Source organism: Lepisma saccharinum, chromosome 9 (genome assembly GCF_977018435.1).
Source record: "Lepisma saccharinum chromosome 9, izLepSacc3.1, whole genome shotgun sequence".
NCBI lineage: Eukaryota > Metazoa > Arthropoda > Insecta > Zygentoma > Lepismatidae > Lepisma > Lepisma saccharinum.
In genome coordinates, this window is record NC_139237.1 from 54,198,322 (window position 1) to 54,463,433 (window position 265,112).

The 265,112-nt window shown below is 37.9% G+C and overlaps 7 protein-coding genes across 11 annotated transcripts; 2 read left to right on the plus strand and 5 right to left on the minus strand.

Annotated features, from left to right (window-relative positions):
* Window positions 1-6,823: 6,823 nt before the first annotated feature.
* LOC145992060 (ankyrin repeat domain-containing protein 40-like) lies at window positions 6,824-17,170 on the minus strand. The gene is made up of 3 exons (XM_083128220.1): window positions 17,046-17,170; window positions 12,861-13,192; window positions 6,824-10,768 (listed from the first exon to the last, which is right to left on the minus strand). The coding sequence occupies exons 1-3, from the start codon at window positions 17,168-17,170 to the stop codon at window positions 10,416-10,418; spliced, it is 810 nt and encodes a 269-aa protein (XP_082984346.1). The 3' UTR covers window positions 6,824-10,415.
* Window positions 17,171-17,626: 456 nt separating this feature from the next.
* Window positions 17,627-33,870, plus strand: LOC145992669 (UPF0193 protein EVG1). Of its 2 annotated transcripts, none has more exons than XR_014442195.1 (5): window positions 17,627-17,787; window positions 19,910-20,131; window positions 20,736-20,870; window positions 24,851-25,247; window positions 33,586-33,719. XR_014442195.1 is itself a non-coding variant. In XM_083129044.1 (5 exons), the coding sequence occupies exons 1-5, from the start codon at window positions 17,694-17,696 to the stop codon at window positions 33,742-33,744; spliced, it is 756 nt and encodes a 251-aa protein (XP_082985170.1). In that variant the 5' UTR covers window positions 17,627-17,693; the 3' UTR covers window positions 33,745-33,870. The 2 variants fall into 2 exon arrangements, 1 of the variants encoding a protein (XP_082985170.1); XM_083129044.1 differs by having other exon boundaries at window positions 24,851-24,996; window positions 33,586-33,870.
* Window positions 33,871-36,521: 2,651 nt separating this feature from the next.
* On the minus strand, window positions 36,522-37,025 carry LOC145992430 (uncharacterized). Its single transcript, XM_083128814.1, has one exon. The coding sequence runs from the start codon at window positions 37,023-37,025 to the stop codon at window positions 36,522-36,524; it is 504 nt and encodes a 167-aa protein (XP_082984940.1).
* A 4,478-nt stretch (window positions 37,026-41,503) lies between these two features.
* Window positions 41,504-67,074, minus strand: LOC145992062 (uncharacterized). Of its 2 annotated transcripts, XM_083128226.1 has the most exons (4): window positions 66,925-67,068; window positions 57,717-57,987; window positions 55,182-55,857; window positions 41,504-45,224 (listed from the first exon to the last, which is right to left on the minus strand). In XM_083128226.1, exons 3-4 carry the CDS (start codon window positions 55,619-55,621, stop codon window positions 44,426-44,428), a joined length of 1,239 nt encoding a protein of 412 aa, XP_082984352.1. In that variant the 5' UTR covers window positions 55,622-55,857; window positions 57,717-57,987; window positions 66,925-67,068; the 3' UTR covers window positions 41,504-44,425. The 2 variants fall into 2 exon arrangements, with proteins under 2 accessions (XP_082984352.1, XP_082984351.1); XM_083128225.1 differs by lacking the exon at window positions 57,717-57,987 and having other exon boundaries at window positions 66,925-67,074.
* Window positions 67,075-67,569: 495 nt separating this feature from the next.
* Window positions 67,570-97,796, plus strand: U2af50 (U2 small nuclear riboprotein auxiliary factor 50). Of its 3 annotated transcripts, none has more exons than XM_083128221.1 (12): window positions 67,570-67,720; window positions 71,989-72,133; window positions 73,234-73,346; window positions 76,537-76,587; window positions 78,476-78,603; window positions 80,093-80,209; window positions 81,179-81,317; window positions 85,201-85,280; window positions 91,393-91,515; window positions 94,801-94,959; window positions 95,972-96,136; window positions 96,944-97,796. In XM_083128221.1, exons 1-12 carry the CDS (start codon window positions 67,699-67,701, stop codon window positions 97,073-97,075), a joined length of 1,374 nt encoding a protein of 457 aa, XP_082984347.1. In that variant the 5' UTR covers window positions 67,570-67,698; the 3' UTR covers window positions 97,076-97,796. The 3 variants fall into 3 exon arrangements, with proteins under 3 accessions (XP_082984347.1, XP_082984348.1, XP_082984350.1); XM_083128222.1 differs by having other exon boundaries at window positions 85,204-85,280; XM_083128224.1 differs by lacking the exon at window positions 76,537-76,587.
* Window positions 97,797-118,955: 21,159 nt separating this feature from the next.
* Window positions 118,956-175,570, minus strand: hoka (membrane protein hoka). The gene is made up of 3 exons (XM_083129045.1): window positions 175,432-175,570; window positions 122,998-123,081; window positions 118,956-119,720 (listed from the first exon to the last, which is right to left on the minus strand). The coding sequence occupies exons 1-3, from the start codon at window positions 175,475-175,477 to the stop codon at window positions 119,596-119,598; spliced, it is 255 nt and encodes an 84-aa protein (XP_082985171.1). The 5' UTR covers window positions 175,478-175,570; the 3' UTR covers window positions 118,956-119,595.
* A 56,296-nt stretch (window positions 175,571-231,866) lies between these two features.
* On the minus strand, window positions 231,867-250,455 carry LOC145992671 (uncharacterized). Its single transcript, XM_083129046.1, has 3 exons — window positions 250,320-250,455; window positions 250,068-250,207; window positions 231,867-232,319 (listed from the first exon to the last, which is right to left on the minus strand). Exons 2-3 carry the CDS (start codon window positions 250,201-250,203, stop codon window positions 232,108-232,110), a joined length of 348 nt encoding a protein of 115 aa, XP_082985172.1. The 5' UTR covers window positions 250,204-250,207; window positions 250,320-250,455; the 3' UTR covers window positions 231,867-232,107.
* Window positions 250,456-265,112: the final 14,657 nt, after the last annotated feature.

Sequence of the window (265,112 nt, forward strand, 5' to 3'; positions counted from 1 at the left end):
GTGGCCAATTCACGTCACCTCTGCGAGAGATAACCATACCTTCAAATCGTTCATGCAGAATGTCCATCGTGGCGTCCGCTGCGTGGCACGTAGCGCCGTCCTGCTGGAACCACATGTCGTCTACGTCCATATCGTTCAATTTGGGCCAAAATAAATCGGTTATCATCGTTCTGTAGCGCTCGCCGTTGACGGTGATGGCCTCACCAACGTCGTTTTAAAAAAAAGTACGGACCAATGATGCCGCCGGCCCAAAATTCCGCACCAAACAGTAACTTTTTGTGGATGCAATGCCACCTGGTGAACCTCGTAAGGGTTGGAGTCGTCCCATATACGGCAATTTTGCTTATTAACATAGCCATTCATCCAAAAATGCGCCTCGTCGCTAAAGATGATTTTTCGGCCAAAATTGGGGTCCTCTTCCAAACGCTCCGAAGCCCTGTCAGCGAACAAACGGCGTTGTCTATGGTCATTAACTTTGAGCTCCTGGGTCAGTTGGATCTTGTACGGGTGTAGGCCCAAGTCCCGATGCAAAATTCGCCAAGTTGAAGTCTGCGAAAGGCCGAGTTCTTGTGCACGGCGAGGAATTGACTGCCTCGGGTTCTCCTGCACACTTGCACAGACCGCGGCGATGTTCTCAGCCGATCTGGCGTTCCTTTGACGTACGGGTGTTGGCCGATTGTTTACCGAACCGGTCGTCTCGAATTTGGCCACCAAACGTTGGAGAGTCGACTTTGAAGGGCCACCGCGTCTGCCGTAAAATGGGCGCAACGCGCGCAACGTTTGCACTAACGAACACTCATTTTGATAATAAAGTTTTATCATTTGGACGCGCTGCTCAATCGTGTAACTTGCCATGGTGATTTGGCATCAGTGCCTGAAAAGGAAACAACAAATTAGACAGACGCCACCAAAACAACATGGTCGCCACAGGCTGCCAACATCGACCCGCCCTTATTGGAAAACCCTTTATAAGCCGCACTATTGACTTTTATTTTTTGCGAAGGTAGCCAATTTCAAGTACGTATTTTAAAAGTATTTTAACCTTTATTTTAGTGCAATGATCTACATATTAATACCGTATCATTCAGTTTGAGTCCTCAAAGCCCTTATTCACTGTCGTTGCTGCTACTCGTTGAAATATTTTCTGCACAAGCGGTATTGTCATCTTCATCACTAGCATCATCATCCCACAACATTTCATCCTGGGTACCATCTAGGGCATTGGATATGCCGCACTTCAGAAAACCCTTCACAATTGTCTCCGACTTTACACTTTCCCATGCTGCCAGAATCCACGAAAGCTGTCCCACACCAGCAAACTCTTTTGCTTCAACAATGCACCAGACCTTCTATTCCACACTTTGTCTATCCAGTCCAATACCAGGTCTTCTTCCATCCATCCTTTCTGCTGGGCACGTATTATAATACCCGGAGGAAATGCCTCCTTTGGCACATTCTTACGTTTCAGCACAACATACAGTGGCAGTTTCCTTCCATCCGCGAGAACACCCAACATTACAGTGCATCGTTGTTTCTCTCCACCCTTGGTCTTGATCGATACGGTGTGAGAGCCTCTCGGTGCAACTGTGCTGGACATAGGCATGTCCCAGTAAATAGCTGTTTCACCCGCATTGCCGATCTAAGACAAGATAATCATTAGACTTTCGCATTCGAATCACGTATTTGTGAAATTTAACAATTTTCTGATCAAAGTCTGCAGGGAAACATTGTGCAATTGTTGTCCTACGGCAAAACGAGCTCTAGCTCGGAAAGCTTGATGGCTGATGTCTAACTTTCAAGCTACTTCACGAACTTGAAAACGTATCATGTCCACGGTTACAGCATAGCCAGCACTTCTTGTCTCATTTACAATGGTCAAAACTACTACTTCTACCTGTGAAAATTTGGCTCCTTTTCCACGAAACTTCTTTCTCTTGCCACTTGTTGCAGCAAGTTGTTCTTTCTGATTTCTCCATCGACCAATGTTAGACTCGTCCACATCGTAATATCGCGCTGCAGATCTGTTGCAGTTTCCTTCAGCATATCGTATCGCTTGAAGTCTAAAATGAGCATCGTAGCTGATTCTTCTGCCAAACATCCTCCATTTGATAGTACCAACCTTGACCTCAGGCCCACAACCTTCTTTAACAACTTCACTTTACTGAATGGTTTCCAGATCAATACGACAGTAAGGATGATTCGTGTTCAAAGATAAGATATTATCATATTGTTGCAAAAAAAAAGTTTAAAGATAAGATATCATATTGTTGCAAAGCCTGCTACAGATGCTTTGTTGTTGGATTTGCTGTTAATGAATCCGTTATGTGTTAAAGATAACATATCAACGTACGTATTTTAGTATCCTAGCAGTAGCTGCACTTTCTTTCATTCGCGTGTGTAAGCCGCAAATGTTTTCTCATTCGTGTGTATAAGCCGCACATGCTTTCCTTATCATTCACGTGTAAAAGCCGCAAATGCTTTCTCATTCTTGTGTATAAGCCGCACATGCTTTTCTTATCATTCGCGTGTTTAAGCCGCACCCCATTTTTTGGTCCACTTCTTGGGGGAAAAAAGTGCGGCTTATAGATGCGAGAATACGGTATATGTATATACATATGATATGCAACAGAAACGTACATAGGAAATTTCTGAAAATAACATTCCATTTCTGTTTCATAATCTTATGTATCAGAATCGGTTAAATATCGGTATTGGTTCCAAAAATTATCGGTGAGTACATCAGCATCGGTCAATTTTCAGCTTCGTCACATCCCTAGAAATAATTAAAGAAAATAAGTTGAAACTCAACTATGTGATTGGACTTGCAGTGTTTCAAATTCATACATATTCATTTTATTCACCTCCTATTCATTGCATTGTACTATTAATTGCAATAATTTGTTATTCATACTATTAGTGTATAATTTTATTCACTAAAAACAGAACTTTTTATAGTTTTCCTATCTCTTGTGTTGACACTGAAATATAATAGTGAAACAGAGATTTTACATTTTTAAGCGAACCACTTGTGAAGGAAATGTTAAATGGAGAAAATTTTATAACATTTTGTTGTTGGGAGCATGAATGAATGAAAAGGGAAAATATAAAATCTACAATGTCAAATTGGGGTTCCAATGTATTTATAATTTTATATGAAATAAAATGATGTTTTCAATAGTACACTCACCGGAACAAATCTAGCTACAATTGATTAAATATCTGAAAGACACACGTAGTAATATGTGATAAATATATAAGAAAACCACATTCTGTTGTACCTAGTTAAAATTGCAATTCAAATTTTGGACTGAAGGGTATATAATTGTATCAACATCTTCATATTGATATGCAAACGATATTGAACTTCAATATCTGATAGCCCAATTCATGAGCCCAGCTGTACATTAATTAACCCTTTCACTTGAAGCTGGAGAACAGGAGTTAGATATAAACAGGCTATGCACCCTTCTACCAGGTAACCAAGAAAGTTCATGCGGTTTTTACAACTGCCCGTAGTTTTCGTGGGGTAGTATGCAGTTCAGCCGCCAGGGGTACATGTATGTGTAATTGGCGGAAAGCTCATTCCTTGGCACGTCGGCTAACGTAGATAACAGGTCGCAGTCGATAGTTCGGGAGCAAGTATTCGCAGTGAACCATGGCTGTGTCGAATGCAGTAATCAGGGCGTGTTTACTGTATGAGTACAAGTTGGGCACAAAAGGAGCGGAAGCAGCAAGAAAAATATGTGCAGCGTTTGGAGAAGGTACAATTAGTGAACGGACAGCGCAAAAGTGGTTTCAGACTTTCTCGAGTGGCGATGAGACACTGGCAGACAAACCTCGATCGGGCAGACCGAATCTCTCGATGTGGACAACTGAAGGCAGCAATTGAAGAGGATTCAAGTCAAACGTGTCAAGAACTCGCTCAACGATTTGCGGTAAGTGCTGAAACAATTTGTGTGCACTTGCACGAGCTTGGCAAATCATGGAAACTGTAAGTGGGTCCCGCACGAGCTGACTGCTGCGAACCGTCTCCAACGACTGAACATTTGCGCATCCTTGCTCACTAGGAACAACAACTGTCCAATTTTGGACCGCATTTTGACGTGATGAAAAGTGGGTAATGTACGATAACAAGAAACGCTCATACCATTGGCTATCGTCAAATGACACCATACCTTTAACTGCAAAACCTGCTCTTCATCAGCGGAAGGTGCTGCTGTGTGTCTGGTGGACTACGGCTGGGATTGTGCATTATGAGTTCTTGGAAAGTGGTAAAACCATCAACAAAGAGGTGTACTCCATGGAATTGCAGAGTGGCCGAACAGCTTGCAAAAAAAACAACCTGCATTAGTGAATAGGAAGCGTGTTGTTTTCCACCAAGACAACGCTAAACCGCATACAGCAAAGATGACCCTGGAGGTGATTTCTTCTCTCGGCTGGGAACTTCTGCCACATCCAGCGTATTCACCCGACATCGCTCCATCAGACTACCATCTTTTTTTGTCTATGGACAACCATATGCGCAAACGACATTTCCAAACTCGCGAGGGGGTTGAAAACGCGGTGGTGCAGTTTTTTGCGGCCCTACACAAAGACTTTTTCAAACATGGCATCTACAGGCTTGTACAAAGATGGGAGAAGGTTGTAGAAGCAGATGGTGGATATTTTGCAGAATAAATATAAGGTAAACACATTTGTTTTCGACCTTTTCTTCTTTGTACTAAAACCGCATGAACTTTCTTGGTTGCCTGGTAAATACACACAAGAAATGAGGTAATGCAGAAAAAATGCAAAATTAAAAATAATTATTTCAGCCTCAACAGTTTAAATATATAATTAATTTGTAATTAGCAAAAGAAAAATATATCTTTAAGAAACTCAAACTTCAGAACAGTGTAAAACAATTTATTTTTCTTACAAATCATATCAATATGTGTACAAAACAAGCTATATTTGGTCATATACGAAACAAATATACATAGAAGCATAGAAATAGGTTTGTGTTACAAATCACTGTTGCTATGTTGTTCACTGCAAGAAAATGAGTCGACTGGCATAATTTTGAAACAACTCAATGCCTTTATATATAAACGAGTAAACATTGTCTAGTTACTACCATCACATACAATATGTTTATGTTAATGTACAAACAAGTTTCTTAAAAAATACTCCAGTTCTATGTATGTATGCATGGATGTAGCCTTTGGTACAAATGCTTTAACTTTATTGGTATTGTCCCCAGCATAGTTTGCTGAGAGAGCAACTGCACACATACACGAGTTTGGTTCAGTATACCAGGAAAACATTGCATAGGAAGTGCACACACTCATTATTGTTAATGTGCCTGTACATACTACAGTGCTTAATAAGCATAGACGTATACAGATGTGAAACACTGTGCTTGGGTTATCGGTTCAGGTTCTATCTTTAATAATGCTCTCCATTACGAAAGTCCTGCATCGTGACTGTGTGGTGTAAGCCATCAGGCTTTGCGCTCTGGCTACAGAATGCATGCTGGTTCGAGTCTCCTGGGGATAAGCATAACAACTAGTCTCCCGAGACTTTGACCATTGTATGGGACTGGTGGCCTCCCACCATTGTGAGGAAATAGGGGAGCTACGGCTGCGTAGTGTAACCCAGTCATTGGAAACCTACGATGACGACTGTGGCTTCATGATGCTGACCACATGTAAATCCATAACTCATTGCATGATCACCCACCTCTGCTGGGGCATTTGGGAGTGGGGCCGGCGCAGTCAGTAGATAGGCCATGGCCCTCAAGGGCTGTCACACCATGCATTATTATTTCAATATGAAAGAATTTCTCGATGAAATGTAATAAAGATGAAAAACTTCAAAATTTTGACAATGCCCTCCAACCAGAATTTAGCCAATCTTATTTGTACTTGCACAATATGATTATGGCAATAGGTACTGAAAATGCTTGAAGATCTTTAATAATGTATTTTCCACCTTGGTGGCTAAGTACATTGAGTGGTCAGCTCACAATCTCCCCACCGATGCTTCTAGGTTGAAGTCCTGGCCTGGCAAGGAGTGTTTCTTTGCTTTCATTCGTTCAAGCTAATCATTGAAATTAGCTAAAGTTGCAGAAAACTAATGCAAAATAACAAATATACAAATTAATAGTGTAGTTTCCTCTGACTCGACTGACAACTCATGAGCTCGGATAAAATCACTGTTTTTATTAAATTTCAAGGTTCATTACTTCCTATCCTATATGGGCTCAATAAATGAAAGTTTAAAAAAGTTACACATGTAAATAAACAAAACATTATGATGAAAAAACAAAACTATTATCCAAAAATTTTGTGGGATTTCTGAATCAAAATTCTAGACAGTGAATCAAGATACACCAGTGATGAGAAATATCATCTTCTACCATCAATTAATTAAACAAGGATGTGCATTAAACATAACAAAAAAAACAAAAAACAGTTGAATATCTCTTGAAAATCAAACATACAGATCAGCATATTAATGTCCAGTTTGAACATAATTAGTAATTCTACATGAATTACATTACAATCTGAACAGATAAATGTACCTTGCAACTTGCAGTTTCTCATGGCCTTGACAATATCTCTCACAAATGATGTCAAATCTTCTGGTGTTACAATTTATACCATTATATGACAACCATTGTGAACATTTAATAAAATTTTCATAAAATTAACTGACATTTTTCTGATTACATGCAATTATAACATGCCTGTTCAATACGGTCAAAAATGCAAAGGATACAAAATAATGTGTGAAGATCTTAAATATATATCAATTGCTTTTGTTTACAATAAAAATACAATACAAAGACATTCCATACATTTTGAACGAGAAGTGTAGGAATATGAAAATTATTATAATGATGCTGGTAGAGAGCTTATGCAAAAATAGTTTCAGTCAAGAGAGATGCATTTATTTACTAAATATATGTAACCAGTGGTTCTGATGTGATTTACTTCAGAAAAAAAAAAACTACAGTGGAACCCAGATTTTATATTTCTCCGCATTGTACATTCAATGTTGATGGTCCCAGCATAGCAAAGCATTATAAAATTTTCCTAGATTTTACATTTTCCCATATTTTGTGTTTTCTCCGCTTGGTACCCTGAAAAACAAAATCGAGGTACCACTGTATATACTTAGAATTGCATTAAAACAATGTACATAATTATTATTTACATTTGCAAGAACAACTAAATGACCAAATTATGCAAGGAATTCAAACATCATAACATTGAACTACTAAAATTTTAACCAATAAACTACCTACGAAAATATGACACTGGCCCATCATTGCCAGGTATTTACTAAGTCCCATTCCTATTTGCTACTTCCTGAAATAAACAGTGTGGCCATGAGAGCACAGTAACTATCAAATTGTCAATTAATTTTACAGTTATGTTCAGGTATGAGCAAAATGAAAGGACCAAGTTCATTGAGTGCAATGCTAAGGCAAACGATGAGCTATATCAGTGGCAAATCATGGTGAGTACTAAACTTGTAGTCAAGTTTTCGAATTCTGGAGTGAGCATGTCTGTTTCTTTGTGAGTGTCATTATTTTCCATTTAATCATCATGATTAGCCTAAAGAGGCTGAAAAGTAATGTTAAATTTAACAAACACAAGCAATACACAAAACAAACAATTAATGCATAAGTGTGAGAAGAAACCAGCACACATGGCAATCTAACAAAACTAACCAGGGAAAAATAAATATCATAAACTACATGCAAATTTCAAACATTCAGAAAATATGCAACAAATAAAACTCTGGTAATAATTGTGCATCTTTGCCATCCTAAACACTATTATTTAGGTATGTTCTGCCCATATTTCACTTATCACCACATAAAGCTTGTAGGGCACAGTATTTCAAGTTGCACACTGCTACACTAGATGATGTAAAAGCATCCTAACATGCATTATACAGTTCCTAATTGACACAGACACATCAAATGGTAAACAACTTGGAATAAACCTGTATTTATTGTCCTATGAGAGTATTATTTAGTATTAACACTTTCCTTGTAGGAAAAGGCTGAGTACCTTGACTTTACTTTAAGTTCAGTGCTCTGAAGGGTGAGTAGGTACTTCAATAATAAATATTACACACTGTTCATACGATGCAGGGTTACTCTTAACATTAAAAACACAGTAATTGCCATTTAAAGCTATATAAAAAATTCTTCAGGAAAAACTAGTTCTTCATAACTACGAGCCAAGAACCAGAAGCAAAGAAAATATCACAATTGAATGGAAGGACTTTGTCCAACGCAAGTTCTGACCAATTGAAATTGGTTAATGTATTCGTTCAAGTACCATGCACATACTGATTTTAATTTACGCAACCTTCAAGTGTGTGTGTGTGTGTGTGGCCATTTCTTTGCATTTGCCAAATGTGGCCATTTGTGCTGTATCTGAAATATTCTAAATAAATAAATAAAGGAGGAAATGAAGAATATACAGAATGTCTCCAATTTCATTAATTTTTGGTATACTAACTAAATACTGTCAATGAGAGAATCCAACAGCACCTAGCAGATGAGAAAAAAGCCCAACCCACTACCGGTCTTGCTAAACATATTAAATACAATAGCCATAAAATTCAAAAGGTTCGGGTCAAACACACTGCCCACACGCTCATAGACACCAAAATCAAGGAAACGCACGCCATAATGCACTTCCCGCACGAACTAAACATCGATAGCGGGCAAGCGCATCACACTTGGATTCCCCTACTACAGCAGTTATCGCCTGGAAACAGCAGACGACACGCCAAGACGCACAGTGCACCTAGCGGCAACCAGAGAACTACGAACAAAAGACGCACACCAAGCAACAGACGGTGGCTGAAATTAATCGAAAAAGAAGAAAAAACAGCTTCGCGGATAAAAGTGAGTACTAGTTTCTCCGTATTTACAAATCTGTTGTTAAAATGCGGGGGTCATGTCTGGAAATCGTGAAAAAGCTGATGTAAGTTGGGATTTTTTTTAAAGCTGTATTGCATTGTTTTACGAACAAAATTTTAACCAAGCTTGCCTAACCTAACCTTACCGGAAATGTTTCATGGGGCTATCCATGAATGGTTCGTGGGGCTACCCGTGCATGATTTGTGCAGGTACCCATTCATAATGTACTGATCACAAGGCCAAAAGTAGTTAATCTACCAAATATTAACGAAATTCAAGATACTTTTTTACCCTAATCTTACCGGAAAAAGTTTCGTGAGGATATCAGTTAAATCTTTTCCCAATGAGTACATATTGTAACAAAATATAAGTTCTGTAGCACTAGCTTCCTCACTGCGCAAGATGCCATTTTTCTAGAAGAACGCTCGAACACCGTTGCCAAACCTACCTCTAATCAAAATCCGCATTCCACATGCTCTTCTACCTCGTCGTTCTCACTGTTGTCATCACAACTAATGATCTGCAAGTAACGAAGGAACAGTGTGGCAACGCTGTAGACAGCCCAACGAATGCCGAACGTCACTTGTTCATATCATGAAACATGGTTGTTATGTTTATGTATGGAGAATGATGCGGTAATGAAGAACGTAATTTTGCAACATATATAGACGACATAAGTGTACAATTTTTACACGTGACCCCCAAATCTTAACTCCAGATACGTTACCAGGACTGCATATATAGTGAGTATAAGAAGTAGGAAAGGAATTAGAGACATTCTTTATATTGTACATTCATACCAAAAGTGGGATATGAATCACTATACTATGCTTCCAATGAGAATCAAACCTAGGCATCCTTTGATTTAAAGACAACAGCAACTTTGGCAATTTGTTGATGGTGAATGTGTACACTCTGCACACTTTGGTTCTAATAGGAAGACCTTGCAACACTACGCAATTTCTTTAATTAACCCTTCAGAAGCAAAATATATTTTAGTCAGTGTGTACAAACACTAATTAAGGAGGTTAATTAAACATTTTTCAAGAAACATCTGAAATTGTATATGAGATTGGTAGAATATCAGTTTAAGTAAATTTTATGTTGGTAGTTTTATCAGTATCAGCTACAATTTCATATTAGCCCACCCCTAATAAAAATACAGTATTTAAATAGATATAAATGTTAAATTCTGTTAGTTTTTGATACACTGCACAGTTCTTTCTCAAATTATGAATGAGAGAATTAAAATATACACCTGCCACTAAACAAGTACAGTGTTTTTCTTTTATTAATAGTTCTAGTAGATCCATGGACATCCTGCAAAGATTTAAGGTGCATGCACACCTTATGAACCATTCCTTGGTATGGCTGCACTTCAAAACCAAAATGCACAAGGTATTTGAATAAACACAATATTACTGGGGAAGGGAACACAACCCGACATAATTATAATCACAGAGATATTGCAAGTTTCCGTGTTCAATCAGTACAATATTGTCTGATTTTTGTACATGGAAATGGACTGAAATCCATTCACGTTGCTTCCTGGTCCACCAATTTTATTTCCCACTACGCTGAGAAGTCCATTTGGTTTCGACACGGTGCTTGCCACGACCAGCTCTACTTCCTGAAAGTTGTGGAAACGTTGCACGTCCTTGTCTTTCCTCACAATCGTGTTGGGCAGCTTTCTAACCCGAACAACATGTTGCACGTTTACTCCCAGTTCTTCACAACACGTTCGAAGCAACCGCGAATATGTCAAGTCCTGTCTTGGAAATTCCACTTCTATGAAGTCTGGGTCACCTGAGTTGGCAACACGGACTTTCAGCACCATTTCTGAGAAGGGGACAAAAAGTTATTATCAGAAAATTAACTTTTATTTTTTAAGAGTTCAAGCTGTGATTGCAGTACCAGATTTATAGTCACTATCAGTTGTCCTACGGCAGGGTAGACAAAACTACAAATAACTTAGGGCCCCTTTTCTCAGGAGCCAGTCTTTATATATTTATTTATTTGCAAATGCAGGCAAAGAAAGCCATGAACCTAAGATAAGCTATGGAATGTGTGAAGGTATGAATTAATACAAGGCTAGATTAATACTTGCACCAAGTTGGCCTTCCTAAAGGCAGCTCAACTTTTAACAATGAATAACTATGCACACAATATATGGCCATTTCTACCATATTGCTGCAGATTTTAAAATTCAGATAGCAACAGTGCGAAAATTTATAATTGAATGTCTATTACTCTGATTTAATAATGCACATGTCACAGAAAACAAACAAACATTTAAAAACACATATTGTATTCATATTTTTAAAAAAATAAAATGGAAACCTCTGTTATCGAACTTGGAATATTACAAAAAAATCATGTTAGAACTGGATTTAAAAATTCAGTTGACACTTGAAAATTTTCAGGTGCAGCCTTGTATTTTTCTACTCCTGGTTATTGTTAGATGTACAAGATGGACAGGTCATATTGATTTGTTTGAGTTTTAAATCCACTTAATGCACAAAATAGGCTCATCAGGACTTGATATAGTTTAAAGTGGGACCCAAACCACTATGTGTGCCTCCAGTGGGTACTGAACCCGGGATACCTGGGTTACAAAGCAGAGATGATGTTACCACTTAACGATTAGGGAAGCAACTCTTACTGTTAAACCCTGTAAATACAGAGCATTCCCTGACATTCGCTACGAGACTCGGCGGCAAGCGGCCCGGCATCAGCACTTGTCTTTCCCAATGAATGGGTCTGTGACAGTCGCATGCTACAATCTGTTTCTTTCGATCTCCCTGCCTTCGCTCTATTTAACTTTCTGTTGACGTTGCAGACTGACGCCAGTATAATCCTCCCTCCCAAGTTGTGTTGTGTCCGTGTGTTAAAGATTGTGGCTTAATATGGCACCACAAAAGTTTACATTACAACAAAGGATTTATCTCGTCGAGTGTTACTTCGGAAAGAGGAATTGTGGAGAAGTGCAACAACGTTTCGAAACGAAATTTCCTGGTGTTCCCGTTCCACATAGGACCACTATATTAAACCTCGTAAAAAAGTTTACAGTAACAGGGTCAGTTCTGAATAAAAGTGGAAAGAAAAATGGGGATATCTAAAAAATAAAGGATACAAAGACAATCCGCACCCTATCCGTGAGTTAAAAAGAGAGTATTGTACGAGAAATTGGGAGAATTACAGTAGACGAACTTGCACGTGTAAATGCCAATATCCTTCGGAGATGCCAGGAATCTGTTGCAGCAGAGGGACATCATTTTCAACACCTTCTGTAGTCAAGTTTAGTACACAATATGAAAACTGTAATTTTAATAACCGACTCTAGCGACTGTCGTGGACCAGTTCACCGGAAAAGACAAGTGCTGATGCCGGGCCGCTTGCCGCCGAGTCTCATAGCGAATGTTAGGGAATGCTCTGTAGTATTAGCTAGTTTGCCAGAATATAAGAAGTTGTGTATTTTCATGAAGATATTTTACAAAAAGTGGTTAATTTTTCACTATAGAAATCCAGTTTGAATGGAATTCAAAATAAAAATATATAATTGTGAAGTCAATATGAAACTTATATTATTGATAAATTTAAGGTTAGCTTATATGCTACCATCTTCCTTGGTATAAGGATTAGCACACCATGCTCTAAAATCGGAGTTCTATCTTCATGGCATGGGTTATGCTTGGAAATAATTCCTTGAACTATGAATGCTACTAAGGATCTTGTTACAGTCCATGTTACTAGTGTGTACATCATTAATATTTTGAAAAATAACTTCTATGGTTTGAATGCTTTATTTCTTAACTGTTTCTTCACAATCCAACCCTACAAACATCTTCAAACTTTTAATTTGTCATGAAGATGGACATTAGAGAAATTGAACAAAAAAAGAAAGAAAGAAAAAAAAAAGGCATGTACTTACCATCAGCCTGGTTCATGTTAGTGTGCTGAACAGTTGTTGGTGTTCGAAGTGCTGAAGTATTCAGGGATGATGACTTACACTTTTCTTTCTCACTTACACTTGCAAGCAATGGTGGGTTAGTCAAGTAATGAGGAGTTATGGGAAGAGGAGGTATTTCCACTTGTGATAATGAATCTTTGTCTGCTCCAAGAAGTTTCCTTGTTTCAGTGTCTGTACAAAGGGAAACTGCAACTTCCCCTTTGTTTGTCACAACATTTTGATCTGCACCATTTGCTAACAATATTTTCACCACTTCCTTCTTGTTGCGTTTGGCTGCCCAGTGCAGAGGAGCCCTAAGAGTAAAAGGAAGGGGCAGATATCAGCTGACTGAAATAAAGCATTTGATTTTTGGGTACCCTTGACACCCTGTACCCCCTTGAGAAAGTGAAATATTTTGCATGATATATGAACGTTTTTCATTGTTTTTATCTTGCGGAAATGTGTTACTATGAAGTAAAGTATGTTTGTTACCTTACCGTGAAGCAAAAAGAAGTGGGTACCATTTACCCACTGTACCTCCTCGAGAATTACATCAATTTTTTTTTTTTTAAATCGACAGATTTCAATGTTTTATATAATGTAAAAGTGGTTCCAGTATTAGGAAAGAACTAATAACGGAGACATTTGATCCCACAGAATAGACCAGGTAAGTTAAAACCTGCAACTTTCGAGTACTTTCGCTGCTTTCTGTTTAGTAAATGCTGTTTGTATATACACTAAAATAGCGAAAGAACACGTCAAAAATAACTATCAATACCAAACCTAACTACGTAAAATTATAGCTCCTGTCGTGGAAAGTCGTTATGGGTGCTATATTCACTTGCGCAAAGCCTTCAGGCTGTTCTGCTTCACAGTAAAGTAACATGCTACGGTAACAGACGTAATTTGCTTCACAAAGCTAAAATAAACTGAAAACGTTCATGAACAACAAAATCTACATAAACTATACTAGATATTTCACTTTCTCTAGGGGATACAGAGGGTCAAGGGTACCAAGAAGTATAAGTTAGAGAACTTAAGATCTGTTCCAATCAAATGCGACAAGGGTGTGCAGAATTTGATATAGGAATGACAACATTTCTAGCTTGACTCTGGCTCTTAGCATTATAATTACCCATCTGTATGCTTTGAGTCAGTTACAATTGTTACCTTGGCATGTCCACACTTCCCTTTCTTTTCCAGATCATTTTCCATGTGGAAAAAAAAATGTTTCAGATAGTGGTGGTGCAAGTTATTTTTCACGGCATAATTTCTGCGAATTTAAAACACATCAATTAGTTTCTCCAAACTTCAATCTTACTTCCATAGTAATTTCCAGTATTCTAAACACGTTCCTGTGGAATTTGCAAAAATTATTACATAAATAGAACTGACGCCCAGTATTTAAGAAACAAAGTAAACAAATGGGCCTCCATTCGGAAACGTATATTGGATGGAAAAATAACTCAAAAAAAAAAAAAAAGGTATGAATTTACGGAGCGAATTTACAATACCGGAAGTATCTTCAATTGCTTTCAAATTCGGCATACTCACTAGTTTTGGCCTCTTAATCACGAATCTACAGTTAAAAATTGGCAGTCATGTCTAGAAATTGCAAAATTACCTTGTAAATTACCGCTATGATTCTCCATACACTAGCATGGAAACGATATGAAGACTTTTTCTTTCCACACAACGGTCTTGCTACCAACGTTGCTCAAGTGTTGTGCAATAAGTGAGAGCATTGATTTGCATGTGAGAAAATGAAATCTTCCGTAAAGGTGGAAAACATGTTTGCCACATGAACCATTCACGGTAAGGTTAGGTTAGGCAAGCATAGTTAAAATTAAGGGTCATCATAAACATAGTTTTGAAATGCTAATCATTGCAAAAAATAGTTGTTTTCTTGGTACTACTTTACTATAGGCGTGACACCTATAAATAATTTATTTTGCACTTTCTTACATTGCTAACGTAATATTCTGGAATGCGGAACATTTCTTTAGGTGAAATAATTACTTTCTAACGAAAATAACGTCTCTTTCTTGCATTTATAAGTACATACTGTTACTCGTTATTTCGATTCTGTAACACACATTATGGCGATAGCATACTGGTTCATCACACGTTGTGATAGTGTTTTGTCGATTTCTGCAGTGTTGCAACCTTGTTTACCGGAAAATACATACTTTCGTGCACGGATTTGAAATTATGCTAATGCCTCGCAAACCACTGACGTTAGCCTCACAAACCATTCACGTTAGCCCCACAAACCATTATCCGTAAGGTTAGGTTAGGTTAGGCAAGCATAGTTTAAAAAAAAATTAAAAATACTTGACACGTCATGTTATAGTGAAAACACGGCAAGTTTGAAACACCGACTACGGGATTTACATCATCTAACACACGGAACATTGTGCTCTCGTGCAGAAAGCAAATGGCGGCAGCAGAAACAGCATGTCGGACAGATATTTTCGCAGAAAATCAAGGGTATTTACTCCGATCATGGACCTACTTTTTTCAACTTATTTTACAATTTCTAGATGTGACCGCCAAATTTTAACTGCAGATTATTGATTACGAGGCCAAAATTAGTGAGTATGCCGAATTTGAAAGCAATTGAAGATACTTCCGGTATTGTAAATTCACTCCAAAAAAATTGCCAAAGTAGCCAGTAAGCTGTTCAGTTTATGCTTATATGTAGACACCATTCGAGTTCGAGGTACTATAATAGTATGGGGGTGACACCTATAAATCATATATTTTGCAGTTTTTTACATTGCTAACCTACTATTTTGGAATGTGGAACATCTCCTAAGGTGAAATAATGCATTTCTAACTAAGATAATGTCTATTTCTTACATTTACAAGTACTTACTATTACTTGTTATTTCGATTCTGTAACACATTATGGCGGGCGATAGCGTACTGGTTCAGGGCACGTTGTGTAAGTGTTTTGTCGATTTATGCAGTGTTGCAACCTCGTTCACTGGAAAAAAATACCTACTTTCGTGCCCAGATTTGAAAGTATGCTAATACCTCGCAAACCATTGACGTTAGCCTCACAAATCATTGACGTTAGCCCCACAAACCATTGACGCTAGACCCAAAAACCATTTTCCGTAAGCTTATGTTAGGTTAGGCAAGCATAGTTAAAAACAAATTTTAAAAATTAAAAATACTCGACACGTCATGTTCTAGTGAAAACACTGCGAGTTTGAAACACTGACTACGGGGTTATGTCATTTTAACACATGGAACACTGTGTTCTCGTGCAGAAAGCAAATGGCGGCAGCAGAAACAGCATGTCGACAGAGATTTTCGCAGAAAACAAAATGTATTCGCATTAAAATGGATTAAAACTACATTCACGAACTTCCACAACGCTACAGAAAATGATTACCGTAAGTACTTTCTCCTGCAAATTTGAAGAAATCCGTCACCCCTATACTATAATGTTACAGAGTTCGATTCACATAGACATTGTGTGTGTGTGTGAATATGGCTATTTAGGTACTTTAGTATTATACGGACTACCTACTTTCAGACCGTCTGTTCTAGAACCCAAAACGACATTTCACAACAGCAACTATAATTTTACGTAGTTAGGTTAGTATTGATAGGTTTGGTACCAATAGTTAATATCAACATATTCTTTCGCTTTCCCAGAAAACAGACAGTCTGAAATGAGGTAGTCCGTATAATACTAAAATACAGTTATTTATTTGGAACTGAGCTTCAAGGGCATGAAAACCAGACATTAACTCGTTTTATTTATAAAAGTAAACATACCATTTCTGAAATACACTTACCCTCCTTCCTTTTATAACTTCCACTGGTATCACTAAATTACCATTACTTCTAACATTCACGTAAACATATACGATTAATGTCTATGTCACAAGAGAAAAATTGTAGTTTCTGAAGTGGGAAAAATGCATACGGTAAGGTAAACCTTTGTTGGTAATCAAAACAAACGTACGCTACTGTCACTATAAAGCAGAATTTATCGATTGATCGCTTGAATGTGACCCACATTCAGAGTTAGGGTTAACAAATACTGACGTGTGGACATGTGCGGTAAACAGCAGTTGCCCAGCAGACAACCTGTAACATTATCACAATAACGATCTATTACTTTTTTCCGCAACCTACTATCATACTTACCACCCATTAATTTCATTTTTAGAGTTGACATTAACGCCTTTTGTTATTAGTGCTTCTACCGTTTCTAAATCACCCAAACAGGAAGCTTCTCTCAGGGTTTCCTCCAGTACCTTCGTGTTTTCCATTATCTGATTTACTGATTTGCAAATGCGAATTACCCATCAATCCAACACCCGTCAGATCATAGCCCGCTACGGTCAGATGCAAAAATATAACGTGTGGAGGCAGTGCGTAACTATGTTGGGAAATTTTCTACTTCTTTGTTTTGACGTAATTTGGAGGCTCTTACAATTTTGAAGAAAATAACAGCAATAATAACTACATTTCCAATAATAATTCAACGTAAGTTAATGAACATTGGGCTCACATTGTCCCAAGTACATTCGTATGCAACATCCAAGAAGAGGATGATTTCACGCTGACTCTCATAAGGAGGAATTATATAATACTTAAATAGTTTATGAAATGTAGTAGCAATATCCAAATGAAAATGTGATACAAAATATAATAAAAATCCGATCATGGACATTGCGTTAATTCATAACTGAAGATAGTTGCCAAGGTGACGATCGCTTGTTTGAGTTTACTAACATCTTAACATGATCGGCAGTAGGTTTGTACCAGATATAATGGCATGAAATACAGCCGATGACAACTAGGAGAATAAAAGTTGCAAAAGGCGATGGATTTTACCATTCGCAAAAAGTGCAATACAGTGAAGACACGAAGAAGCTACTTCGAGGTAATTTTTCCACAGCGATTTTCTGATATACGTTTCAAGTTGGATGCAAAAAAGTGTAATTTATTTTCTTTTCCGAAATACTAACATTGAGTAAGCCCAAGTACATGTGCTAACATGTTGAGTTGTGAAGAGGCTTACTTCACTTTTACTAATTTACTATGCCGCTGTGCAGGCCCAGAGAACTCAGCAGGTTGAGACTAAATCCAGGACAGCACCTCGTCGTCGTCTGGGATGTCTCTTGCCTTTTAAAAATAACTCCATGGAGGGAAAGAGGTAGAAGTGAGATAGTGCAAGGTCAGAAGAATAATGTGATGGAATAGAATTTTATAGTCACAGAGGCGTCTCTCCTTTAAGCGATATTCACATTGTGGACAGGAGCATTGTCTTGGAAGAGGCTTTTGGAAAGCATACCGGGCTTTTCTTTTTTGATGTTCCGTAATTTCACCAGCAATGATGCATAATGGGCCCCGGTTATTGAGGTCTCTTTTGCCAGCAAATCTGTTAACACTACTCCTTCCTGGTTCACAAATATTGTGAGCACCATGTTGCAACAGAGAGTTAGGCACACATGTATTTTTTTGGTTGGTGGTGAGTCATAGTCCTTTCGTTGCTTGAACTGTGCATTAGTCTCTGGGTCATAGGCACATAGACAGGGGAAGGACTCTGGGAGCTGAAGTATACCTCCTGAAATCCTGCAAAGATCTAGTGTAATAATAAATAGTGTATAGTGGTAATTATTTTTACTTTTTTTAGCAGGATTAAACATCTTTGCTCCTTATTGTAATTTACCCATTCTGTTAACTTTAGCATTGTGCATTTTACATACTCATGGATATGGGTCGATGTATTTGGTAACTTATTTCTCTTTTTACAAATTTAGCATATGTGATCTGGTCTTGTATAAATTATGTTAACTGTACTTAACAGACATAAAACTGTTAACTATATAACTCTTAACTATGATTTATACTTTTTTCTTGCTTTTTGCTTCTTATTGTAATTTTTTTCCATTCTGTTAACTTTAGCATTGTAAGATGTTTTCCATACCCATGGATATGGGTCAATGGAAATAAGGAATTTATTATTATTATAAGTTGTATTATACTGAGAAATTAATCTTCAGGGCTTCTACCCCCACTTTTCCACCTTTACATGACAGCAGCTGATAAGGGATGAGCCACCCTGAAATAAAATTATGTCTACGTGCCTACTGGGTCATAATGATAAACCCACTTTTCATACTGTGTAATTAATAGCATTGATAATTAGGTTTTCTCTGTTTCTGTTGAAAAACAGCAGTTTATAGTTAAATATCTAGTTTGTGCATTATGCTTATTGCACCTAGCAAAACTTCACATATATATGCACAGTGGAACCTTGATTTTATATTTGTCATGGAACAATAAAAAAAAACTTGAAACATGGGAAAATAAAAAATTCAGGACCATAAAATTTGGGTTCCACTGTATGAACTTTCAGCAGTCGGAAAGAAACATTTTTAACAGCTGCATGTGTATTACACATAATTTACTTATGCTGTGAATTTTTCATAATAATTTATAAATATATGTAATTTAAACAATTTTATGCAAAATATTTTTCTTGTATGAAATGAAGAACACCAGTTATTGAAAAATGACTACGGTTTATACTGTGATTTAATCTTTAAAAAAATAATAAAAAGAATAATTAAAATCAGATCAAAATATTGTCCTCATGAGGATACTTTCAAGTCCATGGACATCCGGAAGGGGAGGCCGTGGACCCCTCCCCTAGAAAATGAAAGTCGACCTAAAATTATATATTTCACACATATAATTTCATTTCAGCCGCAAAAATATGTGTTAATTATTGCATGAACATGATAAATTCAAATTGAAGCAATGTTTTTTGAGGGAACAACACTATTATTGTGGAAAATGTGCCTTGTTTGCCCCCCTGGAAAAAAAATACCTTCCTTGCCTCTCCCTGGAAAAAATCCTGCAGGCGTCCATGTTTCATGTCAGTTGTTTGCTTTCGAATATATTCATTCTAGAGTGATGGAATGTGTCCTTAGTCTATATATATGCATTTGACATTTGCCTCACTATTTATGTCCTCTTGTTCTTGATTCCAAATCTAGTTTTAATAGAAGAAAGCAAGCTGACAAATCTCCAAAGGCAACATTTGAGTGATGCAGTTCATGATGGTAGATCTTTGCCTCCATTGCCTTCAAGAGGAGCTACACCTGAAATCAGCAAAAATGTAAAATTTGTGCCAAAACCTAGGAAGAGAAGGACTTGGGATACTATTATTCAAATGGGAGCTTATGAACAAGAAAAATTTGTTCCTGTACGATCAAGAGGTTTGCTCTTATTAAATATGTTTAGTTTTTTAGTTTCCATGCTTATTGATTCACTTTCAAAGTGGATCCTTTTTTCAGTTAAAGGGAATTTTCTAATTGATGATGGCAATAATAGCACATGATAATAATAATAGTGGTGGTGATGGTAGAAGTAGGAGGAAGAGGTGTGTTTCATCTTGTTTAATGAGACACTTGTTAGCTTATCTAACATGATTCTATTTTCATAGAGCGACCACAAACAATAGAACCTTCAGCTAAAATCCTTCGTGCACTTTTCCCTCGATCTGTTTGCTCAGGTGATAAGGAAGCATGTATAACTCTGCCCCTTCACAGGAGTACGGCTCACAGGAGCCGCAGGTCTGCACAGGTTTTTTGCTGGTTGTTCCACTATAACTGGTTGTTAACGCAAGTTTTTTTTTTCCATCAGTGCTGATGCGAAACACACATCTAGGTTTATTTGTGGTTGAACTCTGAAATTAAATATAAATATTCTTAATTATTTTCTTTTTGGGCAGGGGGGGGGGGGTAAAATAAGTATTTGTTTCAAGTATGTTAATAAGTTTCCTTTACTTCTATGCTGATATTACAATTTTAAATTTTCAAGTGAACCACACTAAGGAAAAAGAGAAGCTGCAAAATATAATGGAATTTGGGAAGAATTTGCCTTGGGGTTCAGTAAAGGAACAGCATCAATCTAAGAAAGTTGAGCCAAAGAAGGAAAAGAACAGGTTGGAGGAATGTAAGTGCATTATTTAATATAAACAATATGTTGTTATAGTGGTGCAGGGATGGAAGATGTAGGAGTACATTTTATCTCCTAACTCCATCCCTCTCAGGGGTACAGCATGTTTCTAAAACCCTGTTCAGTTCATTTGACTGGTGCATCAAACAACAACTGATGCTAAAAGCATCTAAGTAAATCTCTTCTATTTGTCCATGACGTCTCCCAAAGCACTTTGAGATGAACGTTAATAATAACCTCAAAAATACACTTAAAAATACAATTTGACATATATACACACACACACACATACACATATACAGGGTGTTTCCGGGCTAATGATACAAACTTTCAGGGATGATGGAGAAGGGTACATGTATCAATTTGAGATAAGGAACCCTGGTCCGGAAACTACTTAGTCGAAAGTTATAAGCGAAAATAGGTGTATGAAGATGTAATACTTTTATTATCTGCACATGTTTCACAAGCTGCTACATTCACAACAGTTGTTCAAAGTAGCGTGCCCCAGCTTCGCTGCAGGCATGTAATCGTCGCACACAGTTCTGGCGTACCCGTTGGAACAACCCCGGGGTCGTTCAAATAATGTCACAGGCAGCGAGAATTCTTGCCAGAGATCCTCTTCAGTCTCGACAGAACTGTGTGCGATGATTACATGCCTGCAGCGAAGCTGGGGCACGCTACTTTGAACAACTGTTGTGAATGTAGCAGCTTGTGAAACATGTGCAGATAATAAAAGTATTACATCTTCATACACCTATTTTCGCTTATAACTTTCGACTAAGTAGTTTCCGGACCAGGGTTCCTTATCTCAAATTGATACATGTACCCTTCTCCATCATCCCTGAAAGTTTGTATCATTAGCCCGGAAACACCCTGTATATGCAGAGCAAATGGGAAAGCTTTTCTTGATTGAATTTTGCGAACTCTTTACGTCCCAAATGTTCCTGCACCACTAAGTATCAAAAACAACAGTTTGAATTTTACAAAAAGTTGAAAAATTATTTCCAAATTATGGGTTTGTAGTTGGTTTTTAAGCAATTGTTGAATTAAAACTATGAAAATATGTAACAACATATTACTGGCAGAGTTTTCTTGAATACACCTTTCAAAAAGCAACACAAAAACACCACAAACCAACAGATTTAATTTCACCAAACTTTTGGCTTTTTTGTTCTTGTGTTGCCAACGAAAGGTAACTGCAATATTTAAAAATGGCATCGGATTTTTCTTTATCACCTCATATTTTTGCATAAATTTGGTATTAATACTTTTAAATCATTGTAAATTTTACAATTTTTAAGTGTTTTATGCATTTAAAAAATCTTGTTACTACTGTGCAAAACACTTCCTCTATGAGCCAGCTGGAACAACTGCTATCAAAACAACCCCTTTGAGCATGGCTGGGTGTATATAACACACCATTTAACATGTTATTTTTCTTCCACTAATCAAAATTTTTCAAGTTTTTAGTTTATCTTTTTGATTAGTTTACATATAAAGGTATGACATACTTGAACGATTCACTTAGTGCTAGCCTTCTTTGTAGGAAGTCTTACAAAAAACAGATTTTTAAAGTGAAAAGGTATGAGCTGAGAAGCATTGTTCCTGAAAATCGGTTGTCACATTGGTCCTATGGATGCTAATTGCTTGAAATATGCAGTGAATCACCATGTAAGAACCACCTCGAGATCATGTGGTTTACATCCCAATATTTTGAAAAAAATAAATCGTAAGAGACCTAGTGGGATAGGCCTGAATTCCAACATTTTGTGAAAATTAATTGTGTGGGGCATTTTTTTTTTCAAATATTGGGGCTAGATGATGTTGAAGGTGGGAATTCTCTCCAAATCTCAAACAATCAATGTCCATATATATAGCTCGATGCAAAAACTGAATTTCCTCATAAAATTTAATACAATGCTTTTTCATATGTGCATTATTCTTTTTCAGTATTTTTTACCCTGAAAGTATTAAACTATTTTCATTCACTTCGGTTTATTATGGTAACCATAGCAACCTTTGGAATAATATTTTTCTAATAAAATTTCAAATTTTTTATACTTATTTTTTAAAATCATATTAGCATTTTTGTAAACGTGTCTAACAAATTTATCCCATCAGAGAATCTTAAAACCTCACCAAAATTTTAATCTATCTATGTATCTATATAGATACTGGCCGCGGTGGCTCAGTCAGTAACGCGTCTGACTACCATGCTCAAGGTCCCGGGTTCGATCCCCGGCCGGTTCAAATCCGGGAACTTTTCTAACGGTGGAAGCGGCCGCGGCGCCCACCCTGGTACCTGGGGGAAACCCTGGGGGGTAAAGGCGGTCAGGGGCGTGATGCTGATCACATCCACACCCCCTATACGCCTTCATGGCGTAGTGCTATGCACAGGGGAACACTTTACCTTTTTTTTTTTTTTTTTTTTTACCTTTTATGTATCTATATATAGTCGTACGAGAACCAGAGGAACATAACTCCAAAAATTCAGTTTTCACTTTTATTTAAACTGTGAAGAGCACTATTTGGAGTCAGACTGGCATATCTTTACTTCTAATACTCATCAGTACACCTCCGATTTTAGGTTTTTAACCTCTTTTTTTCCTTTGCAGGTATGTCAGAAATAATTAGTTATGTCAGCGTTTCGTTAAAAAATGCAACAACTGATGAGTTTTATAGTGCCAAAAAAAGACCTATTTTGTTTCTTAGAACCTAAATGAAGCCTTTTTTTAGGTTTTTGTATATTTTTAAAGGTTTTACAGGATTTTTATGCCACAAAGAGGCATTAGCTTTGTTTGGTCATGAAAAAATTCAATGACGAACGTGTTTGAAACATTCTCTCTGTTGATTTCCCTTCCTCCAAGCTCATGGTGATTCTCCAAAGTTCTAAACAAAGAAAAATGTCTGATGCCACTGTTACATGTAGTCCAAAATGCAAACTTCTGATCTATGTGGTTTTGCTCACTTTCTCGTCATTTTGGTACTTTGTGGCATTCACACCTTGCAAACTAACATATCACATTGAAGTTTGCACCCCTGACTATGTTTTTGTTGAAATATTGTTTTCGTCATATAAGATGATCCGCACAGACAAAATTGCGGAATTTGATTGTGGATAACATGAAAACAGATTGTTGCCTAACTATGCAGCAAAGAGTGGATTTTAATGCGAAATTTCCAATGTTAAGTTCTGCCATTGCTGTATGGTTAGGCAACACACATAACGTCATGTAAGATAGTGCATATTTCAGGATATAGGTGTCCAATTTTCATTGCCAGTGACTATACCTAATCAGGATTTTTCAGGAATTTTGAACTATTTAAAGTTTTTATGAACCTACTTCATGGTTTTTCGAGCCTAACTTAAGATTTTTAGGATTTTTAGAACCTAATTTAGGATTTTTAAAGCCCATTTTAGGAACCTAGAAGCACACTTTTTAGAACCTAAACATCCAAGGCCTACTTATCAGTAACGTGTAGTCACGTATCTCCACATGACTCAAACATATTTCTAAGAATACATTATTTCTTCTCTCCTGTAAATTTGATAAATTTGAGTTAGGTCTTTCTGGTTCTCACATGACAATATATAATGCTTTATTTACACCTTTTATTTATGCCTCCCCGATAGCACAGTGGTAGCGCCGTTGCCTTGTAATCAAGGGGTCCCAGGTTCGATACCCGGTGGAGGCACGTAGTGGTTCGGATCTCCCACTTTAAACTGTAGGACCAGTCCCGATTAGCCTTACAGTGCATAAAGTGGACTTAAAAAACACCACATCAATCCAAATTACACCTTCTGTTTGTTACTTTCATGATAGTAGCATAATCTCTTTGAGAACTGTAGGCTTTCCTGTTTTGTGAATGCTTTGGCGAGGGGAAAGTAAGGTTATAATATGTAACTGGAATTGCTTTGACAACAAAATGTGAATTATGTTAAATGCTGTATGATTTGATCTTGTATATTGTTACAGTGATTGAAGAAGTGAGAGATCGTCGAGAGTTTTTGCAAGAGATGGCAGCACTGGGAGAAGCAAAGAAATATGAACATATCATAAGAGGCGAGATTGCAGCAAAGTTAAGGGAGGTGAAAGCGTTAGATAAGGAACATTATGCAGAGGTAGAGGATCTCGTGAAGCAATGGAAATCTCTTAATGTCAACAGCAGTGATCCTGCAAATGTGACCAAAGAAACGTGATATCTTGATGGCAGAAAAAAAAGGCACACTTTATGATTCTTAACTTGTTTATATATTGAAGTATTCTAACATGAGGAAGTTCCCACTTACTAGTTTATATAGTAGAAGGAATCCATGTAGATGTTCCAGTATATGCCGTGGTCCTTCTCGGAAATTGCAGTTTTGAATGTTATGTAAGTTCAAATATCATTTTAACAGTGATGACCAAAATGTAAGGCTTCCATCATTTTTTTGCTGTTAAAGGGTAATTTGAAGACTTTTCAAAAAATGGATTTTTGATTATGACGAATGGATCAATATGTAACTATATGAATATACTGATTGAAAAAATGTGGTGGATGATGAATTCGGTGGTGGTGAAGAAAATGTGCAGAGATATTGTTGGAAAATTATGGAGAAGCCTCATTTTAGATCTCAAAAAATGTACATTTTGGCTAAAATGATTATAACAGAAAAAAAAATTGTGAACAAGAGTCTTTTTTATATAAATTAATAATCAAATACTAAACCTAACAGATTAGACAGTTTCCTGCTTTTCAGTATTATCCTTCTCTGTGGATCACAGTATGGTCTAAAATGAGGCTTCTCCATAATTTTGCAACAATATCTCTGCACATTTTCTTCACCACCACCGAATTCATCATCCACCACATTTTTTCAATCAGTATATTCATATAGCTACATATTGATCCATTCGTCATAATTAAAAATCCACTAGCCTTAAACAAATATTTCACGTAAACCATGACACCACACTTTGAAAAGGATAAGCTAGCTTCAACATGCAAACACACCCTGAGAACCCCCCCTTGATAGGATGTTAACAAGAGCCTCATTCCTCTACAACCATGGCTATTTGTGTAGCAATAAAAATCATAAAACTGGACCACTGGTAGCCTGTACAATGGTTGCGGGGCTAATAGTATTATATTTTAACACCAAGATTTAAGAGTAAAAGCAAGCATTTTGTATATCTTGTGATTTATTGCTTTGTGTGTAGATGTTGATGAGGAGTGAACCATACAGAAGTAAGACTTTTTTTTATACCTTAAGCATCAAACATCTCATCAAAAATCACACCATCCCTCCAACTCAGTTGACAAACCTGTTTGTGCCTACCCATCCAGCAGCACTATGCTTTCCACTCACTATAAATCATACCTTGTTTGCCCACTGTAGATAGATAGGGTATAAGTCCATCCACATAATTGGGATGCATGTTTTAGTCATTAAGGAACAAGAAATTTTGAAAACTTATTTCTTTCACAAAAGATTAAATTAGCACCTGTCCCCACAAACAATGCCAGGAATACAGGGCACCAAAATAGTGTGTTGTCTTTTCACTAACTAACTAGCTCTCTAGCATTCTTAAACTCGAAGGTTTATGGCTGCAGCACGGGAGCAACACAAGCCTTCCATCTGTCCCTACCCTGAGCAAGACCAATCCAATCTTTTCCATCCTTACCGATTTATTTTAGGTCCATCTTGATCTTTGCCTTTCTACAGGTCTCTTACCATCAGGTTTACCAACAAGAATCCTCTAAACTCTTCTTTCCTTCTTCCATTCGTGCCACATGACCTGCCCACGTAAGTCTTCTTGATTTAATTATTCTAATAATATGTGGACATGACTACTTATGCAGTTCTAAATTATGTAACTTTCTCCACTCATCTGTCTCATCATCCCTTTCAGGGCCTCCCAGATGACGCAATGGTAGCATCTTTGCCTTGTAATTAAGGGGTCCTGCGTTTGATATCCGGTGGAGGCACATGGTGGTTCGGATCCCACTTTAAACTGTAGGTCTAGTCCCGATTAGCCTTACTGTGCATAAAGTGGACTTAACCTTTTGGATCCCAAGCGTCTCGATCGAGATATCTAAAAGTAAGACTCACGGTCCCAAGCATCTCGATCGAGATGCTGTGTCAAGGTCGTAGTTTTTACATTATAACTTTTCTATTTTTGGCTAGAATTTCGATTTTTTTTATATATTGTTCCTAACACATGTATTTAACAGAAATGTTTCTTGCACCTTTTTTTTTCTTCATGAAAATGGAGGTGAAAAGGCGGGAAAAGGGACTTCTCTTTTGCGTCCCTTTTCAAGGGAAAAGATAAATTTCAAACATTTCAACAATTTTTTAAAATAATTTTTGGGGGTTTTCTCCCTTCCCCCTCCATATATACGCCAAATTTGCATAAATTTACATTTTGTGGATTTTGACATTTTTTTTCGGGGGGGGGGGGGCACCATTTTTTTTAAGAAAAGTATTTTTGAGGGGATTTCCCCCTTCCCCCTCCATATGTACGCCGAATGTGCATAAATTATATATCGTCTGAATCTGTGATTCATTCTGCGTACAACGGTATATCTTTCATATCTCTAGGGCAAATAGTCTCTGAGCTATAGTCATTTCAAGGTACCGCTGCATTTTGAAGCTTGAATCAGTGGCGTGCCCACCATTCCTTTTGGGGAACAACTCAAGTTACATTGGTCATACAACAATGATGCAAATATTTTTCTGTTTCTTACATGCCAGCGATAATTTCTATGTGCATTTTGAACTTTTCATATCCTTTTTTTCGGGGGGCGGCGGGGGACGAAACCCCATTTTTTTAAAAAAAGTATTTTCAGGGGATTTCCCCCCTTTTCCCCTCCATATATTCGCCGAATGTGCATAAATTATATATCGTCTGAATCTGTGATTCATTCTGCGTACAGCGGTATATAGTTCATATCTCCAGGGCAAATAGTCTCTGAGCTAAAGTCATTTCAAGGTACCGCTGCATTTTGAAGCTCGAATCAGTGGCGTGCCCACCATTCCTTTTGGGTGGTACAACTCAAGTTACATTGGTCATATGATAATAATGCAAATATTTTTGTGTTCCTTACATGTCAGCGATCATTTTCATGTGCATGTCGACACTGTCATGTACTTTTTTTCAGGGGGCGGGAGGGGCGAAACCCCATTTTTTTTTAAAAAAAAAGTATTTTCAGGGGATTTCCCTCCTTTCCCCCTCCATATATACGCCGAATTTGCATAAATTTCATATAGTCTGAATCTCTGGTTCATTCCGCGTACAACGGTATATCACTCATCTCTCTAGGGCAATTAGTCTCCGATCTACACTCATTTAATTGAAACTCTGCATTTTGCTCAAAATCGGCTCGGGACCGTGAGGCTTACTTGTGAAAATGGCCTTGGGACTCAAAAGGTTAAAACACCAAATCAATCAATCCTCATCCCTTTCAGGTGCAAATGTTTTTCCTAGGATCTTATTTTCAAATAATGTTAATTTATGTTCTTCTTTTAATGTGACGGACCAAGTTTCGCATCTATATAATACTACAGGCAAAATTACTGTTTTGTATATTTTAATTTGTAGTTTCTTAGATATTATACGAGAAGATAAAAGTTTATGAAGAAAAAAGTAACACATATTTCCTAAATGAAGTCTGCTTTTTAATATGGTGGAAATTCGTTAATATGTCAAATCTGTTTATGCGGATTCCCCTAGTTCATATAGAGTATCAGGAAATGATGAGCTAAGAGTTCCACATTCATTATGTATTGAAAGAATTACTGAATGCGAGTTTAATAATGCTATCAAGAAATTGAAACCTAAAAAAGCATCAGGTCCAGATGGCATACCGCCTTACGTATTAAAGGGATGTGCCGAGGTCTTGAAAAAACCTTTACTGGTGATATTTAATTTAATATTGGAATTACATACCTTTCCAAATATGTGGAAATTAACACGCGTGTGCCCAATTTTGAAATCTGGAGATAGTAGTAACATGGAAAATTATAGACCAGTTGCAATCCTCAGTGCTCCAATTAAAGTACTAGAACAAATTCTATATACTAGAATTTTTAATCATGTAAAAAGTTACATAAATAATAACCAACATGGATTCTTTCCTCATAGATCCACTGTCACAAATTTAGTAAATTTCATTCAAGATCTTTATAATGCAATTCATAATCGGTCAAGTGTTCACACTATTTACATGGATTTCTCCAAAGCTTTTGATAAATTAAATCACGATGTATTACTATGTAAACTTGCAAACTTTGGTTTTACGAGTGACATGTTATCTCTTATTATTTCGTATCTTCACAATAGGAAACAATATGTGGCTTACAAACAGTCAGATTCGCATCAATATATTGTAAATTCTGGAGTCCCCCAAGGTTCGAACCTTGGTCCACTTCTGTTTATTATATTTATAAACGATTTGCCACATAAACTTCAGCACTCCAAACTTCTCATGTACGCAGACGATGTTAAACTGTATAAAGAAATTAATTGTACTCAAGATATGTTAGATCTTCAGAATGATATAAATGTACTCTATGATTGGAGTATGGATAACGATCTAAGGTTTAATATTAAAAAATGTAGCTATATGGTATTTTCGATGAATAAACACCCATATGAGTATTCATACAGAATTAATAATGAAAAGCTGGAAAAAGTGTACTCTGTCAAAGATCTTGGTGTTGTTGTTGATTGTAATTTATCCTTTGAGGAACATATTTCGAATATTGTTAAGGATGCATATAGACGACTAGGATTTCTCATAAGAAGCTCAAAGAGCCTAAATAATTTAAATGTTATTATGCTATTGTATAACAGTATGATAAGAAGTAAACTCGAATATGCGTCGGTTGTATGGTCTCCTGGGTATATATCTCATAAAAATAGAATAGAGCAAATTCAAAAAAGATTTCTACGGTACTTATACTACAAGAAGAACCAAGTATCTGCTTACCAGATGAAATTATCTTATAAGTATTTATTGAAAGAGTTTTGTTATGTAAGCCTCAGTAGTAGGAGAGAATTAGCACAACAAATATTTCTTTACAAAACAGTAAATGGAATTCTGGATAATAGTAACTTTCTTCATCAGTTTAAATTTAATACTAGAAAATCTAATCTTCGGATGCGACACCTTTTCCTCTGTGATATCCCGAGAACAGAAAAATACAAATCATCACCTATATTCAGACTTTGTTCTACATATAATAATATTTCTACAAAGCATGAAAATCTGGATTTCAGTCTACCACTTTCCTTATATATAAAAACATTAAAACCAATTTTTGAAAAAGACTATATGTGAATCCATTCTACTGTGCATTATTTTCTATTTTCTACTGTACTGTGCATTATTTTCCTTTATTCTGAAAGTATTTTACCTTCTATGCTATTTTCATTTTTTTTAAATTATTTTTTGCCGTTTAATACTATATAAAGGCTATGTTTTGAACTATGAATATATGTGTATATGGTTGGATATATGTCCTGTAGTACTTCACTTATTATCTTGTGTGTATAAATGCGTTTGTGTGTGTATGTGTTTATATGTAATCTACACTTTTATATGTTTATTATTTGAATTTATGTAAGCTTTCCTGTAATTGGAGATTCTCTCTGTAGGAAGCAAACAAATAAATAAATAAATAAAAAAAAAAAAAAAAAAAAAAAATTCATAAATTAATTTGTTTAATATGGAATAAAGAAGAAATGCCTCAACAGTGGAAAGAATCCATAATTGTTCCTGTGTTTAAAAAAGATGATAAAATGAACTGCAATAATTACCATGGAATTTCTCTACTCTCAACAACATATAAAATATTATCTAACATTCTTTTATCAAGACTAACCCCATATGCTAATGAAATTATAGGTGATTATCAATGTGGATTTAAACGTAACAGATCAACTACAGATCAGATTTTTCACATTAGACAGACACTTGAAAAAAAGTGGAAATATAATCAAAATGTCCATCAGCTATTCATTGATTTCAAAAAAGCATATGGTTCGGTCAAAAGAGATAAATTATATAATATATTAGTAGAGTTTGGAATACCTAAGAAGCTTGTTAGTATGATAAATGTATGCACCAATGAAACAGAAAGTAAAATTCGTGTGGGTATTAATGTGTCTGACAAATTTATAATTCATGATGGGTTAAAACGAGAAGATGCATTATCTCCATTGCTCTTTAATTTTGCCTTAGAATAAGCTGTTAGGAAGATAAAAGAAACTAACAAAGGACTAAAATTAAATGGTGTGACTCAGTTGTTAGCATATGCAGTTGATGTAGATTTATTAGGTGATGATACAAATACAATTAAGAATAATGCTAAAATATTTTTCAAAACTGCTAAAGAGATAGGTTTGGAAGTTAACAAAGAGAGAACTAAATATATGCTTACAGGCCGAAACCAAGTGTTAGGTAATAATCAAAATCTAATTATTGATAACAACTCGTTTGAACCAGTTTCCAAATTCAAATACTTAGGAATAATATTAAGAAATGAAAATTATATTAAAGATGAAATAAAAAGTAGGCTTAATTCAGGAAATGCATGTTACTTCTCTCTTCATAAACTTTTGTCTTCTCGTTTAATATCTAAGAAACTAAAAGTTAAAATATACAAAACAGTAATTTTGCCCGTAGTATTATATGGGTGTGAAACTTGGTCCCTTACATTGAAAGAGGAACATAAATTGAGAGTATTTGAAAATAAGATCCTTAGGAAAATATTTGGACCTAAAAGGGATGAGGAGACAGGTGAATGGAGAAGGTTACATAATTTAGAACTACATAATTTGTATTCATGTCCAGATATTATTAGAATAATTAAATCAAGAAGACTTAGGTGGGCAGCCCATGTGGCAGGAATGGAAGAGGAAAGAGGAGTTCACAGGATTCTTGTTGGGAAACCTGATGATAAGAGACCTGTAGGAAGGCCAAGACGGAGATGGAGGCACAACGTTGAGATTGACCAAAAAGGAAATCGGTAGGGATGGAAAAGAGTATATAGATCTTGCTGAAGATAGGGACAGATGGAAGGCCTGTGTTGCTGCAGCCATGAACCTTTGGGTTTAAGAAGGCTAGAGAGTTGGTTAGTCTGCTTTTTTTTCCCTCATTAAAATCTTTCCACTCTCATGCAAAAATAGTGTGCTTGTTATCTTTACTTTTTGAGAATAACTTTTTTTTTATGGCGTGGTATACCAGACCCCCTCAGGTTTGAGACCTTGTCATGCCTAATTTTTTTACTTAAATTTCTATGATGTTTTAGTTAGTTTCTATCGAGTCTTATAGTCATTATTTGGTGAATCTGTTCATGTTGCTAAACTGTTTTTCTAAACTGGGGCGTTTCTGCCAAATGATTTTTAATTCTTAAGTAGTGCTGAGCTCTTACCACTTTGAACTGATGCACATGCCAATGCTCTTAGAGATTCCCACAAATACCGATACTGATGCTTGAAAACTGTAACAATTAAATATTATTTAAAATATTTATTAATATTAGTGGGCGAGTATTGCATTTCAATTATGAGCACCAATTTCTCAGAGTTTTGCTTCAAAATATTCAAGGCTTATATCAGAAAAATAAAATACCTGTTACTAAGCCTCGCGACAGGTTAAGTTTGCAGTAGGTTTTATGTAACTGCACTCATAATCTTCTGTGCTTCAACCACCAAGCTGTTCATATTGCAGACAATGAGAAAATCTGCAGTATTGCCAACCGCACAACACATCAAAACCCGTAGATGCATGAATTCCTTCATTCACATTGTGAAGTGAAGCAGAATGTATTTTTGCTTCTTTTTGTCTCCAGAACCGTACAATTTTAAAGGACTTTCTGTAAATAGATTATGTAATAAATGTGTCATTGCTTAATTAATATAAATCGCAAACTATCTTCGAAACATGAGGGCATGTGAACATACAAAAAAGGAAAAACAATATAAAAGTAAACGACAGGCACCTCTTAAATTTAATGGCAAGTTATTGTTTAGAAAAAAGAAATTTATGAAAAACTTGGTTGCTTCGTTCGCAATACATCCATTACTATAAGACACACACACACTTTAAAGTTTAGTAAATATTTTTTTTTAGAAAAAGATTTACTATTATTGATATATATATATATACAATGTAGTGTATTGCCTGCTATAATTGGTTTCAATTTATTAAACCAGATATAATTTATAACAACTTGAACACAAGTGTGCTGACAATGTAGAGTCAATGGACTTTGGATGTGATATATGGTGGAGGCACATTGCAAAGTGCTTTCGATCCTACTTTAAAGTGTAGGTCCAGCCCTGATTAGCCTATCGGAGTGAATGCTTAAGCCAGACTTGGACTTTTTGTCCTGTAATACTGTGAACATCTACTTTAGCCAGTGCTCAAAGTAAGGAGGGCTGCTGGTAAGATTTTCACAAAGCACCCCCCCCCCCCAGTTGTCTCATTGTCACTATGTTAAACCATATTAGCATCCCCCCAGCTAACCCCAAGGCTTGACTAAACATCCCCCCAGCTAACATTTTTCCATTTCAGGCATTGTTTATAGCCCTGGCAGGCATTGAACAGATGTAAATAGCTGTATGATTGGATTTAAGTAAAATGCAGATACACTGCCAATCCGTAAAGTAAAATTTATCTTCTTTTTTGTTTCACTTAAACTAAGTTAATACATTACTTCTAGGTTTTGTGCAACCTCCTTGGACCTTGCTTTGAATCTATCGTGTTCAATAATTTGAGTAGCTCCTACTACAACACAGCAAAGTGCCTCAAAAATTGTGAGTGTGCCTTCCAATTAGCCAAAATAATTCTTTCTGATGCATTTTTGATCATTTGTATATGAAGTACGGGTTTGATATTATTAGGTGTGGTGATAAGAAATGAAAGAATTTTATGTTTTATATTTATATATGTATGTGGCGTATGTATGCATTTTGTAAAATGTTTTTAATAAAATATGATGTCCTAGTAGAACAACTACATGAAATATATTTATATCTACTTCTTTCCTAACTTAACTTCCATTAGTATTAAGTTATATATTTGCAAGAAGTATATACGAGAAGGGTCTTAACCGATGGCATAGTGGTAAAGTCATCACCTTATAATCAAGGGATTCTGGGTTCGATACCCGGTGGTGGCATATTGCACAGTGGTTCGTATCCCACTTTAAACTGTGGGTACAGTCACGATTAGCCTATTTGTGCATAAAGTAGGCGATGGCGTTACCTCTACGCCATCGAGGAAGCCCCTGACCATGTAGGAGATGGTGTTACGTTTGTGCCTCACTTGATGAAGATATTGGCATGAGGATTGAGGATTTAGGTTGAGATTATAACATGTAAGTAATCAACATTAACAAACTTTCCTACTTTCAAAACAATAATGGAAAAATTTCTAAATAAATTTTAACTTACTATATGTGGTGCAAGATGCCAGCACAGTTCTAATGATACTGTAAAAGAAAAAAAATGTACCTTAAGTTCAAATCACCAACCCTGAGACCTTGTGTAAACAAAACCACGTGCATGCAGAAAGCATTGCAAACTCATAGAAGTAAAATAATCCACACGAAAATCCAGCATTGTTACAGGATTAATTACGTAAGGTAAAACAACGGCCAATTTACAGTATGGGATACGTACTCTGCCGCAAATGACGTCTCACTTTAAACCCAATGCTCTTTCTTTTGTACTTCTTGCTTCACCTTTATGGTTAACTCTTTGCATCAGTAATCATTTCCCATAAATTTGGCTTCTTTCTTGCATGCGAATTGAATATATTTTACGTGGGTCACTATTTATATTTTGAGCCTTGGCAACACTCACGACCGGATCAAGAAAGTGTGGGGCGTTACCCCCACACTCCCTATACGCCTTCATGGCGTGGTGCTATGCACAGGGGAACACTTTACCTTTTTTTTTGCCTTGGCAACACTGATTGAAGTTAGGTGCGATTTGACGTTTGCACGGAATTGTCTGGCATTATTGACCATAACATACTTCAAATGTTTTGTCAATAGCTTCATTGTGTTGTTTATGTTGCCTTGGAGATTGCGCGACAACAATAAAATGGAATTAACTTGTGAACATTTTCGTGCGATCATTTTTTACGATTTTCGACGTGGATTATCAAGACAAGAGTGCATCGATCAACTTACTTCCACATTTGGCGATGAAGCCCCATCCTTTGCCACTGTGAAACGCTGGTATAACGAATTTAATCGTGGCCGCCATTCACTCACCGACGAGATTCGCGAAGGTCGTCCAAAATCAGTTGTTGTTCAAGAAAACATTGATGCTGTGCAAAACCTAATACTGCAAGATCGTCATGTGACATAGAGGCAACCATAGGCATTAGTTCCACCAGCTTATATAAAATATTACATGATCATCCCACAGCATTTGACAAAAACTCAAAAAGACGCTCACGTCAATTGGTGCAAACAAATGCTCAATAAATACAATCGTGGTGCTTCAAAAGACGTATATAAGATTGTAACAGGTGACGAATCATGGATTTATGCATATGAGCCGGAATGAAAACACCAGTCGACTGTATGGGTGTTTCAAGATGAACCCAATCCAACAAAAGTTGTTCGCGCTCGAAGCACATCGAAACAAATGGTCACCTGTTTTTTTCGAGAAAACTGGTCATGTGGCAACTGTGCCTTTAGAGGAACGTAGAACGGTCAACTCTGAATGGTACACAACAATTTGTTTGCCAGAGGTCTTCGGTCAAATACTTGCCTTTTTTTTTAGACAAAATGATATAACATATTTCTAAGGTTTGATATAGATAGGGGTGTATTTGAAATTTGTTTGTAGATTTTATGTAAATTGTATCTTATGTAAATAAAATATATAATGGGCATAAACAGCCATAGGCAATGCTGTAAGTCCAATAAATATATTAATGATGATGATCAAAACAAGACAAAGAAAGTTCGTAAATTTATTGTGGTTGGAAACTTTGACAAGCATCCTAATAACGATTTTTGTTCCGCCATATATAGTGCACTTCGTAAAATAACTTGGTGACATGGCAAGGCAAGATAAGTGTGAACATTTTGTAGGAATATGCATTGTAACTTTCAACGAGCTTAGAGATTTGTGTACATAATATTTTATAACATTGGTTATTTTTTAAAAAAAAATAATCATGTGAACTGCAAGGAAGTAGTGCCACTTTCATCAACATGCATGCGGGAAGGTATCCGTGTTCAGTGATACATCGAATCGGTGAGATGGTTTGTTTACATGATTTACACTATAGTCATATCATAAATTCTGTTACAAAGTTAATAATGAACTACAGGCAAAGTGAGCAAGCTCATGTATTAATATTTGGATGTTACAAAGTTACAGGTCTTGCCAACACAGAGCACCAATCACTGTTTAAAATGGCCACCCCTGAGGTGTCATCGATCGCAGCATGCACGGTTTCGAGGGGAAAGTCCACCACTGCCTTCACAAGAGAATGCCCGAGACTCGCAAGGTTTGGATGCCTCTTCCTACAGACTATGCCCTCCAAAACGTACCACAACCTGTAGTCCAATGGGCTGAGGTCGGGGCTGCTGGAGGGCCAATCAGCCGGAGCAATGAAATCAGGCACATTCCTCTAAAGCCACTCCTGTGTGGTCTTTGCTTTGTGGGCCGTTGCTGAGTCCTGCTGGAAGCTCCATGGCTCATTGTTGAACATAGTGCGGGTCAACAATTTCACAAGTGGTTCCAACACTGTTGCTTGGTACACTTTTGCAGATGTTTTCACACCATGTTCACAGATGTGGAGGTCAGTTGTGCCATCGTACGAAACCCCCCACCAAACCATCACTGAGGCGGGATGATGGCCTCTGAGGATCCGTGGCATGTTTTCACGAGCCTCCTGGGATGTCGAGGCATAAACACGGTCGTTTTGACGATTATAAGACTCTTCAATCGGAAAGATTTTTTTTTTGTCCGTGAAAAGGATCCTCCTGTGGCCACCATTTGCGTAATGCTGAAGGATTATTTTTGTTTTCTGCTCCCTCTGGACCTTAAGCTGTGGAGTGAGGAAGTGACCAGTACTACTTCGCCGATAAGCACAGAGTCCTAGGTCACTTCGGAGCACACGTGACATCGACATTTTCGAAATGTTCACATTAGAAAATGCAATCAATAAATGGTGGTGAACCATAGTTTAGGGTTCTAACACGACAATTCCTGAATGCTTTGCATCTGCACACAGTAATTGTTCAATGTTTTGCTCCTGTATCTGCATCCCTCTACAGGCAGTCCAGAAATTAAAATCTTAAAAGGCAGTTAAAAATGGTTGAAGGAAAGAGGGTAAAAAAAGTACAGGATTGTGTTGAACTTAAAAGGTGGGGCAACCATGTGAGTTGCAACTTGGTTCTGGTTCTTTGTGACTGTTCCTTCATTAATATAATCTAATTATCACTTGTCCTCATTATTGTGATTAGCCAAAAGTATAAAGTAACAAAAATACAAGACACACAGATCCTCGTCCAATTCATCTGCGGAAAAGCCTCATTAAAGCAGTTGCACACTGATGGCAAAATGGATTATGTATTTGATCTGGAGTTCAGGAGGCAACTATTTATCAGTGACATATAAACAAGCCATCTGATTTACTGCCTATTGAAAAATATGTATGGCTCAAACAAATGATCTGTCATTCATACCTAAAAACCATCACTTGAGGTAAGTTACGTTTGATTTATCGTGCCATGTGAATAAGCAACTGACCTACTTCTTGGTGATGCAGGGTGACTAAAATGCTTGGTGGCAGAGGCTGTTTTTTTTTGCCCACCATGAACAAATAAACTTGACCTCAAGAGTCCAAAACAGAAAGAATTACACACATTATTTCAAATATTGTATTTCAAACTTTATTTGCATTTCTTAATATTCCTTTTAGTATAATAATGACAATAAAAGTACAAATGTAATTTTAGCATTAAGGAGTGTATAAACCTTGAACACACACAATAACACAATTATGATATAGCACACATCATATACAAGTATGGTGAAAGTCAACTATAATAATAAATTCATATGTCAACATGCTAAGAATTAAGGATAAGAAAATTTGAAAAATTTTACATATTCCATGTACGTGTCATTACACAGATTGAATATTAATTATTTAACAATCTGATCCAAAGTTAAAAGTCAAAGTTTGTTTGAAGTCCGCTTTAAACTCATATAGGGTAATTGAGACTTGTTCTACATTTTTAAGTGGGGTCTGAACTGCCGTGCAATGTGTCTCCACTGGAAATCGAACAATTAAACAATTTTTGGACATGGCTTGATTGTTCTTTATCAACTGCCTGTACTTTTAGTGAATAGATCTCATTGTGAAATCGGAGCTCTGGGGGGTACATTTTACACAAATCTCAAGTTGTAGAACACAGGGGTATTCTAAATCATCGTTTAGCATTTTGTACCCACACCAGTCCATAAGTTTTTTTAAAAAAATTTTCATGCTTTTTTGTCAGTGTACAGGAAAATTCTTCCAAGTTTTTGTTACATACCTTAAAAATGCTCTACATGCATGCCGTTAGTTATTCTACAGATTTTTACATGATAATCAATTTCATCCTAAGCTTGTTGCAGCATGCAGTGATGATGGTTTTAATGGCTGTTCTGACTAATGCATTTCCGAGCCTGGGGCACCATATGTAAAGGAGTGTGCTTGTGCATGAGGCCGACTACAGTGAGCCTCTGTGGAGTGCACAAGTCAAGCTTGACCCAAACCCAGGGCTCTTAAAGCTAAGAAGGGACAGGCTTTGGCCCTTCCCCAAGCTTGGGGCCCAAGTATAAAGTAGTGCATGAGGTTGACTACGGTAAGCCTCTGTAGAGGTAAAGCAGGATAATGTGTTACCCTTCAGTCCCTTCACTGCCTCTGAGTAAGACCACTTGCCTATTTTTTGATGCAGGCTCTTCATAACAACTCTAGGTCGAAGCTGCTCCGCTTGTGCATGAGACAGACTAAGTTCCAGGATTCGTGCAGGAAGAGAATGATAAAAAAAAACTAGATCCTTGATGTAGCCTCATAGAAATTCCTCGAGATTAGGTCTCAAGAATGAGGTAGCTTCTGATCAACGTCAGTTCACTTCTACCACAGACAAATGGCCACTGGTACCTGAAAGTGTGTGTACCACTTGCTAATGGAATTATGGACTGGTGCATCCTTCTTGTTGCAGAAGTGCTCCTGAAGAATGATAACTGACTGATTTTGATCAAATCTTCTCACTGTTAAGAGCCACCATATTGCAAAACTTACTCCTAACAGCCAAATGCATAATTACTGGATGAACGCAAAGTTTGAGAGCCCCTCCATGATTCGGTGAAGTTAAAGATGTTATATGTTTCATGGCCTATCCTCAAAAAAATATCAAAACACTGACAATTTGTATAACCTTGTATATGCCATTCAAAATGTTCTCAGTAGCGATAAATATCACAATTATATTAAGGTTAGAGATATTAGGCAAAAGCAAGGCCTTGGAATTCAACAACACACTGTATCTGTCTGTCTGCTGGATGTTCTGGTGTTTTTGCCGACATATGCCACCATGCCTATCAACTATTGCCTAATATAACAATATTCCAAACTTTTTGTGAAGAGTGTATATTACTTAGCTACTCTGTTGTCTAATTTGGTACTTATTTTCAGAGGTTCACATGTAAGATATTCAGAATAGTGAAAAGCAAAATTAAAGAATAAGACATTACATCTACTCCAATAAAATAATTAATCATGAAATATACTCTTGCCACACAATATTTACATCAGAATAGTCAAAATTGTCCACTTTCTAAGATAAGAAGACTCCATGAAAATATCCAGTAGTATTTTACAGACCTGGACTGTTATTGGTAATTAAATAGCACTGATACTTCAGATAGCACATGATTGATATATTGTTCTCAGTAATGGCTCAGCCAATGCACATATAAAAGTCAGCCTCCATGATGCATTGGTCAGTAATACCACACAGGAGGCCCCAAGTTTGAAACCTGGTTAACGCATGTATGCATCATTGTGTTTGTCCTACCATCTATTGCATTGTTCATCATTCATCTACTTTGTTTTTGTTAATCCAAGCAGCAGAAGACAAAATTAAAAATCTCAGGAGCCTGAATTTTTTCTTTTCAAGTATGGATTAAGAAACCCAATCGAAGTAAGATAAGCTATGAAATGTGATCCTAAAACATTTAATTTATTAATTAATACAAGATTGGCTTAAAAGTAACTAATTCTTGTGCCAGGGTAGCCTTACTAAAGAAGGCTCCTCTTGTAACAGCATGAATAACTATGCAATATATGGTCAACTCTAACATACCCCTGAAGATTTTAAAATTCGGCTGGCAACAGTGTAAAAATTTATAATGGTATTTTTATCATTCTGATTTAATTATACATGTCATTCAGAAACCACACAAACATATTAAAAAAGCACACTGTAATAGTTATTTTAAGAAAAAGGTAATGGAAATTTTCGTAACCGATCTCTAAATTAAAAAAAGAGAACAATTTAAAAATTCAGGCATCATGGTGACCAGGCACCTTGTGTTTTTTTACCCCTCAGCCCAAGATGTGGAAACGCAATATAAACCAGAATAGAAAGAAATAGGTAACACTCGCCAAACAACGGTTGATATTTTGCAACCTGGCCACATCTTCAAGTTAGAACAAAAGTGGTGAAGGATGATGCAATGTAGCCAAAACATTGCTGTGTGTAAAGAAGCATTTGACAATATGGCACTCACACCTCACAGTTGAAATTGTGGATTAGTGAGTGGTTGTGCGAGGGCAAATCGAAAAGTCTTTGCGCCTATTTTTTTTTTCTAGCTTGTTGTAAGTGTTATTACAAAAGCGAGATATACGATCGATGCAGTAGGCTTTATTTGGAACGGCCCTATTGTAACTTCCGATTTCTTCCATGGCATGGTTCTGTTATCAGTTGGCAAAGATGGCCGGAGTGCTCAGGAAGTCCAAGCTATATGAGCAGCGAAGTGTTATTCGTTTTTCATGGTGCAAAGGACAAACAGCCACAGATATCCACAGGGAAATGGAGCCAGTGTATGGGGTAAAGTGTTTATCAGTGTGAAGTGTGCAGTGGTGGTGAAAGGAGTTTGAAAATGGATGGGAAAATGTGGAGGACAATGAACGATCGGTCCGATCTCATTCCTCGCTGACACCGGACAACATTACCTGTGTTGATGAAATGGTGAAAGCTGATCGACGTGTTCATCTGAAAGACATTGCCACTGAACTTGGCATTTCCTATGGTAGTGTTTACTACATTGTTCACGATTCGTTGGGATACCGCAAGGTGTTGTGTCGATTAGCTTTCACCATTTCATCAACACGGGTAATGTTGTCCGGTGTCAGCCTGATCGCTTATTGTCCTCCACATATTCCCATCCATTTTCAAACTCCTTGCACCGCCACTGCACACTTTGCACTGATAAACACTTGTCAACATACACTGGCTCCATTTCTCTGTGGATATCTGTTGCTGTTTGTCCTTTGCACCATAAAAAGCGAACAACACTTCGCTGCTCATATGGCGTGGACTTCCTGAGCACTCTGGCCATCTTTGCCAACTGATAACAGCGCCGTGCCATCGAAGAAATCGGAAGTTACAATAAGACCATTCCAAGAAAAGCCTACTGCATCGCTCACGTATCTCGCTTTTGTAATAACACTTCAAGCTAGAAAAAAATTAGGCGCAAAGACTTTTCGATTTGGCCTTCTAGTTAGGGGTATATTAGTGGATGGTCAGAAATAATTTTTGGCAGAGATTTAGGGTTACTGGGTAGCTAATGTGGACTACACATTTGCAGTGTAAAGAAATCAAACAGGAATTGTCGGGTATTATTGGGCTAAAGTTTTACCACATCATGCCCATGTGGTCTAAGGCATCAGGTTTTGGGCTTGGGCTACAGGACACGTGCTGGTTTCAGTCTCCTGTGGGATAAAGCGTAATAACTTTTTTCCTGAGATTTTGGTGCATGGGACCAGTGATCAGCTACCATCGTGAGAAAATTTGGGAGCTATGAATGAGGAACGTAACCCAGTCATGGAAACCTACAACGATTGGGGGTTTGTCGTGATGACCACACGTCACCCCTTAACTGGTTGGATGATTGCCCACCTATGCTGAGGCATGTGGGAGTGAGACCGGCAGACAGTAGGTACGCCTTGACTAGTCAAATCACCAACAATGAGACAACAATAACTTATAAATTTAAAACATTTGAGATGAAGTTCTTCTAATATTAATATATGGCATATGTGACTAGTTTGTTATTGCAATTAGGAGAAATTGGTCAAGGTGCTTCAACCTGTTGGACAAAAATTAATTTTTCATACATTGCAGGCACACTAAATTCTGATAATATATACCATATTTACTCATGTATAATGCACACTTTTTCCAAAATTTTTGCCCCCAAAAACTGGTGTGTATTATGCACGGAATAATTTGAACAGCCAACATGAATCCGTACAGGGTCATTCCATGATTTTGTGACACTTGCATTGATTTTTCATGTTCATGGAACCCTATCATGTTATATATCATTGTAAAGCTTAAATCCTGCAGTTTCTGAACATGGCAACAGTATTACATTCAAGACAGTGACACTAATGTGAAATGCGGTTGAAATAATTTCATCACAAAATGAAGGAACGTTCTGATTTTTATGGTACTTCGGATGAAAGAAAAGATAAGGAAAACGAAAATAATAATTAAAATATTACTGGCAAAATAATATTATATATATGTAGTGCATAAAGCCTTAATGGAAGAACTATTGTGCTGCTAACTGCTAGTTTGAGGGTCCTGAATGTGCCTCGAATAAATGTTACGTTAGTCACGGAAAAAAAGAAAAAGTAAAGAAGGAATGAGCAAAACCACGTATAAAAGGTTGAAGGCCATTTCCCACAATTTTTCACTTTGTAATGTAATGTTTTGTGACACAAGAAAAGCAGTACCATTCTGGCAGAATTCGAGAATGCACCTCCCGTCACATGGGATGTGTATCAATAGTATTTGATGGGCAAGAAATAATAGAAAATAACTTCCTGAGCACTGCAAATCCATAATGTAATTTTGATCTCGCTGTCTACTATTACAGAATAAATAAGGTGGTTAAAGAGTGAAAGCTTTGGGATGCTGAACACAGTGGGGGGAGGTGGTGTGGGTTGGTGACTCATTGCATACACAAGTCATATTCTTCTCCTCTTGGTCTACATAGCAACAGGTGATTCATTATAGGTATGATGTCATTCACTCTTGACCGGCATAACAATAGCTTTACGACCTACAACTAGAAAGCCATTTCTTGAAACTGCGCATTATATACGAGATATAATTGTTTGTCACTTTTCCCCATCAAAAACCAGGGTGCGCATTATACACACGTAAATACGGTATCTGTATAGACTATATTTTGGGATGTTACACATTATTCTGAGCAATTTTAAGGAAGCACTTGTACTACAATTGGCCAACAAAAGCTTTGTTGCTTTAGGTGCTAAGTCACCACTTTTGTAACCACAAACTTACAATAAATTTTAGAGCTATCGAGTTGAAAATGTAATACCTTCAGAACTGGTTTGATATTTTCTTTGACAACAACAGGTATAGTTTAAGGTGGTGCCTTTGAACCTGCTCCAACAAAACCTTGCAAAATACACTTTGTGAGATTGATGCTCAGAAAAATGTGAGAGATGGTACTGAAAATATGCCCAATGGATTTGGGAACTGGATTATCATTAAGATTTTGGTTATCATCAGTTTTTAGCCCAAACAAATTCTTAATGAAAGTCACAATTGATTATTAAAAAATAATAAAAAATTGAAAAGTAATAACATACGGACAAGAATACAATAATTGGCACTTAATGGAAAATTGAGCATGTAGAAAATGTTTATTTCTTTACATTGTCTCTTTTCAATAACAATGGCATGATTTGATCTGAAAATAAAAAGTTATTTTCTTCTGGTGCTTTTACCAATATCATTGTCATCAGATGATAGTTCTTACCAACCAATTAATCACTCCAATTCTACTAATATCAGTCACATATTTTTTAAATGTAAAATGAATAAATATAAATAAATTAAAGTACAAATTAATAAATTATTAACTTCTTGTTCTTGCAATGAACACCTTCTGTGTTAGGCTAAGTTTAAATAATCAAATTATGCAAACTCAAACAATACTATGCTGCCCTGTGACACATCATCATTTCATGTTGTAATTTAACATGTAACAACAAGGCAATCGTCTAAAAAAAGGCAAATTAATCAATCAATGAAATAGTTATTTTTTCACACAAACTGCATAGATGATTTATCAACAATACATAAAAATAACTTATTACTTCAGTTTACAAGTATTACAATACCTAGTTGCCTACTTACATACTGCATTTCTTGGAAGCTTATTTAGTACTCTAAGTTCTTTCGAGCCACTTCTAGTGGAAATCTGCATAATGTCTATTTATCTGCGGTCTGTTTTATGTGGATGAATCCGCAGATGAATTCTGCTCTTATTGTGCCTTCTAAGATTGCTTATACGTGAAAAAGTTTTATTGCATGAATTGCACTTGAATGGTTTCTCCTCTTCATGAACCAAATGGTGGATCTCTAATTCAGTGCTTTTTGAAAATTTTTTCGGACATATTTCACACTTGAAAATTCGGTCTTCTGTATGCAATTTAATGTGCTGTATTAGATTGTATTTTTGTATAAACGATGCATCACACTGGCAGCATATAAACGGACGTTCTCCACTGTGGATCCTGAAATGAAGTTTGAGTCCGTATCTCGTTAAAAAGACTTTATTACACTCTTTACATATGAACTGGCGTCGGTCACCAGAATGGATTTTTAAATGGTTAGTCAAACTTTTTGAATGTAAAAACATCTTTGGGCATTGCTTGCACTTGAAGCGTTTACTGTGATCAGAGTGAATAAGAGAATGGTTTCTTAAGTACGGCCACTGAGTGAAACATTTACCACATTTGTCACATCTGAAGGGGCGATCTCCTGTGTGGATCTTAATGTGTTTAACTAAACTCCTCCTTCTTGCGAACCACATACCGCAGTGATCACACATGCGCACCTTCTTTCGAACATACCTCCCAGAGTTGACGCTACAATTCAAGGATTCTCCAACAGCAAAGTATTTTTTGTAATCCTCCTTCTCGTCTTTTGGTAATGAAAGTTGCTGGTTCTTATCTTTTTCTCCTCTTTCAATTTTTGCATTGGCAAAAGATGAAGCTGGCAGTTGCTGTATACTGTAGGGAATTAAAGAACATTAGAATAACTTAATTATTAGCTGCTTTTTTGATTGAAGAAAGCACTATGACTAACACTACTTTTTTCTCATTTGACATTGTGAAAAAAGTATTAAACTTATACTAACAACCAGTCATGTTATCATCACTCATCAATGCCACAATGTCAAACTTATCTATCTTTAGAAATCTGATACATATTAAAAATATATTTTGTGAAAATAACATTTTTTTACACTTGATACATGAAAATTCTGTTAGGTGACTGTAACAGATTGGCAAAGAAGAGATATTTAAACCAACGATTGGTAAAGAAAGTCTTCATGAATTAAGTAATGATAATGGTATAATATTGATTACTTTTGCAACCTTCAATAATTTAATTGTGAAAAGTAAAACTTTTAAACATAAAGATATCCATAAATATACCTGGTCTTCTCCAGATGGTAAAACTCATAATCAGATAGATCATTTTCTCATTGATAAGAGAAAGCGTACTAGTATAATTGACGTTCGTACACATAGAGGTGCTGAGTGGGCAAGTGACCATTATTTAGTAATTGCTAAATTAAGAGAAAGACTTGCAGTGATAAATCATAAGCAACAAAATCTAAAAGTTCTAAAATTTAATACAGGAAAATTTTCTGATGAAAGAAATAAGAAAGATTATCAAATTAAACTGGCAAATAGATTTGATGTTTTGCAGGATTTAAATGATGATGAAAATATAAATGAAACAGACGTAAATAAGAATTGGGAGCACATATGTAATGCAATAGAATCAGCAGCTAAAGAAAGTATAGGAGACCATAAACCGAGAAAAAGTAAGCCATGGTTTGATAATGAATGTCATAATCTAATAGAAATAAGAAATCAGGCTAGACTTAGATGGTTAAATAACTCTGATGATACAAATCTAAACAATTATAATAGAATAAAGCAAGAAGTTAACCGCATGTTTAGAAGTAAAAAAAGAGATTACTTGAAAAGCAAAATTAACGAAATTGAAACAAACAGCAAAAACAAAAATATCAGAGATTTATATAAAGGTGTAAATGAATTTAGAAAGGGGTGGCAACCTAAAGTAAACTTGATAAAAGATAAAGACGGTGATTTTCTAGCTGACCCAAGCGATATTCTAAATAGATGGAAGAACTACTTTAATGAACTTTTAAATGTTCATGTAGGAGATAAATCAGAAGTAAATGAAATACACACAGCAGAACCTTTATTTCCAGAACCTAACTTGACTGAAGTTAAAGATGCTATTAAAAGGCTAAAGAATAACAAAGCACCTGGCATTGATTTAATACCAGCTGAGTTAATTAAATATGGTGGAAATTCGTTAATATGTCAAATTCATAAATTAATTAGTTTAATATGGAATAAAGAAGAATCCATAATTGTTCCTGTGTTTAAGAAAGGTGATAAAATGAACTGCAATAATTACCGTGGAATTTCTCTACTCTCAACAACATATAAAATATTATCTAACATTCTTTTAACAAGACTAACCCCATATGCTAATGAAATTATAGGTGATTATCAATGTGGATTTAAACGTAACAGATCAACTACAAACCAAATTTTTCACATCAGACAGACACTTGAAAAAAAGTGGGAATATAATCAAAATGTCCATCAGCTATTCATTGATTTCAAAAAAGCATATGATTCGGTCAAAAGAGATAAATTATATAATATATTAGTAGAGTTTGGAATACCTAAGAAGCTTGTTAGTATGATAAAAGTATGCACCAGTGAAACAGAAAGTAAAATTCATGTGGGTATTAATGTGTCTGACAAATTTACAATTCATGATGGGTTAAAACAAGGAGATGCATTATCTCCATTGCTCTTTAATTTTGCCTTAGAATATGCTGTTAGGAAGGTAAAAGAAACTAAAGAAGGACTAAAATTAAATGATGTGACTCAGTTGTTAGCATATGCAGATGATGTAGACTTATTAGGGGATGATATAAATACAATTAAGAATAATCCTAAAATATTTTTCAAAACTGCTAAAGAGATAGCTTTGGAAGTTAACAAAGAGAAAACTAAATATATTTTTACAGGTTGAAACCAAGTGTTAGGTAATAATCAAAATCTAATTATTGATAACAACTCATTTGAACCAGTTTCCAAATTCAAATACTTAGGAGTAATACTAAATGAAAATTATTAACTTTTGTCTTCTCGTTTAATATCTAAGAAACTAAAAGATAAAATATACAAAACAGTAATTTTGCCTGTAGTATTATATGGGTGTGAAACTTGGTCCCTTACATTGAAAGAGGGAAATAAATTGAGAGTATTTGAAAATAACATCCTTAGGAAAATATTTGGACCTAAAAGGGATGAGGAGACAGGTGAGTGGAGAAGGTTACATAATTTAGAACTACATAATTTGTATTCATGTCCAGATATTATTAGAATAATTAAATCAAGAAGACTTAGGTGGGCAGGCCATGTGGCACGAATGGGAGAGGAAAGAGGAGTTTACAGGATTCTTGTTGGGAAACCTGATGGTAAGAGACCTGTAGGAAGGCCAAGACGAGGATGGAGGGACAACGTTGAGATGGATTTAAAGGAAATCGGTAGGGATGGAAAAGAGTATATAGATCTTGCTCAAGATAGGGACAGATGGAAGGCCTGTGTTGTTGCTTTTCTGCCACTTTCTAGGTAATCGTGAAGATGAGGATGAGGGATGATATCATGTAATTGATGAAGGGACATTCACAAAGAACACCCATTCCCAAGCCGGGATTCAAATACGGGGTCCCTGGCATCATAGCACGTTGTGCTAACCACTCCACCATGAAGATTGACAAGTGCTACTTGCTTATACTCATTCTAACATTACAATTCGACGGAAAACTCCTTAGGTGAAAAAAAATTTTTTGACTAGTGATGGGGATCAAACCTACAACATATCTGTGATTTTGCTATGAAGTGGAACAACAAAACAGTACTACACAAAGAACCAAATTGCAAACCAAAGAAAATCAATGCAGTAGCCTTCAATAGCAATGACTAAAAACCCTATGTGCCATACCAATGTAGAACTCGAACACATATTGTCCCTTCTCTTCAGAAAATAGAAATAGCAGCATAAGTTGAGAAAAAAGAAGCATGGAATTCTGGGAGACAGTGTAGAGTAGTTAGGGCACCGGATTTGTAGTCACAGACACTTCTGGGTTGTAATGGCCTAATTTACTTTCAATGGAATCGCTACAACGTAGAAGTGTCCGTGACTGTACAACAGGTCTGTTCTAGGATTCATCCCAACCACTGGCAAAAATAAATTTGTTCACCTGAAGAAGATAAAGACGAGCTCTTTCAGAATGTAGTGTTTGAATAAGTAAAAGTAAGCAACACTAGACAATGTTAAATTATGATTGCATGATTATTAAAGAACCACTGGCACTAATATTTAGAGAATTACGAAATGTCTGTCACAAAATGTGAATAATTGACTTGACATGTGTATGGGAATGTAGTCTTAGTCCTGTGGTTTTCAAAAAAAGACAAATCGAGTTAACTAATAATATTAATGTTTTGAACAAGTATTCTCAGGTTACCAGTCAGTGAGTGATGAGAGCAACGTATGTGCTCGAAATGTTGGAAGCCAACATAGACTTAACCTAGCTGGTAAGCTGAGAACACTTGTTTGAATCACGTGGCCAGGAAAGCTACAATTCTAATCTTAATGTTTGTTTGAATTGTTCTTTTAAGCCCACTTTATGCACAGATAGGCTAATCTGGACTGGGTCTACTGTTTAAAGTAGGATCCAAACCACTGTGCAATGTACTTCCACCAGGCATCGAACCCAGGACCCCTTTATTAAAAGGCGATGACACTGTAATAACTTCCTTAGATTAATATTTTATGGACATTCCACTAACAAACATTCATATTTCTGTAATTCTTTTAGTGATAGGTCATTATTCCATCAACTGTTACTGACAGTTGGCAGACAGACCAATTAAGATATTAAATATTCCATTACACAGAAACTTAGCCCTCTTGGTAAGGAACTGAACCCCATGGTGCTACAACCCTCTGAGGGTGTAGGATTGTTGGATATCTTTTCATTGAACAATGTGTGATAAGTGCATTAAATCTCAACTCTGCTGTGATCTGGCTATCTAGTTCGGAGTCCAATACTATTCTCCAATTGTCCTCATGATGTTGGGCAAATACAGAAAAACTGGTATTGAGGCTCCCACTGGGGAACAAACTTAGGACTACTCATATAAAAAGCAAAGAATGTTACCTTGGAGCAGTTACCTTTACATGATATCAATTATTGTAATAGTACCATAAGGAGGTCACTATGAACAATTTTTTATTTGTTTTTCGTGTTATTACTTCAAAATATTTGAAGAGCTGTGCATGATATTTTTAAATGTAGATGTGCATTTAAACATGTAACATTTCACGGCATAAATTGATTGATTGATTTGGTGTTTTAAGTCCACTTTATGCACAGTAAGGCTAATTGGGACTGGACCTACAGTTTAAAGTGAAATCCGAACCACTGTGTGCCTCCACGAGATACCGAACCCGAGACCCCTTGATTACAAGGCAAAGATGGGGAGGACTTCACCGCATGAAAATGTACATTCCAAATATATATATATATATACACCGCGTGAGGCACCTAAAAGTACCACCTGAAATAGCGAAGAAACCAGAAACAGTAGCGATGTGAGGTTTGTGGGAAACAATAATATCAAATGGGGCTCGTAAATCGGAGGTATGGGGTGGGTCGAAAAATATCGACAAATGGGGCATCTGGAGCAGTCATATTTTTTTAAATGGAACGATATACAATAACATGCATAATATAAAAGAGCACACGCAGAGAAACACAATGCCGTTGGTCTCATGCATCTACTGCACATAGGAACGAAGATATGGCCATGTGAAAATATGTAAACAAACTAACAAGTGGCCCACTTGACCGTCAGTACCACGGCATGTAAGAATTCTAAGGTGCCTGACAGAACTGCCTTTACGCAGAGCAAGTTTTGATAGCAGGTCCACGAGATCGTGTTAGTTCATAGCAAGCAGTCGTAGTGGTAAGAGCGAAGATTATGGTGTTCACAAACATAGAAAAAGCGGACATGATCCTGATTTATGGGGAATGCCGAAAGAATGCCTCCGAAGCCTACCGTGTGTACGCAGAGAGATATCCGGACAGACGACAGACATCTCGACGTCTGTTTGGTAAGTTATTTATTAAATTAAGAGACACCGGAAGTGTAACACCACGAGCACGTGTGCGGAACAAGCCAACTACAGGTGAGGCAGGTGCAACAAATGTTCTCGCCGCTGTTGCTGTGAATCCGCACGTTAGCTCCCGTGAAATTGCCAGGGATGCTGGGATGAGTCAGCAAAGTGTATTGCGCATTCTGCACACACACAAGTTTCACCCATATCATATCTCCCTCCATCAGGAACCTCACGGGAATGATTTTGTGGACCGTGTTTGGTTTTGCACATGGTTGTTACGACAGGAAACAGATTTGTCACGTATCCTCTTCACTGATGAGGCAACTTTTACCAATCATGGAAATGTCAACCTAAGGAACATGCACCATTGGTCGGTGTCAAATCCACATTGGCTTCGCCAAGTGGAACGCCAGCGCCCATGGAGTGTGAACATGTGGTGTGGTATAGTGGGTGAACATCTCATTGGCCCTTTTTTTATACAAGGGACACTGAATGCTGACCGATACATACAGTTTTTACAACATGAACTGCCTGTACTATTGGAGGACATACCACTTCAGACAAGGAGGGACATGTGGTACCAATATGACGGGTGCCCAGCTCACCGTGCAAGACGCGCTACAGCATGTGTGGAAAATACATTTCCAAATCGTTGGATTGGATGTGGAGGGCCTGTCAAATGGCCGGCTCGTTCCCCAAATTTGATACCGTTAGACTTTTTCCTGTGTGGAACGCTGAAGGACATTGTCTACCGGGATGTGCCAACAACTCCAGAGGATATGCAACACCGCATTACTGCGGCCTGTAGGGACATTCCCTACGAGATGCTACATTCTGTGCAACGATCTTTGCATGGGCGCCTCGTTGCCTGTATCGCAGCTGACGGCCACCACTTTGAACACACACTTTGACAGGTTTTCGCTTCTTACGCAGTGGTTCTTCGACATACTGGCATGGTCATTTTCATTATGATGTAACACTGTCAAATACATGGTGCTGACGATGTCTACTGTATTTTTTCTTCCTTTAACACGTTCTGTCTTCATCTTGTCCAATGGCTTCCGACATCTCATACTTGAACATGCCGTGGTACTGACGGTCAAGTGGGCCACTTGTTAGTTTGTTTACATATTTTCACATGGCCATATCTTCGTTCCTATGTGCAGTAGATGCATGAGACCAACGGCGTTGTGTTTCTCTGCGTGTGCTCTTTTATATTATGCATGTTATTGTATATCATTCCATTTAAAAAAATATGACTTTGCTCCAGATGCCCCATTTGTCGATATTTTTCGACCCACCCCATACCTCCGATTTACGAGCCCCATTTGATATTATTGTTTCCCGCAAACCTCACATCGCTACTGTTTCTGGTTTCTTCGCTATTTCAGGTGGTACTTTTAGGTGCCTCACGCGGTATATATATATTTAAAAAAATAATGTTTATTATGACCTTGGAATTCAGGTCACTACAAACAGAAACTATTTTTCCACAATAACTGAGTGCTTATATACTAGAAAATTATAATATTATTTTTCATACAATTTTAAATGCCATGGTTTGAAAACTGACAATTATTTTAACCTTTAGTACGCCGCGCAGTCTGACGAAAGTAAGCCCAGTGGAGCGCGAAATTTGAATTCGTATACATAATGGAGAAAAATCGTAATAACTCTGGCACTATGGGACCAATCTACTTCGGATAACTTTTGTTTTGCAGCTAAAACATCAGTGCATGCAACCAAGTAAAATTTGGATGCCCCAACCGCGGGGGGCTTACGGGCGGGGGCTGCATCCCCCGAATTTCAATGAAAAAAACATAAAAATGTGGAGTTTGCCCCCTCTTCTCCAGCTACTTTGGGGAGAAAACCGGAACTTTGCTTTTTTTTTTTTTTTTTTTTTTTTTCAAAGAATGGACCTTCCGCAACAGAATGAAACTTGATTCATGTTCGTGGGTGCAATACAATTTGAATAAAAAGGCAAAACGTAAAACTCTGTTTTTTTCCTCAAAACAGCGAATTTGCATATTATTCATAAAATTGTTATAACTTGGACACTATGGGACCAATCTACTTCGGATAACTTTTGTTTTGCAGGTAGAACATCAGTGCATGCAACAAAGTAAAACTTGGATGCCCCAACTGCAGGGGGGAGGGGTTATGGGCGGGGGCTGCATCCCCCGAATTTCAATGAAAAAAAACATAAAAATGTGGAGTTTGTCCCCTCTTCTCCAGCTACTTTGGGGAGAAAACCGGAACCTTTGCTTTTTTCAAAGAATGGACCTTCCGCAACAGAATGAAACTTGATTCATGTTCGTGGGTGCAATACAATTTGAATAATAAGGCAAAACGTAAAACTAGCGAATTTTAGCCAATTTGCATATTATTCATAAAATTGTTATATAACTGACACTATGGAACCAATCTACTTCGGATAACTTTTGTTTTGCAGGTAGAACATCAGTGCATGCAACAAAGTAAAACTTGGATGCCCGAACTGCAGGGGGGGGGGTTACGGGCGGGGGCTGCATCCCCCGAATTTCAATGAAAAAAAACATAAAAATGTGGAGTTTGCCCCCTCTTCTCCAGCTACTTTGGGGAGAAAACCGGAACCTTTGCTTTTTTTCAAAGAATGGACCTTCCGCAACAGAATGAAACTTGATTCATGTTCATGGGTGCAATACAATTTGAATAATAAGGCAAAACGTAAAACTAGCGAATTTTAGCCAATTTGCATATTATTCATAAAATTGTTATATAACTGACACTATGGAACCAATCTACTTCGGATAACTTTTGTTTTGCAGCTACAACATCAGTGCATGCAACCAAGTAAAATTTGGATGCCCCAACCGCGGGGGGCTTACGGGCGGGGGCTGCATCCCCCGAATTTCAATGAAAAAAGCATGAAAATGTGGAGTTTGCCCACTCTTCTCCAGCTACTTTGGGGAGAAAACCGGAACTTTTGCTTTTTTTTTAAAGAATGGACCTTCCGCAACAGAACAAAACTTGATTCATGTTCGTGGGTGCAATACAATTTGAATAATAAGGGCAAAAGGTAAAACTCGAGCGAATTTTAGCCAATTTGCATTAGGAAATGATTGTGCGTTAGGGAAATCGATGAGCTGTTATATGATACTGTTTTTCGTAACAGAGGAGTGAAGGGAGCCTTTGCAATCGTTTGTTTTGTCTTTACTTCTGAATAGACTCACGTTTCTGGCTTCTGGTCTCGGGCTGTCGTCAGGCTACATTGCATTTCTAACATAGAGGCGACAGAAAGCTGACACCGCTAAACCTCTTCCAATCCAGCTTCTTCTTGACCTCCCTCTCCCCCCACCCCGCTACTACTTTCGGCTGGATCACCAGGTCTAAACACAAAGAAGAATGTGTGCCTTATCAGTACTAAATCACAGCGATGGAAGCTTGGAGGAAAACAACATCGTAAATACCAAGTATTCATTGTGTCTGTCAAGTGTGAGCCCAAACACGTTACATATTTTGAGAAAGGAAGGGGGGGGGGGGATTTGGAATTTTCGTAAACACATGTTCCCAAACCGAACTGTCAGTGTTTCAACCTCAATATACAAATATAAGTGTGGCAAACCCTCGATAATTGTATCTAAAGCTGTTTGCTCCATATATGCAACCGTGGCTGACAGGGACATACTTTTTTGTTCCACATATGGAACGGCTGGGGACTAAAGGTTAATAACAAATTTAATGCTGATGTTATAAAAGAAAAACAGTTTAGTCTTTTAACACAATTATGTAGAGTTCATTTGGCAATACCACACACTTTAGTGGCTTGATTAGGATTAATTTCACTAGCCTTAATTTTATGAATGGCTTCATTTAATTTTACTAGAGGTTAGTCATACTGAATATGGGATTCTATAAACTTTTCTTTTATTATTGGCTTTTCAGGAATGTTAAATAATATTAATAATGGAGGAAAAATCAGAGGAGTAAAAATAAAAAAAAAACTATGTAAGGGTTATCAATTTAGTAGAAAAGTTACATAGGAACATTCAAAATTTTTCCCTGAAATGGAATTTGAATTTAAATTTGCAAATTTAAAAAGCTTCCATTGTTATTTATGAAGCTCTGCAGAACATCTAAACCCTTCAAAGTTTTATAAAATTACCTTTAACGTGATGACAAACAAGCAAACAAAAGTTATGACCTGGGGTGTAAGGGGTACCTTCCACATAGGATCCCAAAAGTCAACCTCACTTCCATGTAGTACACCCTGGACTGTAGACTAACGAGGTTCTGGCGACTGACACTATGGCCAGTATAATTTTGTGTGTGTTGTCCTTGTGTGTGCTAAGTGCCTGTTTAGAGCCTCAGCTTTTTAACAGAAGTCAGAAGATTTTAGTTATGCAACGTTATGAGTTGTCATTTGTAATGATAAGGGGCTGGCCCCTGTATAATGTGACGGGTGCAAAATAGCCTAAGTGCTGACACACCCAAAAATTTTAAATTCAAATTCAAAATTCAAAAGTTATGAACATGGAAATGAAGAGTTACATCATGCATTATTTTGCTGAGGTCACAACTAATTTGAAATAAATAAAATATAATTTTTGTCCATAGTCACCCCCGGGTGCTGATCATGACCCTTGCTTATAGTTTTAACTTGTCTAAAATCAGTGAAGATGCTTTGAGCTCATAGACACTTCAGAAACACACATTGCTTAAAATAACATTATACAAACCTGACTTTCTCTTTACTCTCAGTTTTGATGGTTCCTTGTTGAAATACTGTAGATTCCTGTTTAATTGATCTGTAACAGAAATCTGATTGAGCAATAGTAGAAAAGTCCTCAGATGATGCAGAGGGGAAAGGGACTTCATTGCAGCATTCATAATGGTATTCGTCTGAAGTAAAGAGTGGATCTGCATCTGGTTTTGTGTCCTCCTCTTTAATTACATGGTTTCCACATAAAATATTTGAATCGGAAATTTCTTCAGCTGACTCAGGTTGATTGAAATCAGATTCTTCATCACAAGAAACAAAAATTGGACATGGTATGTTATCTTCTTTGTTATCGAGGATAGAGTAACTTGTCACATTGTCACCTATCGAAATAGTAATTCTTGGAGTTTTATCATCTTCATTTAGTGAAACATTTACATACACAATTGATTGTTGCATCACAGACAGCAGACCGTCCTCACTCAAACTTCCTCTCACAGACCCAGTGCAAGCAGTTCCTGTGTTAAAATATGATCCAAATTCAATTGTGCGTTATGTGATCCAGAACTTTTAATTGGGTAACTTTCCCAGTTTCTGTACTTGTAGGAAGTATGCATGTATCATTATTAGACAAGTAAATATTTTGAGTTCTTAAGGAAAAGTTGACTGCTTATAATTTTCTTGAGAAGAATAAGCTAGAAGAAAAAGAAAAATTGTTATTAGCAATACAAACAGGTATTATTATGAAATTGACATCTTGTACACTGACAACGCAAATGTTATATCTAAACATTGTAAACAGAGTGACGTACATCTACGACCCTTTCAGAATGAATTATTTTATGAACACTATAATCTGATACCTACATGGTAATTTTGGCTTAACTCCAAAATTTTGCAACTTTTCAAACTTCAAAGGTCACTTTTGAAAAAAAAAAAACTGTTCACTTGGGTATTTATTAATTTTTTGAAAAATCCATTTTACATCAGCATATCAACAGGAAAAGAAATAAACTAAATAATACGATGGACACACACACACAAACACATATACATATGTAACAAGAATAACAAGCAGAGGAAAAATAACATTATTTAGTCTGCTTGATGCACATCATTCTGTAAGTCTGTTTCGATACATGGAAACCTGGGACATATTTTAATAAGTTGTAAAAGGTTTGTAGCCTGTAGTGTTCTTTGTTCTAAGGATAGTCTTGAAGATTTAATGTAAAAGAAGTTCTTGCATTTCCTGTTGGTACGTGGGATTCTGATACTAAGAAGTGGCAAGAGTTCGCTGGTGAAAAGCTGTCCATTCATGATTGTGAAAAGAAATGTAAAATCTGATAGTTGATTGATTGATTTGGTGTTTTAAGTTAGCTTTATGCAGAGTAAGGCTAATCGGGACTGAACCTACAGTTTAAAGGGGGATCCTAACCAGTAATTGCTTCCAACGGGTATCGAACCCAAGACCCCTTTTGATGGCGAAGAGAAATATCATGAATTTGTAGAATTTGCATTCTCAGTGGACGAACTTTCAAAGGCTGCACATAAGCCAACACAAATTCCTTAACTAAGCAAGTAAAAGGTTTCTGGCATAATATTTCTATGCAATATAAATATGACTACCACAATTAATTACATTAGGATAACACTTATGATATGTAATTTTGAAAGTGTGACATGTTTCCTTGTAAAGTTTTCAGCAGCTGTGGGAATAAATAAGGTTGGAAACGTAAAAAGTACAGAATGGATTTTAAGGTGCAAAATTATGGTTGGAAAAAGGAAAAAAAAAAAAGTTCTGAAAATGTTTTGAAAAAGGTGCTGATAAAATGCCTTTGTTCAGGTCTTAACCAGTTACATTAACATTCTTTATTCAACACTAGCAAATAACATAATTAGGAATTTGTTACTGTCAATCAATAATGCTCTCTCTTTCTGCACCTTCTGTACATAATGCATACGGACCACATAGAGAACTGCCAAATAGGTTTTGTTAAAGTTTGTTTTCTCTCGTGGGTTTTGCTACATTATTTTGGTCGATTGATTTGGTGTTTTAAGTCCACCTTATGCACAGTATGGCTAATCGGGACTGGACCTACAGCTTAAAGTGGGATCCGAACCACTATGATCCTCCACTGGGCATCGAACCTGGAACACCTTGATTATAAGGTAACGATGCTACCACTGTGCCATCGGGGAGGTCTACATTATTTTGGGAACTATTGGGGCTGCAATAATTATATTATAGCATTTTATAGTTCCCGTTCTGCTCTACAAAATAAGACTATATGATTTTACATAGCTGCTGAAGAAGAGTGAAAAATCTATGTTTTACTGTCCAATTTTTTAACAAAACATAAAAGAAAAGGAAGGAAAGGATGTTGAAGCATCAAAGAGGAGGTAAAAAGGGGATAAATGTGCTAATTTCACGAAAAGGTGCAACAAAATTTGTTCATTTTACTTGATTTTATGTCCTAAAATACATATCTCAAACAATGGGTATGAAAACACGGTATATTTTTGGAAAGGTGCTGGACTAGTAATAAGAATCTACCAGGTTTTGCATCTTGGGCAGCTGCATCTGTTGGTAGGGGTGGTATGAGTTAACGGAGTATTTTGCACCAAAATATTCCTGAAATCTGGGGAAGGCATCAGTGATGATCCCTTCCCTTCCCACCAATGGGCCATGCTGCCCCCTCAACTCCTCTCAGATGTTGTGGAGTATGTTAACCACCTCCTTCATACATTTGTTTCTGGCATTGTAGCTGGGGGCACTTGAAACTGCTCTTGGTTTGTCCAGAAAGAAGTCTCTGATGTCAGAATCACTACAGAGAATGGAGAAATCAGAATGTAGAGTGTATTGACTTTCGGTGCAATGTTCATATTATTGGGACACAAGTACAAGGAGCTGGTGTCTAATTTCATGCTTGGGGTCTGGGAGGTAGGTGAGGAGATTTGTTTTGGTATCAGGGTGCATTACTGACCAAGGGCTAGGTGTAGGTAGAGAATGTAGTTCTGAATGGAAGGGAAAGTGTGTCCATGGGTTTCTCGAAGTGGAAATCATCCATGTAGTTGGTGGGTTTGATGTGAATGGAGGTCTTCAAAATAACAGATGGTCAGAATTAAAGTTGCCCTACCCAAAGCCATTTTGAATCAATGGATTGTGCTGAAAATTTGTAGAGAAGTTTTGGAAACCATGGGGAAGCAAATGCTGATGAAAAAAATAGTTCCAATTTTCACCACCAGGTGCAAATGTGGTGCTGAAATCTGGTGCACAGCGAACAACATTCCGGGAAATGCATTGCGCGATCATTGATCACACTGTCTTATACTTTTAAAGGGTCATTCATATTGACACGGTGCATAGTGAACACTACTGTACACTTACTTCACTTAGTACTCTGGCAGTTTGTTTCTTTATAAAACATATTTACAGAAGATACAATTAAACCTACAAATGTATCAATATACGCTGTATAAAAATACACCTTATTACTAAAGTCAACAAAGTTTGTTAATAAGGTGTGTTTTATACAGCATATATTGATACACTTGTTGGTATAATTGTATCTTCTGCAAATATGCTGTATAAAGAAACAAACTTCCGGAGTATTAAGTGAGGTGAGTGTACCAATATAAAGTCAAATTGCTGGTTGTTGTTACTTTAGCACCACATTTGCACCTGGTGGCGAAAATTTTAACCATCTATTTCATGTTGCATCAGCATTGGCTTTCCCATGGTCTCCATTGCCTCAAATATCGCTGTGCAGAAATTCTATGTTTCGAATGGGGTCCAGAGGGCTCTGACTAGGAGAAACTTTATTCGAAGTGCCACATTTGCACCTGGTGGCAGGCACGTATCCAGAGGGGGGGCTTAGGGGGCTCGAGCACCCCCCCCCCCCCGAAAGTTTTAGGTTTACACTAGATAAAAAGAGGTTTTTGATTTCTTGTGGTGTGAAATAAAATAATGTGACAATAATTTAAGGAGATAAATAATTATCGAGGCAAAACGGAGCATGTTTTATACTCCTGTTATAGTTAATGGCTCGAGCCCCCCCCCCTCCCTCAGGAAATTTTTCAATTTACACTAGATAAAATTAGATTTTTGGCATCTTGAATAATGTGAAGATAATAAATTTATAAATCTGAGAGAAATAATTATCGAGACAAAACGGAGTGTGTTCTATAACCCTATCATTGTCAATAGCACGTATCCAAGGTGGGAATCAGGAAGCTCGAGCCCCCTTCAGGAATTTTTTCTGTTTACACTAGATAAAACTAGGATTTTTTCTTCTTGAATAATGTGATGATAATTTGGGAGAAATAATTATCGAGACAAGATGGAGAATGTTCTATATCCCTGTTATTGTTAATAGCACGTATCCAAGCTGGGGTTGAGGTGGCTCGAGCCCCCCCCCCCCTCAGGATTTTTTTTTATTTTACACTAGATAAAATCAGGTTTTTGGCTTTTTGAATAATGTGACGATGATTTAAGGAGATAGACAATTATCGAGGCAAGACGGAGAATGCTCTATAACCCTGTTGTTGATAATATTGCACGTACACTTTTCTTGTGCTTTCGGTGTTCTCGCAGCGCACTTGAGCACTATGTAGATACTTGTCAGCATTTGGAAGCTGCACAACAAAGGTAGCGCCACACTTAGGGCGATTCGTTGTAATTTCTAATCTCTGGAAGGCGGGAGGGGGTACGTTCTTGAATGAGAGAAGGAGTCAACTACTGGCGATATTAACGAATCATTTTATCTGCGGAACGTTCTAGAATATAATGAGGATATAAATACATGGATTCAATTTTTCGGTTGATCTGTACAAAGAATCGGTTAATGAGATTTCAGAGGTAAGTGTGACAATTCATACAGTCGTTGGTGATCAGATCAGTCAGCATCCTCTGATTGCTTTATAAGATATAATGATTCGAAAATGAAGACATTGACGACAGCAGAATTTCTGGGGCCTCAGTGTAGTGCTAGTTCGGTTCGAGGGCCGAAGAGATCAAAGGTCTCTCTCTAAAGTGAATATTTCAGCAGTACCGGATATTGGAGTGGTTTATTAAAACAGAAATAAACGGCATAGATCAACTGAAAATCAAAGTTTTGAGTGATGAGCTAGTTTTGCCAGAACTAAATTTCGTATATGCAGTCCGAGAATTTCATGGTATAAAAAATACTTTTGTTTAAGCCTACTGGGTTCGAAACACATTCAAACACTTAACTACCATAAAGAGACAGCTGAAAATTTTATGAATGTCAAGAAGAGAAAGCAAGAAGATGTTGCATATGTAGACATTTTAGGTGGAAATTGCAGGCTCTACCAGGACCCAAATCAGGGCTCTACCAACTGAGCCACCTAGCCATCCTTGACTTCAACCAATTTTTCGTTAAAATGTCTACATACATACATGTCCTGTGTATATCAAATCGTAAGGTGTTGCCTGTATAGTGAACAAGCACAGAAAATATAGGAGAGAGAAGAAAACTGAGGAGCATTATCACCGGTTGAGGATAATTTTTTCTGTGGTCAACAAGAGCTACTACTTCGAGGTGACAATGACAGTGGCCTAATAAGGGAGATTTCACACCCTGTCACCTGAGGATTTCACAAATCGAAATTAGGTTTGTGCGGCCTTTTGCGTTGCTACGGTGTGAAATGTTGCTGTTGATTGGCCCATTCCAATCGACATGTATCGCGTGTCCCTTCGGTCTGAAACCTTCCTCTTGAAAATCCAAGTCACAAGGATGGAAAATTAGGGTCTTGTTAAGGTTAGGTGTGAAGGCAGGCAGACGTCAGCACCCTAAAGGATCATATCCAAACCTGCAGGAAGAACGCATCTTACTTTAATCTCCAATACGGAATGATAAAAACTTCTGGTGAGTTGATTTTAAAAAATGTCCGAGATAAAGAGAGGCGTGCCCAGGATTTTCGGGAGGGAGAGGGGGAATACTGGGTCAAATGGGGTTATTACCTCACCAAACCTCCCTTGGGCACGTCACTGGAGATAAATGAGTAAGCATTTCATCATACTGGGAGACGAAACATTAGATGTGTTGGGAACGGAAGGGTTTTCACTGTGCATTAATTGTTTCGTGATCCACCTGTATTCGAGAAGACTTCCTTTGTTTCGTGCCGATATATGACAAGACAGCGGAAGCTGTGACAGGCATTTTTGAACACTTGTGAGTGCTAAGGCCTGAATCTGAACAATTTGGTGGGTTTCGGCTTTTATAAGAGCTGAAAAATGGGAGGACAAGACACGTTAGTGGTGTTCAGGCTCGAATCAGAGAGAAATATTCGAGAGCTGTCTGAGTCCAGTTCGCAGCCCACAATTTAAATCTCGCGTTGTCGAGTGGATTGTCCATCCCGTGCATGTGTAACAGCTTAGTAAAAACACTCAAAGACACCATAGATGTTTTTATGTCTGGCGAGATGAAATGGACAAACACACATACTGAGATGGTTCCGGCACACAATGTTAATGCATGGAAACAGGAGTCGAGTGGTAAAAAATGTTCAGATTAAAATGACAGCCTTACAGTGGCGACATTTTTTTGCCTCAACATTATGGCCTCTTAATGTTAAGCCTTGTCTACCAAGAGAAAGTAAACTTTCCTTGCAATGCCCTCTGCACCCCCCCCCCCCCCTGTTTTGGAACCCAAATGCCACCTCTGGTCTTAAACACACAATTGTGAGGTTCTTACTATACCAATTTAAAAATGGTGTTGAGCCCCCCCCCCCCCCCGAAAGGAATTCCTGGATACGTGCCTGCCTGGTGGTGACAATTTGAACTATTCTTTTTTCATCAGCATTCACTTCTTTATCTCCATTACCTCTATACCAAGTTTTGGTACAATACGTTCTTTCGAACGGGCACCAGAGGGCTCTGACAGGGCAAAATTAAATTGTGGCCACATGATACTTCCCTCAATGTGGATGTGCACATCGAGGAAGATGATGTAAGGTACTGAAGTGGCTTAGCTGCTCAACAAGTGTATATAGATTTTTTCATGGAAAATATCCATACGATGGAACCCGATATGTGGTTTGAGAGATTGAAGATCTAGCTTCCAGTTTGCCCATAGCTGTGCAATGATTTTCAAACAAGGTTGGTCAGTTTAAATGTAAATAGTTTAAACTCTCTTTTTGGTTGTTATTTTTGTATTTTTCATTTTATTGTTACTATTTACAGTAAGCTTGCAATCTTCTTTTTTACAATGAAATAGGTAAAAGCCTAGGAACTACCAATTTGTAAGTAAACAAAATAAAACCAACACACTCATACACAGACTCTGTAACTCTACAACAAAATTTCTTCAAAATGAAATACCATAAATGTATTTACACCAAAAAATAATTTAAAATTAGCATTTGAAACTTACTTAATTCCACTATAACATACTACGAAACGCACTTAATTTCACAACAACATACTATGAACTAAATCTATGTAATGAAGCAAAATTGGGCGAATGGAAATAAAGAGAAGACTCAACACAGCTTTCTTTTTGTTTTCTGCAGCTCTTGTGTAAACACTTTGGTGCAACAATGTGTTTAAACTTCCTATTTCTCTCCCATTCCTCTCCAATTTACTTAAAAATAACTCCTTATTCAGGACATACATAATATTGTGAATTTTAATTGTTTGGTTTTTGCAATACCACATTTCTTCGCTCATTCAGCATGCATGCAGAGTAAAATTCATGATGTTTATCTGGGAGATTGTGTTCAATTCCAGGAGGATTGGTAAGCCTATATATCCCATGCACAAGGAAGGAATCTGGGTCCAGAGCATCTTGAAACAAATGAACATAAGGTGTTAACATCTCATCTGTGTTTGGCAAGACAATCCAAGTGTGTAAATTTTAATCTCAGATTTCTGGAATATAAGCATGCACCTTTATCTCCATTATCAGATCTATTATTATTTTAGTACTGTTGTATTCTTTCAATATACATATACCGTATATTTCTGAATCCAAGATGAGGTGTTTTGCCACAATTTCATACCCAGAAGTATGGAGTCGTCTTCCTTTCGCTGCATATGATGTGGAGTTTTTCTTCTCTTTATTGAACAGAACCACGAGCTTCCATTAAGCTCTAACTCTACCCTCTGCCATGCCTACCACTTTAGCCTTGAATGTTCGCATGCACTTTGAGCATTGTTGGATTGCATTGATTTGTTGTTTTAAGTCCACTTTATGCACAGTAAGGCTAATCGGGACTGGACCTACAGTTTAAAGTGGGATCCGAACCACTATGTGCCTCCACCGGGTATCAAACATGGGACCCCTTGATTACATGGCAATGCTGCTACCACTGTGCCATTGGGGAGGCCCTAAATGGCAGTTCAACTTGACAAATTCTACTGATTTATTATTTTTTGTGTACCGGTACTTTTATTGTCTCCTTCAGTTATTTGTAATAAGGTAACCATTTGTAAGATTTGAAAATAGTTTTTCTGTAATCCCTTGTTGAAAAATGGGGGTTGTCTTACATTCAGATGTATGGTATATATATATATATATATATATATATATATACATACACACACACACACACACACACACACACACACAAACACACAGTGTTTCAAAAAGAATCATTTGATTTTGAAGTCATTTAACTCAGTAACTGTTCGCTAAAACACAATGAACAACGTACTGTTAGGAAGAGGATATTCGTGAGTTTCACATGATTCCCGGCAGGTAGCAGTAGCATGCCCCCCCCCACCTCGTGCTTGCATCAGATTCAAGCAAGATGGCGACGTCACAACAAAAAGCTTTCTGTTTCCTGCGCTTTGAAGTGTGTGATCTGTTAGAACAGTGCAGCGTGAATTTTAGAGACAGTATGGTGTTGAACCTCCTACCGCACAGAGTATTCGACGTTGGCACTATTTCTGTGCCTCCACTTCCGACTACTGTTGATGAAATGCGAAATCGGATCACATCAGCAGTGACTCCAGACGAATTCTCGGTAAGAATTTACAACAGTGGACCCTTCCATAATTTCTATCCTAATTCTTATGCTCATGAAATACGTAGTCCCGATCAAGTATCTGAGGTTAACGTGTGGGGGTGACGTGTTGAACTTGTTGACGTGTAGAAGTTGTAAAATAAGCTATTCAATTACCGCGATCGTTCTCCATATACAAGCATCGAAACCATGTTTGTTCAACGTAGCGTTCACTTGTTCGGTAATCTGCATGGTTTGAGGAAGATGGCGACTTAGAAGGTAGAAAATAAAGTTCTTTCTTTCGAAAGTTTTTTAGTAACTTTTAGTTGGGCACATATTTCATATTTCGCATAGTCAATAATTTAGGACATTTGATCATGATTGTGTAATTAAAATTTGTCGCTCAAGTGCTACAAAACTGACATTTTTTTACAGTGCCCCACAAACATTCATGGTAATGTTAGGTTAGGTTAGGCAAAAATAGGTAAAAATTCATTCTAAAACATAAAATATTGAAATATCATTGTTTTCATGGAGAAATCCAGGGTTTCTGTTCCAATCGCGGACCACTCAATTTCGCTTATTTTGCAATTTCTACACGTGACCCCCAAATTTTAACTTCAAATTCGTGATTAGGAGGCCTCAATTAGTGAGTATGCGAAATATTACAAAAATCAGGGAGGGGTCCGGTATTGTAAATACGCTCCAAATTCTACCGCATGGATATATGCAGAGAGTCCAAAGGGGCACTTATGAACATTTTTTGGCAACAGTTCATTATATCGGAGACACATGTCTTCATTTTTACAGAAGAAACTACTTACGGAAATGAGTTTCTCCAAGCTTTCCAACGTTCGTCAAGGTATTTTCTTTCATCGTGGAATATATTTAAACAGGAAATCATGTATTTTTCAACAGAAACATCTCACCGACGCACAATTGCCATTGCTTTCGTTACGTGAACTGCATGCTGCGTACGTTTGATGATGTAAGCCCCTGTCAGTGTTTCAAACCCCTTTTTTTCACTATGCTTGCCAAACCTAACCTAACCTTATAAGAAAAGGTTAGTGGGGCTATCCGTGAATGGTTCATGGGGCTATCCGTCAGCAACCCGTGCATAATGTAAAATTTTCACACGTGACGAACACTGCATACCCACAAATGAGTCAAAATGTGCCCGCCATATTGTGTGTTACAGAAGCGAAGAAAGGAATCAAAAAAATCACTCTGTATGTGAAAAATTGTGTTTGTTTTTGTGGAAAAAGCATAATGGCACCTTGAACTATGGTCTGCAATACACAATTGGTAAGTACGAACCACGATTTTAATGTGTCTCCGATATAACAAACGGTAAGATTTGACAATATAGAGAAAGTCTGTAATTTTGTAAATTTTCAGTATACTAACTAATTTTGGCCTCCTAATCACGAACCTGTTGTATAAAACCGGGGGTCACGTCTGGGAATTGTACATTTTGATGAAACATTGTTCATTAGCCCCACAAACCATTGACGTTAGCCCCAAAAACATCCACGGGTTGCCCCACAAACCATTGACGTTAGCCCCAAAAACCATCCACGGGAAGCCCCACGAACCATTCACATGAGGTTAGGTTAGGTTCCATTAGCATTCATTTCACCCCTAAATTGATCGAAAAAATAGGGTTCGTACTAAAATTGAACATCATAAATCATTTTCTTGTATTTACAAAGGCGTGGTTAGAAACAATGACAGGAGATTACATTTTCGTTCGTAAAACTAAGCATATACACACCTATATACATATATAAAAAATTCAATCAACTTTTTTTCAAATTTCCAGATGTGACCCCCGGTTTTTTACAACAGATTCGTGATTAGGAGGTCAAAATTAGTTAGTATACCGAAAATTAACAAAATTGGAGACTTTCTGTATATTGTCAATTCGCTCCTAACGAACTGTTACCCATTTTTTATGTAAACATTTATGTATACCTGTGTATTTTAAAAGCAATTCTAAGTTCCTGGTTTGATAAATAAAAATATATAGCCTTTTGAAATTGGATGATTCTTTTTGAAACACCCTGTATACAGATAACTCTTTAAAAGTATAGAAGTGTAAAAAAGAAGAAAAAGAATAAAGAGTGGGTAGATTTAAATAAAAGTGGGTGTAGTGAAGCTGCAAGAAGGAATAGGTCAGGCAGAAATATGCTAGTTTAGACATACAAAGAGAATGGGCCTGGAAAGACTCCTATTGAAAGCATACACAGCACATGGAATGGGAAAGACACGAAATGGAAGACTATGATATCGCTGGAAAATGTAATGACTTTGTTTTTGTGCCTTATGATCAGAGAGTATTCGATTTCTCTGTGCCTACGATAGTCATGGTGAAATTTCGTTTTGTTGTTGTTGTTCCTTTACATGCTTCCTAAATGATGAGAGATGGTTGTTACATCCGTATTCGAGTGCCTTATAACGTGGCCAGTACGATAAAATTAGGTGAAAGAAAATGGATAAAGGTGCACGGACACGTCGAGCCCTAGCGATCTGAACATACGTAGAAATAATCAGATAATCAACACTTGGTTAGGTTAGGTAGGCTGCATTATTTACAGAACGCGCACAAATAAAATAAATATTTACTTCAAACAATATGTATTTGAAAGTTAAAATTGCAGAATATTTTCCAACTTCATTGTTTCTGGTATTTGTTGATCTGTTTGGATATGCTTGAATTAAAGACTAACAGAGAAATTAAAATCTGACTATAACTGAAACTTCATATACTGTATTTCAGTATTATTGGTACTTACAAAACATTTAAACCTGGAATTTACAAGCAGCTAGAATTCGAAAGTAAGTAAACAAATGACGCTACCCCAACCCACAACAACCCCAAACCATCCCAACGAGGTAACGAATCGGCTAGAGGACAGGGTTAACAGGGGTGCTCCTGAAAAGCCGGTTGAGCTGAAGACAATAGAATTGATCTTCCAAGATGTGAAAACAATCAAGAACTATTATATCTGTAGATTCATCGTCGCAATAAATAGCATTTACGACAGTGTTCATGAAAACCTCTTGAATCATATAAAACTTTATAAAAATAGGTGCAATTTCTCAATCGTGACGTCATGTTCATTCAAGGTCGTTTTGAATCCCTTTTGGTAGTGCTCCATCAACACCTACTTGAAACACTATCCCCACCCTCATATAATTTACGTCAGGAATAAATTTTTATTCCGGCAGTATAACATATTCCCAATTTTTATTTTTTGTTTCAAGAACTGCTTTATTTTGTAATTATGATCATATATGGTTTTTGAGTAGATATTTTAGGTATGTTTGTTGTGAAATTTAGTGATCTCTTACGTATGAGAACGTAGGGCGGAGCTTGTGCTCCACATTAGTGTTAATAGGAAGTACCCAGATTGGACGAGGCTGAGGCTAGCTTCATAAAGGACTTTCGTGTATGGTACGCCATTTTGAGTAGTGTTGGCAAAATTTCGTTTGTGAATAGTTTTCAATCCAGTTTGTAGATTATTGTGCAGATTTAAGGGCGGATTGTTATAATTGGACCTGTAGGAATGGGCGAAGAAAATAAAGCAGGCAAGTATAATGAATATGCTACTTGTAGTGTAACATATGCGTCGGAAGTGAGAATCTGCACTGATATCGATTTTAGACATAGTTCCATGTCTCCAAGTTTGGGAATGCGTACATTAGTGCGTAACTTGCAGAGACAACAATGCTCTTGTTTAAGGTTAAATAATTTCGACACGAGAATAATATCTATATTCTAGAGAGAACGTTGTGTATTGTAAGCTGTGGAGACCAGACCATTATAAAGTCCTGTAGTTATTAGGCAGAGTCTGCTCCTCCACGTATCAGAATTTATGTACGTATAATCTTAAGAGGATCCACATCCACAGACTTGTTTGCTTGCCGTAAATTTAGGATAAAAGTTTAGTCTGACATTCCAACATTCAAGCGTTGAAGTTAATGCAGGCCTACCGATTGTGGCATTCTATATCGTCATTATATACACGTGTTTTCTACATGAATCTAATTGTATACATGTCTTATAAGTACACACCAAACAACTTTTCTGGTTACTACCAGCATATTTTGTGCCCGTGACAGTGTGTGCCCACTCGAAAAATTAAGTTTTTTTCTATTGATAAATTTTGTTTCGAGTCGTGGAAACTACAAATAAAACATTTGGTCTTGGAATATGTTTTTGTGACCAATGTAAGAGATTTTTCGTATCCCGGAATTCTTTCATCATTTTTTATTCATAAAAGCCAGGGGTCCGTTGTCCCATTCTACACCCTCGATTTTGGAAAGTGTTTTTTTATATTTATTATTATAATTATTTTTTTTTATGAAAATTATGCGATTCTAATTATAAGGAACAAAAATTTGGAGTCCGGAAACAAGTATTTACGAATGTACAGCCGTTTCAAGTTGAGATATTGTCGTTTGAAATTGTAGAGTCCAAATTTCCCACCGATTCCGGACTCCGCCCCTGGGGTAATTAACTTACCGCCTCCTACCACTACCCCGCCTTTATCTATAGAGTCCCTTTTAAAGGCATGTTAGAAATTGGCCAGAGTCACCTGCTCCCAACACTATTTCTCACTGTTTTCTGCATTGACCCATGAAGATACCAAAAATGAAGGCTAAAATTAAACCTAAGAAGGTAACTTACCTCTTTTTACCAAGGCCAGGCACTGAATTGCGGGTCGAAGTTAAATTTCCAAGTCCAAAAATGAAGTAACGCCTATGTTGAAAGTCGTCGTTGCCCTTTTCCACAGAATACCACCGTCCACTCCCGTCCCATCATAAAAATAAGAAGTCTCAAATTATCCCATCCCACAAATCATTTAGAAAATACAACCCTCCCCTTTTCGGCCTGCAGTTACCAAAAATAAATAATTAATTCCAATGTCTGAAATGTCCAAACCGCCAATATATCACACAAGTAACACATCACAATCACAATCACAAATGTTCCCATTGCACAAGTCATAAGAAGAAAAATAAAAAAAATTGACTTGCACCTGTGACATGAATCCATGATCCAAAATCTTCAGACTTGCGCCTTTTGCATGAATCCATCATCCGCCATCATAGAAGCCCTGAGAAAACCTCATTGACGTTACTCAAGAATTTTTAATTTTCAGAAAAACGTAACTTTCGTAGCACGTAGATGTAAAAAATTACCTTCCGATCTATTTACAAACACTGTTTGTTATGAGGAACTAAATATTTTCACAAAAATATTTGGAATGTGCGGAAAATCGAGGGTGTAGAATGATACCCCGGAGCCAAAGCCAGTTGTATGCACACTCAAAATGCATGCAAGCAGGTGCAAATGGTAATGACACTCAAGGTATGATTGCACAATATAGAGAATGTCTCCCAATTTCGTTAATTTTTGGTATACTAACTAAATTTGCCCTTTTAATCATGAATCTGTTGTTAAAAGTGGGGGGGGGGGGTTTATGTGAAAAATTGTACACTTACGTCTATATATGTTGCCATGAACCATTCACGGATAGCCCTATGAACCATTTCTGGTTAGGTTAGGCCAGCTTAGTTAAAATTTTGTTCGTAAAACAATGCGATACAGCTTTTTAAATAAAATATTCTTAACTTACATCAGCTTTTTTCACGATTTCCAGACGTGACCCCTGCATTTTAACAACAGATTCGTGATTAGATGGCCAAATTTATTTAGTATACCAAATATTAACGAAATTGGAGATATTCTGCATTTGCTCCGACACTAAATACATCACTTCTTAACTAGTGGAAAAAAAAAGGCAAAGATTTCTGAAAGGGAAACTTAACAACATAAATTGATTAACACCATTAAATGTAACGCTCTTAATAATATAAAACAACAATTTTCTGCTTTGGTTGCAGGGATGAAAGGTGACACGGAAGTTGATGAGATAGAAACAAAACAGTCATATCAGAGAACACATTCTCCATTTCAAGAAAATGCCATTGTATGCACACACACACGTAAGGAAATTCTGACAGCATGAAACCTAATACAAAAAAGTAAAACCACCATCACTACAGTCATACTCACACAGCAAATTTACTTGCATGAACAATCACAGCATCAGCTCTAGATACCAGCTCTGTCTAGTGCACTGCAATTTTTGACACAAGGTGTAGTGCAGGTGTATACCGGTGTCAGGCTGGTGCAAGAAAATGACTGGTAACATTCAAGTTCAGAAGATTTAACAAATACCTATCTGCTGCTTTAGTTAGCTTGCACCACATTACACTGCTCCAGAACATAGTGCAAATGTTGCAGACACCAAATACGCTACTTGCCACCAAATCAACGAAGTAGACGAGTCAGTGTTACACCGTGTAACTAACTAGACGGTGTCTACTGACACAGGAGCAGTGCTACCAGCTGTCACATACTTAAATTTTTTTGTTAATAATATAAACTAAATCATGAAATGAAATAATCACATGCAACTTTCCTATTGCCCTATAAGCCATAACCACAGAACACCCCAATTTACATAATAGTGCATAATTCCCTGCATGCAAAACTTAAAATACTGATGAATTGGCAAGGACATTCTGACATGATATTGTACCACATCAACCATTCATTACTTTGCTATAACACACCTCCATCAACAAAGGACAGAAACATTCATTTGAAACAATCTTAAACCATGGAAAGTCTTGAGGAGCCATATTTAACCTACTCCTATGTGCTTGCACAAGTAGGCCTGGGTTAGGTTTGCTGCACTTAACATTATAATTTTACTTTTATTTGCTTTATGTGTGAGTTTGAGCAGGTATGTTTGATTGCTTCCTTATTCTTACATTTCCCTTTATCTCCTACATCACTTGCTGAACCTACTTTTCATGACATCATTCCTCACAAATTAGTTTTTAATGTGTGTTGTGTGTATCATGGGCATCATTAAATCAGGATAATAAACATGCCATTATAAATTTTGGTACCCTTGACCCTCTATACCCCCCTAGAGAAAGTGAAATATTTTGTTGTTTATTAACTTTTTTATGTTAACTTTTTAGTTGATTTTAGCTCACAGAAATGTGATATTGTGAAATAAAGTGTGTCTGTTACCTTAGCATGTTACTTGAATAACAACAGCATGAAGGCTTCGTGCAATTGAATCTAGCACCCAAAATGACATTCCACAACAACAACTATTTGATTATAAGGTTTGGTACCAATCGTTATTATCGATGTGTTCTTTCAATTACACAAAACATCAAAATCTGTCTATTAATATAAATTTGAACATAATTCTCGAGGGGGTACGGTGGGTAAATAACCCTTATTTTTTTCACTTGCTATCCAAATTTTAGAATCTGGAGCAATGTGATAAGAGGGGATTTTTCTTAAGCTTAAATAATATTGTAGTAACTTATGTGAGATGTAGGAACTAGGAAAATACTTAGACAATGTAACAAATGGCTTAACTATCCAAAGTTTAGAATCTTGAGCAATGTGATAAGAGTCGGGATTTTCTTAAGTTTAAATAATATTGTAACTTATGTGAGATGTAGGAACTAGGAAAATACTTCTACAATGTAAGAAATGGCTTAACAGGTAATGGAATAAATTGAATTCAATTGTCTGTAGCCACATCCCTAAATGTGCCTTCATGACACAGTGCTATGTGCATGAGGAATTTTACCTTTACGTATGTTTATGCTCTTCATTCTATTCCTTTAAAATATCTCTGTAACACATATGTAGATCAGATGTACATTATGAACTGCTGATACAACGTGAGTTCTCTAAGAATGCGAATTATTTTAATAAACTTACAGTTTAGATTAATAATGTTTTTCTCTTACAGATCGTGAAAGGGATAGGGAGAAAGATCGTAGACGCAGATCTCGCTCCAGAGAGCACAGGAAACGTTCACGATCTCGAAGCAGGGAAAGAGCAAGATCGAGATCTCGCAGCAGAGAGAGGAGGGAGAGGAAAAGAAGTAGATCAGGGTTTGTATTTTTCATTCATAAATTTATATAATCTAATGTAGGACGTATAAGCACCTTAAGACTTCAGAATTGTCTCTCTTCCAAGCTGATGGAAGTTCAGATTTCTACAGATTGTACATTTATCACTGCATAGGTCTGTGGTTTAACCTATTTTAAGATTTTGCATTATAAACCTATTTTTTGCTGGCCATAGTATTTCATATTCCAGTTGGCTTTAAAATAGTAAGCACACACGTGAGAAGGTACTGTTGAGGGATTCAACAAATTATCCTCTACTATCTTGGCATTTATCTATGATGAACCAGGACAACTATGTATCAATAGCTGTAAGTGGCCATTGCTGTGACCGAATCAGCAAGTGCTGTTGCCTCTAGTACAGGACCACCAATGGAATCTCCCTACTGTTATTGGCTGAGTCTGTGCCATAGGTGGAAAATATGATAAGTGCATGCTTCAATTTAGTGTAACTCTACTTTTGGCAGACATATTGCAACTTTTACTTTGTAGAGGTATGTTTCCTGCAAAAAGAAATAATAAAAAAACTCAGTGCTTTTTGGACTTATCAATAATACTGTATTTAGGAGAATTGAAAAAAGTCTCCCCGATGGCGCAGTGGTAGAGTCATTGCCTTGTAATCAAGGGGTCCTGGGTTTGATACCCGGTGGAGGCACATAGTTGTTCGTATTCAACTTTAAACTGAACCTCCAGTCCCAATTAGCCTTACTGTGCATCAAGTGGACTTAAAAAACACAAAAACACCAAATCACATTTTTAAAAATATCACATGCCACATGAATAGTAAATAGGTGGAAAGCAATTGTGATGTTTAGTTGGCATCAACCTTCTGCTTCTGTACTGTGCACTGTAGGTGATGTTCGAACTGACATCTGGTGAGGAAAGTGGCAAGTAATGCAAAGTTTCATCTCAATTGGTTTGATTTTGACTGCAGAGGAAAGTGACATGAAAGAGTAGAATGCTTGCTGTGCTTGCAGATTTGGACATGTTCCATATCATTGACTTACATCTCATTTTGTATGTAAATATTGCAGATGCATCTGTAATTATTGTTTTAAATTTTTTTTATAATTTTTGTTTTTCAGTTCTCGTGGCAAAGGAGAAAGGAAGTCTCGCCGTAGGAAGGCTTCTTTGTACTGGGATGTTCCTCCACCAGGGTTTGAGCATATTACACCATTGCAGTATAAAGCAATGCAAGGTAGGTACACAGTCTTCTTTAAATTTTATTTTATTGTACAGTAAAACCTCGATAAGCCGGACTTCGATTCATCCAGACAGGAAAAAAAAAAGCAGAATGCAAAGTTTTAAATGTGACTAGAAGTCAACAAGAGAACTTCTCAAAGAAAAGGCATTCAACCACTGATGAAATTCTGTTTCCTGCAGACTTTGTAGTGTACTGTATAGTTAGAGGCATATATTTTTGGTAAATAAAAAAGCAAAATTTTGGTACAAAACAGAGTCAATTTCGGGTTCAAAAGCTGTAAATAAAATGAAATTTCGCTGTTATGGCGGTGAAAAAGCACCATGTAAAATGACATTTTGGTTTTTAAAAATGTGAATGTAATACCAAATTTGATTTAAAAATTGCACTATTACACAAAATAAACATATCCCTTGTAATAGCACATTAAATCATTGCCAGAATATTAAGCTTATTCCTATATAAAGGAGTCAATTTTTCCTTCTCAAATATTTACAGCAGAATTAAACAATTTTCCGTGAATTGCATAACTCACAGGATACTTCAGACTTAAGAAAGTGTTATATCGGTATATAAACGGTAAATTTCGTGTTTAAGAGTCTATTTTGCATTTTGCAGTTCATTTCGTGACTAAACAGAGTAGGAAAATGCACCTCACACCTTTCAGAAACATGAAAAATTTACATTAGAATGTGTTATTTCACACTTCATGTTTTCGTCAAAAACAAATTATGCATGCCTCTATGTATAGTGTATTTAGGTGTATGCTCTTTAAATACACCATAATAAACGTGTTTTGTTGCTATAAATGGAGTTTTAATGCATTTTCTACTGTTCTTTTAGGTTATTTCAGTTAATCGGGACTTTTGTTAAATCGGTCAACTTATCCCCCCATTAGTCTGGATTAACGAGGTTTTACTGTATTTATTTTATACAATTTATGTACAATTTAAATATTAACCCTCCATTGATATACATGTTCCAGAGTAATGTGTTTGGTATACTGTGAGTGTGGCGCCAACATATGGATTTCATTGCTTTTTGTCATTTTTTCTAATATTTTCTTACATTCAATCATATTGAAATAATTTGCAAATATTTTGGACAAATGTATATTTAAATATAATTTAAAATCCTAACAGTAATGTAAATCCTAAGGTAATATGGTACAGACTAATAGCCTGTGACCCAGCACTTGTTTGGCACCTGTCAGGTACTTTCTGATTTCAAAACACCTACTGATTTCACCTACCTATCCAAACAAACCACGTTTATTCAGTTACTCGACTCATAGTAACTGGAACTAAAAATGCCACAATAATTAGGACTGCAAATTGAAAAATAGAGCAAATACAGTATTAGTTATCCACTAGATTCCATGCAGGTTTACTCAAGTTCACCGGTTGTAAGAAGTATGAAGCTCAATACTACAAAAGTACAAAATTACAGAGGAGTATCCAAGTATTTTGATAATTCATACAGGTATCGAAAAAGTGAAAATCCACCTTTAACGTAAATGCTATTTAGTAAACATGTAATTATGGTTGGCATTTGCACTTACTGAAATTAACTTTCTCTCCTTTGCCCTTACTTCATAAGCTATTATGTTAATCCAAATAAAATAAAATTTAACTTGTTTTTCAGTTTTGAAAAATTTTGTTCATGGTGGGTGCAGCAAACATAGTTTTAGTATTGCGAAGTTTGAAGTTCTGTATTTCGACATTGCAGTTTTAATTGTTTTTCAATTAATTTGGATATACCACTGCCTTTGCCCATCTGGGATGTGGAAATACAGAACTTCACCCCTGCAATAAAATTTCCATCATTTGTCATTAAAAGAGAAGCACTCCACCAAGATCTAGGTATCCTCATAGATTCAAAACTCACTTTCGAAAATCACATCTCAGCTGTCACAAAATAGGCAATGCCTATGCTAGTCCTACTGTACAGATTCACCGAAATCAGTAACCTGAAAACACTTTCCATTTACTTCAAAACATTTGTGTTCCCCATTTGAGAATACTGTTCACCAATCTGGAACATGGCTCCCGTACCTCCAAGATCCACAGTGTTTTCAGCTTTTTCCTCTCCATCACTTGATATAGTGTGCCAGCTCTGAGGCACCTGCCTAAGATAGACCTGCTTGTAAATCGACACATTTAATGCTCCAGAAACTTATAGATATGTTGCAAATATGAAATTATTGCATAAGATGATTAATGGAAACCTAAGATGTAGCATCCCACTCCACAAACTCTTCCTCAGAGGTGTCTAGACATAAAACACGGAGCAAGGGAACTTTCATTATTCCTTAGGCTAACAAATCAATTCAACATAATCTCAAACCAAGTACATATATTCATTTCATATTTGTCTTTTATCACCAACTTTTAAAAAAATTGTATTAAAAAAATTGTACATAAGTAATGCTATTGTGAAACTGATCTGTTTACCTGTTTTGGCTTGTTTGTTTTATTTTATTTTTTGTGTATCTTTAACACTAGTCTACTGTTTTACTGTTATTTCTTTTGGTTTAAAATGGCTTCTGTTGTACTGGAAATTTCAATAAATAAATATATATTTACATAGAAATAAAAAGCAAATCTTGTGGTGCAAACATCCTGTTCAGTGCTATGGCCTGCCAAGCATCTTTTAATTGGGTGCTTCAAGGGAGCTCTTACATAGAAAAAGGATTCAAGTAAATGCCTGGAAAACATACGTTACAATAGAAAGCAAATTTAATAATATCAGTGTTGAACATTAGTTTTGACCCATGTTTGTTTGCCTGAACAACAGAAGAAAAGAAAATCCAGAGGAATTCATATCTTACATTCTTGAAAATCGTAAATGAGCCACTTTTTTTATCTCTAAAGCAAATTGTGCTCATTCTCGGAACACTTTTTGCCTCTTTCTTTACTGAAGAATGTGTAGAAGTAAGTTTTTGAGGTCTGTGCAGTATTTCATATATCTGTACATTAAATTTTGTCTAGATTGTGATATTTGCTTGAACGATCCAAACTTGAACTTTTCCATTGAATTCATTGTTTACTCTTTGCACATGAAGTAATGTGAAGTTTGTTACATTTTCTTGAGTAATACAACAAGCTCATCTTCCATTTACCAATTATGTCATTATGGTGTCATAATTTCTGCCATCATGAAATTCATCCAAATGTATCTTTTCCAGGCGCGGCTGGCCCTATAGCACACAGGAGCAGTGAACTCCCAGTAATATACGGTAATCACCTCGAGAATGATCAGTAAACAATGTCTTTACCTTTTTACAATATTTCACTAAAATATTTACACAATAAGTAATACATTTGTGTCCGTAACATGGCAAACTCTTTTGCTGAGAAGACGAAACTGCGAGTCTGTCACCCTGGTGCAGACCCTCAGTTGAACCCCAACAGGACAGCTCGTGCCATTGTGAAAGCTCGAGTTGAGAATAGGACAAAATACATGGAAGAGGATACTGCCGAACCTTGATCTCCAAGAAACAGTCATGCGCAGTTCTCTCGCAGAAGCTGCGGCACAAGGCACCATTCTTGCTGCTTCCTTTCTTCCAGTGTTGCCCTGTGGGGTTTAAGTTTCAAGCGCACCCATTACATATTCAATCTTCTCTTCTTTGTATCATTTTTGCACCAAACTTCTTGGAATAAATGCTAGATTGTGGCAGAGAAGGATGACTAGAAATTAATTAAAACTGGAATTAAATGTAATTAATTAATATAAAAGAGATACATTACTAAAATAGCATTCAGAGGTTTTGCCTTAAAGGTGGAAACACTTTGGGTTTGCGAAAGTGAAAGAATGGCATGAAGATGTGACACTTTGTCGCATGGTGTCAATGTCTCAAGTTTGTTAGTGTGTGAAGTGCTTGGATAGTTGTTGGAAAGTATTAAATGATACTGTGAGTGAAGCAATGACCTAGGTTAGTTCATTTGATACAGTGTAGGTGTTGCTTTTCACGCAGGTAAGAAATGATCGCTAGAAATGCACATAATTAACGTAAACAAACTTCCTTGTCCGCTGAAAGAAAGTTAGAGATAAAGTGTGTGCTGGTTGACGAGCTCCAAATTTGAACAAAGCTGTCGCGTATCAATGAAAGGGTCTCTGTTTCAATTTCTAGTATTCAATTTCACATGCCATTAGTTGCCATTTCCCTTTAATAAATGTAGGACCAGTTCTGATTCATCAGCATGGATGACCGGAAGGGGAAAATTAATGTCAACCAAAAATTATATGTTACACACATATAATTTCATTTCAGTCAGTAATTTATATGGTAATTATTATAAAAGTGTTGCAGTAACTTCAGACTGAAGAGTGTTTTTTGCCCATCCTGGAAAAAAATATCTTCCTTCCCCCCTACCTGAGGATGTCCATGATTTTCCAATAAAATCCCATATTTTTTTTAATAAGGGCACAAAGTTATTGTAGTTTCAGCCATAAACTTATTCGCATGCCCCTACTATGAAACCTTATACACCCAGATAAAAAAATCTGGACAAACCTTTCAAGCCACCCCCATCCTTTTGTTTCGCAAAGGAAGTATATTTGTGGAAACTGAGTATGTGTCACATGACTTCAGTGAACCCCCAGGAAGATAATGCACCAGCCGCGCCTGATCTTTTCACATGTTTTTCCTAAGTTGTCCACTGGTGGTTGATGCATTTCTGCTATATTGTAACATGTGCAAATTGGTTCGTAATCTACTGTCTTTTGCCCTAATTTCTTGGTTATACGGTATGCGCCAAAATATACAGTACTGAAACTCGCGCACCTCGAATGTGCATGTGCGTTTGTCGATGGGTCATAGCTCCAGCTGCTCGTGTTCTCAGTAGTGAAAAGGAAGTCATAACTCGCTAATAGTGTGTATGTAGTGTTTCTTTCAGGATAAATAAACTCACAGATGACAACAATGTAATGTTAGTCTTTTAATTTCAGTACTGTATATTTTGGCGCATACTGTATTTCAAATAATGAAATTGCTGTTCCAAGTTCTATGCAATGGCGGCAGTGTTGAATTCTTTGTTTGTTTAGCTCTAGTTACAATTAATAAATTAGTATCCATGCATACCCAGATGTCATTAATGCAAAATATTTTTTTTTCATTTTAACAGCTGCAGGACAGATTCCAGCCAACATAGTAGCGGATACTCCACAGGCTGCTGTTCCTGTAGTAGGCTCAACCATTACTCGCCAAGCACGTCGGTTGTATGTAGGAAACATTCCATTTGGAGTGACTGAGGTGAGGATTTCCATCTGTCAGAAATGTAAATCTAGTGATTGTGATGAAGCAGAAAATTTGCCATTTCCAGTGTACTTACTGAGAATTTTTTAAACATATTATAATGCTAATGTGTAACATTCTCATACGATACTATTTGAAGCAATACAATGTCATTTACAACATGGCAGAAGTAAAAGTTCTGTTTGTATGTGTATTATAAATACAGTGAAACCTTGATTTTACGTTCTCAAGCTGGAAAAACTTAAAATGCGGAAAAATGTAAAATTGAGGAAATTTTTTTTATCACATTGCTATGTTGGGACTATCAAGATTGAATGTATAATGAGGGAAAACGTAGTGAATGTATAATGAGGGAAAACGTAGAATTGGGGTTCCACTGTATCCTTAGATACCACTTTTGTGATATTTAAGATTAATAGAACCACATATTTGTGGTGAATTAAATATCAAGATTTCAGAAACGTATCAAAATGCTAAGTTTTAAAAGTAGCTTTGCTACAGCTACAACTACATTTACAGCCATATGGGTATTGAAAAGAAGTCCTTACTAATTGTACTTACTATATAATAGATTCCATTATTTATTATCATTGTATCAGACATAGCAGTGTTACCTCTGAGACTTATTTTCACTGTCGTGTTTGTAACATGCCTATATAAGTGACATATCAATCAATTTTCATATCTGAGTATTACAGTTAGGATGCTACCAAGTTCATGTTTACAATAATAAACAAATTTATTTTGTTCGAATTATTTGTGTGTATACATAAACATATTTTTATTGATAATAATTAATTTATTTTTAAGAGACTAATGTGAATGATGATTTTTTGTTTACTCTTTCAAGAATGATAATTTTCATGAACATGATGGATATCCAGATAATTATAACTGAACTGATATCTGAACTGTTTAGATGTCCACAATTAAGATAAAATAATTATCCGTTAATTAAAATTTCCACTAAAAATGAGAAGGAATGTAGCTGTAGCGAAATCTTCACTACAACTACAGGAATTTTGTAGGTAGCTACAGTAGCGATGCTACAAGTAGCTTTCTACTTTTGACCACTGATTTCTGGCATAATTCTGGATCAGAAGTGGTATATAAAATAGCATTTCAGTGTTAGTACTGTATAGAATCCTAAAATTGATTTTAAAACTATACGATTTACACAGAAATAAACATTTCCTTTCTAATAGCTCATTTATGTAATTATCAGAATATTAAATTTGTTCCTGTGTGACAGTCCATATTTGCAGCAGAAATAGTCACTTGGCCATGATTTTTAATAACTTTCAGAATAATTCAAATGCCAGAAAGTGTTGTCGTACATAAACATTTCATGTGTAGGAGTTATTTTGTGACAAACCATTTAGAAATTAACATCGCAGCACAGTATGTTATTTCACATTTTGTGTTTATCACATCTCTGTATATGATATTGCTTTAATCCAGTATATGTATATTTTTTTTTTTCCAGGAAGAAATGATGGAGTTTTTCAATCAACAAATGCACTTATCTGGTTTGGCACAAGCTGCAGGAAACCCTGTATTAGCATGTCAGATCAACTTGGACAAGAACTTCGCTTTTCTGGAGGTGAGTAATTTTATTTGTAGTCCACTGCAATTACGATTTCACACAGAACAAAGCAGGATCAGTGGGGATTTGTTTCAATAGCTCGAGGAGTCCCAAAATATTCTGTTGAGGTTTTGCGTGCAAATTATTTTCCCTAGAATTATTTTGTTTCGTTTAAATTATTCCTCTTAAAATGGGCTTTCATTTTAATATATGAATTATTACATTTTGGAAAACAAATTTGTGAATGTACGGGACAGAGTTGTGAAGGCAACATGAGCATGGTGCTGAACACTTTGGCTAAGATCGAGAATGTGTGCAGCTCTACTTACTAATTAAAATGTTGCTGAAAATGTGATGTGAACTTGGAACAATGATTCCAGGTTCCCTTGGAGTGGAGTTATGAGTTTTCTACTGTCTTGTGAGTGTTTAGGGTGGAGTGGTGGCATGTGGTGGTCTGAAAATGTCTCTCTTGTATCAGGTTCACGGAATGTTAAACTATGTTTGATTTTAATTAAGTGGGGGTGATGTTGGGTAATCATTGTGGGGAAGTTTGTGACAGATTTCTTGTTTTGGATGTAGTAAGCTTTTCTGGAGATTGTGACTAGGGTGAAGGGGTATCTATGATTGACTAGGACTTGATATAGCCATAAATTGTATTTATTTAAGGGTTGGGGAGGTGTAGCAACCATGTCCAGGGTCAAGGGAGAACAAGCTTTCTCTCCTCCACACCTTAGTTCTTTTTTACGCTAAATTTAAGCAGAATGAATGAATGAACATCAAATAAATACAGTTTAATTGCAAAGCAAGTAAAAAATAGAAAAATTGAGCATGTTTTAGTTTTATCATGCATATGTAACATTTTAAAGTGTTCAGCCCAAAGTAAAATATGTATATATTCCAGTTTTAATTCATAGTACATTGTGAGTAAAGTTAACAATAGTGTGAAATGTCAGCAGTTCATATATATTGGATGCTTTCTCTTTCCAGTTCCGTTCCATTGACGAAACAACACAGGCAATGGCATTTGACGGCATCAACTTCAAAGGGCAGAGTTTGAAGATCAGAAGGCCACACGACTACCAGCCAATGCCTGGAATGTCAGAAAATCCCACCGTGAACGTGCCAGGTGAGTTTACTCTGTGTTGGAGGGCCCTTCTAGGTGCTGGAGCAGTGTTGTCAAACTTGTATTTTATGAAGTTCCATGTAAAAATCTGCTGAATATCCTCGCTAACCTAACGTAACGAAGTTGCAGTTTTTAATATTAATGCCCTGGCTATCGATGGTAGTGTGTGTTGACCATCATTATTAGCATTGACACTGCAGTTACCATCAAGTCCATGGATACATGAGTAATTTTGCCTGCACTGATATAGTGTGAAAAATTTGCAAATTTTTTGCACCTTGCCGGTATTTGAGAACCACATGTGCACGTGAAATGTTCAGCTGAAGCGCTTCATAGCTCTTGCTAATAGAACATGGAAGGGTTCAACATGAGGTTTTTTCCTGAAGATTTTTATGAGAGATATTCTATATTCTACAGAGCATTCTGTGACATTCGCTACGAGACTCGGCGGTCAGCGCCGGGCCGCTTGCCGCCAGGTCTCGTAGCGAATATCACTGAATGCTCTGTAGAATAGATATTCTATTCTATGTCACAAATGAGATACATTGCATGATATTATGCTGGTCTGCCTAAAGCCAAAGCAATACAGAACTGCACACAGTTAAAGGAAGTTTATTTCTTGTAAAATATCAAGCAGTAAACAGTATCTTCCCTACTTCTCCCAACAGATAGACATGGGGAACATAGATAAGATTAAAAACTTAAAATCAGGGAAAATTTTGGTAATGTATGGCTCAACTCGCACCATGAGGATTAAATGTACTGTGAAACCTTGATTTTACATTTTTGCACATCATAGAGTGGGAAGTTCATTGTATTGTTAATAAGTTTCGTATTTTGGAGCTGAAGGACATGTTTATTGCCCTAGCCTTTCCTCCAGGTATAGTCATCCAGTGTTCACTGTAGTATATTCTTTCTGAAATCTATCTCCATGGATTGATGCTCAGATTTGGTCATCTATATAAATTGCTTTAACCTTTAGCTGCCTGACGGTCAAAATTTCGACAGCCATATGTGAACTTGACGCCTGATGGTCGATATTTAGACCAGCAGCGCATCAATTTCTCAAAAGCTACACATGATATTTCAGTTCTGTCTTTTCTGGTCTTTAGTATACATAGCAAGGTATGACATACTCGAAGTACAAAACAATATATCCATTGTTACTGCTATTAACAAGCGAAGTTTGAAAAAATTCTTTTTTTCCCTTTGTTACCTCCAAATTTTTATGGGATAGATTTCTAAAAGTGCCTACAACTTGTAAACTACTGCATCTTTTTGAGAAAAATAAATTCTACAGACAAGGATGAGTAAAATCAACATTTTAAGCAATGTCTGACAATTGATGATTCAGGGGGGACAAGAGGACAAAGGCCCGATTGTCGAAATTTGCCCCAACCATGTGTTAGCACACTGCAGCAATTAACACGTCATTTCTTAAAAACTATAAACTGTAATTCCAAAACAAGACATCCATTGTTACTATTATTAACAAGTGTCATTTGAAAAAGCCCTTTGTTTCCCTTTTGTTACTATTTGATAAATTGAAGATGAAAGGCTATAACTGCTGAAGTACTGCATCTTTTTGAACAATTTCAATTTGAAGTGCAAGAATGAGTAAATAGCAACATTTTAAGTAATATGCAAAAATGAAGGGTCCAGGGGGGGAAGTGGGGGCAAAGGCCCAAAGTACGAAATTTTCCCTAATTAGGCAAAATTCCCAAACACCGTATTTTTTTTTCTTAGTTGCGGCACATGCATAGTTGTCACAGAGTTGTATTTTTTCGGGCTTCCCTCCAAATGTAGTCCGTCCAGTGTCCATAGGGTCGATTCTAGAAGCGAAAGTCTGGACATTGCCACTTGAGAAGCATCAGTCTGATTTCAGTTAAGCTTTGTAGGAATATACCACCACTGCATACTACATTTTTTCGTTCACTTCGGTGTATTTAGGGGCATGCCGCATGCCAACTTTTTTTAAAATTAAACTTTCTTCTTCTTTTAACACTAATTAGTGAGAGGCACAATGTATAAATTTTACCTCCGCTAAAAGCCCTGTCTTCAAGAAAGAAAACAAACAAAATCATCTGTCTTGAGTTATGATTTTTTTTTTTGTACTTCGCGGCAAGTTTGAACAGTGCACATTTGAAAATGCCCTGGCGTGAACGAAAATTCAGGCACATTGAATGTCCAGCGACTAAAGGTTAAAGTTAATTTGGACACTGCAGTAGAACAAGTCCATTGTGACGGGTGTGACATTCAGACAAATTTACATTTATTTTTTAATTATTTATTCATATTAGAAGTGTGTGCAACTTACATTATGAATATTAAAAGTATAATATAAAAATATATACACTATGAAATAAGTTTCGTGAGTATCTGTTTTGCGGAAAAACGTTTCGGGATCCTACTGTTCCCTTCTTCAGATTTTTGTCTATGCCAGAATGATCCTTACTAGCAGCGCCAATTATGTTGATATTATGTCAACTTTTTATCCTTTTTACCCTGTTTTACCTGCCACCTGAATCCTTGCCTTTATTGATGAGGAAGTACGTAATACCCACTATTTAATACAAAATGAATACGTAAAATAGTATTAAAACTTTTCAACTTACGTGAGTGAGTATATGTTAATCCGGATGACGTTTTGGAGATAAATACTTCCTCCTTCTTCAGGTCTAACTAGATATCTAGACACCGAACATGGTGTCATGTTAAATAGGATCAAAACTAAAAGACTAAAATCCAGGTGCCCACATGGCAGCCGAGGAACTCCCGTCCAGCAGTAAAGTGATGCATGTGGATAATGGTCTATATGCGCAGAGTTGGAGATTACCCCCCCCCCCCCTCTCATGGGACTGATTCCCGTCAACTGCAACGTCACGAATCTAATGAAAATTCACTTTCTTCCCCTACAACTCTCAAAACTTCGGCGGTGACAAGAAAACCCAACTTAGCGTAATTTTTACCGGCATTATCCCATTTTCTAAGGAAATGTAACCACCCCTCTTCCAAATTACCATCATCCCTATTGAGCTTATTGTTACTTCCTGTACATATATATGCTGCTTCATATATTTTCCGGTCCAATTTATTACTACTTTTTCTAATAACTTCCCTTTTTTTAATTTTATGCTTGCGCTCAATAATGTGTTCCGCAAGGCCGGTTTTTGGAACCCCTTCTCTGATATCTTTATCATGCCTCACCCCATCGGATTCGCATGCTCCTTCCCGTTTGCCCTACATATTCCCTCCTCCATTCACATACAATTTTGTAGCACCTTTGTGTTCTTCAGTGTCTTCTTTGTTCCCCCTTCCACCTTTCTTATATTCTATAAAACATTTTTCAATGATACGGAGGGCTTTCATTCCACATTTCACACCGTATCCTAAGGATGTAAGGATCATTCTGGCATAGATGAAAACCTGAAGAAGGGAACAGTAGGATCCCGAAAGGTTGTTTTTCCGCAAAACAGATACTCGCGAAACGTAAGTATTTCATAGTGTATATATTTTTATATTATACTTTTAATATTTTTAATTATTTTCTTAGCACCTTCAAATATGTAACTCGATCAATTTATGTAATTTCAGTTTCCTTGAAAGTTATTTAGTTTCAGAAAATTCCTCCCCCATCTTAATTTTCAGCTACAGAAAATACATTTTTTGTAATTGTGTAATCCACTTTCACATGGAATGGCTCTGTAGTAACTTATACTTGTAAAATATTGTTGAACAAAATTAGTGTTTTGTCAAAGGTGCTACCAACCAGTTCGGTAAAATGTTACCGCAATAGAAGCATACAAATTCTGACATTAGGCAGAGTACTTTGTGTATTGTTATAGTAATTGTGGATCGGCTTGAGTGGGTGTGTTTTTCTCGACAGGAGTCATCAGCACGGTGGTCCCAGACTCGCCTCATAAAATATTCATTGGTGGCCTGCCGAACTACTTGAACGAGGATCAGGTAGGAAATTACATGCTAACATTGCTATTGTTCATTTCAATAGCCTCAGAATCAGGCTGTAAAGATTTTCAGTTAATTGCTGGCGTATTTCATTCTCAAGTTCAAAAAGAGATCAGGATCTTTTTTATTTCTTTAAGTATATGTTGTTAATGCTTTTTATAAAGTATCATTCTTTCATTGCAGTTAGATACATACATAAATTTAATCAGGTTTTGAACATAATTTATTGACAGTTTTATTTAAAATACATGTTGTTCACTTTTTTTATTTGAACAGACAGACATGGTGTGTTCTTTTTAGGAATTTCCAACTGCAATTGTTTTTCCATGTTTAAGCAACATTTGAGAGGCCTTGAGACAGCAGCAACATACAAAATATGAATTGATGTGTGAATGAGAATTTATGCATGTGCACTTTCAGAAAGATGTACTAGAATGGATGAAGTTTTCTAACCTCACCTCTTCGTATCTTTTAAATACTGTATTTTAGTTTGAACGACTTAACTTGAAAAGTAAAGTTTATTATAGTTCACTGAAGAATGTACTAAATATGTACAAGATGGTATAAGTTGGTACTGTTCATTGATTTTTTTTTTTATTTGTACAGTGTATCTTTATAACTGGCATATGAAAATGCTTGGAAAGTGTCAAAGTGCCAAGTTTTGAAATCAGTTGTGACATTTTATTCAACATAACACCAAAAGGTAACATTACAGCACAGGAATTGAAGGGTTCGTAATGACGTGTCATCGGGAGATTAGCCAGGTTAAGTCTGTGATTACGTCAAACATTTTGAGGGCATTCATTGTTCTCACCACATCAGCATCTATTTTAATAAGCTTAAAAACTCATCAATACACAACCATCATGACACATAATTGAAATAAAATAGTACTTATATTCTCACATTTATAACTACTTACTGTGAACAATTTTCAAGCCTGTGACTTGTAGGAACTTTAAGAGTCGTGGGTCTCCATTCAATTTTTTTTTTTTTAAGTCCCTAATTGTGCAGTTGCCACAATTGCCATCATGTCTTTATTCATAATATTCCATGTTCGTTGTTCATTAGCAGTTACAGGAACTTTTTGAGCAACTCCAACTAAAAGTGAATATTCTAAATTATATAAAGCAAATTAAATATAATAACATGTTATATTTGTGAGTAGGGGCTTTATTATAGGAGCGTATCTTAAAGCAGCAAACTTGGCTGTTTGTGATTGTGTGTGAGAAAGAGTGTGTGTGTGGGTGGATGTTGCATTGCTGTTTCAAAAGGGAGGTGTATGAGAGGTAAGTCATTCTTTTCATTATAGGACTATACCACTTCAGAGAGACGACAAAGCCTACATCTTTTTCCCACAGCAGGCATGGAATCAAGTTAGATTAGTTTGGAGAAGTGACAATGATTTTTGATTGACAGTGGAACTTGATCTTTCTCTCTTTTTTTAATCCTAAAATATTTATCTATTACAGCAATAGTCTTGAATGTGGATGATAGACTATTGACTGTATTGTGAACATTAAGCACATTTTGAAAATGTTGTGTTTGAAATATTATTTTACCTAAAGAGATTTAACAATATACCAACGTTGAAACGAGATTCTGCATTAAAGATATGAGAATACAATACAGTCATTAAGTACTACAAATCGAAATTACGTGCATTGTACAGCATATGTGACTGTTTTGTCCATTGTAAGTTACTGTTATTTGTAAAAATGCCTCATATTCTTTCCAAGTTCAAGTGTCGATATACTTAAAGGCTCCGGATTGCCAATGGTAAAGAGCTTATCAACTAGCAATGTAAAATACAGGAGTTTTAAGAGAATTTCACAGCATCTGCTTCTTCATTTGAAGTAAAAGTTTAAAGTGAAACACTTTCTTGAAAAGAAAATAAACTTCAAGTACAACAAGTTATTTCTTTAACTTATCAGCAGTTTTGAAGGGAGAAAATTATCTTTGCAGATTTAGTTGTCACTAGAGATCACATTTTCATATTAAATGATTGAGCTAAAAAAACCTAACATGCATAATATGAAGCGCAAAGTCATGAATCAGAAGGTTATTTTCTACTGCTGGTGTTCCTGTTGGTAAAAAAAAACTAGGAATGTATGCAAGACATTTCTGAAGAATTGCGTAGTCATTCAAAATTAATTTTGTTTTCATGGAACAAACAGAATTCCAATGATAGCATATTATCTGGCATTTTCATTGTATGCAAATTGTAGCTCATGTTTCAAGGAATGGGTAATACTTAAAATACTAACTTTATCCAAAAACCAATTATTTGTATCATTACTTGCTGCTCCCATCCAAGTAGGAACCTAATGCTTTAGTGCCTAGTGTGTTTCTACTTTGAACTGTTTTGCCAAAAGCTTCTAGTTGTGCCACCATAGCTGGTTTATCTGCTGTGACAACTGCAACCTGTGGGTTTTTAATTGTTACTATAACAATTCAATTTAGGTGCAATCGAAACAATGAAAACCCACAGGTTGCAGATGAACCAGCTACGGTGGCACACCTAGCAGCTTTTGGCAAAACAGTTCAAACTGGAAACCCATAAAACACAGAAGCAATAGGGTCCCACTTGGATGCCGGCAGTAAATATTGGAACAAATATTTAATTTCTGGGTAAAGTAAGCGGATGTTTTGGATATTTTATGGTATCCAAGTAGAAAGAAGAAATTCAAATCCAATCGTTTTAGTCAAGTATCATATCAAGGGAACTGGTTCTTGTATGAGAGTAGTCAGCAAATCAGAAAAAAATTCTGGTTTACACTTACGACTCTTTTGCAGAATACATATATATTTCAAATTGCAAAACGATTAAATAGATATACATCAAAACATAAATAGTTTAAAAATGATTTGTTGGCTTTGAATATTGTTTTCTGTTTTTCAGTTTTCATTCATTAATTGTAGTAGGAAATTTCAGGATGCCTCTTAACATCAGCAAGGTGTCGGAAATCTTTATAACCTCAAGTACTCTGTCAATTTTTTTTCCAATTGTCCAGGTTGTCCCAATATTCATTTTGTAAACAGTCAGTTAACATTCCCCTGTGGTAGGGCATTTATTGCCTCATCAATTTTATATTGCAAAAGTGCATTTATTTTTTGTATTGAAATGTTGAGAATATAGATCTACCACAAAAGGAATGACGAAAACTGTTCACAAAACCTTAATTGCTGTTTGACAAGCAACTGTGGTACTTTCTTAAACATTAAATAGGGGCAGTTATGCTTGCTTTCTATTTCACTAGTTGATTTCATTTCAGTTGTTATTATTCGAAAAGTAATTATGCAATGGATAAAGCTGGGTATGTCTTAACATGGTTTAGTTTCAATTTAGTAGACCATCGAAAGGTTCATTAGGCTGGCTACATGACATATCTTTTGGTTGGACAGTTTCAGTTTGAAATTCTCACTTTACAATTCTTAAAACACTGCGACACTTTCATAATGATGATCTGTTGATCTAACCTGTTGGGGTCGAGTAGTTGTGCAGCAATCCTTCAGTATAAAGACAAAGCAAACTGCTGTAACCATTCTCTTAGGAGAAATTGAAAAAAGTAGGATTCGTGTTTCTTTTCTGAAGTCATATAAAACACACTATGGAACTTATTTTTCTTGTGTTAAAGCATTTCTCAGTGCAAGTAAAGATATATTTTGCTCGAGCATAATATAACACATTTGCATTGGCATTTTCACATTTCTTTTTGATATAATCACTTGAGAAGTGTAAATCTTGCAAGTTCCCTTTCCTTTTGCAAACTTGAGACTCTTGAAAGTGATTCTACTCGGCATTGCACTGCACTCCTGTAGCCTTCTTAAGCAATCTCCAATTAACATTTGCATTAGATGTAATGTGGACACTGTTTGTTTCAGTAGAACTTCAGTATTTGCCCTTGATTTGAAAATTTCAGATAACATTCAGTTCCCTCACGTATTTGAACACAATAGTAGAAATATGATGTCCTTTTGTTTCGCACTGCCACCTGTGTCATTGGAAGTGTTTGTGAGCAGTCAACCGTATTTTTCTCATTTCAGAATATACGCCAATTTACCTCAGTTTCTTCTACAAAATATGCTAAATGTTGAGCTGACTGTGTAATTGAATATTTTAAAATTGCTTATAGCTGAGACTGAACAATATTTGGATTGTTCTGTTATGCTATAGATAAAAATTTTGCATTCATCTCTGAAATCTTTGACTGTTTAGTGCATTTTCTGTACCATCAGATTGTGTACAGAATTTTTTTTTTGTTTGTTTTGCAGTGAGCACCATAATTCTCTTTTTGTGGATGCCTTTTATAGGCAATGTATTCCTTTGACATGTTGGATTTCTTCACTGTTTCTTCATGTAGTTTGTATTGCAGCTACATCACACCCGAAGTTGATTCTAAAATAATATTAATGGGTAATGTGGTATCTGTTAAAGTAGGATTGATCGTAAATTTCTTAATTATTTTTAGTATGATAGTCAAGTTTCATGACTTTAATTTTCAGTTGCAAGGGTTAGTTTTCTTGGTCCATGCCTGTTGTGTGTTATTTTCAGGGTTTTGTTACAGGTTAGGTGTGCCATAGGCAAGCAGAGTTGGAGGCTGTGTTGTTTATTTTCAGGAAAAAAAAAATACAAAAAGAAAAAAAAATTAAAAATTAACAGGTTTCGGGAAGAAAGTGCTACCAACTTCCTTTTTCAGATTTCCCAAAAGAATATATATATATATTACAGGTCCATTTGTGTTGCCTGCTACCGGGGGAAAACTTCTCTTTTCAGGAGAATCTTACAGAGAGGGCAAGCTTTTTGTTTGTACTTTGAATTTTAAATACAAGAAGTAAATAAGATCATTGTTTGAAATTATAAGATTAGTTACCATTTTGCGAAATTGTCTCTTTGTGTACAAGTCACTCATCTGTTCCTCTGCTTTTTCCCCCATTTTGTCGTAGCTAAGGTTTCACGGGTAGTAAGATCCTTTGCTTGTCTAAGCCTCCAACACTATATGAGACATCTCTCAGAAATAGAGAGCACAACAGAAAGACAAATTTGGAATCCAAAAGGCAAGTCTCTTATAATTTTTGGTTTGGGGCCTAAAAGAGTTTCCAGCCCAGAGAGTAGCTACATCTTTATCATGTATTATGGTATGTAAGGATTATTGCTGTGTGGGAGCATTGGAAAGAAAACTCTCATGTTTACTGTTAAGCAGTGCAAAAGATTTGACAGCCGGAGATTCAAATTTAGAGTTTGCAAAGATTACTGCATAATTGCACAGTTGGTTATTTTGATTGTGCTTAAGTGAGGAAATAGTTTTGAAACATCTTTATATTAAACATGTAAGCTCTGGAGTTCAGTTCACAATGTACCTGAATGCAGATGGCTGAAAGAGAAAGGTAATGAACTATTTGATCTTTTGCACTGTCTAGTATCTTCGAAATGATCTTTCAGGACCATTCAGTTTTGCTGAAATATCCTAAAGGTAAGTCTTACGTGGTAAATGCAAGTAAATTTAATTGAATACTTTTTAAATAAAATATTTAAAAACATATTACTTTCATTAGGGATAGTACAAGTTCATTGTAGAGTGAAAGTGTTTAGCAATATTTAATGTGTCTTATATTTGCAATGCCAATAAAAAGAAAGCAGTAGAATAGTGTTTACTGACAAGGAATTGAAAAGGTCTGAACTGATAGAATTTATTGCTTCAGTATGGAAAAATACAATTCTGTATTCTTATAAACATGTTCAAAAGTTCTTCTGTTGTATAACAGAATCTGAAATTAGACCTTTTCAACTCTAGTTTGAAATTTGTGTCTGAGAGATTGAGAGATATTTGAAATCATAATTTACATAAAATAATGTTTTCAATGTGTTTGTATGTATTTAGTTAATAACGAATTTTAATAGTTTATAATTCTAGTTTTGCATTATCAATAAAAACCTTTCATTGAATTTGCATTGATTTAAAATTATATTTAACGTTTTAAGTAAATATTGTTTGAGACAAGTAGCATTTCTTTCTCTCTCTCTCTCTCGTGGTGTGGCTGGGTGCAGTAAGATTGTCTGTGTCTCTTGGTTGATTACGACTAAATATTCCATTCAACTTTTTCCCTTTAGGTAAAAGAACTGCTAATGTCCTTTGGACAGCTCAGGGCATTTAACTTAGTGAAGGACTCGGCCACTGGTCTTTCCAAGGGATATGCTTTCTGTGAATATGTGGATGTAACAATCACTGATCAGGTAAATAACTTTTTATTAGTGTTCAACATTTAATGAAGTTGCATCAGTAGACAAAGGTACTATAATAGAAACCATACACATTTATGTAAAACGCAAAGGAACAAAATCAAATAGAAAATAGTAATGTGAATTCTAATCTAACCATGGGACTGACATTAACTTTATAATATTACATTGCTTAGAAGTGCACCAGAACAATGCAGCTGAGATTAGAATAAACTCTGAGAAAGAACATTCAGCTACACAAAGGCACTAATGTTCAGTGTAGTACAGTGTTGCAATCTTGCAATGAATATCAATAGGTGTCAGAATATTACTTAGAAACAAGAGAAAAATGTATTAATGAAACCTATGAAAAGTTAGTAATATTTTTCTTGTATGTACGCATTGCTTGCATGATAGAATTATTTTCCTGTAGTTTACGGTTATTACAAGCATAAGAAAACAGTTTTTTCTTTGTGACGTTTCCACAAAGGATTCTCACATAAAATTGTTTTTAAATCACCAAGAAGTTTGGAATGTACATTTAATGAATTCAAAATGAGAAACTCGCTACCAGATGTGGAAACCACAGGAATATATAATATAAGTTGTTCATGTTCAAAAGATTATGTGGGACAAACAGCAAGGAAAATGGCAATAAGATGGCATGAACATGATTTGGACATTATAAATCTAAACCCAAGAACAGGTTTGTCAACTCATATCATCGAAGAGAAGCATTTGATTAAAAAGAGAAGGGTTTTAAAAAGATTAACGGGAAACACAGAGTTGAATGTCTGGGAAGCCTCGTTCATTGCAGAAGAACACTGGAATAAATTAAATAATGAAAATGGTAACATAGATCCAGTGTGGAGTTTTCTTTTTCACAAATGGAGTAAGCCACCATCTTTAAAATTTAATGTAACAGAAAACATCAAGAGACTTTGTGAAAACAATGATGAATTTGAATTACCTGATGATATTTGGGATTTATAATTTAAAAAAAAAAAAAAAAAAAAAATTCTAAAATAAAAATAAAATAGACTGCTTTTTTCACAGTTAAGTTGCTATATTACAACAATGTAACATTGACAACATCCATTATATAACAGATTCTTTTTGTTTAAAAATTACTAACCATTGTTATAACTGTATCTTTAGTCAAAATGAAAATAAATGTCTGATGAAAGGAGCGTGTGTTCTCCTGAAACGTCACAAAGAAAAAACTGTTTTCTTATGCTTGTAATAACCGTAAACTACAGGAAAATAAGTTAGTAATGTCACATCCAATTTTATTATAAAGATAATTTTGCTAATGTATCTATTTGTAGTATAAAATGCAGTTGTCAAGAACTGGTCAAACTAAATGTACCACAAATGTATGTGTCTTGGAACATATTGTAGGTATCAAGAATGGGGATTTTGTAACCGCTATATTAGATACTTCAGGTGAAATTCATTTTGAAAATGTCAAATGAATATCTACAGCTGAAAACAAAATAAAGGAGGAATTCATATACATTTGTCTTAAAAATAATGTTAATGATAGTATTTTTATAAATCTGGAGTGTTTACAGTAGAAAGGATAAAAAATATAAAAAAGGAACTTTTTTCCATGTAAAAGATTTCACAAACTAAACTTGATTATGAACACTCCGTATTTCCTCTTGACTTATGGGGCCAGTTTTTGCTGGTGAATAAAGGGTTTATTTCTACTGTAAATCAACCTCCCAAAAATGCAAATGGGAAGCTTGTGAATAGTTACAAAACATTTTATTCAGGTTTTGAATTTATTTTCATGAGTAGTTAATTTATTGAAAGTGCAAATAGAGTGGAACCCCGATTTTACGTTTCTGGATTTTACAGTTTCCTGCATTATACATTCAATCTTGATGGTCGCAACGTAGCAAAATGTTACATAATTTTCCTTAACTTTACATTTTCCTTCATTTAACCCTAGATTACAAAACTGTTTTGGTTGTCACATGGTCACAAAACATTCGCAAAAATTACTACTCTGTTCTTTTAACATTTTTTTTACTTTTTAGATATATTTTTTTTTCGTAAAAAAATATCAGTATGTCCAGTTTTCTATGTACATCAAAATATATGAACATTAAATTTTGCAATTTTTTTAAAAAAATAATATTTTTATGCCATATGTTTTACTAAAAATGGAAAATGTCAGGTCCTCGGAAAAAAAAAATTAAAAATGTGAAAAATAACTTTATTAATTTAACAACTATAATACCTAAAAGTACAAGAATGAAGTAAGGAACTAACCTGTTACAGTAAATTTCTACTAAAAAACCATAATTAGGTAAATGCTACACTTTTCTAGTTAAAAGTTGGAAAACTTGAATTACGCACTTTTTCTATGGTACTTTTGCAAGTGTCAAAAGTCTAGCTTTGATCACAGTGAACACAACACATTGTTCTGTGTTCAGCACACATTGCATTGCGGCAGGACAGTGGGTTCGTCTCGTTTTCCTACTTGGACATACTCTGCCAGGTGGTGAGTCATAATCAGATTCATTGTCTGATTCTTCTATTTCAAAATTAGGGTCAGCATCTGTGCCGTCTGTCTTTTCAATGTAGTCTTCCTCAACTTCATCTTGTTCTTCATCACTATTTTCAGCAAATAATGTTCTATCTTGTCCTCCAGTGTAGTCTTCATCTGATACATCTTCAGACAACAAGCTTCTAATTATTTCCTTCTCGCGTTCTTCCTCTCATCAGCCATAATCACTTACTAATCATTCATAATACAAAATAAAGGCTGAAACCACGTCGTTTTATTAAAAAAATAAAACTAACAACAAGAACTATTCTTGAAACGTATAAAATGAAAAAGTTACGGAGTTACAAAACCTTCGTAAATTTTACGACTGGGTGCCCCAAATAGGCACACAGGTATGACGTACACAGCCACCGGTTCACTACTGACCTTGACGGGGGAGGCTAGGAAGGTACTGTGGAGAGTGGAGGCGGTGCATGCGCAGTTGCTGAGATCCAGCAATTTCGGCCATGCTGAGTCGTAATATTTACGAAGGATTTGTGATGCAGGGTTAAAGTTCTTTCACATTGCCCCCCTGAAAAATATAAAATCAAGGTTCCACCTAATATTTAGTAGGATTTTTAATGTTCATATAACAAATTTAGTATTTTCGTCACGATTTAAGGCCTACTTTATAACTATCCTCTTTCATGATTTTCATGAATGCAAGTCAATTTCATGTAGATAGTCTGTTTGCATGTTCAGATGATTTTATGTGCTAAGATATTTTATTTTTTCCATGGTAGGCCATTGCAGGGCTGAATGGTATGCAGCTGGGTGATAAGAAGCTGATTGTACAGAGAGCAAGTGTAGGTGCTAAGAACAGCCAGATGAGTGCCCAGGCTCCAGTACAAATTCAGGTACCAGGACTCAGTCTCACAGGAGGAGCAGGACCTGCTACAGAGGTAACATTACTTCATTTGTTTTACTCAATTTATTCGCTTCTTATTGTTGGGTTTGAGTTTTTGTAGTAAGTCCACTTCATGCACAAATAGGCTAACCGGTACTGGATGTACAGTTTAAAGTGGAATCCGAACCACAATAAATTGCCACTGGGTATCGAACCCAGGACCCCATGATTACAAGGTGACAATGTTACCACTACGCCATCAGGAAGGCCCATATTATTTGTTGGGAAACCTGCCATATCACTGCACCTTTTAATAGCGTAAGGTCTGCATCTACTGTCTGCAGAAAATGGTTGCAGAAGTATATCAGTAATTTGACCACATATCTTCTATTATATTTGCAGATTGGGTCTACATCTGCATGTACTCATAACCTTGCGGTTTTATATTTTTATAGGTTTTTTTCTCTCCTTGACAATTTGTCAACCAAATCTGTTCTGGCTTCACCAGAACAGTTCTGGTTCATTCTACTTTGTATAACTAAAATATAAATTATACAATAAAGAAAAATGGGGAAATCTGTAAACATTTGCGGAAAACATGCCCAGGATTTATTTTAAGGTACCTGGGCATAAGCGCATACCTCCGAATGTATGCAGGTGGAGGATGGCCATCTTCGAAATGTCCCCCCATTTTTTTTTGTTAGTAATGACCGATGGAAAACCAGGGAAAGTCTGGTAATTTGAGTTACCAGTAAAATATCTGGCAGTTTTGTGTGAGGTGCAAAACTTTTTAAAAATATTCGGAAGCCTGAAGTTAATCATACCAATAGTGCTAAAATGTAAGGTATTTGGTTAGTAGTAAAATTTGTGATTGAATGCTGACAAAACTGTTTCAAGGTGCTTCCAGATAGAAACAGCAACAAGAATACTGGGAATCAGTTAAAACAGATATATAATGTTTTTGGTTCATGTAGGTATCTTCTTAGTTTCTGGAAGTATGTACCTTTCTTTCTTTCTTTCTGGGAATTGTGATAAGTCGATACACCAACATTTAATTTGTATTGCAGGTGCTGTGCCTTATGAATATGGTTACCCCAGAGGAATTGAGAGATGAAGAAGAATATGAAGATATCTTGGAAGACATTAGGGAAGAATGTAACAAGTATGGTGTGGTTCGTTCTGTTGAAATTCCAAGACCAATAGAGGGTGTGGATGTTCCTGGATGTGGAAAGGTAAGCTAAATCATTTTATGTTTTAATTATAGTTTCCACCAGATATCTGCTATCTTGTTAATATACTAGTATTTGTAGGAAGGGTATTTTTTTTAATAGTAATTGAGTAATCGTGAAGGAACAATTTTTATGCAGTGGATTTAAAAATACCGTTGCTAACATAATACATCTTTATTGGTAATGGTGTGTTGGGTCAGCATTGAAAACTAAGTTTTCTGTGTTAAAGAATTTCTAGATACAACTTTTTAAAAAAATTGAAATTGACCAAGAATATTGAGTATTTCTATGCTCAATTTTCATCAGCAAAACTTGAAAATACTGAACGAAGTTTGATGAATTTTGTTTTTGTGCTAAGTGTTAATAATCAGCAGCTAATTTGTACTGGCGAATTTAGTCACTTCATCAGTAAAGTAGTCAATAATTTTACGAGTCTTATTTAAACAGTAGCCTGTAACTGACATTTTTTTAATTAATATTAAAGTGTAATTCAGGTACTCACGTTTTCCGCGAAGCTATTTTAACTAATTTTCTAGTACCTGAATTATCTATTACCGCGTCTCTCATTCCCATAATATGAACACAAGTGTAATTTTTATATCGGTTTTGCAATGTAAATTTCTTCACATGGTTTATTTTTGTAAAGTCAAATCGCTAATCATCACCTTGTTACTAACATTAATTAAAAAGAGGTGAATGAAGTATTCAGGCTGTTCATGAAACATTTCCTGTTCAAGATATTTGGTCGATGAAATATTAGATCGTTATTTGTAAATCTTTTTAATTAACCAATGTATTAATATTTTTCAGGTATTTGTGGAGTTCAACTCTGTAATAGATTGTCAGAAGGCTCAGCAGTCATTGACTGGCAGAAAGTTCAACAACAGAGTCGTCGTGACATCGTACTTTGATCCAGACAAGTACCACAGACGTGAATTCTGAAGGAATCATCAGAAGACTAGATGTACAGTGTATTACGTTGAACTTGAATGTGAAACAACAGTTACCCCCTCATTTTTGGGGGACCTATTGTTTGTCATATAACTAAATGTCGTGTCCTAACAACTCGTGCAACTTCATTGGCATGAGGAGACTGCTTCTCAAAGAAACAGAACAATCTTTACCAGACTATCAGCAATACATGTTGATATATTGTTTGACAGTGTTCACGATGAAAATTGTGTTTTGAGGGTTGAACCTGTAATTTTATATTGTTGACAAACCATTGGGAAGAATTTGTAAAGTAAACATGAGGAGTGGAGAAAAATGAGCTGCATGTTATACCACAAAGTTAAAAAGTAGATGCAGCAACTTGATTATGGTTGTGCTTCTTTTACTTTAGATCGATCTCTCAGGTGCATGAATTATGATTGGTGAAAAAGAAATAACTAAACCTAATATATGTGTGAGAATTAATATTCTGTATATGAAAAGTAGTAAAATGTTCTGGAATCTCATACATTTGGGTCCTCTGTAAGCAGTTTTCTATGATTTTTTCAGTTCATTTTGTTGGTAAGTTAATCAAGTTTGATGACTTCTTGTTTTCTCTGAACATGCAGCAAATTAACTGATACTGGAAGTAAATAAATATATCAATCCAAGTGTAATATTGTATGCCTTGTACATACCAAAACCCATAATACATAGTGTTACGTTACCTGTTTATTTTCTACTTATTATATCAGATATATTAGAAATACATTTCTTTTAGAGTGTGCTATTTCCTATCAATGGAAGCTACTCTATATATTGTCTTGTAGGACACCACTAAAACTTGCACAACATTAGTGTAAAGAATTTTCACAAACTACTTGTTTACATCATCAGGATTATGAAAAATTATATCGGAAGATTATTGAAATGATGAAATGGTTGGTACCATACCCTGATAATACAAAGTAGTAGTTTGTGATACTTTTCTGTCTATTAATATTTTTATAGTGCTTCTCCCACTTTTGGCTAATCGTGAAGATGATGAATGGTGATACGATGAAATGGATGAAGTGGCAATCACAAACACACATTATCGACACAACACAAATCTCATAGCCTTGTTAGCCTGCAAAATACAGTCCAGGTGTACTACTTGGAAAGGAGGTTGATATTTGGGTGTCTAAAGAACAGGGTCTTAAGACACCAAGGTGAACAAGCCAGGGTTGGCAGCCTCAAATCAATGGGTCATGGGGGTTAAAGGCAGCCAGAGTTTGGTTGTGGTGACAACACCTCCAAAATGGTCGAGATCAAGAATATGTCTGGCCCTACCCCCTTATCCCCTGAATGTGCCTTTGTGGTTCGGTTCTATTTCAGGGTGGCCACTCTAGGACCATGATAAAATTCAAGTATAATCCCAGTTTTCAAGAACTTTCCAAAAATTCAAGATTACCAGAATATGTTTTCTGTTTTTCAACCTTACGTATTACTGCTTCTCACCCCCCCCCCCCCACACTAATTCCAATGTATCCAAAAATTCTAAATCAATTCAAATAAACTGCACATATGTATATTTCAAATACAGTAAGTGTAAAAAGTGTTTGGACACCATTGATGGTACGTAAACTAGGGATCCGCTCAGGGTTGTGGGTGCAGGTAGGCGAGTGGAATGAAAACCACATTATTTTACCTCATATACTTGTTTATCTGATAGAACAGGAAAATACAAAAAAGAAACCATCTATAAACAATAATGAAAATATCACATATTTTGAACACAAAAAGTCTTTGGACACTTGCCATTCTTGTCCATATTTTCTGCAAAATCAAAAGCATTTAATATTTTGTTGGATTTCCTTTGGCACGAATCACTGCCCAGAGCCTGTCTGGTACAGTGCAGACCCCAGCAGCACTCATACAACCCCATACTAAGAGTCCGCCAACATGTTTGAAAGTTGGGATTACGTTTCGCGACTCCAACTCTGTATTTCTTTGCTGCCATACCATATGCCTACCATCCGACCCAAATAAGTTGAATTTGCTTTCGTCTGAAAAAATGACCTTGTTCCAGAAGTCTGCATTGTAATTGCGGTGATATAGGGCAAATTCGAAGTGCTTCTTTCTGTTTATTGCACTAACCCAGGGCTCGAAAAATCCCAGTCGCCGCTGTAATATTGCCGTTTTTTAAGTTTGCATGTACGAAATTTTGAAGATTCTAAGTTCAAATTGCAGTACAGTATAAGTTAGCAAATTATTTTTTTATCAACGTTGTGAACATTTAATAGAATCGGTAACTATTCCTTACTCCTTGTCCCCCTACCCCTAATTTTCTGCTTTCTCACATGATTTAGCGATGTTTTGAATACGGTGATGCTCAACTTCTTACAGTATGCACAAGTGTCAGTAGGTGGTCTCCTGGTGCCTGAATTTCAGAGCTGGCACCTATCTCTGAAAAAGATTTTTTGAGCACTGCACTAACGTAAAATTTCTTCCTTGCCACTCGTTCATGGTAGGCATTTCGTCGGCATACATTACGAACTGTACTGGAGGAAACTTGCTTACCTCGGTCTTGAAGGCTTGCAGCCAACGTCGGAGCACTAGTTTTGGGGTCTTTTTTGATAGTTCGCAAAATAAACCGTTCGTCTTGCACAGAAAGCACTCTTGGTCGTCCACTCCTCATCTTATTTTCTACTGTTTTTCTTTCGCCAAAGCGATCTATGATCACGTGCACTGTTGATTTATGAATTCCGGACAAGCGTGATATTTCCCTTAATGATTTGCACTGATTGTGAAGCCAAATAACTTGCAGACGTTGAAAAACGGTGAACTCTCCTTCCAGGACCCATGTTACACTATCGTGCTCAATGAGGCAGAGCTACTGCCGGTACTGACAGGTGCGAGCCCAGAGGGTGAAGGGGCCAGTGGTATGTGTATGGCAGTCCAGGTTTATTGATCATGTTTCACAGAGGTCCTTTTAAATGTTTTTTACTAAGTGTCCAAAGACTTTCTGTGCCCATAATTTGTGGCATTTTTTTTATAATTGTTCATGGATTGTTTGTTTTGATATTTTTATTTTGTTGTTGTGCCAAGAAAGAAAGAATTTGAGGTAGAACCATTACACTTTTATCCCGCTCACCTACCATCATCCAGAACACCAAGAGAATCCATTATTAACGTAACTACTGCAGTGTCCAAACACTTTTTACACTCGCTGTGTTAAATTTAAGATGCGGAGTTCACATTTGGATTTCACATATTCAGACTCAAAATACATCTACAAACACACGTTACTAATGTTACGGGATATACTAATGTACAAAAAATTGTTAATTATTTAAGAGTTTTAAGCTGTAATTGACTTATTCAACTTCAGGATATATTATCTTGCAATAATCTTGCATCTATCAGATAACAGTTGGGCTGAAAAGTTCGTAGGCTGACTCATAGATGGCGTTACTAGAATTAAATCCATGTGATTTTTACTTAGTACTAACCTTCGAAAGATACGTGTATAAATTTCACAGCTGCCGGATAATTAGTTCGTGAGATATAGCATTGTGAGTGAAGCAGCTTTTGTTACTGTGAAAAAATGGATAAAAAAGAATTTCGTCTGTTAATAAAGCATTGCTTTTTGGCAAAAAAAATACTGTTGAAGCCAAGGCTTGGCTTGATAAACATTATTCGGACTCTGCACCAGGAAAATCAACCGTTGAGAAGTGGTTTGCTAAATTTAAACGAGGCGAAATGAGCATCGAAGACGATGCACGCAGTGGACGCCCCAAAGAGGCTGTTACCGACGAAAACATCAAAAAAGTCCACAAAATAATTTTAAATGATCGTAAAGTGAAGTTGATTGAGATAGCTGAGACTTTAAAAATATCAAAGGAACGTGTTGGACATATTGTGCATGAATATTTGAACATGCGAAAGCTGTGTGCAAAATGGGTGCCGCGCGTGCTCACAATCGATCAAAAGCAACAACGTTTTGATGATTCGGAGCAGTGTTTAGCGATATTCAACCGTAATAAACACGAATTTTTCCGTCGATATATTACAATGGATGAAACATGGCTCCATAACTACACTCCAGAGTCCAATCGACAGTCAGCCGAGTGGACTGCACGTGATGAACCGAATCCAAAGCGTGGAAAGACCCAACAGTCGGCTGGCAAGGTTATGGCATCAGTATTCTGGGATGCGCATGGTATTATATTCATCGATTACCTCAAAAAGGGCCAGACCATCAACAGCGATTATTACATAGCATTGTTGGAATGTTTAAAGGATGAAATCACGAAGAAACGGCCCAATTTGAAGAAGAAAAAGTGCTGTTTCATCAAGACAATGCACCGTGTCACAAATCAATGAAAACGATGGCAAAATTATATGAATTAGACTACGAATTGCTTCCCATCCACCATATTCTCCAGATCTGGCCCCCAGTGACTTTTTCCTGTTTGCAGACCTTAAAAGAATGCTCGCTGGAAAGAAATTTAGCACTGATGAAGAGGTAATCGCCGAAACTGAGGCCTATTTTGAGGCTAAAGAGAAATCGTACTATAAAAATGGCATCGAAAAATTGTATGACCGCTATAATCGTTGTATCGCCCTCGTAGGCAACTATATTGAATAATAAAATCGAATTTTGTCAAAAAAATATTTTTTACTACGTTAGCCTACGAACTTTTCAGCCCAACTGTTAGATTGTTTTACAAAGGACACTAAGAAAGTAAACAGTTCAAGAGAATTCAATTTTATTTTTCACGTAGCTTTCTTTTCCTTCCTTGATAAAAATAAAATTGATCGGTTAAAAACTTTCCTCAGAGCATTTATAAATTCAATGGGATATGGTTTGATTGATTGAGTTCGTCCTTTAAGTCCACTTTATGCACAGAAAGGCTAATTGAGACTTGAGCTACAGTTAAATGTGGGATCCGAACCACTATGTGCATCCATCGGGTATTGAACCCGAGACCCCTGGATTACAAGGCGACGATGCTACCACTGCGCCATCGGGGATGCCCTCAATGGAATATGGATTTAATAAATGAATGTTGCAATTTTTCACGTCTACGGAGCAAAATTCAGGAAGAATTCATGCAGAATTCCCAGAGCCAATTATTCACACATCATTCCCGGTCAGTAGCCACCCTGGATATGTACGGGGAACTTTACCTTTACTACTATGCAACATATGGTAGCTGCACACACACACACACTTTTAAATCTGCTTCAATACAGATTGTTCACAGTTGTGTTTTCCCATTATTTTTGTGGATGTTTCAAGTTTAAATATGTCCTCTGTGTATTAACCATGCTAAATTTATAAGGCTGACACATTTAATTGTCTTGACTGATTTCATCCAAATGGAATACCGTATCCATCCTCCAAAATATCTGGTTGCTTTGAAACTAACTGTTCCCATGGACAAAACATTAGTGGCCCCCATTTGGATCCCAACATACATATGCACTACTATAGTGTTAAAAAATGATTTGTCAAGCCATAGCTTAAGAAATTCCCTAAAATATTGAAATGTCTTTTCTTAATGTCCAAAAATGTAGTTTAGGCAGATATTTGAAAGTGGCATCAGAATTTGGAGCTTCCTCAGAATATGAAAAATCAATTTTTCATCCACAATCTTGAAATGCTTTCAAAAGAAATGCAAATGCAAAATGAAATAATTCCCTGGGTGTATCTATTTGCGACATGAATTTCAGCTTAAAAACTCTTAAATTTGCTGCAGATATCGTGGTCTCAAGATTAGTGAAAGTTTTATGCACAAAGCTCGAAATTGTAGTCTAAACAGGTTTGAAAATGTCAAAAATGGTCGAAATATGAAAGTATACATATGATTTGTATTTACTTGAGTACCCCACACCCCCTATATTTAAGATAAGAAATTGTGTTAGATTATAAGTGTGCTCGACTTCTTGGGCATAGAGCTCCTAACCACAAATAACATTTATCCTACATGGGCAAGCAACACATTATCATTATATTCAATCAATGCACTGAACTGCAGGGAGGGTGGGGTCAGTTCTCAGTGGAAGGCATTGGAAAGAGAACATTTGCACACATACTAAATTTTGAAAACTGAAATGAATCATTTGAAAAATGTTTGGTTTAATTATACAACAATTAACTTCATTCTACTTTCACGACGTTTCAATAACATGTACTCAATTATTTTTTTTAATGTTTTATTCATGGAAAAAAATACTGTAAAAGTTGATTGTCACAGGTGAAACTATGTGGCTTGCACTTTTCGGAAGTGACTGATATTTAAAGTGCTACCATATTTCAAGATTATAAGCCTTGTTCCTTCAATGTTTTATCTAAATATTTCAGACCCTTTTGATTTTTTCATTTCTTGGATGTAAATTCGTATTATTTGTTAAAAGTCTATTTCTAAAATTATCCTGAAAAAAAACACTATGACTTGTACCACATTAATTATTTTGAGTATTATAAACTTGGCTAAGCTTTTATTTTACCAGTTTTCTCAAAATGTTGACAATTCTAGAACCTTACAATTATTTAAAGCAATAATTTACAACATTTTCTGAAAACCACATTTTGAGTTGGTTTTTTGGTGGGTTTTTCTGAAAAAACTGGGCTGGGCCCACCGGGGCAACCCTGAAACAAGCTGATTGTATTTTGATTGTGTGTGTTCCTTAGGTAAAGGTTTGTTTGGTGTGTAAACTTCACTAGGCCGTGATCAATAGTTCCAAAGTTAGAGTCCTGAAGTTAGCTCTGAGGCTCATTTTTCTAAATTGGCTCAAATTTTCTGTTGCGCATCACCTTCTTCCACAGGCTATAACCTTATAACCATAATGCCAAATGTCATCCAAATCCAAAACTATGATTTGGAGGCCCTGGTTGATCTGACATTGAATGACCAAATAATGAAAGTTGAAGGAGGAAGAATTGAATCAAAAAAGGAAAAAACAACTTATTGGTATGCCCCTGTGGTCACCACAATGGATGAAAGTGAATGAAAAAATATAGTATGTAGACTCTGTCCCAGCTAACTGTGGAGCAGGGCCATGCATACCAGCAGAAGTGGAGGGGGGAAATCGAGTGGTGAAAGCGCTGCGTTGCCAATCGTACAGTCCTGATGGTACATGTATGGAAATTTCATGTTATGTAAGGATTTATGGTACAGACCTTATTCTGCTAAGTGTACAGTTTGTCAAAATTTGCACTTGCTGTTTTATCCCTAATATTTCCCTAAGAAATTCTTATAGCAAGCATATGGACCTGAAGACTGTCATTTTGCCATGTGCGTGCGTTATCCTTTTAAAAAGTTTGCAACGCTACAGAGCGAAGCGGGGAAATTTGGTAACTCCAAGAGAGAGAGAGATTTTTATTTCTAATTTCTTTCTTCTTGGAGAGAGAGAGAGAGAGAGGGCAGGGTGAGAAAGAAAGAGTTGTGAGAGAGAGAGGGGGGAGGGTGAAAGATATTTCTCTTTCTGTCTCTCTCTCTCTCTTTTCTCGGTTCAGGGGAATAGGCAGTGTGAGAGAGGCAAATTTATCCCCTACGTACACAGGGAAAAAATAAAGAGGAAGAAATGGAAAATGAATAGGAAAGAAAGAAAGAAGAAGAAAAGAAAAATAAAAACACTCTTTCTTTCTTTTCGAAATGAGAAAGGCAAGAGAAGCAGAGAGAGAGAGAGAGAGAAGGGGGTGTCTCTTTCTTTCTCCTGAAGACTCCTAAGAGAGAGAAAGTAATTCAGGAAAAATGAAGCCTACCTCTCTCCCCAGTACTTCTTTCTTTGTCGACAACAAGCGAAGAGAGAAGAGACCTTGCCTCTCTTCAGCGGCGTATACTCTGGGTCATCTAGGTAATCGCAGATGACCCGGCTGTATTTCTTTTTTAAATATATATATATATATATATATATATATATATATATATATATATATATATACAGGGTGTTGCAAAATACCTGTTACAACGCTTGGGAGGTGATTCGACAAGTAAAAACAAGGAAAAAATGCCATTTGAAAAAATGTCGAAATCGGCACCGTTTGCGAGTGACAGGCGTGCGAAAATCGCCTCACACCATGTTTAAAGCACAATAACTCAAGAAGGAAGAAAGATATCAATGTCGGATTAAAAGAATACAAAGAAAGTCGTACCTGACGAATACAATGGTGCATCAATTGAGGCCCAGTGTAAATTGCGCAAGGGGACTCACAAAGAAAGTGGGGAATCCCCTGATGGAAAATATAGGAAATTTACTACTATTTTCTACATAATGTAGAGATCGGAATGTAGCCAGTAAAAAATGGCGACGTATGTCTACATGTCCCACTACTGCTGGGACACCGTCCCACACTCGGGAAATAGGAAATTCACTCGAAAATGACGCTATGCCGTCAAATTACGCTCAGATTGATTTCAGCTAATTGATACAGAAAGCCCCACTAGAGGCGCTGTGAGTGTAGGTCACCTGTTACGTATTAGTGTTGGTGGATACTACGTAGAGAGTGTAGTCGACCGTTGTTTTTCCTGTCTTGTTCTGCGTCTCGCAGCGTGGAGTTTAGTCTGGCGTGTGTGTATGGTTGAATTGCGCCAAGGAATATTGTACGTAGAGTACGTATTCCTGTGTTCCTTCTCGGTTTGCAACAACTGCGTGGACACCTGTGTGACATTACGTGGGTGCTAATCACGGTAGTTTGTGATCCGTCACTCGGAGGGAAAGTGCCCCTGTTGCTGGGCAGTTCTCGAACAGGACAATGGTGGAGTACTCTACCCACGAGCTTGCTGATATGCATCTCGTTTATGGAGAGGCAAACCGAAACAGCCGTGAAGCACGGCGTTCGTATCACGAACGTTTTCCCAATAGGCGGTTACCAGCACATGCACTCTTTGAAAGACTTGATGCTCGACTGCGTGAAACTGGATCTCTACTACCCCGTAGGTGGGATTGTGGAAGACCCCGCACTGTGCGCACTGTGCAATTTGAAGAGGACGTGTTGGACGCGATACGAGACCGTCCTGACACCAGCACATGTGTCACTGCTCGTACTCAACAAACCCACCATAGCAATGTGTTCCGCGTTCTTCAGGAGGAGGGATTGCACCCATACAAATTGCATAAGGTGCACCACATACTGCCCACGGACTTTCCCCTACGCATGGATTTCTGCAAATGGTACGTGCAACAAACTCTTGCCATTCAAGATTTCCCAACAAGAGTTTTGTGGACCGATGAGGCAATATTCACCAGGGACAATAGTCACAACAGCCACGTCTGGGATATGGACAATCCGCATGCAATCATTGTGCGCCATCATCAACATAGGTTCGCAGTGAATGTGTGGTGTGGCGTAGTAGGTAACCGCTTGATAGGCCCGTACATTTTGCCCTCTACTTTGTGTGGTGGGAAATATCGGGTGTTTCTACATGACGTATTACCTGAACTTTTGGAAAACGTGCCACTGGCAGGTAGACAACGTATCTGGTTTCAACACGACGGCGCCCCCGCACATTTCGACCGGGGAGCCAGGGCCTTACTCAACGATATTTTCGGCGATCGTTGGATTGGCAGGGGTGGACCTTTACCGTGGCCACCTCGTTCCCCCAACCTCAAACCACTGGATTTCTTTGTGTGGGGAGAAATGATTAGGCTCGTGTATGAAACTCCTGTGGAAAGTGCTGAGGATCTCGTTGCTCGTGTTAGTGCCGCTGCTGGGACAATTGTTGACATGCCAGAGGTATTTGCGCGTACCAGACAATCAGTGCTTCGCCGATGCCATCTTTGTCTTGAAGTCAATGGCGGACATTTTCAACAACGTCTCTGAGTATACCGGTGTTTGTGAGCCCCTATCAGCACCGCATAGTGTCCTTTAGTGAAAGGTGCGAGTGAAGATGCTGGATATCGCTGTACTTCATACCGTCGATCTGCATGTGCGGAGGTTGTGCGCTTCCCAGTGGAATCCCTTCCTGATGTGCTGTGCCTGGAAATGTTACATGCCATTGTGTGCGTTTTCTCGCCATTCTCCGTCTTCATTCCTTCGAGGATTACCCACTTTCTTTGGGGAGCTCTCTTGTAGTATAGCCTATGTATATGTACAGCCTGACGACATTGTTTAACTTTTGTTTTTCGTACTGCAAAGTAGTGTGTCAACATTAAGGGATTGAAAACTTTTTTTATGATTTTCCCATATTTTTTTCCATATGTGATGGTGTCCCAGCAGTAGTGAGACATGCGACAAATTGGTTTCTTTTCTTCTTCGTACCGCAATGTGAACCGTGTACAACAGGAGATTTGCAGTTAGTCTATTTACCTATTTCCCGGATGTGGGACGGTGTCCCAGCAGTAGTGGGACATGTGGACATACGTCGCCATTTTTTACTGGCTACATTCCGATCTCAACATTATGTATAAGATAGTAGTAAATTTCTTGTATTTTCCATCAGGGGATTCCCACTTTCTTTGAGAGTCCCCTTGCGCAATTTACACTGGGTCTCAATTGATGCACCATTGTATTCGTCAGGCACGACTTTCTTTGTATTCTTTTAATCCGACATTGATATCTTTCTTCCTTCTTGAGTTATTGTGCTTTAAACATGGTGTGAGGCGATTTTCGCACGCCTGTCACTCGCAAACGGTGCCGATTTCGACATTTTTTCAATGGCATTTTTTCCTTGTTTTTACTTGTCGAATCACCTCCCAAGCGTTGTAACAGGTATTTTGCAACACCCTGTATATATATATATATATATATATATATATATATATATATATATATATATACACACACACACACACATACATACACATATACATTTCTTCGCAATATTCTTCCAAACCAATTTCGATGCATACATTTCTTTGCTTCCAGCGCGCGAATGCTTCCAACCGTTTGCCGCTGAATGTCCGGGAACCTTTCTCCAGCCGGTGGAATGACTTCAGGGAATCTCACCCTGACGTCATTCTTCCCGCTTCCCTTACAACCCTTGGCGAGGAGGGAGGAGAGAAAAAGAGGGGGAGGAAACACTGCTTCTCAGGCGCGGTGATTCCGTGCCCAGGGTAACCTCCTTCTTGTGAGAGTCCACCGGTCGCACTCTCAACCTTCAGAGCCTTTGCCGTTCCCTCCGCTGAACTAGAGAAAACATACCCGATAGAATGCGAAGAACAGGAAAATTGAATAACATGGGCAAACCAATTCTACGCTAATTTTCACTTTACATTTGCTTCTGTCTTGCTGATTTCTGTTACTTGAACATAAATTTATAAAAAGGAAAAAGCTTAAATATTGAAGATGAAGCAAACTAAATTAAAATTCAAAGCTTAAGCAATTAAAGCACCTATATGCTGACTCCCCCATCCTTGTATTTACAGAAATAGTGATTGTTTCTTCTCTCTAATCTTCAAAGCAGCGAGAATACTTCTTTCACGGAACTGAATATTTTTTAAAGGGAAAGATATCAAAAATAAATTATATATACGAGGGTGGTTCAGCATGCTCCGCCCCTGACCCATTTCCATTGATAGTAGAGTAGAGACCTGTAATTTTATATGTAACATTGTTCATTCTTTAGACTAATATCCACAAAGTTTCAAGAATTTACAACAATTTCTTTCTTTGTTACACGTTGATGATCAGTAAGAAATGTAGCTACATGTGATACAATGGAAAAATCTGAGGTCCGAGCAGTGATAAAATATTTACTCAAGAAAAATCTAACACCGAAAGACATCCATGCAGATATGGTGGGAACTCTTGGAGACTCTAGCAACTCATATGATCCAGTGAAGAGATGGTGCCGTGAATTTAAATGTGGTCGGCAGACCTGTGAAGATGAGCATGGTGGTGGCTCATCTGCAACGGTGACCACAGCAGAAATGATTACAAAAGTGCATGACATGATTTTGGCAGACCGGCGAGTGACTGTCCGCCATATAGCAGACACATGTGGCATCTTAACTGGCAGTGTGCATTCAATTTTTCATCATCATTTGTTAATGGAAAAAATCTCTGCACATTGGGTCCCGAGAATGCTGACGGTCAACCAAAAGAGGACACGTCGTGTGACAAGTCAGAACCTGTTGCGGACAATAAAGGCTGACAAGCCAAAGTTTCTGAAGAGATTTGTTACAATGGATGAAAAGTGGGTTCACCACTTCGATCCCGAAAGTAAACGCCGAAGCATGCAATGGAAACACCCCCAAAGAAATTCAAGGTTCAATCATCAAAGGGCAGAGTGATGGCATCTGTGTTCTGGGATGCAGAAGGAATCCTTTTGATAGATTATCTCCAACAGGGAAAGACAATCACAGGTGTTTATTTTGCAACCCTAATTGAAGAATTACGTACTGCCATCAAGGAGAAACGCCGCGGAATGTTCGCCCGTGGTGTGTTGTTCCATTGTGACAATGCTCCCGCCCACACCTCCCAAGTTGCGGTGGCTGCAATTCATGCAGCAGGGTTTGAAATTGTCCCTCATGCCCCTTATTCTCCAGATCTGGCCCCCAGTGACTTCCACCTGTTCCCGAACATGAAGAAACACCTTTGTGGAAAACATTTTGCCAGTGATTCAGAGGTTATGGATGTTGTGAATGCTTGGTTGCAGGACCAACCAAAATATTTTTTTTCTGCTGGGATTGAAGCACTGGAAGGCTGATTGGAAAAGTGTGTTAATGTTGCAGGGGACTATGTTGAAAAGTGACAGTGATTTGGTTTTCCTACGAGGGTTCCTTCTATGTCAGGGGCGGAGCATGCTGAACCACCCTCGTATATATATATATTAGTTAATTTAAGTTACTATATTCTGCCTCTTTAGATTAATAGTGATGAAAATGAACGAATTAAACAAACGAAAAAACACATCAGGCACGTAGCCAGGTGGAAGACTCGGGGCGCTCAAACCCCCTCCCCGAAATCCTACAAATATCTAATTTAAAAAGTGTAGAGTAGAGGCGGCGAATGTGGAATGGTCGGCAAAAGTGGAATACCATGATATTTACAACTACATACGTCTACCATCTATCGGGGTAGTTTAGAACCATCAGACAGTATGTACAGATGGCAGCACTGAAGCAACCCCCGCCATCCACTGTGAATGTTTGCTGACATCACAAAAAGCTGTTTTGGAGGGAGCGGACTTTTTTTCATTACCGTCGTTTTGTACACACAAAGCAAACGCAAGGTAAGATTTCTGCAAGTGTTCTATGTGACATTGTTCACCAATGTCGTAGCTAAATAAGCATTGTCAATTAGGTGTCCTGGAAGTTTCCGTTATTATCTAATTTAAGATTAAAAAAGAAAAGTAGTTAGCGGGTAATGTGGAATACGTGAGGGTGGTTAATGTGGAATACTATTCCACATTACCCTATCTTTTTCAGGCCTTGATGCAATTTGTTAAAATCACATTTTTATAGTTTTATGACTTCCTGCATGCAGTTATAAGGTACAGCTAAATGGCAGAGAATGTTTCTTCAGCCCTTATTACTGTTCTTATTACGAAATTAGATTATCCTAAACCCTTGCAGAAAGAAGATTGAAATTGTACCCATGTTAAGATAGAATAATTACTGTAAATGTATTATGACAAAAAATCCTATATTTCATCTGCATATTTAATGCTCAAAATGGTCTCTTTATATTTTGCAGATTCACAGACCCTCCTAGAATGCCGAAAGAAGGAGTACAGCAGAAGAAGTGGTACCCAGAGAAAATGACGCAGGCAGTGACAGCAGTCAGGCAAAAAGAAATGGGATTTCTGCGTGCCAGCAAAACATATGATGTTCCACGGACCACATTATTTCGATTAGTTAGAGAACATTCTGACAAATCTGCAGATGACAATGCAAGAATACGTGTAGGTCGAAAGCCAATCTTCTCTCCAGCCATGAAAATATGTGTTAGAAATGGAATCTCGTTACTATGGACTCACAAAACGTGACATTTGTTCAGTTGCTTATCAATTAGCTGTTCGAAATAATGAGAAGCATCCATTCTCTGTGGTAAGAGAATGTGCTGGTAAAGACGTTTAGATTGTTTATGCAAAGACATAAAAATGTAGTGACTCTTCGAAATCCCACTGGAACCTCATTTGCGAGAGTAAATGGCTTCAGTCGCGAAAACGTGGCTAAATTTTTCAACAACTTGGAAGATGCCTACAAGAAGTTCAATTTCCCCCCTGACCGTGTGTATAACGTAGATGAGAGTGGACTTACTGTGGTGCAAACCAAACAGGATAAAATCATTGCATTAAAGGGGAAAAGACAGGTGGGTACTCTGACATCCGCTGAGCGAGGATAACTAATAACTGTAGTAACATGTATGAGTGCGGGTGGTTCATTTGTCCCTCCCATGTTAATTTTTCCAAGGAAAAATGAAAATGTTCAACTGATGAAATATGCACCTCCAGGTTCCATCGCAGTGTACCATCCCTCAGGCTGGATTCAACTCTCAATATTCACTAACTGGTTTTGTCACTTCATCAGTAAAGTGAAGCCAAGCAAAGATGACCCAGTACTCCTCATACTTGATGGCCACTACAGCCACACCAGGAATATTGAGGTTATTGACCTAGCTCGGGAAGAATCTGTTGTTATAATTTCTTTGCCACCACACTCGACACATAAGCTACAACCTCTTGATAGAACATTCTTGGGCCCTCTGAAGAGATATTACAACGAGGAGTTGAGATTGTTTCTCCGTAACCATGGGAGAAGAGCAACTCATTTTGACGTAGGAGAACTCTTTTCCAGAGCTTACCTACGTGCTCAGTCGGGCGAGATTGCTGTTAATGGATTCAAATGCACAGGGATTCATCTCCTGAATCCAAACGTTTTTAGGGATACTGATTTCATTGGAGCTACCAAACACAGCCAGTAATGACGTCTCTCTACCTCCTAATAGTGTTAATCCACAACCATCCACAGCGCCTGTACAGGAAACAACTTCACCAAGTGAAAAGTCTACAAATGCTGTCTATACTCGCCGATCAACTCAACCCAACCATGCAGTAACACCATGGGATATATCTCCAGTTCCAACTACAAGTAATGCACAATCCAAGAAGGGAAGCAGAACCACTTCGTCAACTGTACTCACAGGAACACCTTATAAACATTCTCTACAACACTCTCTTCATGAATCAGAAAAGAAGAAGTCAAAGAAAAGCAACTCGTGCAAGAGATGCATCTTCAAAGAATCAAATCAGTGTGAAGGGAAAGGAAAAGATGAAATGGCAAAATCCAGAACGCAGCGTGGCAAGAAGCAGGAAGACATTGCAAGTACAAGTGAATCGACCATTGAAAGTGATGGAATCACCTCTGATCATTGTAGTGTGATTGGTGAAAGTGTAGGTCCGAGGAACCCAGACACTGAGTGCTTGTTCTGTGGAGAGAATTGGTCGACTGATGTTCCAGGCAGTAAGTGGATCCAGTGTTTATTGTGTGAATTGTGGGCCCATGAGCTCTGTGGTGCATCAGAGGGAGATGTGTTTATTTGCGATTTTTGCAAGTAAATTTGTAGTTTTTCATTTAACTGCATAACGAATGTCGAATTAACATAAATGAACAGAACAATAAGGCTAAGTGTCAAAGTTGTGTAATCTCTAATTATGAGGGTAATGTGGAATACTGTATTCCACATTACCCCCCACTTTCATTTTGTTGACATTTCGCACTTTATTCACTAATGTTTTTTTCTTCAAAAGCACATTAATTATTTCAAATATTCTGAGTGTTTTTTTGAAAAAGGAATGTGTATTGTATTTTTTTGTTGAATTTTCATATCAAAATGTGCACAAATAAAGTAATTATAGTTCAAAACAAAAACGGTATTCCACATTTGCCGCCTCTACTCTATAGTAGTAATTTACTTCATTAGCAGGATTAACACCTTGCATAATACGTTGTAATAATCTGAGATTCATCTTCAGAACTTCTAACCCCACTGTTTCAACTTTATGTGGCGGCTGCTAATAAGAGATGATCCCCATCCCGAAATAAAATTCTGGCTCTGGCCTGCAATGATTCGAACTTTTAAAACCTGTCATTTCGAGCTCGGAAAGGTATTTTTTTTTTTATCATTCATAAGGAATTTCATTCTGAGCCAGGAAAACAACAACAGAAGTTTGGCGCGTGAAACTGAATGCGTGTAGTCGTTGGCTTCGTGCTGTGCTTCATGTTTATTATTTATTTAGGTGTTAGTGTTTGTCGTGATAGTGCTGTGTTAAAGGGTAATGGATGTGATACAAGATTTGCTGGTGAAACCTTTTGGAACAAGATCTTTTCAGGAGAAGTAGCAAATTGTTAATACAGGTAGGCCAGTGTCATCGCTTGAACTTATTTCTACACACAAAGACAAAAATCGGGAATATGTGAGGCATTTTCGCAAGCAAATTATGACAAAACACCATGGTTGACAGGAAGTATAAGTGTTAATAAGCTTTGCTTTTTTGTTGGCCGTGCTTATTTTTCGGGGCTGAAAAGAATGTATGGACGCGTGGCGGATACTGTAATCTTTGCAACGCTTGTGCCAAACATGAAAAATCCAAAAGTCACATAACTTCCTTTGTTAAGCTGCAATCTTTCGCACAGACACATATTGACGTGCAACTGGACAAAGAGCGTGCTTTGGATGTAGTACAGCACAAGTAATCTGGTCCTGGAATACGTTGAATTTTGCACTTAAATTAATATTGCGGGTTTTTATTTCACTAGTGCACGTCTTTCATTTTATATTTCACAGGTTGTTTTTTTATAGCTTTATAATACTGTCTTGTTTTATTATTTGAAATTCTACACGTATATTAAACTGCAATAACGAGAATTAATTGATTGTGGTCGTAGCAATAAGACAAACATTCCGACACAATATTCCTAAATCCAATATGGATCCTGACATAAATTGCACGGAAACTTTTGGAGTTTGAGGATCAAGGGTCGGAGATTACCCACTCGTTAGAACCAGCATACGCCACTGCCTCTCTTTCCCCTTTCTTCTTTCTCTCCTTATCTCTATCTTTGGATGGGCACCTACAGGGGGCGGCACTCATATCTCTCTCAGGAGGATGGGGGGGGGGGAGAGGGAAACAAGTTTTCTTTTCTCCCTTTTTCTCTAAAGGAAGAAAGACCGAGGCAACAGGAATACAGAGGTTGTTCCGTCTACATTTGGCCAATTTTGACTTACCCAAAAATTTAGACGAATCCATGGCGCCAGGTCCGTAAGTGCTCGATGTGTGTCCCTTGGTTCCTAACAATAGCCCGACAGCGTAATTTCCACTGTAATAGGCTTCTCTGAAGAACTGGGAGGGGAATCTTGTCCCATTCACTTTGCACAGCTTTCCAAAGTCCTTCCACAGTTGTCACACGCCGTTTTCCCAAAGCCCGCTTCAGCAAGCCAAATCCACAATAGTCCATAGGACTTGCACCTGGAGATTTAACAGGTACCTCATTGAAAGGTATCACCTGTATACCACTTGCCTCCTCCATCTCCCTGTAGAATGCGAGGGACGATCGTGAAGTATGTGATGAGGCCTTGTCCATGTGAATGCGCACCAGATTGGCATCATTTCCGTACATTGTTGGAATCTCATGCTCGTAGATCGGCCGCATGATCTGCTCCTGATAATACTGCAAGTTTATTTTGCAGTTCTTCGCCACCCTACGAATCTTCAGTTTACCTCGGTAACAGTAGCCAGTAACGACCATGAACCCCTTTTGGGAAGGATTCTTTACATACATGGACCCACCTTCTGAAGTTCTTTGTGCCTTTCTCTCGGTACATGATGGTTCTCGGTTTACCGCAGTCGGAAAGGTAAATCCATGCTTCATCGAGCGTTACGACGTGCTTCCACCTTTGTTTTGCCAGATGCCGTTCGTACAGCTTCCGGGCGTTATACTTTCGTTCCTTTTGGTGGGCATCCGTGAGAAGATAGCAGCGAGCTTTCATGACCTTTTCCAGCTTGTATTGATTTTGTAAGGTCCGGCTCACAGTCCCCAAAGACACGTCAAGACGATTAGCCATACACCTTTGTGTTGGCGGATTTTCTTGCATTGCCATTTTGTGCAGTTTCCTCTGCATGGTAGGGGTGGCCTTGGTGCATTCCCGCTTTAGGCAACTTCGTTGGTGATCCAAATGGTGGAGCTTCGTTGCTCTTGTACTTTTTAATAACATTTTTTATTCCACTTAAACTGATGTTGCAACCATTCTTCTTGCACTGTTTTCTAATGACAGAAACACTAAACTGGACATCATAAAGAGCCGCAACATAACCTTCCCAAAACCGGCTTAGTTTGGGCGGCATGTTGGTCACAGAGCGGAAACCCACACACTTGGAAAAAGATTTTACACAACACTCACAACAATGGTCCTGTTTTATGCGTTATTTTTGTCCGCGCGGATAAACAACTCAGACAGTCACTGCACAACACTGCAGGATGCCACATGCCAGTTCGGGTGAGTCCAATCTGCCCGGGAGGGGGGGGGGAGGAACGAAATCGGCCAAACGTAGACGGAACAACCTCTGTAGACAGAGATAGAGACTATTCCAAACTTCCTCTCTTTTCCTTTTTCTTTCTCTTCCAGTCTCAATTTTTCTCTTTCTCAATTAGAGGAAGCAAGGAAAGCAAGAAGGAGAGAAAGAGACCTCTCCTTTCTCCCAGCTTTTCAGGAAGAAAGAAGAAGACACTTTTCTTCCTTCTTCTGTTTATCTTCCCAGCCCTTCCCCTTTCACATTTTTCTCCATTCCTTTTGTTTTTTCTCTCTCAAAAAAGGAAAGAAAGAAGGAAGGAAAGAGAGAGAGAGAGATAGAGATTCTATCCTTGTTTCCTTCTTTCTTTCAGTGGGTAGGTGGTTTCCTCTCCTCTTTTGTTCGGAAAAAACAACCTTTCTTCCAAAGAAAAAAAAAGAAAGAACTTTTCCGGGGGGGGCATATTCTCTCTCATTTCTTTTTTCTCTCTTTGCACTCTCTCACTCTCGAGAAAGGGAGGAACCTGGGGACTGAGGAAAAGAGAAGAAAGCAAGAGAGAGAGAGAAAGCCCAATCTAAATCCTCATCCCCTCATACCCCTCTGTGCCCCCCTCTCCTCTGGGAATCGACACCCCCCAAATTAAGAAGAAGAGAAAGGGGAAGAAAGAGACGGATCGACAGAGGGAGAGAGAGAGAGAGAGAGAAGTGAAACGGGGCGGGCTCCGAACCCCTGCCACCCAGTTGGGTAGAAGAGTTGAAAGATCCTCTCTCTCTCTCTCTCGAGATTTTTCTTCTTCTTTTTTAAAAAAGCATCCTCTTCTTTCTTCTTCCTCCCAATTGGGGGAGGGGTACCCCCCGAAATCCCCTCTTGAGAGAGCAAGTGTAGAGAAAAAGGAGAAAGAAGGAAGAAAAGGGAGAAGAGGAGGAAGGGCCCCCAGAGTGCAGTGCCCTCTTCCTCTAACCAACTTTCCTTTCTCTATTTTCCTTTCCCTCTCTCTCTCTCTCTCTCTCTAGAAATAGAGGAAAGGGAGGGAAAGAAAAAAAAGTAAAAAAAAAAAATGATGTAGGCTTTATTCAAAACTTAGAAATTAATGTTGTGGTGTTTCCATGTTAGGAGCATAAAAACTTTCAGGGACAGAAAATGGTCACGGACAGTGAGGGTGGAAATGCTTGTGAAACTAAGCCAGGTAAGTTAAGTTTTCCACTGTGGTGTGTGCAAGGTGATTGCAAGTTTCAATTGCTGTAGTGTAAGTTACATATAGTTTAAATGTCATTTAATGTGCATGCTACGATTCTGCGAGAGCCTCTCAGTGTTTGAATTTCTCTGTTCTTATCTATAGATTTAAATGTTCTTAGGCTTGTAATTGTATTTATATCTGTATTCTAATTTTCTCTTATGTAGCATGACTCTGTGAGGTCTATTGTAATTTGTTTAACCTCTTGAATCCCAAGACCATGCTATGCGGAGAGCATTAGGCAACACCTAGGGATAGTGCAAATCATCTATCATATTGGTTGCTAATTCCATAATTTTTGTATTCAAATGATTAGATTTGTTATTGTGATTGATTTGATGTTTTAAGTCCACTTTATGCTCGGTAAGGCTAATCGAGACCGGACCTACAGCTTAGAGTGGGATCCGAACCACTGTGCCATGTGCATCCTCCGGGTATCGAACGCGGGACCCCTTGATTACAAGGTGGCGACGCTGCCACTGCGCCATCGGGGAGGCCCTCAAATGATAAGAATTAACATTATTCAGTACCCCATCAGACACATTTTGTTGTACTTCTGCTTCTGTATATTCTTTTGTATTTCTAGAGTTTAAAAATACAAAATTATTCATTACTTACGTAAAATGAGTATTATACTCATTTTACGTAAGTAATAAATAATTTTGTATTTTTAAACTAGAAATACGAAATAATATATACAAGGTGATCCAAAAAGGCCGCCCCTTTTCAATTGGTGAGTATAACTTTATTTAGGCGAATAATTGCAAGCTACAAGGACAGAAATGTTGCACAGACATGGGAGTTTGAAACAAGATATGTCAATCAGGTTGTGAATGTCACATCACATCACGTCTCACTTAAGTTTTGAATATAACATCACTCAGGTGAGCACCACCGTTGTTGGAGCACTCATGAAGCCGAGCCACGAAGCTACACCGCAATGTATTCTCCAGCATAGCAACCGGAATAGCAGCGATTTCACGGCGGATGTTCGCTTCCAGTTCCTGGATCGTTCCTGGGCGGGTTTTGTAGACCCGGGACTTCAGGTATCCCCACAAGAAAAAATCAGCTGCCGTCAGATCCGGCGAACGTGCCGGCCAAGCCACGTCGGCATATCGGGAGATGAGGTGGCCGGGGAAAACGTAGCACAATTTGGCAATGGACACACGGGCTGTGTGTGCCGTTGCACCGTCCTGTTGGAACCATGTGATCAGAGGAAGGCGTCGGAGTGCCGGCACGAGAAAGTCTTGGAGCATGGTCACATAACGCTCTCAATTGACAGTACACGTGGAACCAGTGGCATCGCGAAAGAAGTATGGTCCGAAGATTCCTGATGTACTGATCCCACACCACACAGTTAACTTGGAACTGTGCAACTCACGCTGATGCAATCGCCGCGGGTTTTCTGTACCCCAGAAACGGCAATTCTGTTTGTTGACCGACCCCGATAGCAAAAAGTGTGCCTCGTCAGACATCAGAAGGTTGTCGACAATGCGTGCATCTTGTGCCCACATGTCGAGAAACGTGTCACAAAACTGAACACGTGCCACTTTGTAGGCTGCGGTCATTGCTTGCACTACTTGCACCTTATACGCTCGTGTATGTAAATCCAAGTGTAAAATGCGATGTAAACTGCCATACGTCATATGCAATGCTTGCGATCTGCGGCGCACTGATCTTCTTGGACTTCTTTGGATGTCATCCCGCACACGGTTGATGTGTTCCTGTGTCCTTACAGCTCGGGGTCGTCCAGGAGACGACCTGTGTCGTACTGAACCCTCCTCGTGCCATTTCGCTACCCAGCGCCATATGGTGTGTTTGTCCGGTGCGTCTCTACGCTGTCCTAGTCGGCGGAAAGCTCGTTGGGTTGCAACAATGGACTTGCTTTTTATAAACAGCTCTACCGCACGAACACGGTCTTGCACATTCCACTTCTCCATCGCAACTGATTCTCCCACTATTCGTGAATACGCTTCACTGCCGTCAGCGCGCGCCGGCCAGTGTTGGCTTTGCAGTAGCCAATTGAAAAGGGGCGGCCTTTTTGGATCACCTTGTATAAAAGTGAGTAAGTCGCACAAACCTGAAGTATGAATTTCTGCTTCTGACCCAATTGTTACAAATGTGTGGGAAGGGAGAGGGGAAAATGTTGGGTTAATTTAAACAGAATAATTTTTATTATGAAATACTACATTCTATACATAATAGTAATCAATTACACAGATAGTTAAATTATGTAGGTAATTTCAGACATGTTTCATACAAAGAAAAAAGTAATGGAAAATTTCATAATTTTTAAGTACACTATAATGTGTGTCATATTTTAGATCATGTAAAACATATTTAAATGTATGAAATTATTTTTCTTTTAAGTAATAAGCTGAAAGTAGTTCTGAGTAGATACATCTTTGAAGCAATGTTCGTAAAGTTAACATGAAATAAAATTTTGTAAAATTATACCTACAAATGTTTCATAGTCTTTCCAAACATAATATTAACTTACATGGGTTAACACAATATTAAAATGTTGTTATATTATTGAAAAACCCCTATTTTCAAACACACCTCTTGAAGTTTTGAACATTTAGTGAACCTGTCAAGTTACTAGCACTTGGATTGATTAAAACTTGAACAATACTCTTCAATGTTGATATCAGCTGATACAAATTCATCATTACTGATATTAATTAAGTGCAACTGAAACTAATGGCATGTGTAAATGAAGTTTTATGTATATCAGGAATATAGTAACTTTGATTTGTGAAGTTTTAAACGTCCATTTTCCTCCAAATTTCTCACACAGCTTGGTTTTTTAATGTAATTTTTACGTTTGTCATGTAAGTTTTCATGTTGTTTCAGTCTTCTCCATCATCAGCTGGTAGTACAAGTCGCTTTAAGAGCACATAGGCTCCAGCTGCAAAAATAATCATAGCACCAGCAACTAACACCACAATAGCCCAAGCTGGTAGCAATGTTCCACCTGTTAAGAGCAACATAAAGTAACTTTAGAGTGAAAAATAATATTGGTTCCTAAATTAACTTAATAATACAGAATATATATACATGGTTGCCTAGTGTAAGATACACAGTCCGACAATTAAGTAATGAGACTGATTTTATATTGTCCCACGAGTGCATTCTATCTGTGAAGTAACGTGTTCATTATGTAGTGTGGTCCATAATCCACAACCTGGCAACACCTCATGAATTTGCGATGGGCACGGTGGGAATTATGCTGCCATGTCATGAAGGAGGTGCAAGGGTGTCATCACAATATCTGTGGAGCAGTGAGTGAATATCAAGTTTCGTGACAGACATTCTGGAAACTGCTTGCAGGAATACACATTTCTTGAATTCTATTGTTGTTGAGGACAAAACAGAGCATTTTCACTACGGTTCTTGTACGAACCAACAATTCGCAGTATAGATGTTGCTAAATTTACCAAGAGGGAAGAAAATTCAGCTCGAAAAATCAAAGGTGAAGACAATATTATGGTTTTTACGACAGCAAAGGCATTATTCACAATGTATTTGTTCCAGAGGATGAAACTGTAATTGGCTGTTGCTATCGTAGTGCTCTGAATGATTATGAAAGAGAACTGACCTTCTCCGAGCTCAGTTTCCTGAGGTGGGCAGTTGATTCCTGCTCCACAATAATGCACGGTGCCAGCGAGCAGTGTTTGTCTGCATATTTCTGGTCCAAAAACAAGTGAATGTGTTGAATCTTCCTCTCTACTCTACAGATTTATCCCCCTATGATTATTTTCTGTTCCCGAAAGTGAAGCTGCTGCTTTTGATGAAGACAGGTCCATCCAACATTTTGTGACGTCCAATCTTCAAGTCATACCACATGAAGACTTGCAGATGCCGTATCGTGCCAACCATGCCAATTGCTGTATTGATGCAGGAGGGATGTACTTTGAGTAATGAACAGGCAATGTTCAGTTATTTTGTTTCCTTTTCACAATAAAAACAGTCATAGCTTAATTGCGGGACTGTGCATCATGCCAATCTTAATTGTTATTCAGATCATTAAATTTTTAGCAACATCTTTCTTGTAATCCTTCCTTGTAACTTACCCTTGACACTAATATTATCCACATAATAAAATGCTATGTTTTGTGAACCCAGGAGTTTTTCTTTTTTTATTATTTCTAATATATTTAATATGGTCCATGTTTCTATCATTGAATATTTGTAGTTACAGTAATAATTGATATTGTAAATACTAGTATACCCAGCGTCGTATAAAGTGGGTACCTGGAGGAAACTCTGGGGGTAAAGGCAGTCAGGGGCATGGTGCTGATCACATCAACCCCACCTTCGGCTGTGATGAAGAAATGTGGGGCCCTAACCCCACACCCCCTATACACCTTCATGGCGTGGTGCATAGCACACGGAAGCACTTTACCTTTTTAGTATTCAAAGCAGGTTTGTATGGTATTTTTTTTTTTTTTTAATTCAGGTGACTTCCATTACAGTTCCATTTGTAGGTCTGCTTCTGATTAAACTTGATTATTTTCCAAATTCCTGATACAAATGTAACTTCCACCCATTTTTTTCTTTCTTTTGTTTCCTAATCTTTTGGTCTATTACATATATGGGTTGGTTCCCTTTGTTACTGAGCATGCTAAGGAGCTGACTTTCAATCTTACAAGCAAAGGTACCAGGTTCAAGTCTTGACCTTGGTGTGGGTGACTTTGTTAGTTTGTTAGTAGCCCTTGATCAATTTCATTCTTGTCATCATGATAAGCCAAAAGTGTCAGAGAAATAAACATAAAATTTGTTTTACAATACAAATAGACCAGGTTTTAGTGACCTGTTAGCAGACATTGTGTCATTCTCCATTTTCATCTTGACAATTCTTCATTATTGTTAGAAGTAGTTTTGTTTTGTTAACATAAATAATAAAAAAAAATGGAGGATTCTGTTGTTGGCCAAGCATTGTGGTGGCAACTTGTGTATTACTTGAAGAAAACAAGATAACGGTGGAGTAATATATCTGACCCTCCTCATCACTCTTAACCAGTGCTTGAAGTGGAAATGCCTAGCTGGGGATGCTCATGGAAATTTTCTTAATTGAGGTGATAACATCCCCCATATTGCTCTACTTCAAGCACTGCTCTTAACATTTCTTATATTTTACTATTTTTCTGTTATTATTTTTTGTGCTGTTTTTATGTGTCTGAATTCTAATTCAAATACTTATGTTTTTATTGTTTTTCTGCCACTTTTGGTTAATCACTAGAAGATGTGTGGTGATTGGATGAAATTGATGAAGGGACATTCCCAAAGAACATTCATGCCTACTATGCTGGGATTTGAACCCAGGAACTTTGGTGGAGAAAGTTGACCAGTTAATTATCATTATGAAGATATTACTATAGCAGGTTTACAAAACAAAGTATTCTTAGTACTGATTAATAACGCTACTTGAAAATAATACTTTGTTTTAATGTTATATTAAGCCTACATATATTTAAAGTACAGGCTTAATTTTCCAGTGTTGTTGCATTATCATAATGTTAACAATTCTCTACATACCATGACAATTTTAGTTAATTAATACACAGTAATGCATTGCAAATTATATAGAGAACAGAGGAATAAGCAGTGCCAAATCTGCAATTTGGACCTTGTATATGGACTTTGCTACAGCTAAAGAGAAAAAGGAGATATGTTGTAGAGGAGCATCGCACACTTGAAAAAAAAATATTAATTTTGTTTTTAATGGATTGGATTCCTTATGACTTGAGTAGTTATTGTTTGTGCACTGGTATAAAAAACAAGGACATAAAAAAAGATAATATTTGTCCAAAGTAGAGTTGGTGTGCTGAATTTGTTGCAGGGTCAAGAAAATCTATACATGCATATAGAATGCACAATGTTGTTAGCTCCAGGCCTCTACATATGTAAATTCAGGCCTGTCCCATATCTAGTAACTAACAGATATATACACATTTACATGACATAAGTCGATGATATATGCAATTTTTCAGGTGAGGGGTAGGTAACTGAATAACTACAGAAAGCTCTAAGGCAGAATAAGTGCATTAGATATAAATATAAATTTGATTAATCGTAAACTGAATACTACACACCCGGATGACTACAACAAGCACAGTCATGCATTCATTCTTCTAGAATATTTGGAATGGGTTAGTGGTTGCATCAATTGTGGGATGAATGAGTTGATCAGAAATTTAATCACACATCAGTGGATCATATTGAGCTACTTATGTTCTTAATTTACTTACTTCTGTATGTTCTGGTTATTGCTTTTCTTCCCTGTAGGACACGCCTTCTTCCCTCAACTTCATCCAGAAAACAGCTTAGAATTGCTGAAATAAACAGGATCAAGAAGACTATGAAAATCAGATATTCACAATTAGTTAATTAAAAATATGAGATTTTTGTATTGGCATTGAATAGGAACAACAGACACTCTCACAATGAAGCCTTGCAAATGTCATTGACCCAAACACTTGCTTATCACAATGGATAGCAAAATTTCCAATACTATAATAGTATTGGAATTTCCGAAACATGCAACACATTATAATGTACATTGGAATGCTCTACACTGAGGAGTGGTGTGGTGAACATAATGTGATATAGATCTCAAGTTGGAAATCCTGGTCATGGGCAGGGCTGAGGTTAGGGGTGTACAACGCGTGTCACTGCACATTGCCTCAACCTTCAAATATATATGTGATATGGACCGTGTTAAAAATGTAAACATAAACATTGGTGAGGTCTTGCCCGGTCCCCCCGGAAATTCCGGTTTAGGCCAGTCCCCGTTGTTGCCAGTGCAGATTCGCCAGCATACGAAGTAAGAAATGAGCCCTTGTTTTCATCAGTTGTGAGAAGATAGTCAAGAAAGGTATTTGTTAAATTTCTACTATGAAGCAGTGAACGTCTAGAATCCGTCGTATGATCAACTGCAGAGCAGATTATTAAAATATGACGTGTCTTTGTGGCCGCCAGTTGTATAGCATAGGTACTACATACAAGTATATCATGTACACACACGACGAACTCAAAACGTACGAAAGATTAGATATATTCAATTATTTTGTAAATGGAAAAGTGAGGGAAAGATAATTCTATAAAACTAGTGATATATTATAAAGTATGTTTAAGTGAATCTTTGCCAACAAATCTGCAGAAGTAATGACACATAACAAATGTGCAACGTCGCCTTTCCGCCTGAGGGACTTAGGGAAAACCTATAATATGGCATGCCACTTTCACTTGCACGATTGATTGATTGATTTAGTTTATTTTACTTCGCATTTTGTGCCTCTTGGCTAATTTGCGAAGATGGGGATGAGTGATGAAATGATGAAATTGATGAATGGACATTCACAAACAACCAAGCCCGACCGGGATTCGAACCGGGGACCCTTGGCGTCGCAGCGCGTTGTGATAACCACTCGGCCACAGTGTCGGGCTCACTTGCACGAATTTACTTCAAACAACAAGTTAGTTTTCAGACTGAACCGACAAGCGATATCGGGATTTCGCACAGAAACATTCAATCTAAAGCAAACAATTCAACAGTATGCTTGCGCAAATAACAGGCCGGGGCAACACAATGCACAGTAATGATAAAACAGCCCAGTCCAAGCGACAAGCGACACCTGCAATTTGTCGTGTCGCTTTAATTCAGAAGGTGTTGTTCATTTTTTAATGTTGGTTTCCAAGACACACGTATCGATGCAGTCTGAAAGCTTCCTTTCAAACCAATTCACCACGAGAAAATGCACGTGTAGCTTGGACTGGACTGTTGTTTTCTCAGTACCATGCATCGTGTCGCCTCGGTCTGTTGTACTCGTATGCAAAGTGAATTGTTTCCTTTAGAGTAAAGGGACTGTTGCTTGTCGCTTCGGTGTGTAATCTCCGTGCCACTTAAATGTGAATCCTCAGTGATCAATGAAATTTTTCGAACCGGAGCGATACGACAAGCTGCACGTGTCGCTCAGATTCCCAATGGCGTGCCGCCTGAGACTTGATTTCTCATGAGCGGGAAATGCTTATTTATAGACTAAATGGGCCTGTGTGGCTTGTCACTTCGGTACGAACCACTGTTGTCGCGTGTCGCTTCGGTTTGAAACCTCACTAAGAGGCGTTCTTTTCACCACAACACAATACGCAGATAAACGATCAACATGCTTGTAACAAAATGCAAGTCGTACAAATCCATTCCGGGTACTAATCCTTTCTTCGTTCTGCTTGTATCAACAGGTTTCGTGTGTCTACGTTCTTCGGAAACCTACGAAGTGATACTTCACTCAATAAATTTGTTTCCGATGGAATTGTGTAACCATATGCTACACAGCTGACACCCTATTTCCTTGTAAAATAATCTCCACTTTGCCCTTTCGTATAACGTCCATAGCACCGTAAGCGTAACCGGATGTTCGAGGGGGACCAGACGAGTGCGCATGCTCCGCAGTAGCTCCGCCTTTAACACCGTCTATTGACTCATTTATGCAGTAATTTCTTGTGCAACCACGTCCACATTCGATGGAAGAAATAAAAGGAAAGAAACTAATTTAGCGATACAGCTCCATTTGTAATCAGGGGTTGCTTGAAGGAAGAATTCGTTCAAGTCGTTCATATTAACGGGAATATTTTGAAGCGATCGCACGAAATTTAGTATCAAAGGCCCACATTTGAGACAATGCAAGGTGGAAATGTGAAAAAGGAAAGACAACCGTTTTTCCTCATCCCTAGTACTCACCGGTTCTGGCACCTTGCAATGCCCTCATTTTTTATGTTGTGGTAAATTATAAAGTTTACAGAATTCTTGTGGGTAAAGTTGATGGTAAGAGACCAGTAGAAAGGCCAAGACGAAGATGGAGGAATAACGCTGAGATTGACCTAAAGGAAATCGGTAAGGATGGAAAAGATTGAATTGATCTTGCCCAGGATAGGGACAGATGGAAGGCTTGTGCTGCTACAGCCATAAACTTTCGTGTTTAAGAATGCTAGAGAGCATTCGTGGCGTGGCGTGCATGTAACCGCTGTTACCGCAGGTAACAACAAAACATAAAGAATTGAAGAACCCGTCTTAAAATATTATTACATACATAAACTGGTAATATTGTCGTAAAGTAAATATTGCAAACTGACATTTTTTCTGACAGCGGCAAAAGCGAAGAGGAGGACGACTGTTCCGGCACCCTCCTGAGGCAACATGAGGAAAGGGCCCTGAGCCCAAGCAAGGAAGACTTCGCGTCGCAATAAAGACTGTTACGGCGGGAGGAGAAGGCGGGTTATTGCCATACCTGTTTAGCCGCCACAGTTGCCGGTGATCCTTACCGGATACAGATCAGTGACGTGCACTGAGGAGTAGCTGGTCTAGCAGAGATAGATCAATCAATCTCAGGTCTCTAATTATTTTCAAATCACAATATTTATAATCTTGAAGCCTCAGTTCATATGCAATACTTCTTTCCACGCGCTTCTCGTCCCTCGATGTGATCAGCTGGCAAGGCTGAATACCCTAGCTGGCTCTTCTTCCGCCTTACCAGATCCAGGTATAGACAACCGCCAGAAGAGAAAGAGAATATTTCTGCCTGTACCTCCCTTGTCCCCTCGCCCCCCGCTCAATTGGTTGAAAGTCCGTGGTTTCAGGTCCTCCAGTCTATCTCCTATAGGACAGATAGGGGATTGGTTTACCTTCGATTCCTTTGGGGAATATTTTCTGCAGTACTTATGTTCTCTGAATTTACACAACCTTTTAAACCTTGTACAATATGTATGCATAATATGGGATGTAGTTTTATTTGTATATGAATGGGAAAGTACTTGTATTATGTGCAGACAAAAATGTTATGGTTTCTTTTCTCTTTCTTCAAATATGGAATATATAATGATTAAATAACAAATATTTGCTCACGTTCTCTCTCGCTCTCGTTTTAGTAGTGTTTTATTTAAATATACTAATATTTTGGCCTCCAATAAAAAAAATGGGTAAGCTAAACAGTCATAAATACGGATGTATTAATTTGGGCAAGAGAACGCGCGTTCTAATTGTTGTTGTTGGTATGGTTTATTTTCCTTCACCTTTCTGCCACATTTGGTTATCGCGAAAATGAGGATGAGTGATGATATAATGAAATTAATGAAGGGACCTCACAAAAAAACAATTGAGGCCGGGATTCGAACCCGTGACGAGCGCGCATTCTTGTTCCTATGTGTTGTACTCTGCAGTGAATAATGAAATAATTTGGAATGTAAAATGTAATATCCCAGAACTAAAAAAGCCAAATGAATATTGTTGAAGAAACTACAAAAAAGTGTGTTTTGTTACCTGTTCATCCCCTCTATATATTTAATTTTTGCCACCTTCCATCAGTTTTTCTAGCTGTATAGATTTACTCGCAATAACTAGCTAATGAGATTATGGAACTCACGAGGGACAATCATAAACAGAGAACTCTGAACTCCTGACTTCACAGTGCCCTGCAGATCACTGGGAGGAAATTATTTGCATTTTATTTTTCCTTTCTTTAGCGTTGCTTTTCCATCGCTTTACCTAACTTCTGCCATGACGATGAACGTTGATTAAATTAAACGGATGAAAAGTGGTTACAAAGGAACACTCATGCACAGGCCAGGGCTCGAGCCCGGATCCTTCAGTAACGAGATCGTGAGATGAAGAAATGAGGGAAATCAAGCAATGCAATTTTTTTGGAAAAACGTTAATCATATACGACTATGGTGTTTCAAAAATGCAATTGAAATTTACGTCGTACTGAGTAAATACGCAGTTTGCTTTACCGATACCCACGTATCCGAATAGTTAGAGCTTTCCCCATATCTTTGTTGTCAGCCGACCTCCGTGGAGGACTGCAAGTGGTCCCGGATCGGTACCCGGTGGAGGCACATAGTGGTTCGGATCCCACTTTAAACTGTAGGTCCAGTCCCGATTAGCTTTTATGTACATAAAGTTGACTTAAGCACCAAATCAACCAACCGCGAGGGAGTGGTTATCACTGCATGCTATGACACCAGGAGATCCGGTTTAGAACTCCGACCTCGGCATGGGTGTTATTTGTGTTTGTCTCTACATTGATTGTATCATCTTCGCGATTAACCAAATGTGTCAGCAACGCTAAGTAGCATAAATCAAATCATTCATTGATTGTTTGATTTGGTTTGTTTTACTTCGTTTTACCTACGCTTTTGGCTAATCGTCAAGATGATACGATATAATTGATAAAGGGACAAACACAAATAACACCCATGCCCAGGTCGGGGTTCAAACCCGGGATCTCTGGATCAATAGTCAAATCAACATGTTTTGGATTTTCGAAAGTGGATTGGATTAACACGTGCTTCTTTTCAGTAGTCCTTCCTTATTTTGCAATCCTTTCCTTTCTTTGACGTTCAATTTTTAGGAATACTGGGCCCTAAAGGGGGGGAGGGGGTTTATGACACACACCAACCTCACTTGGGCACGTCACTGATTGCTACCCCAAGTGTCGACATCACCGCACGTCACTGATACAGATCAGTGTTGCCATATACAATTGACAGACCTAATTGGGTCTATCTTACTCACACGGGAAAAGCAAACTACCAAGTGATATTTTGTATTTACACTAAATATCAGCGATTACGAAAGTCCTCTTTGTCCTTCTTCGACATCATGGGCGAGAAGGAGAGTAGAGGGATGGGGATGGTCAAGGGGTCCGCTGTCCTTCTAAAAATGTCAACCTAAAATTCTATATTTCACACATATAATATTATTTCGGTTACAGGAATTTGTGATAATTGTTGAAAGGGCCGATTGAGATTGACATACGTTGTCGCAGGAATGCGATAATTTCGGATTGAAGCAATGTTTTTGAGGTAGCAGCACTGTTTTTGGGTGAAAACATTACTTACAAGCATAATTTTCCGATTGTTATCTTTTAGCATGCTCTGAAGTGTCAGGTGTCGTAGGTTCGAATCCTCAGCAAGAAATGGTTATTTCAATGTTTGTTGTTATTCTTTTACTTACATAATTATAAAAATTAATAATTACATACACAAAATAATAATAATTTTATTTCAATAATTCACCATGCATCCTCACAGTCACGATTACGATTATCATATAAAGCGAAAGCCTTAAAGGTAGCAAGGAACGTAAAATATACGAAATAGTACTGGTGTCAGAAATGAGATTTCTGTGGATGTAGCGAAACATGGGAGTGGGAGTGTTAGGAAACAGATGAAGACTACATCCACTCGACATCTACATACGTCTTATTTGAAACGAAAAGTTTCGCGATTTGGGCAAATCTGGTTTCAAAAGAACTAAGATGACAAAGTAGTAGAACTGGCCTTCTTGCAGTGTAAGGTTCCGAAGGAAAATTGACTATTGGGGAAGCGCCGATGCTGAGAGGGGAGGGGGCAAGGAGGGTGCTTCACGTGTTACAAAAGTAATCAACGCTTGGCGGGAGGGACTGTGCAGTGCGAGTTTTGTGAGTGGTGTCTTTCGTCTTTGTGTTGTTTTCGAGCATTGTCAATTAATTAACAAACGGTGTTAATTACTTCGATGTTTCTCTAAGTATCAAATTACGTATTTCTTTATTAGGCTAATGTTTATTGTGTCAACACAACTAATGTTTGATTCATTTTAGTGCTTATGTCAACATTTTTTTCCTGATTAATAACTTTACTAAAATCTATTATTGAATTGCAGTCGTACCAGAATAATATTATACGAACTACTTGGAAGATATGGGGGGAGGGGAGGCATGAGGTGGAGAGGCGCCCAAGTCTCACGACTCCTTCCTTAAATGTCCTACTAACCGGTAACACTTTTAAAAATCTCACGCCACGCCACTGCTAGAGAGTTAGTTTGTTTGTAAATTATAATTGTAAAAGTACTAAAAGTCAAAAGTGTGTAGACCAAAGCAAAGTCTAGTAAATGGAATTCTGGTCACACATAAGACCCGAGGTAGTTGATTTCAAGGGGAACTTTTTCTAACAATATCTTTGTATAAAACGGCTCTAAGGTTCACCCAGGCTCTGATGAAATGGACCCTTTGCGTTAAAGACGACCGGAGCGTCATGCTGATCACATCACAATCGCAAATGTCCTAGATTGCGAATGTGTGGGGCCTTGCGGGTAGTTGTTTAGCTGCTATCAGGGCTTGACTACCAATAGACCGAGAGGTAAACCATATAATTCTTATTGGCTTGTTCCTTATCAGTTTGTATTTCACAACGCCAGGAAACGAAATTCTTGAGAGGAACGTGCATCGAAAACTACATGTTCTGCCAACGATGCTGCACTTTTATGGGTAACATACGAGACAGGCTAGGTAAGAGAACTCATTCCAGACGTAATTTTCTAAGACGTCGTGCCGCCATTTCGGTTCGTTCCAAAGAGTATTGACGCAGAACGTGGCTGCAAAAATCGTTCGAGAAGAAATTGGCCCGGAGAGAAGGTAATTGCTTAGCTCGCGATTTATTTAGTAGCTTCGGGTGGCCGAAAACTCACGACTCATGCCTAATTTCAATCCGGTCTTTAATATTGCACGAGGAACCGAACACGCTTCCTTCTCAACTCGAGGAGATTAACGCGGGGGCTTACGTCTTTTGCCGAAACCACGTGACCGTAGCTCCTGAGTGCAGTTTTATCAGAGGTAACGTAAGACAGGGAACTCGGATCCGAAAGGAGAGAGAGGCCTGTGTTAGTCAAATGCCAACAACTGAACGAGAAGGAAGCATCCGCAAATAATTTATACATTCAGGAAAACCGACGCGACGGTCCACAGAGAGTACGAGTATTAAGGAAGGAAGAAAGGGATCAGCTACTAACTAGCTAGGTTTGGAATGAAGAAAGAGCACGGTAGAATAGATAAACAAAGGTCAAAATTACCCCCTGCTCATTGCCATGAATAACATAGAGGGGTTGTGGCGATGTGATCGGCACCACGCTCCAGCCACCTTTACCTCCCAGGTATACATTCATAAGCGCACGCAGGAATTTTCTACGGGAGGGGTTCAACCAAATAAAAAAGTGACAAGTATAATAATAATAATAATAATAATTAATATCCGTCGCGCAACAGCCCATGAAGGGCCGAGGCATACCTACCGACTACCTACCGACTACCGGTCTCCCTCCCACGCTGTGAAGCAACAACTTTAGTACGGGATGAATTGAAATTCCTACAAAAGAGTGCAACGATGCTGCTGTGTCGTTCCAAACAATGATCCTGTTACTAGAAAATGACACAATGATGAGAAATTTTCCATTATGAATTTGAAATTTGAAAAAAAAAAAATTTTCTGTATAACATGATAGCCCATTTATTGTAGCCTTGATGAACCAGAACAGTTTTTTCTGACAGTTTAAAGAACATTCCGACATGTGATTACTCACCCCGGGAATCGAACCCGGACCGATTTGCCCACCTCTCCTAAATAATGAAAAGTCCATGCTGTGAACACAGCTTCATGGAAACTAATCGATAAGTCCCATGAACGACCTTCTCTCGTGGAGAGCGGATTAATTTTTTTCTGTTATTGCCTATGCTAAACTTCTCATTAGACATCATTGATTGATTTTTGTTATTTGGCGTTGCTTTTCTGCCAGTTTTGATAAACAGATCACGACCATGGGCGTCGCCAGAAATTTTCCTAGGGGGAGGGGGGTCGAATCGAAGATGTCGAGGACACCCCCTCCCCTCAAAAATATTGTGATACAGACCAGTGGCATATGCAGAAGTTTATTAAAGAGGGGTTCATTTTTAAAATTATTGCATTTATCAGTATTTTAAATGATATTGTTATTATTATTATTATTACTACTACTACTAGTAGTAGTAGCAGTAGCAGTTTTAGTTTAGTTTATTTTAGCATCCAATAAGTTTATTATATGAATAATATAGTACTTGTTATTATATATGGATAATATAGTAGGCTACTTGTTACAACCAAGATTACATAATAGTTACTTCTAATATTAGTAACAGCAGCAGCAGCAGCAGCAAACGCAGTAGTATAAGAAGCTTCAAAACATGTGGAAGTTACAAATTAACAGAGTTTCAGTGTTGCAAATTATGAAAGATTCGTACCAAATTCGATATCTGAAGATAATTTTTAAACAATGACGCAAAATGAGGTGAAATAATGTGCTTCGTTTATAAATTGCCATAAATTGAAAAAAGTAGATGGAAATTTCCAGAGGGGGTCGGTCGATGGACCGGTTGAACCCCCCTGCCGACGCCCATGATCACGACGATGAGGAGCAGTAATGATGTGATGAAATTGATGAAGGACTCACGAAGAACATCCATGCCTAGGCTGGGATTCAAACATGGACATTCCCAAATGATCGATTAATTTTACACGAGAAGTTAGTCGCAATTTACCATTTTGTTTATTGACGATTTATTGTGACATTTCGAGAAGATATTCCCTATTATTTTAGACCTCAATGGAGGAAAATACTATTAGTTTTATACCTCAAAGGTATGCGTTATTCCTGTACACACTTACAAGCAGTGGCGGCGATTTGGTTCCAAAACTTGGGGGGAGGTGCAAGGACAGATTACTTTCCCTTGGTACATAAGGTTTATCATAGTGTGGGGCACAAGTGGAGGTGGTGAGGGAAACGGCCTTCCACGCCGCCATTGCTTACAAGTTAGGCTAATTAGCGATTCAGTGTTAATTTTATTTATTTCAAAGGTTATTGCTTAATTTTTATACGTCCGCCTAACTTACAAGCAAAAACCCTTCCTATTCTCTTTGTTTTACATTCAAGTGGCGAGGGCTAAGGAAATAAAAAAAAAAGTGATCTAATTTGAAGAAATAGAGCTCTGGCACTTTTCAGAATTTTCTAGAAGTGGGCCAGAAAAGTTAATTTACTGTCAAGAATATACCTGCGTATTTAGCGGAGGTCGACCATTCAATACTTATGTAATCTAGTATGGTGGAGACAGGGAGGGGTCTGCGTTTTAGTGAAAAGAACAGCCTCTGTCTTATTGTCCTTGATTTCAATTTTTCGTCTATAGTACGTATTAAATGCTTCCAAATAGAGCATTGTAATTTTACTATCTGAAATAAACATAATTTTTTTTTAAAAAAATTCAAGATATCTGAATATTTACCATCTAAATTATTCAGCTGGGCATGAGGGTTAGCTACTTGCTCGTACAGAAGCCCGTGTCTCTGCAGAACCTGTGCGACTGGTTACCGCCAGTCTTTGCGAATTAATGGCCCTTACCTTGTGCCAGAGTTCGGAGTTTTATTGCCTCCGGGGGTAAACATTAGATTAGAGACAAGCTTCTGTGTGCACCAAGTGGACTCTCCCCTCAAACTCAATTTGGCCTAAAATTCATAGCTGCTGTATCCACCAGTTATTGAATAAGGCAAGGTAGCCAGAACAAAAGCTTGTAGGGAGGTGGGGGCATCACAATGGACATCTCTCTAAATGTCGCCTGTAAAATTCATATTAAAGGGAATAAATATTGTAATTAAATTAGCAAACTTTTCTTGCCTATAGAGGGAGTTCGTTTTAGAAGAGCCGGTTGAATAAGGAGCACTAGATACTCCTGCCCTATCGCGATTAGGCAAAAGTGTCAGAAAAGTGAAGTAAAATAGATCAAATCAGTCAATCATTCTGTGATTGTCAGATTGCATAATGCATCAATCGCAGGCAATCTTAACTTTGGAATTCATTACACAGTTTTTATTATAAGTTCTGGGGTGTGGCGGATAACGAGTAAATACCTATGCTCTGATTTTTCTCCTTTAATTGACAGACAGACGAAATAAATCGTTGTAGCATGATAATGCATGTATCTTTTAGTCCAGAGAAATTGATCCGTATAGCTATGACAATTTACAATCTATTTAATAGGCCACGTAGCTAAATTTTATTGTTGTCTTCCACGAATAAACAGACCGATCGTGGTGATTTTTCTGTCTTAAACTAACATTTTACCGGTCTGTCATTCGTCAAATTTTCGTCTTTGTATCTACAGTAGTTGCCGAGATATCGATGAATCTTCTGACAAGTTTCGTTGTTCTTTTCCACCCTTGGCTACTTCCCCTTGCAGAAATCCGACTATTTTAGTACATTTCCTGATTAACAGGTGGCGTTGTGGAGCATTTGATGTGGAAATTGAAGTCAAAATGTGAAGGGTCGTCCGATTGTGCTTCGAGCTAGACATTTACACTTCTTAACGTGTTTTGTGTAATTACTTACTGCAAAAAATTAATTGTAACGTGTTTGTTAAACTGTGCTGTTTGTTAGTTGATTACGTGCAACTTGAGAAACTACAGTGGAAGTGATTTATTCCCATAGTTGAGAGAAGTGACGGAACACAGGTGGACCGGAACCTACAAGGTAAGTTCTGTTAACAGTGCATGCTTCGACGTAGATTGAATAATTCTATATACTTACACACATGAACATAGTCCCTCAATCAAAATTAGGTAAGATTATCGTTAAGGCTACATTCCGGAAGTGGATAGAATGGCTTCAATGTAACGTGTTCGCTGTATAATGAGAACAGACTTTAGATATCAAGCCGTATGATCGTGTTCGATTATGAAGAAAGTGCTACAGCTTTATCACTACGCCATCACGAGGCCTTATCAGTTTATAAATGTTCGTGTGAAAAGAAAAATTGTGCACATTATTGACGTATTTTCTGCAATACTTACACAACTTGGAATGGAGAATATGATAAGCCAAGGAGTTTTTGATGATCGATGTTAGGTGTCATTCCCCCTACTAACTTAGATCAAATGTTAAGTAGGTGATGTGATAAAAGTAATCTGATCGTACGGTACCAAACCGTGACAAATCGCGCCATTTTTTTTAGACTGAACTACAGGTCACATTTTGTTAACGGTAACGTGACGAACAATAAGCGATTATTTATATTTCATTGACGAAAGACGTGTAGAAAACGTGCGAAGTATACTGCTCTCGGTTGCACTTTGTAACCAAATATACACGCCAGTGCAGATTTAAAAAAGTGCAGGGATCTAGACGGGGCTATAATCTTTCGTCGCACAGAATACAGCCCACGAACCTACATCTAGATACTAACTTCGTGTGCCGGAATGAGGAAAACATCGGCCATTGGGAAGAGGCGTGCTACGAGTCCGTTGAATGGGAGACTGGACAGAACGACCTACTGAAGGTACATGAAAGGTTACATCTTACTGTGGCAACAAAACCAACGAGGGTAGCGAGTCAGCGTAACAATTTACGCAAGTAATGTGGACACAATTAATCTATCTTGCTGCGGAGATTGCATGAAAGCCTCTTTTTGCGAAGTGATCGACAGATAGGACGCAATTGAAATCTTGACAGTCACTCTTCGTTTGAAAACGCACAAAAATATGAGAATTAACAGCATATTATAATTCTCAATATCGTAATCTTACGTTTGCTACAGAACTTTACGTCGTTGAGAAAAGCGCACAAGGCTAATCGCGACTTCGACATAGAGAAAAGTTTTGAAAAGAACCCCGAATTGAGAGAGCATTTAAAGCTTTTAAATACGAAAAAAAGAGAATACTTCTTTGAACCTAAATAACAGTTTTTGTACCTTCAACCATTAACGAATTCTGTTATTTGTTTCGTCTTTTTTTTAATAACATATGAATTGCAATGCATTTTAAATATAAAATTTAAATATTATTGCTTGGTAAGGAATCATTGCGAAAGTTTAGTGTGGGATACTGAAAACGCACGGTTTGAAAATGCGATAAAAATCTACACAGATTTTTGTAACGAAAGTTTAATTCGTTTCACTTTTTGCATAGAAAAGGCACGATGAGAAAATCGTAGGATTCATATGATGTATGAAATAATTCAATTTAACAAATGACCTTGTAAAAAATAAACAATTCTTGAAGCTAGACGAAAATCACTAAGTATTGCAAAATACAAGCTTAGTTTCAATAAATTTAATGAAAAGTCATACGTAATCTAGATGGCCTTTGTGGAATTGTTGGCTCAATTTCGAATTCGTATTGGTTGATTAAGAATATAAGGTCTAGTGAATTGCAATACAGGCTAAATATACAGTGTTGAATGTGATTGTCGCACTAAACGCAGAGACCAGTTTTACGCAATAAGACCTAAACGTCGAGGCCGTTTTCAGCGAGAAGTTTAAAATAGCTCAAGATTTTCAATAAAAATTTATAGCTCGGTAACTAGGAATGGTAAAGTTACAAATTATAGCATTTTTTTAAAAAAAAGATTACACTCTATGGTAGAAAAATCCAGATTTTCATTTACCAGATAGAAGAAGAAGAAAGAAGCATTTTTTTTCTTTTTCCAAATTTCAATTTCGTCTGGCCGCATGTAGACATAGGGTTACCAGACGTTCTTTTTTTCCCGGACATATCCCAGATTCGAATATATATATGAATGTCCTACGTTTTGAGCGTCGCATAATTTAAATTGAGAAAGTGCGTCACAGGGAAACGTCATGCTAACTCAATAGTGAAATTTATTCTGATTCAGACATTGCGGAAAAATATTTCTACTAGAACAAGGACTGAAGCTATAAGTGGCAAAGTTCTGGACCACAGAGTTGAATTTCTTACTTCAGGTTTGGTTTGTTAAGTCCACTTTATGCACAGTAAGGCTAATCGGGACTGGACCTACAGTTTAAAGTGGGATCCGAACCACTATGTGCCTCCACCGGGTATCGAGTCCGGGACTCCTTGATTACAAGGCGATGGCGCTACAACTGCGCCATCGGGGAGGCCCTCTCTCTCTTACTTTAGGGTTTATGCCAATAAAGTTATCACGGACCCTTCCAGATGTATCACATTCTTATTCAACATTTTTATTACAGCGCAGGATGTATGCAGAAAAAAGATATTGAGCTAAAAACCACTTCATGTGAAACTTTTGGAAATATTTACATTTATGTTAAGAGCATTATCTTTCATAACATTTCAAGTTATTTTATTTGCTTTATATCTGTTTGCTATTCCAGATCATAATGCATATCTCGAGAGAGTATTTTCATTAATGTTAGCACAATGGACTGATGACTAGACCTCAGATTTTTAGGTTCTAAAAAGTGTGCTTTTAGGTTCCTACAATAGGCTCTCAAAAATCTAAAAATAGGTTGAAATCCTAAAATAGGTTCTAAAAATCCTAAAATAGGTTCTAAAAATCCTAAAATAGGTCATAAAAATCTTAAGTTGGGCTCGAAAAACCCTGAAGTAAGTTCAAAAAAACTTATAATAGTTCAAAATTCCGGTAAAATGCTGATTAGGTATAGTCACCAGCAATGAAAATGAGACACCTATATCCTGAAATACGCACTATCTTGCATAACTTTATGTGTGTTGCCTAACCCTACGGCGATGGCAGAACTTACCATTAGAAATTTGCTATTAAAATTCACTCTTCGCCGTATAGTTAAGCAACAATCTTTTTTCATGTTATCCACAGTCAAACTCCTCAGTTTTGTCTGTGAGGAGTATATATGCTGAAAATAATCTTTAAGCAAAAACATAGTCAGTGGTGCAATCTTCAATGCCGAAATATTAGTTTGCAGGGCGTGAATGCCACAAAGCATCAAAGTGACGTGAAAGTGAGCAAGACCACACAGATCAGACCAATTTGGATTGTACAGGTAACAGTGGCACCAGACATTTTGCTTTTCGTTTGGAGCTTTGAAAAATCACCATGGACTTGGAGGAAGGGAAATCGACAGAGTGTACGTTTCAGACATGTTCGTTATTGAATTTGTTCGTTACCAAACAAAGCAAACGCCTCTGTGCGACATCAAAATCCTGTAAAACCTTTAAAAATATATATAAAACCGAAACATAGACTTGATTTAGAATCATAAACCTAAAATAGGTTCCAACAAGCAAAATAGGTTTTTCAGGCAGTATAAAACTTCATCAGTTGTTGCATTTTTTAACGAAACGCTGACATGACTTATTATTTTTTATATACCTTTAAAGGAAAACACAGGTTAAAAACCTAAAATTTAGGTCTACTGATGACTGATAAGGGAAATAAATTTGTCATCTAGTCTGTAAAAGGTTTGCCACTGGTTCAGGGTAATTGCAAAGAGTTTGACATTTCAGAGTTTCATACATATGTTTTGACTAAACCTGTAATTTTGAGAAGTACTATTTAAACACGTGTAGTAAGGAATGTGTTGTTTCGTACTTATTTAGTACAAGTTTGAGAATTTTGTATTTAACAAATAATTAAAAAAACATCATTATTAAATTTACACTGAACATGTATACTTAAATATTACATTATTTCTAGTAATGTGTATTATGATTTGTGTCCTACATTTTTATTTGAAGTCCTACATTTTGGGGCAGCATGTCTTACTTTTTCCTTGTAGTGAACTGGAAATCTCTGTAGGCAACACTAGAACATGAGGGTTCAAAACATTACCTGCGTATTGTCCGATATATGTTCTATTCCTGTGGCAAGAATTGTAAACTTGCTACTGATACTTTCGTGAAAGAATATATTTTCTAATGTAAAAGTCATGCTTTTTTTCGGAGGAAAATTTAAAAGTCTGCATGGTTTCAATAAAAAAATGTATCTCGTTAACTAAGCACGCTATAATTACAAATTGTAATTCGTTTTCTTCAATAAAACTAATTTTCATTTACCAAATTTAAAAAATCTTATTATTATTATTATTTGAAATCCGTCGGCCTCCACGTAAGTAAGGCCAGAACGTGAGGGTTCAAGACAATTGCCTGACATGTATTACATTCTCGTGACAAAATTTGCTCACTTGCTGCTGATACTCTCGGAGGGAAAAAAAAACCAAATGTACAAACCATGATTTTTTCGGCGGGGAATTTCACCCGCTCCCCCCAAAATTAAGCCAGAATCAAATTAAACGTTATTAATTACTAACAGTATTTTTCAAGGTTCGTGTAGGACTCAAAACACGAATATTCAAACATTACCTGAGTCACAGTATGTTCCAAAAGTTAAAAAAAAAGTGACATGTAACAGTTGGGCTGAAAAGTTCGTAGGCTGACTCATAGATGGCGTTACTAGAATTAAATCCATGTGATTTTTACTTAGTACTAACCTTCGAAAGATACGTGTATAAATTTCACAGCTGCCGGATAATTAGTTCGTGAGATATAGCATTGTGAGTGAAGCAGCTTTTGTTATTGTGAAAAAATGGATAAAAAAGAATTTCGTGTGTTAATAAAGCATTTCTTTTTGGCGAAAAAAATACTGTTGCAGCCAAGGCTTGGCTTGATAAACATTATTCGGACTCTGCACCAGGAAAATCAACCGTTGAGAAGTGGTTTGCTAAATTTAAACGAGGCGAAATGAGCATCGAAGACGATGCACGCAGTGGACGCCCCAAAGAGGCTGTTACCGACGAAAACATCAAGAAAGTCCACAAAATAATTTTAAATGATCGTAAAGTGAAGTTGATTGAGATAGCTGAGACTTTAAAAATATCAAAGGAACGTGTTGGACATATTGTGCATGAATATTTGAACATGCGAAAGCTGTGTGCAAAATGGGTGCCGCGCGTGCTCACAATCGATCAAAAGCAACAACGTTTTGATGATTCGGAGCAATGTTTAGCGATATTCAACCATAATAAACACGAATTTTTCCGTCGATATATTACAATGGATGAAACATGGCTCCATAACTACACTCCAGAGTCCAATCGACAGTCAGCCGAGTGGACTGCACGTGATGAACCGAATCCAAAGCGTGGAAAGACCCAACAGTCGGCTGGCAAGGTTATGGCATCAGTATTCTGGGATGCGCATGGTATTATATTCATCGATTATCTCAAAAAGGGCCAGACCATCAACAGCGATTATTACATAGCGTTGTTGGAGCGTTTAAAGGATGAAATCACGAAAAAACGGCCCCATTTGAAGAAGAAAAAAGTGCTGTTTCATCAAGACAATGCACCGTGTCACAAATCAATGAAAACGATGGCAAAATTATATGAATTAGACTACGAATTGCTTCCCCATCCACCATATTCTCCAGATCTGGCTCCCAGTGACTTTTTCCTGTTTGCAGACCTTAAAAGAATGCTCGCTGGAAAGAAATTTAGCACTGATGAAGAGGTAATCGCCGAAACTGAGGCCTATTTTGAGGCTAAAGAGAAATCGTACTATAAAAATGGCATCGAAAAATTGTATGACCGCTATAATCGTTGTATCACCCTCGAAGGCAACTATATTGAATAATAAAATCGAATTTTGTCAAAAAAATATTTTTTACTATGTTAGCCTACGAACTTTTCAGCCCAACTGTTATATGTCGCATTTAGGTGAGTATATGTCATATCCCGGCGTTAGCACCTCACCTAAATGCGACATATATGTCACGTCCTTCCGTTTAAGGGTTATTGAATGTTAATGTTACGCCTTTTAGAATTGAAATTTATGTACATTGATAATTTGAATAGATTATGTCCTTTGATTTTTTTATATAGATATGAATGAGACTTGTCGGGGGCCATTTTAAGAATTTTGGATTTACCACTTCAGTTTTTTCCCCCGAGTTCTTTTATAATTTCATTTGAATTGTTTGATTTTCTTAAAATTTCTGAGATGTCTGTAGCCCCGTTAGCTCCACCGTTGTGTACGCCAGTGGCTGCATAGTATGTATGGTAGTGGAATATGAATGGAATAACACGAAAAATAAAATTGTCCATGATTGATCTGTAGCATTGTATTTGCGTGAATACAAAAGAACCTGGGGCCTCCCCGCTGGCGCAGTGGTAGCGTCATATCCTTGTAATCAAGGGGTCCCGGTGGAGGCACATCGTGGTTCGGATCCCACTTTAAACTGTAGGTCCAGTCCCGATTAGCCTTACTGTGCATAAAGTGGACTTAAAACACCAAATCAAACCAATCCAACAAAATAACCTGGCAACCCTGCAATTGGAGACAGCCAAACAAGTTTTGTGTTGAATTGGTTGATCGTGTGCAGGACCCAATTTCGAATATTTAGTTCTTTTAATGGATCCTAATTACATTGTTTATAATATGTTACTTTTCGTGTTATTATTAATATAAGTGTTGCTGACGTTTGGACAGGAACCGAAGTGTTTCGTAGGTTAATTCATGCATGTGAAGGATTGCTTATCAGAAACAGAACGCGAGGAATTGCATTTGATTGACTTAAATGTCGATTCTTATTCCATAAGCGGTCTTTTTTTCTTTTTTTTAACTGTAACATTTGTGTTATAATCAGTGAACTTGCAGAAACTTGTATATGTCTACATCGCACGCAATTACACGTTCACGTATTCGGCGTCAAAATGTACAACTCTGTTTTGGAGGGAAACTGTCAGCTGTTGGAAGGCACATTAATCGACGTCACTCACTAAACCGCTTAATTGATTGATTTTGTTTATTTTACTTCGCTTTTCTGCCACTTTTCGCTCATCGCGAAGATGAGGATGAGGGATGATATTTTGAAAATGATGAAGGGACCTTCACAAAGAACGCCCATTCGCAGGTCGTGATTCGAACCCAAGACTCTGGTCTAAACTGCTAAAAAATGTGCACTCAATACACTTCACCATACTGATCCAAAAACACTGATTTGGATTTATATCATATAAATTCTCATAAGGAAAATGAATAAACTTGTGCAAAAATCGGCCCCCTCGGTAGAGATAAATCCTAATAATGAAAGGTCCCTGGGTTTGAGAGCACATTTTTATAGTTCGGATCTCACTTTCAAATGTAAAACCTACTCCAATGATACACCACGATTTAGCTATCGGTGTTCCAGGTTCGAGTCTTGGCGCAGGCACTTGTGTTTCTTTGTGAATGTTCCTTCATCAATTTCATTTCGTCACCATATAGCCATCGTCGCGACTGACCAAATGTTTCAGGAAAGTCACAAATACTGCTCCAATCACAGCCTTTAAGCGTACAGTGGCCATACAGAAAACCAGTTTTATTTTTATGCAAACTATCTAAGTAGAACATTTCTAGGAGGACTCATGAATAAATGAAAAAAGCGTATTGTTTTGCAGAATTCATTGCCGGCTGGGAACACGATTTCATTTCCCTCCGGCAAACATCCGGCCCTATTGCGTGAGCCAATTAGGGAAATGTCAGAAGCAAGCGACCCCTTTCAGCGGCGGAGGCCTTCACAACAGACATGGCAACAAAAAATCCTGTAGAGGAAAAGGCCATGGGTATTATTTTGAAATGAAAGAGAGCAGAAAAATTATCCGCGCAAAACGTATTGCTTTGTAGAAAAAAAAGGTAAAAAAAAAAAAGGTAAAGTGCTCCCCTGTGCTTAGCACCACGCCATGAAGGCGTATAGGGGGTGTGGTGGTAACGCCCCACACTTTCTTGATCCGGTCGTGAGTGGGGGTGATGTGATCAGCATCACGCCCCTGACCGCCTTTACCCCCCAGGGTTTCTCCCAGGTACCCATGTTATTCGACGCTGGGTGGGCGCCGGGGCCGCTTCCATCGTTAGAAAAGTTCCCGGATTTGAACCGGCCGGGGATCGAACCCGGGACCTTGAGCATGGTAGTCAGACGCGTTACCGACTGAGCCACCGCGGCCAACCATTGCTTTGTAGATATAAACAAAATATACTAATACATCTATGCGTTTACACAAATTATTAATTCTGTGTAATATACATTGAAAACGCTATCTTGTAAATACAATGTTAGCTACGTGTACCTATTAAAGGTTCAGAGCAGGGTTTTTCCCTTTCTTAAAAAGGGACTGGAAAATATGGTAAATTGATCGATTTTGTTTATTTAACGTCGCATTTCTTCCACTTTTGGGCTAATCGCGACGATGGGTGTGAATGGTGATAAGATGAAGTGGATGATGGGACATTCACGAACACATATGAACGACACAACAGAGCTCCACAGAGAATATATGGAAAAATGTAGAACCAACTACTATTCACGTATTTCATGTATTAGTCGTGTTTAAAGAAACGTGGGGCCAATGGGGTCATACAACCTCCATCAAGACACATTATTGAAGGTGTGGGGGATACAACCCACTTCCAATAATAGAAAAAAAATCGACATTTCGGACTGACGTTGTTTAGAAATGACACTGTTCTTTTTAAAATCGAAATTAACAGTTTCCTAAAAGTCAGGACGATTCGCAGAATGGTAGTGCTTTTAGTTGAACACTGTTCTGAACAGATGAAAGCTTTTTCTACACCACTAAGCTACCGTGTTGAAGAGTAAGCAGTATGGATGATTGCTGTAATGCTATTCATGTGTTACAGTGCGATAAAATTACGAGTGTGCATTATTTATGAAATGGCCCTCGTATTTTCGTTACCGGGGACATATGGTGAGAAAGGAGGAAAGGCGATCTGTGGTGTTCCCCGTCAATGATTGGTTCATTTGGTTGATTTGTTTCGCTTTTCTGCCACTTTTGTCTAATGGCAAAGATGAGGATGAATGATGATTATATGGAATTGATGAATGGGCAATAGCAAACACACACATACAGAACACAAGCGCTACTGGCTGTGGGTCCTGACGCCAGAGCCTTGTTAGTCTGCAATATACAGTCCAGGGTGTACTACCTGGAAGAAAGGATCATCCTTGCAGCCCTGTTTTCCCATTAATTCGCACAAATTACAACATTTATACGAGGTAGGGGGAAAACGTATCCTGAAGATGCTGGAGATGGCGTAACAGTGGTCTATCTCGATTTGAAGATCTCACTGTTTTCAAAATAGTTTCCAGATGCGTTGAGCAAGCTAAGAACAAAAGTTTCTTTTCTTCCGTAATCAGATCCTCTACTTCATTTCCGCAGAGTTTAATAAAGCGCTTTTCGACGAGCCAACTAATTTCAGGCAAAGAAAAAAGGTGAAAGAATCGATAGATTCAATTAAGTTGGAACAAGCTCGGCCGATAACCTGAAGATGGAATCAATCCTGCGATAAAAAAAAGAGTGCTAAGAATGATTAAATTTCGAATTTTAAAATGAAACACCGGAGCATTCTACAGGATGGAATTCGTTGTCATTAAAGATGAGATCAATAGACGCGAGACTTTGCGAAGAAAGCCTGGATTGGCTAATTGAGCGTTGCCAAAGGTACCCTTCTGGTTATGAAGTGCGCGGAGAACTCAATGCCACGCATTTGGCAGGAAAGGTATGTGGCAGGGGTCCAAAGGCAAGGGGAAGTTCTTTCGAGTGTTCATTTCCTCTTGATCCTCTCTGATTCTTTTCTAGTTTAACTCAACGTTGGTCCCTTTTGTTCCAAACGCTTTGCTTCTTTCCTTCTACGGAGTCTGTGGTCGGGTTTTGAAGTCCTCTATGCTATGCGGGTAGCTGCGTCTCTGCTTCCAGAAAATCTGTTCACATTTCCAAGCATAGTTAAGTGAATGTGATAGAGGCTCTTGTATTTGACAGTAAGAAATAATACCCTTGGATACACGAACATTTAGCTGTGTTCCTACATACGTATTACTGAGAAATATTAAAAGAAAACATACATATTTAATGGAAAGCACATGCTTGAAAAATTGTACTAATTGAAAGTTGTTCAAAATATGTATTAATATGAGTGCATGCATTATATGCATCAATTTACAAAGATTTTGGCTTTGAAATATTTGAGAATTACTTACATCAAAATATTAAATCACATGTTATGCTATCACAAAATTAATTTTTATTTCACACATACATCTAAAATGCACGTTAGATAGAGTTAAAATGACATATTACTAAATCAATATCATTCAATCAGATCTCTTTCTGAAAGAAAAATACTGATTGTGAGTCTATTCTTTTGTGCATTCGTTCGGAAAGTGTTATTTGTTGAAGGTGATAACTAGACCTCGGATATTTAGGTTCTAAAACATGTGCTTTCAGGTTCCTAAAATAGGCTCTATAAATCCTAATATAGGTTCTAAAAACCTTAAATTAGGCTCGAAAAATCCTGAAATAGATTGCAAGAAGACTTAATTTTGTACAAAATTCCTGAAAAATACTGATTAGATACAATCGTTAAAAACAAATTTTCACAAGAACCGTAATAACCAAATATCAATTTTCTAAACAAATTTTCATTTCTTATATCATTTTCAAAATTATCTACAAATTAAATAATACTGCACTTGTGCTGTTAGAGAAAGTTACTCGTTGGTATGAAAAATGAATTACGTATGTATAATTTGCTGCACAATATAAGGGTGACTACTCACTTGGAATTCCTTGAATTCCGAGAATTATGCGTGAATTATTTGCTCTGGAAATTATTCATGAATTTTGGCAAGACATGAAAAAGGTACAACCGGATGCTTTCTCTAGTCCCATTTTTCCTCCGTAGACGTGAAAAATTGCAACTTTTATTCATCCAAATCCCATTAAATTTATACATGTTTATACATGCCCTGAGGAAAGTTTCTCTCAGTTTAGCTTTTACTTTATTTTTTTAGGAAGAAAAAGAAAGCTACATGGAAAATGAAACAAAATTTTCTCAATCCGTTAACTTTGTTAGTGTCTTTTGCAGAACAATCTATCTGACAGACGGAAGATTATTACAAAATAATATATCTTGAAGTTCATTAGGTAAATTTTTTGGTACATTGGAATCATACAAACTCTTTACATTGTTAATATTTTTGTGTGTGGAAGGGAGGTTGAGAGTCCGTAATACGTAAGGTTGGAATAGAGAAAACATCTGTTTGCATCCTTGAATTTTTTCATGGTCATATTGACCACCATGAATCCCTTTGCGTTATCCACACTCAAACTCCGCCTCTTGTTTGTGAGGATCATTTCATGTGCTGAAAATTATATTTCAACAGAAACATAGTCAGTAGTGCGATTGTAATCAATGGGTTCCGGGTTCGATACCCGGTGAGGCACATAGAGGTTAGGATCCCACTTTATACTATAGGTCCAGTCCCGATTAGCCTTACTGTGCATAAAGTGGACTTAAAACACTAAATCAATCAATCAATTAAAGCAAATTTGAATGCTGAAACATTACTTCCAAGGTGTGAATGACAAAAAGGACCAAACTGATGCGAGCGTGAGCAAGGCTGCACAAATCAGAAGTTTGCACTTGGGACTGTGAAGGCAGTAGAGACGATTGGGTGCAAAAAAACTGAGAATGGGAAGGAGGGGGGACAAGAAGTTTATTTTATCTTAGTAGGCAAAGCTTAGCATTAAAAGTCTATAGTTTGGGGATAAAAAGTAGGGGGGAACTGTCCCCTTTCGCCGCCACTATGTGCAGGTAACAGTGCGTCAGACATTTTGTTTTGTTTAAAGCTTTGATAAACACTTGGAGGGAGGGAAATCGTCAGAAAACATGTTTCAAACATGCCAGTCATGGAATTATTTCGCCACCAAACCTAGTAAATACCTCTGAGAGATATAAAAATCCTGTAAAACCTATTTAATTTAGGCACATAAACCTAAAATAGGTTCTAACAAGCAAAATAGGTTATTTTAGGCACATTAAAACTTCGTCAGATGTTTCTCTTTTTAATGAAACGCTGATAACTTGTTATTTCTTATTTACCTGCAAAGGAAAAAAATAGGTTGAAAACTTAAAATCCGAAGTCTAGTGATAACGTTTGACACTTAAATGGAAGGGAGATTTCAGTTGCACACCGAAGTGACAAGCGAGATGTTGCCTGGTTTTAGAATGAAATAGCACTTAAGAAAAGAAACTTAGGAAATTAATTCTACATTTCACACTTAGTGGTGTAACACACTGCACATATCGCTTGTCAATTGGGTGTTACTCTGATGGTGCGTTTCTTCAATTGCGCGCACGTGTGTGTCGCCTCGGTCTGCTTGTCACTTGTAGACGATGGATAATTTTCACAGTCTGGAGGGGAAAGTGACTACTCTGGTGTGTGACATAGTTGCATTTGCCAAGAAGATCGTTTAACACTTCAGTGGTCGCGCGGAAAAAAACTCCCGTCATTGATCGCGCGGGTCACTATTGTGATCAATATATTATTATTGCATTTACACATTATTTGTCAAAATTTATGCGGTTTTATAGCGAGAATGTCCTTTTTGAAGTATTCTGGGCCACTTAACAACAACAAAAATGTTATTTCACTCAAGACATTACAAGAGAGAGGAAATTCTACATCTAGTGCATTACATTTGAATGTGATACAATATATACCTATGTATCTTAGAATCTTACTTTTGATATTTTCTTTCGCAAAAAAATTCAAAAATAGGATTTTGGTGGTCTGGTTACACCCACTGCATATATTTATAACAGAGTTTAGAAATACATACTTATTTATATACATAGAAATACTTCGTATCCGAAAACACTCCCGTCAATGGTGCTCCAGTGAATATGAGCTCTAATAACAAGTCAACAATGGAAAAATTTCAAACAAAGGTTGAACGAACATACGTAGTTCCTGGACTGTTCCAGGAAGGTAGACTGGGAGCCAATGTCAAGAGTGTTGTAAAACTGCAGTAGCATGTGAAAATATACGAGTGGATCAGTATTGTGATCCGCGCGACCACTGCAGTGTTAATAAGATGCATATTAATTGTTCATCACCGATGTCTTGTCCAAAGTATTCTACCAAAGTAATCAATATCCTTTTTGTTTGAGTTTTAAGAATACGTGACGAATCGGTATTGAATCTACAGTTTGATGTAAGATAGGAACCATTAAGTGCCACCACCCAGTATTCAAACCGGTACCCCTTGATTACCAGGTAACACTATTATCATTACAGGATCAGGAAGGTCTAATATATTTTTAAATGTACTATACTGAACGCAACTCCAACTGGCGGATGACCTTGACAGCTATTTCTGGCCTTTCTGTCCCCCAATCGTCTTCGGGGGTGTGTGGCTCGATGGGTGTCAACAAACTCAGTTGCGAAGTAAGAGCTGAAGGACTCACATCGCTCTCCAGAAGCAACGTTGCCAAGCGTACTTCTGTTTTTTCCAGTTGTCTATTTGCATGTTTGTAGTGTGTTTGCGTGTGAAGCTCCCTCGTACAGGACCACGTGTGTAGTTGTAGTCACGGACACTGACGGCTCGAAATGAATACATTGACTTTCAATGGAATCGTCACAAGCCGGCAGTGTCTGTGACTGTACCATTAACACCCACTGATTTCTGGTGCTGGCAATATCGTTGCCCGAGAAGACTCTCTCGCGCTTTACAGTACGTTTGGCAACATGTGGTGGACTCAACGCTTATTTATTTCGTCCCGAGAATAACGTTCGGTACCTTGTGACTCGAAAATGCCCGATTTCAGTCGAAGAAAATTCAACGGATCACTATTTTGTTTCCCAGCCGTCAGTTGGAGTTGCGTTCAGTATACCTAGGTAGGTACGGACAACGAAGTTAGCAATAAGGTGTGTTTTATACAGCGTATATTGATACAAGGGTAGCAGGCACGTATCTAGAAATATGTGTCGGGGGGGGGGGGGGGTCCGACCAAGTGTCTCAGGAATAATAATAATAGTAATAATAATGTTTAAATTAAAATAATTATATTAAATCAAATTAATATACAATACATAAATTAATATTATATTATTATTACACGAATAGGTAAAAAGACTGTATAAGAATAGAGATGAAATTAATGTCAAATAGATGAATAATTGAGTATTTATTGAATAACAAAAATCATGTTACATGCAGTTGGAGAAAAGTAAGTTTCTGATTAATATTTTATGCATATTCAATATACTGCAGGAGGCCTTAGAAAGAGAACTTCTCTCGCACACTGTTGCCGATACTCTCGTGTCGTCTGCTCCTCAGCCGAACAAACAGGCCGAGGTAGAAAGAGGCAGAGGTCACTCGTCCTTTCAGAAGGGTGCAGTGATCTAGCTAGTAGCTGTGGCAACCGGGCTCGCTCATTCGCGGACCTGATTGGTTCTCGCAGAGACCCCCCCCCCCCATATTGTCGTCTGCTGAAAGCCCGCGAAGCGATCTTTTTAAGGCCTAAGGCCTCATGGAGTATACTAGTGTACATAAATCATCTTTGTAATGTCATTCAAAGCAGGGCCTCTCCGATGGTGCTGTGGTAGCGTCGTCGCCTTGTCCCGAGTTCGATACCCGGTGGAGGTACATAGTGGTTCGGATCCCACTTTAAACTGTAGGTCCAGTCCCGATTAGCCTTACTGTGCATAAAGTGGACTTAAAACACTAAATCAATCAATATCATTCAAAGCAGTATGATCCCAATATAAACCTTGACTTCTATAAAGTTCAGAGGATATTAATAACCATCGATTATGCAACAAATGGTAATATTTTCATTACTTAATTTTAGTACTTGGTAAGTCTTTCGGGGAGCCCGGACCCTGTATACGTCCTTCGTGTTCTTCAAAGCCGTAATATCCCAATATAATCCTTGTCTTCAAATAAGTTCAGAGGAAATTATACAACAAATGCTAAACGAGTATATTTTCATTTAATTTTCGTACTTAAGAAGTCTTTCGGGTGGGGAGGGGGGGCCAGACCCCCTTAATACCCTTCCTGTTCTTCAAAGCTATATGATCCCAATATAATCCTTGTCTTCCAATACGTTCAGAGGAAATTATGCTACAAAGGCTAAAATAATATATTTTTCATTATTTAATTTAGTACTTGACAATTCTTGCGGGGAGAGGGGGGGGGGTGCAGACCCACCTCTAAGTACGTCCTTGAAGTGTAGGTTGAATTGTATATTTTGCAAATATGGTGTATAAAGAAACAAACTGTGTGCGCACACACACTCACGTCACACACCTTATTGTCATGCTTTATTTGCTTTAATACGAAGTAAAAAAAACGCTACGAGGCGTGAGTGATAAGAAAGGAGATAAGTTACAGATAAGTGTCCAGAAGAATTTGATAACTCTGTAAAGCATACTGAAGTCATGACGAAACAGGATGTTTGTTTAAAACATCTACAGTGAAACATTGTAGACGAAGATTTCTTGAGGGAAGTCTTCGATGACAAAATAGACATATATGGAGTTCAAGACGAAAACAACACAATTACTTTCATTAAATAAGTTATTTGTTTTGAACGTCACTTCACGCCACTGTAACTCTTGGTTCGATTTGTGGAAGTGGGGTTTTAAAGACAATTTTATTTGTGTGGGAAGTTAGGTTCTCTGTGAGCTTTTGCGGAGACTTGCGATGAGGGAAGAATGTCCTCAGCAACAATGATGTTAACGGGCTCCACCCCAAGGAGAGTACACTCGTCGAAAGAAATACTTCCCCCATAAGACTACTGATATTAAAGCTCTATGGGGGAAGTATTCTTTCCATGACTCTACTGTACATACAGATTAGTCAACCAGGGTAGTAGTAGATATCACATGCATATGTATGTGTTTTGAAAAATATCAGAACATAGTTCTGAAACATGTACTTCAATTTGGTTAATTTATGTTGCTTTCCTACTTCTTTCAAGTAATCGCGTCGATGAGAAGAAAAATGAAGTAAATGAGGGACCAAAGCCACACGAGGGTTTCACACCGAATTGACAAGTAACAAGCAACACGGGTCCCATCCAGTCTGTAGAAAATCATTCACTGCGCACGTGCTACGAACAGACCGAGGCGACACGATGCACGATATTGATAAAACGGCCCAGTGCAGTAAGTGGTAGTTGTACTTCTGTTTGAAAGGTTGCATTTATTACTGAAGGATTGGTTTCCGAGATACACGGCCTTGCGTTTGGTTTCGGTCTCAAAATTTCCTACGGAGAAATGGGGAGAATGGATGAACAATGAAAAATATGAATGCGGAAACCATTAACATCAACTCAAAGGACCTTTTACAGATTATTATTTCAATATTTTAAGGTAGAAACATCAGAGTTACATGAACTGGTAGAATGAAGCCTTGCTCACAACTCCATATGTTCGGAAGTTTACGTGGACTCTCGCTACTCATTTGAAAACTTGCAGAATCAAATTAAACCGGTGATGTAACTGTCATATACTTCAACAATTTTCAAATTCTGGTCGAAGTCGATCGAGTGCGTTGAATGGTCGACTTACAATCTCGCCAACGAAGGTTCTGGGTTAGAATTCTGACTTGGTCATAAGTGTTTCCTTTTCTGACTTCATCAATTTAGCCAATCACCACTCATCCTCATCGCCATGATTAACCAAATTCTGTCCATGTCTAGGATCGAGCACAGTTTACATTACTAAGTATTAACTCCATCTGTCCGTCTGTTCACCTCGCCAGAGGAAAAATGTATATCTTGTCACCCTTCGATATCCCCGTAACTAACACAACAACTGACATAAGATTTGGTGAAGTTGAAGTACTAGGAAATGCGAGTTGAACGCAAAATAAATTATTTCTAGTGTAGTACTTGTTTGTTTATGGAAGTCATTCATTGTCACCAATGTTCTCAGAAAATATTCAAGATTTAAATGTGAAATTTGGTGGAATGAAGTAGTATAAAAGTATATACTATAAACTCAACAAATGATGAACCCCTCTCAGGCAGATTTGGCTACACTTAAACCTTGCTCAAGATGAGCATATGAGCTTTTTGCTCAAGTGTAGCACCCTGTCTAATCCAAGATTTTTGTAAAAAAGCCCTCGGGAATTTCCCGAAACTACAGTGTACAAATGATGAGCCCCCTCAGATTGATTTGCCCATACTTACAAAAGTTGCATCAGCCAGATTGTTGTCCATAAGCTTGTTAAAAATAAGCCCCTTCTTGATATTGTTTTGGATACACTTGAAATTAAGCCAAAATCCTCATAAAACACACACCCCCCCCACACACACACACCCACCCACACACACACATGCTTACTTCTGGTTTATTTCTATTGCATCATGCTGTGCAACAAATTATTATCCAATATTATGCATGTGTTGTTTTCTGATTGGTTAATTATGACATAATGTGATGATGTGTTATATTCTGATTGCTTTGTTGTTTCAGATGTTTTAATCCATGCTTAGGGTATATAAAGAGATTTTGCATTTCATATCAGCCAGTATTGTGAGAGTGGCTGAGGAGTACAGATGTGTTGTTACAGTGCTTCTCATACTTACAGGCCTGTTTGGTTTAATATATAATAAAAAAAGTAAAGTGTTCCCCTGTGCATAGCACCACGCCATGAAGGCGTATAGGGGGTGTGGGGGTAACGCCCCACACTTTCTTGATCCGGTCGTGAGTGGGGGTGATGTGATCAGCATCACGCCCCTAACCGCCTTTACCCCCCAGGGTTTCCCCCAGGTACCCATGTTATTCGACGCTGGGTGGGCGCCGGGGCCGCTTTCACCGTTAGAAAAGTTCCCGGATTTGAACCGGCCGGGGATCGAACCCGGGACCTTGAGCATGGTAGTCAGACGCGTTACCGACTGAGCCACCGCGGCCACGGTTTAATATATAATATTTCTTATTATTCATATTAAATATATTTCTGGTATATTGAACAAAAAGGGCTTATATTTTGTATAAAAAATCTGATATTTGTAATCAGCTTGTTTGTTGTAATCCACTCTTATTTAGAGTCAGGCTTATATCTGTCCCAGCCTGTTATACAAAAATCAATACATAACACAGTGCTAGGTCATTGCCTTTCTAGGACATGCATGTCTGTGCAGGCATTTGCGGAAGGTCAGTGTAGATCAATATTTATTCTCTTTTTCCACTTGTAGGCTATTAGCTTTACAACCTGTCATAATAAGCATAGAGTTTTGATTTAAAACCCAAAAAATTTTGTATAATAAACCTAGAATAAAAATTAATAATATTAACATATTAAATATACACAAGAAATATACAAAGCACACAGCTGAACAAAATATGTATATATATTAAGTACAAAATTTTGAATTGAACCCCAGTAAATCTTATATAATAAACCAACAACAAAAAATGCCAAATCAAAAATATTTTGCAATCAGTGTAATAAAAATATATATCCAGCCCCAATTTTGCTAGGCACCAAAAAAATTGTGACCCAGGCAAATATAGAACTCCCACAAAAATATGCCCCAAATGCCATAAAATATTTAGCAAGGCATATTTCAATAGACATGTAGGCTCTTGTTCTGCACAGTCATCAACATTGCCCCCACAACCATCTACATCTGGTCTGAAAAGGAAGCATGAAACACCTGTTAATGCTGGACCGGCAAAGCAGCCACGCTATGCACCACCTATCCATAGCAGTTTTATTGGCCAACTTAGGGATTACTGGTTTGTATCAGAGCCAAAATGTGATATTAAGAATTTTTTGAACAGTATAAATTCTGATGTGCAGGCAATTCTAAATGCACAAAATGGCTCTTATAAGCTGTCCCTCAAATTGTTTACACAATATAAGAAATCAAATGGCACCAAATTTACACAGCCCCACATAACAGAAACTGTAGCTGTATATTCAAATGCAAATTCAGACAAAATAATAAGCAGTTTGATAGATCAATTGAATATTAAACACTCAGAATTTGCTGGAAAAGAGTCTGGATGGAGCCTATGCGGTTCTCCACACAAGCTCTATGTTAGTATTTCTGAATTCAGCCCATTACAAGGATCTACATATTTGCCATTACCTGCCAATATTAAAAACAAACAAGCCGTGGTTAATATAAAAAATAATGATGAGAAATGCTTTTTGTGGTGTATTTTAGCTGCTTTGTATCCAGTTTCAAGGCATCCTGAGCGAATAAGTTATTATAAACAACATGAAAATGATTTTCATGAAGCAATGGAGGGTTTAGAATATCCAATGTCTGTTCAGAATATTGATAAATTTGAAAAAAAAGGCCAGGATTATCAATGGTAAACAATTATCTATTAATGTATTTATTTGTTCTACTGGCCGTGGCAATTGCTTGATAGCACCTCTCAGAATCAGTACATTTGATGATGATTCTGCTGTTCCGATTGATCTGCTCTTAATTGAAGGGGATGATACACACCATTATACTCTGATACATAATCTTGAAGCTTTAGTCAGAAAACAACTAGACAAATCCAATACAATATTCAAGTTGTGCAGAAGATGTTTGTCTGTATTTGATGGTAAAAAAATAATAAATGGGGTTCGGGAAGTGAATACAGAAATTGCTAAAAACAAGTTAATTAAGCATCTGAAATACTGTGGCAACCATAAACCTGTTCATATGGTGATGCCTAATCCAAGTGAAAATGCCAAATTCAAAAAATTTGAAGCCTTGTTGGAACACCCAGCATATATAGTCTGTGATTTTGAATCAAACCTCAAACCTCTTGCATTCTGTAGCCCAGATCCTGATGAACCTTCAATTACATCATACCAGTTACATGAACCTTCTAGTTTTTATTATGTGGTTGTACAGGATGGTGTTGTTAGTAAAGAAGATATATACATGGGAGCAGATGCCATCAAAAAATTTGCAGATAGAATAGAAAATGAGTGCCGTTGCATAGCATCTAATGTCTTATTAAAATCAAAACCCATGTTGCCTTTAACAGAGGAACAGATTGAAGATTTCAACAATGCAGAAAAATGCCCGGTATGTGATTCTGAATTTTCAGATACAAATATCAAGGTTCATCACCATTCTCATACAGATGGTAAATTCTTAATGGCCCTGTGTAATAGCTGTAATATTAAGATCGAGAGACCAAAATTTGTCCCTATATTTTGCCATGGAGCATCCATTTATGATTTCCATCATTTGATCAGGTACGAGGGGTTTGACAAGCAGAATTTAAATATTTTAGCTGAAAATAATGAGAAATATATTGCCATTAGCAAAATAATTAAAGTTAATGGTGTTCCTATTCACTTAAGATTTCTTGATTCCTACAGAATTTTATCGGCTAGCCTGGCTACACTGGCCACTCAATTATCTGATGATCAATTCAAAATCACATGTGCTTCGTTTCCAAATCAGGACCTGAAATTAATTAGGCGGAAGGGTGTATATCCATATGATTATGTTACAGATTTTTCTAAATTTGATGAGTGTTCTCTGCCACCACAACAAGAGTTTTACAGCAAAATCAGAGGATCTGGAATCACTGATGAAGATTATCACCATGCCCAATTGATGTGGAACAATTTAAAATGCCAGACATTTGGTGATTATCACAAGGCTTATTTAAAACTTGATGTGACCCTCTTAGCTGATATACTGCAGGCATTCAGAAAATCTTCCATGCAAAATTATAAGCTGGATCCAATGTATTTTTACAGTGCTCCGGGCCTAGCATGGTCTGCAATGTTTTTAAACACTAAAATGCAATTGGATCTGATCCAGGATCAAGATATGTATCTGTTTATGGAACAATGTATAAGAGGAGGCATGGTGCAATGTTTTCAGAGATATGCCAGAGCAAATAACAAATATATTCCTGAATATGATCCAGCACTGTCATTAAATTATATACTGTATGTGGATGCAAACAGCCTGTATGGTTATGCTATGATGGATAAATTGCCATATGCAGGGCTTGAGTGGGTTGAAGATTTCAATATTGAAGATCTTCATGATTTTGATGACAGTGACTACGGCCTGTTCTTAGAAGTTGATCTGACAATTCCTGATGATTTACACAACACATTTTCTGATCTGCCCCCAATTCCTGAGGTTGAGTGCTCACCTGGCTCTAAACAGAAGAAATTGATGATGACTCTGGAGCCAAAAACAGGATTATGTCATATATTACAAAAACCTCCAGTTCCTGATGAATCATGGTGTTCAAGTGACCAAAGTTGGAAAAGTTTTGAGGTTCAGGCACTCAAGATGGTTGAAGCCATATATTGATACAAACACAGAGCTTCGAACATCTGCAATGAGCCAATTTGATAAGACCTTGTTTAAATTGATGGTCAATTCAGTGTATGGCAAAACAATTGAAAATGTCAGAAAACATATTGATGTTAAAATAATTACTGACCCCAGCCGGAGCAAAAAATTGATAGCAAAGCCCAACTTCAATTACAGAAGAATTTATGATGAAAATATGGCACTTTTCAACATGAAAAAACAAAGATTAAGTTTGATAAGCCTATTTATGTAGGGGCTGTGATATTGGAATTGGCCAAATTACACATGTTAAAATTGTATTATGATGTGTTGAAGCCTTTTTATAAGGATCGTGTAAAACTGATGTACATGGACACAGAAAGTTTTGTTCTTGATATTCAAACAGAAGATGTTTATCAAGATATAGCACAGCCTGAATTGTTTAAATATTTTGATACCACTGAACATTCAAAAATTCAACCCCACAACAAAAAGGTGCCTGGCAAGTTAAAAGATGAGACACTTGGTGATGTTATTGTGGCATTTGCTGGGTTAAGGGCCAAGATGTACAGTTTTGAAACATGTAGTGGCGCTGTTGCCAAAAAGGCCAAGGGCATTGGCAGAGTGACTGTAGACAAAGAGCTTGAATTTGAAGATTACAAAAATTGCCTCAAATCATGTAGCACAATCAGAACATCAGAAAAAAGAATTCAGAGTGTGGATCACTTGTTGACTACAAATGTTGTAAGAAAAGTGGCTCTGGACCCACATGATGATAAGAGATGCATTTTGTCATGTGGCATACATACTCTACCATTGGGTCATTGTGATTTGAAAAGTGGTAATCAATGCCCAATTACAGAGCATGATTTGAAATAAATAAACATGCCTATGAACTTATTTGGGTTCAAAAAACAGGCTATTATGGACCTGCCAACACCACAACCCTCTTCTGATATGATATCTAAACTAAGTGCTTTGTTAATTATTCATCTGAACAGCATACTTACAGATGTTGATGATGAAACAGGTAAAACATTGTACATATTTAACAATAATTTAAATCATTACCAATTACCTGTAGGTGGTCAATTGCAATTTATTACAACCCCTGAGGGTAATGTCAAGATTTCAGTAGGGAGAAATATTTATAGAATTAAGCACTCAAACATGATTTCTGGCACTGTATATACTGTTTCTGCTGGTGACTGCTTATATGTATATTGAGGTCCCGGGATCCTATGACAAGCTTATACCTTTTTTTATAGAATTAAGAATTAGATATTCAATAATAAATAACCACTAAAACAAAAATGCCTAATGATATATTTGGCCATACAAGGCATGAAGATCACAGTGATGAGATTCTGATGCTTGATGTCAGAGTCAAGAAATTAAGAAGTGATTTACAAGCTTTACAAACCACACTGAATGCCAGTCTTCAACTAGAAATTACAAATTTGCAATCACAATGCATGGACCCTCTTCTTAAAATTGATTCTGAACTCAAATTGCTGCTTCAAAAATATACTGACTTGGCCACATTGGATAATTTTCAAAGTTTAGAAGAAGCTGTAACAGCTCTTCAAGCCAAATTTAAGACCCAGGCCACCAACTCTGAGCAATTGAAACAGCAATTGGAAGAGCAGATAAATAATGTCCAGACACAGCTCCAAACAATTGTCAAAAGCATAAAATCACAAGAAGATTTTGATCTAGTGATTTCCACTCTAAAGGAACAGATTCAATCACTCCAGATACCTAATCTGGACCCCTTGAACAATGCCATAGCCGAGGTTAAAGAAAAAATTGAGACACTTGAAAATTTTATGAACAACTTGCCATCTTCTGATGCTTTGAGTGCAATAACTCGGAGTGTTGCCAACATTAAGCTGCAACTTGAAACATATGAAGATTTTGGAAAAATTCAAAGTACCATAACCCATCTTGAGGGTACAATAGCAGCAGTGCAAAGTGATTTGACAAATGTACGAGAATCTCTAGAATCCCGCCTGCCTGGTATTGTAGACACACTTGTCAGTGTCCAGCAACAGATCACAAAGCTTGAAAACCTCAACACTGAATCTGAGCTATCTCATTTTCATCACTTGATCGATGATATCCAAACAAAACTTGAAATTTTACAACAATCAACACCCACTCAGGCAGATATAGCCCTGCTCCAAAATGCTATGCAAAATGTGGCTGATGCTTCTGAATTAAATAATGTGAAATTGGCACTTGAAGTTTTGCAAAATACTGTAACAAATCTGCCTACATCACAGGAACTTAAAAATATTAAGAGAGCTGTGAATCGCATATTGAAATCAGAAGATATCAAGAATATCCAGACAGAGATCAAACAACTTACTCAGACAGTGGCCACTCTACCAACTAATCAACATATTAATGAACTGCATGCCCTGTTTGAGGATATCAGAAGACAGGTCCATGATCTTACTGCTCAAAATTCAAAATTGGCAGTTATTGAAAATTTGCAACAAATTGTAGCTAATATCAAGCAACAGCTAGGGACCATGGAATCCAATCAAGCAAATGCTCTGTCTGTTTTTGCCACCCAGCTTCAAGAGATTGTGCAACAATACAAGAAACTTGTTGTGGACATAAAAATCAAGCCAGGCCATGATGATGTTGTTAGGACCATCAATGAGCACCTTGAATCTGTAACAAGCAGATTGGTTACAGCAGAAAAAGAAATAACCGGCATAATTGAGAATCCAAAACATACAATAATTCTTGAATTGTACAGCATCCCCAACAAAGAATATGATTCACCATTTACACCAGGTGGCAAAATATATATGCTGTCCCCTGCACAATTTTATTACCAGTTTTTTGTTGGGGGCACACTGAGACCAATCAAGATCAAATATTGGCTTCAACCACAGGCACACCACTACCCCACCTTATCAATAACAAATGCTGACAACAAACCAAAAATCACCAGTGTAGAGTTAGAGGATTTTACAGATCCCAATACATTAGAAACATCTTTTGCTGAAGATGATGGCTCTCTGGAATTTAATATACAAATAGGAGACAAATTATATTTAGAAAATCCTGTAGTATCAGCTGCTGAACACCCTATAGTTGCAATATTCTTGTTTACATATTATGTCTAGACAAATTATTGTTGATGAATTACACAGACAAGCCAGACATAATTATAAGAGACTGCCAGTAGTCACAAAAGGCATAGATGATTTATGGCAGAGCGACTTGATTGAGATGGCAAGTGGACAGCTGAAAAACTTAGACAAAATCAACAAGGGCTACGAGTATCTACTTACTGTAATAGACACATTTTCAAAATTTGCCTGGGCTGTGCCACTCAAATCCAAGACTGGAAAATGTGTTACAGAAGCCTTCAGGACAATCATCAATCAGAGTGGATGATCACCGCGCTATTGCAAACAGATAATGGCAAAGAATTCTATAATTCTGTGTTCCAACAATTTATTAAAAGCCAGTCAATACAACATTATTCGAGTTACAGTGATCTCAAGGCCTCAATTGTAGAGAGATTCAACAAAACTCTAAAAAATCTTATGTATAAACAATTTACACTTCAAGGTAATTATAAATGGCTTAATATTCTTCCAGAACTTCTACATAAATATAACAACTCGGTCCATTCCACAATCAACATGAAACCCTCTGAAGTAACTTCATCTGATGAGCAAAAATTGATCAGGACTGTTTATTATTCTAGATGCCAGCCAACAACAAGAAAAGCCAAATACAAGGTGGGTGATCAAGTAAGAATCAGCAAATATAAGCACTTATTCAAAAGAGGCTTTACAAGAAACTGGAGCACTGAATTATTTACAGTGGTTCAAGTTAAACCTGGGACCCTTAACACATATATAATAAAAGATCACCGAGGAGAAATTCTCAAAGGCAGATTCTATGAAGAAGAACTCAGCAAAACCAAACAGCCTGACACATATCTCATAGAAAAAATCATCCGCAGAAAAGGCAACAAGTTATTTGTCAAATGGCTAGGACTTCCAGAACACAGCTGGTCGATGCAGACAAAGTGATAATATGAGCACCTGGGATGTTATAAAGAGGCTGCCAGAACCTGAACAGCAGATTAAGAGAAATGGCAAGTTGCTGCCTGATAATATTAGATGTCTTATTGTTGGGCCATCAGCTTGTGGTAAAACTATACTAATGATTGATAATTTTTTATTGGCACCCAACTGGTTAGACTGGAAAAACAGGCACTTGTATGTTTTCTCTAAGAGCTTGGAACAATTAAAATATCAGCAGCTGATGAAGCTATATGATGGATTGGATATTGCCACTTTTGAATCAGATGTTAAGCCACTTCATGAATGTCTCGATAATTCTGTTGTTGTGTTTGATGGCATTATACTGGATAATCAAAACAAGGTTAGAAATTTCTTTACACAGGGCCGACACAAAAACATTGATTGCTTCTACCTGGCACAGACTTTTTCTAAAATACCGAAGCAGCTGATCCGAGACAACAGCAATTTTATATGTGTGTTTCATCAAGATCATACCAACCTCAAACACATACATGATGAATATGTAGGTGGGGACTTTTGCTACAATGATATTTCCAAGTTTTGCAGTAGGTGCTGGAACCAGGACAGTTATGGGTTTGTCACAATTGATATGACAAGGAAACCCAATAGTGGCAAATACAGAAATAAAATCAACAATTTTCTAGACATTGAAACATATATAAATAACCATGAAAAGGCCAATCATTGATGATCTTAAATTAAGAGATTATCTTGTAAAAAGATTTAAGGGATGGAAATCAGAGAACCGAGGAATCTATGAAAAACACAAGCAAACAGAACAACCTATTATTGATGCTATTAGTGAATTAGGTAAAAATATCAAAACTGTTACAGAACAAAATCAAAATTTAATCACAGAGCTTGTACCTGTAGCTGCTAGGAACATATTAGATTATCCAATCACCCCACTTTCTAGTATTCATACACCTAGTCCTGTTGCTCCTCGAAGAATTGAAGCTACTCAGGATCCTATTGAATTGGGTCTTCTTGCTCAAAAATATTTAAGCACACCTAAAGACAACAAAGATGAGGTCTTTGGCTTATATGCCGACACAGAGCGTGATGGTAGCATCATACATAGAATTGGCAATTTCAGAGTAACATTTATGGGAGATGATCTCATTGTATATTCAGAATCTCATCTTGGAGAAAAAGGTCGTTTTGTTAAATATCCCGGCACACCTGGATTGTGGGAACTGATGACTAGGAAAAGGCCTGGCAGCTATACAGATCAAGATTATGAGCATTACAAAGAAATATTAATAAAATCAGATGCTCTATACCAGAACAATGATCCCACACAAAAAAGAGTCAAGTCTAGCAGTGGAGCAAAATATAACAACTTAATCAAGTCCATATGGTCACAAATTAAGACTGGCAGTGGAATCAAACAATAAAACACCCTGCCTAAAGTATTTGTGTGGGTTGATGATGTCAGGAAACTTGTAAATAGGTTATTGGTTAAAGCTGGGGAGGAAAATGCTGGCAACCACAATTTTTACAATGAAAAGGTTGGAATTATGGACATGATAAGCACAAAATTGTCGAATTTTATAGTGAATGACACTAAGGGGATTGGATATCTTATAAAAATTATTAATACTCTACCACCTAAATTTTGGAATATTTCTGAGGGCCGGGGGTTGGTTAATGACATTATAAACAAGCTGCCATTTGAACTACACATTCCAGGCTATCAGTATTGTGGTCCAGGCACAAAATTGGACCATAGATTAAACAGAGGTGATCCTGGTGTTAATCCCCTAGATGCTGCTTGTAGAGACCATGACATAGCATACAACACACATTCTGATCTTGACAAGAGACATGTTGCAGACAAAAAATTAGAAGAGGCTGCATTTGGTAGATTTGTAAGCAAAGATGCTTCTTTCAGTGAGAGAATAGCAGCATTGGGGACCACCATAGCTATGAACACCAAACAAAAACTGGGGTGGGGGCTGTGAATATATATATATAATAAACCTAGAATGAAGGCCAAGGGTGTTATGTATCAAATACCTTATGCAGGTCTTAAATCTCTTAAAACTATTGATAGCCTTTTAACCAAAAAGCAGCGCAAGAAAAAAAGCTCTTGTATTGCCAAGGGCCATGGTATGAAATTGTTGCTTAGTACCCCCCAATTAAAAAAATTACAACAATCTAGAAAAAAATCACATGTGGGGGGTTTCATATTTACTATCCCGGCCATCTTAGCAGCACTTGGGGCTGTGGGAAGCTTGGCTGGGGGATCAGCTGCCATAGCAAAAACAGTAATAGATGCCAAAAGGAATAAGGCAGAATTAGATGAATTGAAGCGCCATAACCTGGCCATGGAGAAACAAGGCAAAGGTGTTAAGAGAGCCATGAATAAGTTTAAAAAAACAAGAGCCGCTTACAAACCAAGATATTGAAGCTTTAATCAAGCCACTGGGCATCAAAAATTTTAGAGGTGTGTACATGTCTGATTCTTTACCAGAACAACCACTCAACAAAGAGTGTGGCATTGTTAATTTGGATAAGTACAAAAATCAGGGCACTCACTGGATTTGTTATCTTAAATATTTAAAAAAATGAGGCATTTGTGTTTGATTCATTTGGAGGTGTTCCACCTGAAAATTTAGTAAAATATCTAAAATCAACTAATCTTTATTACAATAATGCCCGTGTTGAAAATTTCAAAGATGTTAATTGTGGACATTTGTGTTTATCTGTTCTCAGATATCTGTCTCAAATAAATAAACCATCAATTGAAGATTTTCAAAAAGCCTTGTGGTATTTAAAACATCATGGGGGTTTTCCATCTCACCAGCCAAAATTCAATATTGAAACTCAAATTACATGATGATATAGTGTATCCCAAAACAATAGCTCTCAGAGCATTTTATGGCATGTACTTGATCCCTAATATTACACACCACAACAACAAAATTGCAGTAGGGGATCAAAAAATTGTCATCACTCCAGGGCAGTATAATCTGTCCACTCTAAATGCTCAATTACCCAGAGGTATAGTCTTAACTCAAAATTCTGTCACTAACAGAGTAGAGATTGTATCTGCTACAGAAACAGTGGATCTTGGTACTATAGGAGAGCTGTTAGGCTTTGAGAACAACACAAAACTTGAACCGGCCATCAAACACACTGCTATTAATATACCTAAATTCTTAGCCATAGAGACTCTGAATATTCACTGTAATGTGGCTGAGGGTATGATCACCAAATCAAATGGCATAGGCACTCACAAACAAACTGGCATCATTGCAACATTTAAACCTAATTCTGAATTTATGGAGCCCATCATCTACACTCCATCCCCAACATTATATTTTCCTGTGTTCCATAATAGAATAGATAACATTGAATTGATGGTCACTAATGAAAAAGAAGAATTAGTTGATTTTGCTGGAGCCACAACAACTGCAATCATAGAGATTAATATTTAAATAAAAATACATACAAAAAAAATGGAAAATATTGAGAGTTATGAGCTACAATCATTCCCCCCAAACAGGAGGACATTTGCAAATTTAAATCAACCCAACACAGAGATTGAGGTTGATCGTGATGTAGGGGATGGCTTTACACCCCCACAGAGCAGATCTATACATCAAATTTGATGTTGTAAAGCTCGATGGAACAGATTATCCGGCAAATTCAAATATAAGATTGGTAGACAATTTTGTGCCGCATCTGTTCTCTGAAATTGAGATCAGAAAGCATGGTGTTGTTATAAATAGAGTGGATTATCCCGGCATTACCTCCACAGCTTTGGCCACACTAAAATTATCCAAAACCGAGGCTTCTTACTACAAAATAGGTGGATTTGAGACTGGTGATAAAATTATATCTAAGAGCCACACAGTGCTGTTCCCTATGCGCCTGTTGCCAGGATTCTTCTCAGATTAGAAAGATATTATGTGGAAGGGTGGTTTAAGAAACACATTTAGAAGAGCTGCCAATGATAATAATGCTTTGATGAGGTACAGTACATTAAACTCTACAGGGGAAGCTTTGCCTAATACCCTACCTGATGAAGGCAAATGCATTATTCAGACTATGGAGCTAAGAATCCCAGTTGTTGAATATGAAGCCAGTTATGCTCTTAAATACAAAGCAGATATAATAAAAATCCACAAGTACCTTTACAATTTTATACATATCAATGTGTACAGAAGCCTGCCGCTGGTACTTATTATGAGTTTGATGCTACAAATTCATTCTCCAGTATACAATATGACATGCCGGATTTTGTGGTGGTACTGTTTCAGACTGGAAGACACAATAATCAGGAAAAAAATTCAAGTAGATTTGATAACTGCAACATCAAGAACATATATCTTAAAAATGGCAGAAATGAGGTATTCCCTGGAGAAAATTATAATTTAGACATGTCCAAGGATGATTTCCTTAAATTATATGAAGCATTTACAGCATACAAAAGGGTCACTACTGGCAATACTGACATGTATTACACACCAGATGAATTCAAAGCACAGAGACCCATGTTTGTCATCAACACTTCAAAAAGGAAACAAGTTGTGGTTAATGACAGGACAAACATTAAAATTATCTGTGAATTCCACAATGCACTCCCTGATGACACTATATGTAGTGTTATTCTCATAGGTGAAAAATCATATGTTTATGATGTAAGAAATGAGAGAGTCACAGAGCAATTCTAGAAGAATTACATTGTTTTAGTACTAGATATGCAAGTTGAGCCTGGTGCCCAATTGAACTTAAACCGGAAGTAAATATGTGTGTGTGGGTGTGTGTTTTATGAGGATTTTGGCTTAATTTCAAGTGTATCCAAAACAATATCAAGAAGGGGCTTATTTTTAACAAGCTTATGGACAACAATCTGGCTGATGCAACTTTTGTAAGTATGGGCAAATCAATCTGAGGGGGCTCATCATTTGTACACTGTAGTTTCGGGAAATTCCCGAGGGCATTTTTACAAAAATCTTGGATTAGACAGGGTGCTACACTTGAGCAAAAAGCTCATATGCTCATCTTGAGCAAGGTTTAAGTGTAGCCAAATCTGCCTGAGGGGGGTTCATCATTTGTTAAGTTTATAGTATATACTTTTATACTACTGAATGAAAGGCCGCGAAAATATTGAAAACTTAATTCGAGACAAATTATATCGATTGGCATATTTTGTTGCCAAATCAACAATAGAAAATAATTTATATCTATGGATTATGCGGTAACCATTATTTACAATAACTTTAGAGCATAGGTGTTTGCATTTTAAACTTAAAAAAATTATCATTGAGAATGAAATTTAATATCTTGTGTAATTATGAAAGGTTTAGCATTTTTGGATGGTAATATTTTTTTAATGTGGAATTAGATCATAAAAAAATAGCATACCAACTGCTGAATTTTCTAGATTTTCCAGTTTCAATTCTTGAAAATAGCTGAAAAACGTATAAAATTGAAGTGAAATACTGAGATTAACGAATTATAAACAAACAAATGTCAGAACCTGTGCAGGTTTTCTGAAGCGAAAATGTCTCATACAATTGTAATTTCGCTCTCATTAAGCGAATGACATACAATTCTCATTTTGAACCCAATTTCGCCGATTAAGAACCCCGTAAATTCTCTCGGTTGTCTTTCAAACCCAAATACACTTTTTTTATGCATTGGTGACATTTCGTATTTATCGTGATTGCGAAAATCTACCATATGCAACTGTGATGGACTTTTCCCAGCGTCCACCCCAAGGTATTTTTTTTGTTTATTTTATTTCTTATTTTCGAAAGTTAGCGTGGGTCGTGGGAACTCTCATGGACGTCACCCCTATTTTTGACCACCTCATTCGCACAGCATGGTGCTGTCACAGTTACGTGAATTTACCACCATGCGACTTTCACGGCCGAGGGACAGAATGCAGCAGCCAGTCTAGAAAGCTGAAAAAAATGTAACAATAGAGCTAGGTCTCCCCAACAAAATGCGCGTCTGGACGTCAGTGTTGCCAGGCATATCAAAATTTCACCGGCATAAGTATGTAAAGGTATCACTTTGTCTTTTCCTCTTTCAACTTTCTAAATCTAGTGATTTTCTTCCATGCTAGATGGCTCCACACCCTCCATTCTAGGGGGGGTCTCTTCCGATTCGAGTCGCACCATATTTTCAGACATTCTCACGTCAAGCCTTTTCTCTGTCCATCTGTGAGATCATATATTTGTCTCTAGAATATTTACAAGCCTGTCACCATTTCGAAAGCATCCCTTGCGTGTAAATTTCAGAATTAAGCTCAATGGAGAACTATTTACCTTCATAAATTTCGAATCTAGGCATGTTTCTGTCGACTTTAGTAAAAGGGTGAATTATATATAACGCTGTAAACTTGCGAGGTCACACACCCTCCATGTTCATTGTCAGTAGTGCATAATGGAGAAGAAAGTGCAAGCTCCTGATTGGTCAGGGGAGCACAATAGTGCAAAATAGTGTTTCCAGGAGTGTGGAGAGTCCTGGGACGGACAGTCTAAGTTTTAACGGTGAAGAAGTAAGGAGGCAAAGTGGTCGCTCTCGAAAAGTTCTTTCATTCTTTGCCTTGTACGCATACGAGAGCAGTGCGGATCTGTTGACACTCGGGCGTGTGAACGTGCAAGTGTAAAACAGCGCCAAGTACGAACTGTGTGCAGTGCTGATTTGTTGACGCTCGGATGCGTGAACGGGAAAGTGTTGAAGCATCGTCAAGTACGGCGAGTCAAACGTTAAGATGCCTGCAGAACAGCTTATACAGTAATCAAGCGCTCTGAAATGGACTGAACCGGAGACGACCAAGGAACCCACCAGTGGTTGTAGCTGGTATACAGAAGGACCGCTATCATTTCATCTATTACCCCCCCCTTCCATATCTCTTCAAACGTGACATCAGGACCATATTAGAAGACTGGGCCCCAACGATGAACTCAGTGCGCGCTTATATATATTCTTCTTTCTAATGTGCATCGGCAGACAAGGTAATGTGCAAACTGTAGTGTAGTACGCGTACTGCATGCATTATGTAATTGGCCAAATAATTTCAACTCTTTATTGCTAATTTAGTTTGTGACAGTGTGTGTAAATTTTATCAATATGTTTATAGGTCTTGATTCTTGGATCAGTTTTGGTCACCTTGCATAGCTAGCCGTGGATTTAATTTTTTGATTTGTTTTGTTTTGTGGCCCAACTGGTTCCCGGAGGCACTGTTGCCTTCATGATGTGGTGGCTCCCTATTTCTACCGGTAGGCAGTCATTACAGAGTGGCCCCCAACTAATGGGCAATATCTGTTAAATCAGCTAAGAAACCCTGTTTATTGAATTTGGATATCTGTCATATATTAGTAATTGTAATCATTGATTTTTTTTTCAACTAATTATTTAAATTATCATGGAAGTAATATCAGCAATAAAAGGAAATCGAGATGCAAAGGCTTGAAACATGCCCGTAGAATATCTTTATGAAAACGGAAATTATTGCGCACGTGAGATTGGTTTTGAGATGGTGACAGGGCTAGCCGCTTGCAGCGTTTTTCTCGTTTCTCTGTTATTTCTTTTCTCTTTCTGCCCATTAAGCTATGTTATCTGTTAGCGTCGATTGTTTTCTTTTGCATCATCCTTTACATTTCATGCAGTAATTTTTCTACATCTTTTTTGATACGCCACTCTCCCCCCTCCCCCTCTCAAAGTGTTGTATCTTGATATACTTGTGCCGTTCATTTTTTTTTTCGTTCTCTTTCACATATTGGCCTCCCATATTTAGTAGTAGTAGTGTTTGTTTTGTTGTAGCAATTGAACGTTTTTGTCATAACCGACCATGAATTCGAGGTATAATTTTCGCGAGCACACTAGGCTGGCTAGCTTCATTGGTTCTGTTGAAGAGTCGGCGATCGAGAAGGTGAAAGGCGAGACCTCGCCGATCGTGGGGACGTCACTGAGACTCCAGAGATGCAGGGAAGAAGCGAAGCTAATATGACAACCATCGCGGGTGAGATGAGAACGGTCGACAACGCTCAGATGTTTGCGATGCTACAATCCATCATGGGGAAGCTGGATGTCCTTCAGACGGATATTCGAGACCTGGAAAGAAGGCAGGATGAAAAAATGGACCGAAGATTCGAAGAACTTGAACGCAAGATGCAGAGGTCGAACGAGGATTTAAAACGAGAGATGCAGAGGGACCTCAAAAGGGTGAATACCGTGCTAGGGAAGGCGATCGATGAAGTGGCAGACAGAACCGAATCATTAGAGCAGCGGACGGAAACTGTTGAAGAGAGCCTGCATAACATCAGGGCTGAATTTGCGGAATCCATGGATCAGATCCAGAAGACCCGGATGCAAGAAATATCCGAGAACTTGCGAGACACCCTGTCTCAACATCTTGAAGCCACAATCGAACGAAGAGATAGCAGAGTGCGGGAGACCATCAATGAGGAGATTCAAGCTCTCAGGACGCAGATCTCAAGCACAGCCTCGTCAGAGACACGCAGAGTTTATACGCTGGAAAGCAACTGCGACAGACGCGCGGCGAGTGCCAACACTTCCCCCGCTTCAGTGTGTGGTACGGGGATAGCAGCGGCAAATGTGTATCTGCAGAGGGACCTGTTGCTACCCAAGTTCGACGCCAAAGATCAGGATGAATTAAAAGCTTGCACCTATATCCAAGAGATGGAAACTTATATGGATCTCGCGCAGATTCCGGAGAACCAGAAGATCAAGGTCGTCGGGTTGTCCCTTCGAGGAAGTGCGCTAGCATGGTTCAACATCGATAAGCGCAATTTCACGGATTTTCAAGTTTTCAAAAAGCGGTTTATGGCACAGTTTTTGGGTGAAGAGAAACTCATAAAAATGAAGGCCGAACTTTACACAAGCAGGTACGCGCCGGGAGACGGGAAGACCCTTGCAGAATATTTCATGGACCTGGTGCAGCGAAATGCGGTGTTGCCGGATCCTCTCTCTGAGCAAACATTGGTGCAAGTGGCTCTGAAGCAGTACCCAGCATATGTTAGGAGAGCAGTTTTAGGACTCAAAATTACAACATGTAACGAGCTACTTAACGTGCTTAGGGAGGTGCAGGAAACAACTTACACGTCGACACAAAACTTGGCTTCTGTGCAGAATCGCAACCGCAGGCAAGTAAATACTTTTGAGACTCGCGGTCGGTCCTCTCGCGCCGGTGCAAGCAGCAGGGGATTCAGATTGGATGACAACCCTTCGCGGTCACTCAGGTTCGACCCTCAACCACACGGCCGACAGCCACCTCGAGGCAACGCCCCCCGTCGGGACAGAGGCGACAGACGGCAACAAGGTTATAATGACTCTTACAATAATGGACCGACCAGGGATGATGCGGAAGAAAGGCAACAAATGAACGTCAATTCTATAATGGATGCAAGGCAAGACGACGTGGATCGAAGGCGAAGCAGCGATTGACAGCCAGAACGGGAAAGGGGAGAAAGGAGTGAAAGTATGACGTCATCTCCCCGGCCCCGGGAAAACGACATAAGCAACGAAAACAGGAATTTTGATTACCAAGGTGACTACAGTGACGAAGGAGAGTGTGAAACACATGTGAAGAGTTTCGTGGAAGAAAATGCACACGTAAATACGTTATTTGATAAGGTGTTTGATGAGAATAATCAAGATGCTCTTAACAAGCCCCGCCCCTTGCCCCTTGTAAATGTCCTCGTAGAGAGAAAAATGTGTGAAGCGCTATTAGATTCCGGGGCTAGCCACAGCTGCCTGAGCGAGGAGATATGGCTATCCCTATTGGAGGAAAACGCCAACCTGCCACAATTAAGCGTTGGATGTTTGAAAATCATTTCAGCTTTCGGTTCCAGGGCCTCAAAGATTGTCACGCAGACTTATCTGCCTGTATCGTTTGGAGGTGTGACGGTAGACGTCAATTTCCTTGTTGTTAGGAACCTGGTTAAACCTGTAATTCTGGGGAACGACTTTTTAGAGGACAACCACGCCCACCTGGACTTCCACAACAAGACGATGAGATTGAGATGCAGTGGCCTATACACAGAAATAAAATTTGTCTCCGCCGAGTGCGAAAGTATTGAACAAGAAGCGAACCACATTACTGTTGGCTACGAGTGCGAAGGGCCCATCTGTAGGTGCGATGGTGACGTAATGGCACCGCTCCTTCCAATGAAACAATTGGAACCATGTGGAGAGGAATGTCGTGAGCCGGAATGCAGTTTTCGCATCAAGGTAGCGAATCCGTTTGTTGTGACGGGGGACAGCTGTCAACCAACCCCCCCGGCTACGATGGTCGCAGCGGCACAAGTTGTAGAAGCCAGAGAAAAGAATCGCAGTGTTGCCAGAGCCTACGAGAAGAAAGCAAAAGGGCAGGAGACAAGATCGTCGATGCAGGACCTTCCGAAGCTGCAACGAGAAGACGAAGTGCTAGGGCCAATAGTTCGATCCCTAGAGGGACACCAAGAAGAGGAGAGAGAAGAAAATTCTCGTTATGTGATAAAAGATGACATCTTGTGCAAAAAGGAAAACGGAGTGTTCAAGATTTGCATTCCGAAGTGCCTAGCGGATGGCATAATGGATTTTTATCACAAGAGAGGCCACTACGGACAACAGAAAACTCACGTTGCAATCTCCGAATTCTTCACTTGGAAGAAGATGAGAGCAAGCATCAAGAAGCACGTGAATGCATGTGATCTCTGCCTGCGGACGAAATATTCTAACCAGGAGATGAAAGGACCGATGCACCCAGTGGTGGCAAGTAACGTTGGCGAAATTATATCAGCTGATCTATAGGTCCACTACCGAAGGCGAGATACGGTCTCCAGTACTGCCTGGTACTTCTGTGCGTCTTCTCCAAGTTTGTGATGGTTTATCCGTTGAAGAAAGCCACAACAAACGCAGTCCTAAATAAGATTGTGAATGACTTTTTAGTACTTTGTCCGAATGCAAAGACGTTCCTCACAGACAAAGGGACTCAGTTTACGGGGAAGAGATGGAAGCAGGAATTGAATGAGAGGGGAATCGAAGTGCGATTCATTAGTGCCAAGAACCCTAGAGCTAACCCTGTGGAGAGAACCATGAGGGAGATAGGGAGGCTTTTTCGCATTAGCTTAAAGGACAAACATCGTGAGTGGCCGCAACACATTCCGGACATCACAAAGTGCATGAATCTGGCCGTGCACAGTTCGACGGGATACGCTCCCTACGAGCTATTTCTCAACAGAAACCCGGAGGAGGAAATAAGGAGAATATTCAATATCCCTCGACTAAACGACGATTCCAGTCGCGAGGTAAAGCTAATGAGAGCCAGGGAAAATCTAGAAAAAGCTGCGGCTGCTAGAAAGAAACAGCACGACAAAGGACACTTGACAACATTCAACGAAGGAGACTATGTTCTAAAAAGGTCCTTTGCAACCTCAAATGTAGACAAAGGGATCTACAGAAAATTCGTGCATCTCTTTGAAGGCCCATTCGTGGTGGTGAAGGAAGTAGGGCCCAATGCATATCTCTTGTCCAACCCACGAAGCAACAAGGAGATTGGTGTTTACAACACCACCAACCTACGCCGGTACACTGCAACACTGGAATAGTACAGTGAGGCTGATGATGGAATTTAAGTGTAATTTAGTGTTTTTAGTGTTTTGTCTATTGTATTATTAGTATTATTATTATTGTTATTATTATTATTATTATTATTATCATCATCATCATTAGTGTTTTTGTAATTGTAATGTGCATCATGTTTAAAGTGCCAATTGTAAATAATAATGAAAAAGTTTCGCCAGCAATTGCTGAAAAGAAAAGGGAAGAGGATAAGAAGATTATAAATATATATATTTTTTCGGCTTATTGGAAAAAGGAAGAAGTGTCAGGTATTTATGACTGTGCGGCTAACAAGAGGGGTCCTTTTGTAGAAAAGGAAACGGTCGACCAGCTGTAGGAAGGAATCCTTGGCTGAAGGTCGCCGGCGAATGAATGAATGACCACAGGTCGTTTGCGACCCTTCCAGGGACAGGTTGAAAGGAAAGAAAGTGGAAAGACCTCTTCCGGATCCAGAAGGGAATCTTTATTTTCTTTTATGTACTTGTGTATTCTTTGTATTTGTGAATATTTAAACTTTTTGTACTTCTATTTTTATGGTTACATGTATAAATTTATTTTTGTTTCTGTATATTGTCTATTCATAAGGATTATATTTTGTAAGTTCTCCCCAGTAAATTTTTGTATTTTTTTTCGGCGTACTGTGAGGGGGTGAACAGGCACATGCCCCAAATAATTTATTGTGTAGAATATTCAGATTATTCAGATTTTCATCGTGATTAATCCGAAGGGGGGGTTCTGTGATGGACTTTTCCCAGCGTCCACCCCAAGGTATTTTTTTTGTTTATTTTATTTCTTATTTTCGAAAGTTAGCGTGGGTCGTGGGAACTCTCATGGACGTCACCCCTATTTTTGACCACCTCATTCGCACAGCATGGTGCTGTCACAGTTACGTGAATTTACCACCATGCGACTTTCACGGCCGAGGGACAGAATGCAGCAGCCAGTCTAGAAAGCTGAAAAAAATGTAACAATAGAGCTAGGTCTCCCCAACAAAATGCGCGTCTGGACGTCAGTGTTGCCAGGCATATCAAAATTTCACCGGCATAAGTATGTAAAGGTATCACTTTGTCTTTTCCTCTTTCAACTTTCTAAATCTAGTGATTTTCTTCCATGCTAGATGGCTCCACACCCTCCATTCTAGGGGGGTCTCTTCCGATTCGAGTCGCACCATATTTTCAGACATTCTCACGTCAAGCCTTTTCTCTGTCCATCTGTGAGATCATATATTTGTCTCTCGAATATTTACAAGCCTGTCACCATTTCGAAAGCATCCCTTGCGTGTAAATTTCAGAATTAAGCTCAATGGAGAACTATTTACCTTCATAAATTTCGAATCTAGGCATGTTTCTGTCGACTTTAGTAAAAGGGTGAATTATATATAACGCTGTAAACTTGCGAGGTCACACACCCTCCATGTTCATTGTCAGTAGTGCATAATGGAGAAGAAAGTGCAAGCTCCTGATTGGTCAGGGGAGCACAATAGTGCAAAATAGTGTTTCCAGGAGTGTGGAGAGTCCTGGGACGGACAGTCTAAGTTTTAACGGTGAAGAAGTAAGGAGGCAAAGTGGTCGCTCTCGAAAAGTTCTTTCATTCTTTGCCTTGTACGCATACGAGAGCAGTGCGGATCTGTTGACACTCGGGCGTGTGAACGTGCAAGTGTAAAACAGCGCCAAGTACGAACTGTGTGCAGTGCTGATTTGTTGACGCTCGGATGCGTGAACGGGAAAGTGTTGAAGCATCGTCAAGTACGGCGAGTCAAACGTTAAGATGCCTGCAGAACAGCTTATACAGTAATCAAGCGCTCTGAAATGGACTGAACCGGAGACGACCAAGGAACCCACCAGTGGTTGTAGCTGGTATACAGAAGGACCGCTATCATTTCATCTATTACCCCCCCCTTCCATATCTCTTCAAACGTGACATCAGGACCATATTAGAAGACTGGGCCCCAACGATGAACTCAGTGCGCGCTTATATATATTTTTCTTTCTAATGTGCATCGGCAGACAAGGTAATGTGCAAACTGTAGTATAGTACGCGTACTGCATGCATTATGTAATTGGCCAAATAATTTCAACTCTTTATTGCTAATTTAGTTTGTGACAGTGTGTGTAAATTTTATCAATATGTTTATAGGTCTTGATTCTTGGATCAGTTTTGGTCACCTTGCATAGCTAGCCGTGGATTTAATTTTTTGATTTGTTTTGTTTTGTGGTCCAACTGGTTCCCGGAGGCACTGTTGCCTTCATGATGTGGTGGCTCCCTATTTCTACCGGTAGGCAGTCATTACACAACAATAACATAAAACTGAGGATCTGAAAAGTTTTCCTAAAAATCTTTGAGCGACTTCAAAGCGAACAAAATAAAATCAACAATTCTTACTTGTTTTAATATTTTTCGTGGTGAAAATACATCTGCTATACTTCAGAAAACCATTTAAAATGTTTATTTGAGCTAAAAGCGTATTTATTTATCTAGTTTTTTTTTTTGCTTGCTGTGGGGACAGGTAGGGCAATGGAGTGTCCGTAATCATTTCTTAGTGAATCATTTCACTTCATTCCAATTATGTAGAAAGACACATGAAATAGTTTGACGATAGACAACCAGTGCTGCAGGATACATTATACCCCTCCCCTAAAGCAAAGCTTTGGAAAGGGGTACAGTACTTCCCTAAATCCTTCGATCCAAATTATACTCCTTGTATATCCTCAAATAATATACCTAATTATTAAACACAAGAAGATGCTGTGAAAAATAAAACTATTGAAGTAATCAGAAAGTTTGTTTTGTCTGTCCTATTTCACTATACTGTGATACTTGGTGGAAAACGGTTTAAAATGAGTGTAGGAGGTTTATAGAAGATAAAGATTTAATTTATGGAACAGAAAACTCAAATGAATTTCACTTTGTGCAAGAGTAGTACACGTTTATCAATATTAACTGGTTAGAAGCGTCCACAGTTTATCTTCCCTCTCGGAATTTTAAAATCAAACCAACTGTATCCAGTATAAAACATTATTTGTACTTTGTTCAAGCTTTACGTTATTCAAGATGTTTCAGGAAATCTTTTTAACTTCGGAACATGCTAATTTGAAATGCTCGTTATGAGCTCATCTTTCTGGTAAATAAGCGCAAAGGATAAAATAATGAGAAACATTTTATCCAACCTTGAATTTTGATGAAATTCAATCTCAGTTTGAATTTATTCAAAATACACGACTGATGATTAATTATGAGTTTTTTTTACCACACATACTATAAAAATTATGTAAGTTTTAACTTTTCATATTTTCTTTATACACAGCGCGTTACGTTCAACACTCTTCCACGGATACAGGCTTTAGAAACAGTAGAAAAATGAAATTATTTTGTGGATTTCTTGGGGGGGGGGGGGGCATGCTAGGTTTTCCAAATTTTACCTAAATGCAGGAAGCTATATTAAGACACACATCCTCCACACACACACAGCGAGAGAGAGGAGGCAGATGTGGAGGTACCGACCTCTATGGCGAAGTTGTCGTCGTAACGAAGCTACGAAATCAAAGGTCCCAGGAACGAAACCAGTTCATTATGTTTGACTCATGATCCTTTCATTCTCATCGTCGCACTTAATCCAAGAGGTAGAAATGTAACGCAAAATGGCCCAGAATGAAATAGATGTGGAGGTTTCATTTTGTGTCCACCAAAGCATACACATTCTTGTGCCACTATAGACAGAAAATAATTTTATCTTGCAAGAACTGTGTAATACGCCTAAACACTTACTTGGCACAGAATAAAATGAGTTCAATAAACAGTTAAGTCACCCCGTTTACACATAAGACCATGATATGTAGACAATTACCAATGAACTGGTAGGCATGTTCTTCTGCATCCACAGTATGATCATTTCCTTAAAATTATTGATGTTAGAAGATAACGAAAATAATCAACAATTATCGTTATGTCTAACCAAGTTCTCATTGTTGGGGAAGCTTACAACAAAGTTCAGATCGCTAGTATTGTTTGGGTATTAGATATGGGTGGCCGCCATTACACGAAAGTGAAATTTTGGTTAGAACTTACAAGTACATAGAACGCTTGATGGATGGTAGAGGGCGAATTTTATATTCTTATAGTGCCATGTCAAGCTCAAGCCATCTGATTGTACTGGAAAATAAGTTACAGGATATTAGGCTTTGGAGGTTCTCTGTAGTGACCTAGGCGAGAAGAATGCGAACTGCTTCTTTTGAAACATATGTCGTTCAAACTATAGGACTACTGCTAATATCCTGAGTATAGGCTAGATATACAAATAGACCAAACACTTACCGAACGAAATAACTGTGAAGTAGAAAGTTGATCGTAAGAGACTCATTTTCACATACACTGAGTAAATCCTTTGTCACCACACCCTATCGAGAACTATCTGCGCAATAGTACGGCCGTCTCAAAGAATCGTCAGCGTCCTTTATCAGGGAGATTGGTTATCTTGTGTACATAGATGGCATCACACCAATGCGGCCTACGCACGCTTTCATTTCTATTAGATTGGTGGAATTTGCTGGACGTTGCGCAAGGTAGAATAAATGACCTGAAGTTGGAACGGAAGTCGCACGTTTAAAAACGATACAGTCAATTAACATACAATTTCACAAGAAGAACTTCCCCTATCACTGGCGTACGCAGAGGGAGCTGATGGAGCTACTGCCCGTACCGACATTTTAACAAATTAAAATTTCCAAATGAAAAACACAAGTGCTGAATGCAATCCCCTCCACTTAAATGACCCCCGATTACCTTAAACAACTTTTTTAACCAACGTTAAAAATGAGAATTACGAAATATTTTATAGTGTACCACGCCCCCCCCCCCCCATCTACGCCCCCTAGAATGCAGACATGTAATGTCCACCTATACAATTCCAGCCCCCTCCTGCGCACGCTAGTGTGTCTAACACATAAAAGGCCTCCCCGATGGCGCAGTGGTATCGTCGTCGCCTTGTAATCAAGGGGTCCCGGGTTCGATACCCGGTGGAGGCACAAGTGGTTCAGATCCCACTTTAAACTGTAGGTCCAGTCTCGATTAGCCTTACTGTGCATAAAGTGGACTTAAAACACCAAATCAACAACAACATCGAACACATTAAAGCAGCACAGAAAATGAAGCACTTCAGAAAGAACGTTAAGAAATTTTTATTCCAAAATTTGTTATATTCACTTGATGAGTACTTGAATTACTATAAACCCTAATAATTATAGTCCTTTTTTCACAGGTTATACGTACTTATGTCATTCTGTATCCCTGAATTTATATTCTATCACAGCTGAACATATGCATTGTTATTTTAATTGCTAGGACTAATTGTACTTATGTTCTAAAGTAATACTTATTTTATTTTCATACCAAGTAACCTCAAATTCAAGTATATGATGTCTTTAATAGGTTTATTTGGGTAGATTTTATTGTTATTTTGGGTATTATGAATAATTATATGTGCTGCTACAATACTTTATTCATACAATGTGTGCGATTGAAATGTAGGTTATATTTCTACATAATGTTGTGTAATGACATGTTCAACATCTTTGTACAATGTACAACAAATTATGATATGAACGGAAATTAATCTGAACTACAGCGCCTAGAATAACGTAGTGTGGAAAACGGCATGGTTCTGCGCTCTCTGGCTGGTTCCACTCGAAAATGATCCGCTAGAGGCGCTGGTGTTGACCCCGGTGCTTGGTGTTCGACTGCTTATAATGGAAGTAAATGGAGTTTTCGCTGCAACGTCTGATTCTTTTACATGAAGCATTTCTATGAATGTGATAATTGCTATGATATTTGGTACAATGGTCGCGAAGACATTAACGAACATTCTAGACAGTCGACCACGTCCTGTTATCGTCATACTTTCGTTAATAATACGGGAGAAAAAATACGCGTGGAATGTTCTTGGCAACTAAATTTTTGTGTATGAATTAGGTTAATTATTATCATCATCATCATCATCATTTCTTTTAAAGATATACACACTGAAGCATTTGTATTTTTGATATTTACTGTCTCTTTTCTTCCGCTTTAAACTAATCGATGCGATGATGATAATGATGATTGCATGAAACGACAAGGGGAACCCCACAAAACTTTCTTAGTGCCATCGACATGAGTGTAAGGCAACTTTCAAACCAATGGCACAAGCGACACGGGATGTTCACACTGTCACACTAGTGACACACACTTCCAGACTGTAAAATAGCATTCATTGCACATGAGGGTCCAAACAGCAAACGACACGTTCATATGGCGTATTCGCGTGCTACTTGTTACTTCGGTCGGAAAGCTCCTTAAAGGAAGGGTGCTGAGACCGAAGCGACGCGCTACAGGGGGAGTTCCCAACTAAGTGACAAGCGACATGGTGCCTTCAGTCTATTAGCAAGCGTTGCTTGCGAACAACAGATAGGCGACACGATAAACCGCACATTACAACAACAGATCTAGGCGACACGATAAGCCACACGTGTCGCTTTGTCGCTTCTGCGTCGCTCAAACCGGGCCATTTCCTCAATAGCTTGCAACATGTTGCCATGGTTTGTTGTTCGCGCATACGCGATGCAATGAGTGTCTTGCTTTAGTGAGATTGCGCACCAAAGCGACAAGCGGCACGCGACACTTATCGCTTGAGGATTTCACCAACCGAACGCTGGCCTGTGCTTCCCGTCATGCCGCTACGATGTGAAATGTTGCTCTTGATTGGCTCCTTTCCAAGCAACATTTGTCGCTTCGATATGAAAGTTGCCTTGGACCGAATGACCCGTGTCGCTTTGGTGTGAAATCCTCACATCATTTGTCGCGTGTCGCTTTGATGTAAAATCTCATTGAGGAAACGGTGCAGTCAGAGCTTGTGTCCGTACGGTTCGAAAGGCTGCATTGATTTCCGACTGCTCGCTTTCAAGCAACATTTGTGGTTTGTCGCCTCGGTATGAAATATCTCTCAGGATACTATTTATATTCTAATAACATAGAAAAATAAACTCTAATACACAATCCAAGACCTGACGTCCGGAATCACATTGCGATGTTTCTTCTTGTGTTACGCATGCTATTTATTTATTATTTTTATTTTACATTTCTTTCCAAATTAATGCCATTTCGTGACTGCAAATCACTCCACAAATATAACTGTTTCCATCAATTCACTCACCGCCTTTCTAGAGAAACAAATCTACACAATATATTCCAAAAACTAACTAAGCCGCTTTACTTTCATAACAAAATTAGCACCTGAGTCGATCGCACTGCCATCTACTTGTCATCGTCTCGGGGAACCAGTTTCTTGGGTCGTTTTCCACACTACGTTATTCAAGGCGCTGTAATCTGAACAAAATTAAAAGAAACATTAAAATTTTCACATATTTATATTAGTAATGAGAAACAACGTTCCAATAATTAGAATTAGACGAGATGTTCTCATTAAAACATAATGAAATACATTGTCCAAACAAAAAAAATCTCTTGTAATGTAATACAAAGCATTTTAATCTAGTCGAGAAGCGCAAATTAAACATTTTTTATATTTTTCTTTTGAGTGGATGGATGTCTTCCATTACTGAATTCCACATGTAGGCAGGATACTCATAGATTATGCAAATTAGGTATTCAAGTGGGAGTGTGTAATGCATGTATCAAATGGCACTAAATGTAAAATGAATTTAATGTTACGTATGAACTAACCTCAACAGAGTGACTTTTGAAAATTAGTACCCGGAACCTTCCACACGCTGGTCTTGTCGACTCGCGTTTATCAGGAATAAATAGAAATCAAACCCTCCAAGCTTGTAACTTCTGAAAAAAAAGAAGGCATTTTAATGAATGAAATCAAGAAACATAGTCGCCTCTCCTCGCATAGGCAACGCCAAGGGGTGAGAAGGGCTGCTTGTATTCACATCAGTACTCGTTCCGCTCCTCAAGTTTCCATCCAGTAGTAATAATAACAAAATTATAACTACTAAAGGCTCACAAAGTTCGGTTTATCTGACCACAAATTGGACGTAAAACATTGTTAAAATAGTGTTGAAACGTTGAGCATATGAAATTGATTTTTTTTTTGGCCACATCAGCGCTATCTTTGCCCGGCACGCAATATGGAGGGTCAGGCCTCTAACAAGGAAATAAAAGATGTATATAAAAAACTATCTCACTCAATTTTTAAAACTAATCCGTTCATGCATTACTTAACAAGAACTTCAACTACACTATCTCCGAAGATATATTCTTTCCCATAAAAAAACTGAGGCTGTGAAGGGGCACTCAACACACACAAGGGCAAACACAGGGCAATACATTTTGTCCACGTCAGGTGCCAGACACTCGTGGTTTGATCAAATGAAAGACATTCAGCGTAAGAATTTCAGGTTCAAACAATGAAGGCACAAGGAACGCTAGGGGACAAATGTGTTCCAAATTCAGCGCTCACAAGACGCGTATGGCAATTGAGTGTGTGAGATAATACCACGTCATCATATTGCCAGATATAAATCTCAATTCTTTGGTCTCTAGATATGGCACTACATCTATTGGCTAAAGTTGGATACCGTTCTACTGCCCTCACTTCATATTTACTTTTAGGCCAGTCAGTAAGGGAGTCCAATAAGGAAAAAAATCAGGGAAAGCTGCAACAAAATTTATTATCATCCTAAAAGGCTTCTTAACAACATATTAATTTTTCACTCCTGTATCACCCCGGATTTGGCCGCCATCTTTTGAAAATGGCGCCCAAAATCAGTATTTTGAAATTAACTCGCTTGGAAAGCATTTTACGGAAAATAAGGTTATGATGAAAAATAATCTATATAAAATCTCTACAAAAAAGGTTCTGTGCATTTTTCTAGGACGTTCCGTTTGTGTGCTAGATGAGCGAGAAATTTTACGTTATTTTCCCGTCCCGTTTTGCAAGCGCGGAACTCACGGAAGCACCTTTTACATGATGTTTTGCAGTATATCTCTTCTATAAAACTGGACTTATTACATTTGTTTTTTCTTTAAGAATGTAATTTATGGTTCAATTGTTATCATTGCATGCAGTACTTTATAGGAAATAGTTTAGTGTCACATGTGTGCGGGAGATAATATGTTTGGTCTGAAAGTAAAGGTATCTCTGTAGGAACATGTCGAATTTGTCCAATAGGGTTCTTTAACAATAAAACGCTAATCTGATCAAGGAGTTCCGGGTTCGATACCAGGTGGAGGCAAATTACACAGTGGTTTGGAATCCATTTTAAACTGTAGGTCCAGTCTCGATTAGCCTATTCGTGCATAAAGTAGACTTAAAACAACAATTCAAACCACAACAACACGATCAGAAAAGTTATGGTCTCTGATCTGGTCAGATATGACGACGTGGTGCGCTCCGTCAAGAGTTGTGGGGGATGGCAGAGAAGTGACTGATTCAATTCTAAGTGGATTTTTGGCATGCCTAATCAAGGGATAAGCAAAGACTTTAAGTTCTTTTGCCAGAGATTCTCATCTCACCCACCATTCCCTGATTTTGATGATATAAAGTCAACAATTAAGGGGAACAAGAAAACCAATCCTTCGGCTGCTCATGACGTTGGAGTGTCTTCAATGTTGAGTATTTGGCAAATGTCAAGTTTGAACGAAATAAGGGGGATAACCACTAGATCAGTCACTTCTGAAGTGAAAATCAGAGATGTGTTGTTTCCAGTTGATCCAGAGTTTTTATTTAAAATAATATTTTACTAAAAAATCACAAGATCTATTCAGAGTAGATGCTAGTCCCGTACCCGTTGTAGCTGATGAGTTAGGGATGTGGAAAACCAAAGTCTTCTCTTTATGATCTTCTTTGTACCTCTCTCTGAAAGTATCACAGAAAGTATCAACAGACAAAGAAGCAGCACCGCCAGAGCTTCTTCGCATTATAATCTGTAAACGTCTTCAAGGCTCCACACGGGGCCTTGTAGCTGTAGGAAAATTGTGCTTAAGTGTTCAGTTATATGTAAGCATTGCAAAGATTAACTTGTTCAAAACTTGACACTGTTCTATTCTCTGTCCGGGGAATGTCTGGATTTGATTGATTGATTAAGTTGGTGTTTTAAGTCCGCTTTATGCACAGTAGGGCTAATCTGGACTAGACCTACAGCTTAAAGTGGGATACCACTACGTGCCTCCACCGGGTATCGAACCCGGGACCCCTTGATTACAAGGCGACGACGGGGGAATCTCTGGAGCAAGGCCGCGCAATTCTGTTCCGTCTCACGCGTTCATTGGTCGAGTATTCTCGAGTTACTACTTGCACAAGAGATCTGTATTCATTCGCTCTCTCCGGGGATTTCCGGGACAAACTGTAGAAGAGGAAGGGAGCTTTCAGACGGAAGCAGCACGTGTCTTTTGGAAGCTAATCTTAAGAAATGAATGAAACTTTTCGATTTGAAACTACACGACAAGCTGCACGTGTCGCTCCAACTGGACCATGTTCTCAATAGCATGCATCTTAGTACTTTGTTATTCGGACATACACGGTGAATGTATTCCTTTAGACTAAAGGGAGCCGTGTCATCACTTCGGTTTGAAATCCTTGTGTAGATTGTGGCCTGTAGCTTTCGCTTCGATCTGAAAAGTCATGGCAACTGTGATGATCTTGTTCATATGTACTTACGATAATTCTTGCTGGTAGAAGACAAGGGATGGTTTGGTTTCTAACAGTAGCAGAAATTCAGACATTATGTTCATTTGTTTTATATTAAATAGTGGCCGCGGTGGCTCAGTCGGTAGTCTCGCGGAAGCAGCCGTACGAGCAACATCGTCTCGCGTGGCGCTTGCAGCTTGGTTCGAACGAGGCCGTGTCCTGGTGAGTAGGAAGGAATACTAGTTACGAGTCAAATAGAAGTAATTCGGACTGTTGTATAATGGAAACACGTCGTGTTAACACGTTAAAATTGTCTTTTTCGAGTGCTCAAAAGAGACCCACGTCAGTGAAGTTACACCGTTGGATTAGTGAAGACCAGGTTCTAAGCATTGAAATTGACCATTTTCGTAAGTGTGTATACATTAAACTGGTATCACACCTGTTAGGTGAGCAAATAATACGGACGTGTGGACGAATGTTGGTGTTTCGTGATGAGGATGGTGATCATGATGTGCGATTGGAATGGGCGGACAGAATATCAACAATGGTGCGACTACATGTCATCCCGATGGAAGTTACGGATGAGGCATTATCTGCGGTACTCATAAAATATGGCGAAATACAGTCTATTGACGACGAGACTTACTCGCAGGAACATATCTATCGTACCCGCACGGGCATAAAAGTGTTGAGGATGGTATTGAAGCAGTCAATACCGTCTTACGTCACGATTCAAGGTGCGAGATATTGGGTCACATATTATGGGCAGCAGCCGTCTTGCAAGATCTGTGACGAATTGACACACGCAGCAGCCACGTGTCCCCAAAGACGACGACGCACTAATCCTAACGTAGCAAGTTCAACCGCAGTCCAAGCGGGCACATCTATGAACAACCAGGAACCCAGCACCTATGCCCAACGTGTCAATCGACCACCAACGCAACTCACTGTCAAAGAAACACAATTGGACTCTCGACCCACAGTGTTGCCAATACCCACCAGAACGAAATTCAGTCAGAAGACAGAGGGTGATGTACCAACAGCGTCAACTGAGAAAGCACCGAAAGACGATCCTGCAGTGGTAACAATTTCGGGGAACAACGCGACGGACGAAACCATGGAAACTTCACTGTTATGGGCTGATGAAGTGGAACGGGAAGAAACTGTACAAATGGAACTACATGAAGATCTACCAGAGGGTGCCCACCAAATTAAGTGTGAAGACCAGATGAATGTGCATGACAATTCTGATATCCAGCTGACTCCAGATGAAGTCCCAAGTTATGTGAAGCCTGTTGCTGTTTCAAGGGCCCCGTTGAAGGATGCCACCAGAAGGAAGCTACCCATGGAAGGACAGCAGAAGCAGCTGAAGAATCAGAAGCGCAAGAAAAGTTCTCAAAGGGATGCGGAAATCAACCCACCGACCAAGAAGATTGATGACCAACGCCCCCTCTCTCCCTCCCCAGTGCGAATTACCCGGTCCCAAAGTGTTAATAATCTAGGTGCTAGTGTTAGTGCTACTGAAAAGATAATTCTTCATGAAAATGAATGATGCGTGTGATAGTGTTACTGTTTTTTTGTGTTAATGTTTGGTATAATGTATACAACGCGCTTCTTGCCAGTAAGGGGGCTAAAGCGTCCCTGATCAGGTTTAGGAATACCCACTTAGCTATGTTTACCTCACTCAGAATAGCCACGATTAACATTAATAAATTGCAAAACCGTAATAAACAAGAGGCGCTGGGTGACTTTTTCATCCAGTCGCCTCTCGATATAGCCTTCCTCCAGGAGGTACAAGTGACCAATTTTGACTTACCCCCATCAATAGTAGTCTATAACAATGCAAATTGTCAGGCAACGGGGACTGCTATTCTAGCGAGAAATACTGTGCCGATCACAAATGTTTCGTGTCATCCAAACGGACGAATTATATGTGCGAAAGTGGCAAATGTTTGGATTTGCAATATATATGCCCCGTCAGGTACTCAACAGAGACAACAGAGAAATAATTTTTTTGCGACAGACGTGGCAGCTGAATTGCAGAGTGCAAAGGAACATATCATATGTGCCGGGGACTTTAATTGCGTATTGCGACCACAGGATCAACGTCCTGGTTTTTACACATCAAATTCTCTTCAAAAATTGGTGTCGGGTTTTAAATTTGTAGACGTTTGGACAGATAAACATTTCGGTAAGAGGGGATATACATACATTAGAGACAATTGTGCGTCCCGTTTGGACCGGTTCTATGTTACCCCGTTACTGCGTCAGAAAGTAACTTCGATTTACCTCACACCTACATGTTTTTCGGACCATCTGGTAGTGGTAATGGCAATTAACATTGATCTTCCCTTAGTGCCTCGGGGATATGGGTATTGGAAATTGAATACGTCAATATTTTCTGATGACGATTTCAAACGAGCATTTCATGAGCAATGGAGTCTTTGGGAGGCGCACCGCCTTAGACATACTGACATCCTTCGTTGGTGGGACGAGTTCTTAAAACCGGCAATTAAACGATTCTGTTTAGCATACTGTAAAGAGAGGTCTCGTGATTGGAATAATAAATATCAGTTTTATTATCGGGTTTTGCGCGAATTAATAGAAGAAGCATCGGCAGGGAGACCGGTCAACACTGATATAAAACGTGTACAGGCTATCCTCTTACGCATGACAGCGCACAAACGTATGGGTGCTAAAATTCGAAGTAGACTTCCTCAGGTGGACCATGAAGAAGCTGTCTCGATTAGTCACGTGATCCAAGAACGACATACATAATGCACAACGGAAAATCATCACTGAACTCTCAGATGGTGCGGGTAATAAAATCACAGCACCTAAGGATATACAAGGTAAAATATATGAGCACTTTAGTTTGATGTTTTCGCAGAAGCACCCGGACAACTCAAATTATGGTACAGTGGTGGATGCCGTGTCGGAGGTACTCTCAGATGAAGATAGAACTAAGTTGGACGCGGATTTCACAATCGAAGAAGTGTATAAAGCGGTGAAAGCGGCGAAGCCATTCTCCGCCCCTGGTGTTGATGGGCTTCCTACAAGTTTATTTCAAACTTTTTGGACGCTAATGGGACAGACCTTAACTGAGTGGGTCAATGCTGTCTTTCAGCAACAGAAAATGGGTAAAACTTCCCAGACCGGAATTATAGTATTAGTACCGAAATGCGCAAAGCCGACAGAAATTACTCATTATCGCCCAATTACTCTCTTGTGCTCAGACTATAAAATTTTCTCACGATGCATGCTTGCACGTTTAATGCCATACTCCACCAACTTGGTGGGTGATATGCAATATGTATATGGTGGAAACAAAAGCATTTATGCCGTGCTGCAAACGCTGCGTGAGGTAGTTACTAATCATCACAATACAAAAAGTTCACAAGATGAAGCGATTTTAGCTCTGGATTTCGAACGTGCTTTTGACTCTCTGACCCATAACTATATGTTTCATGTTTTCCAAAAACTTGTAATACGCGGGACATTTCTCGCAGCGTTGCAGGGGCTTTATCACAATGCTGAATCGCGAATACAGATTAATGGTTTTTTGACAAAATCGCTTCGCATAATGACAGGTGTCCGACAGGGAGATCCCCTATCAATGCTAGCGTTCTGTATTTCCCTAAGTCCCCTGCTTACTTCTTTGGAAGCACAGCTAAAAGGCATTACTATACTGTCGAAGTCTCTAAAAGTGTTAGCTTATGCGGACGATGTCAGCATCTTAGTTCAGTCACCTGTGGATGTCGATATGGTTCATAAATTAACGACGGCATTTGGCGTGCATTCAGGCCTCCACATTAATGTAAAAAAATCTTGTCTGATGTATTTAAATACCGCCCCATCCAACACACCTGTACAACACTTCCCTGTTGTTAACACCTTAAAAATTCTTGGGGTAGTCTTTACGCCCTCTCTGCAACAAATGATACACGTAAATTATGATAGAGTGATTGGGAGCGTTAAAGCTGTGTTGCAAATTAATAAGTTTCGAACTATTAGTTTGCAAGCACGTGTCACGTTTGTCAATGTATATGCACTGTCGAAAGTCTGGTTTGTAGCAAAAATAATTCCAATGCGTATGCTAGATGTAGCAAAACTGAAAAGTGCGGTGAACTGGTTTGTGTGGAATGGGCAGTTGTTACGAGTTAAGCACGAGACCTTGTGTTTACATAATACAGGAGGAGGCTTGAATCTTGCACACGTGCAACATAAGAGCCAGGCGCTCCGCATTCAAGCGGACATCGAGACGATGATTCAGAGGCCGGATAGCATTACCAGTTACGTCCTTCGATACTGCTTGGCTCGTATACCGTTGGAGTCTCCCATAAACGTGACCTCAATTCCCCCCAACCTTAGGTACCTCCGTGATACCTTAGTAGAGATCTGCTATGGCTTGTTACAAACTCCTACCCTGCCTGTTCCAGTGGTGTCGCAAATGTACAGAAGAATGCGTGTAGCGTCTCAACAGGCTGTTAAGATAGTTGCAAGACACCCGGAAGTTCGTTGGCCTGTGGTGTGGAAAAATATACACGCGAGGCATCTCCCAACAAGAATACGATCGGCGTGGTTCGTTATAGTGCATCAAATACTGCTGACTCGAGTGAAACTCTATGATCTGCACATGGCAGATTCGTCATTATGTGTAATATGTAACGTGCCTGATAGTTTAGTGCATAAGCTCAGTGAATGCTTAATAACCGCTACGTCATGGAAATATGTTGCGAAACTCGTAAGTGTCATTTGTCGTACCAATGAGAAGAATATTACAATTGATCATCTTCTGTTTCCCAATTTTAGTTATTTCCCTAACAAGAAACAGAACAGTGTATTGTGGTTACTGGGACACTATGCTTGGTTTGCCGCTATTTATCAGCAACTTGACTTTCATGAACAATTTGTGCATTATTTAAGGCACACATTTCAAAATATGTCGGCAAACAAAAAGAACAATGTCTATGCAAATTTTCTAAATGTAATTTATCCTAGTTTGAAAAACCTGTATAGTAATCATGAAAAGTTTGTTATAATCAGATGTAAATAGTAACGGAAATAAAAATAAAAAAAAAATTAAAAAAAGTCGGTAATGCGTCTGACTACCATGCTAAAGGTCCCGGGTTCGATCCCCGGCCGGTTCAAATCCGGGAACTTTTCTAACTGTGGAAGCGGCCTCGGCGCCCACCCAGTGTCGAATAACATGGGTACCTGGGGGAAACCCTGGGGTGTAAAGGCGGTTAGGGACGTGATGCTGATCACATCACCCCCACTCACGACCGGATCAAGAAAGTGTGGGGCGTTACCCCCACACCCCCTATACGCCTTCATGGCGTGGTGCTATGCACAGGGGAACACTTTACCTTTACCTTTTTGTTTTATATTAAATATTGCAAAATTATTGTTTAATTAACACACATATATATTAAGGGTGGCTCAAAAAGTCACTTAACACTCCCGGTACAAGGCCACTGCAGCACGCAACGTGGAAATGGTGATGACCAATCGTTGCCAGGCCAAGGGGGAACCACATTGACGCCACCCACGTGATCGGCGACTATCATGATTTCAGCCATCTTGAATTCAACTTCAGAATTTTAAATGCGAAGAGGGTGATATGATATATGAAATCAGACTATAATTTCACGAGAAATGCATTGGTGAAGGTTTTTTGGACGTATCTTTAACCAGTAAAAAGTTATGACTGAATTCTGATACCAATTTGCTCCTTTTCGAGGTGTTAGAAAAATGCCTTAAAATTTGTTTAGCGCATCAGTGCATCGAGATCAAAGTGATGTCTAGGGAGAGAAGTTTGCATGCCATTGCACAAGATTTTAATCGGATACATCCACGAAGAACTGCGCATTATGAACAATTTACAGTGTGACGCTTCCATTGAATTAAAAGTCCTTCACAGTGACAAGGCTAATGTTTATGTTTATAAGGGTTCATGTTTATGTTATCAAGGGATGTTTATGAACATCCCTATGAACATAAGGACACTGTGAAGGACTTTTCATTTAATGGAAGCGTCACACTGTAATTGTTCGCGACAACCATTCATAATGTGCAGCTCTCCATGGATGTATCCGATTAAAATCTTGTGCAATGGCATGGGAACTTCTCTCCCTAGACGTCACTTTGATCTCGATGCATTACTGATGCGCTAAACAAATTTTAAGGCACTTTTCTAACACCTCAAAAAGGAGCAAATTGGTACAAGAATTCAGTCATAACTTTTTACTGGTTAAAGATACGTCGAGAAAACCTTCACCATTGCATTTCTCGTGAAATTCTAGCCTGATTTCATATATCATATCACCCTCTTCCCATTTAAAATTCTGACATCATCAAGATCCCCTCCGACCGCGCGGGTGGCGTCAATGTGGTTCCCCCTTGGCCTGGCAACGATTGGTCATCACCATTTCCACGTTGCGCTCTGCAGTGGCCTTGTACCGAGGGTGTTAGGTGACTTTTTGAGCCACCCTGTATATACTACCACTTGAAAACACATTGTCAAAGAAAGGTTTTTAGAACATTTAGAATGAAAAAATTAAAGAAAAATGGTAAAGTAAAGAACTCCCTTGTGCTTTGCACCGCGCCATAAAGGTGTACAAGGGTGTGGAGTTAGGGCTCCACACTTTATTGAGCACGGGCGAAGTTGAGGGTCATGTAATCAGCACCATGCCCCTGGCCGCCTTTACATCCCAGAGTTTCCTCCAGGTACCCACTTTATACGACGCTGGATGGGCCCCGGAACCGCTTGAGCAGGTGGAAAGAATCGCCGTTCTCCCCTGCCGGGAACGAAACCGGGTCTCCCGCATGATAGTCAGACGCCAAAACAACTTTCTTTCTTTTTTTTCTTTTTTAAAGAATACCCCTACGCGGTAGTATTCCCTCAATTCACCATTTTCTCAACTTTCACGCATATAACTTTTTACTAACATTCTCGGTTTTTCTTATTACGGACATACACAAACATCCAGCCGGGATTCGGACCTGGGATCCCTGTCATTGCAGCGCGCTGTGCTAACCACGGATGTCGACAGGACTGAGCTACCGCGGCTCATACATTTAGAATAGGTATTTTAATAAGAAATAAGCCCTCAAGTTACCTTGCAAAAAAGTTTCCTTGTCTTTCGCTCTTGCAAAATGGAGCGGAAAAAAGAAGTGAAATTTCTCGCTTCTCTAACGTCCTAACGGTGCTTCCTAGAAGATATATGTACAGAATCATCTTTGTAGAGAATTGTATATAGATTATTTTCTGTCATAACCTCTTTTGCTGTAAAGTGCTTTCCAAGCGAGATATTTGCAAAGAAAACTGATTTCAGGCGCCATTTTTCAAAGTTGGTGGCCAAATCCGGGGTGGTACAGGTGTGCAAAATTAATATAGTTGGTGGCCAAATCCGGGGTGGTACAGGTGTGCAAAATTAATATGTCATTTATAACCCTTTTAGGAAGATAATAAAATTTGTTTCAGCTTTCCCTGATATTTTTCCTTATTGGACCCCAAAATCATCCGGCTGGACCTTTGGGATTCGAATGGGCGAATTTTTTCAAATGTTCCTCTCCATTCGAAAAACCTATTGGATATTTCAAAATATAAAAAATTACATACTCTTAGTGTTCCTTCTAGAGCATTGACGTGAATTTTCGTGTAGTTTTCTTTCACTGTTGTCTACATATTATCAATAGTTTCGTGATTACGTAAGTCTATTAAACTATTGATAATATCTAGACAACAGTGAAAGAAAACTACACGAAAATTCACGTCAATGCTCTAGAAGGAATTCTGAGCGTATGCAATTTTTCATATTTGAAATATCCAAGAGGTTTATCGAATGGAGAGGAAAATTTGAAAAAATCGCCCATTCGAATCCCAAAGGTCCAGCCGAGCCTTGTCTGGGTAGTTTCCTTAGGAAAGAATTGTTTGACGCTATGAAAAGCGTGCGCAAAGATAGCTAAGATTCTAATGGTTCATACAATGTAATTACAACTAGCTTCTGGGGAATAGGCAAAAGTTTAGGTAAGTTAACCACATTTGTAACTACTTCATAAACAACTCGGAAACCTAATAATGAACACATTCAAACGCTCGCCTGGGTGTTCAAAGCGAGGACCGCACAGGGAAACGTCTGCCTCTGTTTCTGAGTTAGTAACTATTCCGCGAGGTAGGAAATCAATAACCAAGAGCAAGCAAAGGGGGGAATGTTCCCTTCAGGATTAAAACACAAGGGAAGAGTGGAACTTCAACAGAGCCGAAACCTCCGTGGGAAACGAGGGTTCAAATCCCCAGTCCACAGCAACGGTAATCTGAGAAGCTCAGTGCCGAAGAGACCGAAGATCGTTTAGTTGAGTTAAAGGAAAGTTGATTAGATAATCGACGGAGGAAGTGGCTTTGTTTCAAGACATATTTGGAATTTCGAATATTAGTTTATACTCCCGGGCATGGACGTCGGGAGGATTTTTTCCGAGGGGCAAGGAAGGTTTTTTTTTCAGGGGGGGGCAAACAAGTCACATTTCACCCTAAAAGAGTGTAGTTCCCTAAAAATAACATTGCTTAAATTTGAATTTATGGTGTTAATGCAATAATTATCACATATTATTGTGGCTAAAATGAAATGATATGTGTGAAATACATAATTTTTGGTTGACTTTCATTTTCCAGGGGGTGGGGCCACGGCTCCCCTTGCCCCCCTTCCGGACGCCCATGCTCCCGGGTTCAATTTCCGGTGGAGGCACGTTGAACAACGGTACGGATGCCAATTAAACCGCAGACTAGCATATCTGAGTATTGACCGAACTACAAACTTTGGACATGTTTATGTGATATAAGCCCATTGTTAACCATAGCTTGACCGAGAGAAGGGGGCTGTCAGGCCCACCACCTCTATTTTTTTGAGATTTTTCAACTGATAAAAAATTTCAAATAAATTACATTGTTCTCTAGGGTGTTCACAATATTTCTGTGTTACTTTTGTTCATAGACACATAAATGTAATGTAAATAGGAAGCAAAATGCACTAGGTGGGTCCATCAGGCACCACCTTTGAATTCGTGTTAATCGAGACAATCATTCCAGTGAGAGTGTACAATTGATTGGTAATGGTGGTATTTTTTTCTAATTATTATAATTAATAAACATCTGCACCTCTAAAAAAATTAAAAAATAGGGTGGCTACTCACCCGGAAATTCCGGGAATTATGCATGAATTATTAGCTCCGGGAATTATGAGTGAATTCTTCTTTTTCTCTCTGTAGACGTAAAAATTGCAACTTTTATTACTCCAAATCCCACTGAATTTATACATATTTATTTATAAATGCCCTGAGACAAGTTTTTCACACTAGCTTTTATTTTTATCGAGGAAGGAAAAGAGAAGATGAGTAGAAAATAAAACAGAATTATCTTGAAGTTCATTAGTTAAATTTGAGTTAGAAATTTATACATAATTAACAATTTTCCGTAGATTAGTAGCTATATCTCATAACATTTGTGACTTGTGATTGAAGATGTATTTCGAGTCTGAGTATGTGAAATGGCAAATGTAAACACTCCGCACCTTAAATTAAATATTTTAAATATACAGGGTGAACAGAAACTATAGGGACAAACTTCAGGAGGTGATTCTTGACAGGTAAAGGAACAAAAAAAGTTCATATCAACATATGTCCGGAAACGCATATTTACCAAGGTACGAGGGCGGGCTGAAAGGTAATGACTCCTATTTTTTTGTGACGGTGTAAAGACATTTTGGATTTTGAGCAACCATGCATTGTACTCTTCAGACTTTCCCTCTTCTCCATTCCAAGTTTCAAACTTCTATCACCAGGGGTTGCTGAACTAGAGCGAGGAAAATGGCAACATGTAACCATATTATGTCGGTGCACCTGAAACTGCGTGTGGTGACCAAGTTTCAAACTGCAGAAAATGTGTCCCCTAATTGACATCCATCAGATAATGAAGGCTTTTTATGGCAATGAATGTGTAATGTCAGTACTGTATGATGTTGGGCTGTTCATGCTCACAATGAAAACTCCTGCCGAGGAACTCTCAACGTGTGTGACAAGGAACTTCTTGAGAGTTAAGCGTTCCTCGGCAGGGGTTTTCATTGTGAGCATGAACAGCCTAACATCATACAGTACTGACGTTACACATTCATTGCCATAAAAAGCCTTCATTATCTGATGGATGTCAATTGGGGACACATTTTCTGCAGTTTGAACTTGGTCACCACACGCAGTTTCAGGTGCACCGACATAGTATGGTTACATGTTGCCAGTTTCCTCACTCTAGTTCAGCAACCCCTGGTGATAGAAGTTTTAAACTTGGAATGGAGAAAGGGAAAAATTAGGAGAGTACAATGTATGGTTGCATGGTTGCTCAAAATCCAAAATGTCTTTACACCGTCAAAAAAATAGGAGTAATTACTTTTCAGCCCGCCTTGTACCCTGGCAAATGTGTTTCCGGACATATGTTGATATAAACTTTTTTGTTCCTTTACTTATCAGGAATCACCTCCTGAAGTTTGTCCCTATAGTTTCTGTTCACCCTGTATATACCGTTTAATTGAATTGAATTAGAAATTTTGGATACATTGGAATCACACAGACCCTTTTTATTGTGTTAATATATTTGTGTGTGTATGTAGTGTGTGTGTGGGTGGTGAGAGGCGGTTATACGTAATGTTGAGATAGAGAAAAGTGAAAGTTCACCTTGAAAACCGGAAATTATACATGAATTTTATCATGGTCCTAGAGTAGCCACCCTGAAAAAACATTAATGAAAAATTATAATTGCAATAATTGGTTATTATTTCTTATTAATTATGATAATTTTGTAATTATTATAATTAATAACTAACTACCAACAAAGGAAGAAGTGATTCAATAACAAAATGTTTTCTTGAATTGTAATGATTAAAATAAAAATATGGGTCTGTGAGGCTCCTCCCCCTTAGGTAAGTAAGTTTCTCGTATGGGACGGGTAAGCTAGGGTTAAGGTCGTAGTGGCGTGCCCAGGATTTTCGAAAGGGGGTCGGGGTCGGGTCTATACTTTTTTTTAGTAGTCAGTCATTTTGCTACCCTTTCCTGCCTTTGACGTTTTTAGAAATATTTTAGAAATACACAGCCGAAGGGGGAGTACGACTCCCATAACCCCCCCTTGGGTTCTTAAAGGGCGTCACGAAAAAGTTCCCCGCTGCCTTGCTGATCAACTTCTTCTGGCGTCGAGACTGCTCGGCGTTCTTCACAAGTTGCCCAAGGAACGTGTCCCACCTGCTCCACCTATTTTATCTGCTTTATAATATATATATTTCTAAAAAAGAAAACACCAGATTGATTTGCATGTAGAACGCCCGACTCCTGTCAATACAGCTCCATTTTTTGATTTTGGTAATATTCTTTCAGTGTGCTTTTTGTGGTAGTGAAATTTATACAAATGTCTCTTCCAAGATTCCATGTGTATATTCGATGTGTTTACTTTTTATGCGTTCTGCTTTATTCGAGGAGGCTCTGGGTTTTTGAGCGAAACGGCGGGCGGATTACAACACCCATGTGTCAAGCAGGGTCCGAACAATTCAAGCTCCTCTCTTATCAGTAATTGATAAGGGCTAATAGTAAACGTGGTAGTTGAGAGTCTCGTGTATGAGTTATGGTCGTGTGTTTGGCGTTCGTGGAGGGAATTTAACGGTCGCTTTTACGATGCGACGTTATTGCCAAAGCGAACATACAGTCCCGCGCGGAATTTTCCATCATGCAACTCGGAAATGAAATAAACTTCTTGTCCAGAAGCAATTGAATCCCTTTACTGCTGCTTTGTCCCGGTTGCAGGCCATATCCAGACCTGTTTAATCTTGCAGGGCGCGTGTAGTTTTCATCGAAAGAGGCGAAAAACATGAATACAATATAATGTAACATTCTTTAACTTTGACCTTTTCCGTTTTGTGAAACATAAACATATGGCCATGTGCAGGAGTCGCCACTAGCTGGGTGTGAATTGGTTGCAATCAACCGTGAAGTGCTCTTAGCATATTCTCCTTCTCACATAAATATCTTACAGGAGACATTTACAGAATGATTTAAGGGGGAGACATAATCACATGCACACAGAATGATGAAAAGAGAGAGAGAGATTACGAGAGACAGACAGATTAGAAAATGGCAGAGAAAGAGAGTGAAAGAAGAGAAAAATTGAAAAACAGAGAAAAATGAGATAATGGAGAAGAAAAATAGATGTTAAAGAAAGAGGAGTGAGCGAGAGAGAGAGAAATTGAGAGACAGACAATAAAAAGTAGAGGGGTGTAGGAGTGACCTTCTCTGTATGCACCGAAAAGTTAACCTTAGTTCCACGTAGTACACCCCGATTACTGCAATGTTGCAGGCCAGCGAGGCTCTGGTGTCTGAATCGCGCCCAGTGTAGCCATCTGTGGGGCTTGGGTTCTGACGTCCATTTAATCATCATTCATGGTCGCGATTAGCCAAAAATAGTAGAAATGCGAAGTTAAATAAATCAACAGAAAGTGATATAGAAAGAGAGTGAAGGAGAGAAAGGTTGTGAAATGGAGGGGAAAATAGAGATTGTATAATAAGTACAAAGAAACAAAGAAGGAAGAAGAGAGGGGGAGAAGAATGATAGCGACAGAGAGTGAAAGAAGAGAGAAAGATTGGGTAATGGAGGAAGAAAACAGAAACAAAATCACAGACAAGATTAAAGAAAGAAAGAAAGAATAAAGTAGGGAGGGAGAGAGAGAATTAAACAGAGAGTCTAAGATAAAGAGAAACAAGAGATAGAACACTGAAAGAATATGAGAAAAAATAAGGAAACAGATGAACAGGGAGATACATAGGGAGGGAGAGAGATAGAGAGAGAAAGAGAAAGAGAGCAATGGGAAAGGGAGAGAAAGAGAATGGTAATGAGAGGAGGAAAGAGAGATAAGAACACCCACCCACAGCACAGAAGTAGAATTCGCCTGAGCATTTCTCCCACCTTTGAACTTGCTCTGGCAACGAAATGATCGAGATTGAAAAGCAATAGAAGTAGCTAGGACAATCTTGTAAGAATGAGCACAGGCTGTTGATGGTAATTGTCATTGCGTTGTATTGTTTGATTCCATATTGCATATTTTTCTGTAAATGTGAATTTCCTTTCTTTCTATTTTAAGTAATAATATACAATATATATTGCTTAAATGGAAATTTGAAGTGCTTATTTATTAGGCATTGTCCTTAGTAGATTTATAGTTAGCTAGTAGAGGTCTTCATATGTGATCCATTGCCCGCCCACGACACGCCCGGCCTAATAGTAAGAAATACCCGCCCAATCCGCCCTGCGCAGATGTTGTCGGAAACCAACGCGACTCGCCCATCTGAAGAGAAAGCTTTCTGGTATCCATCAGTCCCCAGCGGGCGGGCAACCGATGACCGTCGCTGTCTACTGCACTGCAAGCATGAGCGTAGGAAGCAGGGGCGGACAGGGAATAAAGGATCACTTATTATACACATTGCGAATCTGTTACAGGCAAATATTGTTAAAACTGATAATACATTATTCGAATTATCAATGTCATTGCATGAAAAGGCTGCTCAGGAGAAATCTCGAAAACGTTAAATGTGAAGGAGTGTCTAGTGACTTCCCGTTTGATAGGTTTATTAATTTCAAACAGGGAACATGGTCCAGTACTTTTAACCATGTTTTAATAGTTAACTACAAATCTAGGTCAGATATAATTGGATACGTCAGTGGTGTTACAATTACATGAAGGGCATAGGAAGCATTCTTAGCCTGTACTAAATAGTTTGGAGTGCCCATTTAAAAACACTTTTCCATATCAGAAAATGAATTTCCTAAAAGTTGGATCGTAGTATCGCTCGCCTCCCTTTCTCATTTACGATTTAAGTTCTTGTGGTAGGTTTCAAATTTAACAGGACAAGTATCTACTAGGGTTATAGCGTGGTCCTAAACCAAGTGAAATTTCAACTCTAACTTCCTGTTTATTAGAGAACAATCCAGAGTCTTTTTTATCTTGTGATTTTAAACAAGACAGCTCAACATCTAGGTTACTTCATATTGATCGAATTACTGACAACCTTCAAACCTTCTTCTTCCATTAGCATCACAACCCTTTGTGGGTTTTAGCTTTGTCAGACAAATCGTTCCAATCTTTCCTCTTCTGTGCCATTTCTTTCCAATTTCTAACTTTGAGAATCCTGAAATCTTCGCATACATCTTCAATCCATCTCATCCTAGGTCTTCCAATTGGTCGCCTTCCCATAGGTTTCCATTCTAGTATATGTTTTAAGTTCTCATGTTATCCATTCTTTGTATGTGGCCTAACCATTTAATTCTTTGACTTTTAATATATCGTATAATGTCTGCACCATTGATTAATTTTTCTAATTCCACATTATTTCTTATTCTCCATATATCATGTTCTATCTGTACCGGGCCAAAGATCTTCCTTAAAATTTGTCTCTCAAATATACTTAGTTTGTTTCTATCTTTCTGTGTTAAGGTCCAGGTTTCAGCAGCATATGTAACCACTGGTCTTATCATAGTAAGATATATTTTCATTTTTGTATTTCGTTTCAGAAGTTTCGATTTTAAAAGGGATACATTTGCATAATAGGCCTTATTACCTTTCTTTATTCTTTCATCTATTTCAGATTCTATTTTATTGTTTCATTAAGTGTAGATCCAAGGTATGTAAAGTTACTAACACATTCAAAAGAGTAATTATTTATTAATATTGATCTATTATTATTCATGTTTGTTCTGTTAATATTCATGTATTTAGTTTTCTTTTCATTTTTTGGAGTCCTACTCTTGCAGCTTCATCTACTAGACTTATAAACGTTTCTGAAAGAGCTTTCTTAGTTCTTGCTACAACAGCTACATCATCAGCATATGCTGTGACTTGTTTTAGTCTAGTACTGATGTCTCCTCTCACATCTAATTTTTTAATCACCGAGTCCAAAACTAAATTAAATAATGTTGCTGAAAGAGGATCTCCTTGGCGGACTCCTGTCATGACATCGAAAAAGTCCGATCTTGCATTTTCAATTTTAACTGAGGCTCTAGTGTTTTGAATTGTCATTCGGATTAATCTTACTAATTTATTTGGTATTCCAATTTCTTGTAACCTTTGTAATATTGTTGGTCTATATATTGAATCGAAGGCTTGTTTGAAATCAATAAACAAAACATGCAAATCTATATCATATTCATAGCATTTCTCGAAAATCAAACGCATCATCACGATGTTATCTGTAGTACTCCTGTTATTCCTAAATCCAGTTTGATACTCTCCTATAATATCTTAAGCATAATCAGTTAGTCTGATGTTAATTATTGCTGCAAGTATTTTATATAGGTTGTTTAATAGTGATATGCCTCTATAATTTTCACAGACTGTTTTATCTCCTTTTTTAAATATAGGGCACACTAATGCTATGTTCCAATCATTTGGCATTTGTTCTCGATTCCATATATTAATTATAAGTTTATGTATTCTACGATACATTTCTTTTCCAGCTGCTTGTATAAGTTCGCTGTTCATATTGTCATTTCCTGGTGCTTTCATCTTTTTAAAGTTTTTAATTACTGTCTCCACTTCTTCGTATGTTGGTGCATCAACTAATATGTTTTCATTATCCTGCTGATTCATCGTATTCCAGTAGGGCACTTCTAAAACCTGGTTGTGTTGAACTCCCTGGAAGTGTTCTTTCCATCTATTCATTATTTCTGCTTGTTCAGTTAGGATTTGACCATCTTTGGATTTTAAGTTTCCCGTTCTTGGTTTATACTGTTGTGTTATAACTTTCTGGGTTCGATAGAATTTTCTATATTCTTTTTTGGTGTTTAGTTCTTGTAACATTTCTATTTGTGTTTTTACTGCTTGGCGTTTCTTTTCTCTACACATTTTCTTAGCATGCTTTTTCAGATTTTCAGATTTTCCTCTATTTGATCTTGTAGTTCTATTAAGACAACTATTTCTAGCTTCATTTTTTGCTTTAACCGCCTTTTTACATTCTTCATCATACCAATCTTCATTTTTTTCATATGCTTTGGTTCCTAAAACCTGATTAGCAGTACTATCTATGATGTTTCTTAAATTATCCCACTACACTTCTACATCATCTTCTTCTCCTGTTTCTTCAAGTTTCGTTTGTATTTCTTGTCTGTATGTGTTTTGTATAGAAGATTTCTTCAGTTTTTCTATGTTCCATTTCTTAGTTTTCTTGTATATTCCATCATTAACCTGCTAATCCTTTGTCTTATTTTAGTTCTAACAAGATAGTGATCCGTATCACAACTAGGTCCTCTATATGTTTTGACATCAATTATTAATGTAGCTCTCCTCTTATTGATCGATACATGATCAATTTGATTACATCGTTGTTCACCGGGTATTTTCCAAGTCCCTTTGTGGATTTTTTTTATGCTTAAATCTGGTGCTACTGATATCAAGGTTTTGTAATTGAGCTAGTTGTATCAGCCTTTCTCCATTGTCACTTGTTTCTTTGTATAGGGAAAATCTGCCTGATACTCCACTGCTGCTGGATTCATTACCCATTCTTGCATTAAAATCCCCCAGTAGAATTAGTGTATCATGTTTTGGTACTCTAGAACATACATCTGACAGTTCACTATAGAACTGTTCAATATCTTCTTTGTTTGTGTCTTCAGTTGGTGCATATATACATATAAAGGTCATATTGTTGAATTTTCCTTTTATTCTTAATTTACATATTCGGTCATTTATTGGTTCAAATCCGAGTATACATTTCCTCGCATTTCCAGTAACTACAAAACCTGTGCCATTTCTTCCTTTAATTGTTGGATGCCCACTATACATAAGAGAGAATTCTTTCTTTTTGATCCATCCATCCCCATTCCATCTTATCTCTTGTAATGATGTTATTTGCATGTTATATTTTATTAATTCATCTGCAATTTCATTCATTTTGCCTGGTTGGAGCATGGTACAGACATTCCAGGTTGCCACATTAAAATCCACATTCCTTAGCCTTTTACATTGCGTGGGTCGTCTCTTATAGATCCGTCCGGCTTTGCTTGTCTGAGAGTTCGTAGCGGGAGGTTGTTTTACGGGGTAAGGGTGCTGGCCTTACGCCCAACCCCCAACCTGGAGGACCAGGGATTTGTATTCGAGGTTCCTACCCCTAGGAAGACTGGCTTCACCACGCCTAAGGGCTCTTCCTACCCCTTGGTTTTCTGTCAGGGTTTTCCTTCCCTTAGCCTTTAGAGATCCCTCTCTTACCTGCAAGGCAGCAGGGGCAGTGCTTATTTAATGGCTGCACTTACTCGCCATGTCTCTGTCGTCGCTGGATTTTTGTGGTTTTTAAATGAGAGTTATCCTGCCAGAAATAACTCTCTCCACATCCTGTTGACACTGACGCTCCTTGTCCTCAACTGCTTATTTGTCGCAGCTAGCCTACATATCTGTAGGCCGTTCCCCTATCCGCAACCTGGGGATGCGCTCGGCAGCATAGAGCTCTGCTCCTGGGAATGTTGCCCAGTACCGAGAGGACAAGTCTCTACTAGGGTTATAGCGTGGTCCTAAACCAAGTGAAATTTCAACTCTAACTTCCAGTTTATTAGAGAGCAATTCAGAGTCTCTTTTATCTTGTGATTTTAAACAAGACAGCTCAACATCCAGGCTTCTTCATATTGATCGAATTACTGACAACCTTCAAACCTAGGAAACAAAATATTCCCCTTTTACATTTTGTAACGTGTAGCAGTGTTCACGTTACAAATATGTATATAAACTTAATATTTTCTTTTGTAACTATAATTCTATATGTTAATGGTTAATTACCAAATAATGTGGAACACACCTCCTATATAAACTATACATCCTGGTGTTAGTTACAAGAGTTTGCTTCTTTCAGCCAGCAAGCTGAGATGGAAGTTTATTATCGGTGACAACAATGCGGAAAGCTAACGCTATTGTGTAAGAGCCAGGCAGACTCTACCTTATGAAAACGTTGTCACAGAGAAAAGACAAAAGATTAGGCTGTCTTTCCCACTCTGTATCTGTCGTGTCCCTTGGCGGACAATAATTAGACTTATATCATAATAATCCCTGATTCTTTAACTGCAAGACAGTATTTTCAGAATTCAGTTACGTTAACGCAAAAGAAAGTTATACCCGCGCAAAACAAAACCTGTATATAAATATTTTTGCTTAACATTTTCACGTTGTTTTTTCCTTTGTTGTCATATCGCGAGGCCGTTGCAGGGAGAGAGGGGAGTTGAAAGAAGCCATACTCCCTGGTCAAATTAAATACTGAGATAACATTTAAAATTCTATTGCATATTTATTAGTCACATAAGGGTAAAAATAATAATTTTTACATGTAAATGTTTATGTTTCTCATTGATACTTAATTAATTTTTATTTTATTGTGATGTAAAATTGGTGTTAACATAAAAGTTTGTAAATCCATCACGGCACCGAAAAATGCTATATAAGCAGCGAAGCTCGGTGGCCCGTGGCCTTTTGTATTCGAACATCTGATAAATACGGAACTCATATAAACGTCTTTTCTTTCAACGCTCGAACTTCTGCTTTTACATCCACTTCGATATTAGAAATTAGTTCATTCTGGGATTACCTTAGGACAGTTACTTAGCTCTTCTGGTCAGAAGGCTTATATTCTCTCTGTTCTATACTCCTGGTCAGGAGATATAATTGAGAGAGTTGTGATTGTCTTGAGACATGCCGAAATTCGGGATCGGCCGATAGACTGTTAGTAGTCAACGTTTGTAACCCTGGTCAGGGCACACCTTTTCTTATTCTGTGGTCACAGAAGAATTTTCGGTTCTCTGGTCAGAGGCTGGAGAGAGAAAAGAAGTTGGATACTTAACTGGATATCCACAGAACCTAGTGGAAAGAAGGATTGTCGATTGCTTGTAGAATCTTGGTCAAGATCTATAAGTAGATTGAGAACCTTTAACCTAGAATACGACAGACCTTTCATCGAGAACTGAAGCAGCCGGATTAACCCGAACCTTGAGCCGAAGAGACTCAAGCCCCGAAGAGTTACTGAGCGTGAAACCGAGGCTCAATAGACCCATCAAACCAAGTACGATCCAGGGCGGATCTTACAATTTTGTAATAAATACTTCAAAGGCGTCACAATTAATATATATATATATAAAGAAAACAAAAAACAGTATTCTTTTCATCTTTCATAAATACGCATTTTATTTTAATTTTTCATTTAGCTACTTTTGGCTAATCGCGACGATGAGTATGAGTGATGATATGGTAACTGTTGAAGCGACACTCACAAGGAACACCTATGCCCAGGACGGGATTCAAACCTGAAATTCCTAGCATCGTAGCACGCTGTGCTTGCCACTCCGCCACGCATGTCGGCAAATTCGTAAGTAAACATCCATCTTACAACCACACAATCTTCTTAAGCCATTTCTATGATTCATAAGACTCGAATTGATAAGAATGGTATATCAGTTATATTTTATTTTATTCAATTTACCAATATGTTCTAATTAACTATAGAAATGCAACGAGACATTAAAAAAAGTTTTGAAAATAATGTTGCCTCAAGTGGGGATCGAACGTAAGACCCTCACTACGCCATTTCGCCAACTTTGAAAAACAGTGATTCTTCTGGGTCCTTTGTGTATCCTGCTACTTATGCTTGTAACTTACGTATTTTGTACTGGAATAGAGTTTGAAATAATCATGTCAAAGCCTATGGTTTTTAACGCTGAATCTACTATGTAGGTTTCATTGGGAATTCTGAACCGTCTCCTCAGTTATGATCAAATGATTGCCTTAGTGCTGTGCCAAGAATAACCATGGCTGTGTAGCGTACCGTCTACTCGCTGAAAATCCAGGATGAACTGCGAATCCCCTCACTTCGCTGCTCCCGCCCGCAATGCTATGCACGTGGATCCCGCCCAGCGCAACCGAACCGTAGTGCGAGCGATTAAGCTAGAACGATTTTATCCAAGCTGCGCGGCGCATGGAGACCTGGATCCCGAGAACTGCCACAGCGACTGAGCGGATCCCGGATTACGGAGTGAGTCGTAACCGCCCACGCAGATCTCTATTAGCTAGTTAGTAATGTCATTAGTTAAAATATAAGTGAGGATGTGTAGGGAGCCTAGACTATTTTTTTAAGTAGATTTATTTACGATATCCCTGAATATCATGTATAAAATGCGTATTTGGGGTAAAATTTCATGAAATTACCAACTTTGATTGTGGGTGAATGATCAACTAAGTTGTGGTCCTGGTGTCTGCCTTTTCTCCCCTATCTGTCTTTGTAACGAGATAAATACACTCGATAAGTTTTCAACCAACCGTGTAAGAAATAAGCTTTTCCTGTTGATGATCACCGTATATATTTATTTCTTCCGTATGCCATTTTTCCAGACCTCTCCATTTAGTCAGTATTCACTTGTACGCGCCAAGAGTTTCCTACACTAATATAACTAGAAGTGATTGTATTGACAGTCGGAGAAATACTTAGGGAAAAATGCAATATACGTACAAGTAAAACTGTGTAAGTCATGTGGTAGTGAGTATATGATATGGAACTTATTATAATTCCGTCTAATTGAGTAATACAACATTTAAAATCTGGAAATACCTTTCTTGTGTTTTGACTCCAATTATATTGTGCAGAAATCGTTTAACCTTAACAAATGGTTATTAACTAACCTACAAGGTTTGTGGTTGTATGGAGATGGTTCTTGTTTAGAGATTTTGGTATGCTGATTCGATTGTAAGATGTGTAGTTTGTGTTTTGGGAATTTTGACAATTGTAATTGAAGTAATATTGTTATTACCATCTTGAATGTTTTTTTTTAATGTGAAGTACATGGAACTATTATCAGTGGAAGCTGTGTTTGTGTTGATTAACAAGAATTATTCGGTGGTGGTGTGGATGCTTATGCTTTTTCATCCATTACCCGATGGTGTGCCCGACGTTTGTTGAGGTGCTCTCAGAGTAGGCTTTTGACGTCTTGTTTTTCTCTTGGACAGGAGTGAAGGTGAACCAAAGGTGGCCCTAGTTAAGCTTGCTTACTTACTTCTTTTCCCCTTCGTGCTATTAGGCGCCGGGGTCCTTCAGCCATCTGCTAAAACTCTTCCCATCTTGTACCATTCTCTTGATTTCCATTATTGTCTTCCCTCTCTTAGTAACCATCTCTGACAGGTATTGTTCCAATTCTATCCTATGTCTTCCTCTTCCTCTTCTTCATTCTGGTCTCGAATTCATTACTTGTTTCGGTTTTCTTTCTTCCCCCATTCCCATGACATGACCATAGACGCCCAGTGTCCTTCTCTCTATTATCTCTTCAATTGATCTACTTGAAGCTGTTCCCTAATTTTCGTGTTCCTGATTCTATCTCGTTTGGTTTTCCTTACCACTCTTCTGAGGTATTTCATCTCTGTTGCTAGTTAAGCTTCTAGGGTTTTTACAAATCTCCAATGAGAGATAAATTTCTGAAATTAAAATAAATAACTCCTATAACTAATTAACAACGTGTACCAACAGGATATTTTATAGCATTGCTTATAACTAAGAAGAAAAAAAGAATTATAAAACAGTTACATATATTCCCAAGGTGGTCCATGGGTCCCATAGGTGACCCACGGCTTATAGTTGGTTTAGAAAATGATGCTTGTGCTCACGAATACATACTTATTCATGCTTATACATCTTAATACTTGTTGGTGTCAAACTTTTGATTGTTGGCATGCATTATGTACATTATCGACGAATAGCCGACCTCTGTGAAGGACTGATCTGCACAGTCCCTATTACGCCAGGGGTTCCACAATAACTTAAATAAAATGGCTGCTGGCAGCCCGAGACAGTTAGTTTTACGCATGCTGCACCTGAGGAGCACTGGGTATTTTAATGTAGTGCCATTTGTTTGCTGTGTTAATTACTAATATGACTTTCGTAATATGGACCACCTTTGGCTCACTTACCTTATTATTGGTAGGAGCAGAAATTTAAGATAGAAGAGAAATTAAGCCATTCTTACATTAAAAATAGGTACTGTTCTGTCTGTTTTGTATCTGACGGTAAAAAAAATAGTTCGATTGATTGAGTTGGTGTTTTAAGTCTACTTCATGCACAGTAAGGCTAATCGTAACTGGACCTACAGTTTAAAGTGGGATCCTAACCACTATGTGTTCCCAACGGGTATCGAACCCGGGTCACCTTGATTACAAGGCTACCCCTTTTTTTAATATTCTTTATTTTATGCAGTAGTGACTACTTACATGCTTCTATGATAACATTACACATATATCAGATCTAGATTACATAATTAGGTGTACTTACCAGAAAAGGGTCTGCAAGAAATTTGCATAGAGTGTTTTGCGGCTAACTTCGTCCATCTGGTAATAATTCTCACCGTAGTGATTTTGCAACGAAAGTTGCATTGACACTGAATTATGTCCTAAAAAATAATAAATATTTTGAGCTACTAAAAACTAGACCGCTCTTAGTAGTATAAAAGTATATAGGATGAGGACACTTATAGCGTAGAAAAGAAGAGCTCATATGATTAAACAGCCCGATTTGCCCACACTTAAATTTATGCCAAGATGCCTATAAGCCCCAATTCTTCAAGTGTGATATGCTCTTAATCCTAAGAATTTTGAATCCACACTTAAAATTATGTCAAGTACCCATATGATTTTATTGTTTATAGTGTGTTATTCTGTCAAAATCCCAAGAATCTTGAATTCTAGTGTAGAAATGAAGAACCCCCCTCAGACAGATTTGCATATGAGTGTAAAAGCTGCATCTGCCAGATTGTTGTCCATAAACTTGTCAAAAATATGCCCCCCCTTGATTTTGTTTTGGCTACACTTAAAACTAAGGCAAAAAGCTTATATTCCCATGCTCTGCAACTTACAGATCAATACAATGTTTCATGTTCTTTCTAATCTTTGATCAGTTTCATGTCCCGGCCAGCAATAAATTATGCATGCCTGGGAGATTTTATATGCTAGCATGCAAGAGATATAATCTACACAGCTAAAAGGGGAAATTATTGTGCATGTATGGGCTTTCATGCCATTGACTCCAATTCTGTATTAGCCTCTTGCATGTTGCATGCCTGAACCCAATTCAGGTTTTGCCTTGTTCTGTTAATATATACACGAGTCAGATATTGAGAATATTTATTGCACAGTTAAAATCCAATTTTGACTGTATTTAGCTGATATATAGCTTATAATTCCTGGGTTTGAGCCCTGGTAAAATGTGAGGTCTCCTCTGATGGCAAAGTGTTAATATTGTTGCCTTGTAAACAAGAGCTCTGGGTTTGAGCCCTGGTAAAATGTGAGGTCTCCTCTGATGGCAAAGTGTTAATATTGTTGCCTTGTAAACAAGAGCTCTGGGTTTGAGCCCTGGTAAAAATGTGAGGTCTCCTCTGATGGCAAAGTTTTAATATTGTTGCCTTGTAAACAAGAGCTCTGGGTTTGAGCCCTGGTAAAATGTGAGGTCTCCTCTGATGGCAAAGTGTTAATATTGTTGCCTTGTAAACAAGAGCTCTGGGTTTGAGCCCTGGTAAAATGTGAGGTCTCCTCTGATGGCAAAGTGTTAATATTGTTGCCTTGTAAACAAGAGCTCTGGGTTTGAGCCCTGGTAAAATGTGAGGTCTCCTCTGATGGCAAAGTGTTAATATTGTTGCCTTGTAAACAAGAGCTCTGGGTTTGAGTCCTGATAAAATATGTAAGATTGAAATACATGTGGCAAAATAATATCTCCACACGTGAGATTTTGAGAATATTTACTGCTAGCTGATATACAGCTGAGGTTTGAAACCTGGTAAAGTGTGTTGTACAACAGCATAAAATAGCAAAACTATTTTATATTGGGGATCACCAGAGCCTAGTTATTGCTGTTGTTTGGGTATAAAAGCACCAGCTCAGCCACTAGCTGCTGTTATAATTGTTTTGGCATATTTTTCATAGTTCTGTTTTTTTTGCACAAAAAATTTTATATAAATAAACAATAAAAATGCCAAATCAAAAATATTGCAATCAGTGTAATAAAAATATATCTAGTTCTAATTGGTCTAGACACCGGCATATTTGTGACCCTAAGAAATGCAGAAAGGCCACAAAAATGTGTCCAAGATGCCATAAAATATTAAGCAAGGCTTATTACAAATGGCATAAGTGTATTTGTTATGAACAGTCATCAACATTGCCCCCACAACCATCTACATCTGGTCTGAAAAGGAAGCATGAAACACCTGTTAATGCTGGACCGGCAAAGCAGCCACGCTATGCACCACCTATCCATAGCAGTTTTAATGGCCAACTTAGGGATTACCGGTTTGTATCAGAGCCAAAATGTGACATTAAGAATTTTTTGAACAGTATAAATTCTGATGTGCAGTCAATTCTAAATGATGTTTAACTGTATTTGATGGTAAAAAAATAATAAATGGGGTTTGTGAAGTGAATGCAGAAATTGCTAAAAAGAAGTTAATTGAGCATCTGAAATACTGTGGCAACCATAAACCTGTTCATATGGTGATGCCTAATCCAAGTGAAAATGCCAAATTCAAAAAATTTGAAGCCTTGTTGGAACACCCAGCATATATAGTCTGTGATTTTGAATCAAATCTCAAACCTCTTGCATTCTGTAGCCCAGATCCTGAGGAATCTTCAATTACACCATACCAGTTACATGAACCTTCTAGTTTTTATTATGTTGTTGTACAGGATGGTGTTGTTAGTAAAGAATATTTATACATGGGACCAGATGCCATCAAAGAATTTGCACATAGAATAGAAAATGAGTGCCATGACATAGCATCTAATATCTTATTAAAATCAAAACCCATGTTGCCTTTAACAGAGAAACAGATTAAAGATTTCAACAATGCAGAAAAATGCCCGGTATGTGATTCTGAATTTTCAGATACAAATATCAAGGTACATCACCATTCTCATACAGATGGTAAATTCTTAATGGCCCTGTGTAATAGCTGTAATATTAAGATCGAGAGACCAAAATTTGTCCCCATATTTTGCCATGGTGCATCCAATTATGATTTTCATCATTTGATCAGGCACGAGAGGTTCGACAAGCAGAATTTAAATATTTTAGCTGAAAATAATGAGAAATATATTGCCATTAGGAAAATAATTAAAGTTAATGGTGCTCCTAATCACTTAAAATTTCTTGATTCATACAGAATTCTGTCTGCTAGCCTGGCTACACTGGCCACTCAATTATCTGATGATCAATTCAAAATCACATGTGCTTTGCTTCCAAATCAGGACCTGAAATTAATTAAGCGGAAGGGTGTATATCCATATGATTATGTTACAGATTTTTCTAAATTTGATGAGTGTTCTCTGCCACCACAACAAGAGTTTTACAGCAAAATCAGAGCATCTGGAATTACTGATGATGATTATCACCATGCCAAGTTGATGTGGAACAATTTCAAATGCCAGACATTTGGTGATTATCACAAGGCATATTTAAAACTTGATGTGACCCTCTTAGCTGATATACTTCAGGCATTTAGAAAATCTTCCATGCAAAATTATAAGCTGGATCCAATGTATTTTTACAGTGCTCCGGGCCTAGCATGGTCTGCAATGTTTTTAAACACTAAAATGCAATTGGATCTGATCCAGGATCAAGATATGTATCTGTTTATGGAACAATGTATAAGAGGAGGCATGGTGCAATGTTCTCAGAGATATGCCAGAGCAAATAACAAATATATTCCTGATTATGATCCAGCACTGCCATCAAATTATATGCTGTATGTAGATGCCAATAGCCTCTATGGTTATGCTATGATGAAAAAACTGCCATATGCAGGGCTTGAGTGGGTTGAAGATTTCAATATTGAAGATCTTAAGGATTTTGATGACAGTAACTATGGCCTGTTCTTAGAGGTTGATCTGACAATTCCTGATGATTTACACAACACATTTTCTGATCTGCCCCCAATTCCTGAGGTTGAGTGCTCACCTGGCTCTAAACAAAAGAAATTGATGATGACTCTAGAGCCAAAACAGGGTTATGTCTTATATTACAAAAACCTCCAGTTCCTAATGAATCATGGTGTCCAAGTGACCAAAGTTGGAAAAGTTTTGAGGTTCAGGCACTCAAGATGGTTGAAACCATATATTGATACAAACACAGAGCTTCGAACATCTGCAATGAGCCAATTTGATAAGAACTTGTTTAAATTGATGGTCAATTCTGTGTATGGCAAAACAATAGAAAATGTCAGAAAATATACTGATGTTAAATTAATTACTCACCCCAGCCGGAGCAAAAAATTGATAGCAAAGCCCAACTTCAATTACAGAAGAATTTATGATGAAAATATGGCACTTTTCAACATGAAAAAAACAAAGATTAAGTTTGATAAGCCTATTTATGTAGGGGCTGTGATATTGGAATTGGCCAAATTACACATGTTAAAATTGTTTTATAATGTGTTGAAGCCTTTTTATAAGGATCGTGTAAAACTGATGTACATGGACACAGATAGTTTTGTTCTTGATATTCAAACAGAAGATGTTTATCAAGATATAGCACAGCCTGAATTGTTTAAATATTTTGATACCACTGAACATTCAAAAATTCAACCCCACAACAAAAAGGTGCCTGGCAAGTTAAAAGATGAGACACTTGGTGATGTTATTGTGGCATTTGCTGGGTTAAGGGCCAAGATGTACAGTTTTGAAACATGTAGTGGCGCTGTTGCCAAAAAGGCCAAGGGCATTGGCAGAGTGACTGTAGACAAAGAGCTTGAATTTGAAGATTACAAAAATTGCCTCAAATTATGTAGCACAATCAGAACATCAGAATCCAGAATTCAGAGTGTGGATCACTTGTTGACTACAAATATTGTAAGAAAAGTGGCTCTGGATCCACATGATGATAAGAGATGCATTTTATCATGTGACATACATACTCTACCATGGGGTCATTGTGATTTGAAAAGTGGTAATCAATGCCCAATTACAGAGCATGATTTGAAATAAATAAACATCCCTATGAACTTATTTGGGTTCAAAAAACAGGCTATTATGGACCTGCCAACACCACAACCCTCTTCTGATATGATATCTAAACTAAGTGCTTTGTTAATTATTCATCTGAACAGCATACTTACAGATGTTGATGATGAAACAGGTAAAACATTGTACATATTTAACAATAATTTAAATCATTACCAATTACCTGTAGGTGGTCAATTGCAATTTATTACAACCCGTGAGGGTAATGTCAAGATTTCAGTAGGGAGAAATATTTATAGAATTAAGCACTCAAACATGATTTCTGGCACTGTATATACTGTTTCTGCTGGTGACTGCTTATATATTGAGGTCCCGGGATCCTATGACAAGCTTATACCTTTTTTTATAGAATTAAGAATTAGATATTCAATAATAAATAACCACTAAAACAAAAATGCCTAATGATATATTTGGCCATACAAGGCATGAAGATCACAGTGATGAGATTCTGATGCTTGATGTCAGAGTCAAGAAATTAAGAAGTGATTTGCAAGCTTTACAAACCACACTGAATGCCAGTCTTCAACTAGAAATTACAAATTTGCAATCACAATGCATGGACCCTTTTCTTAAAATTGATTCTGAACTCAAATTGCTGCTTCAAAAATATACTGACTTGGCCACATTGGATAATTTTCAAAGTTTAGAAGAAGCTGTAGCAGCTCTTCAAGCCAAATTTAAGACCCAGGCCACCAACTCTGAGCAATTGAAACAGCAATTGGAAGAGCAGATAAATAATGTCCAGACACAGCTCCAAACAATTGTCAAAAGCATAAAATCACAAGAAGATTTTGATCTAGTGATTTCCACTCTAAAGGAACAGATTCAATCACTCCAGATACCTAATCTGGACCCCTTGAACAATGCCATAGCTGAGGTTAAAGAAAAAATTGAGACACTTGAAAATTTTATGAACAACTTGCCATCTTCTGATGCTTTGAGTGCAATAACTCGGAGTGTTGCCAACATAAAGCTGCAACTTGAAACATATGAAGATTTTGGAAAAATTCAAAGTACCATAACCCATCTTGAGGGTACAATAGCAGCAGTGCAAAGTGATTTGACAAATGTACGAGAATCTCTAGAATCCCGCCTGCCTGGTATTGTAGACACACTTGTCAGTGTCCAGCAACAGATCACAAAGCTTGAAAACCTCAACACTGAATCTGAGCTATCTCATTTTCATCACTTGATCGATGATATCCAAACAAAACTTGAAATTTTACAACAATCAACACCCACTCAGGCAGATATAGCCCTGCTCCAAAATGCTATGCAAAATGTGGCTGATGCTTCTGAATTAAATAATGTAAAATTGGCACTTGAATCTTTGCAAAATACTGTAACAAATCTGCCTACATCACAGGAACTTAAAAATATTAAGAGAGCAGTGAATCGCATATTGAAATCAGAAGACATCAAGAATATCCAGACAGAGATCAAACAACTTACTCAGACAGTGGCCACTCTACCAACTAATCAACATATTAATGAACTGCATGCCCTGTTTGAGGATATCAGAAGACAGGTCCATGATCTTACTGCTCAAAATTCAAAATTGGCAGTTATTGAAAATTTGCAACAAATTGTAGCTAATATCAAGCAACAGCTAGGGACCATGGAATCCAATCAAGCAAATGCTCTGTCTGTTTTTGCCACCCAGCTTCAAGAGATTGTGCAACAATACAAGAAACTTGTTGTGGACATAAAAATCAAGCCAGGCCATGATGATGTTGTTAGGACCATCAATGAGCACCTTGAATCTGTAACAAGCAGATTGCTTACAGCAGAAAAGGAAATAACAGGCATAATCGAGAATCCAAAACATACAGTAATTCTTGAATTGTACAGCATCCCCAACAAAGAATATGATTCACCATTTACACCAGGTGGCAAAATATATATGCTGTCCCCTGCACAATTTTATTACCAGTTTTTTGTTGGGGGCACACTGAGACCAATCAAGATCAAATATTGGCTACAACCACAGGCACACCACTACCCTACCCTATCAATAACAAATGCTGATAACAAAGCAGAAATCACCAGTGTAGAGTTAGAGGATTTTACAGATCCCAATACATTAGAAACATCTTATGCTGAAGATGATGGCTCTCTGGAATTTAATATACAAATAGGAGACAAATTATATTTAGAAAATCCTGCAGTATCAGCTGCTGAACACCCCATAGTTGCAATATTCCTGTTTACATATTATGTCTAGACAAATTATTGTTGATGAATTACACAGACAAGCCAGACATAATTATAAGAGACTGCCAGTAGTTACAAAAGGCATAGATGATTTATGGCAGAGCGACTTGATTGAGATGGCAAGTGGACAGCTGAAAAACTTACACAAAATCAACAAGGGCTACAAGTATCTACTTACTGTAATAGACACATTTTCAAAATTTGCCTGGGCTGTGCCACTCAAATCCAAGACTGGAAAATGTGTTACAGAAGCCTTCAGGACAATCATCAATCAGAGTGGAAGATCACCGCGCTATTTGCAAACAGATAATGGCAAAGAATTCTATAATTCTGTGTTCCAACAATTTATTAAAAGCCAGTCAATACAACATTATTCGAGTTACAGTGATCTCAAGGCCTCAATTGTAGAGAGATTCAACAAAACCCTAAAAAATCTTATGTATAAACAATTTACACTTCAAGGTAATTATAAATGGCTTAATATTCTTCCAGAACTTCTACATAAATATAACAACTCGGTCCATTCCACAATCAACATGAAACCCTCTGAAGTAACTTCATCTGATGAGCAAAAATTGATCAGGACTGTTTATTATCCTAGATACCAGCCAACAACAAGAAAAGCCAAATACAAGGTGGGTGATCAAGTAAGAATCAGCAAATATAAGCACTTATTCAAAAGAGGCTTTACAAGAAACTGGAGCACTGAATTATTTACAGTGGTTCAAATTAAATCTGGGACCCTTAACACATATATAATAAAAGACCACCGAGGAGAAATTCTCAAAGGCAGATTCTATGAAGAAGAACTCAGCAAAACTAAGCAGCGTGACACATATCTCATAGAAAAAATCATCCGCAGAAAAGGCAACAAGTTATTTGTCAAATGGCTAGGACTTCCAGAACACAGCTGGATCAATGCAGACAAAGTGATAATATGAGCACCTGGGATGTTATAAAAAGGCTGCCAGAACCTGAACAGCAGATTAAGAGAAATGGCAAGTTGCTGCCTGATAATATTAGATGTCTTATTGTTGGGCCAACAGCTTGTGGTAAAACTACACTAATGATTGATAATTTTTTATTGGCACCCAACTGGTTAGACTGGAAAAACAGGCACTTGTATGTTTTCTCTAAGAGCTTGGAACAATTAAAATATCAGCAGCTGATGAAGCTATATGATGGACTGGATATTGCCACTTTTGAATCAGATGTTAAGCCACTTCATGAATGTCTCCATAATTCTGTTGTTGTGTTTGATGACATTATACTGGATAATCAAAACAAGGTTAGAAATTTCTTTACACAGGGCTGACACAAAAACATTGATTGCTTCTACCTGGCACAGACTTTTTCTAAAATACCGAGGCAGCTGATCCGAGACAACAGCAATTTTATATGTGTGTTTCATCAAGATCATACCAACCTCAAACACATACATGATGAATATGTAGGTGGGGACTTGAGCTACAATGATTCTTCTAAGTTTTGCAGTAGGTGCTGGAATCAAAACAGTTATGGGTTTGTCACAATTGATATGACAAGAAAACCCAATAGTGGCAAATACAGAAATAAAATCAACAATTTTCTAGACATTGAAACATATATAAATAACCATGAAAAGGCCAATCATAGTTGATCTTAAATTAAGAGATTATCTTGTAAAAAGATTTAAGGGATGGAAATCAGAGAACCGAGGAATTTATGAACAACACAAACAAACAGAACAGCCTATTATTGATGCTATTAGTGAATTAGGTAAAAATATCAAAACTGTTACAGAGCAAAATCAAAGTTTGATCACAGAGCTTGTACCTGTAGCTGCAAGGAACATATTAGATTATCCAATCACCCCACTTTCTAGTATTCATACACCTAGTCCTGTTGCTCATCGAAGAATTGAAGCTAGTCAGGATCCTATTGAATTGGGTCTTCTTGCTCAAAAATATTTAAGCACACCTAAAGACAACAAAGATGAGGTCTTTGGCTTATATGCTGACACAGAGCGTGATGGTAGCATCATACATAGAATTGGCAATTTCAGAGTAACATTTATGGGAGATGATATAATTGTATATTCAGAATCTCATCTTGGAGAAAAAGGTGCTTTTGTTAAATATCCCGGCACACCTGGATTGTGGGAACTGATGACTAGGAAAAGGCCTGGCAACTATACAGATCAAGATTATGAGCATTACAAAGAAATATTAATAAAATCAGATGCTCTATACCAGAACAATGATCCCACACAAAAAAGAGTCAAGTCTAGCAGTGGAGCAAAATATAACAACTTAATCAAGCCCATATGGTCACAGATCAAGACTGGCAGTGGGATCAAACAATACAACACCCTGCCTAAAGAATTTGTCTGGGTTGATGATGCCCTAGATGCTGCTTGTAGAGACCATGACATAGCATACAACACACATTCTGATCTTGACAAGAGACATGTTGCAGACAAAAAATTAGAAGAGGCTGCATTTGGTAGATTTGTAAGCAAAGATGCTTCTTTCAGTGAGAGAATAGCAGCATTGGGGACCACCATAGCTATGATCACCAAACAAAAACTGGGGTGGGGGCTGTGAATATATATATATAATAAACCTAGAATGAAGGCCAAGGGTGTTATGTATCAAATACCTTATGCAGGTCTTAAATCTCTTAAAACTATTGATAGCCCTTTAACCAAAAAGCAGCGCAAGAAAAAAAGCTCTTGTATTGCCAAGGGCCATGGTATGAAATTGTTGCTTAGTACCCCCCAATTAAAAAAATTACAACAATCTAGAAAAAAATCACATGTGGGGGGGTTTCATATTTACTATCCCGGCCATCTTAGCAGCACTTGGGGCTGTTGGGAGCTTGGCTGGGGGATCAGCTGCCATAGCAAAAACAGTAATAGATGCCAAGAAAAATAGGGCAGAATTAGATGAATTGAAGCGCCATAACCTGGCCATGGAGAAACAAGGCAAAGGTGTTAAGAGAGCCATGAATAAGTTTAAAAAAAACAAGAGCCGCTTACAAACCAAGATATTGAAGCTTTAATCAAGCCACTGGGCATCAAAAATTTTAGAGGTGTGTACATGTCTGATTCTTTACCAGAACAACCACTCAACAAAGAGTGTGGCATTGTTAATTTGGATAAGTACAAAAATCAGGGCACTCACTGGATTTGTTATCTTAAATATTTAAACAATGAGGCATTTGTGTTTGATTCATTTGGAGGTGTTCCACCTGAAAATTTAATAAAATATCTAAAATCAGCTAATCTTTATTACAATAATGCCCGTGTTCAAAATTTCAAAGATGTTAATTGTGGACATTTGTGTTTATCTGTTCTTAGATATCTGTCTCAAATAAATAAACCATCAATTGAAGATTTTCAAAAAGCCTTGTGGTATTTAAAACATCATGGGGGTATTCCATCTCACCAGCCAAAATTCAATATTGAAACTCAAATTACATGATGATATAGTGTATCCCAAAACAATAGCTCTCAGAGCATTTTATGGCATGTACTTGATACCTAATATTACACACCACAACAACAAAATTGCAGTTGGGGATCAAAAAATTGTCATCACTCCAGGGCAATATAATCTGTCCACTCTAAATGCTCAATTACCCAGAGGTATAGTATTAACTCAAAATTCTGTCACTCACAGAGTAGAGATTGTATCTGCTACAGAAACAGTGGATCTGGGTACTATAGGAGAGCTGTTAGGCTTCGAGAACAACACAAAACTTGAACCAGCCATCAAACACACTGCTATTAATATACCTAAATTCTTAGCCATAGAGACTCTGAATATTCACTGTAATGTGGCCAAGGGTATGATCACAAATCAAATGGCATAGGCACTCACAAACAAACTGGCATCATTGCAACATTTAAACCTAATTCTGAATTTATGGAGCCAATCATCTACACTCCATCCCCAACATTATATTTTCCTGTGTGCCATAATAGAATAGATTATATTGAGTTGATGGTCACTAATGAAAAAGAAGAATTAGTTGATTTTGCTGGAGCCACAACAACTGCTACCATAGAGATTAATATTTAAATAAAAATACATACAAAAAAAATGGAAAATATTGAGAGTTATGAGCTACAATCATTCCCCCCAAACAGGAGGACATTTGCAAATTTAAATCAACCCAACACAGAAATTGAGGTTGATCTTGATGTAGGGGATGGCTTTATACACCCCCACAGAGCAGATCTATACATCAAATTTGATGTTGTAAAGCTCGATGGAACAGATTATCCGGCAAATTCAAATATAAGATTGGTAGATAATTTTGTGCCGCATCTGTTCTCTGAAATTGAGATCGGAAAACATGGTGTTGTTATAAACAGAGTGGATTATCCCGGCATTACCTCCACAGCTTTGGCCACACTAAAATTATCCAAAACCGAGGCTTCTTACTACAAAATAGGTGGATTTGAGGCTGGTGATAAAATTATATCTAAGAGCCACACAGTGCTGTTCCCTATGCGCCTGTTGCCAGGATTCTTCTCAGATTAGAAAGATATTATGTGGAAGGGTGGTTTAAGAATCTCATTTAGAAGAGCTGCCAATGATAATAATGCTTTGATGAGGTACAGTACATTAAACTCTACAGGGGAAGCTCTGCCTAATACCCTTCCTGATGAGGGCAAGTGCCTTATTCAGACTATGGAGCTAAGAATCCCGGTTGTTGAATATGAAGCCAGTTATGCTCTTAAATACAAAGCTGATATCCTAAAAAATCCACAGGTGCCTTTACAATTTTATACATATCAATGTGTACAGAAGCCTGCCACTGGTACCTATTATGAATTTGATGCTACAAACTCATTCTCCAGTATACAATATGACATGCCAGATTTTGTGGTGGTTCTGTTTCAGACTGGAAGACACAATAATCAGGAAAAAAATTCAAGTAAATTTGATAACTGCAACATCAAGAACATATATCTTAAAAATGGCAGAAATGAGGTATTTCCTAGAGAAAATTATAATTTAGACATGTCCAAGGATGATTTCCTTAAATTATATGAAGCATTTACAGCATACAAAAGGGTCACTACTGGCAATACTAACATGTATTACACACCAGATGAATTCAAAGCACAGAGACCCATGTTTGTCATCAACACTTCAAAAAGGAAACAAGTTGTGGTTAATGACAGGACAAACATTAAAGTTATCTGTGAATTCCACGATACACTCCCTGATGACACCACATGTAGACTTATTCTTATAGGTGAAAAATCATATGTTTATGATGTAAGGAATGAGAGAGTCACAGAGCAATTCTAGAAGATTTTTGCATATTACCGGACCGAAAGTAAATATAAATGGGTGTGGGTGGGTGAGAGTGGCTTTTTGCCTTAATTTTAAGTGTAACCAAAACAATATCAAGAGGGGGGCATATTTTTGACAAGTTTATGGAAACAATCTGGCAGATGCAGCTTTTACACACATATGCAAATCTGTCTGAGGGGGGTTCTTCATTTCTACACTAGAATTCAAGATTCTTGGGATTTTGACAGAATAACACACTATAAACAATAAAATCATATGGGTACTTGACATAATTTTAAGTGTGGGCAAATCTGTCTGAGGGGGTTCTTCTTTTCTACACTAGGATTCAAAATTCTTAGGATTAAGAGCATATCACACTTGAAGAATTGGGGCTTATAGGCATCTTGGCATAATTTTAAGTGTGGGCAAATCGGGCTGTTTAATCATATGAGCTCTTCTTTTCTACGCTATAAGTGTCCTCATCCTATATACTTTTATACTACTGCTCTTACTTTAGAAAGAGGGAAGAACACAAAATCTGGGAACAATAAATGATCTACAGTAAATGTATCGGGCGATATCGTACATAAGGGACGTTATTTGAGTCTTTTACCGCGAGAGCGTCGGCCGCTCTGCAGCACCGACAAGCAACAGGTCCCGGCAAATTGTGTTACAGGAAGTCCGTAACAGAAACCGCTTGTTTTTTAATGTATCCACTTTTCATAATTACAGTTATAATTACAATTGAAATAAGCACATACCTTGTCGCAAGGATGCTGGAAAAGGTGACCTCCCAAATCCAAATATTTCTGGTACCTTATTTCTGACATCTAATATTATATTAGACATCGCTACTTTATCCTCAGTTGACAGAAAGGGAAGACAACATCCCGGCGCATAAAGCAAACCGAAAGCGTAAAATGATATTTAAAAGTAATAATAATGATGATCACTAACCTCCTGTGTTATAAGAGATGTTTAAAATGACCTCCTTCAACAGCAATACAACACGTTTCTTAGGTTTGAGAGATCCTGTCTCTCGTAATGGCCTGACCACTTTTCTGCAAGAATTCGTTTTCACGTAATTATCGCACATAAAAACTCTTTGTTCAAGACTATATTTGTTTAGCCGCATAACTAATGAATGAATAACAATTAACACACAATAAAGCACTAGCACTGAATAGCACATCAACTCAATAACACAGTGTAAATAACACGCGTACTGATAGACACAAACAGAAGTGACAGTGCTACGTCTGGCAACCGATAGTGTTGCCAACCATTTTTCGGCAATGTGCCTACAGACGTAGTCAAAATGTCCCTACAACTGACCAAATGTCCCTACGCCAAGTAAAGCGACTAAAAAAACAACAGCTCATGAGCATGCAAAACAGAAGATAAAATATACACATTTACTTACCAAATCTTTCTGCTCGGTGCTTCCACAATTAATGAAGGAGCGAATTTACAATACAGGACCCCTCCCCGATTTTTGTAATATTTCGCATACTCACAAATTGAGGCCTCCTAAAAACGAATTTGAAGTTAAAATTTGGGTGTCACGCGTACAAATTGCAAAATTAGCGAAATTGAGTGGTCCGCGATCGGCACGATTACTCATTATTTACCGGAAGATTTTGTGTTTCCAATACTTAAAAAAGCGAATTATACATTTCTGATATTACTACGACCCCAAATTTTAACTATGTTTGCCTAACCTAACCTTACCTGAAAGGTTCGTGGGGCTATCAGTCAGTGGTTTCTGGGGCTACCCGTGCATGGTTTTTCGTCTCCAAATTTTAACTATGTTTGTCTTACCTAACCTAACCTAACTTAACCTTACCGAGAATGTTCAGTGGGGCTATCCGTGAATGGTTTTGCGCTAATTGTGATTACGAACCGATAAAAAATCTTATTTTCATATCACTTTAACGGCAAACGTTCATAATCGAAGACGCCATTTTCGTATCCTGCAATTTTACGATCGATGCACTGTTTCCAAACTTACATGTAATCAAATCGGTCCACATTCCACACGTTCTTCTGATTGTCAAAATCACATGTAAGCACCTTCTTTGGGCAAAGTACCGAAATCCATAAGTTTATTAATTAGCCCCCGGCCATCTTCCTGCACACTCCACCTAACAATCTGTACAACATTAACAACTTTTTTACCGTTCTCTTCCGCCATTCTTACATGATTCATGCTCTCCAAGTATGAAATCAACAGTGTGGCAACGCTGTAGACAGCGTAACTAGTTGCGAACGTCAATTGTTCATATCATCAAATATGGCTACCATACTTGTATACGGAGAATCATAGCGAGAATTGAAAAGCTTATTTTACAACTTCTACACGTTAATGAACAATTTTTTCACATCGCCCCAACATGTTAACCTGAGATAAATCATCACGACTAATTATTTCGTGAGTATAAGACGTAGCATGGAAATTACAGAAGGGTCCGATATTGAAAATTCTTGCCATAATGAATAACGTTGAGTCGTTTACTGTTGATTATGTTATTTGAAGTCATACATGCTGCTGATGTGAAGAGATAGATGTTGGTTGGTGATGCTGTATATCCTGCAGTCTTTAACAATTCTGGTCCCATTTTATTTCTCTTTTTTGTTTTTGTATCACTTAACATTGAAAATATTCTTTCCGTTTCCGCGTTAGAATGTGGCATTGTTAGCACTATTTTCGCGAGAGTGGAAATGTTTTAAAAAAAGAACTTACCTTGAAAGTTCCTGGTAACCGATAACATGTTCCAAAATTCTGATGGAGATTTGTTAGATATCTTTTTTCTCCTACTCGCTAAAGTATCCAGATAAACTAATCCATTCATTCCAAACCGAGCGCGAGGAAATTGCAACTGACTGGCTAATAAGCTTTGCACCTTTCCACAATAAAATGTTATTTTCCAAGATTGAAAAAAGTCCCTAGGTTTTCCCTCATTTGGCAAAATCTGTCCCTACGTCCCTACGCGGGAGAGATATAGTTAAAAGTCCCTATGCGTAGGGATATGTCCCTACGGTTGCCATCTCTGCCGACAGGTGCCGCATTCGTGCAGTATGAAGCGCCCTCTCGCGGCTGACAACTCCCCGATAAGCTGCAGGCGCTCTCGCGACAACTGAGGATAAAGTAGCGATGTCTAATCTAAGATTAGATGTCAGAAATAAGGTGCCATAAATATTTGTATTTAGGACACCTTTTCCAGCATCCTTGTCACAAGGTAGGTGCATATTTCAATTGTAATTGTAACTGTAATTGTGAAAAGTGGAAACATTACAAAACAAGCGGTTTCTGTTACGGACTTCCTGTAACGCAATTTGCCGGGACCTGTTGCATGACATGGCCGCTTAGCAGCCGACGCTCTCGCGGTAAGAGGCTCAAATAACCTCCCTGTAGTACCAAGGCATTTACACAAATACTTCCATTGATCTACCGTTGATAGGCATGTTACGAGGCGATGTGGTAAAGTGTCTTAAGCTTGATAAGAATTGGAACGCACGGTACTGTAAGTCATTTGGTATCGCCACTTTCGAGCACCGGTCGCAATGGCATCGTGAACTACTAGGTACTATAGAGATCGAACGCGGTTAGAAAGATGAGATGCAGATATATTTCTCCATACGTTTGACCACACTACATTGGTTCGGAGAAGCACAATTCGTGGCTGGTGATGTAACCTGCAAGTCAATTGGTTATAGAAAAAATTCGCTGTCATGCCATCGACATCCATTTGAGGTGAACAGATTAGGAGATAGCAAAACTCGACAATAGTTGTCCTTAAAAAATAGTTGTAGTGGGAAGGGATCTTCCCTGGATAAATGGGTGTTCGCGGTTCCACTTCATCTATCAGAGTATGTAGTAATCTTACTGTTAAACTATCAGGGTAGTGCAGGAGCAACTCAATGTTCCGTTGTAGAAACAAGGCTGAGGCTTGTCTCTCCACTTGGCGTAAGTTCAGTCCTTCTCTACTTGCTGGGAGGCATAACGTTTCATGTCCGACATGAAACAAATGTGCATGCCATATGAAGCGCGTTATCATCTTTCGTACTTGCGCCGCGACTTTCTCACGGACAGGCAAAACTTGCGCAGCATACCACAACTTCGATAATGCAAACATGTTCACATACTGTATTTTAGAGCGTAAGGATAGATAGTTGTCTATAACGGTTCATGTTCAACACTGCCTGGATTTTTGGGAGAATAGTAGTAAAAGTTCTGGAGACAGTCTCTGTGATGGTCGTAGTGGCACGTTATCTACAATGTGTATAGTTACAGGTTCAGTCCACAGAGTGGGATTACGCCCTAGGAGTAAGATTTTAGATTTTTCTGGTTCAAACTAAGTCCCGTCTGCTTTCGTAACGTTTCAAGTACTGCCTCCATACGAGTCAAATCTAGCCGATCTTTCACGATTACGGTCACATCATCTGAGTATGCACATATTTTGTGGTCTCTCCCTAGAAGCCTCAGTCCCTGAAGTTTTTCATGCATCATTCGTAAAAATGGAGCCAGAGCTGCGCAGAATGCAAATAAGGAAATGGACATCTTTGACGAACAGAACGCTGAATATCCACTGAGCCATCGGGGAAAATGGCCTTTCTCGTCAATACATTAAACTAATTTGAACGAAAACCAAATCTGATTACATGACATTAAACAGCATTCAGTTACACAAGCAGCACTCCACTCAAAAACTTTGTTTGTGTTAGAGTTTAAATTATAATTCGTAAAATGAAATGTATAAATATTGTTTCTGCTGTAAGACAGTCAATGCTGTTTGTCAAGATTCCCCTGAAGCTTCTAATGTCACAAGTCGTCCTGAGACAGGAAGCGAAGAAGAGCAAACGGGAAGCGAGGGAATCAGGTTACAATGTTCGGAAGTTCTTGTAGTTTGCAGGCGCTGTGTTCACATCGAATATGAACTCAGAGCATTTCACAAAAATATAAGACTGGTTAAATCTTTTGCGTAGGAGATATGACCTTAACGGGTCCCCGACTCTCCAAAGATTTAGCCAAAATTATCTCGAAATATTTATCAACTCGATGAGGATGTTTCTGTAATGATTCGTGATACGGGGAATGATTTTGAAATTCAAACTTTTATTATTTAGAATGAAAGTTCAATTCCAAAACAAAAATCATAATTGGAGCGACCAACTAGGGTTATGCAAGAACTTGTTAAATGCAACAAACATTTTTTTACCAAAAGTCTACGAACTGCTGCAATTCTTCCTTCGACATACGTCAATTGAAACTCCGATAAAACAAATGGCGGAGAACGTGCAGGGCAAAGGATGAGAACCTGGTACAGGAACTTACACATCAGCACTACACTATAGGAAACCTTAGATGTATTCTTAACAGAGCCACTCTAAGGGGCTTGATTTTTTTTATCGACAAAAAATTACAATTGAAAATACAAGATTTGTGTTAATGGTTACTTCGAGAGTAGTATTTTATCAATGCGTTAGTCAAAATTGATATGTAGGCTATATAAATGACGTAGTGGTTCGATACCCGGTGGAGGCATATAGTGGTTTGGATCCCACTTTAGACTGTAGGTCCAGTACCGCTTAGCCTATCTGTACATAAAGTGGACTTATATCAACAATTGAATGCATATGAAAGACACTTGGCAAGTTGTTATTTCAGTATTATTTCTCGCTATGAATTTTAAAACAAGCTTTTGTATTATAGAAGGTCAGACCTCTCCTCAGAACAAAACATGCCGTGTCTCCTGATGTAAATGGTCCTAGTTTAAATAGATACGCTGATTTCAAAACTTTCCATTTTTCGTATAATGGGTTATGGTAGATGGTTTTACCATTCTTCATTTAGAGAGTTTTACCTAATTTTTGAAAGGCTGTAATTAGCTATGGGTTTTGATTAATTTAATTCATTTGACTTCACTCTGCTACCACTTTTGACTAATCGCTAAGGTGAGTGTGAATAGTGATAAGATGAAATTGAGGAAAGGACAATCACAAAACACACATGAACCGTACATGGCATAAAGCCCATGGAATATTATACTGGCTGTGAGTTCATACGCTAGAGCTTCAGTCTGAAAATTGCAATCCAGGAAGATGGCATTCGGGTGCTTACTCGAAAGTCACCATATTACACCCCGTAATTTATTTGGGAGGGATATCTTGTCACTTTTCTATCACAGTTTCAGTTCCGTCTATTAACTCGATGAAGAGGTTCCCTGGAGGTAATAACCTAATCGGTTCTCAAGCTCTAGAAAGCTACGCTCGTTAATTGGTCGTTATACTCCATTGATAGCTAAGAATTTATAACTCATACTTAATCTGCCTACATGTTAGATAATGAGATGGGGAATGTGATTAAATGCAGAAGATTGACAGAGATAATGGCTTTCATACTGAAGAAGACTAACGCTGAAAACAGATAACGATGATCATGAAGTTTTCAACGATCACTTCAAAATTAACCCTCCTCAGCTTTTTAAAATTCTTCCCACACTTTGTATACGAATTCAGATCTACGTCGCCTTCAAACACATTCAAAGAATGTGTTCGACAGACCTGCGATCTATGTACAGTACTACATGTTGTAAATTAATGTTTATCATTGTATGTTTAGTCTTCTGCAATTTATCATATGTTTTACTACGTTCCACCCCTTTCGTCCTATCGCGTTCTGTATATCAGTCTGGAAGTTATATTCCTCGAGATAGGTCCCCAGTATTTATGAAGTTGTAAACTAGGGCCTAATTTGTAATTTGACATTACATGTTTTGATCATATTTATTTAACTACTTCTTGTTTTTTTCCATAGTTACATTGATGGCAAACTCATTCTGAATCTAAGTTCTTCATTGAATATTAGTGCAAAAATTTTAGAACATTCATGTGTGGATACTTCTTCACCTTTATTATCTCATTATATTCCGCAGCTCGGTCATTTTTATCATAAACATTTTCAACCAAATGCTCGTTGTATATTTTTTAATATAGCTCCTCGCCATTCTCGTCCTGTATAGTCTCTTTAGTTTAGTTCTCTCGTTTTCAGGCAAATATCTTCAGCTTTCTCTATTCGGGTAAAAAGTGTTTCAGTAACATTCAGCTTGAATCACACCTTTTCACTTCCTCGCCTTTGTGTATAACTTATTTCGGTGGAAATTTCTATTTTTCATTATATTTATGTTATACTTAATCACGGTAGAATTTCTTCAAAAGAGAGACAGAAAAAATAAATGAATAGGAAGGAAATACACCATACAAAAAATGTTCTAAAAGAATTCATTTAGTTTTACTTACTTGCTGACGGGGGAGAGGGTGGTGGTGTTAATCACCTTACTCTTCCCTGGAGTAATCAGTCACACTGAAATACCTAGCCTTTCTTATGGAAACCAAACCGAAGTTGTTGAGTTTCATAGAATTGCATTGGTTTCGATTGGTCGAATTATTCAAACGACTGCACTTTGGGTACAAACCTATTTCTGACGCGGCACCACTTTACCAAGGTCATATTCAGAAATGGTAACAAGGCAAAATGATCTCTATCTCATAACTGTTCGATTCACGTGATTGGTTAGAGGCATTTACCTTGTTGAAAACTCTCCACGGGGTTCTTCATTTCATTGCTACTCAACTTCCTAAGGGTATTTCGAATTGTTGATAGACACGTTATGCATTATTTATGCAGCCTTACACATTCTGTTCTGGTTCATTTGTCATGTTTTCCATTTCGTATGCGAATGACGTATTTAGCGGATCGGCAATGACGTTTTGTGCTGCTCATTTCACATTGTTATAACCCTTATCAGTCATTACGATGCATGAAACGCAGTGCATTATGGGGAACCAAAACAACAGGAATTGCGTAGCCGGAGTATCCCACTTGGAACACAGAGCTGTCGAACGTAGTTGTCTGGATTTGATACATGTATTTATTTCGATTTGATAATAAGTAAATAAAGATTGATATTATAATATGAATGTGCTGGACACACAGGGTGTCGCTGTATAACGACAAACTTTCATAGTGTGTGGAGAATTTAAGATGAACTTTTGTTAATTACGATTTGCATAATCTAACATTCTTTTAACAAGACTTACCCCATATGCTAATGAAATTATATGTGATTATCAATGTGGATTTAAACGTAACAGATCAACTACAGATCAAATTTTTCACATTAGACAGACACTTAAAAAAAGTGGGAATATAATCAAAATGTCCATCAGCTATTCATTGATTTCAAAAAAGCATATGATTCGGTCAAAAGAGATAAATTATATAATATATTAGTCGAGTTTGGAATACCTAAGAAGCTTGCTAGTATGATAAAAGTATGCACCAGTGAAACAGAAAGTAAAATTCGTGTGGGTATTAATGTGTCTGACAAATTTACAATTCATGATGGATTAAAACAAGGAGATGCATTATCTCCATTGCTCTTTAATTTTGCCTTAGAATATGCTGTTAGGAAGGTAAAAGAAACTAAAGAAGGACTAAAATTAAATGGTATGACTCAGTTGTTAGCATAGGCAGATGATGTAGACTTATTAGGGGATGATATAAATACAATTAAGAATAATGCTAAAATATTTTTAAAAACTACTAAAGAGATAGGTTTGGAAGTTAACAAAGAGAAAACTAAATATATGCTTACAGGCCGAAACCAAGTGTTAGGTAATAACCAAAATCTAATTATTGATAACAACTCGTTTGAACCAGTTTCCAAATTCAAATACTTAGGAGTAATATTAACAAATGAAAATTATATTAAAGAGGAAATAAAAAGTAGGCTTAATTCAGGAAATGCATGTTACTTCTCTCTTCATAAACTTTTGTCTTCTCGTTTAATATCTAAGAAACTAAAAGTTAAAATATACAAAACCGTAATTTTGCCTGTAGTATTATATGGGTGTGAAACTTGGTCCCTTGCATTGAAAGAGGAACATAAATTGAGAGTATTTGAAAATAAGATCCTTAGGAAAATCTTTGGACCTAAAAGGGATGAGGAGACAGGTGAGTGGAGAAGGTTACATAATTTAGAACTACATAATTTGTATTCATGTCCAGATATTATTAGAATGATTAAATCAAGAAGACTTAGGTGGGCAGGCCATGTGGCACGAATGGAAGAGGAAAGAGGAGTTTACAGGATTCTTGTTGGGAAACCTGATGGTAAGAGACCTGTAGGAAGATCAAGACGAAGATGGAGGTACAACGTTGAGATGGATTTAAAGTAAATCGGTAGTGATGGAAAAGAGTATATAGATCCTGCTCAAGATAGAGACAGATGGAAGGCCTGTGTTGCTGCAGCCATGAACCTTCGGGTTTAAGAAGGTTAGAGAGTTAGTTAGTTAGTTACGATTTGCTCGTTCATACTTATTTTGTCCTATGATCCCTTAAAGAAAGAATATCCTAGTTGTATGCAATCACGTGGCATAGATTCACGGTTGGCACTAATATTTATTTTATCATACTAAAGGTGATAGTATGCTGTGTAAACAGTATCTTGCCAACAGAGACTACGGTAGTGTGAATTCACTGGTGTTCCTCATATATTGTGTTGCTTGTTCTGTTTTCCATTATATTATGGAACAGCTTCCCTCGTTTTGTTCGGAAATCTTTACCCTCCAGAGATCGGCATTTGCTTCAATTGGCTACCAAATCTGTTTTCCGACAGAAAAACAATGTGTTACTAGCAAATCTGAATCTGTGGCACATGGCTGCATACATACAGAATAGAAAATATCCTTCTTTAGAGGGCTTGTAGCGTCAAAACGAGTACTCAACATTAAAACATTACCAAGAAAAGCTGTTCGCTTTGATGTCCTCTACTCCCTGTGAACATTTGTCGAAGTTGTTGAGCGACGACCTGTGTATAGAATCAATCCATAACCTCGATTTTTCATCGTTTTCTCGATCTGGAGACTGTATAGAAAAGGGAAGGATGTAATTTTCTCTTGCTTTTTCTTATTTTTATTGCAATTTACATCTGCATCCCGTGGTTAAGCAAGCAGGCACACTTGTGTGTCATCCTCTTCAAATATTTTAGAAAGTAATCGTACTATAACTCCCACATTTAAAATTACTTAGACTAAAGTAAGTAAGTAAAACAAAAAGAAGCAATTTACCAGCTACTCCGTTAACTATAAGGAACGCAGACATTGGGATTGCTGAGTCGTAGTCTCAGTGTTCAAATATTAACAATCGGTCCGGTCTCAAAGCAACATAAATTATTACCAATGAACAGATCCTTTCCCCATGGTAAAATCAACAAACCATTAATTTTTAATGATTTCACTTAATAAATTTCATTCTGCATCCTCTCAGCACCACTAGATGATTACTCCTGGCCAGTGGCGGCGAAAATATTGCAAAACTACGGGGGGGGGGGGCAAGGACAGTTTACTTTGCCTTGGTAGATAAGGTTTAGCATAGTGCGGGCGAAAAAGTAGCAAAAAGTGTGTGTGTGTCGGGGGGGGGGACTGCAACCTAATCGCCGCCACTGCTCTTGGCACCGCCGCTGCAGCTCAACTTGATTATTCCTTTCTAATTACCTAAATCAAGGAGATGTAATAAAATAACATCATTTCTATGGAGCAATTGGTAATTTTGAGAAAGTTTCCATGTAGGAATTATTGTTTCGGACAGACAACGATTATGTGAAATGCCTTACCTATCAAACAATAGAAGAACAACAGACATTTAATAAATGCCATTTTACGTTGCAATAAGTTAATGTTTTGTTGATAATACGTGAAACAATTGTCTATTTGTCTACTAATTTAACTTATTTTTGACAATATATAAATGTCGGCCCCCGTGGCGGAGTTGTTAACACTTCGCACTACGTCGCCATGGGTCACGGGTTCGAATCCCGGCTTGGGCATGGATGTTGTGAGTGTCCATCATCAATTTCATCATATCATTACTCATCCCCATCACGCAGATTAGCCAAAAGTGGCACAGAAAGCGAAGTAAAATAAGGCAAGTTAATAAACAATAGACAAGATTCTGTATAAATGAACAAAAGGAGCGCTATTTTTACTGCAGGTTGAGTCAGATTTTCTATCTCGATGAATCAAAATGAAGAGCATTAAATGTGCTATCTCTTCAACGTTTTACGTTTTACTCCTTGATCCAATAATTGAACTGTCTGGACAGTATCCACTCGATGTTTCAGTTGGTCGTTAAGTCTGCTAATTTCGTTGCTTTAGTGGTTTCCGAATCATCTGAGAAAGAATCCTATGCACTCAGATGGACGTTGGTTAGGAGGAATTTTGCTTCGAAAAGTTCACGGAGAAAAGTTGTTTGCGCGGATATCGGCTGATCCTTCCGCAAAGCTATAAATCTCTCCAGAAGTCAATAAAGAGAATTTATTGGACAGATTTTCTCGTGTATCGTCATGTGTTCGACTTGTAGCTCAAAAGAGATAACGTGAGGAGCGGTCATCCTTCGTCGAAGAAATTCTTGTCCTCGTTGAAACTCACAGTCTGAAATGTCGTTGCGTACATTGTATACATAGAATGTTAATTTAACAAGGAATATACGCCCAGTTAATGTCAATTTAACAATCATATGTTCATTGGCTTCCTTTTGCATGAGTCTCTATGACCATTATCAGAATAACTTGAAACTGTCAGTTTTCATTGTAATGTGTCCGTGTGTCCATACCAGACACCAATTTCTATTATTATGGCAACACGATTAAGTCTTGTTTCCACGTTAGAAAAACATAAAATATGCTGACCAAGACAATCTTTATTTAAGTAGAAAAAACTTCAACCCTGCACAGGCCCCTTCTTCAGACTAAGAACTAAAATTAAAAAGTGCAAACAGGAATGATATATATGCACACATTCAGGATCTAGACACAACACTTTTAGGTGTCCGTCCTTGTCTTTGAATATTTCTCTCCAGGTATTCCTGCATGTGGCGTCTCCTTACAGGTAATTGACAGATCACAATCACTGACAGGTACTTAGTGAGTGTCTGGTACCATCCACTTATCAATCCCCTCATATCTGGATCCTTATCTCCTGATCTTCTTCCTCCTTCTACTCTCTCTTTGTTTTTGTTTCTTCTTTTTGTTTCTTTTCTTTCTTATTTCTCTTTATTATCTTTTCCACTCTTTCTAACACTCTCTTCCATTATTTGTTGATCTTAAGTTTCACATTCCGGTTTATTATGCCTTCTCGCTTATCTATTTTCTTGGTCTCCTTCCATTTTCTCACAAGTTCTCTCTTCTCCCTCCATATCCGCCTAGTCTTATCCCACTCTATGTCATGTCCCGTTTCCCCCCGTGTGTTTGTTTTTCTGTGTCTCTTTAGTCTCACGTCATCCATATGTTGCTTTAACTTGTATTTCAGTCTCTTCATTGTTTCTTCACTATCACATTCTTTGGACTTCACCTCATAGATAATCCCTTCATCTTCCTCTTCTCAGTTTTCTTCCTTCTTCATGATCGCCTACTTCGCAATCCTTAAAATGGTGCGTTATCTCTTCCTGTATGTTCTTATGTCAACTTTCCTAAGCACTTTGCATATCTGCTCTGTGGCCTCTCCTACAGGCACTCTTTATGTCAAACCACCTCTTTTTCTTTCTCTTATCCCTCTCCTGTTTCTTTCTCCTCCTTTGCTTTTTTCTTCTCTGTATGTTACTCCTGTCTTCCTTCTCGTAGTCGGTCTTTTCCAGTTGTCCCATACGCTATTTATTTGCTTTCTTCTTCACCTTCTTTCGTGCATTTCATCTTGATTCCATCTTACACGCTCGTAAAAAATATATTTTCGTCGCTTCACTCACATCACTCCTTTTGTAACAGAACACCCCTGCTGCATACTTCTTCTGATTCCATGTGGTCTCAACACCCTTCCCTTTATCCATTTTCATCATTATATCATATTTTTCTTCCTGCTCTGTTTCGAGTTTCAGCACTGTTCCTCTTGCTTCGTGTTCTATTTTTAAATAGTATGTACAGCTGTCTCTTTGTTCCCCTCAATATGCCGAAACAATCGTCCACGTATCTACAAGGGCCTCCCCGATGGCGTAGTGGTAAGGTCGTCGCCTTGAAATCAAGGGATCCCGGACTCGATAACCGGTAGAGGCGCACAGTGGTTCGGATCCAACTTGAAAATGTAGGTTCAGTCCCGATTAGCATATCTGTGCATAAAGTGGACTTAAAACAACAAATCAATTAATCAAATAATGTTTGTACCGTCAGATACAAAACAATACGTTGACAGAACAGTACCTATTTTAAAAGTAAGAATGCCTTAATTTCTTTTCTACCTTACATTTCTGCTCCTACCAATAACATGGTATGTTTGCCAAAGGTATCCTGTGTTCCCAAGTGGCCCACATTACAAAAATCATATCAGTATCTACCACAGCTAACAAATGGCACTACATTAATATACCCAGTCTCCTTCAGGTGCACCATGCAGAAAACGAACTGTCTCGGACTGCCAGCAGTCATTTTATGTAAGTTATTGTGGAACCCCTGGCGTCGTAGGGACTACAGTTCTCCACGGAGGTTGGCTATTCGTCGTTAATGTATATAATGCATGTCAACAATCATAAATTTTACACCAACCATTTTATCTAATATAATGTAGAATCATGAATAATCATAAATAAATATGTTTTCTTGAGCACAAGCATCATTTTCTAAGCCAACTATAAGCCGTGGGCCACCTTTGGTACCCATGGGCTACCATGTAAGCTAGAGTCTACATTCAGTTGTTCACTAATTTTCATAATTTGTCAACCACTCGGGTGTAACCATTGTTCGAAATGTTTTCCAGGGCTTAGACTACTCTTTCACTATCCAGTGACGTGCACTGGGGGTAGCAAGTCTAGTAGTCATAGGTCAATTGATATCACAAAGTTTATTAGATGGGAGTGGATCAGGCTGCGGATATTCGTAGGATTTCATTGATTGATTTGATTGAGTTTCTTTATTTTACTTCGCTTTTGTGCCACTTTTTGGCTAATTGCGGAGATGGGGATGAGTGATGATATGATGAATTGACACTCACAAACATCCATGCCCATGCCGGGATTCGAACCCGAGACCCCTGGCGTCGTAGCCTGATGGATATTGGTAGGATAATAGGGTAAATTAATTAATTCCTTTACGTTTGTGAAGGAAATTAAGTTCAAGTGTGGTAGCATATCACGTATTTTACCACTGACATTTTTTAATTATAGTAAAAATCATCAACATTGACTCAGCAGATCGACACATATTTTCCGTATGTACATATCGTTGGAAAAGTCTCTTTGTGACTTTAAAAAAATTTCTCCAACCCTGCTTTGGCCAGTCAACATACCATCGAGGAACAGTGTAGCACACCCACTGATAGAATGCGCACAACAATTCAGGGACTGACAGTTGCACATAAACGGCAGTGAAGAGTCAAATGTAAATTTTCAAGTTGATCTGTTGAGTTGTCAACACCAAAGGTATCTCCAATGGTGGAGCCTGGGCCACAGCAAAGATAACCCTTCTACATCACCGGCAATGAAAATGATGGGACACCTAGATCCTGAGATACACGCTTCCCTGAAGGTGTTATGTGTGTTACCTTACTCTACGGCTGTGGTACAACTTGCCATTGAAAATTTGCTATTGAAGTTGGCTCATCGGCATAGAGTTATGCAACACACATAATGCATTGCACGGAAGCCAGTATTTCAGGATCTAAGTGTTTCATTTTTATTGCCGGTGACTATGCAATGTAGCCCTCGTAATTTCATTAGGCATCTCACTGAGAGGAATAAACCTTTGGCCCATGCTTTTCATTACCGAGTCCAGAATCTGGGCAGCTGTAATGCCATCAAGTAGCCAGTGTCTAAGGTGGAAGAAATCTTCGACCCCTACTAAAGGTACAGTGTGATTCATAAGTATTATCAAGCAAATCGCGCATCATTCTCTATGTTTTACGCAATGAGAGCTTCTGGAATTGAAGCTAAACGCCAACAAGCTGGTAACAATCCCTTCACCAGCTTACGTAAAAATCCATTATTTAAGAACACATAGGATGGAAGACAAAATTAGTGAAAATATTAATGGACATTTGCCTAGCAATACTTACTTATCCATCTCACTGTACAGGTTCTTGTATAAATACCAAATTATAGAATGAATATTATTTCTAATCTCAGAAAGACATTGATTGCCCTGGGTTATTTTATTACTGCCCATAGGGTTCGGACAATCTTGTATTACTGCCAATAAGATTACCTAGGTAGAATAATTTTGTATTACTGCCTATAGGGTTAGGATGATTTTGTATTACTGCCCATAGGGTTAGGGTATTCTTTTGCATGAAAGCCAGCAATCCCTTTCAGATTGAGTTTTGTCAAAGTTGAGAAATGTTTCACGGCTTGTCGCCTCCATGGAAGATAGAAAGAAGTGTGTTGAATCCATTAAAGCAAGTTGCCTTTTGCTATGCGATCAGCCATAACAACTACAAAGAAAGGGAGGGAAGGATAATGAGACAAGAACTCTTTCGTTATTTTGAAATCTTTATTATAAATATTATTAAAAATCTATAGTGAAAATATATATGGTTAATAATCATATCGAATTTTATATCTTTGTAATGAATAATTTTGTTCTTTAAGATGGCGGGATAATGAAAGTGCCATCTTGTATGGAGATTCTTTGCAAAGGCTTCATGCAATTTGGTTTTGTCTTTCAATGGAACTTGATCCCATCTCGTGGCTACCAAAGAAGCCCTTGCAAAGAATCAGCTATTGTCAAGTAAGGGCCCCAGACTCCCTGGTAGACTTCCCCAGTGCCTCTATGGTTATGACGGGGAATATCTGCTCCTCCATTTTGATGATGAGGTTCTTGCCCAAGGCTTTCTCCTTCTGCCTCCTCTTCTTCCTCACGTACAGCAGGGCCCCCACGTTGATGATGAGCAGGACGGCTGCTAAGACCACCACCCCCGCCAATGTCACTTCCCAACCTGCAACAAGAAGCAATGCTTAAGTGGTATCGGCCAACGATGGCGTATTCATTAATCATCTAAAGCCTAACGCCCACTGAGACGCGGAGCAACGCGGCAACAGAACTCAACAGACGCGTTTCCGGTATCTCAGTGGGCGATAAACTTTAATATAACCTGTAGACTTCTGGCACGGAAATTCCGCGCTTCGGTTCCGCGCGTTTCCCTGTAGTGTCACGTTTCTCTGCGTTTCCCTATGTCTCAGTCAGGGGGTGCTCGTTCGGCGGCGCAGATCGTATGCGCAGTTGTCCGTGGATGCATGACATCATCGTCGAAACGCTCGGCACGGAAAAGGCTGGTTCCTTATGCAAATATTGAGATATTTGACAACGAATATCTTCTAAAATATAGTAGCAGGGGAAAAGTTACAACTTTTACCGTTAAGATTCATCCTTTCTAATCAATTTATCACAAAGTTGATTCAAATGTGTAAAATGGTTTTCAAGAAATCGTGTTACAAAGGAACCCCTATTTTGTTCTTTCCAGTCTTCCAATGTAAGGGAGTTTTAACTTAAGCGCGTTGGATTTGTTTTTGCTGTATGTTTTGAAAAAAGATTATTTTGTTCTTGTCAACTGAAATCATGCCTAAATGGTATGGAAAGCTGTGAAAACTATTATCAGAAAACTAACGGAAGAAATCTAAAATATCACAGCTTGATTGATATAAAAAATGCGGGATTGCCCATTTTTGTGAAAAATGCATTGTGCGAGATCTAAAAGCAGAACTTTTTAATATTGTATGTAAATGTAAGGGTGTAATAAACGTGACTGCTTCCCGTAAAATATCACTACACTCTCCACGTTTCTCTTCTGTCTTTTCTTTGGCGCCGTCAATAGCTTCAACATTTTTTTATATATATATATATATATTTGTCACATATTTGTTTTAATTAGTATTAGTATTCTGCTCGTTCTGCCACCTGATCGCAGCAAGGCTCAAAGGGCAGTGCAGTTACACCGGAAGAAGGCTCGGAAATGGCAGGCTTCAGAAGTTAACTCATCCAAATTAAATTAAACAGGTTATGTGCTCTTTCTAAATTTAAATCATAGTTCACAAATAATTTGATTAAAAGTTTTAAATGTATCTGTTTTATTTAATAGCGTATATTCTCGTTCGACAATTTCTCTCTCTCTCTCTCTCTCTCTCTCTCTCTCTCTTATCTGCCCCCAGTAAAACGACAAAAATAAATAAATGAATGAATGCTCTTTTAGCCAAAATATGCATTTTTGTGTCGTATGTAACGGAATAATAAACATGATTGCCCCGGGAAAATATGATTTACCCCTCCATCTTTACTAATGCGCCGTCACTAGCTAAAACATATATTGATTTCTATTGTTTCCACATATTTATTTTAATTTTAGTATTGTGAATCATATTTCACTGTGTTACCTCACGTAGCCACCCCCCCCCCACACACGTACGATTTCGGTTGTAAGTTTTAGACTAAGCTTGTCAAATGTCCACTTATATATTTTGTATTCTTGAGCCATTTGAAAGAAATCATTTCGCTCCTTCTGGACTATTTCATAGCAATGTTTTCCCGCTGGAAGCACTTTTGCAGATCGAGATTCGGGGTTATAGCCTTCCCAAGCCACCGTCCCCTCCAAATACTCTCTTGGCCTTATGAAACAAAAATATATATATTTATACGAAATATTAATTTGACTTGGCAGTTTCTTTTTCGAACAGGAATAAGTTTTAAATTTTAATAGCTTATAAATTTACACTAGCAATTTTGAGTAAAGGTTTTGCGTAACCATAAGAGTACATTTAGAGACTGCAAGGTCAACTCTCGATATTTCAGATATATTAATAATTTTCATCACAACGTCCTGTAATAATTATTTGTTACTTCAATAACCTCCTCGCAAATGTTTCTCGCATATTAAAACATAGATGCCATTTTCTGTTTATTTCCTTGTAATGCTGACCTCCGTGACGAAGTGGTTAGCACAACGCTTTACGATGCCAAGAGCCCCCAGGTTCGAATCCCCACCCGGGCATGGGTCTACTTTCCTTTCTTCAATTTCATCATATCATCACGCATCCTCATCTTTGTGATTAGCCATATGTGACAGATAAGCGAAGTAAAATAAACTAAGTCTATTAATCAATTATTTTTTAAACTCTTTAATTCTTCTTTAGCATGCCACGTTTTTGTTAAATTTATATTACGATTTGTAAAATGACGAAATTCTAAAGGAGAACACGCAACTTTCTTTGTAGCGCATCGGTCAGAAAGTTTCAGGAATATGGATTTTCAAAATACATTTTTTCACATGTACTTTGCCCTCTTTTAAAAGTAGCGCCTTTTCAATTATGTTACTAATCATTAAAAGGATGCCTCAATACCATCTTGGAGGATGACATTATTATTTCTCCCCTCCTAAAAGTAATAATATACTTTCGCTCTCTGAATCTCCCATATAAATGCTAGGGGCCGTCTGCTTCAGCCGAGCTCACTGCTTCTCCGGTGACGTCACGCGTTCGTGCAAGATCGGCAATCTTCGGATGGCTTTACCTAATCACTATGTACCTTGTGTCTCATTGGGCGTTAAGCTTAAGAGGGCGGTGGAGTTTGGCGAAGGTCGCCGTGGAAAGCGCTTAAATTTAACATGGGCTTTTTTGCATTTTGTTGAATATAACGTTTTAGGACAAAAATTTGCCGGAAAACACGCAGTGGATGTGAACTTACTTTATGAAACTTTAAGTACATGACACATTTATGCAATTTCAGTTCGATAAATGTGCACAAATACCATTATTTTTTTTCAATTTCCCATAAGGAAATACGTAAATAAGCACAGAATGGTTATAGGATTTGTGGGTAGCACCAACGAAAATGGCCATTATGATGCATAATAACGTAATGCTCAATCCTTTTATGACTAAGCCAGGGAGGGCTTTTTTTTCAAAAGTCACTTGCACAGCCCAAAATGATTGTTTAAAAATGTCATGTATTATCGACGGCGAAAGATACGGCCGCTTCAGCCGAATTTCATTCATCATAGTTCGCCACTTGGCCACTAGATGTCTCTGTTCGAAAATTGCCCCAGGCTGAAGGGAGGGCTGTTTCGCGCGGGTGTTTGAATCCTCTGCACAGCTGGTTTCCGTCCCCTCGTCAGAAGGTCCCGTAGCTGTCACAGCTTGATTTATTGCCTCTTTCCCAGGCAAGAAACCAAGAAAGCAGGAAGGCCATGAGTTTGTGTATGTTTGAGTGTAGAGAAGCAGAGCATATTTACCGTGAATTGGAACCAGTGACACAGTAACTTTATCTCGATTCCTACCGCGAAGAACGTATTCAGGGGGGTCCAGGAGTCCCAACCTCCCCGCGAAAGACTTACCAAGTACAAAAATTAAATAATGAGATCATAAAATAACTTCAATTAAGTAATGAAAATAAGGTTGTTGTTTAGTCGCAATTTGTTTATTTCCGCAAAAATATTGGAAAGCAATACGACTTTGAATGACAGTACCAAAGAAGATTTATGCAAGAATTATTACTACTTATAATAACATGCAAAATATTACCAGGCATTTTACTTTCGTCAACTGGATCTAACATCATTTTTTCATACTCAATAAATATTATATTCTTTATCTATTTGACATTAATTTCCTTGCCAGGGCAGTTTCTATTTATTTACAAATTTTGCCGACCTTAACTACACGTAAGCTAGATAATGAATACGTGATGTTATACTGTATCACTGTTGTTATATCGCCTTCTTATCTATTAATGTAATAAAAATAGATTAATTATTTTAATATAATTATACTTATTTTAATTTAACATTATTAATATTATTATTTTGAGACATTACGTTAGGACGCCCCTCCGAAATATATATCTCGATACGTGCCTGGTGTTCGATTTGAATGAAATGTAGAAAAGGCGGGGGAGGGTGGTAGCGCTTCCTCTTTTTACATTTCGATAGTTTTACCTCACATGTAGTACTTTGTGAGTCAACGATGCAGGTAGGAAATACGTGTACACACACACACACACACACAATTGATGATTCGCAAAGGAACTTCGTTAAATTCCCATGCTTGTTCCGCTCACAAATCACATCCTCTCCAAATTACAATAGCCTACTATCGTTGTTGCTTACATATGTGTGTGTGTGTGTGGTTCCTAGAACTTCACTATTTCCAAACATAAACTTGATGTGACTCTTACAAAACATTTGTTTTTGGAGTGGAAGGATCATGAAAAGGTCTACTGTTTCTTTGCAAATCTTCAATTCAGTGAGAACCTTGCGTATAATTTGAACGTAATTAGTATTTTTCTTTAATTTGAATTAAAAAATTTTGGGTGCGTCAGCACTGAGGATATTTTGCACCCGTCACACTATACGGGGTCCAGCCCCTTATCATAACAAAAATAAAAGCGTCTGAAATGAAAACTAAAATTTCCTTACCTTGGTTAAAAGCCGAGGCTAAAAAGGGCGCTCAGCACAAATAAGGACAAAACACAGGACGACACAGAATTATACTAGCCATGGGGCCAGTCGCCAGAGCCTCGTTAGTCTGCAGTCCAGGGTGTACTACGTGGAAGTGAGGTTGACATTTGGGTACACTACGTGGAAGGAACACCCCTTATGTACGTAATTAGTAATCACATGACACAAACATTACCATATTAGTAACTAATAATTACCCAAAAGAAGTTCGTTATGTACAGTCACTTATTTTCCACTGTGAATAAAAATGAAGATAATATACTCCATGTTATTGCGATGGTATCTATGAAAATAACCTGAAACGTTTGCAAAACTGTTTCATGTAATTATTTAGACTTCTCAGTTCCTTGAATGTGACATGTCTGCTATGATTTTTTCTACCTTAGTCTTTTTCACGTTCTTGCGTTCGTTTTAGCAAAAGAAATGCTTTCATTGGTAGAGTATGGGGATATTAATGGACAAAAGTTAATACAATCCCCGAAGAATTAATTTTAAAAAAAAGTTGTTTTTTATGATTACACTAAACACCAAATTATTACAAATATTTTTTCTTCCCGCAGAAGAATATCTGCTAGTAAGGTGGAAAATGTTGCAGTCCCAAGTACGTCAAGTATAACAAGCACAATTTTGACAGGAAGGAGAATTGTTGACATACAGTTCTTTTTGGAGAGCATAAAGAAACTGGACAACCACGGTCCCTTCGGTTGCACATTTCAAAACATGATTTTAGTTCGTGAAACTCAGTTTGGATTAAAGAGCAAGCTTACCTTCAAGTGTAACATGTGCAATTTGGAGAGTTCCGTTTGGACTGGAAAAGAAGCACAATCTATGGACGTGAATACTGCGGCAGCAGCCGGAACAATGTCAACAGGAGGTGGGCACGCTCAATTGGAAGAGCTCATGTCTGCCATGGATATCCCTTCCATGTCTTTCAAGACGTTCAAGAAATACCATGATATTGTTTCCGATGGGTGGGAGAAAACTGCAGAAGACGAAATGAAATTTGCTGCTGAGGAAGAAGCTCGGCTCGCTGTAGAACGTGGCGATGTCGATGAGAACGGGACACCGCTAATAACTGTGATTGCAGATGGAAGCTGGGGGAAGCGGTCTTACAGAAGCAACTACAGCTCTTTGTCAGGAGTGGTAAGTAATTATCTGAGTAAATGTTCCTAGTGTGCATGTCTTGATTTACTCACGTTCTGAAACTCATTGGCTCATTGTTGCTACAGCACAAAGCCTCTCTCTGATCGGTAGCCGAGCGCACCGATTGATTGATTGATTTGCTTTACTTTACTTCGCTTTTGTGTCACTTTTGGCTAATTTGCGAAGATGGAGGTGAGTGATGACATAATAAAATTGATGAATGGACATTCACAAACATCCATGGCCAAGTCTATAAATCCCGGGACCCTTGCCGTCGTAGCGCGATGTGCTAACCACTCCGCCACAGGGGCCGGCCTGAGCGCTCCGAGCAGCACACTCACGATCACGCCACATAAGGGTCTGGATTAGATTCCTAGCAATTAACATATTTAATCTAATCACCATTTCTTCTCATCGCCGCGAATAACACAATGAAGTACCAACGTCAGCTTTAAATAACCAACGTAGAAGTTCTAATACAACGTTATCTTCCTGGAAGGGAATTCGATTTTTGTTGTTTAGCGTCAATTTTCTTCTACGGTATCTGTGGAAAAATTTTTGAACCTACTTCTGCAAGGCGTGTGTCTGTCACGCTGGCTATCTGGCCTTGATTCCCTGGGTGACTGATTTCACAGAGAAATGATACCTCATTTGTGTTTGTATTTTTATGTCCGTTATCTTACGTCGCTTTTCCATCTTTTGGATAATCGCGACAACGTACAAACCGCTTGGTTTACAAAAGGTAACATGCATTGCTGGAATTCTTTTTTATTATTATTATAATTTACTACGGAATGTTACATTACATCTTGAAGTTAATTTTATGTTTTCGTACAACCAATTGTAAAATAACTGAGAATAAATTTCCTTCAGTTTACAACTAGATTTTAATCTTTATTACAAGAACTCTCCTCAGATTTTTTCTTTGCATGAGTTTCGAAAGAAATGTGCTGTCAAACAGAATTCTGGAATAGTATAATTATGTAGAACATACATTTTCCAATCCAAATTCGTATTCCAATAGCCACTTTTTATTAAAAATGGATACTGAGCAAATCAATATCAAGACAGATTTTCCAATTTCAGATTGATACTTTAATTCAGCTAAAGTGTTTCCGAATGCAAACCACACAGTGAAGACACAAAATGTTCAAAATATAAACGTAACTTCAAGTGCACCTGCCTGCCAAGGCTGGTAACTAATTTTATAGTCATGTTAATATTTCTTGCCAAATAGGTTTTCTTACGACTGTGATTTTTTCTTGTTTATTTCAGGGCGCTATCGTAGGGTACCAAACAGGAAAGGTTCTCTACATTGGAGTGAAGAATAAATATTGTTATACTTGTAGTAGAGCGTACTCCAAAGGAGACCAACCGGAAGACCACCTGTGCTTCAAAAACTGGAGCGAGAGCAGCAGCTCAAGTGCCATGGAAGCGGCTATAATTGTCGAAGGCTTCTGCAAAAGTGAAGCTAATTATGGTTTGATATATAACAAACTTATAGCAGACGGTGACAGCAGCGTCTATAAAAAGATTCTTGAGGCACGACCGTACAAAAATGTGACAGTGGAGAAAGTGGAGTGCAGGAATCACCTATTACGAAACTTCTGCAATAAACTCCGTGATATCACTATCAAAAGTGACAAACAGAGAAACACGACAGTGATGAGGAAGAAGTTGGGCGAGAACATACTGCGATTTAGAACAGCAGTTATCAAGGCTGTTCAGTATCGAAGAAGTGAAAATGTATCAACAGCTAACAAAACAGAAAATGTTAGAAAAGACATTTTGAACATAACCAATCATGTATTTGGAAATCACAACAGCTGCGCGGAATATTTCTGCAAGAGAAAAGATTTGCATGAAAAGTGCTTTATCAAGGAACTGGAAGAATGTGGTTTGCTCGAGAAAATAAACAGTGTAGTGAGGCAACTTAGTTTGCACAGTAGAAGTCTCATGCAAGACGTGGACAGTAATCGTGTGGAACATTATAATTCTGCTGTGGCAAAGTTCGTTGGAGGAAAGAGGATTAATTATTCTGCTGGTCGTTCATATGGAGGAAGATGTGCGGGTGCAGTTGTTCGTCATAACACTGGTTTGGCATTTTACAAACTGCACAAGAAGATGTACAATTGCAGTCCTAGTGAAATAGCCAAGAAAACTGAATGGAGCAGAAAAAGGAAGGCAGAACAAAAGTCGCATTCAACGAGCAAGAAATGTCGCAGATCAATTTTCCCGCGACTGAATGGCAAACAGGACGAGAATTACGGACCTCATGCACAGAGACCCGACATGCCAGAAGTAGATTTTGAGAGAGAGAGCAAGGAATTTCTCGCCAGCATCCGGAAGTCGGAATCAGAACATGCCAAAATAGAGCGAATGACTGTAGCTCAATCCAGGAGTGGTCAATGGATGGAGCAACGCCGGAAACTTCTGACTGCCTCGTATTTTGGACGAGTCTGCAAGATGTTGCCCACCACTAGCTGCCAGTCAATTGTCAGAGAAATTCTGTATTCAAAATTTGATTGTGTTTCAATGGCATATGGACGTGAAAACGAAGAAAGAGCGAAAAGAGACGTGGAGAAAGAACTCAAAGAAGCAGTGGTGGATTGTGGACTCTTCATTGATGCCGAAATACCATTCCTTGGAGCATCCCCTGATGGCCTAATTGGTAAAAAGGTAAAAAAGTGTTCCCCTGTGCATAGCACAACGCCATGAAGGCGTATAGGGGGTGTGGGGGTAACGCCCCACACTTTCTTGATCCGGTCGTGAGTGGGGGTGATGTGATCAGCATCACGCCCCAAGGGTATAGTGGAAGTGAAGTGTCCTTCGTCTGCATCTACGCTAACACCTGATGAAGCAATCCGCTCCAAGAAATCTACTGCGTGGAATTTGTCAAAACAAGGCACAATTGAAGGAATAAAGACAACTCATAACCACTATTACCAGGTCCAGGGACAATTGCACGTAACAAAGAGAGAATATTGCATATATGCAATGTGGACTCCGCTCGGCGTAAAAGTAGCAAGAATTGACCGAGACGATAAGTTCTGGGAAGAGAAAATGCTTCCAAAACTCGAGCAATTCTACATGAATTGCCTTTTACCAGAGCTGGTGGATCCACGCCAGAGTAGATCAATGTCAATCCGAGATCCCTCTTATATACTGGAAGCAAGGATGAAAAAAGGCTTAGCCTCATAAAATGTTAAATTTGAGAAGGGGTTTGTTTACAAGTATTTGTGATGCATTTTATTTAACTATTTTCTTTTTATATTATTGCATAAAATATAGTGTTTATTTGGTTTAACTATCTACAGTTTCAATTATTGTACGAAATATAGTGCTAGAAAATGTGATTTTTAATAACATTAATATGTGAATCTTTTTTTAATAATGTATATGTTCTATTGACTGTGGATTTGTACTCTTTGATCTGTTGCAATGTTTTGAAAGTTCATGTAATTTTCCCATATGTACGTCGTACTATTTAACCATTTTCCACAATAACTACAATCAGACATTTGTTAACAAGTTGTCAACTAGAATATCGTTGTTTCATCATACCTGTAATATATAGAATTTTAATTAATTTATTTATTGTAATATTGATGTAAACGTTGTAGGACAAGCCATATGTTTAGGTTTAATTGTAATAATTCATTCTCTCTTTCTAGTTACCTTTCTTTGTATTTTGCACAATTCTTGTTAATTGATGAATTTTGTTAATTATGAATGTGTACATATTAATCTTCGTCATACGTTTGCTGCATTTTGCACAACCACCACAAATGCTTTGTTTCATTATTTAAATTTTTAATATTTTAAGAGCTCTATACATAAAATTTTACCGAATTCCATTTGAATTTAGTAAATCCAAATAATAAATAATAGGGCGTTAAAGTTGAAAATAATGAGACACGAAATTTAGTAAGTTCAAATAATGGGGCTGTGAGCAATTGGAATTACATATAACGTGGGGGGTAGGGATTAGTTATTTAAAGTAATAGTGAGGTAAGGGGATTACCAATTGAAAGTAATAGGTGGGATAAACAATTGAAAGTAATGGAGATGTGCGTATTATCAATTGAAAGTAATGGAGACGTGCGTATTATCAATTGAAAGTATTGGTAGGGTGGGGATTATCAATTGAAAGTAATGGGGAGGTGGGTATTATCAATTGAAATTAATGGGGAGGTGGGTATTATCAATTTAAATAATGGGGAGGTGGGTATTATCAATTGAAATAATGGGGAGGTGGGTATTATCAATTGAAAGTAATGGGGAGGTGGGTATTATAAATTGAAATAATGGGGAGGTGGGTATTATCAATTGAAATAATGGGGAGGTGGGTATTATCAATTGAAAGTAATGGGGAGGTGGGTATTATCAATTTAAATAATGGGGAGGTGGGTATTATCAATTGAAATAATGGGGAGGTGGGTATTATCAATTGAAATAATGGGGAGGTGGGTATTATCAATTGAAATAATGGGGAGGTGGGTATTATCAATTGAAATTAATGGGGAGGTGGGTATTATCAATTGAAAGTAATGGGGAGGTGGGTATTATCAATTGAAATAATGGGGAGGTGGGTATTATCAATTGAAATAATGGGGAGGTGGATATTATCAATTGAAAGTAATGGAGAGGTGCGTATTATCAATTGAAAGTAATGGGGAGGTGGGTATTATCAATTGAAAGTAATGGTAGGATGGGGAATATCAATTGAAAGTAATGGGGAGGTGGGTATTATCAATTGAAAGTAATGGTAGGGTGGGGATATCAATTGAAAGTAATGGGGAGGTGGGCATTATCAATTGAAATTAATGGGGAGGTGGGTATTATCAATTGAAATAATGGGGAGGTGGGTATTATCAATTGAAATAAAGGGGAGGTGGGTATTATCAATTGAAAGTAATGGAGAGGTGCGTATTATCAATTGAAAGTAATGGGGAGGTGGGTATTATCAATTGAAAGTAATGGTAGGGTGGGGATTATCAATTGAAAGTAATGGGGAGGTGGGTATTATCAATTGAAATAATGGAGAGGTGGGTATTATCAATTGAAAGTAATGGGGAGGTGGGTATTATCAATTGAAAGTAATGGTGAGGTGCGTATTATCAATTGAAATTAATGGTAGGGTGGGGATTATAAGTTGCCAGGGCACGGATGTTCTTTGCGAGTATCCCTTCATCAATTCCATGTAATCACCATTTTATGTCGTGATTAGCCAAAAGTGACAGAAAGCGACGAAAAATAATCAACCAATCAATCAACGTATCTACACTCTCGGTGGTGTTACATTTCAATTGTTCGGTTTCCAGTAAACATTCCATCTTGACGTCATCCGTAAGACTGCCATTGTGACCGTAATACTTGTAGTTATTTCGGAGCAAGATGACCAGATATGATACGTGACTTATCCTGAGGGGTGCGAAAGCCAAAGCTAAAAACTAAACACAGTCCATAATTACCATAGCATCAGGTCTTACAAGATATATACATACAGGTGAGTCACTATTCTGTGACATCATCAGTAATAGGTCTTAATATTAAATAACACAAAAATCACGCAGCAAATTAAAGGTATTACGAATAACATTAAAAATATTTCTAGAATTGGAAAGAGCAATAAACATTTGTGCAACGACAAAGGAAATTAACAACAATAAATATTAGTTCGAGGGGAAGCACGTGTCATAATGATACAAAATGATAACATGTAGAAAGTTTCAAATACGTTTGAGCTGTTTTTAAGATGGGTAATACATAAAGTGTAAGTTCAATGTTTACCTATTCGTTCCCTTACATCATTGCTACTACTGTAGTTGTACATTTTGTTCCATTGGTTTGTCTTTCGCCTCTTCTGATTATCCCTAGGTCATTCCACATATCCAAGACTTTTTCCTTTAAATTCGAAATAGTCTCGCTCCCGTTCATCTCGAATTATTATCAGCACTGTTCGTAGTAGTTAAAATAATAACTGTTACTATTGTTTGTGCTTATTACTATTAGATACAAATTTTGTATCAACACGAAACCCCCTACAAAAAAAAGAAAGTAAATGGCGACTAGTATGCCTCTACCTTGTTATCACTGGTATGCTATACATTTACACAGCGTACTTTCAATTAGTTATTCTTACTTGATTCGTCGTTACTTTCAACTGATAATCTCTACCACCTTCTTTACTCTCAATTTATAATCTCAACCGCACAAAGAGAAATTCTACATAATTATAGCAGCCACTGTAATCAACAAAATTTATTCAGTCCAAATCTCATTTGTGAAGGTCCTGACTGTCTGCTGTGGCCAGCCAGCAGTGAATATTTTGCCAGTGGAGAAATCTTGAAAGAAGCCGAAACCAGAATGAAATGAAACAGGTGGTGCCCTTTCGCAGCGGTCACGAAGGGGAGGGGGTGGTGAAGGCAGGGGGGAAACATGGTGGCAAGTCTTTCCACCATGGGGGGGAGGTCCTCTGCCCTCCGGCCTGTGCTCTTCCTCTAGTTTAGGACAACAGAGAAAAATTGCTAGTTCACTGATATGTCGCTAGGTGTCTGTATCGCATCGGGCCAGGAAACTACTTTCATGCCAACCTCCAGCCCACTCTTAAGGGTGCTGAGGGGGTGCGGTATTGAAAATACAGACAATATAACTACACCAAATAGCAATCAACTTTTAGATGCTTCTTTGAAAATGTGCCAAGAAAACTGAAGACTACTAATGACTTTCTTCATTTTTGCTTGTTTTTACCGCAACAAGCACATGTACAGGAGAGTAAATGCGACTTCTCTTTCAGACTAAGATCAATGGCTTGCCTGCTGTGTTCAATAATGGCAGCCAAAATTTTAGGCTCAAAATAACGACATGTTGTTTAATAAGTCATAACGTAAGAATAAATTGCAAGAGTTTTCTGTGCAGAGGAGTGCGGAAGGGGACGCGGAAGAAAATTAAGCGGTGTTTTTCGCAAGTTCCCCCTCTGGCGCCGCCCCAGATATCGGCTGAACTTAACCAAAATGAATGTAAACAAGTTGTAGCTGAGTTTACTGTGTAATCGCGATATACTCCATAGGTACTAATCAATTTAATAACCTTACTAACTATTTATCATCCATGTTGGGACATGATAACAGCGTTTTAACAAATGTTTTAAACTTGTTGAGAAGAGCTTAAGCTGTTACCTTTAAGTTACACTGTTTCTAAGGAAGATTTTAGTTTCCTCTTACCTTTTTAACGTGTTGGGTTTGTCCTGTGCAGGCCCCTTTACAACCATGTACATTTAATCTTTCTGAAGGGGCACTTTAAACTTTAAAGTAAGGGTTTTAGGTAAAGGGATTTTTCCTCGTATACTTTCAAGAGTGCAAAAAAAAAAAAAAAAAAAAAAAAAAAAAATCATTCATTCATTCATTATTTGTTATCAAGTGGTATCGAATGGTTGAATTGGTGAGTCTAGCTGTCCAATAGAAAGCATTTTAACAAATGAAGTAGTTATTTCATGTCTCTCAGTACATAAAATTACATGTTTGTAACTTAGGTTCATTCTGCGATATTGCAAGTTCACTCTTGATTACTTGGGTCCAATAGACAGACGGATCTACTGACAGTCATTATTTATATCGCAATAAGATAGTGTTAAATAGATCTTTCAGTACAATAAATTTTATCTTTTTATCTCTTAGTTTGTGAGTAATTGTTAGGTATCGATGGAGTTCGATTGTTGACAAAAATAGATATTTGAACTGTTCAATCGACAAGGTAGTCATCCTGTCATGTTAAAAATGCACTGTTCTCTGAACTCGCCAAACTTTACATTTGTTGTGTAATTATTTTCTGATATATTAAAGTTAAAAATTAATACATTTCTAACGTTCGATTATTGTATGATCCTGTAACATTATCATTTCAAATCTTGTAGCACATTTTCAAGATGATAAGATACTCTAACAAGTTAAGACAGATGGGATCGTTTGGATTACGAAGAAATGAAGAATCAGAGGAAAGGTTTCAGAACATGTTCATTAGCTGTACTTATTTGGAAGTATTTAAAAAACTTCTCTTAAAAAATCATTCCTTTGAAATCGTACCATTGTGTTTGCTAACAAGAAGTAAAGAAAAGAGCCATGAACGAGTAATATTTTAAAAGTGAAATAAAATTTATTAGGAGGCATATTCCAAAACATTATATTCTGTGCGATTTTTTGTGTGCATGAACTAAATTATATTTTCAAAGTGTGATTTCTTAGTCTTAAATGTACTGATATTTTTTGCCACTTCGAATCTCTATATTAAATATTAATAACAAAGACTGATAGCGTGCTTGTTCTTGTTTAAAAAAAATCCAAACCGGCATGACGTCTGCTCTTGCGAGCCAATCCTCGTTTATTACATTTTATTGACCCACCTGTTATTATTCACCCAGCTTAGTCCTGTCAGCGATCCGCATGGGAGTTTCATGAATAACGGAGCGGGTTATGTCAGAATTTAAAATACAGGGTTAAGTACTCCAGTACAAGTTAAGGGCATTTGGGCATTTAGAAAATGGGCGGAAAAGAGCCCTTTCTGTTTAACAACAACGGCTCTCGGTTTGCTCTTAATGTGTTTATAGAAGCTCTGCATTATGAAGTCCTGTTTGTAGTTCGGACAGGAAACGATGGAAAAAAACTGTTCCCCAACTTACAATGCAATGCTCTCTTGTAAATTGGCCCTTCTTAATGTTTCCCCAGGGAGCGGCTGAATAATTCATCGCAATCCATAAAAGGGAGCGACAGCATCGCTTCACTGCTGCTCTCCGCAATTTGCAGCTTAATGCGAAAAAATGACAATTTTCTCCGAAGAGCTTAACGGAAGTCGCTTCTTCTCGTGCTCTTGTTTTTCGCCCTTTAATGGAGGAAAGATTTGACGTATTTGGGTCTTCTCTTCACCGTTCTTCTCTTCCCAGCTTCATAATATTCGACAGTTACAAATGACCCTTGTTCTGAGTTGCGTTCCAAGTAGGGTTTTCCTCGCTTCGAGTATGCTCGTCTGCCTCATTTCCACAGTACAACCAATACAGAAGCGAGTACGGTTACTTTGTACTTGTTTTGCAAAACAAGAAAGTTCATCAAACTGTTAAAGATTGTAAAATAATTATTAATTTTTATTTCATTTATATTAAATGGTGGTAGTGGTGCCATAGATGAAAAGGCACTCAATTATGCAGAGTGCATAGGGGTAGGGATTCCCCTTTGACTGTAAACTTTTAGCATTGAATCGAAATCTATGTACTAATACTTCATTATTTGATTTTTGTTATTTGGTGTTGCTTTTTCTGCTGCTTTTTGCTTATTCGCGGCAATGAAGATGAAAGACGATTAGATTAAATTGATCAAGATACACTCATAAAACATATTTCTTTGTTCTGGTAGGATTACCATCAAAGTAACTTACTACTATGTAGTATACTTTCAGTTTAGGTATTGTTGGAAGTTAATGCGACAACTACAGTTATTTCAAATCAATAACCCTTGTTCTGAGTTGCGTTCCAAGTATGGTTTTCCTCGCTTCGAGTATTATCGTCTGACTCATTTCCGCAGTACAACCAATACAGAAGGGAGTACTATCCATGTGATTGGGTAGTTTAAGTGTGTATATGTAAAATATTTTCAGTGGCGGTAAATTCCAGTAGCTTCTTTCGATATATATATATATATGGAGATTAGTATAACCGACCTTCGTGTTGGCAGAGTGGTTAGCTACGACGTCAAGAGTTCCGACCTCGGCACGGATTTTCTTTGTGAGTGCCCTTCAATCATTTTCATCATAAACACATCATAAACATCACTCATCGTCCTTGTTGCGATTAACCAAAAGTGACAGAATAGCAATGCTAAATAACACAAATCAAAATCATATCAAAATATATTAGTACATACAGTCTGCTTCAAAGCTAAAACTTTGCTCTTAGAGGATATTGGATTGGATTGATTTGATGTTTGAAGTCCACTTTATGCACAGTAAGGATATTCGGGACTGGACCAACATTTTAAAGTGGGATCCGAACAACTTTGTGCCTCCACCGGGAATCGAACCCGGGACCCCTTGATTACAAGGCGACGACGCCACCACTGCGCCATTCGGGAGGACTACTGTCAGAGGAGAATCTCTACCCCTATGCACTCCGTATAATTAAGTGTATTTTCATCTATGGCACTAATCTCACCATTCATTCCCATCATATTGTGCCTACCACTTGGAAGAATATATAAACAAGGAAAACAACAACATTGTCCGAACATCGTTTTAATAACAAAATCCTTTCTATACTTTCAACCCACCTTGTTAAGCAACTTCTTCAAGCGGTAGTCAAGCTATTTGCAACATTCGATCGAAGCTTAATACTAGGTTCGAGCAAAAACATTTACTTACCTTTCCCAAGAATAATTTGACACCATATCTTAGCTCCGTTAGAATGTTTAACAATTTGCTAATCAAAACTAATATGCTAGATATAAATTGGCCTTGTTTATATATTAAAAATGTCAAAGTCTGTTTGATGCCACTTTATGTTCAGATAGGCTAATCGGGACTGGACCTACAGTTTTAAGTAGGATCATAACCACTCCATAATGTACTTCCATTGGGAATCGACCCCATGATCCCTTGATTACAAGGCAACTTGTTAAACATGAAAGTTTTCCCTTTCATCCAACAGAGTAGTGAATCATTGAGGAGATTTTGAATAGTGATAGGTAGCAACAAGGTCAATAAGCTGTTTTTAAGATCTCGTGTTAGTAATGGCGTTATCAACTTTTTCTTTCACAGTATACAAAGCTATTTTTGCCCCGAACTGAAACAAGGCATTGTTTGTTATCGTTTTATCACTTGTTAGCGCTGAAGGTAAAATAATAAACCCTATTGTTTTACTGCACGTGACTTTGTGTCTTGAAACAATTGTTACTTATCATAGGCACCAACTTGGAAGGGGGGCATGTTCATTCCCCTCCAAAGTTCCTCTCCACATGGCGTTTCGGAACGCCAAGGGTTTTTTTTATATTTATAGAATCATTTATGGTAATGATAAAGCAAGCAACACACAGATACACGCACGCACGGAGATAAAGACACACAGACAGATGGATAGATATATTAGATTGATAGATAGAGAGAAGATGTGAGGATTGGCAGAGAAAAAGAGAGAAACAGGGAAGGAAACAGTTGAAAAGATAAGTGAACAAAGAAAGAGAAAAACAGGAGGAAGACAGAAAGATTATAAGAGAAAAAGGAAAAAGAAAAAGGTACGACAGAGAGAGAGAGAGAGAAGATATAATGAATGACAGAAACAAAGAGGAAGTGATACAAAGAGAGAAAAAAGCAGAAAGAAACATGAAAAAATACGAAGGAAGAAATGGGCAGCGGAATACAAAGAGAGAGAGAGAGAAGATATGAGGAATGGCAGAAACAACAGGAATAAGTGATACATAGAGAGAAACAGGAAAAGTAACAGGTGAAGAGATAAATGAACGGAGAGAGAAAAAGGGAAATATAGGAAAAAAGAAATTGTAAAAAAGGAGATGAGAGACATAGGTGAGAGAGAGAGAGAGAGACATACAAGATATAAAGAATGACAAAAACAAAGAGTAAGTGATACAAGGACAGAAACTGGAAAGAGTTGATGGATTAAATGGGCAATGAACAAAATCCTGTGGCGACAGCATTGGCTCTGACATGTTGGATTGTTTTATATTTATTTTCCTCTTTTACTCGTTTGTTCTACCCTAGCTTCCTTATAATACTACCCTTCCTTCAACAACACTGATTCACTGTCTATGTACTAGAGTAAGTTTTAATTTCTTATGGTTCACCCTTATTGCACTTTTTTTAATTTTAATCACGATACGAATTGCAGCATGCTTAACACGAACTAACACAGTTTCTCAGTTTAATAACCGAGGCTTTCCCAACACATCTCCACGTTAACCTACAAAATATCTTTACAATGCAAAATGGATGTGAATTCCTCACGTAATTCGAGTACCACGAATGTCACAGTATATTTCCTTAGATAACCGATTGCGTGAAAAACGAATACATTCTATCGAGTTAGATTTTCATTCTTACCGACTCCTCCATCCATGTAGATAATCTTGCCCAATCCGAGTCCAAGGTCTGGATTCTGGTGAGAAGACGACGTAGTGGCTATAGACTGGCTTTCCGCCGGAAATATCGTTGTGGAAAGCATCACGTCTTTATCCATTTTCCTGCAATACAACAGTTTTATCAGGCAAGCGTTAATTTATCCTGTAAACGATGAAGAAGTTATTAATGCACGAAACAACATACACATAATGTCCCTATAATTTATCCTCATACCTAAATGTTCAAAGGTTTTAACTTTTTAAATAACTGAGAGATTCAGTGGCTTCGAACGAGAAGTGCTTCTTGTGTATCTTCACAAAAGCATAAAAACTTCCATTGTTCGTTTTACGGCTTATATTCTGTTACTTCAGTGCTAGTCTTATCATGAAAAGATAAACAGAGACTTCGTATCGAAGATATCTCTGAAACAAAACACTAAGGACAGTGACAAAGCATAACAAACAAAGGAACACGTAATGCTATCTTAGGTAGCTATTTCAAACATCTACTGTATGAAGTGGCTGCATATAATTGATCATGTGAATATATTAAAAGTCTATTCTTTATTCCTATACAAGACAAGGCACTTGTTACTCAAGGACTCTTTCTGACATTAGAAAGCGTTGTATTTAACTTCAGGGTATTTCCAACGAAGAGAGGAAATTAGCATGTTATTTGATCATTCTTTAATTTTTCAAGTGTGGTCATGACTATGTAAATTAGCTACCTGAACTTTTGTCAGTGAAATTCTTCCTTATAGATAAAAGAAAAGGCAGGCTGTTTGTAAAGAAAAATGTTGTTGTTAGCAGAAATTAGCAATGGAAGTTAAACATCATGTAGCTTAAACTGATTCGTCAAATATAGCCTAAAGAGGCAAAATGCTGCTTAAAATAAGTAGAGAGCAAAGTAAGATTAAACTGATGTTTAAGTATCGTAGTGCGATTAAATGAAGGTATTATGGATTTGAAGCTCCGGATAAATCATACTTTTTGTTTAACCAATTTTGCAATATTTACACATTGTTCCTCTAAAATTTCTTTAGAACATCTGTAGCCTGAAAGTATCATGCTGAATGCAATGTATCCACTAGCTCGTACTCTATTGTGTCAACATCCAGCAAGTTTCTATTCAGCAAATTTTGATCAAATTTATGTCCATTTGTGCTCAAAATTTACCTTTACACTCCGCAATATTGAAAAGTATGGCAAAAACCCTGGGACAAGTTATTTTAGCCAAGAATCAGGACCACGATCTGAACCATCACTGGAGCCAGTGACATATAGTGACGAACAGTAGTTAGATTTTCAACATTCACATTCTAACCATAGTTTACATTAGTCGGTGACCCCACCACTGAATAACAGAACAGAATAACACGATGAAGTGTTTGGGCCTTCCTCGAGATTACTAACGGTTTTAAAATGTTCTTTACTATGCTTTCATTTGTAAATGTTGAATATTCTCAAATTTGGAAAGGAGTTGTAGTCCCATCAGCTGCCCCCTGCGCACGCCAGTGCTCGCAAATCTCGTCTCGTGTATGTCTTGAATAATGTTCTATCATGAGACCTAAATAAGCCATGAGTTAACGTGATATGGTAGTTAATTTGATATTGAAGGGTCGAAATATATTACGAGCCAAGCGACGTCTCAAAGTAAAGATTTTTATTTCTCCACGGGGATTCGTATTTTACAATAAGCGAATGCGGGAGATTCCCGAGATGGACTACACTGCCATTTTAAAGAACTCTTTCGAAAGTAGTCTTGAAGAAAATTTCGATTTCACCTGATCTACATCTTTGTTTTGTCGACGTGGCGTGTTGTTAACATCCATTGTGAACAAGTACTTTTTTTCTCTCAGCTCTTGAATTTGTATATTTTAAATTTTTCGAAACATCATTACCGGCACAATTTGATCAATTTAATAGTGGTACGATTCTAGAAACTTCGTTGTTTCGTAAAATTTTACACTGATCACATAATCCATCACGTTTGTTTGTTTGACTCGTTGTTTAAGTCCACTTTATGCACAGTCTAATCGAGACTGGACCTACAGTTTAAATTGGGATCCGAACCGCTGCCCAATGTGTGTCCACCGGATATCGAACCCGGGGCCCCTTTATTTCAAGGCGACCACGTTACATCTACGCCGTCAGGGAGGCCCGCTCTCACGTTTCTCGTTTCATAGAAGTATTTCAAACGTTATCTGCATTGGTTGATTGGTTGGTTTATTTTTGTTACTTAGAGTCTTTTATGCCACTTTTTGGCTAATCGCGACGTCACGAATAAGTGATGATTTTATAAAATTGGTGAAGGGACATTGACAAAGGACACCCGTGACCAGGACCGGATTCGAACTCGAGACCCCTGGAGTCGTAGCGCGCTGTGCTAACAATTCTTTCACAGAGGTTGACTAACATTAGCTGCAGTCTGAATGTTACGCGGGAGACATGGGTGAGATGTTTTCTGACGATGTTCTTGCATAAAGCGGGCGGGCCTCTAATGAACCCTAGTGGACTGGCTATAACTCGGTGCTGATCACAACACTTCTTACGACTCAGATCGAAAATATGCAATGTACAGGGGACAGCTGTACCATCTTAAAGCCATTGTCATCGGAAAGATATGCTATACATATTCCCAACAAGTGGAAAGCATTGATTTAACTTCTAAGATCTTAAAAACTTTGCATATTTTGAAAATATTCATTATATTACCCTTTGCCTCGTGGAAGAAAATCTCAAGAGACTAATTACGGACCCCAAGTTCGTGAGTAACTCAGCAAAAAATGACGACAATATTTTCCTCGGTCCCATTCCTGACACGATTATGAGACATTTAAAATGCATGGACAGCAGCGGGATTAAGTTTTGGCGAGGAGCAACTCCGAAAGTTGAGGACGTCTGCCGTGAATTTAAGTGGATGATGAAAAAATAATTAAATGCTGTCAGGGGAAGACGCGGGGAATTCTCAGGAAACCAAACACACGATTTAGCACTTGGAGAACGAGTCAATTGCTAAATCAGTTGCTAAACCATTTTTCCAAATTTTCTTACAAGCGTGTCGATGTAAAATTACCACCTCGTAAAGTCGTATTGTGCTATAAGCAGAAAATAAATTGTCGTCTTGGGTATAAATGTAGAGCAATATTTATAAAATCTACTATGTAATTGCAGATGCACTTCGCTCATTACGACTAGTGTCAATTTAAAAGTTAGGACGAGTATTTGAAACTCACTTTCTTTTTTAGTGATTTTTAATGAAATTAACTTATTTTCACCACACTTTCGTGGTGTGGAAGTCTTCAACTACAAATCTACAACTTCATTTGTTTTTATTCAATTAAGGAACACACAAACATGTAAAGACATGTAAATGTTCTTGCTAATACGAATGTTTAAACCAAAGCATAGGATATGATAGAAATGGCTCAGAGTTCCTAACATGTTAAAGAATACATGGTCATTCATTGTATCACTTCTTTTATTTATTGATTGATTTATTTATTTGCTTTATTTTACTTCGCTTATTGTGCCAGTTTTGGCAAATTTGCGAAGATGGGAATAAATGATGGGTATATGATGAAGTTGGTGAATGGACACCCACAAACATCCATGCCCAGGCCAGGATTCGAACCCAGAACCCCTGGCGTCGTAGTGTGTCACTTCTGTGTAGCTATAAAAGCTAAGGTAATTGTATTTTACTCGAATGCATAAATACGACAAGATATCGTCCATTGAGAATGTAAATGTTCTATGTCCAAGTTTTCATTTCTTCAGGATAGTCCTATAAAGTTTGACATGATATATTTATTGAGCCTTTGTCACCATTGCGCTGAAAATTTGTGTCATTGCAAAGACTGATATATTGAAGCCTCTCTAAGAAAAAGTAGTTGTTTTGTTAGGTACTTATGCTGTAATTAATAATTGAAATTTGAGATGGAACAATTGCACGCAACACTAGCTTTGATTTGAGAGTGCCAGTGTTCTACCAGATAGAACACTGCAATCTGGAAACGAGATGAAGATGAAACTATAATTCATACTTTGGGAAATCAATAAACTACTTTGATTCCACTATTATTCATTTTTTTGTGTTAACAACAAAAGTAAAAACCGAAGACCACTACTATTGCTAAGCAGCTCCCACAAGTGATTGAGGTTAGAATGCAAGTGGTTTATCTCATACTCGGATGGAAATTGTGGTTGGTTGAGGAAATTGTCGTTAGGCTTAATTGGCTGTTGGAGTTTGCATTCTCATAGATGCTTCCAAATTCTGCATATGGACAAAAAGACTCTCAATATATCAATATTGTTTGTATGTAGGCAGCAGACGATAGCATATATGTAACAATTGCATCCTAAATAGACCACAATCAAAATGTCTCGAATTGTTTACAATTTGGAGATAAAACATTTGCATTCTCAATGGTCGATATGTAATTTTATGAGCAAATTTTAAGTTTATAGTTCCGGGGTCTAACTTTTCCTGCTATAGGAATGTAAGAGAATTCATGATTACACATTGTGTGTGTCACTTGTTTAGCTATGTTAACAACCAATGTGTGTAATGAAAATGACATGTTACCTACCATATGTGGCATGGAAGCCACTGTAACTTGGTATAAATTATAGGCAATATTAAGTTAGACACACACGCACACATATAACACCCGTGCGTGGTAAAGTAGTGGTAATGGCACTATATCGATAGAAACTGAAAACATCGGTAACAGAACAGTTGGCCTGAAAACAAGGGCAAATGTGTTATCTTGAAACGTCTTGTTAGAATAGGTAATGGTAAACAAGATCATGGATATGTCCAACTGAAATTACATGTTAAGAAAGAAACACTGTCACCAACATTCATACAACTACAATAAATATTTTTGTATTTCAGGGCGAGTTATATTTTCAAATGTACATTCACGAGGTTTTTGTTTCTGTTACCATTCGCGAGGATGAGTGATGGAACTGATGAAGGGACACTCACAAAGAATACACATGCCCAGGTGGGATTCGAACCCGGGACCCCTGGCGACGTGACGCTGTACTAACCATTCCGTAACGGAGGTCAGCTGAAGGAGTGATTAATTGTTGTCAGAAGGAAAATTAAAGAAAATAAAAGAAAAAACATCGAGCGGTTTGGATCTAAAAAGAAGAGCATATCGACAAAGAAATTTGGCTGTGATTAAAAAAAGTAATACTTTATGAAATACATTTCAAACCCAATTGTTCCTTACTCAAATCTTTCTTTAAAAATTCGCTTCCCATATTTACTGTTCGATCGTGGTAGTTTTCACGGTCGAGTTGTCCGAGAAGCGGCGGCCAGCTCGCCGGGGAGTTGGGAGCGCGTCTGCCGCCATTTAGATCCACAGCTGTACGCTGACCTTGGTACTGGACGCGTCAGTGCTTCAGTATTCAGATTACTGGTGTCCAGTTTGCACGTCTATGTGAAGTAAAGGGTGGCGCAAAAGTCATCATCCTATTTGAACTGACCTTTATTTTAACATCTTGTTGTTTATATCAGTAGGCTAGTGTCTTGTCAGTTAAATAGAAGATACTCACGAAATTTATTGTGTGCGAAAATGAATAAGTATACCATACAAGAACGTGGATAAAGTGTGACAACTTTGCGTGACACTATTCCGGACAGAGTAATATCCCGTTTTGGTGATTTGCCGTGGCCGGCTAGGTCCCACGATTTGACCGCTCCAAATTTATTTCCTTTGGGGATATTTGAAGTTATTGATTTATGTGAATAAGCCAGAGACGTTACAGCAACTAAAAGACAATATTTAGCATGATTTTGAAAACATTTCCCGGTTGATTTCCAACATGGAAAACGCAATAAAAAGAGCCCAAATTTGCATCAATTCGAATGGTGGTCATTTATTGGATGTTATCTTTAAAAATTGAGGACATAAAACTTACAAGTATCAATAAGAGTTTAGCACAAAAAAGCCTACTTTGTTAAACTTAAAACCCAAGCTATAGGCTAAGAAAATCAGATGACACCACCTTGTATTAAGGTGTTTAAAAGTGTTTTATATTGTCTTGTTTTACATTACGTATTATATACTGGTGCTTGTCTGCAGTCTAATAATGCCACGCTATCCGTACAATTTTAAACAACGAATTTTTATATACGACTCTTACGTCATTACGAATTCTTGTAGGGAAGGAAGTTAAAAGGTGTTTCGCAGCAGAATTCCCAGATGTTTCTGTTCCACACAGAGACAGTGTTCGAAAACTTGTGAACAATTTTAGGGAAACAGAGTTTGTTGATTATAAGAAGCGAAGGGTGAAACGACTTGTGCCTATTGAGGAGAAAGTAGACGACGTTAGAGCACGATTGAAACATAATCCTTAAAAATCCCCCAGGCGCCTTTCACAAGAAACAGATACATTTAAGTCGTCTGCGTGGCGAGCTACCAAGCTTTTAAACTTGAAGCCATACTTTAGAAGAACTGAAAGAAAATATCAGGAGAGTAATTGAAGCAATTTCGGAAGAGGAACTGATACGTGTTCGTGAAAATTTCTTTTGAAAAATGCCGGAAGTGTGTGGACGCAGGAGGAGAACACTTCCAACGCCTCTTGTGTTTATTCTAATTGTAACTGTTTATGTAATTGTACAACCTTATTTCATTACATAGCCAAGTTACGCGGATGCCGACAGACGCGCTCTCCCTGCCAGGTGCGCTTGCCGTCGCTCCGCGGACGATTTGCCCGTGAAATACAAACATGCTTGGAGCTATTACCATTGCCATTTGCCAGTTACCGTCAAGTCGCATAAAGTATTAAAATATTAAGAAATGGAAGCTCCACGGGCTTTATCCAAGTCCACATTCAATGTTAGTCACTAATTACATGTACGATTTAGGTTCTACGTCTCTGTGTAAAGAGAGCACAGGAACTTCGCTTTGGGGCCATTTGTGATGAAGTCTCCCTGACCCTCCCTATACTGGCACTCAGTCGTATAAGCGCTCTGAAACACACGGAATTGTTTATCAAGATGTGAACATGTTCAGTCACCCATGTAGCGGCATGGTCAGTGGCGGTTCCACCCTGAGGGCAGACATGTAGCAACCCTCTCTCCTGTTTGAATGCATTGAAGCCTAATGACAAATTTAATTGTTGCTGGTGAACGTTGATCCTAACCTATGAAATATTTCCTTGCATGTCAGTGCAATAACGTTATATATTCCTTTCAGAAAAGAAAAATGTAGTTTGCAACATTGGTAAGCTTATGCAATGTCACATAAGATTCGAGAAAAGGTAACTCCGTAATTGCAAGCGATAGACGAATGAAACTCAGAATTATCTTTTTGCATGTTTATTAATACGCTAATCACCTATGGTGCCAACCGAGTGACGTTAAAAGTAAATCATTTTCGAATTAAATAATTCCGGAAAATATACTGTTTTATTGTTGAAGACACAAAAGGCTACCTGATTACTAGGGGACGGATTTATCGGCACATAAAACCTCGAAAATAGTCAAGCAAATAAGAACCAAAAATTATGGAATATATTTTATTTTATAAAATGAAAAGTCAAAATAGGTATTAAACCTCAATTTGTAATTTCAATATTTTTCGCAACTTTGACAGTCATGAATTTGCCTTAATATTACAGTTGATGACTAATTACGAGGATCATTTTTAAAAAAAGTGATTTCATGCCCATAACTGCCTACTTACGTATATTATTGTGGAGGACAAGGTTACTATATTCCTTCGTAACAGTCTCCGGTCGAGTACAGCACATGTTGCCAAATTTCTGGCAATTTTCTCACGAGATCTGGGGAATCGTTTTTCGGTATGTCACCGGGGGACCGTCTTTGTCCTGTACTATGTCATCGATGGTCTTGAAGCGACGTCTTCATAGATGATCTTTTAGCTTCCGAAACAAGGCATACTCGCAAGAACTCATGTCCAGACTATTGAGGGATGCATTAGCACTCCCCCAGTCCCACGTCTCAAGCAGTTGGTCCATTGTATTTGCAACATGGCGCATTGAGTTGCGGTGCAGCACCATCTGATGTCTCGTCAGACACGTTGGTCGTTTCCGACGAATAGCTGGACGAAAGCGATTCTCCAGGAAGTTACTTTAGATACTCACTGTTCACGGTGACTATCATCCTTCGGTACTGTGTGATAAGACGAAACGACATCACTATAATGTTGCTGGGTGCTAGTTGGAACTTTTGCGGTTTGGTGAATCAGCATGGAGAACCACTCAACCACTGTTGGATATTGAGGTGCTTCGTCGTCACAAGCTTGCACAAGTTCTCTCTGACACTTAACAGCATTTCATTCACGTGCAACTTGCGTTATCTAGCTAACGAAGTAGGATAATCCAACTACATAAAAAAATAATGGACTATTCGTTGCTTGGAATTTTCATCGGCTTGAAAATGCTTTTTCTTTCTTTTTTTTACACTGTAGTTGAGTTTCATGTGACGTCAGGATGCGCACAGCTGCCATCTTTGCGGCCAATTTATTTGTCGTTTGCAAGTAAATATCCACCACGTAGTAGTGTTCGTTACATCTGCATTTGATTTAAATCACGAATGTCTGCAGGCCCGCACCCAAGGGGGGACAGAGGGGCCATAGTAGATGTATTTGGACAGTTGAACGCCCTCTTGTGGTGAGCTGAAGTGGTGAGCTTGCCTTAATGGATTTTTCTTGTAAGGCATGAGCTCTATTTGATGGCGCAGTGTTGCTAGCTTCTTACTTGAAAAAATCACCAAGGTTTTTGGGGTAACCTAACCTAAAACAAGGAGCTGGCAACCTTTTTCTCGCAGTGTTACCAGCTTCTCACTCGAAAAAATCACCAAGGTTTTTGGGGTAACCTAACCTAAAGCAAGGAGCAGGCAATTTTTTTTCTCGCAGTGTTGGCAACACTACACCCGAAAGTAAAGCTCGGTGGGGCTTGCTTTAATGGTTTGCTCTTGTAAGGCATAACCCCCCCCCCTATTTTCGGACACAGTATTACCAACATCTTACTCAAAAAAAATCACCAAGGTTTTTGGTCTAACGTAACCTAAAGCAAGGTTGCCAACCTACTGGTACTTTTGCCATAGCCTTTTACAAAAAAAAAGAGAGAGAAGAGAGGGAGGGGAAGAGTTAAACAGCCGGCAGCCTACCTACAGCTTTTTTTTTTTGTCTAACCTAACCTAAAGCAAGGGGCTGGCAACTTTGCTTGAGGTTTGCTTTACAGTGCATAAAGCAATTTTTGCCAACCCGCATATACTAAACAAAGAGAGCCGGCACTGCCGTAAAAGAGAGAGATGGATGGATGGGAACACTGCACGGGTTTAACGTCATCAAATAAAAATCGCCTTAATGGTTTTTTTCTTGTAAGGCATGATTTCTATTTTCTCGCAGTGTTACCAACTCCTACCTACATTTTTTTTAGTTGGCAAGGGCTAGAGAGAGAGAGAGAGAGAGAGAGAGAGAGAAAAACTTATAGCTGGGAACGGTAATGAGCGAATGCACCACATTGTAATTTTCCAACTCTGTATATCGCGACTTTTGTAAACCTCTCTCTCTCTGGGGAACGACGTGCCGCGCACACGCACACACGCACGCACGCACGCACACGCGCACGCACGCACGCGCGCGCGGGGACCAAAATTTTTGAATTTACGGCTGGAAAAATGTTTTTCTATGACATGTTTTCGTTCGAAGCAAATTCGTAGGTAGATATTGTTAAATAAATATTAATATTGTAAATATATATATTGTATTTAGTTTTTCGGTATCGAAAAGCGACTGTCATATTGTATTTGAAAAAATATTATGCTTTTGCCTGTGGATATCTAGAAAAACGACAATTTCGTCCCCTCTCTCTGCATATACTATCAACGTTGACACAATAACACAAATTCAACAAATATGTAGTCTGGTGGCAGAGAAAAAATACAATGAATTTTCCGGTTATTTATTTCATAGCTCTGATAGTCATCGCGTGCGTCACAGATTGCTATTTGCCGTAGGCCTTGGGACGACGGAAGTTATACTTCCTGTTTTTAGTGATGCCAGTTAACAGCATAGGTAACAATGATGCGATGTCATGACTCGTGAATTTTTGAACTCGCAAAATAACGTGACTGAAATATAGGGGAGAGAGAGAGAGAGAGAGAGAGAAAAAAAAAGAGATGGGGAGGGGGAGAATGTTCTAGAGAATTTGGTTCTTGGATTTCTATTGGTCCACGTTGCGTTGGCTAACATATTATTTTTGACGTTATTAGAAAACCGTATAAAACTTAAAGCGCTGGTGTATAAAGTTCTGTTTTAGTTTCAACGTTAGTGAAGAGCATTTCTGGAGAATTTCTAAAAATTAGAAAACCGTATAAAAACTTAAAGCGCTAGTGTATAAAGTTTTGTTTTAGTTTCAACGTTAGTGAAGAGCATTTCTGGAGAATTTCTAAAAGTAAGTAACTTTGTTTCTTAGCTCGCATAAGTTGGTTTTTTTTTTTTTTTTGTTTGTGAAAGAAAATATACTCACAAAACATGCAAAAAGAGAGAGAATATAGAAGGTGTTTCACGTCTCTCTCTGTTTTTATATATTTGAAGCAAGCATCTTGGTAGCTGGAATAACTTTTTTCTTCCGTGTGCCGTTGTTGGTAGGTAGGAAATATGTGTGCGGGGGCATATTTCAAAAAAATAAATGTGTTAAATTGTTAGAGGAAGACAGGAAAAATAGAGGAGAATTAAGTGTTTTTAATATCTAATGGAAGTACTGATTGATTGATTGAGTTGGCGTTTTTTTTTAAGTCTATTTTATGCACAGTAAAACTAATCTGGACTAGACCTACAGTTTCAAGAACTACTCACCGGGTATCAAACCCCTAATTACAAGACAACGATGTTATCGCTACGTCATCGCAGAGGCTAGTGGAAGTACTGATTGATTTGATGTTTTAAGTCTATTTTATGCACAGTAAAACTAATCGGGACTGGACCTACAGTTTCAAGAACCACGTGTGCGGGTATCGAACCCTTGAATACAAGGCTATCGCTGTGCTAACGCAGAGGCTAGTGGAAGTACTGATTGATTTGATGTTTTAAGTCTATTTTATGCACAGTAAAACTAATCGGGACTGGACCTACAGTTTTAAGAACCACTTGTACGGGTATCGAACCCTTGATTACAAGCCTACCGCTGTGCTAACGCAGAGGCTAGTGGAAGTACATAGTTATTCGAATCTTATTTATTTAAAATATTTAGTTTTTTTTTATGCACGCTTATTGATTTTAAACCTAAAATTAAATAAAATCTAGCAATTATATCCAATTATACTTATGGCTACAACGAGCATTGAGATTTTTTTTGCTATGTAAACAAAATGGCTGACATGCCAAATATGAACAGGCTATATAGATTTGAGAGAGAGATGGATAAAAAAAAAGTTAATTAAAATTTAATTTCATGATTGCAACACGGAACTTAATGATTGATTTAGTTTATTTTATTTTATGTTTTGTACTTCTTGGCTAATTTGCGAAGATTGGGGATGAGTGATGAAATGGATATTTACAAACAACCAAGCCCGACCAGGATTCGAACCCGGGACTCTTGGCGTCGCAGCGCGATGTGCTAACCACTCGGCCACAGGGTCGGGCAAGTGTTGGTATATACATAGACCAAAGTTACATGGTTCTAGGCCCCATAGGAGCCGAGAAAATCAATGTCTTGGAAAACATCTTAAGACAAATATCTCAATCTTTAAGAAAGTCGACTTCCGGTATCTCAAGATGTTACTTCCGGTCTGTCAAGAAAATTTTCTTAAGACAAAAATCTTAAGACGTTTTCCAAGATATTGATTTTCTCGGCTCCTAATTGAGCTAGGATGATGATTTTAGGTTTGTTGGATAGGATTCGACGTGAACTATTCGACTAGCAAATAAAATCGATTCCACCCCCTCAAGTTTCGGAAATACAGACAATTTTTTATTTTTTTGAGAAACTTGATTTGCAGGCTTAGTTTTTGCCCTAATTCGAAAATTTTAATAGCATTCGATACAAAATTAGAAGTACTCTACAACTTATTGGAGGGATGATGACTACTGCCTACTGTTTTCGAGTTATTTTGGATTAAAATTTCAAGATGTAATTTCTAAGATGTTTTGTAATTCATCAACTATGGGTTGCAGGAAAACGATTCTTGCTCTATCTGCTATCGCTCGACGAATACTATAAACATAAATAATGCTTATGGTTTGATTTTTAAAAATGGCGAGCGGAAAATAACTATGTTTTCTGAAATTATAATTTATACTTCATATGCCAAGAGGGCTGAGGGTTAGAAAAAAAAAATTGTTTGGTAGAATTATGCACACATAAATATTTTTGTGTTTTCTATACTCAAGCTTAATTATTTTTTTTCAATTATTTACAGGATTTATTAAGAAGCAAGAAGTAGCATAAATAGCACACTCCCACCAAACCCAACACTATTGTATATTATTGCACAGTATTTATTTTGTGGCACTCCACTATATATATAATAACATACCCCACAAATATTTTCAACAAGATGCAATCTGAGAAAAGTTGCCCTGTGTGCAAGATAACCATATCAAGCGCACATTTTGCAAGACACTGTCGTACCTGCGCACCTGGTAAGCGTGTAACCGCTAAAAAACCATGTCCCAGGTGCGGTATACATATTACTATTAATAATTTGAAGAGGCATATAACATCATGCAAAGTTGTCGTCGGAGCACCTGTTCCACAACCGTCGACCAGCTCGACCAAGAGGAAAGCGGAAGCCGACTCGCCACCATCCGCCAAACGCGTCAAGCCTGTGGCGAAAGCTAACCAGTCTGCTTTTGAGCGGTTGTTAGAAGATTTTGTCATCACTTCGGAGGGCTCATGCGACGTGCGTAGCTTTTTGGAGAACGTGCGAGCTGAAATTATTTCCATCCTCGACGATGCGCTTGCAATACACTCCACCAAATTCTACGCATCGCCGCTACGTTGCCAGTACAAGAAGCCGTCTGACGAAATTTACAGCTTCTGCCACAACACCAAGGCGAAGACGCTGCATCCGGCGGATGTCGACAACCTCGAGGTCATCTACAACCAGTTTGCCGATGAGCTGGTGGCAAAACAGGAGGAACATCAAGCTAAAGGCTCGGGGGGTTCGCTGTGTGGCGAGCCTCACGAGCCTTTAGCTTGATGTTCCTCCTGTTTTGCCACCAGCTCATCGGCAAACTGGTTGTAGATGACCTCGAGGTTGTCGACATCCGCCGGATGCAGCGTCTTCGCCTTGGTGTTGTGGCAGAAGCTGTAAATTTCGTCAGACGGCTTCTTGTACTGGCAACGTAGCGATGCGTAGAATTTGGTGGAGTGTATTGCAAGCGCATCGTCGAGGATGGAAATAATTTCAGCTCGCACGTTCTCCAAAAAGCTACGCACGTCGCATGAGCCCTCCGAAGTGATGACAAAATCTTCTAACAACCGCTCAAAAGCAGACTGGTTAGCTTTCGCCACAGGCTTGACGCGTTTGGCGGATGGTGGCGAGTCGGCTTCCGCTTTCCTCTTGGTCCGAGCTGGTCGACGGTTGTGGAACAGGTGCTCCGACGACAACTTTGCATGATGTTATATGCCTCTTCAAATTATTAATAGTAATATGTATACCGCACCTGGGACATGGTTTTTTAGCGGTTACACGCTTACCAGGTGCGCAGGTACGACAGTGTCTTGCAAAATGTGCGCTTGATATGGTTATCTTGCACACAGGGCAACTTTTCTCAGATTGCATCTTGTTGAAAATATTTGTGGGGTATGTTATTATATATATAGTGGAGTGCCACAAAATAAATACTGTGCAATAATATACAATAGTGTTGGGTTTGGTGGGAGTGTGCTATTTATGCTACTTCTTGCTTCTTAATAAATCCTGTAAATAATTGAAAAAAAATAATTAAGCTTGAGTATAGAAAACACAAAAATATTTATGTGTGCATAATTCTACCAAACAATTTTTTTTTTCTAACCCTCAGCCCTCTTGGCATATGAAGTATAAATTATAATTTCAGAAAACATAGTTATTTTCCGCTCGCCATTTTTAAAAATCAAACCATAAGCATTATTTATGTTTATAGTATTCGTCGAGCGATAGCAGATAGAGCAAGAATCGTTTTCCTGCAACCCATAGTTGATGAATTACAAAACATCTTAGAAATTACATCTTGAAATTTAATCCAAAATAACTCGAAAACAGTAGGCAGTAGTCATCATCCCTCCAATAAGTTGTAGAGTACTTCTAATTTTGTATCGAATGCTATTAAAATTTTCGAATTAGGGCAAAAACTAAGCCTGCAAATCAAGTTTCTCAAAAAAATAAAAAATTGTCTGTATTTCCGAAACTTGAGGGGGTGGGAATCGATTTTATTTGCTAGTCGAATAGTTCACGTCGAATCCTATCCAACAAACCTAAAATCATCATCCTAGCTCAATTAGGAGCCGAGAAAATCAATATCTTGGAAAACGTCTTAAGATTTTTGTCTTAAGAAAATTTTCTTGACAGACCGGAAGTAACATCTTGAGATACCGGAAGTCGACTTTCTTAAAGATTGAGATATTTGTCTTAGATGTTTTCCAAGACATTGATTTTCTCGGCTCCTATGGGGCCTAGAACCATGTAACTTTGGTCTATGTATATACCAACACTTGCCCGACCCTGTGGCCGAGTGGTTAGCACATCGCGCTGCGACGCCAAGAGTCCCGGGTTCGAATCCTGGTCGGGCTTGGTTGTTTGTAAATATCCATTTTCATCACTCATCCCCAATCTTCGCAATTAGCCAAGAAGTACAAAACATAAAATAAAATAAACTAAATCAATCATTAAGTTCCGTGTTGCAATCATGAAATTAATTTTAATTAACTTTTTTTTTATCCATCTCTCTCTCAAATCTATATAGCCTGTTCATATTTGGCATGTCAGCCATTTTGTTTACATAGCAAAAAAAATCTCAATGCTCGTTGTAGCCATAAGTATAATTGGATATAATTG

Excerpts from the sequence above, each read along its gene's own strand:
- LOC145992060 (XM_083128220.1), bottom strand. The coding sequence starts at position 17,170 with ATGGAAAACACGAAGGTACTGGAGGAAACCCTGAGAGAAGCTTCCTGT. Across the intron at positions 13,193-17,045 it reads AAAAATGAAATTAATGGGTG|GGCTCCTCTGCACTGGGCAG; the intron begins GTAAGTATGATA and ends TTTTACTCTTAG. Across the intron at positions 10,769-12,860 it reads TAACATGAACCAGGCTGATG|AAATGGTGCTGAAAGTCCGT; the intron begins GTAAGTACATGC and ends TCCCCTTCTCAG.
- LOC145992669 (XM_083129044.1), top strand. The coding sequence starts at position 17,694 with ATGACAACTAGGAGAATAAAAGTTGCAAAAGGCGATGGATTTTACCAT. Across the intron at positions 17,788-19,909 it reads CACGAAGAAGCTACTTCGAG|TTTTAATAGAAGAAAGCAAG; the intron begins GTAATTTTTCCA and ends TTCCAAATCTAG. Across the intron at positions 20,871-24,850 it reads AAAGAACAGGTTGGAGGAAT|TGATTGAAGAAGTGAGAGAT; the intron begins GTAAGTGCATTA and ends ATATTGTTACAG.
- LOC145992430 (XM_083128814.1), bottom strand. The coding sequence starts at position 37,025 with ATGTCGATGTCACGTGTGCTCCGAAGTGACCTAGGACTCTGTGCTTAT.
- LOC145992062 (XM_083128225.1), bottom strand. The coding sequence starts at position 55,621 with ATGCAACAATCAATTGTGTATGTAAATGTTTCACTAAATGAAGATGAT. Across the intron at positions 45,225-55,181 it reads GAGAGTAAAGAGAAAGTCAG|TATACAGCAACTGCCAGCTT; the intron begins GTTTGTATAATG and ends AATTCCCTACAG.
- U2af50 (XM_083128221.1), top strand. The coding sequence starts at position 67,699 with ATGGGCGAAGAAAATAAAGCAG. Across the intron at positions 72,134-73,233 it reads AGGAAAAGAAGTAGATCAGG|TTCTCGTGGCAAAGGAGAAA; the intron begins GTTTGTATTTTT and ends TTTGTTTTTCAG. Across the intron at positions 96,137-96,943 it reads ATGTTCCTGGATGTGGAAAG|GTATTTGTGGAGTTCAACTC; the intron begins GTAAGCTAAATC and ends AATATTTTTCAG.
- hoka (XM_083129045.1), bottom strand. The coding sequence starts at position 175,477 with ATGAGTCTCTTACGATCAACTTTCTACTTCACAGTTATTTCGTTCG. Across the intron at positions 123,082-175,431 it reads CTTCACAGTTATTTCGTTCG|CAATTCTAAGCTGTTTTCTG; the intron begins GTAAGTGTTTGG and ends TGTTTATTTCAG. Across the intron at positions 119,721-122,997 it reads AATAACCAGAACATACAGAA|GTGGAACATTGCTACCAGCT; the intron begins GTAAGTAAATTA and ends TGCTCTTAACAG.
- LOC145992671 (XM_083129046.1), bottom strand. The coding sequence starts at position 250,203 with ATGGATAAAGACGTGATGCTTTCCACAACGATATTTCCGGCGGAAAGC. Across the intron at positions 232,320-250,067 it reads CTACATGGATGGAGGAGTCG|GTTGGGAAGTGACATTGGCG; the intron begins GTAAGAATGAAA and ends TTCTTGTTGCAG.